Raw genomic sequence first — 287,034 nt, 5'->3', positions numbered from 1 at the left:
CCCTCCTTCTCTCCCTCTCTCGTCCCCCCCTCTCTCTTTCTTCTTCTTCTTCTTCTTCTTCTTCTTCTTCTTCTTCTTCTTCTTCTTCTTCTTCTTCTTCTTCTTCTTCTTCTTCTTCCTCCTCCTCCTCCTCCTCCTCCTCCTCCTCCTCCTCCTCCTCTTCTTCTTCTTCTTCTTTTGGTGTGTGTTTGTGTGTGCTTGGTTTGCGAGACAGGGTTTCTCTGTGAAATAGTCATAGCTGTCCCAGAACTTTCTCTGTTTACCAGGCTGGCCTTGAACTCATAGAAATTCGCCTGCCTCTGCCTCCCGAGTGCTGGGATTAAAAGTATGTTCCACCACTGCCTGTCTCCTTACTTTTCATCTAGAAAATAAATGGGGAAAACACCAAGTCAATGCTGCCTGAAATTCCCCAGGGAAACCCAGAGTTTGAGACCCAGAGCTGAGACCACGCCCTTATCTTCAGTGTCCCCCTCCAGTACCTCCATCCTGATGGGGGCGATCTCAGCCCTTACCAAGCTCTCCTGCATGCATTCTGTCCTTTTGCCCATCCACTGGTTTTAAGACCAGATAGGTAGAGGTGGTGCCCAGACTCCCCTGTCTTTCTATGTGTTTCCTGAGGACCGGCTATCCCCAAAGCCAGCTGCCCTCGGGACTCTGGGCTCCTGTGATGCTACCCTCAGGGCCAGAACCTCCTCTCTAGGGCTCTTCTCACCAACATCAGGAGACAGGAAAAGGGTCCTCTGCTCTTGGACTCCTCCATCTGCTTCTCTCCCCCACTCCCCGCCTGCCTGGCTTCCCTTTCTGGTTTCTATCAGGGACTTACCGCATGTTGATTAGGGGGCTCACCCCATGTTGATTAGCGGGATTTACCCCACATTGATTGGGGGCTCACCCCACGTTGATTAGGGGGCTCACCCTGTGTTGATTAGTGGGACTGACTCCACATTGATTGGGGGGCTCACCCCATGTTGATTAGCAGGACTCAACCCACATTGATTGGGGGCTCACCCCAGATTTATTAGGGGGCTTACTCCACATTGATTGGGGGCTCACCCCACATTGATTAATCACTCTGCCTTCTCCTTTCACTTCCCCAGAGAACCCTCCAGGTTCTCCGAAGTCTTTCAGGTTTTAGAAAACAAAACCAGGGGCCCTATAGGGAAGAAGAGGCCCTGTGGCATTGAGGTACGGGGAGAACTCTGGAGCTGGTTAGAAACCTCAACAACAGGGCTTAGTGACTGGTGGGTGCTGAGGACAGGGAGGAACCGATCCAAGGTAGTCAACCACCAGGGCTGGGATATAAAAACACTGGTCTTCGTGTGGAAACTGATGGAGTACTAGCCCTTGGAGGTCATTGGAAGGGTTGGGCTGGAGAGGCCCAGGGCCCAGGGTAAGGATGACCTGGATATGAGTGGGGAGATGGTGGAGGCTTTGTGGGACTTCTTTTAGAAAGTGTGGGTGGAGGTTCAGGATGCTGGGTAGAGACTGCTTTCCTAAGGGCACTGGGACCAACAGGGATGCGGTGCAGATTCACAGTGCGTGCAGATGGTCAGCCAGCGCAGCGTGCAGAGGGAAGCTACGTGTTAGACCTGGTTGTGACCAGGAGACTGACAACAACAGGGGTCAGTGGGCAGGAGTGGTGGCCAAGGAAGACAGGGTACATGAGAGGACTTAGGTTGTCATGACAGAATTTCCTCACAGTTCTGAAGCAAGCCCAAGGCCAAGATGTGAGCAGGACTGCTTTCTTTGAGTCCTCAACTGGCTAGTAGCCCTCTGCCTTCTCCCTGGGTCCTTCCTAAGTGTCTGTGTCCTAAGTTCTTGTTAAAGGATTCGATTTCAACTCACCCTGGTGACTTTGATTTTCTTTCCTTATCGATTCAAAGACCCTAACCCCAAACAGTTGGCACCCAAGCCTCATGTCTTTAGCTTATACTTTTGGGGACTCAGCAATTTAACTCACAGCAGGGAACAGATATCTGTGTGCGGCCAGGGAGACAAAATTATACACACCCACATAACAAATGAGATAGTGTCCAAAAAAATTGCTAAATTGTACGTAATAGACCAGAAAATACGATTGTATCTATGTTGAGGGTGCTGATAAGAGTAAAAAAATTTCGACTTCAAGCCTAAAATGACTGGCAGGAAATGGCTGGACGACAGGAATGCAAAGCGAAAGAGTGGAGAGAGTTTAGCTGGGGAGACAAGGAGACAAGGAAATGGCGGCCCACGCAGACCTTCAAGGTCACAGGTTCCAAAGTCACACCCAGAGAGAAAATTCTTAAGCAGAGAACCTTCACTGGAATCAAGCTCACACAGGGTCAAAATGAGGAAAAATAGTAAGAGAGGAATGGACCAGGGTCTCCAAAGGGATAGAATTCATAGAGAAGTCTCAGATCAAAACACCCATATATATAACAAATCTTTTTTTGTTGTTGTTGCTTGTTTGTTTTTCAAGATAGGGTTTCTCTGTAGCTTAGGAGCCTGTCCTGAAACTAGCTTTATAGACCAGTTCTGGTCTCGAACTCACAGAGATCCACCTGCCTCTGCCTCCTGAGTGCTGGGATTAAAGGTGTGCGCCACCACCTTCAGCAATAAAATAAATCTTAAAAAATAAAATATGAGCCGGGTGCTGGTGCATGCCTTTACTCCTTAGCACTCTAGAGGTAGAGGCAGACTGCGCGCGCGTGCACACACACACACCCCCCCTTATCACATTCCATCCCTGAGCTGAATTCCAAGCCCTCAGGGTTGTGAGGACCTCCAGCCATTAGGACTCTAAAGGGAATAATAGAACAAGGTTAAGGATAAAGAGAACTCCTGTCAACTCTCTCTTTCTCTCTCTCTCTTCTCTCTCTCTCTCTCTCTCTCTCTCTGTCTCAGAGGTTCTACTTGTTTTCTCATGGTTTCTTCTGGTTGGAAAATGTAGTGATTCGCCTGGAAACAGACAACAGACCAATGAGGACCTGTCAGTAAAATGGGAGAGGCGCCTCTCACTGTCCAAGCTTCCCAGTCTAGATGCTGGCATAGTCTTGCTTTCTGTTATCGTTTTAAGGCAATATATGTACATAGTTTTTTTAAAAAAAAAAAACAGGGCTGAGAGTTATCTCGGTAGTTAAGGACACTCAGTGCCTTTGCAGAAGTTTCCTGTTTGATTCTCAGCACCCACATGGCAGCTTCTATAACTCCAGTCCCAGGAGCTCCGACACCCGTCTCCTGACCTCTCCAAGCACCCCACATGTACGTGGTGTATCTACATACAAGCAGGCACAACACTCAAACGTAGAATACTAAAATAAAAGATTAAAAGAATAAATCATTGGTGTAGCTGATACCAATAATGGTACCAATTATTAATGGTACTAATGATACCAATTACGGTACCAATAATACCGTAAATGAAACGGTGCCATTTCCCACTTCCCCATCTCATGCAACAGAAATCACCCCTTCCTGGGCCTTCAGAGACCTGCGCACCCCTCTCTGAGCCAGCTTTCTGTCTGCCTCAGCTAGGGCTGCTCCGCTGTCCACTGTGCTCAGAGGTAGTTCTTTGGCTTCCTGTGGACTCTGGCAGAAGTTGCCTGGAGATTTGTCCTCTGTTGCTGTGGTGTTCTGGAACATTCTTCTGCTCTTATAGCTCAGTCAGACAGCAGTCCACAATGGCCCAGCTCAAGTTCACCTTGACGATGGATAGGTTCTCTGCTGAAACTCATATAAGATGCCCGGGCCATCCCTTCCAGCCCGGATGCTGGGACAGCTGGGTACTTAGGCCCGATAAGGCTCTGTGTCAGCCACAAAAGGCCACCATAGCTTGACCCAGGGCCTGATGGGTACCGAGAAGCTTTAAGGATGGAAGTCATTTGTTCATTCATCCACTTATTTATATTATGCATATGTATGCATGTATGGATGTATCTGTGTTAGCTGCTCCCTCCTGAGGCCCTGGGACTGAGGGAATGAAACGGACCTATTCTCTCTGAGGCAGGAGCATAGCCAGAAGAGAGTGGAGAAGCAGGCCCAGGCTCCAAGCTGGTTTGAGCTGGGCTTGTGTGAAGGGCTCTTGGAGAATTCCCATCAGCAGTGTTGGGATCCAGACTGATTTATGGAGAGCTCGTTTTGGGACTTGGACTTCAGGGTGCTGTGAGGGATTGCAATTTTCCACTTGTTGATCCTATTTTTGGTTCTCTGGCAGTTTGGGTGAAGCCGGTGGCAGGATACATTTTCTGACTGTAGATCCAGGACAGATGGCAGAAAATTCCCATTCCACTGCCCTATGACCTCAGGAGAAGTTGACGCCCCCACCCCCACAGTAGACTCTGTTCTCAATACTCCCCAGCCAGCCCCTTTCATATCCCTGACTTCCAACGGTAGATGTGCTGGCCAGGGCACTGTCAGCGGCTGCCTTTTTGCGGGGACTACTGCCGCGGTCGTAGCCATGGTGGGTCTGTTTATCAGGAGGGCCACTCAGTGCCTCGTACAAACCCGGTTCTCAGTTCTGAGTCCTCCTGTGTTTAATTTTCCATACAATTTCATATTCTAATACAAAAAGGGGGGAAAAGGCAAGACTGCTTTAACATGATACAAAGGACAACTAGAACAGTTACTTTCTTCAATACTCTGAGACATCAAGCCATTAATTTATGAGAAAAGCATTTTGTTGTTTAGGCAGTGAATCCGTCTTAGATCAAATATCCTGAAGACAGTCATTTTCAAGGTCAAACCTCTTAATTCAAAAGAAGGAGCAGAAGTATGCTTGAATTCTCTGACCTTTGGTCAGGGTGGAGAGGATACACCTTTATGGGCCATCTTAATGTCCAAAACACCAAGTAACCACACCCTAGGTCAGGGTGTGTAACCATAGCAATTGTCAACAACTTTGAGCAAGCTAAAACTCTCTGACCATCAGACAAGGTGGAATTGGCTCACATTTTTGGGCCTCCACAGGGCACTGCAGAGAGGCAGAGCCCATAGGCGATTCTCCATCACTTACACAGGTACATAGGGATGTACATCTCTACATATCTATCTCCATAAGCTAGTCCACGGGACTGACTCTGTCCTTGTGGGACTGGTGGGTGTGACATGTGCAGGCTGCAGGCTGGAGATTCAGAGAGAGGGGGGCCACTGAAGAATTCCTTCACCTCTGGGAGGCCTTGGGTTTTGTTCAAGGCCTTCAGCTGATTGGGTAAGGTCAACCCACAGGATCGGAGGCAATCTCTTTTACATGAAGTCAGTTCATTGCAGATGTCCACCACATCTCCTACAGGTCATCATGACAGCATCTACTTGGATTAGCATTTAAGTTATTTATTTATTTATCGAGACAGGGTTTCTCTGTGGAACAGCTCTAGCTGTGTTGGGACTTGCTTTATAGACCAGGTTGGCTTCAAACTCCCAGAGGTTTGCCTGCCTCTGCCTCCAGGGATTAAAGGTGTGTTCCACCACCACCCAGTTGATATTCTATTCTAGACATTTGTTTGTTTGTTTGTTTTTGCTGTGTAACAGCCCTGGCTGTCCTGGAACTCACTTTGTAGACCAGGCTGACCTCAACCTCACAGAGACCCACCTAGCTCTACCTCCCAAGAGCTGGAATTAAAGGTCTGTGCCACGACTGCCTGGCTAGCATTTGCGTTGTAATAGGATTCTAAAGCCTGACCTTGTAGGTACTTACAACCAAATGTGTCAGTAAACTATATGAAAAGTGACATTCATGGTCCCCCTTTTCTCTTTCTTTTTCTTTCTTTCTTTTTTTCTCTCTCTCTCTCTTTCTTTCTTTCTTTCTTTCTTTCTTTCTTTTCTTGGTTTTTCGAGACAGGGTTTCTCTGTAGCTTTGGAGCCTGTCTTGTAGACCAGGCTGGCCTCGAACTCACAGAGATACGCCTGCCTCTGCCTCTCAAGTGCTGGGATTAAAGGTGTGTGCCACCACCACCCGGCCCCCTTTTCTTTCTTAATTATATTAATGGTTTTCTTTTTATGACATTTATCTATTTATTGTGTGGGGGGAGGGGTCATACAGATCAGAGGGCAGCCTGTGGGAGTCAGTTCTCTCCCACAGATGTGGATCACAGTGATGGGACCTGGCTTGTCAGCTCCCCAGAAAGTGCCTCTACCTGCTGGGCCATCTTGCTAGCCCATGGCAGCATTTCTTTTTCTTTCTTTTTTGTTTAATTTAAAAAATTAAATTTATTCACTTTTTATGTGAGTGTTTTGTTTGTTTGTGTGTGTGTGTGTGCACCACATGCATGCTCGATGCCCAAGGAGGTAAGAATTGGGTGCCGGATCCCCTGGAGCTGGAATTACAGGTGTTTGTGAACCACCATGTGAGTACTGAGAATTGAACTCCGGTCCTCTGCAAGAACACTCACATAAAGTCCTCTGGGCTAGTGAGTCATCTCTTCAGCTGTGCCCCTAGAGAAGAGACTCAAGTTTACAGAGGGAAGGCCCTGCCGGAGGTGCTCTTCTGAGAGTCAACGAGAGGGGTCTCAGAAGAAACGGGATGATCTGCCCACACCTTGATCTTGAACTTACAGCTTTCTGTTTGGTAGTCACTTTATCTGTGCCCCTTTGTTACAGCAGAGACACTTACTGTTTGTTGGGACCCACAGGGTTCAAGCTTTTGTTGTGTGTTCTTTCTCTTACCCCTGTTCAAAATGAAGCTGGGCATGATGGCACTTGCCTGTAATCCTAGCACTTGGGAGTTCAAGACCGGTCTTGGCTCCTTTGCAAGTTCAAGGTCAGCTTGGGTTACGCTGCATGATATTTTTGAGAAGATGAAGTGGAGGAGGCTCAGTCTTCCCACAGACTACTGAACTCTGCCCCGTGCAGTGTGTAGCCTCATCTGTCTTGGTCTGTGTGCTCACAGGAAGTCTCTGCCGCAGGGACAGCCAAAATGAGCCAAAGGGGTAATGAGGTCTGGGGTAAAGATCACTGACAGGGCTTGGTTATTTAACAGTCCCTGCCACTGTTCCCAGGCCTGATAAAGGCAAATCACACTGGCTTGATGCTGGTCACATTGGAGTGGCTAAGACCAGCTTGTCTTTGACTTTGGTAGGAACCTCTCTTTGGGGCAGGCAGCTGATGGGGACAGTCCTCTGGGTGGGTTTCTTTTTCTTTCTTTCTTTTTTTGTTTCTTTCTTTCTTTCCTTCCTTCCTTCCTTCCTTTTTTAGTTTTTCAAGACATAGTTTCTTTGTGCAGCTTTGGAACCTGTCCTGGAACTAGCTCTTGTAGACCAGGCAGGCCTCAAACTCACAAAGATCCGCCTGCCTCTGCCTCCCGAGTGCTGGGATTAAAGGCGTGCACCCCCACTGCCCAGCCTGGGTTGGGTTTCTTATACTACAGGACTGGGAGATGGTTCAACAGGTAAAGCACCTGCCCTGCAAGCATTAATTCAGATTCCCAGCATCCATGTAAAAGTCTCGTGGCCATGTATCTGTAGCAGCTGCAGCCCTAGTGCTGGGAGGATTAGGTAAGCTGTTTCCTGGAGCTTGGTGGCCAGGTAGTCTAGCCAACGGATGAGCACCAGCGTTCAGTCTAGAAAACTTGCTTCAAAAAATAGGTGAAGAGGGCTGGAGAGATGGCTCAGAGGTTAAGAGCATTGGCTGCTCTTCCAGAGGTCCTGGAATTCCCAGCAACCACATGGTGGCTCACTACCATCGACAATGAGATCTGGTGCTGCCTTCTGGCGTGCAACCACACATGGAGGTTGAAAGTTGTATACATAATGGACAAATAATTTTTTTTTAAAGATGGGTGCTGAGCAATGGAAGAAGACACCTGACATGGACCTCCAGGGTCTGCTTGAACATGTATGTGCATGGCCAGTGCACCCCCAAAGACTTTGGCTTCCAACCCAAGGAGAGTGCAAACCCAGAGACTAGGGAGGAAGTCATTTGTTATGTAAATCCAGAAAGCATGGGAGGGGTAGAGGAAGTGGGAAGAAGATGAGGTACAGGCACTGTGCTGTGCAGAATGTGACTCAGAGTTGACCCAGCAAAAGTGAGGAAACTGTGGTTGGTGTGTTATGTATTTTTAAGACCAGTTTTATTGACGTATAATCACACGCTGGCCAGCTCATCTATCTAATGAGTATACAATGAAGAATTTTTGTTGTTGTTGGTTGTTATTATTATTATTATTATTGACAGGGGTTCTTTCTGCTATAGCATGAATTGGTGTACACTATGTATCCCAGACTGATCTTGAACCCATGTTCCTACTATCTCTACCTCTGAAATACTGTAATTATAGGTTCAAATCACCTGTCCCGCCTTTTTCCCTTTGTTGATGGTTTTTCTTGCAGTACTGGAGACTGAAAGCATACGGGGCAAGTTTCCCACACTGTGTTACATCTGCAGTGTTTCCTTTTTCTTTAAAAAAAGATTTACTTATTTTTATGCGTGAGTGTTTCAACTGCATATGTGTATGTGCCTCGTGTGTGTAGTACTTGCAGAGACCAGAAGAGGGCATCAGAGCCTCCCAAAACTGGAGTTAACTATGCTTGTGGGGCACTGTTGTATGGATGCTGAGAATTGAACCCTGGTCCTCTGCGAGAGCAGCAAGTGCTCATAACTGTTAAGTATCTCTCCAGCTCCATTAAGTGGCTTTTAGCTTATTCAAAAATATGTGCAACTGGTTGTTATGACAATACCATTTCATAAAGAGCCTCCATTTTGGTTGGATGATGACAGTTCCCCAAAGCAAAGTAACCTGGTTCCAGAGCTAATCCTAGATCCTTGTTGTCCCTACCCTATCAACCCTCATGTCACCAGTCACCTGACATTCTTTAACCTACCATATACCTATTTCCCAGCTTCCCTAAGCAGCTGACAAACTGTAGTCATAAAGGGATTTTTCAGGGCTGGAGAGATGGCTCAGAGGTTAAGAGCATTGCCTGCTCTTCCAAAGGTCCTGAGTTCAATTCCCAGCAACCACATGGTGGCTCACAACCATCTGTAATAGGGTCTGGTGCCCTCTTCTGGCCTGCAGGCATACACACAGACAGAATATTGTATACATAATAAATAAATTTAAAAAAGGAATTTTTCAGCTACCTTCTTTTTCTCCCCTTTTGCCCTACTCCAGACTGTAACTGGAAGCTGGGAGTGGGCCAGAGGGGTGGAAGTGAGATTGGTTCTCAAGCTAGAGACCCCCATACGCATGAGTCTTTTTCTATTTCTCAAAAAAACCTGTGCTGTCTCTGAGGATGGGGATGTTCAGAGCAAGAGCTTGAAGTCTCTGATCCCCAGGAGAGGCAGGGAAGTGGGTGAGGAACAGGAGGTGGCCCCTTTTGGATGTAAATTTGTCCCCCAGGTGAGAGGTCCTGGCCCATGGCCAGCAGTGGGCTTGCTCAGGATTCACAGACAATGTTCCAGTAGGATCACCAACTTTCCTTCCATCAGCTCGGTACGGTCACCAATATCTTTTCTCCTTTATTGTCCCACAAAATACAGGGGTTTTGTTCTTGTTTTTGTTTTTAACACAGGGTTTCACTTTGCCTAGCCCTGCCTTGCACTCGCTGCAAGCAAGTAACTGGGACTGGCCTTGAACATCTGAACTTCCTGCATCTACCTGTCAAGGGCTGAGGTTGCAGGTGCACACCACCATGCCTGGTCAGAAAGATTTGTGATAAGGACATACCAGAGAAGTGCAGGAGCCAGTTTGAAAGAGTTCCCACTGTGCAAGTCTGGGATGATATACCCGTGAGAAACGTGTGTGTGTGTGTGTGTGTGTATGTGTGTGTGTGTGTGTATGTGTGTGTGTGTGTGTGGTTGTTGTTTCTGCCCAGCAAGGACTCATTGTTCCTGAAATCTTCCCATGCCCCCTTTCCGTGTTTCGTCGATCACAAGAGGCTGTGAAGTTGAGCACAATGGGCTGAGTAGCCGCGGTCACCTATGACTGGATAAAAGATGGACGTCATCTTGACCAAGTGTGCTTGCTAGGCCTGCTTGGTTCTTGGCACATTCTTCTTACAAAAAGAATTGCCAGCTGGACATGGTGGTGCATGCCCTAATCCCAGTACTCAGGAGGCAGAGCAGGTGGATCTCTGTGAGTTCAAGTCCAGCCAAGACTACATAGTGAGCCATTATCTCAAAACAAAACAAAACAACAGAACAACAACAACAACAACAAACTAACAGAAAAAAAAAGAGTAAAAAGAAAAAAAACACATAAAAAACTGACAATAGAACTGTCTTCCTGAGCAGCTTTTGACCTGTTCTTTTCCATGTTCCTTTTCATGACACCGTTATTCCTTGTTTGTTTCTAAAAATTTAAAAAGAAGCAATAATTTAAAAAGTAATTTAATTTAAATAATTTAAGTAATAATTTAAAAAGAAGTAAAAGTTTATTTTTGCTTATAGTTTCTGTCCATGACCACTTGGCCTCTTTGTTGCGGGCCTGAGGGAAACCAGAGCATCATGGGTAAGGATATTTGGGCAGAGTGCTTACCTCAGGGTGGCCAGGAAGCAGAGAGAGAGACCAAGAAAGACACCTGGGACAAGAGAAAATCTCCAAGAACAAGCTTCTAGGGTCCTGCTTCCTCTAGTCTCCACATCTAGATGTTTCCACAACCTTCCAGCAATAACATTATATTTTGTCATGGGACGAAGAGTTACAGCCCGTGCTCCAGCAAGCCAGATTTGGCTACCCATCCTCAATAAGACAGAAAAGACTCACATTAATAATAAAAAGCAGAAAGAGATTCATGCAGAGATTTATTTGACAAAGCCATAATAGGAAGAAGGACAAAGCGGTCCAGTGTTCCCTCTTCCCCAGTCCATGTTCTGGGTCTGAACCTGAAGGAAGGGTTTACATAGCAGGTAAGAGATTTGCATGAATGCACAGCTAAGTAGTCCTGGCCGAGGTGTCATCCCAAGCACACAGTCCCAGTCTCCTGTCTCTGGGTAAAAGTAATGAATTTCCCCTGCATACAAGTTCCTCCTCTGCTTCCCCAGGGGTCCAAGCCTGTTCCCACAAAGGAAAATCCCTGGGGGAACTCGAATTTCTCCTGTATACTGTTTTGATATCAGTGGTTAAAGGGAGGAACACAGGCGTCTTTAGAGCATCTTCATTCCTCCCAGACAAGCTAAGCGGCTAAGGTTGCAAGCTGTGAATATCCAGTGGCTTAGTCCTTGTTTAAATCAGAAATCTCACTCACAGCTAATGATTGGATCTGTCCCTTGGGGCCTTCAGCTTTCAACCACTTCAGGCCCTTAGTGCCCACTTCATACCCAAATCATAACGGTTTTTCTTTCCTTTAAAAAATTTTTTAAAACTTATTTTAGGGGCTGGAGAGATGGCTCAGTGGTTAAGAGCACTGGCTGCTCTCCCAGAGGACCTGGGTTCAATTCCCAGAACCCACATAGCAGCTCACAACTGGGTAACTCCTGTTTCCGGGGATCTGACACCTTCATACCAATGCATATACAATTTTAAAAAGTTCAATAAATAAAAAACCCTTATTTTTAAGTGTGTATGTGTATATGTGTGTCTGTGTGTGTACATACGCACACACAAAGGTGTCTATGGGGGAGAGAAGAGGACAGCGGATCCCCTGAAGCTGTGTTACAGGCCGTATCAAGCTGCCTGAGTACAAATTACATGCTCTTAACCTTGGAGTCATCTTTCCAACCCCAGCGTTTGCCAAGTAAAGAACGAAAAGGCAGGAAGAATCTAAAATGCCGCAGGGAGCAGCAGGGAAAATCCCATACACAACAGCAGAATTAATAGGTGAAAAATACTTTTATTAAAGGTAAAGAAGTGAAGTACTAGTGAATGCACGCACACACACACACACACACACACAGAGAGAGAGAGAGAGAGAGAGAGAGAGAGAGAGAGAGAGAGAGAGAAAGAAAGAGAGAGGAGAGAGAGATCTCACCATCTCTACAGAGCAGGGTAGGAGAAACCGGGTTAAAGTCGGTTCTCTCCTTGAGGGCTGGGGTCTTTAAGGGTCTTGGATGGTCTGGAATACGTCCCCCTCCCTCTAATTTAGGATGGTCAGTTTAGACCAAGAGAGGGAAGCTGATGGGTAAGCAACTTTGGGTGAACAGAGTCAGATCTGGCCTTGAGTTTATCAACCTGCCTACATTGGTTTGCTGTTAGGGGGCTCCAGAATGGCAGGAGGAAATGCCCACCAGGCCTTGGCTCCTTGCTTTTTGGTTTTTGTTTTATTTGAGATAGGGTTTCTCTGTGTAGCACTGGCTGTCCTGGAACTTGCTCTACAGATCAGGCTGGCCTTGAATTTAGAGATTCGCCTGCCTCTGCCTCCTGAGTGTTAGGATTAAAGATGTGTGCCACCACCATCCATTTTGTTTGAAACATCATCTCACAGTATAGACCTGGCTGGCCTGGACCTCACTGTGTAGACTAGGCTGGTCTCATGCTTTTGTTAACCCTCTATCTTTCTGAGGGTACTTTCTGAGATTGTGTGAGTCCCTGAGCTCAGCTGTAAACAATTAGTTACTGTGTGTTAAATGGAATATGCAATCCTCAGACCACGTGACTATACATATTTAGTGATAAGAGAATATTTTCCCTTATAGTCATCAGGTTTCGGGGGGGCAAGTGGTTCAACACAGATGGGTTGTGGGGGAATAAGACGTTTATTAGAAGACTTACTAATACCATGGATGGGCAGACAGAGAGGCAACAGCTGGGGCAGAGGCTCTCAGGCGCACCCCCAGCCAGATAGCATGGTGGGGGTCTCTGAAGAGATTACAGAGCCCACTTGGTAATAGTGGAAATCTGGTCTTATAAGTGGGGAAGTTCACAGCAAGATGCAGCAGGCAGGCTTGCTGGAATTCACAAAGAATGTCTCACTGGGTCCCTGCCAGTATCCATGAGGAGGGCCTAAGCAGAAGCTGGATTCAAGCATCACATTCTTGCAACTGTCAATGTCAGTGGACGTGTGAGGGGACAGTGGGACTGGAACCACCATTTACCAACATCATTGCAATTGTTGGTTCACCAAGATGATAGCATGTCTGGAATGGCAACCTTTGTGAGACGGAGGCAGGAGCGTGATGAGTTAAAGGCCAGCCTGGGCTAATGGTGAGACTCTGTCCCAAACAGAATTGTAAGTGGAACTTGCCGTGTGGTGCTGATACAATGGTGTCTTGCATTCTGAGCCTCCTTCCCCGCAACCATAGCAACCGGGGTAGAACAACACAGGGAAGAGAAGAAGGGAAGAGAGTGGGGGCTGGAGGGTTGACTCCATGGTTGAGAGCAGAGGATTCAGGGTCAGTTCCTAGCGCGATTTCAGGCAACTCATAATTGACTATAATTGACTACAACTCCAGCGCCATCTTCAGGTCTCCTTGGGTATCTGCACACATGTGCATGTGACCTACACACACACACACACACACACACACACACACACACCATTAAAAAGAAATATTTTTCATAGGAAATTTGAAGTGGTAAAAAAAAAATGAGGGCAGGTCAAAGGCTCGCTTCAGATAGGCTCAAATGGAGGAGCTGGAGAGGATCTGTGGTTAGGTGGTTCCTCAGTGTGGCCCTGATGTTGATGGCTGTGTTGGCTCCTTGGAGAAAGTACCCCATTTACAGACAACATAGTACTCAGGTAGCCCAGGCTTTAGGCTGGCTGCTCACCCTCAGACGGTTCAGGACAAAGGCTGTTTGTATTTATACTTGCACAGTGTTTCTGTAATGCGTGTGTCGCTGAAGGGACCATGCATGCCCAGGTGTCTGTGGGGATGAAGTACCTTCCACGCAGCTGAACAAGGATGGCTGTCCCTGCTTCATGAGTGAGAGGAGTGAGGCCACGGGAAGAATCTTGTGGCTCACACGGGCCAATGGGGGCAGGGAGGGGATTCGGAGTGTTTTGGTGCTGGAATGGATTCTGCTCTCTAACCTTTCAGGTCATTCCGTTCGGACTGTGGCTAGAGCAAAGTAGAAATCAGTTCTCAACCTGGGCTAATGCTGCATGCCCCTCGGCCAAATGCCAGCCTTGGAGTGGTCACCAGGGAGCAAGGATGCTAAGCAGAGAGGAGGGGAGCAGTGAGGATAGGAACTGTTGTGGGCCCCTTGCTCCTCACTCTGGGCCTCAGAAGCGCAAGTCATGGTAGGTGTGACCTCAGGGAGGTTGCGGCAAGGTAAGTGATCTGTGTGCCTTAGTTTATCTGGTTTGATCTTGTCTAGTGGTGGGATCCAGAGAGGCCTTGGCCCGAGACAGGCGAGCGGCAGAAAACAGGAAGCAAGCCTGGGGTGGTGATGTCCCCACAGAAACACAGTTCCCTGGCTGGAGAGGTGATGCAGCCGTTAAGAGCCTTTAGTATCCTTCCAGAGGACCTGAGTTCAGTGCCCAGTGCTTGGGGCTGGCAGTTGACAGATGTTTATGGCTCCAACTCCAGGGGCTCCTGAAGGAGAAAATGAAGCAATGAATTGATGCTACAAGAATTTACTAGTAAACTGCTTAGAAAATGTTAAGTTACATGAAAGTAAAATTGAGCTGAAGTAGCATGCCTATGCCCGGCAGGCAGTGTAGACAAGATCAGTATGACTGACAGCCGTTGATCAGGCCACATGCCTCAGGAAGAACATAATTGTGCCAGGCGGGCAGGATGACCCTGGTGACAGCTGCTCGAGAAAAGACCCCCGGTCTGTCTTGGGATGATGATGACAATCTCCCCATTTGGCCAAACAACCAAACTTTGACATTGCTGTCCCTGTAAAACATGTTTTATTGCTTGAAGTGTAAGGGGCCGGTGCAGCTGTGTACCTGGGGGATTTCTGTTCAAGGCTGGTTCCCTTCTGTGCATTACCCAGAACTGGTCATGCGCTATTATTAAAGAAGTTTCCCTTTATTAATCTCTAAGTGCTTGAAGTGAGTTCTTACGGGGAAGGCATATTTTAGACCAATCCAGAACCCTTTCCAGGCCCCAGTGGGCACCAGCACACACTTGGCAGGCACTCACACAGACACAGACACATCACTAAAAATCAACTAAATCTTCAAAACAAACAAAACCTCCCGAGTCTCACCTCAAAGGGAACAAGAGATAGTTTATTCTGGAGCCAAACAAGAGAAGCCGTGGCCCAGAAACACAGATCCAGGCCATCCCAATTTATGTCCCAATGTGGTAACAGTCTCACAAAGTTTTTATAGACTAGAACAAAGAATCATAAGTCAAGATAGCTTCCACAGACAGCACTTGAAACGTCAAGTGGCCAAGTCACAGAAAGGCGGGGGACTCTCGGCTACAAGCCTCTTCGGCTATCTGATGGCGCTCTTGGACTTCTGGCTGGATTCTCTGTACATTCCGAAGGATTCACCTAATGGTCACAAAAACGTTAGGTCACACACAGGGGAAGGCGGTAAGTGGCATAAGTGGCCATTAAGAGGCAGTCGGAGGTAATGAGGCTCCAGCCTTGCCATAGTCCGTCCTCCCAGCTCTCCTGTTCTCTGCCGTGCAGGAGGCTCGGGATAAGGTGGAGTGGTTTTTGGTTGTTGTTGTTTTCCCCCCAGGAACTTCTGTTCCTGTAGTGGAAGCCTGTAATTCTCTCAGGGTTGAGGAGGCCGAGAGGAGAGGGTCTTGAGTTCCAGGCCAGTGAGTGACACATGAGACTGGTCCCAAAACACATACCCACATCTACACGTTACATATATATTACAGAAGAAACAAACAATGACTCTTGACATTCCATGCGTGTGTAACGTGGGAGTTCACATGTCACGGCGCATGTGTGGAGTGTGTTACGATGGTCAGACAAGAGCTGCAGTGGTTGGTCTGGAAGAAAGCTGACACACAAGTCATACCGCCCATCAGAAGTTAGGTTTCTTAGAAACAAAGAACTTCACGGCCATGACTGGGCCTTGAAGAGGGAAGGAGAGCATTAGACAGAAACAGTGCAATATTTGGAGAATCTATCACAGTAGGACTTTAAAAGGGTGGAGAGGTTTTGCTTTAAAGCCTGGAGAGAGAGTTGGGCATGGTGGTGTATGCCTTTAATCCCAGCCCTCGGGAGGCAGGAGGATCTTGATGAGGCCAGCCTAGTTTATATAGTGAGTATATAAACTATATAAACTGAGTTTTATATGGCTGGCTTCCAGGCCAGCTAAGGCTACATAGTGAGACCCTGTCTCAAAAAACAAAACAATTTAAGAAAGCTGGATAGGTACATCATTAATAGTGGCGGTAGTGGGAGAGATGGCGCAGAAGAGAGATGGAGCAGCACTGGCTGCTCTTCCAGAGGACCCAGGTTCAATTCCCAGAACCCATATGACAGTTTGGAAGTGTCTGAAACTCCAGTTCCAGGAGATCTGACGCTCTCTTCTGAATTCCTCAGGCACCACACTCGTGTAGTGTGCAGGTGACATACATGCAGGCAAAACACCGATAAGCATAAAATAGAAATAAACCTTAAAAATGAAACAAAACAAAGCACCAAGTGGGAATAAAGGGCTGGAAAGATAACTCAGTGGGCTAAGGTTATATCCTACAGCACGGAGACCTAGGCTGGAATCCTTAGACCCCACATATATGCCTGGAGAGAGTGAGAGAGAGAGAGAGAGAGAGAGACAGACAGACAGACAGACAGACAGACAGACACAGAGTGTGAATGTGTGTGTGTATGTGTGGGGACACAACACCACAGCTGTCATGAGCAGGGTCATTGGTGGGGGAGGCTGGAGAAGCCTCAGCAAATCCTTCCTGAGGTGGCTCCTGACCAAACCCCTAAACAAAGGAGAGAGCTGATGTTTTACCACCTTTTAGGGGTGGCGGTAAGTTTCACATCCTGTGCTTTATGACACAGCATAGCCTATGTGTCAAAAACACGGAGGATTCCAGGACAGGCCCCAAAGCTACAGAGAAACCCTGTCTCAAAAACCAAACCAAAGCAAAAAACAAACAAACAAACAAACAAACCAAAAAACCATGGAGGAACCAGATACCATAGAATCTGGGGGTGAAGGCACTGCAGTTAAGCCAAGGCACAGGCAGCCTCTTAATTCTCTGCCCCAGAGGGATCTGGAGCATGGGGTTGCGGGGACATGGGGCATGGCCTGAGATTGGTCTGTGTGATCCGGTCTAAGCTCATTCTAACAGAGGTCAGAGAATAAATTTTGAGATTTCTCTTCTTCCGCCTTCCAAGGATCCAGCTCAGGTTGTGAGGTTTCTACCCCAAGCACTTTGACCAAGCAAGCCCTCTCACTGGCCCCTGACATTCTTTTTTTAACTGAAAACGAAAACAAAAACCAAAACAAAACCAAACAAAAGCACATGTGAAAAACCAGCCTGGCCTCCTCACACAGAGAATCCCTGTTTATTTCGCATCATGTCTCCTTGAGAGGAGCAGCAGGTTCCAAAACTTGGCCAGGCCAAGTCGACCCCTTCTCGTTCTTCCCACCCTGCCAGGGGGTCTTAAGTCTAAGAAGGGAAGGAAAGGCATGTGGTCTGTCTACACGCCAGTCCTTGTGGGTCTGCTCTCTCTCACTGCACAGTCTTGCTGGTGAGGACCCTCCTGCTCAGGCAATGGATGATACCTGGAACAGGGTAGAAGGCAGAAGCTGGAGTCCTCCTAGGGTCTTGTGCCCTGCGAGGTGGGGGTGCTTTCTCATTACCAGGCTGGGAGGGAGGAGTGTGGGTCTCACTGAGAATTCTTCTGACCTAGCAAAGGCCTGTTAAAGCAGGCCATGGGTTCCTTTGTTTATGGTGTCTCCAAATAAACACACTTGAGAACTTCCTATGGAGACATTGCTGAGAAAGTCAAAAGCAGCCTTTGGCCTACGTGTGGATGGTCACTGGGCTCCTGTCCTCTGCCTCCGTGTCCTTCATCGTCTCTTTCCCTACCGCTTTTCCCACATCACTCTTCTCTGGGAACGAAGAGGAAAAACCTTTGGGTTCTTTCCTTTCCTTGGAAGAAAAATATTAAAACTCACTTCCTGCCAGGCATGGTGGCACACGCCTTTAATCTCAGCGCTAGGGAGGCAGAGGCAGATCTCTGTGATTTCAAGCCAACCTGGTCTACATAGCAAGTTCCAGGCCAGTCAAGACTACACAGTGAAAGCCTGTCTAAGAAAAACAAAACCAAACCAAAAAAAATTCACCCAAACACTTGCTTTGTGTTCGGGAAATGTACCAAGATTTTGAGATAAACGCTTACATTTTTCTGAAAACCAGTTAGGAAATGACTGGTCTATATTTAGCCACTCCTCCTCACAAACCTAGAACCTGTTGTCACCCAGCTTTTTATACGAGAAAACTGAGTCACAGGAAGTCTAAGTAGCCTGTGAAAAGGAAAGAAGGTAAAACTCACCTCAGGGCCTCTTAGAGCCAAGATCGCAGGATGAAGCCCATTGGAAGCTGCCAAGCTCCAACTCGGGAACTTGAGGACCTGGCTTCGGTTCCCAACATCCCTATGGTGGCTCACACCAGCTCTAACTCCACTTCCAGAGGATCTGACGCCCTCTTCTGGCCTCACATCGCACACAGGGAAAAAAAAGAAAGGTTCCTGAGCGCATCAGCTGTGGTGGGGGACACCTGTAATCCCTGCACTGTGAGGCTAAGGCAGGAGGACCAGACGTTCAAGATCAGCCTGGACCATATAGCAAGTCCCTGGCTTGTGCCCACACAGGAGCTGCCTCTGAGCCAAGCAAAAGAGCACCAGGCTAGCTATGGAGGAAGAGCTAGAAACAGCGCTCAGACAGGGCAGTTCTAGGGGAAGATGGGCAAAAATGTGCACAGAATTCTCCTCTCCTCTTGTGTTCTTTCATCTCATCTCACCTCTCTCTCTCTCTCTCTCTCTCTCTCTCTCTCTCTCTCTCTCTCCTTCTTTCTTCATTCTTTCCATGATGCTACCATAGCTATCCACTCTCTGATGTGGGTGTCTTTGATGACACCTTGAGCCCCCAGGCAGCAAGGACAGCTGTAGCTCTTCATGACTGTTTGGCCCTGGGCTATCTGTCAGGAGGTAGAATCCCGCCAGGAAGGGCAACTGCTTTTCTCCACTCCAGAAGTCCAGCAGCCCCGGCCCCATGTACCATACCTGGCAAGAGTACAGAGGCAGGATGTGATTTTCATCTTGGCATAATATAAAAAGTTAAAAGACACAAGACTTAACAAAAAAAAAAGTTTAAAAAAAGTTAAAGGACCTAAGCCAGACACAGCAAATCCCTGTGGGCAAACAAGATTCTGAGGCCTGGTTGGAGGTTAGTGTAGGGGGCTGGGGTGGGATTTTATCCCAAAGTCTCACCTGGATTGAAACTTTGGGCACTCATGTGTGGGAAGATCCCCAAAGGGTCTTCTAGGATGAACACACCTGAGGTCTGCTGCATGGAAAAACTGGTGGACTCAAGGGTGGCCCACATTGCCCTGGATGAGCAGGGCACCAGGGAAGCCTCATGGGTACCCAGTCAGAGCTCACCCATGCAGCCCCTGGACTACAGAGAGCCTGGTGTTCTCTCCTTGCCCCATTGTGAGGTCCCAAACGTCCTCCCACTTCAAGTGGGGTTGGGCCTAGTGTGCATACTGAGCCCCAAGAGAGGGAAGGGGCTCACTCCCCATCCCTCCAGCTCTAGAGGGGTACAGTTTCTGGTTTTGTAGCTTGTCTGTCTGTCTGTCTGTCTGTCCATCTGTCTATCAATCTGTTTGTTTATTGAGTTTTTCTGAGACAGGTTTCTCTGTGTAGCCCTGGCTGTTCTGGAACTCTGTTTGTAGACCATGCTAGCCTGGAACTCAGAGACTCACCTGCCTCTGCCTCCTGAGTGCTGGGATTAAAGGGGCAGGGTGGGGAGCAGGGAACAGGTACAGCTCAGATTTACGCCTCATGGTCCTCACGTGGCCAGGGCCAAGCAATCCCAGCGCCTCCATCTTCAGGAGAGGCAGAGGTCTCCCTGGAGATCTCAGCCGGCGGTCTCCTCACCTGGAGGTCTCTACCATGTAATCACAGAGTCCTTCATTTTTGGGTTTTCCTTTCTGCCCCCATCTGGGAACTTTGCCCTTCTAGATCCTACTCAGTGCAGCTCCACAAAGCTCTGAAACCCCAATGGCTTCTGGAATCTTCTGGGAATTCTGAGCAATCCACTGTTCCTCAAGCGTTCAACTCTGAAAGTGGTTTTAAAAATACTTAAAGATTTAGGGACCAGAGAGATGGCTCAGCAGTTAACAGCAATGACTGCTCTACCAGAGGACCCGGGTTCAATTCCCAGCACCCACGGCTCACAACTGTCTGTGACTCCAGTTCCAGGGGACCCAACACCCTCGCCCAGACACACATGCGGACAAAACACCAATGCGTATTTTAAAAACTTGAAGATTCACTTATTTTATGTCTGTGAGTGCTTTGCCTTTATGTATGTATGTGTACTATGTGTGTGCCTGGTGCTTGAGGAGGTTAGAAGAGGGCATCTGGTATCCAGATTGTAAGCCCCTGTGTGGGTGCTGGGAACTGAATTCTGGTCCTCTACAGAACCGACAAGGGCTCTTCACCACTGCGTCATTTTCTCTCCAGCTTCCCCTGCAAGGGCTTTAGCCCGTGGTCCTGCTTAGGTCTTACCATGTTCCTGAGAGACGTGCTAGTTTTGCTGTTTTACCACCTAGGAAGTTGGGTCTGGAGTGGGAAGGGATTTAACTGAGGCCACATAGCCAGGGTGGTGTGGGAATGAAGACTCCCTCTGGGTCTCCTTGCAAAGTGTGCGATCAGCATGGAACGGCCCTCCTTTGCCCACCCTCTTTAGGAGGGTAGGTGGGTTTCTATGAGTGCAGCCAGACCTGGGGACTCAGGAACTATGGATATCTATGGACTACAACCCGGAGTTGGCTCAGATTCTCCTGCTCTCTCTCTTGGCCCTAGCCTGGTACAGGCCTAGCTAGGTGGAGCCAGGTGGAGAGGGTGATGAGCAAGGAGCCATGGCTTAGCTGCTGTGCTGTCGCTGCAGCTCCCAGCCCTGCATTTGCTCCGCAACACCAGAGAATCGAGGCTTCTGAGCTGTCCCCATAACCAGACTGCAGAGCAAACTTTCCCTCCTGTTCCGTGCCTCAGTTTCCCCAAACCCACTTCCCTTCTTTTATTCTCGTTAAGCATTAAACAGTCAGGGGCAGGGGCAGGAGTATCAGCTTGCTGGTCAACCTGAGGCTGAGGAGGCGGGCTCCACTTTGGACCTGGACTGAAGAAGGCTGGTCCTGTAGGTCTCAGGAAGGAAGGGAGGGGTATAAGCTAAGCACTGACTTCAGCTCCAGGAGCCCTGCCCATCCTGCTCACGCATCAGGACTTGGCGTGAGTGCTGTCCTCTCCATCGGGGTGGTCTAGCCGGATGCTGACCAACCACCAAGCTCAGGAAATGGATAGACGCAGTCACAAAGTCCAGCGAGGCTGTCTCTGGATAGAGCAGGTAGGAGCAGGCGCCACTGGTTCTGATGAACCCACCTTGCTCCATAGTCTCAAGTTCAAACCCAGACCAGAGCGCTCTGGGCAGAGCACTAACGGGGGCTGCTATCACGGGAACTAATGGCCCTTCTTTTCAGGGCTGCCCTTGAGGCGCGATGGCTGCAGATGTGGGGAAACGACACAGCCAGCAGGAGCAGTCTTGACGGGTATGAGCCATCTGTCCTCTGTAAGGCAGGGACCGGGACATTCCCCATCCTTTCTGGGTTCTGAGCATTTTCAAAAAGGTCCACAGGGGCTTGGTGTGTGTGCCATGTGTATGTTTGTGTTCTAGAGAGGGAGCAGAGGCAGAAGGGCTCCTCACGCCCTGCGAGGTCACGGTGGCCTGCTTCTGAGTGGTGCTGAACCTTGTCAGGCCTCTGTCACTGCAGCAGCCTTTCTCCTGAAGTCCTTTGCCCTGGTTGGTCCATCTGCCGCCGAGTAGAACAGCTCTCAAAATTCTTTCTCCTGGGATTCTGAGGAACAAGGGTACCAGAGTTTCCCACAACCTCTCTATGCCAGGACTGTTTACAAATGGAGTTCTTAAGAAGCCAGGCATTGAGGGGGCGGGGTGAAGGCAGCCTTGACATGAATGAGAAGGTTCTAGGAAGCGGAGGGAGCATTGGAGACAGGAATGCAGACGGTGAGTGAGGAGTCTGACACCAGACTAGAGAGTCTCGTGTGTCCTTTCGGGTGAAGAAGTGGGTCACAGCGAGGCTTAGGAAAAGGACCAGTGTGAGAGATGGTGCACGCTGAAGAGAGGGAGATTTCCTTGGAGGACACCCGTGCCGGACACTGGGACTGGAAGGCCCTAATGAGGCTGTGTGTACTGGGGGAATTGATAGCCTGTGAGTGTAAGAGTGTTACAGGGATGAGAGTCTTAGGACTACTGACATTCAGGGGCTGAAGGGGTATGTATAGCGGTGTGTCTGAAAATGGGGGGGGCAGAAAGAACTGGGGAACACGAAACGAAGAGTTACGTTAAAGTCAGCATAGTGCAGGTTGGTGGGCAGAGCATGGCATACCCAGGTCCCAAGGACTTCCTCTCTCAGGCTAATTTTTCTCATGTAAAATGGGATTGTTGTGAAGGCTACGGGGTGCGGGGGGAAGACACCGGTACAGCTATTTCGGTTTGGATGCAGGTAGGGTCCGCGGTGAATGGTCCGAAGTACTTCTAGCTGCGGGGGTCAGCATTGCCCCCTAGTGGCGATCTTGCAAACAACAGGCAGAGCCACTGGGCTGGCGGGGAGGGCAGCCGCTGTCAAGTCGCACGCAGCTCAGCATCTGTCTGTCTGTTTGTGGGAGCCAGGGCACAGCCAGGACCTCTGGGGCAGAAGGCATGGTAGGTAAGCGGGATGCCGGCCCTGGTCAGGGTGCTGCGGTCCGACAGGCGCGGGTCCCAGGGTGAGATGGGTGGGAACACTGTGGGACACTTCGGGGGTTGAGGGGGAGATCACTCAGCCAACCGGGTTATTTCTGTCATTTTTCTGTTTCTGGTCGTCCCAACGCTGTTGGCTGCCACCGGTGAACCTTTCTCTGGAGCATGAGGCATCTTTTTTTTGTTTGTTTGTTTGTTTTTGTTTTTCGAGACAGGGTTTCTCTGTAGTTTTGGTGCCTGTCCTGGAACTAGCTCTTGTAGACCAGGCTGGCCTCGAACTCACAGAGATCCATCTGCCTTTGCCTCCCGAGTGCTGGGATTAAAGACGTGCCACCACAGCCCTGCGAGGTATCTTTTTTGAACCCAGGTTGTCACCTGCCCATTCCCAGCTTCTCTCTTGGTGAGAGTTCTGAGTAGCTGGAACCCCAGGTGGAGTAGGTGCCAGACTGGGAATGATTCAGATGACAGAAAACAGAACCAATTTGGGACCAAAGTACAGTTTTTAGCCTTTTCACTCCTTCCCTTGATCCCTAAGGTGGCTTTCTCTCCACACCAAGGTCACCACAGCTTTCTGTTTGTCAGCCCTGCCCTTTGTGGATTAAACACCTGGAGCTGGGGAGGCCAGCTCTGCCCCGCAGCTGCTTCAGAGCCCTGGCTCTTCAAGCAATGCTGCAGTTGTGCCCAGTCTTCTGATAGTCCCGTTGTGCGGCTCCCCTGAAGTCCTTCTTGAAGGGAGACACCTGCCAGGCGACGGTGGCACACTTTTAATCCCAGCACTCAGGAGGCAGAGGCAGACGGATCTCTGTGAGTTCAAGGCCAGCCTGGTCTAGAGAGTGAGTTTCAGGACATCCAGGGCTGTTATATGGAGAAGAAAAGGGGGAGGGGATGCCCAAGGGAGATGGTCAAACCTTGGAAGTCTGTCGTTTATTCAAAGGTTTCAGTAGACTGTGATTTTCCAAGTAAAAGGCCAAGCACCATTTAAAAATGATTACAGTTATTTGTGTGTGCACGCACGTGTGTGTGTGCGTGTATGTGTGTGCGTGTGTATGTGCGTGTGTGTATGCATGTGTGTGTGTGTCCTGGCATGTGTGTAAAGGTTAGTTGAAAACTTGCTGGGGTTGTTTTGTTCTTTCTCTCATGTAGTTCCTGGGGATGAAATCACGTCATCAGACTTGGGGGAAAGCTTATTTACCTGTTAAGCCATCTCACTGGCCCCAATTTTATTTATTTATCTTAAAAATATTTATTAATTTATATTTTGCATACATTCGTGTTTTGTCATGAGTGTTGGGTCTCCTGGAACTAGAATTACAGACAGCTGTGAGCTGCCATGTGGGTGCTGGGAATTGAACCAGGGTCCTCTGGAAAAGCAGACAGTGCTCTTAACCACTGAGCCATCTCCTTAGCTCCTTTTATTTTGTTTTTTGAGACAGGGTTTCTCTGTGTAACTCTGGCTGTCCCAAAATTCTCTCTGTAGACCAGGTTGGCCTCGAACTCACAGAAGTCCACCTGCCTCTGCCTCCCAAGTTCTGGGATTAAAGGTGTGCGCCACCACCACTCTGCCTATTTTATTTTATTTTATTTTATTTTATTTTATTTTATTTTGAGACAGGGTTTCTCTGCGTAGCCCTGGCTGTCCTGGAACTCATTTTGTAGATCAGGTTGGCCTCAAACTCACAGAGATCTGCCTGCCTCTGCCTCCTGAGTGCTGGGATGGGCATGAGCCACCACTGCCCGACCTATTTTATCATTTGAAAGGCTCACACTTTTATTACCCCGTGGTTGTAATGCACTCTGCAGTAGGGGCGGTAGGTGTTCTCAGAGGCGCGGGAATAACAGCCTGTCCTCTTCAGTGTGGCATCTCCAGTGTGATGAGTTAGGACGGAGCTAGGACACTTAAATGACTTACAAGCATCTTTTCCCTTTATCCCACAGACTCCTCTCTGCCTAAACTGTTCCATCTCTCCCGGAGAGCTGTCCCCAAATGGTTCAAAGAGCCCTGTGTTCTGCAATGGCAGTGAGGTCCAGGGAAACTTTGACCCCGAGGACTTGAACCTGACGGATGAGGCCCTGAGGCGGAAGTACTTGGGGCCACAGCAGATGGAGCTGTTCGTACCCATCTGTGTCGTGTACCTGCTGATCTTTGTGGTGGGCACCGTGGGCAACGGGCTGACCTGCACTGTCATCCTGCGACACAAGGCCATGGGCACGCCCACCAACTTCTACCTTCTCAGCCTCGCTGTGTCTGACTTGCTGGTGCTCCTGGTGGGCCTGCCCCTGGAGCTTTATGAGATGCAGCACAATTACCCGTTCCAGCTGGGGGCGAGCGGCTGCTACTTCCGAACGCTGCTCTTTGAGACCGTCTGCCTGGCTTCAGTGCTTAACGTCACAGCCCTGAGCGTGGAGCGCTATGTGGCCGTGGTGCACCCGCTCCAAGCTAAGTCTGTGATGACACGGACCCACGTGCGCCGCATGTTGGGGGCCATCTGGATCCTTGCCGTGCTTTTCTCTCTGCCCAACACCAGTCTCCACGGCCTCAAGCAGCTCTTTGTGCCCTGTCGGGGTCTGGTGCCTGACTCAGCTGTGTGTACGTTGGTGCGCCCCCGACTCTTTTACAACTTGGTGATCCAGATCACCACCCTGCTCTTCTTCTGCCTGCCCATGGCCACCATCAGTGTGCTATACCTGCTCATTGGGCTGCAGCTGCGGAGGGAGAGGATGCTGCTTCAAGAGGAGGTCAAGGGCAGGAAAACTGCAGCGGCCCAGAAGACCTGCAACAGACAGCTTCCGCTTCGAGAAAGGGGCCGGAGACAGGTGACCAAGATGCTATGTAAGTGTCATTGTTGAGGAAGGAGTTGAGCCTCCTTGGGTCTGGGGAAGGAGTTGAGCGTTGAGCTTCTGGAGTTTGGAAGCTGGTCTTAGGTCCACTGTGCTTCCCAGATCTCTCTCTCTCTCTCTCTCTCTTTCTTCTTCTTCTTCTTCTTCTTCTTCTTCTTCTTCTTCTTCTTCTTCTTCCTCTTCCTCCTCCTCCTCCTCCTCCTCCTCCTCCTCCTCCTCCTCCTCCTCCTCCTCCTCCTCTTCCTCCTCCTTTTCTGAGACAGGGTTTCTCTGTATAATCCTGGCCATCCTGGAACTTGCTATGTGACCAGGCTGGCCTTGAACTCAGAGATTCACCTGCCTCTGCCTCCCAAGTGCTGGGACTAAAGACCTGCGCCACCATGGCCAGGCTTTCCTGTCCACTTTTCAAGGACGGGAGGATAGTGGGCGGGAGAAGCAAATGCTAAGTGAGACGCAGATCAGGGCAAGCTTCTCTTCTCCGTTCCTGCAGTTGCGCTGGTTGTGGTGTTTGGCATCTGCTGGGCTCCGTTCCATGCGGAGCGCCTCATGTGGAGCTTGGTGCCCGACTGGACCGAGAACTTACTCCTGGCCTTCCAGTTTGTACACATTACATCTGGCGTCTTCTTCTACCTCGGCTCGGCAGCCAACCCAGTGCTCTACAGCCTCATGTCCAGTCGCTTCCGGGAGAACTTCCGGCAAGCCCTGGGCCTGGGAACCCAATGCCATCGCCGCCGTCGCCAACACCGTCGTAGTTCCCATAACCTCAGCAAGTTGACCACAGGTAGCACCTATGACTTCGGTTCCCGGAACAGCAGGGCTGGACCCCTAGTTGAGAACGGGAATCAAGGATTTCACCAAGAGACAGAACTCTCCTGAGTAAAATCCCAAAGGAGGCTCACCTCCTGGGCCAGAGATCTGGGGAGCTACTGGGAAGAGCTTGGGAAGTCGGGTCAGCACCCCAGTGATTTTCACCCTGCCCACATATTTGAGTGTTGAGGGAAACAGCAAGAAGAAGAGGATTGAACCCCGACTGTCAAAGACTCAAATTGAGGGTCTTTTTGACTCAGTTTTTAATGCTTGCTGGTTTCAGAGGATCTGAGTTCAGGTCCCAGCACCCACATGGCAACTCACAATTGCCTGTAACTGCAGTTCTAGGTCATTTGACACTCTCTTCTGGTTTCTGAAGGCACCCACATGTACAGAGGATGCAATCATAAAATACAAAAACAAAACAAAAAAACCTTAAATACCGACATTGAGCCAGGCACATGCTATAACACCCCTCCACACCCCAGACCTCCGGCTAAATTCTCCCCCACAGAACCATCATGGCCCACCGAGGCCTCAGCAATTATCTCCCCGGGGATCCCTCCTTCCTCTCAAGTTCACAGATGCTTCCACAGGGGCCTAGCTGTCATTCTGGTGACTTCTGAACCTCCATAGTTTCTGACCTATCTTTCCCTCCAGCTCTTGGACTACACTTGGGACCATCCTCTCACCATGGCACTGAAATTTGAGCCTTCGAGCTGCCAGGGGGAAGAGGTTCCCAGGGATCCTGGGGACCTGGATCTAAACTCAACACCTTTGTCACCAACTTGTTGCCTCGTGGCATCGGGCGAGTCGTCTCGCCTGTCTAGGCTTTGGTTCCTTGTTGGCACAGCGAAAGGTGTGCCGAGGTGCCAGTGTCACCCTTTGGTGCCAGCTGCGTTTCATCTGTGTGCACGAAGGCTTCACCTGACCTGCATCACTACCAAACCCTGCTTGCCCTCCGACCTTCTCGTGCCCCTGCCCCAAGCTGTCCAGTGTAGTTCCTTCGCTTGTCCTGGAGCGGATAGGGAGGACAGGTGAGCACAGCAGTCCCCTTGCCTGTTGCCTTGCTTGCCTGCAGACAGACTGATCTGGCAGCCCCCGCTAAACAATGTACCAGAGATGCTGTTAGCCGGGAATCTCTGAAGCAAGAAACCTGGGCTAACCAAGGACCAGAAGTGGCCATGCAGAGACAGTGTGTTGCTTAGTCTTTGTCGACTTGACACCAACTAGAGTCACCTGGGGAGAGTGAACCTCAGTGGGGGAGTTACATCCATCGGATTGGCCTGTGGACGTGTCTGTGGGACATTTTCGTGATGATTGGTGTGGCAGGGTCCAGTCCACTGTGGGTGGTACCACTCCTGGCCAAGAGGTCCTACGCCGTCTAAAGAAAGCTGAGGGAAGGAGAGATGGCTCAGAGGTTAAGAGCACTGGCTGTTCTTCTAGAGGTCCTGAGTTCAATTCCCAAAACTGCACAGTGGCTCACACCATCTGTAATGAGATCTGATGTCAACACTGTACACATAAAAAGTAAATAAATAAGTAAATTTTTTTTAAAAAAAAAAAAGCTGAGCAAGCTATGGGGGAACAAGCCAGTCAACCCAATTTTCCCATGGCTTCTGCTCCAGTTCCTGCCTCTTGGTTCCCCGTGATGATGGACAGTAAGCTGAAATAAACCCTTTTCCTCCCCAAGTTGTCTCTGGTCAGTATTTTATTACAGAACAAACTGCAAATGAGGACACGCAGGTCTACTAAAGGGACTGAGGGTCAGGGACAATACTTGAAATTCTATGCCATTCTGAACTTCAGGGACAACCTGGTGCTCAGGAGGGACCCAATGAATGGACGGACCGTGTCCTGCTGCAAGTTGCTGGGTCTTGTCCTGAAAGCCCTGGTGTCCACAGTTGGGGGCTGCACAGGGACCCTGTAGACACCAGTCTATAGTGATGCCCTAGGTTCCAGGCCTGTCCAGTGGAGGAGACGGTAGCAGGTGGCTTCACCAGTCAGTTTCATATCGCCATGACAAATGCCTGCCAGAAACACCTTATAGGCAGGGAGCTGGGCATGGTGACTCATGGCTATAATCTCAGCACCTTGGAAGTGATGACAGGATGGTCATGAGTTTGCAGCTAGTCTGGGCTACACAATGAGATTCCCCACCCAAAGACCAAATAAACAAATAAGATTTCTTTTGGCTCAGGGCTCCAGTCTATCATATCATATCATATCATATTATATTATATTATATTATATTATATTATATTATAATATTAATAATGGCCGGCTCCATTATTTCTACCTACATCGAGAGAGAAGGGTATGGTGAGGTTGAGTTTCTTATCTCAAGGTATCCAGGAAGCAGAAAAAATACATTATTTTTTTTCTCCCAGGGCATAACCTCCAGTGACTTACTTCTTACAATTTAGCCTTACCTCTAGAAGTTTCCATCACCCTCCAGTAATAACATGAAGTTATAATTCCATCAATAGAGCACTTATAACCCAATCATTTCCTCAAAACTCCACTTCCAAACCTAGTTTAGTTACACTGGACATGTGCACTGGGAACCAAGACTTCAACACATGAGCCTGTGGGGGGGGTGTAATATCCACAGCATAACAACTGCAAATATGTTGTTTACACATCCATACAAATAATAAACACTTACTGTAGAAAACGTGGCTGGAGAGATGGTTCAGTGGTTAAGAGCACTGGCTGTTCTTCCAGTGGTCCTGAGTTCAATTCCTAGCAACTCCATGGTGGCTCACAGCCGTCTATAATGAGATCTGGTGCCCTCTTCTGGCCTACCAGCATACATGCAGGCAGAACACTGTATACATAACAAATAAATAAATAAATAATCTTTTTTTAAAAAATAAGAAAATGTGGAAATGTAAATAAGCAAGTGTGGAAGAAAAAAATGGGTTGGGAGGAACTGGACAGATGGGCCAGCCCATAAGGCGTGAGGATCTGATTCAATCTTCAGAACCAATGGGATAATGCCTGGTGTCACAGTGGCCTGTGATACTGAGGATGGCATTTGAGGTTGTCCTCCAGCTTTTACAAACACACATGCACAGGTGCAGAGACTCATATGTGTGCATGCACACACACATGCATGTATACATCCCACATACAGAATACAAGCATATGCATTCACCTGTCTGCACGCACACACGCACACACACACAAGTGCACAGGCATACTTTTTTTTTCCCCCGAGACAGGGTTCCTCTGTGTAGCCTTGACTGTCCTGGAACTAGCTCTTGTAGACCAGGAGACCAGGCTGCCCTCGAACTCTCAGAGATCCGCCTGCCTCTGCCTCCCGACTGCTGGGATTAAAGGCGTGCACCACCACTGCCCATGCATACATTTTTGAAAGCACTTTCTCCAGGGGCTGTAGAGAAGCAGGAATAAGAACTTGCTTAATGAGTACAGAACTTCTGTTTTGCGAGATGAAAAGCTCTGGAGGTCAACTGCACAATTATTATCCCTAATAATACTTACACGAGTTAGCTCTCCTAGATCTGTGACGAAATAGCTGTTAGAAGCAACGTGAGGAAATGGCTTAAGGGGTCTAGTCCATTGGTGGGGATGGCGGTGTTCACGGTGGTAGGAGTGTGCAGCCACGGCTCCCACACCTGGACAGACCAGGAAACAGGAAGGTGGAAATGCTGAGGTTCGGTCAGCTTTCTCCCTTTCCTATTTTTATTCAGTCCAGTACCCCTGCCCATGGGATGGTGCTGCCCACATTCAGAGTGAACCATCTCTCTCCAGTTAAACAGAGATGCCCAGAAGTGTGTCTCCTAGGTGACTCCAAATCCAGTCAAACTGGCAACGCAAATGAAACACCACAACACTGACCCATCCGTTTAAATGGTTAAGATGGTAAACTTACTGGGTGGTGGTGGTGCACACCTTTAATCCCAGCACTCGGGAGGCAGAGGCAGGTGGATCTCTGTGAGTTCGGGGCCAGCCTGGTCTACAAGAGCTAGTTCCAGGACAGGCTCCAAAGCTACAGAGAAACTCTGTCTCGAAAAAAAAAAAATGGTAAACATGTTGTGTATATTTTATCACAATTTTTCCATCACTTTGCTCTATTGTATATAATTTGGCATATTTCCTCCTAAGAGTGTTTTTATCTGGCTGTTCTTGCCTTCTATAAACAAGTCTGTCCTGTTTTTTCCATAGATGATGGATGATCCAAAGTCAAGGGTGCAACTCATTTGACCCAGGGGCTCCGCTGTGGCCGGCCTTGGCCAGACTGAGAAAGCCCCCTGAGTCTCATATAAGCTACAGTGTGGAGAAATTCTCAGGTCCTGGCCCAACAAGGTCCCACTCCCTACTGTCTTCTGTGCTTGGAAGAGCTGACCAAACCCAGCAAAGAAAAGCCACCCTCCCTGCTAAAGCTACCATCGCAAGGATTCCGGCTAACCAGATGGGAGGCACAGGGGCCAGGGATAGACAGTGAAGGTTGGGGTGGAAGTGTGAGGGTTCTCTGAAGGCACTGGGAGAAGTAGGGACGTCAAGGAGACTGCCTCTGGATCGTGGAACTGAGAGAAAAGCTGGCTGTAGGAAGGGAGTTTCCTCAGTGGGTGATCCTGGATGTATGGAGACAGGGTGCCCTCCACCTGAGCACCTAAGCAGACTTACAGAGCGGTGGCAGTAGGCCAGGCCAACGACTGGAGGGACAGGAGAGATTCTGTGAACAAAGGAGCCTGTGAAAAGTGCTATTTAAGCTGGGCGGTGGTGGCGCACGCCTTTAATCCCAGCACTCGGGAGGCAGAGGCAGGCAGATCTCTGTGAGCTCGAGGCCAGCCTGGTCTACAAGAGCTAGTTCCAGGACAGGCTCCAAAGCCACAGAGAAACCCTGTCTCGATAAACCCCTCCCCCAAAAAAAAGAAAGGAGGGAAGGAAGGAAGGCTATTTAGCTATTGAGAGCTGATTGTCGAAGGACCACCTCTCTCACAAGCACTGGGTAGCCTGTGGGTAGATGCTAAAACTGTTGCCAGAGACCAGCTCTGTTCAGTGATAGAAAAGACAGTGTTCATGAAGAGTGGAATCCGTGTGTGTGTGAGTGTGTGTGTGTATGAGTGTGTGTGCGCGCGTGTGTGTGAAGGGTTGTCCCATGCCGAGAAGCACAGGCAGAAGAGGAATAACATACTCCTTGTTGTGAATTTGCCACGTCTTTTGAGGGTGTCCACAGGCTGTCAGTGGCCAGGTTCTGCGCATCCTCAGTGGCCATGAAAAGGAAACAGCAGCTGAGTTCAGTCCTTGAGAAAAATGTCTAGAATGCAGAAGACAGCAGCCATCCCTACCTAGGGCACACATAGGGGATGGTCAGGGGCATCAACCTTGTATTCCTTCTAGAAGGCTCTGCTGCTCCTGTGCCTTGTCAGGGTGGAGCTTTGAGCTCCGTGGATTTAAAAGGCCACTCTTAGGCTAGGATCTGACTCTCTTGAAAGTGTATGGTTTATTTAGTATGCTGTCATCACGCCCCTTTCTCATAGAATTGGGTCCATCTACACACCGCTCCTGCATGACCATAAATGACAACGAGGGCCATGTGGATGACCTCACTGCCTCCAAGTGTTTCTGCTGCTCTAGAGACCTCTCTCCCACTCGACTTTCTGGCCTGTGGCCACCCTGTTAATTGTCTTGTAAGTTAGGTAAGTGTTTAGTGAGGCACCGAATCTAAAATGTAGACAGGGCCGAGGAGGTAGTTAGTAGTACCGTAGTTAAAGTGCTTGCTGTTTGGAGTTCAGATCCACGGAAATCCACGGAAATGCCAGGTGTGTGTGGTGCCCCGGTTGGAATTCTAGTCTCAGAAGGTACAGACAGGGCACCCCAAAGCAAGATGGCTAGCAGCATTATGTCTGAGCTCTGGGTTTGATGGACACCCGTCCTCAGTACAGAAGATAGAAGAGGAACCAATGGAAGACGGAGCCAAGATAACTCCTGATATCAGCCTTGGGCCTCTATATGCACAAATATACACCACATATGTAATTGGATGCATACATACATGTCCATTACACACACTCGAAAAAGGGGCAATCCAGGGTTCCTTGCCTAGGAACAGTTTCCCTCAACCTCCCAACACACACACACACACACACACACACACTCCCCAAGCTGAACTGTGAGACTATATCTTAGGTGTGTTTCTGCTATTAAGGACAACACCTCTTATACCTAAGCCTGGCCTCAAACTCTCCATGAAGCCAAGAATGATGATGAACTCCGGATCTTGTCTCCACCTCTTCAGGACCACCACACCTGGCTGATTCCTGGGATTTTTCACCCACAGTTCTGGGTTGTTGTCAAAACTTATCAAGGATGATGTAATTTTAAAGTACTAGGTAACAGCACTCAGTAGGTCGAGGCAGATGGATCTCTGTAAGTTTGAGGTCAGCCTGGTCTACAGAGTAAGTTCCAGGACAGCCAGAGCTACATAGTGAGACCCTGTCTCGAAAGCAAACAAGCAAAAACAAAAAATCTGTTAAGTCTCAAGCTTATTTTGAGAAAGTTATGATAAGATATTGAAAAACCAACCGGTACAACGTGCAGCAACAGCAGGAAGGTAGCCGGGTCTCAACTGCTACAGCGTTGGACTTCTTCAGCTACAGGTCTGTGGAGAGGGGCGGGACCAGGATTTAGGCTCCTCCCACCTCTCGCAACAGGTAAGACCCTTCCGATTGCCATCTTGGTTCCTCTTTGCCGGAAAATGGCGGTGGTAGCAACTCATGACTTAGAGATCTAGGAACTTGGAGTGGGCCTGGCTCCCGAACCTTCAAAGAATAGTGGCGTTTATGGCCGTTTACTTACCTACGGCTCCATCAGCTTCCAGGTCCCCGAATCTTGTCGGACGTCTTCTCCACCCGGAGCCAAAATCACCTGGACCACCCTGCCGACCTGAGCCACCGGACTCGGGCCAAGGTCCAGCCTCCAGCCCTGCGTGCAGGAGCATCACGTGCAGGCCGGGCATGGAGGCTCGCACCGCCTGCCTCAGCGGTCTGCATGGGCTCTGGTTGGTCCAAGCGAGTGATAGAGGTCTGCCGCTTTTCAGGCCATCTTCCTCCGGGGTCGAATCCTAACGGCACTTGAGTGTGTGTGTGTGTGTGTGTGCACGCGCCGCGCGTGTCGGGGAAGAGGGGTCCCCAGCACCCCACCGATGGCTTTAAGTCACTGGGAACAGGAATGTGCGGACCAGCTTAGGCAGCAAGAGTTATAGGTGGTGGCCTGAGTGGCCAGGGCTCTTTCTGAGTTGGTCTGTGTGTAGTAATGAATGTTGCTCTGGTGTTACCGATGCTGGCGAGCTGAGGTATTTGAGTTGTGGTGTTGTTTTTGTGTTGGCTGGCATAAGGTCTTTATTCCATTTGAATAGTTGGTAGCAATGTTAGGTATTTTGGAACGTTATTTTAAAACACGAGAATTCCTAGATGTTTGCTCATTTTAGGTTAAGGAATTTCCATTTTTAGATTGTTACAAAACCAGAAGGTGCTATACTGAACTACACTGTGCACCAAAAACCGTCATATTTTTATACCAATTTTTAATGTTTTCTGGTGTTAGCAAAGCATTCCATATAAAAATTAAAAGTAGGCTCAGTGTGGTGGTATAACCTTGAAATTCAGAACCTTTTGTTGGGTCTTAGTTTAGTTAATAAAATAATTTTAGGGGCTGGAGAGATGACTCAGCGGTTAAGACTACTCTTCCAGAGGTCCTGAGTTCAACTCCCAGCAACCACAAGGTGGCTCACAACCATCTGTAATGAGATCTGGTGCCCCCTTCTGGCGTGCAGGTACACATGCAGGCAGAATGCTGTATGCATAATAAATAAATGAATAAATAATAATAATTTTAAAACCAAGGACCATTTTATTGGAATTTAAAAGCAAAATAGCAGGGCAGGCAAGAGGTAAATCTTAGCAGCTGCCAGGAAGAGGGAGACGGTAAGAGGAGTGAGTAGTTCCAGGCTGATGAGAGGCCGGCAGGAAAAGGGCTTGCTGCTCCCGGCAGTGGCGGTGCACACCTTTATCCCAGCACTCAGGAGGCAGAGACAGGCTGATCTCTGTGAGTCTACAAGAGCCAGTTCCAGGACAGGCTCCAAAAATACAGAAAAACCCTGTCTCGAAAAACAAAAAAGCAAATAAACAAAAAGCGCTTGCTGCCACAGTCAGGCCCCACAGGGCTCAAAGTGAGAACCAACTCCTGAGTGTTTTCCTCTGATCTCCACGTGTGTGCTGCAGCAATTGCATCCATATATACAAAACACACAGAAATGTGATTTTAAAAAATGTTTATTATTTTTTAGCCAGGTGGTAGTGGCACATGACTTTAATCCCAGCACTCCGGAGGCAGAGGCAGGTGAATCTCTGTGAGTTCAAGGGCAGCCTGGTCTACAAAGCGAGTGCCAGGACAGCCCCAAAAGCTACACAGAGCAACTTTATTTTTTTTTTTTAATTGCGTGTATGTGTGTGGATCCGTATGTGGGTGTCGAGGGTGTCGACGGAAGCCAGAGGCACTGGATCCTTCTGGAGCCGGAGTCGAAGGAAGTTGTGAGCCACCTGAGGTGGTGGTGTGCGCTCTTAACAGCTGAACCAGCTCTCCTACGTCCAGTGGTAATGAAACCAGAGAAAAAGCAGTGCCCTTAGGTCAGAGACCAGGAAATCCAACAGTGCCAGCAAGGGAGGTCAGCAAGCAGATGCACAGAAGGAACTGGAGGGAGGCTTCAAAAGTGAGCAAAGGATTTGGGGATCAAACTCAGGTCACCAGGTTCGGTGGCAAATGCATTTACTCACTGAACCACCTCCCTGGCCCCTTGCTGGTGAGAGTTAGGAAGTTCCTGGAGAACTTTTGGATGTTGTACCTCTGACAAGCATGACATCAGGAGAGGTTTAATTCTTTTAGGTTGAGAAAGTTTTAACGTTTAATGTGGCCAGGCGGTGATGGCACGTACCTTCAATCCCAGCACTCGGGAGGCAGAGGCAGGAGTGGATCTCTGTGAGTTCGAGGCCAACTAATCATAGGGTGAGTTCAAGGACAGCTAGAACTTATAATAAACTTTTTTTGTTTTTTGTTGTTGTTGTTTTGTTTTGTTTGAGACAGGGTTTCTCTGTAGCTTTGGGGCCTGTTCTGGAACTAGCTCTTGTAGACCAGGCTGCTCACAGAAGTCCACCTGCCTCTGCCTCCCGAGTGCTGAGATTAAAGGTGTGCGCCACCACCGCCCAGCCTAATAAATTCAAGCAGTTTAATCCAATACTAGATTCCGAAGTGGGGCTCTATAAAGAGTCTGTCACATCTGTGCATGTGGTCACTGGCCAGGAATTACTGTACTGGAAACCTACCTGAATCCTGTCACCAAGGTAGGAGAGTCAGGAGTTCAAGGTCATTCCTAGCTACATAGCCAATAGCCCTGGCCAGCCCCACACCATAACCTGGACCTCCCTCCCCCTCATCACGTACCACAGAGCTCAGAGATTTGTTCAGGGAGTTAACTAGGCAATATGGCAGCCAACTTGGGGTAGAGTGCTGAACCAGATTGTGAGCCATTGGGAGGAACTGACTTGTTCACGTCTTCTGCGAGGAACCCCATGACTGAGCTAGGGATCAGAGATAAGGCCAAAGACTTGGCCTTTTTGACTGATATCGCAAGCTATTTAAATATGCCGGACAGTTCTTGGCACGTATGTCCATTATAGTTATACAAATGCATGACTCACTTTGCTCGTTCCTGGCAAAACTCTCTTTGTCTTGTCTGTGACAAGGACCCTCTCTGGACCATCTTTCCATGTTGAAATTAGTTTCTGAAAATGACAGTTGTGGCCTGAACTACATTCCCAGAATGAAAGAGCCGACGACTGAATTCCAGGAAAGGGTCTCTGACTCCGGGCTTTATGAAAATGAACTGCTATTGTTCAGCTCATCCTCCTCAGTGGATATGGACCACGGCAGTCAGGGGGGAGCTGCAGCGGCAGCTGTGGGACATCAGTGCAGCGCTGCACAGAGACGAGTGCACCAGCCCCGGAGTCTCTTGGATCTACCGACACTTTGGGAATGGTTACCCCCAATATAAAACCATCTTGCCCATTCTGCCCATGTTTGGAAGCATTCACGTGTGTGAGCGCTCAGACTCTGTCAGTGTTTGAGTTATGTGGGACACTCAAAGAAAGAGTCGCTCCAGGATGAAATTTAGCCTCCAGGCAAGCAGGGAGGTCCAGCCTCAATGAATGAACCTTGAACAGTCATGCAGAAGCACACAGAAGTTGTTTTGGGGGTAAAACAAGTTCCTCATACCAAAGTTGCCAGACCTAATCTGTATGTTTCACGAAGGAGACATATAGCATCGCACCCCTGCGACTTTAGTTTGCAGCGCCCAATAATGCAAGATACCCAGGTGTGCCAGGACCGTCTTTGGCCAAAGTCATGCAAAGGTTGTACAGCTCCTTCAGAAAAACAGCTCTGCGGATGACAGAGAACAGGCACTGTTTTCCTCTGTGCTTTCTTCACCGTCTAAGTACTTCCAGCTACTCATTCTGAGGTTTACCCTAGATACAGTGACTCTAGTAGATTTCCTGCCACATTTCCCCCTTTAGTTTAAGCGATTTTAATTATGTCGAAGATTATGCAGCCACCCAGTGATTATAGCTTTTTCTCTATCTTGCTGTTTTACAGTCTAACGTAGATAAGACAGAAAACATTTTAAAGCCAGTAAAGTTATTACAGAAAAGAACAAGTATCTGTTAATATTTTTGCTGTGAACAAAATGGGTGTAATGTGGCTTAATCCATTCAAACCTTTATAAACAATCTGTCATGGACTGCATTCGGATTAAAGGTTGCTCCTGATTCAGGGATTTGGGGGTAAATACTCTATTGTAGACAAGGCTGCTCGTTTGTTTCCCAGCCACTTAGACACAACTAATCACACAAACTATATTAATTGTAACACTGTTTGATCAACAGCTTATGCATATTTCTAGCTACCTCTTACATCTTAAATTAAACCATTTCTATTAATCTGTGAACCACCACAAGGCTATGGCCTACCGGTAAGGTTCAGGCAGGTGGCTGGAGACTTTCTCCTTCGGCAGCTACATGGCGTCTCCCTGATTCCACCTACTTTCTCTCTGTATCTCTGTTCAGATTTCCCACCTGGCTTTTACTCTACTAAGCCATTGGCCAAAAAAGCTTCTTTAATAACCAATGGTAATAAAATATATTCATAGCATACAGAGGGGAATCCCGCATCATTCTACTGTATGTTACCACAGCCTGACATTACTTGACATATGTAGGCATAAAGAAGGGATGTCAGGTCTCAGATTTCAAATCTGAGAAAAAAATAAATGGGACTGAACAGTTAATTTTGTTTTCAGGTTTTTTTTTTTCAGCATAGATATGAAATAGACTCTGCTGAAAGGTTTTCCATACTGATATTCAGTCTCTCCGCAGGTGCAATAAATCAGATCAGGCTGAATAATTAAGACTAGGTTTAACCTGAGCAAAACAACTCCCGGGTCGTCTGGTGTGTGTGGGGGGGTGGCAAAAAGAAACCATATGTCAGGTCTAGAGACCGAGTCTTAAATACCCTGTTGGCTTGTTCTTGGGCGAGGTTTAGAGAGCTGAGACTGGACTTCCACCCAAACATCTGCCATTAGTCATGTGATTTTTACACCTCACATCACATATATAGTGAGATTTGTCTATGCTTCCAACTGTAATTTCTGGCTCTGAGCTGTTCAGACTTAGAAACCTCTGCCCTAAAGAAAAAAGTCATGTTTTCCTAAAAGGTATCTGAAAAAAATTTGGTTTTGTCTTAGACATCTATGGGTATCATGTATGTCTGTACACTGTGGGCGTGCCTGGCATGCTTGGTATCCTCAAAGGCCTTGGGTCTGGAGTTACCTATGGTTGTGAACTGCCCTCTCAGTGCCGGAACTTGAACCCAGATCCTTGGAAAGAGTAGCTAAACCTTAACTACTGAGCCCTCTCTCCAGCTCCAAAAGGCACTTCTGAGCCTGGACTGTGAACAAAAGAGCCTGGAGGAATTGAATATTTAGTCGTCTAGTAAGGCCTGTCTCTAAGGGTGACGGACCTGTCCCAGCTGAGTGATGAATCCTCTCTGCACAGGGTTGGTTTTGTACAGTTTCACTGCCCTCTGGGCTTCAACTTTGGTAATTCCATTTTGGATTTATGCACTCACGTGTTTTGAAATCTTGCTGGCTTTTAACTGGGTGTGGCTGGCCTACTGACAGGCAGCAGTGGGAGCAGCTTTGGCGTCAGACAGTCCTAGGGATGGCACAACAGGGGTTAGTGTGTGAGAGAGTAGCTGAGTACCCTTCCAGGGAAATGGCCCGTGGCTGCCAGCATGGTCTCAGAGAGCTCTGGAACCCAAAGAGGCTCACCCCTCTTGTGGTGGTTTGAATAAGAATGGCTCCCAAAGGCTCCTAGTTTGAATGCTTAGCCATCAGGGGGTGAAACTGTTTGAAAGGATTAGGAGGTGTGGCCTTGTTGGAGTAGGTGTGTCACTGGGGGTGGACTTTGAGGTTCCAAAAGCACAAGCCAGGTCTGGTAAGTCTCAGCCCCCTGCCTATTATGGATCAGGATGTAGTTCTCAACTGCTTCTTCAGCACCAAACCTGCCATGCCTGCTGCCATTCTTCCCAGCAAGTGATAAAGGATTAAGCCCACAAAACTGTAAGCAAGCATCTTAGTTAGGGTTTCTATTGCTGTAGAGAGATTCCATGACCGCGACAACTCTTATAAAGGAAAGCATTTAACTGGGGCTGGCTTACAGTTCAGAGGTTTGGTCCATATCATCATAGCTGGAAGCATGGCAGCATGCAGGCAGACATGGTGCTGGAGAAGGAGCTGCGAGTCCTGCATCTGGATCTGCAGGCAGCAGAAGGAAGACTTATACACACTGGCCAGACTTGAGCTTCTGAGACCTCAAAACCCATCTCCAGTGACCCACTTCCTCCAACAAGGCCACACCTACTCCAGTATGGAGTATATATTTCCTAATAGGGCCACTTCCTGTGGGTCAAGCATTCAAACACAGGAGTCTGCAATGGGCCATACCTACTCAAAGCACAGCAAGCCTCCAATTAAATGCTTTCTCTTATAAGAGTTGCCAAGGTCATAGTGTCTCTTCACCGCGATAGAACAGTGACTAAGACACCTATAATTCCACCACTCAGGAGGTTGAGGCAGGAGGGTCACTGTAGGTCTTGCAACAGTCTAGGGCTACCGGGTAAGACTGTCTCATACAAAACAATAACAAATATAAAACCACCAAACAAAACTAGCTGGTGGGGCTGGAGAGATGGCTTAGCAGTCAAGATGGCTTGAACACCTGCAGAGGGCTCAAGTTCAGGTCCCTGCACCCTCACTGGGTGGCTCACACCTACCCATAACTTCCAGGGGGTCTGAGGATACCTGTGCACACAGGTGTGTACTCACAGAGACATTCATATAAAAATGAATCTTTAGGTGCTGGAGAGATGGCTCAATGGTTAAGAGCACTGGCTGCTCTTCCAGAGGTCCTGAGTTCAATTTCCAGCAACCACATGGTGGCTCACAGCCGTCTGTAATGAGATCTGGCACCCTCTTCTGGCGTGTGGGCATACACGGAGGCAGAATGTTGTATACATAATAAAATAAATAAATCTTTAAAAGAATAAATCTTTAAAAAAAAACTAGTTTAATTATTAAATACAGACCTGCCGTAAGGTTCAGTACGATGGCAAATGTCCACTCGCCTGTAATCTCAGCAATCAGAATGATGAGGCAGTGAGTACCTGGGCTACATAGTAAGATTCAAAGGAACAAAACAGAACCAATCAGCAGCTTACTGTAGATGCTTCAGAAACTGGAGAAAAAGGAGTCAGGGAGATAGCTCAGCAGCGAAAGGCCCTTGCCGCCTGTCCTTGAGTACAATGATGGCTGAAGTTTGATCTGGAACTCACAAGGTAGAAGGAGAGAACTGACTTGCCTCTCTGCAGCTTTCTCTGCTCTGTGCTTAGGTTAAAGATGGGAGCTTTTTCCTTCTGTATTTGTGTTTAAAAAAAAAAAAGATGGGAGCTTTCAGTCTTCTTCTCCCGGTGCTGGGCCTGCCACTTGCTGCCATGCCTAACCCCCATGGAGTGCGGAGGACTCTCATTCCTGGAACCAAATCGTAATCCCAAAATAAAGCCTCTGTAAATTGCCTTGGCCATGGCAGCAGAGAAATAACTAATGCAGTGACCAAAAGTTGTCATCTGACCTCCACATGAGAGCTATGGAGTCTGCATGAATGTGCACTTTCCTGTTTGAAAACACACAGATACACAGACACTCACAGACAGACAGACAGACACACACACACACACACAGATGATGTCATTAAAATTTTTCTCTAAAAACAGAAAAAAGATATTGGGACGAAACCAATAATCTTTTTCTTAACATTTACTTTTCTGTTTTTTTGTTTGTTTGTTTGTTTTAAGATTTATTTATTTATGCAGTATCCTGCCTGTAGGCCAGAAGAGGGCACCAGATCTCATTATAGGTGATTGTGAGCCACTATGTGGTTGCTGGGAATTCACAGGACCTCTAGGAAGAGCAGTCAGTGCTCTGAAATGCTGAGCCATCTCTCGAGTCCCCTTCTGTTTGTTTTTGAAAGAAGGTCTCTATGTAGTTCTGACTGGCCTATAACTTACTATGTAGATCAGGCTAACCTGGACCTCACAAGCGATCTGCCTGCCTCTGCCTCCTGAGTGCTGGGATTAAAGGCATGTTCTGTACCCTGTTGTTTTATTGAGACAGGTAGGGTCTCTCTTTATTAACACCAGAATCAGAGAGCTTCAGTCTCCCAAATATTGGGATTGGAAGGTGTGTGTGTGTGAGACTTTGTATGCCATTAATTTCCACAGGAATTCTGCAAGGTAGATTCTGTTCTTTGCCTTTTACAGACAAACATAGGCTGAGTTTCAGAGAATTAACAACTTTCCAAGGTCGCTGTACTAGTTCCCGTTCACCTCTCTAGCAGTAGCGGAACCTGGGAGAACGGAGCCAATAAATGAGCTGAACTAAAGTCTCATGTGATAGCCGTCTCTATTCAGACAGTTTACACCCCGAGAGTTAAGAGTCTCCTGGGTAAAGCGTCCATTCACAAGGACAAACAGCGTGTGGTGGGCAAGCCACAGCTGCAAAGGCCTGGGTTTCCATAGCGACACTAGCCAGTCGTAGTGAACAATCTGAAGTAACCGCAGGCCTATCTGCTGTTCCGGAGCACAAGTGCACATCCCAAGAACAATTCCGTGTTCTGAAGAAACGGAGGCCCCAAGACTTTCGTCTTGTTTTCTCACGCGCACGCTGGATTCTTCTCACGTGACTCCATTCTAGGTCTGTGCTCCAACAGCTGCTCCTCTGCTGCTGTGATGGAACCACCATGGCCAAGGCAACTTACGGAAGGCTTTATTCGGGGCTTACAGCTCCAGGTGTAAGAGTCCTCCGTGGTGGGAAGGCAAGGCAGCGAGCGGCAGGCCCGGCACGGGGAGAAGACTGAAAGCTCCCATTTTAACCTAAACACAGAACAGAGAGAGTAAACAAGTCGCCAAGGATTTTTACTTTTTCTCTCTTTAAAGGTTTATTTATTGTCCCAGGACAGCCAGGACTGTTACACAGAGACACCCTGTCCTGAAAACCAAAAAACAAACAAAAACAAAAAAATATTTATTATTATGTATACAGTGCTCTGCCTGCATGTGTGCCTGCACGCCAGAAGAGGGCACCAGATCTCACTAGAAAGGGTTGTGAGCCACCACGTGATTGCTAGGAATTGAACTCAGGACCTCTGGAAGAGCAGCCAGTGCTTTTAACCTTTGAGCCACCTCTCCAGCCCCCAAGACTTTTACTCTTAAAGCCTACCCTGCCTCTGCAAATGTCTTCCAGTAAGATCACACCTCCTCAACCTCCCCAAACTGTCACCATCTAGGGACCAAGTGTTCAAATGCCTGAACCTATGGGGTACGTTTTCCATTCAAACCACCACAATCACATGGCTGGGAAACTGTCTTGTTTGCTTTCTAGTGCTGTGATAAAACACAGCAGTTTTGGGAAGGAAAGGGTCTATCTGGCTTACATGTTACGGTCTGTCATGGAGGGAAGTCAAGGTGTAAAACCAAAGCAGGAACCTGGAGGCAGGAAACTCTCCTCCCCCTCTAACATTTATTTGGGGGTTGGTGAGCACATGCCTGCCGCTTCACACAGAGAGGGTCAGAGACAACTGTGGGAGTTCGTTCTTTCCTGTGTGGAGTCCAAGAATCAGCCTCCGGTTGTCATGCTAGGTGACAAGCACCTTAACACAACGAACCATCTCAGGGACTTCTGCCTTTCTCTGAAAAGTGGAACTAGTCCCCACCCATCCCTCGAAAATGACCACTCCGAGGAAGTACAGGAGAGACCCGTGTGGGCCAGCAGCTCTCAGCTCTTGACCACTTGGCCTCTGACTGTTTTCCACAATAACCACCACTTAGAGTTCAGCCTGCTGCCCACCCACCAAGTCTCATTCGTCTTTCCGTTGGAAAGTTCCACTCCCACCCAGGTCTCAGTCTCCTCCCTGCCAAGTTAGATCTTGTCTTCCCCATGGATGAGGAATTGTCCTTTTTCTTGTGTGGACCGCTCCACCCCATTACGTAGGGTTTTGTCTTTCACTTGTGGGACAGAGCGGCTAGAGACAGTGTGGTCAGGGAGCCCCTGGGAAGATGGAACCTGGGGCACAAAGAAAGGATGACCTCATGTCTCAGTAGTGCCAGTGACAGGAAATCTTGAAAGGGTGAGATCTACGCAGAGAATCATAAACCCAAGACACAGGTCATGTGTTTCGGTACTGACACCTGCTGGTCCTCTGGAGCTATTGCACTGACCGGCAGTAAGGGAATTATGGGTTAAAGGGGAAAGTTGCCAAATGACCCAACGTTTCCTCCTTCCTCCTCTTCCTTTTTTTAACGAAAAATTTGAAAACTTGATGAGACACAGTTAGTAATACAGTCTCAACTGCCCCACAGAGAAGTAAATGTTATAAAGCAAAAGAACATTACAGAGGAGAAACTGAGGCCATAGCCACCGTTAGTGATCTATGTCAGCAATGGGAATATCAAAAGTATAGTCACAAAGATGGAAAAAGGGAACAAAGTAAAGCCACATGACCAGATGTGGTGGTAAACACTTTTAATCCCAGATTTTGAGAGGTCCGAGGTAAGTGGATCTCTGTGAGTTTGAGGCCAGCCTGGTCTACATAGTGAGTTCCAGGCTAGCCAGGGCTACATAGTGAAACCCCGTTCCAAAGAAGTAAAATATGGGACAGGTGAGATGACTTAGTGGGTAAAGGTGCTTGCCACCAAGCCTGGGACCTGAGTTCAAGCTCCAGAACCCCTGTAAAGGTGACTCCACAAAGTTGTCCTCTGACCTCCTCGTTGGTATACAAGAACACGTATGCACACACACATCATGCATGCATATCATGCATATATACACCAATAACAAGTAATTAAAATTATAATTCTGCAGGTGGGGGAATGGCTCGGTCAGTAAAACACTTATCTTATAAGCGTGCTGTACATGCATGGCACTTAACTTATAAACCTGAAGTTATGAACTTATGAACCTGAGTTCAGTCCCCAAAACACACGGGACAACGCTGAGTGTGGTGGGACAGGCTTCTAACCATATAAAGTGGGAAGCCAAGGCAGGAGCCTGGTGCTCACCGGCCTCTCGGCCTAGCTCTGTCGGTGAGCTCAAGGCCAGTGAGAGATGCCGTCTTAAAAGAGATGAGAGGCATTCCTGACGACGGCGTGTTTGGTTATCTGCTGACTCTGAATGCAGTCATGCACCACCACCCCCCACAAGCATACACATGTGCACCCACTCACACACATATACACATATGAGAATATGTTATAGTTAAGTACAGTGTTTTATGGCACCATAATGATTGAAATGCATTAACATATTGATAATGGCTCAGAGACAGCATATCTAAAGGATGTCTGCCTAATTTCTTAATTTTAGACTGTAGAACTATGTAGCTGCAGTTGGCCTGGAACTCCCTAAATAGACCGGACTAACCTTGAACTTACAGTGATCCCCCCTGTCTAAATCTTTAGGTCTAGCCTGGTGCACTGGCACACACTTGTAATTCCAGCTACTCAGGAGGCAAGGGGATTTGAATTCGTGGATAACCTGGGCAGCGCTATTTCAAAACAAGTCAATATATATTTAGTCTCATAGAGAGTGATAAAGTTTTGAAAATACAAATAAGTAATTCCTAAAGCAATATTTAAGTTCCCCCAGAATGCTAATGACAACAGTGATATTTAAACAGTTGGCATTGAGACAACTTCCACTTGTAAAACATTTTTAAAGGGACTGGAGAGTTAGTTCAGCATTTAAGAGCACTGACTGCTCTACCAGGGGACGTAGGTTCAATTCCCAGCACCCACAGGGCGACTCCAGTTCAGGGGACCCAATACCCTCCTCCAGACACATGCAGGCAAAACATCAATGCATATAAAATTAAAAAATATATTTTTTAAAATGTTGATTTATTTAATTTTATGTGTGTGTGTTTAAGTGTATGTGTGTGTATCATACACATGCAAGAGTTTGTGGAGGCCAGAAGGGGCATCAAATTCCCTGTAACTGGAGCTAAGGACAGTTATGAGCTACCATGTGGGTGCTGGAAAGTGAACTCAGGTCTTCTGCAAGAACAAGTGTTCTTAACCACTGAGCAATCTCTTCAGATTCCAGCACATGTAAAATTGTTTTCTTTTCTTTCTTTCTTTTTTCTTTTCTTCCTTTCCTTCCTCTTTTTTTTTTTTTTTTTTTTTTGAGACAGGGTTTCTCGGTATAGTCTTGGCTATCCTGGAACTTACTCTGTAGACCAGGCTGGCCTTGAACTCACAGAGATTCAGCTGCCTCTGCCTCCTGAGTGCTGGGATTAAAGGCCTGTGTCACCACTGCCTGGAAACATGTAAAATTCTTAATAATGGTTTTCATTTGCAAAAAAAAAATCAAAAAATTAAAGAAAAACAAATCTCCATGGGACACAAAAAGCTTATCAGCTAGCTAAGACCACAGCCAGAGATGGACTCATAAGGCTGTGGCAAAGGGCAGTTTCCAAACTCCCCTTTTTTATAGCAAGAAGCAACAAGCATTAGGCAATAACAAAAGAGTTTTTACAGCTTCGAGGTAAAACCCAGATACAAATTGTCCTCTACAATTTCCATTAACAGAGTTTTTCAGTTAAACTAGTGTTTGTATTTAGTCCATTGTTTGTCCCTGGCGCTCCCTGATAGTGTTTATCAAAGCTATGCACTTCCTCTGATACTGCCAGTTTCACATAGCAGGGAAGGGTATAGGAAAATGCACAACCAAAAAGTCAAGCACACCTCATCGTTTAAAAGTTAACTCATGCTGGGTGGTGGTGGTGCACACCTTTAATCCCAGTACTCAGGAGGCAGAGGCAGGTGGATCTCTGTGAGTTCGAGGCCAGCCTGGTCTACAAGAGCTAGTTCAAGATTCCAAAACTACAGAGAAACCCTATCTTGAAAAAACCTAAAAAAGTTAACTCAATTCATGTCCATTGTTGATCACAGGTGGCCGGGTGTTACCTTTGGGCTAACTCTGTTTGCAGAGCTGACCCTCAGTTTGCAGAGGGCACTTCAGTCTTGCAGGCAGAGCTATTTGTTGTAAAACAAAGTAACCCACTGTTAATAGTTAATCCATAGACTGCTGAAAAAGCTGCTGACAGCCTGCTCTCATTCTCCTAGGCTTACAACTTTATATTTTTTTATTTCTACACTCTTACTTATGGAATCTACATTTCTATATTCTTATTCTTGGACTCTTCAAGGGCCCGATGCTGAACGTACAGTGGAGGGAGATGTCTGGTGGGCTGCGCAGAGTCTGGAGCTCAGGAAGAAAGGAGCTACTGTGACACCATCAGATGGAAGGGGAGCCACTGTGAAGGACCTTCAGCTGTCATCAGAGAAACTGTCCCTAGAGGGAAAAGCTGGGATTAGAGTTCAGTGGAAAAAATGCTTGCCTTGAATGCATAAGACCCTAGGTTCAATCCCCAGTATTGCCAAGAGAGAGAAATGAAAAATAACAACGAAAAGGAAATCCAAGCAGAGGGCAACACATGGGGACTATCAGGCAGATGGTTTTACCAAGAGAAAGAATGTTGAAGAAGGAGGCCGGAGAGATGGCTCAGCGACGAAGAGCACTGACTTCCAGAGGGCCAGGGTTCGATTCCTAGCACCCACTTGGCAGCTTTCATCTCTAAGAGTTGCACAATGATGAGGAGAGATTTACAAACTGCCCTTCAGGCCAGCAACAAGGACAGTGGTGGAGTTTGGGGTTATACACGCCTATAATCTCAGCATTCTAGTGGCGGAGGCAGGAGGATCTCAAGTGCAAGGCTACCAAAACATAAATATAAGCTAGCTCCTTGGCAGGATGACAGAAAGGAAGGGGACACTAGCACAGCAGGTGGCTGTGATCGACAGACTGAGACCACCCACAGGAACTGTGTTGTAGAAGACGATTCTGGCTTCTCTGGGACATTGAGGCCATGATGGGAAGCCAATGCTGCCTGGGGCTCTCTGTAAACCAGAAGTGGGAGCATCTCAGGGAAGTCTGCCCTTCCTTGTCAAGTAGAATGAGGTTGGCAATTGACAGGACAGAAGTGAATGGCCCAGAGAAGGGGACGGCTTGGAACAGCCACTGGGTGGGGAATAAAAGAGTCAGAGGCCAGGAAGCCCATCCAGGCCCGTGGCTGGGCTGCTATAGCGCTGCTATCAAGGTAGCTGGTGATCTGCTCTTGGGCTGCCTCAGGGAGACTCGGGGAAGGTGGAGGCTGTGTTGACTCCGTCTCTGGGTCAAACAGCATGAACAGGCTGCTCACACAAAGCAAGCATGGCTTGTTGGGTGTGGTAGCTTAAGCCAGTAGTTCTGGTACTTAGAAGGCTGAGGCAGGAGGATTGCCATGGATTTGAGTTTAACCTGGGCTACCTAATGAGTTCTAGGACAGCCTGGACTACAGTTAGACCTTGCCTAAAAAAAGAGAAACAGAGAGAGAGAGAGAGAGAGAGAGAGAGAGAGAGAGAGAGAGAGAGAGAGAGAAGGGGTGGCCCAAACTAAAAATCTTGAAAACAAAATGTCTTAGTTAGGTTTCTATGACTGTGAATAGACAGCCACCATGCCACCATGACCAGGGAAACTCTTCTTTTTTTTTTTTTTTTTTCTCCCAAGACAGGATTTTTCTGTGTAACCCTGGCTGTCCTGGAATTTACTCTATAGACCAGCCTGGCCTCAGACTCACAGAGATCTGCCTGCCTCTACCTCCCCAGGGCTGGGATTAAGGGTGTGCACCACTGCCACCCTGCTACCACAGCAACTCTTATAAAGGAAAACATTTAGTTAGGGTTGGCTTACAGTTCTGGGGTTTAGTTCATTTTTGTCAAGTCAGGAACATATTGTTGTGCAGGCAGGCATGGTTCTGGAGAAGCTGAGAGTTTACATCTTGATACTAAGGCAGCAGGAAGAGACTATGACACACTGGCCAGGCTTGAGCATCTAAGATCGAATAGCCTAACCCCTAGTGACACACCTACTCCAATAAAGTCATATCCACCCCCAACAAAGCCACTACTATCCAACAAGGTCACTCTCTGTGAGCCTATGGGGGCGATTTTATTCAAACTACCACACAAAACATAAATGTATAGTGATACACACCATAGTCACAGCGTTCATAAGTGAAGGCAGGAGGAGCAAGAGTTTGAGACCAGCATGGTCTCTATATATGAGAGCCTATCTCAAACAAAACTACAAACATAATATTAATAATCTTTGGTTTTTTTTTTCAAGACAAGATTTCTTTGTATAGTCCTGGCTGTCCTGGACTCACTCTGTAGGCCAAACTAGCCTTGACCTCAGAGATTTGCCTACCTCTGCTTCCCAAGTGTTGAGATTAAAGGCATGTGCCAACACCATTGGTAATAATTTTTTAATCAGATGGGTTAAAGTGCCAAGAAAAGCCCGTGTCTTAGAGTTTACTATTGCTGTGAAGGGACACCATGACCACGGCAACTCTTATCAAGAAAACATTTAATTGAGGGTGGCTTGCTTACAGTTTCAGGTGTTTAGTCCATTTATCAACATGTTGGGGAGCATGGCAGCATGCAGGCAGACATGGTACTAGGGGAGCTGAGCATCCTACATCTTGCAGGCCCTGGAATTTGAACTGACTGGGTAGTATCCCAAGTACATGAAACCTCAAAGCCAGCCCCCATCATGACACACTTTTTTCAACAAAGCCACATCTCCTAATAGTGCCACTCCCTATGAGATTATGGGAGCCAATTGCATTCAAAATGCCAGAGCCTGGCAATGGAGCTTATGGTGTAGGCATCTGGCTAAAATTCTGCATGGCATATAAAGGCCTCAGAGAACAAGCAAAGTGGGAACTCAGCTCTGCCCATCTTCACAGCAGGCATCCTGGGCTGTGCTCAGGTTGGTTGTGAACTCACTGTGGCCTTCCTTAGCTAGGTGCTCTCCAGGCTTGGCCGGATGGAAACCTGGCACTCAGAAGACAGGGTAAAGCCCCATCTCCTTAGAGCCATTTAGGCACATTTCCTTTACTATGGCTCTACTTTCAGTGGGAAGAACCTAGGGTGAGAGGGCAGCAGCTGCTTAGTCTTCTCAGTGATCCTGTCACTCATGTAAACAGTTCCCTGTGTGAAACTTGTATGAAATATTTGATACGACTTTCTTATTTGGTTGGAACTAGAGACAATCCATTCCTAGAGGCCTCTATCTGGGATTTGTGGGTTCTTATCCTCAAATCCTCCAGACTTTGTCCAGTGGGCTGCTAGGTCCCTGAGTGGAAACAGTAGACAGTGAGCAGTTCAGAACACTTCAGCAGGGACTGGGCAGAGTTGGGCTAGGTTTATGCAAATTTGGAGGTGCCAGTGGCTAACCATTCAGGGTAGTGCCTTTGGAGCATCTGACCTGGTGCCAGAGACTGATCACACGCCTGAGTTAGTTGTTGTAATTTCAACAACAGCAGGAAGGAGCCACACCTTGCAACAGGGCTCACACAAGTTTATTCGAAGAGGAGAGAGCAGGGGCAGAGAAGAGGACAAAGAAAGGAAGAGAGACTGGTCCCTGGGGATGAGAGTAATGGGAGAGAGAGAAACAGAAAGAGCTGGGGAGGTGAGCAAGGTGCACAGGTGGTTCTTAGTGGCTGCAGCTGAGGACGTATCCTGCCAGGACCCCCAGGGCAGGCCAGTACAGATGCCTGAATAGTAACACTCCTCCCTTTTGTTTATTGTTAGAAAGGGGGAGCAGGTGAGGCAGGGATGAGGATGCCTCATTCTCAAAACTACTTTCTGCTGACCTGGGGGGCGTCGTTCATCTTTAGGGAACATGAGAAAGCTGGGGTGCTGGCCATGTCTGGAGTAGTCGCTGGCTGTTTCGCTTCGCTGTCCAGACTCTGTGGAACCGCCAGGCTCCACTCAGACCTGGCAAAATGTTGTCTGAGGTGTATCCAAGTCGACACCTAGAGCTTAAAGTACCTGATCCTTTCCCATCAGCACAGTGTCACCCAGACACCCTCCCTCTGTCCAATCGACCAGGAAACACAGGCGGTTGATTGCTGAGGGCAGTCGTTGTAGAGTTAGTACCTCTGGGGTGCTGCTGGTTCTCACCACCCAGACATGTTTGGTCGTCTTGCACCTCCAGCTCTATGGCCAACAGCCGGTAGTCCTGCAACAATAGTTGGTTAGGAATGGTCAGTGGGGCTCCAAAACCATCCCAGCGGGAGCGAGGAGGTATAAAGGACCACACAGTTCCCATGAGCAAGGCAGAGAAGACCCAAGGGGCTGCAATTCCTAGTGTCCCAGGAATTCAGAGAGGGTCGATTTTGAGACAGCACAGGTTGCTCAGCGATTCAAACACAGAGCAGGGGCCAAGGGCTCTGAGCCCAAGAGAGACACAGTCACCTGGTGCCAGTACTTCAAGAAAAGCCGGAAGTCGAGGAGAGGACTGTGCTTGAGAAATGAAATCTCACATCCAGGGGAGTGGTCAGAGGTGGGTAGCCGTGTAAGAGACCCAGTTGTCAATACTGAATAGAAGACGAATAGAAGACGAAGCCACCAGTGAACGCAAAAGCAGGTTGTTGCAGGTGGAAGAGAACAGATCTGTTGAGGGTGGAGCAGCTGGGTAGTGATTACATTTTGGTAGACTATCACTAAGCAAGCATGCTGCACGCAACAGAGTTAATGTAAGAGGTCTATTGGGGAAGGGAAAGCAGGAGAGGGAAAGGGTGAAGGGGTGATACCTCTTTCATCATCTATCACGGTTCTGGCAGAATGTTGCAAAAGTCCTGTAAAATATCAGGATATAAAGTGCCGGAAAACGGATTTTGGTAGGCCTATTCCCCATGAGTGAAGCAGAACAAGACCCAATGGCTCTTATCAAGAGAGAAAAAAAAGCCGGGTGGTGGTGACGCACACCTTTAATCCCAGCACTTGGGAGGCAGAGGCAGGCGGGTCTCTGTGAGTTCCAAACCAGCCTGGTCTACAGGAGCTAGTTCCTGGGCAGGCTCCAAAGCTACAGAGAAACCCTGTCTCATAAAACAAACAAAAAAAAAAAAAAAAGAAGAAGAAGAAGAAAAAGAGCTTTTAGTGCTGGAGAGATGGCTCAGTAGTTAAGAGCACTGCCTGCTCTTCCAAAGGTCCTGAGTTCAAGTCCTAGCAACCACATGGTGGCTCACAACCATCTGTAATGAGGTCTGGTGCCCTCTTCTGGCCTGCAGCATACATGCAGACAGAATACTGAGAAATACTGAGAATACTGTATACATAATAAATAAATAAATAAATAAATCTTTGAGAGAGAGAGAGAGAGAGAGGCATAAGCTGCCCAGAGTTGTCACTCAAGGAGCAAGAGGCTGAAGGGCAAAGTCAGAAGGACCCAAGGGACCAGTGAGTCATCATGCAAAGTGCAGGGGGACCTAGGACTCTAAGCCCAAGAGAGCTGTGGTTGCCTGGTACCAGGGCTTAATGAACCAAAAGTCGAGAAATCACCCTCAGAGATGAGTCTTCACTCATGGGAAATAGCCAGAGGTGGGGAAGAGGGAGTGACTCACCAATCATGCCAGTGCTGAATGAAGGGACCCAGCGATCCCAGAGAAGCATGGTTGTCATATGTGGACCCATTCCAGGGTTCCAGCGAGCCTCAAACTGTCTGCTGGCAGGAGGAAGTGTCAGGAGAACCTTTCCCGGTTAGGGAACCAATATTGCAATTTAAAAAAAACAGCAGAAAGGAGTCACATTGGAGGTTTATTGGAAGAGGAGAGGGAAGGGGCAGAAAAGGGGGCAAAGGTCCCTAGGGACAAGAGTAACGGTAAAGAGAAGAGAGAGAGAGAGAGAGAGAGCGCGAGCGCGAGCGAGAGAGCACCAAAGCTTGGGACTGTCCAGGCTCTGCATGTGAGAGCACCTGTCAGAATGTAAAAGGCTGGACCCTTGATCCAACTGCTTTAGTAAGTCCAGATGTGTATCTGTACATGTGTAAGACAAAGTGCATAAAAGATTACTTGCTAGTTTGTTTGATAGATTTTTGTTTGTTTTGTTTTGGCTTTGAGATAGGGTTTCTCTGTTTAACAGTCCGGGCTGTTCAGAAACTCGCTCTGTAGACCAGGTTGGCCTCGTAACTCACAGAGATCTGCCTGTCTCTGCCTCCCAAGTGCTGGGATTCAAGGTGTACGCCACCACCACCTGGTTACCTGGCTTTTTTTGGTTTTTCAAGATAGTGTTTCTCAATAGCTATGGAGCCAGTCCTGGAACTTGCTTTGTAGATCAGGCTGGCCTTGAACTCACAGGGATTCACTTGCCTCTGCCTCCAAGTGCTGGGATTAAAGGTGTGCACCACCATCTGGCTACTTACTAGTTTGAAATAATAGTTAAACACAGCTCTCCCTGCAATGTTTAAGAACAGCAACTGGTTAAGTAAATGACCTTTCTATATAAGGAAGAGCCTGTATTAATATAGCAGCAGATATAAGTGGGATCATGAAATGTAGTTAATAAAAAACAGGAGAATTCAGAACAATGCACATAGTATAACTTCAAGATCTGATACCCTCACACAGACATGCATACAGGCAAAATGCCAATGCACACAAAATAAAAATAAACAAATTATGAGGAAAATAAATAAACTAACTGCGTTCACCTATTCGATCATAGTGTGTCTTGTGGTCCTGGTTACAGATTGGGGAGGAGGGACAGAGCCTTCTTCCAGTTTCTAGGCATTTATGCAGCTTCCTTCTGGTTTCCCTTCCATGATCTTAGACCTGGAAGTTAAAACCCTAGCGCATGTGGATCAGTTTTATCTTACTGTTAGTACTTAGGCATTCCCTTGCAAAGGAATAGTAATTAGTGCCTTCATTTAATAGATGGAGATCATGGAGGTTCAAGGTGATGTATACAGATGGATAAAATTTCATGAACTACAATTATATGGCCAACTCTGATGCTTTCTTGGCAAGCTATTTGTTTTTAGGACAGGGTCTATGCTGCTCTGCCTGTCCTGGAATTCACTATGTAGAGCAGACTGACCTCAAACTCCCAAAGATACTCAATTGCAAGGATTAAAGGCACACATCACTACACTGGACTATCCTATGTAGTTTAAGAGAGCATTCCTCAGCTGGCGGTGGTGACACATACTTTCAATCCCAAAGCCATCCTGGTTTATAGAATGACTTTCAGGACAGGCTCCAAAGCTACACAGAGAAACCCTGTATCGAAAAACCAACCAACCAACCCTCTACCACCACCACCAAACAAAAGAGAGAGAGAGAGAAAAGAGAGAGAGAGAGAGAGAGAGAGAGAGAGAGAGAGAGAGAATCCCTCTTCTTTTCCTGCCTCTCTGCGCCTACTACCTACCCAGATTTCCTTTCCTTTCTTTCTAGGACAGCTTTCTTCCCCAACACACCAGCAGACTGGGCTATCCTTAATTCATACCCATGCTCCACTCACTAATCAGTGAGAAGTGCTGCCCTCTACAGCTTACATGTGGGTATTTATTTACAGGCTACAAGAAATCCATCCATATCTTTGTTTCCTAGCTGCTCTTGCCCAGGAAGTGGTCCTTCACCCAAGGTTTCTTCCTTACTTAAGTCGGCATGGTGGTTCATCTACTGGCAGGAGGATGAGCTCAAGGCCACACTGGGCAGTCAGTTGTAGATCAGGCTAGACTACGGCATAAGCCATTGTCTGAAAGGAACAAACAACAAAAAGACCTTTTCTCACATACACATGCCCCCCCCCCCCCAATTCTCTGGCCAACTATTGGCTCCTTTATTACAGACTCTATATCATTTCCTCCTAGGGCTCATGTATCCTCAAAACACAAACAAACTAACAAAATTGGTGTCTTCTGTAGTACCCCTGCACACCAATGGTGGTACTACCATGTCTGCTATTTAGTCCAAGAAACTGGAAGGATGGGGCAGGGTTGGTTTTTATTTTTATTTTTTTGGTGTAGCCCAGGTTAGCTCTGTACTGGCAATCCTCAAAAAGAACTGGGATTACAGATATATGCCACCATAACTGGTTGTTTTGAATCTTATTTATTCCTGCTTTCAGATAGGGTCTATTTTTGTAGCTCAGCCTGATCTGGAACCCAGTAACTCATGTTATAAATTCAGACCTCAAATTCATGGTAATTCTCCCGCTTCAGCCTTTCAAATGCTGTGGTTACAGGCATCAGCGACTGTACCTAGGTCTTTTGTATTTTATGTGGTATAACTGATTTTTTCAATTAGTATTTGCTGAAATCCAGATGTGGAGAAACACACCCATAAAGCTCAGAAGGCAGAGACAGAAACCCAATTTCCAGGCTAACCTGGGATACCTAACAAGGCCATCTCAAAAAGAAGAATGCTGAGATGTGCTATCAGATGCTGGAACTAAGCGAGACAAGCACAGTAAATAAAAGGCAGGGTCTTTAACGTGGGGAAACTGACCTAGAAATGTCATTATTCTTCTGCCTTTTGGTCTTCAGTCCACTTACCTTGGAATAATAAGACGACTCAGTGGACAAAGTGCTTGCTGCAGAAACTTGAGGGTTCAAGTTCAGATCCCAAACATCCCTGTCAGAAGCATGGGCTGGCACATTCCTGTGATCCTAGAGCCAGGGTGGTTGTGGGTGGAGGGAGCAGACACAGGGGGATCCCTGGCCTCTACTACCCAGCCTGTCTATAAAAGGCGAGATTCAATTACAGAAACCCTGCTCAAAAAAATCAGGTAGAGATGGGCTGGGGAGGTAGCTCAGTCGTTAAGCGCCTGCCTGGCACACACAAAACCAAGATCAGCCGGGTGGTGGTGGCGCACGCCTTTAATTCCAGCACTCGAGAGGCAGAGGCAGACAGATTTCTGTGAGTTCGAGGCCAGCCTGGTCTATAAGAGCTGGTTCCAAGACAGGCTCCAAAGCTACAGGGAAACCCAGTCTCAAACAAACAAACAGACAAACCAGGATCAATCCCCAGAGCCACACAAAACCACCAGAGGCAGCACACACCTGTAATACCAGCACTTAGGAAGGAGGTGCAAGAGGGTCAGAAGTTCAAGGACAGCCTGGGCTACAGGAGACCCTGTCTCAAAAAAGCACAGCCCTAGGCCCCGCCCCCAGTCCTACCTCCTTACTAGGTCTGCAGCTGGACAAATTAACTCTGTCCTCATGTCTGTGAGCAGTGATGTTTTTAGTCAATTTCGGATAAATTTCTGAATTTAAAATTTCCAAAGAGCTGGAATAGAGTCTGGTGCCTGGCAAGCATCACATATGTATTAGGTGTTGTTGACCCAGATTGATTCCGCAGTGACACTGCTCGACATCAAACAACTAACTGTCCCTGCTGCTGTGGCCTCCCCTAAATACTTGTGTTCTTGACATGCAGTGGTGGTGCACACCTTTAATCCCAGCACTCGGGGAGGCAGAGATAGGTGGATTTCTGTGAGTTCAAGGCCAGCCTGGTCTACAGGGTAAGTTCCAGAACAGGCTCCAAATGTACAGAGAAAACCTGTCCTGAGGTTCACCCCTCCCCCAAAAATGTGTTCCTAAGTTCACATTTCCTTCTGTGGTGTTAGGGCCTTGTGTGTGCCTACCACTAAGTTATATCCATAACTACAGTTAGCAAGTAATTTTCCACACTATGATGTACCAGGCAATACTTTAGGCACCAGGAATATAGCAGACAACAGTTGTGTTCTGTATGGGGACAATAATCGGCCAAGAAAAATACCAATAAGTGATAATGCCTGCGTGTAACTTAGTGAGTCTCCTAGTGGCACCTCAGAGGGCTGAGGAAGACAGCATACAGATAGACGGGATCAAAAAAGAGGCACCATGCCAGTGTTGCTGGGATCTTCCTATCATTTCACACTCAGAGCTCATCTGTCTCCTCCCAAGTGGCTTTAGCCTGCTCCGCTTGGAAAGATTCAGGGTCTTGGCTCACACCATTCTTCCCGTCCCTCCACCCAGGAGTCTCTCTTGGCTCCATACTATCTAGCTCAAGATAAAAAGGCTAGTGAAAGAAACCTACCTTGGCCCTGGCACCAGAGTCAAAGAAACACTCTGCCCCTCACAAACTCAGTATGAAAACCAACCAATTCCTGAGCACAAAATCCAGCCAAGCTCAGGGACTGAAATCCGACCAATTTCCACCCTGAAAAAACACCACCCCTAAGAAGCCCGGTACCTGTTCAGCTGAGAGAGCCTTTTCCCACTATAGAAGAGGCAGCCACCCTCCTGGATTCTTCCCACCCATTAAACCTCTTGAACAAGGTTTGGGTGAGACCTTGTTTCATTTAACTGAATCAAAGCAAAACCTTTCCCTGGAGCGGGGCTGTAAGCCTCAACGTGTATGGTGGCTTTGTGGTACTCCTTGGCTCCCAATCTTGTCAGTATCCCTTTTCACCCTTTTCATGCTTAGTAACCTTGTCACCGGTCTTTCTTTAAAGACAAAGCCCATCTCCACCCCATGCCCTGACTATAGAGCACTAGTGTGGAGTTGAGACGGGAAGGCCTTATAAGCGTCCCCTAATAACTATTCCTACTTATCTCCAAAGGCCTGTGTTCAGAAAGAAAGCTTGAGACCCAACCACATTCCGCTTAAATTAAAATCTCCTGAGACGTGGTGGCCATTCATTTAATCCCAGCACACGTGAAGCAGGTCGAGGTTAGCCTGTCTACACAGTGAGCTCCACGACAGCAAGAGCAAACACTGAGAGTCCGCTTCAACACCCCAGACAAAATCTCCACAGGTGATTTTCAACCAAGCTTGTCAGATGATGGAACCCTGACTCTGTAGCAAGTTAGGTTTTAGATGTCCAGAAAACACCCTAGAGTAGAAACACTCCAGTATGCCACGCTTGGAACTAAGGTCCCACACACGGGGCAATCCACTTAAGCACCCCAAGAGAACTAACTCCGTCCTCCCCGCCATCGGGGGAATCCGTGAGTGGTCACAGGCCGGTCACCACACACCAGGAAGTCACCTCTCCGAGCCTGTCCCGATAGGCGGTAAACCTACCGAGCGAGGTTAGACATTAAGTGAGCTGTTTCTGCACTGCACACACGCGCGCACGCACACACACATACACACATTGCCTTTATTAGGAGTTCAGGAGAACGGTGGCCGTAGGCACACCATTATAGTCAAGGGGATGTGCTCGGCTCTACTTGAGGGCAGGCCGAGGGCTGTGAGCTGGCCCAAGTGGGCTCTAGGCCCTGGACTTCCGGCGCTCTCCGGCTCCTTGGCAGGGACGCATGGCGAACCCTTTAGGCCGCAGCGACGTCCACCGTGGGTTGCTGGCTTTCGCAGCACGGGGGAAATCCCCGCGGAACCCCCCCGGCCACGCGAGCCTAGGGATGCATGTAGTGTTCGAGCACATTAGAGCATACCAGCCATGTCGCCACCCCCACATCCCTCACGCAAGCAGCGCCAAACTCGCGCGTCCCACGGCGCAGGCGCGGCGAATGCGGGCCGCTAAACGGACCCGCACGCCAACCAGTCAACGTCCGCCTAGCGCAAAATAAGTCCCGCCCTCAGGGCGCTGACGTCAGGCCCCGCCCGCCAAATCCCCGCCCACCGACGCTGTAGTCCCGCCCCGCTCCGACCTGGTTTAAAGGCTCGCGGTTGGCTCGGGGAACGGACGCGGGCTCTGGTTGGCGGAGGCGGGGTCACGAGGACACCGTCGTCGCCTTTCCAGAGGCGATTACTGGGCAGGCTCAGTCTTTTGCCTCAGACGCTAGCTGTAGCTGGCAGTCAGTCGTACGTTCTCCTGTGTCTTCAGTGCCCGCCGCTGCCGTCGAGTTCGCGTCGGTTCTCCCGGGCTCTTCCGAGCTGCTCACTTCGCCGCACGCTCCGCCGCCGTCATCCGCCACCATGGTGAAGCTCGCAAAGGTGAGAGGCCCTGCGCGCGCGGACACGGGCGGCGAGGCCTGCTGCCTAAGGGGCGCGCGCGCGCCGCGGAGGGGAGGAGGGCCTGCGCGCAATCCCGGGAGCGTTCGAGGGCGCCATGCTGGGGGGAAGTCTCGCGCGACTAGCGGGAGGTCTCGCGGCGTTTGGCCTCTTGACTTGATGGTGAGAAGGGCCGAGGCGGGTTCCGGAAGGTGGCTGTGGGGTGCGCCGGGGGTCGCCGCGTGTGTGTGTCGCGCGCGGGACGGGGGGGGACTGAGATCGGCGGCGCCGAGCGTGGAGAAGGCGCCGGGCCCGCCGGTTGGAGATGGGACCAAACTCGTGCGACCGGCGCTCGCTGGGCCCCGCCTCCTGGCGCACGTGCTCCGGTGCGCGGCCCGCCACGTGGGTTTTGGCGCTCCGCGTGTGTCGCGCGTCTCGGGGTCGGGGTGTTCCGGTACACTGGTAAGGGGATCAGGAGGATTGACCTAGGTAGGGAACCTAGCCATCCCCGATCTGTCCGTGACGGGCCGACCAGCACGTGGTGGACTCCAGACGGAGCGCGTGGCCTGCTTGGTCCCCACACGTGGCCCACCTCCAGCGCGAGAAAGTCGGAAGTAGATCTCTTAAAGAGGTGCTCTTTCTAAAAAGGGACTTGGAAGATAACCCCTGCCCCAGCAAATAATGGAGAGGGCTATCCCTAAGTCGAATTCAGGCGAAGGTGCTAGAACATAAAAGGCAAGGACTAGTAGACCTTTAAAATGCGTTGGTAGTTAATGGTAGAGATTTCAGTTCTCTGAAAAGGAAAGAAATTATAGGTGGTTCTGAGCAAAATATGCCATGAAATTGTCGTGCATTGCCGAAAGGTCTGCTTGTGCACTTTAACAGTGGGCATTAAGAAAGAAGATAATGACAAAGCCCAAAATGGGGCAGAGGCATGATTTTGTGTCCACTTGTGTAGGCCGGCAAAACCCACGGTGAATCCAAGAAAATGGCTCCTCCCCCAAAGGAAGTGGAAGAAGATAGTGAGGATGAAGAAATGTCAGAAGATGAAGAAGATGACAGCAGTGGAGAAGAGGAGGTATACTGCTAATTGAAAAGTCATGTTAAATGCTTAAGATACGATGGACTGTGCTAGCGCCTTAATTCCAGCACACGGGAGGCAGAGGCAGGTGGATAAACTTAAGATGCAGCAATGAAACCGAAGGAACTGAATGTTTATCAGAAATACAGTATTGTAGTATGTAGTGAGTGACAAGTACTTTACTGCCATTGATAATCATTTGAGGGTTTAAATAGACAATATGGGAGGCATGTCCATTTCACTAGTCAGGTTTCATGTGCTGTAATAGATTTCCTAACAGATTTGTAGGGTTATTTTCCCTCCTTATTTGAAAGACAGAATTTATCCAACTTATTTTTCTTCATACTACGATCACATGGCTTCATGCATTTTTGGAAGGACATTATGACACAAAATTCCCATTTTTGTTTTGAATCAGGGTCGCCCCATGACCCTTGCAGTCTCAGATTCTACTGAATAAAGTCGTTAGCCACTGCATGGAGCCTATGACAGAAAATTTATTAAGAAACCCAGGCCTTTCATTTAGATAAGAATAAGGGTCTCCTCGTTCAGGTGGCACCATATTTATTATTCCTATGTGTATGGGTTTATTTTTTCTGTATTTTAAGAAACGAAACTGAACACTTTAGATGTGAGTGTAATCTTTGAATTCTTATCCAAGCAAGATTTATCATTGCCAGTATTCTATCATGAATGATTTAAAGACATGGTAATTTAATTAATCCATCATTCAGGAGGCAGAAGTAGGGATATTCTTGAATTTCAGCTAAATTGGGGCTATATAATCATGCTCAGATTTCTTTAGAAGTATACTAGTAATGAACTGTGGTTTGGGTGGAACTTTGTTTTTTTAAATGAAAGTAAAATATTTCTTTGTAACTCTAGTAGTTAGGCTGAGGTGTAGGGGTGGAATTAAAAGTTAGTCTTGTTTGTGAGGGTTTCTAAAAAACTTGGGTGTTTGTCTGATAAGCATCTGCAGCTATGAGCATAGAAAGCCATGTACCCTGACTCCAGGGTTTAAGATTTATTTTTCTGTTTATTGGTGTGTGTGTAATTGCACTAAGCATGCCTAGTGCCCTCAGCATAGAAGAATGCTCTTGGATTCCTGGAATTGGATTTAGAGCCATCATGTGGATGCTGAGAACTGACCTTGAGTCCCTCTACTAGAGTAACAAGTACTCTTAACTGCTATATCTGTAGTCATTTGATTCCGGGACTTAACACTAATGCCAGTGTCCTTGAACTCATAGTGGCAATATATTAACATTGGATATAGGAAAATGCTCATGATTTGTTTGCATTTAAGGTTGTCATCCCTCAGAAAAAAGGCAAGAAGGCTACAACTCCGGCAAAGAAGGTAGTTGTTTCACAGACAAAAAAGGTTGCAGTTCCCACACCAGCTAAGAAAGCTGCTGTTACCCCAGGTAAAAAGGCAGCAGCCACACCAGCCAAGAAGGCAGTTACACCAGCCAAAGCAGTTGCAACACCTGGCAAGAAGGGAACAACCACACAAGGAAAAGCATTGGTCGCAGCCTCTGGTAAAAAGGGAGCTGTCGCACCAGCCAAGGGTGCTAAGAATGGTAAGAATGCCAAGAAGGAAGAGAGTGATGAAGATGAAGAAGATGATGATGATGAAGACGACAGTGATGAGGATGATGAAGATGATGAGGAAGAGGATGAATTTGAACCACCAATAGTGAAAGGAGTGAAGCCAGCAAAAGTAGCTGCTGCTGCTGCTCCTGCCTCAGAGGATGAAGATGAGGAAGATGATGAGGAGGAAGATGATGATGATGATGATGAAGATGGTAAGTAGATTTCGGGTTGCAGGATACTTAAGACCTAGGAGGTTTTGCTAACAATATAGTGTGTACTTTCACTTTATAGTTAGATTAGAAAGTCACATTTTTTGCTCATAGTTCTCATAACTGTGCATGTTGTCAGGATTTCGTTTCCTTTCTAAGACTCTTTTAAGGTGTGAAGGATTCACGTTACCAAAATTGGCAGCAAATGCCTGTCTTTGCTGAGCCATCTTTCTTTTAGACTCTGAGGAAGAAGCTATGGAGATCACACCTGCTAAAGGAAAGAAAGCTCCTGCAAAAGTTGTTCCTGTGAAAACCAAGGCTGTGGCTGAAGAAGAGGACGATGAGGATGATGAAGATGATGAGGATGATGATGAAGAGGAGGAAGAAGATGAAGAAGAGGAGGATGAAGATGAAGAAGAGGAGGAAGGTAATCAAATTAAGTTCTAAATTGGACTTACCTCATTAATATTTAATGGAAGTGTTTGAGATGTCTGTTTACTCATGATTGACACTAAAAATCTTATCCAGAGCCTGTTAAAGTAGCGCCTGGAAAAAGGAAGAAGGAAATGACCAAGCAGAAAGAAGTCCCCGAAGCCAAGAAACAGAAAGTGGTGGAAGGTAACCTGCAAAATTGGGGAGCGTGAGAGGAGATAAAAGCAGCAATAGCACAAGTGATGAATGACAAAGGGACTTAATACTGAAACCTGGTGTTGAGATTCAATATGCTGATGTGCTCCATAGAAATTTTATGCTGAAGTTTATGTGTAGTGATCTTATAAGTGAACAAAGTTTTTTCTGTGTAGGCTCAGAATCAACAACACCTTATAATCTCTTCATTGGAAACCTTAATCCAAACAAGTCTGTTGCAGAATTAAAAGATGCCATCAGTGAACTTTTTGCTAAAAATGATCTTGCTGTTGTGGATGTCAGAACTGGTACAAATAGGTAAGCTTTTTATTGTATGTGTGGATTACTAGTAGATACTGTTAAACATGAAGATGTATTATTTTAATGAAGATTAGCCATTAAAGAACTAAATCATCAAATCATAGAACCCACAGATTTAAAGTTTCAGTATTTGACTTCTTGTTATGTCAGGTAACAGCAAGTTTAAAAATTGGCATTTTGAACCTTTATGGTCATACTGAATGCTTTTAGAGCAGGTTCCTTTTCCAGCTAGTACTATCAGTTAACAGTGCAGTAAATGAAGACATCTGGGTCTGCTGTCATCTTGGTACATAGACTTGATTCTGTGGGAAATGAAGATGATCTAGATCACTCTCATGCCTGTAATTTTGTCCTTTTCATCTTTAAGGAAATTTGGCTATGTGGACTTTGAGTCTGCTGAAGACCAAGAAAAAGCCTTGGAACTCACTGGTTTAAAAGTGTTTGGCAATGAAATTAAACTAGAAAAACCAAAAGGAAGAGATAGTAAGAAAGGTATGTAAAAGAAAAGGGTCTAGTAGGTAGGCTTTGCCCATTCTCCCTTAAACCCATAAGATTGACAATAGGTGTGAGGTTTTTGGTTCATGGTGAGAAGGCTGACAAGACCAGTTCTTGGGGTGTGTCGCTGTCTTCGACTGCTAAAATTTATGAATTCCAAAGGGTTTTCTGAGTCTTACCTGTGTGGCACTGACAATTCTGAGGCTCACTAGGTAAACAAGGCTGGTATTAATAGTAGTGTGTTACACTCAGCAGGGATTGTCTTAGGAAATTAGAATGAATAACTATTAAGTAAAAGTGCTTACTGTGAAGCTTGATGACCTGATTTTGTTCCTCCCTAGAAGCACAAAGTAGGAGAGAAACACCAGAGTTGTCCTGAACATGTGTGCTTCGTGTTGTGATCTCAGCTTGCATCATGTTTAAACAATAAAAAGAACTATAAGTGACCTATCTCTTAGAATGAATTCATGATACACAAAGGATTTCATACTTTAGAATTAGGATTTTGAAGTGTTTGTTTTCTCTTTAGTTAACAGTTCTAGAAACTGAACTTAGGCCCTCTGCATGCTAGGCAAGCACTCATTAACCCTGTGGTACATAATATATCCTCACTCCCCTTTCAAACATTTGGGAAGGTGGCTAGGAACTCATTTTGTAGTTTATACAGGTCATGAACTTACTGCAGAAAGACACATGTCACTGTTGTAGTCCATATTTGTGATGAGATATCTTGGGGATGGAACCTTAAAATATACATAACCACCAGGAAACTATATACAATGTTTTTAGTGAGCTTGCATTTTGACATACTAATAACAGCTCAGATATTGTTGTCTATTTTGGTTAATGTGATTGCTCAAAAAGTATTTAAATTTGTACTTTCAGGTCTTTCAGTCATGGAATTTGGTTTTTCGTTAGCAATGAGATTAGTAAATGTTCTTAAATTATATCAGAATCCTAAATTTGTGCCTTTGCTTTTTTACTGTATTTGTACATGTTAAATGGGTTGGGTGGGATGTTCCCCCCACCTGCAAGTTTGTATATATGTAGACGACATGTGTGCCTAGTGTATGAGTGTTAAGGATTGAACATGGCTCCTCTTTGTGCAAAGTACTCTTAACCATCTCTCCGACCCTTATTTCTTTATTCTTAGTATAGAACTTTGTCCTTTATAGAAGCTTTTTGTTTTATTCTCTAGTGACTTGTTAAATGATGTACTTGGATTTTTTTTTTAAATTCTAGTTCGAGCTGCAAGAACACTTATAGCAAAAAACCTTTCATTCAACATCACTGAGGATGAATTAAAAGAAGCATTTGAAGATGCTGTGGAGATCAGAATGGTTACCCAGGATGGGAGGTGTAAAGGGTATGTTTGTATCTAAACGATAAACATTTATTCACCAATAGGTGTTTGAGTTGGTAGTTTAATGTCCCTCCCGTTATTATGTATGCAGTGTTCTGCCCAAATGCCAGAAGAGGGCTCCAAATGTCATTACAGGTGGTTGTGAGATACCATATGTTTGCTGAAAGTTGAACTTAGAACCTCTGGAAGAATAGCCAGTGCTCTTAACCACTGAGCCATCTCTCCAGCTCTACATCTGGGCTGCATCCAAAACAGGGCTGCATGCAGTTCATGTTGATCTCAGACTTAATTTGTAGCCAGGTTCTCTAGCCTCCACCACCTAAGGTGCTGAGTTCAGGAGTGTGGCATCAAGACCAGCTGATTGCTTTAGAAGCTATGATCGCTGTTACATGCTGGCCTTACATCCAAATCAGTATCTGTTGCCTCAGGCTCCTGGTACCATCAGACTAACCTTCCATATTTTATGAGAAGAATGTGGTTCTGGACAGTTAAACATAGTATGGTTTTTTGATCTTAGAGCTGTTGGTACTGTTTATCAAAATTGTAGGATTGCTTACATTGAATTTAAGTCTGAAGCTGATGCACAGAAAAACCTTGAAGAGAAGCAGGGGACAGAAATTGATGGGCGGTCTGTGTCACTCTACTACACTGGGGAGAAAGGACAACAAAGGCAAGAAAGAACTGGAAAGAATAGTACTTGGAGTGGTAAGTTCATGGGGATAGAAGTCATTTGTTTTCATACTTCAAGTTCTTTATGATTAGCTAGAATTAATTCATCTTTTGTTCATAATGCTTAGTATTCATGAATGAGCGATATTTTAAATTACAATTTAATTTCAGAGAAGGCAATTACTGCTTTCCTTGTTAGGTGTGTCTTATGATTTAAACCATATTTTACAAATAATACTCTAGGATAGCATCATTTCAGTCATATATAGTTAGACTGAAAATAAAAGGAGCAAGCAAGGAAGGCATAACTGTGTGATGCTCAGTCTTTGGAGTCAAGTGTGGTGATTCTTAGGATTATATGATATAGGGCCTATGGCTGAAGTACCATTGTTTTCATTTAACATTCTTTTGTGGGGTAGTTTGAAACAAGCTTGCTATGTAGCCCGCCGTGGCCTACTTGTCTGAGCGCTTTAATTTATACAGACTTAATTTAACGTGCCTTGTTAATAACGACATCTTTGTACTTGCAGGTGAATCAAAAACTTTGGTTTTAAGTAACCTTTCCTACAGTGCAACAGAAGAAACTCTTCAGGAGGTATTTGAGAAAGCAACTTTTATCAAAGTGCCCCAGAACCAACAAGGCAAATCTAAAGGGTAAAATAATTATTTTTATGTTGCTAGATGTGAGCCAGACATATTCTTTACACAGCTAATAAGGGTAAACCTACAACACTGTCCTGTTAGCTAAAAAACCAAGACCTTTTTACCTACCTATACAGGTGACAGTAAATGTTGATAGTAATAGTATTGGTGCTGGTGCCATGTGTTTGTAAGCTTTTTTCTGAGTATAGACTTTTTCGATTCTCAGGTATGCATTTATAGAATTTGCTTCATTTGAAGATGCTAAAGAAGCTTTAAGCTCCTGTAATAAAATGGAAATCGAGGGCAGAACAATCAGGCTGGAGTTACAAGGACCCAGGGGATCAGCTAATGCAAGAAGTCGTAAGTCCTCTTGGCATGATGTAGCTGGGTTTGGGTGGCAGTTTTTTGAGCTAATGTGGGACTGGTTGCTTTAAGTTGCTGCTTGAGTAAATGACAACTGGATATGATGACTGATTACCTGAGAAATAATTGATGAAATCTCAAGAAAATTCCTCTAGATAGTCAAGTTCTGATCCAGCTGTGTCATGTCAGCTCAAAGCAGCAACTTGTGGATTTGATTGCCCTCTGGATTCTCTTGAGGTTGATCTGTCAAATCCAGTGTAGTCTCTCTACCTTTACTTGGAATTAATTGCTTTTTTCTGATTAAAAACAAGTGTTGTATACATTTTACATACAAAGTCACTGTCATTAACAATGTACTTCAACTGGATGTGGTAGTTTGACTTTAAATCCTAGCAGTCAAGGCAGGATGAATGGATCAGAGTTCTAGACCAGCAAAGACTACATAGTGAAACCCTGTAAAACAAACAAACATCATTTTTCTCTTCCAGAGCCATCCAAAACGCTATTTGTCAAAGGTCTTTCTGAAGATACCACTGAGGAGACCTTAAAAGAATCATTTGAGGGCTCTGTGCGTGCAAGAATCGTCACAGATCGGGAAACAGGTTCCTCTAAAGGGTAGGACATAGCTGCATTTCTTTATTCTTCATGGACAGCTTGGCTCTTCAGTGTCTTCTCATTGAGCTCCTTTCTGTCTACTGGTGGCAGATTATGGATTCGCAAGAGAAGAAGAGAGAATTCACAGAACTAGCTCTTAGCTTCTGTTTTTACAGAGGTATATTTGGCTATTGTGTGAGACATTCTGAGATCTAAATTCAGACCAATCAGAATTTAATCACATTTATGTCTTGACCTCCTGTAAAAGTGCTTTTTGTATAATTACTATGTGTGAATGACTTGGTTCTGGTATGTATGAATGTGCATATTTTAAAATGTCTGGTTTTTATTCTGTTTTAGGTTCGGTTTTGTAGATTTCAACAGTGAGGAAGATGCCAAAGCTGCCAAGGAGGCCATGGAAGATGGAGAAATTGATGGAAACAAAGTTACTTTGGACTGGGCCAAACCTAAGGGTGAGGGTGGCTTTGGTGGCCGAGGAGGAGGCAGAGGAGGTTTTGGAGGCCGAGGTGGTGGCAGAGGAGGAAGAGGCGGATTTGGCGGCAGAGGCCGGGGCGGCTTTGGAGGTAGGTTGGACCTCTGGTTTCTAACTTTGTGTCCTAACCATTCTTGTGGGAAGGTCAATTCCAAGTATTATGCATTCTTCATGATGTTTTGCCTTCCTATAGGTCGAGGAGGCTTCCGAGGTGGTAGAGGAGGAGGAGGAGGGGGAGACTTCAAGCCACAAGGAAAGAAGACGAAGTTTGAATAATTCCTTCCATCCCAGTCTTTCCCAATTCATTTTAAAGAAAGGACTCTGGGGTTTTACACTGCTACCTGTTAAAAATGACAGAGCCTTTTAAGGACATTTCCAGGGGTTTTTTTTCCTACAGTCTTTTTTTTTTCTTTTTTGTGTTGGGGGTTGTAAAAGAATGTTTATCATGGTTTTATTTTTATTTTTTTTTTTTTGCTTCAGTGACTTTAGGACAAATTAAAAGTCCTAAACTCTGGTGCCAGATTTGTACTTCCTAAAGATTCCTCTTGGAATGATACTTAAGAGCTCAGCAAGACCAACTTTGCTATTCAAGATTCCGACTAGTGGGGATTTGAGAACACAACATCTTGAAACATTTGAGATGTTTCAAGAATCCCAGTAGAAGATTGGGAAATCTTCCAATCTTTCCACAAAAAGTGGAAATTAGTTTGAGGGGAGGAGGCACAGCAGTTTCTGAACTGGAAGGTTTGTTGAAGATGCTGCATTTGCACCTCAGATGGTGGGTGTACTGGACAATTGGTTGGTTGAGAGACACATGGATCATTGCTGAAATGGCAGTAAAGTAAAGCCATACAAGACATTGTGTGGTATATAATTTTAATCACAGTTTTTGAGTTCCAGGTTAGGCAGGACTAAAACTCCTGTTCAAAACAAAAAAAGAAAATACCAAGTCTTACAGAACCCTTGGAAAACCACAAGGTTGTAAGTGACAACTGGATAGATCCTGTAGAGAGAACCTGACCGGAAGTTTGTGTAGCTAAAGGGAAGGTCCTCCCTCCAATATATTTAGAAGTACAGTGACCCTTGGCCTGTGTGTTTAAAATGGGATGTACAACTTTTCACAGTGGTAGTGGTCTATCATCCTGCTTTTAATACCCTGCACCCACCATTGGCTTTTAAAAAGATCAGGCAGAGCTACCTGTCTTGAACAAACCCAAAGGCCCTCTGTAGGACCTTTTTCTTATGCCATTGTGTTAAAATCTAGGCGTGGTGGTGGTAGTGGTACACGCCTTTAATTCTACAATGGCATAGGAAAAGGGCTCTCTTAAAGACAGGAACCTGCTCTCGTTTGCAGTCCTAGAGAAACCAAAACCATTGCTCATAAGTGTTGAGCAAGAGATGGAACACTACGGAATACCCACCGTATATGTTTAAATACAGCGCACTATTTAGTTGCTACCAGTGGGAATTTGGTTTTTCAAGAAAGGTTTCTAGCTTTGAAGTGTGTCCTTGAACTCAGATTTGTCTGCCTCTGGCTGGGATTAAGGCTATGTGCCACCAGCAGCTCAACTAGTTTTGTTTCCTCTGGGAGGCAGTAGGAATGTGATAAATCTCCAAGGTTACCATCTTAGTTTTGGGGTTTTTTTTGTTGTTGTTGTTTTGTTTCGTTGGTTTTTTTTTTTTTTTTTTTTGAGACTGGTCTCTGCAGCCCCTACACATTGAGGAGCTCACTAGGCCAGGCTGGGATTAAAAGCATGTGTCACCTTGCCCAACTGTGAGATATTTTCTTGTCAAAAGGATGAGTCAGGTGGTGATGACATGTAACAAATCCCAATACCCCAAAAGTGATAGACAAAGTAACCTGATGCTGTCATTAGCTTTTCCCCCATCTTTTTCTTTGAACATTAATTTTGATCTGTTTTCTAGTTTACTGGTTGAAGTTTTTGAGACAGGGTTTCTTTGTAGCATTGGGAGCCTGTCCTGAACTAGCTCTTGTAGACCCAGACTGGCCTCAAACTGGAGATCCGCTGGACTCTTGGCCTCGCAAGTGCTGGGATTAAAAGTGTGCATCGCCAACACCCAGCTTATTTTCTTTTAATTTTTTTTTTAAAAAAACATGGGTTTTATGCGTATTGGTTTTTTTCCTGTGTGTTTCATTATGTGCATACGATGCCACTGGAGGCCAGAAGAGGGTGGATCCCCCAGTATTGGAGTCATAGATGAGCTATCATATGGGTGCTGGGAGTCAAACTTGAATTCCCTGGAGTATTGTTCTTTTCTAGGTTTTTAATCGTTCCCAGTTCACAAAGCCCCCATATTTGCCATTCAATATTTTCATCTTTTCATGAAAATTTCTGAAACAGCTACAGTGATCAAAATCCTTACTTGTAATATTTTAAATTTATCTTGGTGTTTGGGCTGCATATATGTCTGAGGGAGTCAGATCCATTGAGTTGCAGACAGTTGTGAGCTGCCATGCGGGTGTTGAGAATTGAACCCAGCACTCACATGGCATCGGTCTGGAAGAGTAACTGGTGTTCTTACCATGAGTTGTGACTGAGCACTTATTTCAGACTATGAACCATTGTTTTTTGTATTGTATGACTAAACTATACTCTGATACTATAGAGGCCATCTTGGTTATGCTGGGGCTTAGAATTATAAGTATTTAATACATATCCACAAGGGAAGCCATGGGAAAGCAAACCTAATAGGTTTTCTAGATCTGGTTTTTTTTCCTTCTCCAGGAAAAATAATTTGTTGCTGACAGTTTGAGGAAACACTTTAGACTTGTTGAAATATAGAAACTCCTGCAATTTCCCCATCAAGGTTTATGGATACAGCAGTGAGACTGTCAGATAAGATTGGTAACATCAGTGGTGTCAGAAATCTTGAAGGCAGGAAGCACTTTGTGAAAAGCACAGAAGGACTGGACACGTAGCTATTAATAAGGGCATAGGTGAAATCCTCTGTCAGACAACATTGAGAACTAACTTTTAAGCACAGATGGCACTGCTTTCCAAGGGAAATTTTGTTGGATAAGTTTTTACTGTTTCCCAGACACCCGTGGCTTTTGTAGATTGGGAAGAGGCTGTAAAGGCAGCCTTTCTTCAGAGTGGGAAGTCTGGGCATCAGCAAAAGCAGGGTCGGCTGTCAGTAGAAAAGTACAGCTCAGTTGGTAGAATGCTTTCCTGATGTCCACAAGATAAAGCTGGGTTCCATTGCCAAAACGACAATGAAAGTGTGATGGTATCCATATATGTGTGTGTGTGTATGCACATGCGCCCAGCCCTCAGGTGTGGAGGCAGGAGGATGCAAGCTCCAAGTTAGTGCCTCTCAGTTCGAGGACAGCAAGGGCTACACAGAAACCCTGTCAGGAAAAAAACTAAAATTTTAAAAAGATGGCCAGGTGGTGGTAGTGCATGCCTTTAATCTTAGCCAATCTGGTCTACAAGAGTGAGTTCCAGGACAGGCTCCAGAGCTACAGAAAACCCTGTCTTGAAAAACCAGTAAGTACACACTGGTACAGCAACACTGTACAGCAAACCAAGGGATTCAGAATGCATCTTGTGGGCAAAGGTTGCCTTTTTATTCTGTCCCTGCCTCCGAGGCACTGCAATTACAGGTGTACATCACTATCTGACCTCCCAAGTCTAAGGCTACCATTGAACTCTATCTGCAGGCCTCTAATTTTTTGGACTGAGCTTTTCTTGTATAACACTCCCTTGCAAACTAGGAATGATAATGCAAGCCTATGATCTTAACACTTGGGAGGCTGAGGCAGGCAAGCTTGGGCTACAAACTGAGACCCTTCTTGAAAACAGAATGAGATGGCTCAGTGGAAATGCTTACTGCTCGTGATAAACAATTTGAAGGGAGCCTCTGGTAGAAAAGAACCAACTCCCAAAACTACTCTGACCTCCACTTAAATGCGCTCATCCCACATCACACAAATTGAATTTAAAACACAAATACGCTTGCTTTTATGAATTTATTTTGCTGCTCTGGCCTGGAACTAGACCAGGGTGGCCTTGAACCTGCAACAGATGCTCCTGGGATTTCAGACGTTTTACCATGCCTGGCTCAATAGACGTGTATCTTCAAATGTATTTCTGAGAGTCATGTTTTCAGTCTTGCTGCCTTCATTTTAACAGCCACAAACATTTCTTTCAGCAAAGGAAACACCATGGGTCTTGTGTCCTATTGTGTTTGTGACTGGAAGATAAACTAAATAGGAGGTAATCACAGCTTCCTTCTTCAATAGGGCTACTGTAGTGTGATAGGAAAGCATCTGTGATTTCTTTCAAGGACTGTAAAGGTCTTTTAACATGTTAGTCTACCCAGGCAGCAGTCCGCAACTCTGCTGTTAACCTGACTAAAGGAGATTTAAATGATCATAAAAGCTTACGTCTGTTGATAAAAGGCCCCAAGGAATTTCTGAAGACATTCTGAATAAGAATTCTGGTCAAGTGCTGGGGAGATGGCCTAGTAAAATGCTTTCCATGCATGCAAGACCTGAGTTCAGATCTCCAGCCAGATGTGGTGATGGCCCATGCCTGTAATTTTGGACCTTGATCAGGCTGGTCTTGCTGGCTTGGTGAGCTCCAGGTTCAGCGAGAGACCTTGTGTCAAGAATCAGGTAGAGGGCTGGAGAGAAGGCTGAGTGGTTAAGAACACTGGCTGCTCTTCCAAAGGTCCTGAGTTCAATTCCCAGCAATCACATGGTGGCTCAGGCTAGTGCCCTCTTCTGGCCTGCAGGCATACACACAGAATATTGTATACATAATATTTTTAAAAAAATCAGTGATTGAGGAAGACAATGCAACCTCCATATACACATACACAAGGACACATACAGGCATCACACAAAAATTCTAGCTCTAATACTGGGTTTGGTGTTGCAGGCAGGCCTATTAGCTCAGTTTCTTAGCAGGCTGAGGCAGGAAAATCACAAGTTAAAGGCTTATTGAAACTATAGAGTTGGTTAAAAGCCAGCCTGAGCAACTTCCTGAGACTCTGGCTCAAGAAGTTTTTTTTTTTTTTTTTGAAACAGGGTTTCTCTGTAGCTTTGGAGCCTGTCCTGGAACTAGCTCTTGTAGACCAGGCTGGCCTCGAACTCACAGAGATCCGCCTGCCTCTGCCTCCTGAGTGCTGGGATTAAAGGCGTGCACCACCACCACCTGGCCTCAAGAAAAGTTTTAAAAGGTTTAAGAATATAGCTCAACAGTGAGATCCTGGGGTCATTCCCAATACCAGTGTTAAGAGGGGGTAAGAGGTGGCTCCATGCTATAACAGGGCAAGAGCCAGGATGCAAACCTAGTTTCTGAGCAAGGACACACTATAACAGCAACTGGGAAAATAATTCAAGGTGGACAAGTACCTGAGCAAGCAGTGTCTAATGGCCTGGCCGAAAGGGACAACTTGAAAGAGCACCAAGTGCAGATGTGGCTCAGAAACCAGGGGATAAATGATCTAGGCCAGTTGTTCTCAACCTTCCTAACACTGACCATTTACTATGGTTCTTCATGCTGTGTGACTCCCAACCATAAAATTATTTTCATTGCTATGTCATAACTAATTTTGATAATTTTATTAATTGTAATGTAAATACTTCTGGTGATAAAGGTTTGTCAGTCCATTTGTGACCTACAGTTGAGAACTACTGTTGTAGGTCACATTTCCAGGAATAGCTACAGTTACTAGGGCTGCAAGGCAGGGTCTTGGCTGCCTTTAAAAAAGACCGGTGCTGTGCCTACTTGGAGCATGAGCACTGGTTTCTGCCTGTGCTGTACCAGTGCTCCCTAGACCCCAGTTTTCTGCCTCTTCAGTCACTGGGCTTCTCAGCAGCTGAACTCTCCCTGTCCTCAGGTCTGGGATGGGAATTTTGTCTGTTTCATCCCCAGAGTACCCACTGCTTCCAACTCCCTGGACCTTTCTCTAACAAGGCATTATTCCCTGACTCTACTGAGCTCCTGTCACCCTCAGGCCCCTTCAAGAAACCCTTGGATATCAAGAGGAAGGTGGCATTATGAACAGACAAAACAGGCACAGGACATTTCTGAATCTACAAACGTCTATGCCTGAGTCTGATCCCATGGGTCCTCTGCTGGCTATTTCCAGCATGGAAATTTGCTGTTTGCACTGTGAGGTCACTGCTCTCTATGACCTCACCTCATTATTTAGGTCACACGGGCGGTTCTGTGCATTTCTGAGACAAATAGTGGAATTGCAGTGCATGAGTCTCTGAACTGCCCCTGGCAGCATCCTTCTGCATAGATATTTGTGTTTTTCCAAATATTGTGTATATTTCAAATATACAGTTATTTGAACAGTTAATATGCTGGGCCATCTCCTGTGGCTTGTCACTTTTATTGAGTAATTTTTTTTTCTGGCCAGAGGAGAGTGGCAGTGAGAACAATAACATATTTCTGCACGTGAACGTCAGCTCCTGCAGAATGTCACGCTCCCCATGTAGAATTTGAAGTCCTCAGCCTCCACAGTCACACAAGCCAATAACTTGCAATAAACACAGTATATACAGTCTAAGAGCTGCGAGTATATTCACTGGTAAAGTGCTTGACCAAGGCCCCAGGTCTGATGCCCAGTACCCTACACCACACATGAGATTCAGTGAGACAGAAAGGTCAGGGTCTTACCCTGTTACAGTCTTCAAGGGAAGACATGCCCTCACCACTTTTCTCCAACAAGGCTCCTACTCTCCTTCATTTTTTAAGACAGTTTCTCTGTGTAGACCTAGCTGTCTTGGAACTTGTTCTGTAGACCAGGCTGGCCTTGAAATCGGAGATCCACTTGCCTCTGCCTCCCCAGTGCTGGAATTAAAGGCATGTGCCACCACTGCCCAGCAAAGCTCTTCCTCTTAAGGGTTCCACCATGGCCCCTTGTAACACCAGGTACTGGGGAATCAAGCCTTCAACATGTGAGCCTTTTGGGGGAACATTCTAGATCTAAAGCCCAAGCATAAACTCAGTCCTCATTATCCACAGACTTCATATTTACAAATTTATTTGCTGAAATTTGTGGCTCAAAAATCAGTACTTGAGGAGCTGGAGAGATGATTCAATGGTTAAGAGCATAGGCTGCCCTAGAGGACCCAGGTTCAGTTCCCAGGATTTACATGTTGTCTCACAACTGCCTATTAATTCCAGTTCCAGGAGTTCTGATACCCATTTCTGGCCTCCATGGATACCTCCCCATACATAGTGTATATTCTGATAAGCAGACAAACATGAGGTACATAAATAAAATAAATTTGCCTGACTTGGTGGCACATGCCTTTCATTGCAGAACTTGGGAAGCAGAGGCAGGTAGTTTTTTTTTTTTTAATGAGTTTGAAGGCTACACAATGAACAACAACAAAAGCATTATAGTTAATTATATTGCCCATTCATAGGTAAGCATTACAGCTCGGATGGAAAGGGATCCTGGCAGTCAGGAGCCATGGAATACCTCAAAGTCAAAATAAACATAGCAGCTTACAGCCCTGCTCTAGGGAAGGGTCTCTCCAGGGTTACAATTTTGCTCTAGCAGGGGAGGGTTTCCCCAGTGAAGTTATTACAGTTCTGCCCAGAACCCCAAGCCTGTAACCACCCTGCTCCTCTAGGGGAACGGTTCTTCAGCAAATGTCTAACAGTTCTGCCCAGCTCAGACTCTAGCAAAAAGTTGTTACTTTTCTGCTCCACTCCACTCCACTCCAGCAAATAAAGGTCTTGCCCAAACCTCATTCAAGAGATTGATTGGGAGGGAAGAATCCAGGAGGGTGGCTGCCTCTGCCGTGGTGGGAAAAGGCTCTCCCAGCTGAACAGCTACAGGACTTACACAGGGCTTCTTAGAGGAAGAGTTTTTCCACGGTGAAGATTTTCAGGTGGGAATTGATTGAATTTCAAACTCTGAGCTTGTCTGGATTTCCTGCTCAGGGATTGGTTGTTATTCCTGCTCAGGGATTGGTTGGTTTTTGTACTGAGATGGCCAGGCGCAGAGTGTGTTTCTTTGGCTCTGGTTGGAGGACCAAAGTGTGTGTGTGCGTGTGTGTGTGCGTGCGTGCGTGTGTGTGTGTGTGTGTGTGTGTTTTCAATTAGCCTTTGGCTCTAGTTTCTGGGCCAGGGTGTGTTTCTTTCACTGGCTCTTTTACCCTATACATAGGCACACAGAGTGGCAAAATCTTTGATCCATAGGCAGTGATTTCCTACTGTTTTATTTCCTTTCTCATACTATAAATAATCTCTCTCTCTCTCTCTCTCTCTCTCTCTCTCTCTCTCTCTCTCTCTCTCTCTCTCTCAAGACAGGGTTCCTCTGTGCAACAGCACTGGCTGTCCTTGAGCTAGCTCCGCAGACCAGACTGGTCTTGAACTCACAGAACTCATCTGCTGGGATTAGAGGCTGTACCACCAATACTCAGCAGCCTCATACGCAGTTTCCAAAAACCACTTGTGTTTCTAATGCAAAAAGACTGTGGCATGCCTTTCAGGGGAAATTCAGCATGAACTATGGTGCTGCTGGCCATAAGTTCAATGCTAAGAAACCAATAGTGTACACTAAGTAAGGTATCTTTATTTTTACCCCTCCTGCCCCAGCAAGGTGTCTTTAAACAGAAGCACAGATTAATTGGGTATAATGGTGCACCCCTGTAATCCCATGACTTGAGGGGATAGGCGGAAGCACGGCCTGGGCTACATACTGAGACTCACAGGCCGGTGTGTTACAGAAGCACACTTACACAGCTCAAAGTAACTTACCGATCATCTAGGCATCCCAATCCAGTCAAGTTGACACTCAAAATCAACTATCACACCTGGTTCTCAGTTTAGCTTGGAGACAGGGACTTCGGCGCTACTGGGACTCCACACTTCACCCACACGACCCTGTCAATCTAGGCATTTCAGTAGGAAGAGAGTCAATTCAGGAGATTATAGATTTGCAGAAGAAGTAGAGGGTGTGGGAAAGGAAAAGTCGGGGAGATTCTAGGAGAGAGGGAACAGTGCCGGGGAGAGATTACTGATGATCACGGGCAGTCGAGGTTGTAAAGCAGATGACCACTAGGGGGAGACCTGGAGCTGTAGAGAACCTGCAAAGATCTCAACTGATCGCTGTCCAGACACCAAGAGACAGATGCCGGCAAAGATTTTCTTTGCTCATCCCAGTGTATGGCTGGAAAGTGCTAGTTTCTACTTCCTTATTCTAAATCTGGTAATAGCGTTTCCATTTATGGTCAGAATTCAAACTGGGGTGTACTGGGGAGATTGTTTATTTATTTTCAAAGAGGCAGAGGGGAGCCAGACAGCAGATCATCACAGTGCAGCCTGAATACACTTTGGCAGATGGTTCCTTGGCCCAGGGACTTAGCAGTGTTTTTTTGTTTTGTTTTGTTGGTTTTTTTGTTTTTGTTTTTGTTTTGTTTATTTGTTTTTCTCCATTCAGTGACTCTTAATAGCCCTGGAGATTAAAAGGGGAGCCCACAGAATCTATGAAAACCTGGGAAAGGTTTTTTTGTTTGTTTGTTTGTTTTTTGAGACAGGATTTCTTTGTAGCTTTGGAGCTTGTCCTGGAACTCACTCTGTAGACCAGGCTGGCCTTGAACTCACAGCGATCCACTTGTCTGTCTCTGCCTCCTGAGTGCTGGGATTAAAGGCATGTGCCACCACCACCCAGCTGGGGAAGGTTTTGAGAGTGGAACCCTGCCCTGCCCAAGGGACAAGACAATTCCTGACCACTTGGATGATGGTGTTTACTTCTCAGTTGTCAGGGGCCAGGGGAGCGGAAGAACGAAATAAATGTTGGTCTGGGAAGATGGCTCCCTGGCTCAGTGGGTAAAAGTGCCAGTTGTAAGAGCTTGACAACCCAAAAACAATCCTCAGAATCCATGTGGGAAAAAACCGCTGGATCAGGTGGCACACAACTATGATCCCAGAACCGACTGCGAGATGGGAGGTAGAGATGTGAGAATTGCCTAGACGCTGGGGGACCAATTAGTGTGGAGTACAAAGTGCAGAGGCAGAAACAGCTGAAGAGACTGTGCCTTAAAAACGTGGACGCCCACGCCTTTAATCCCAGCACTCCAGAGAAGGGTGGAGCTCTTTGAATTTGAGGCTGATCTGTTCTAAAGAGTGAATTCCAGGATCCAAAACCAAAACCAAACAAACAAACAAAAAAAGTAGAAGCTGAGAACTGTCACTCAAAATTGTTCTCTGATCTCCACACATGCACTATGGCACACACACACACACACACACACACAACCCAACAACAACAAACCAACCCACTAAATTACTACTACTAGTAGTAGTCATGGTGATGGTGCACACCTTCAATCCCAGCACTCAGGATGCATAGGTAAGTGGATCTCTTTGAATCTGAGTCCAGTCTGGTCTATAGAGCAAGTTCAAAGTCACACAAAGTTACATGGTAAGATCCTGTCTTGGGGGGCTGGAAAGATAGTGCAGAGGTTTAGAGCACTGACTGTTCTTCCAGAGGTCCTGAGTTCAATTCCCAGCAACCACAGGGTGGCTCACAACCATCTGTAATGAAATCTGGTGCTCTCTTCTGGCCTGCAGGCAGAACACTGTATACAAAATAAATAAATAAATCTTAAAAAAAAAAAAAAGATCCTGTCTTGGAAAAAAGAAAGAAAGAAGTGGGGAAGAGAGAGGGGGAGGGAGGGACGGACGGAGGAACAGACGGAGGAACAGAGGGAGGGAGGAAGGAAAGAAGAAGCAGACTGGAGAGATGGCTGCTCTTCCAAAGGACCCAGGTTTAATTCCCAGCACCCACATGGCTCACAACCATCTGCAACTGCAGACCCAGGGGATCTATGCCCTGTCTGGGCTCTGTAGAAGTCAGACAATGACATGGTGCACACTTTTAATCCCAGCACCTGGAAGGCAAAGGTAGGTGGATCTCTGTGGGTTTGAGGCCAGTCAGGGCTACATAATTGATCCCCTGTCTCAGATTTAATTACCTAATTAAGTCTGTTAAGAAAGGAATACTCATCACAGACAGACATTGCCTTACCTAAGGGAACTTACTCTTCTGGGTGACTTGGCTTCAGCAAGCTTTTCTCAGAAATTGGCTGGTCTTTCTCTGGCTATCGAATAACTTTCTTAATTATTTTTGCCTTTCCATCTTTTGTACATCTTTAAACATTTTCAGCCCTTGGGGAATTTTAGCTTTCATCTTTTTCATCGCCAAAGGCCTGGTTTCCTCTGTGCCAAATTGCTCATCTTGGCCAGTGATCAAAGGCTGCAGGAGCATGAAGCCTCTCCCAGCTGAGAGGCCGGGGGGTCTTCAACTTCAGGACCAGAGCCCTAGGAGCCCTCTTTTCCTTGTCCTTGGCCTTCCTCACTCCTGATTGTTCCAGTGTTTGGCTCCCTCCCCAGGTCTCCCTGACTAAATGTCACCTACTTGGTGCAGTGCCCCCAAGCTTCAGCAACCCAAAAGGTTGAGATGTGAGTAAATTTCTGGTTTGGCACCTTGTTTTTTTGTGACTTTCTCCATTGCTTTATGCAGAGAACACACGCACATAAATATTTATGTCCAGGTCCTGTTGTTTTGTGATTCCAGTATTGTTATTATGATTCATTCTTTATCAAAGATGATCTATTATTCTTTAACAAAGTTCACTTTGTTATATATTTGTTTCATTATTTTTCAGATAGCACCTATTCCTAGCACGAACTTGTCTACGAGTCTTTGGTTCTTTCTTTGTGATGGACGATTGTCCTGATGATCCCAGGGCTAATTCCTGAGCTGTTGAGTATCATGAGTCTGACCCTGCCTTGCCTTCCCAGATCATATTAATGTAATTACTGACTTACATTGGTTTATGTTTGCAGTGGATTTTAACCTCACAAAGGCTAGTGTTTCTACCTTTCCTTTTGATGCCAGGAATACCATGACTAAGGCGGCTTATGAAAGGAAGACCTTATTTAGTCCATGTTCTAGAAGGATGAGTCCATCATGCAGGGAAGCAGACAACCAAGCAGTAGACATGGCATCAGGAAAAGGAAGCTGAGAGATCACATCTTCTACTATAAGCCTGAAACAGAGAAAGGCAAGAGATAGGCAGTGAGACACAGAGAGAGACAGAGACACAGAGAGAGACAGAGACACAGAGAGAGACAGAGACACAGAGAGAGACAGAGACACAGAGAGAGACAGAGACACACAGAGAGACAGAGACACAGAGAGAGTCAGAGACACAGAGAGAGTGTGTGCGTGTTAGAGGAGGGGTGGAGGACCGAGGCTCTAAAACCTCAAAGTCTATCCCCAACTGCTTTGGAATCTTTTTGTATGCTGTGAATATGTGCTGCTCTCATTGGTTGATAAATGAAGCGGCTATGGCCTATGGCAAGGCAGGATAGTGGGAAATTCAAGCAGAGATACAGGCGAAGAAAGGCGGAGTGTGGGGGATACCAGCCAGCCACTGAGAAAGCAAGACATGTAAAAAAATAAGGTAACAAGCCACAAACCACATGGCAAAGCATAGATAAGAAATATGGGTTGCCAGAAATATGGCAGTGGTGCTGTATGCCTTTAATTCTAGCACTTGGGAGGTAGAGACAGTCGGATCTCTGTGAGTTTGAGGCCAGTCTGGTCTACAAGAGCTAGTTCCAGGATAGCCAGGGCTGTTACACAGAGAAACCCTGTCTCAAAAAATCAAAAAATAAAAACAACAACAACAAAAAGAAATATGGATTAATTTAAATATAAGAGCTAGCTAGTAATAAGCCTGAGTCACCAGCCAAATATTTATAATTAATATTAAGTCTCTGAGTGATTATTTTAAAAATGACTATGGGACTGGGTGGGACAGAGAAAAGCCTCTGTTTACACCCACTAATGCACTTCCTCCATCAAGGCTATACTTCTTAAGCTTCCTCAAACAGTGCCATCAACTGGGGACCAAGTGTTTAAATGCCTGCACCTGCAAGGGACGTTTTACACTCAATCGCCATAATAAAGCCATTAGCCTTCTCAAATGTTCTTAACTGGATCTGAGTATTTATTCTTTCCTATGGCTTTGTGTATGTGTGTGTGTGCATGCATGCATACATGCATGCATGCAATGTCCATGTTTGAGTATGCAGGATGCTCAGGACAAATGTGTGACACTCAGAGGTAGAAGTCAGGATGTCTTCTTCCATCACCTTACCTTGTATTTTGAGGCAGCGTCTCTCACTAAACTTTACCTTTTTTTTGTCTAGACAAACATAACCTACTTCTTCCCAAAATTATCTCTACTGTTCCTGGGGGAAGAGGACCAAACACCCCTAACAAGGAGTTTGTGGAGATAATATAAAATGTTTGCCCATTGCTAAACCTAAAGCAGCATTAAGTCTCCAATGCTGAGTCTGATTTTTCCTTAAGGAAACCTTTTTGTATGAGGATATGCAAACTGAGACTCTGCTTCTTTTTAATTTGTCCAGTAAACTATCATCCAAACTTAAAGAAACAGCAGAATCAGTTCAAATGTTCAGTGGCTGAGAAACATCTAACAAAAGCTGATTGGTTACAGCAAGTTTAGACTTCTGAGCTGTGGAACCCAGAGTAGGTACAATCTTTTTGTGGAGCATGTAGGATTTGTGTGTAAACATACACGTGAAGCATGTAGGATTTGTGTGTAAACATACATGTGGAGCATGTAGGATTTGTGTGTAAACATGCATGCTCATTGTCTTTTCCAAGACCCGTCTTTAGAAACATTAAAAGCAATCTCTGCAGGGTGTGAAGAGGAAACTTGAGGCAATCAATACCCATGGAGTATTTTGTAAAATCTTAAAAAGAGGATCTTTTTTTATAGAAAACATGTTAACGTGACCTGCCAGTTATTCACAGTGGGGCACACACAATTCACCTGCATTTTATTTCGTAGAAAAATAATTTTTGTAGGCTCCTTATCAGTAAGAGATTATTTTTATGAGTGGCCATGTTATTTAATAAGTTAATAACCTGCTTTGCTTTAGGTGTTGCAATTTTATAGACTTTAACCAGGAGTTTCCAGAAAGCAGTCCGAAGATCAAAGCCAAACCCTCAGTAATGGTAAACAGATAACAGCACGCCAATGATAGAATTCAAAATACTGAATTTTGTTTTTTCAGTTTATTTACTATGAAAGTGGAACATTAATTTAAATATCATTTAGACACTCGAGAGAAGATAGCGTCCTCCATCCAATGAATGACTGATACCTTCTGGAAATATAAATAGCATTGGCTCAGTACTTTATGCCCTGATTGTGATTGCTTTTGTGCTGGAAGTTAGGCTTTGTTTTAATTTTTTCTCCCATGAAGGGGTCATTGGTATTAAGTTATTCCCAATATTAGAGAAAAATATAAAATATTTCCCATAAAGGAACCTTTAATATTAAGTTATTCCCACTCAGGTTAAAAAAAAAAAATCAAGCAAGAAAATTCTAAGTCCTGGGCCAGACACATCAGCCCCTGCTGCAACCTTGCCCGTCATCCCTTGGAATTCAGCGTTGCCGCTCTGCACTGGGGGCCTTAGCTGGAATAGGTGACAGGCAGTTTGCAGCCAGAGAGCTCTGAGTTCCGGTTGACAGTAATTCCTTTTTTTCTATCAGAAAGAGCCTTCCTCCTTCCTTTCTTCTTCCTTTCTCCTGAGAAGAGGCTTTTTCCTCCCTTCATTTCCTGCCTATTGAGTCTTCCTATTTGTAGGCCTTGATTCAACCCTTCCTCTTCTTCCACTGGGAAAATCCTCCTGATTAAACACTTCCCTACCAGGAAGGGCCTTTTCCCTTGATTCATTCTTTGTTTCGGAAATCGTTCTATCTGGAGCTGTAATGTTTGCAACAGCTGCACAATGAATGCTTTTCCTTTTACTAAGAATTTTAGCAACTGTACATTTTGCTGTTTCTGAGATGGGGCATTTAAGCCCCCTATGTCCCTGCCAAATTCTAGAGTTGGCCTACATCTGAGCATATTTTACCTCCAGTCCTGGAATGTGGACCCCTCTGTTCTCTGAGTCCACGACGTTAGACGCCAAATGTCGGGTGTTCTGTATTGCCCGGATGATCAAAGAAAGTCACTCCAAGATGAATTTTAGGTCCTCTAGCAGCAGGGAGGAACAGTTTCTGTGAACGGAACCTCAAACAGACGAGCAAAGGCCTATGTATTGACTGTTACACAAAAGTTGTTTTTTTGGATAAAACAAGTTCCACATACAGAAGGACATCTGTGTGTCCTTCTGAAGAAGAGCATCACACCCCCACCACAGTGCCCAATAATCCAAGATATCCAGGTGTGCCCGGACAGTCTTGGGACCAGACTCGTGCAAAGTCTGTAAAGTTGCTTCAGGATTGACGCTCCGTCAATCACAGGAAACCATCAAAGCTGCCCACGATTGTAACACGAAGGCCGGCTTGTTGGGGTTTCTGTCCCACCCAGTACCCCAACAGCCGGCAAGCAACAAAGAAAATCACGCACAGGACTCCTTAAGGTTATAAACTGATTGGCCCATTAGGTCAGGCTTCTTGTTAACTCTTATAACTTATGTTACCCCATTATCTTTATCTACATTAGCCACATTGGCTCCGTACCTTTCTCAGCTGGGCAAGTTACATGCTGCCTCTTCGGTGGTCTGTGCAGGAGTGCTGAGAGAGAGCTTCTGCTTCCAGAATACTCCCAGTCTCTTTGCTCCACCCCTACTTCCTGTCTGGCTTTCCCGCCTATACTGCCTGCCTGGCCAATCAGCGTTTTATTAAAATATGATTGACAGAATACAGATAATTCTCCCACACCATTTCCCTCTCTTTTTTTTTTTAACAAAGGAAAATACCCATAATCCATTTGTTGGGAACATGGGCGTAGTATTTCAAGCTACTTCCTGCTGGTTGGGGGCGCTGATAGTCTTAAGGAGGCCTAAAGAAAATTTAGAGTTATAATCAAGTCATGACTGGAGTATCCTGTGAGTCTCGATCATCTCAGGCAGCAGTCTTGGATCAGTTCTGGATGTAGACCTCTGTCATCTGGGCCATCTGTTCCTATCGGAGATTTTTCAGGTGGCCTCCCTTGGTCAAAGGTGATTATTCTTAACTCTGAATAAATCCAGAGTCTCTCGTTTTCTGTGGAAACAAAAGCAAAATCTCTTCTCCAAAGTAACATACCTTTTGACTTCAGTTTTGAAGCCAAGGTATTTTCAAAATTCCTATCTTGGGTTAGTTCAGCAGCATTTATAAACAAAAGTCTTTTAGCAGTTGTTGCTCCTTCCTCAGCAATCAAACAATTTAAAGAGAGCATAATAGCATACAGTATGAAGATTCTCTGTGCATTTTCCATCTTTATGTGGCTTTATTTTAACCTCTATTTCTTTTATTTTTACTTTTACTTTTTGAGACAGGATCTTTGTATATCTTTGTCCTGGAATAACACTGTAGACCAGGCTGTCTTTGAACTCACAGAGATCCTCCTGTCTCTGCCTCCCCAGTGCTGGGATTAAAGGTGTGTGCTACCACACCTTGAACTCACAGAGATCTGTCTCTGCCTCCCAGGCATTGGGATTAAAGGCGTGTACTACCACACCTTGAGGTCACAGAGGTCAATCTACCTCTACCCCTTGAAGTCACAGAGGTCAATATGCCTCTGCCTCCCAGGCATTGGGATTAAAGGTGTGTACCACCACACCCAACTACTCTCTTTCTTTCCTTTAACTTTAAGAACTTTAACTTTTAGCCTGCATATACACACTGTAAACCATTTAGAGGTTTTCTTCCTCTTTGAATCTCTCTTTACTGTATATTTTTCTTTTTCTGACCACATGAGCCATTAATTTACTAAGCAATATGGAGAGCCGTGGCTTTGACAGCTAGATCCAGCTCATTCCTTAGCTTTTCAGCCTCAAGGCTGAGGTACCAGCCAGAGCTGTGGTTCACTGCCACAACTCTATGACGTTTCAAGGTCCTTGCTAGCAAGCAAGCAGCATCATCCTGCTCACAGACCACACTCAGTTGGACTGCCTGCCTGAAAGAGTCAGAGTTTGCCCTGGCAGGACAGCCCATAAAGCCGACATTTTAAAACAGCACAGCTTTTTTCCTGCTACAGCTTAAAACCGAAAAGCATGCATTAAGCTTTTCATCAACACCGTTTAAGTGTTTCGTGGCAGGACCTCTTAATGAGCTGCAAGGTTTTGCAGCTGAAGCTGAGTCAGGAAGCCTCTCTTAGATGAGAGCATTTGCTTGCCTTTAGCAAGCAGAGCAGAACCGAGAAATTGCTGCTACCAAGAAACCATGATTTACTCTATTCTTTCCCAAGCTTTCTCAAGCTTTCTGTGGATTCAGTTATCCATGTCTGGGTGCCATATGTAACATGAGGGCCAGCTCGTTGGGGTTTCTGTCCCGCCCAGTACCCCAACAAGCCATCAAGTCCCAAGGAAAATCACACGGAGTCTACATCAGGTTATAAACTGATTGGCTCATTAGGTCAGGCTTCTTGTTAACTCTTATAACTTATGTTACCCCATTATCCTTATCTACATTAGCCACATTGGCTCCGTACCTTTCTCAGCTGGGCAAGTTACATGCTGCCTCTTCGGTGGTCTGTGCAGGAGTGCTGAGAGAGAGCTTCTGCTTCCAGAATACTCCCAGTCTCTTTGCTCCACCCCTACTTCCTGTCTGGCTTTCCCGCCTATACTGCCTGCCTGGCCAATCAGCGTTTTATTAAAATATGGTTGACAGAATACAGATAATTCTCCCACACCACACGATGATGTTTTCAAAGTCAAAGCAGTGACTCCTAGGAAAGGACTCAGCATCCTGACATTTGCCTTGGGTACGATGAAAGACAACTATTCCGTTCTAATGTGCACCCTAGATGCCATAAGTCCACTAGATTCTCAGACCAGGGATATGACTCAGTAGGTAAAGAGCTTGTTACCAAGCCTGGCAACCTGGATTCGGTCCTTGGCACCCACAAGGTAGGGAAAAGCTGACTCATCCTCTGGCCTCCAGTAGTGCACACGAGCATCCTTGAACACACCCCTCAAGACACATGAATAAAGCTAAAAGAAACAAAACAAAACAATTCTGTTACTTAAGCAGCAAGGATAATGGGGTAGTTACTCTGGTCCACTACCCGGGAGCGATCCTTTTTCTTCCCAAGGCAGTTCATGAAAACTAGGACTTCTTTAAATTATATATCTATCTGTCCGACTGCCCACCCGTCCGTCCGTTCATCTGTCTGCCTGCCCATCCATCCATCCAACTATCCATCCACCACCCACCTGTCTGTCTGTCTGTCTGTCTGTCTGTCTATCTATCTATCCATCTATCTACCTATCTATCTATCTATCTTCTATCCCCATCTCCCCCCCCACCACACACAAATACACCAAATACACGCAGGAACCTGTGGAAGTCAAAAGACATTATCAGATCCCCTGCAGATAGTCCCGAGCCACCATATGGATGCTAGGAATCAAACCCAGGTCATCTGCAAGAGCGGTAAACGCTCTTAACCACAGAGGTACTTCTCCAGCTCCACCCTCAATGCTTCCTTCATTATATTAAGCCAGTACTGCTACTTCTAAGTTCACCTGTTGGTGTATCTCTACGCTGTTAGATGTCTCACCTGTGATGCTAACGTCAATCAACCCCCATATCCCTCCTTCCCCATGTCTCCTCATTCCACACACACAGAAAAATAACTCTAGGAGCTTATATTCTATCAGACCCCAGAGAAAACACACCAAACACTCCCACACCCTCTTGTACTGGGTGCCACGTCGTTCTGAAGGAGAAAAGAAGTAAAGCTCTTGATAGCTTGTCAATATTTATTATTTCATTCACAGTGGATTATAATGGAACCCTAATTTGAGTTATCACTAATTTGTCAATGTTGGATTAGTGACCTAAAACAGCCTTAGGTGGGTTGAAAAAGTTCCGACAGGAGTCAGCAGGTCGATAAGAACGTCTGCAGGTGTTTATGAGCAGAGGAGGAAGTCAACACAAGGATGAGAATATCTGCCTCTGCCGTTTACGGTCTTGCACCTGCAGGACACAGAGCTACAGGAGGAACGTTCCTCCTTTTCCTGCCCTGTAAAAGCCTCACAGCCACCGTGTCTGGGTGCAGCGTCTACTTGTCTACTTCCTCGCAGAGAGACTGCCGCTCTTCATTGCTGGTAAAAGACAGACAGCCTGCTTCTCCGCGGTAGTCTCCTCTTTGATTTCCACGTCGTCTTCATCAGTCCTGACCTAACAGTTGGGAGGAGTTAAACTTTCTCCCGAAACTATCCCGTGAACCCTGGGGACACTGGAGTAGTGGCCTCCAGCCCACCGTAGCGTCGCACGGCAGCACAGGGCTGCTTCCCACATTCTGCCAACGATCCTGGGATGGTGCTTTGTAGGACAGATCACTGTGTGTGTGGAAGCGGCACGGTTCTGTGGGGATCTCAGGACTCATGTTGCAGAATTAAGACTGACTGGCTTAGTCTTACTGCTGTTCGTATATATTATAGATGATTCAATCATTTGTTTGAATCAATAAAGAATAGAGATTTTTTTTTTTAGGCCAACATTATGAACAGATTACAGCCCCCTTTCAAGCAAAAGACAACATGACTGCCAAGGTTAGCAAGATGTGGTCACTCTCCTCACCTTGCCTTCTGCTGTGTGGTGAACGGTGTTATTAAAAATGCTGGGCTTAGTGGGTGTGGTGGCGCACACTTCCAATTCCAGCACTCAGAAGGCAGGGGCAGGTGGATCTCTGTGAGTTCACAGGTAGACCTCTGAGTTCAAGGCCGCCTGATCTACATAGTGAGTTCCTGGACAGCCAGGGCTACATAGAGAGACTCAGCCTTTAAAAAGAAAAAGGTTGGCGAGATGGCTCAGAGTAAGAGGTAACAAGCTTGATGACCTGAGTTTGATCCCTGAGACCCACGTGGAGGAAGGAGAGGAGAGACTCCAGCAAGCTGTCCGGCCTGCATGCGCATGCGCGTGCGCACACACACACACACACACACACACACACACACACACACATTAAATAAATAAATAAAAAATCCTGAGCTTAATAAAAATCTTTACAGTACATGTCATCAAAGTGGGCATTTGGCCACTAAGAAATTCCATGTCAAAGAAACTTTAGAGGCTAGATTTGAGTGTGGCAGTGTTTGCACATGTCCTATAGAATTTTTAGTTTATCACACATACACACACACAAAAAAAAAAACCACAACAAACTAATGCCTCTCCAAGTGAGATCCTGGCCTAAAACATTTGCTTTACTTCTATAGGGAGAGGATAGTGTTAAACGTGGAGCTTTCAGTTTTGTGTTCCTGATTGATGACGTTCCCGGGCACCAGCACCCTTTGAAAGGTACAGGAAAGGAGCCACCTGGCTTCTCAGCAACACATTTGCTTGCTGTTCGTGCTTTCTGTCTTGACATTTCTTTACGATGGTGTCTTTACGATTCTTGTGTACCATCTTGTTTTGCAGAGGTGCCTACACAAAACCCATCAACTCTGCTTTTTTCTAGACTCTTCGATTTCAAGGCTTGTGTCAGACAAAGCAGAGCAACAATCTTCGGCATAAAACATTCCCACAAAGCACCTGGAATGATCAGTCGTGATAATACCAACATCTTTTTGTTTTCAAATAATTTATTTACTTTTATTTTTGATTCACTGTTTCGCCTGCATGTTTGTCTGTGTGAGGGTGTCAGAACTGGAGCTACAGACTGATATAAGCTGCCATGTGGGTGCTGGGAATTGAATCCGGGTCCTTTGGGCCTCTGCCAGTGCTCCTAACCATTGAATCATCTCTCCAACCCTAACACCAATGTCTTTAACCAAGATCTCTCTGCCTTCAGCATCTGTGTGCTTTTGCTGGTTTGGAGACAACGACAGCCTTCTTTGTTTCCTCGGTTTCTTCTGGTGTGGAGCATTTCCAGACTTTCAGGCCGCAACAACGTACCACACTTCCTCATCAGTTAGCTCTCCTGAGGCTATGCACACACGGGACGAGAAGGAGGGAGCCTGGCGCCGTTGGGTCTGTAGCGTCCTCACTGCAGCTGGATGGGAGAAGCTGGAATTTCTTTTCATAAGGGTAGATCGTAAAAACTCTAATCATAAACGCAGGGACCTCTCTTATCTGATAACAGATGACAAGGGCCTCACCAAGGAGAGATTCTGTTCTCATCCCCTCTAGGAAGGACACAAAAGAATCTGAACAGACAGGCCTTGCTGGGTTCCTTCAGGTAGCCTGCCTCCATCCCCTGAACACACTTCTGTATTGCACACTTACGGGAACCGTCACAAAAGCCTAAGAACGGATGTGGTGGTGCACAGTTTTAAACCCAGCACTCAGCAGGCAGAGGCAGGCGGGTGGGTCTCTGTGAGTTCTAGGCTAGCCTGGATGCTTGAACTCCTGTCTTTAAAAAAAAAAAATTGAAGATTTAGGTCATTTTATGGAGTTATCAAACAAATGTGTATCGGTGTAAAGATATACAAATATATTACCATGAAATAGAGTCCAGGAATTAGTTTGAAAGTATCTACTGATATTTTTGTTGTTTGTTTAGACATGTTGCTATCTCGCCCTGGCTGGCCTAGTATTTGCTGCTATGTAGCCCATGCTGGCTTTAAACTCATGGTAATCCTCCTGCTTCAGTCTCTGTCATGCTGGGATTATAGGCATATGCCGTCATGCCTGGCTGGTGGACCTTGGGGCCTCATGCATGCTAGGAAGGTTCTACCTACAGATCTGCACTCTCGGTCTCCCAATAGAATTTTGCAATTTCCACTGATTTCTTTATTAATTATTGTGAACACAGCACGGGAGCTTGCATGCTATGGTGTAAATGTGGAGGTTAGAAGGCACCTTTATAGAATTGGCTCTCTCCTATCCTTTTGTGAGTTCTGGGCCTTGTATTTATCTTGTTGGGTCGGACTTGGTGGGAAGTACTTACACCCACTGAGCCGTCTTACTGGCCACTAATTTTTTTTGAGACAGGGTTTCTTGTGTCCCAGGTGACCTTGAACTCCTTAGCTAAGGATGACCTTGATTTTGAGTTTCTGATTCTCCTGCCTCTACCTCCTGAGTGCTGGGCTAACAGGCATATATAACCACACCTGGTCCTCAGCTGGTTCTGTGTTGTTTTTACATTTTATTTATTTACTTGTGTGTGTGTGTGTGTGTGTGTGTGTGTGTGTGTGTGTACATGAACACACATGCCATAGAATATGTGTAGAGAGCAGAGAACAATTTGGGGGTGTCTCTTCTCTCCTACCACACGAACTCAGGTCATGAGACTAGGAGACGATTGATTACCTTTATACTAACGGAGCCCTCTTAACTGCCCAGCAAATGGTTTTTGATAAAGAAATAAAGACACTTCAGAGGAGGCCGCATAGTCGTTCAGCAGGACCAAACAAGGAATATCTCCACAGAACATGGAATTGGAAATGGTATTTATGGATGTTACAAGTGAAGTAACAGTAAGTACTGTTTGGTCAGAAGTGAGACCCCAGCCCCCTGACACCCCTATATCCAAGGACTCTGGGATGTTTGGATAGAAGTGAGATCCCAGCCCCTGGCACCCATCTTTGGAACAGAGCAGGAAGCTCCATTTCAAGCCCTCCTCCCCTGGGAGTTGCCTTGGTCCCGACTCCACCTCCGGGAAAGCCCACCAAGCAGTGACCCCTCCCCAGGGAGGGTCAGGACCACTCCCACAGGCGATTTAGGCTGCTGCCCAGAAAATGACCACGTGTTCTCGGGTTTCGGTGGTCTCCTTTCTTTCCCCCTCGCCATGCTTTCCCAGTGCTACCCGGGAGCACTGCATTAAATGTGGGCGTCTTTTATTCCGTCTAATTTGCTCTTTTTGGAATTATTTGTGTCGGCGGAGAGGCTTGTCTTAAGAAATATTCCTAATATATGGAGTTCCCCACCGAGGGGGTCTATTTTTTCCACAGGCCCAGTGCTGAGGGCTGGAAAATGCCCTTTTCGTGTGCTCTCTGCCAGGCTAAAATTGGCTTCGTCTCAGTGAGTCCCCATTTCTTTGCTTTATGCCGGTAGGACTAGGGGACCCATTTGCGTTTATTATTATTGTCCATTTTCGGGCTTTCCGTTGAAGTCACATCCATGCAGAAAGCCCGGACCAAGGGGCTAAGCTGGGCTTAGCTGAGGTGAAAATTGCGTGGACCAGAGATGTCTACCACTCAATTCTCACAACCCCCATTTTGACTCAAGTTCTGTCTAATAGACGCATTGAGACAGGCTTGAGTTCTGATTGGCATGGGTTCTTCTAAATGGGTTCTTTTTTTTTTTTTTAAAGATTTATTTATTTATTATGTATACAATATTCTGTCTGTGTGTATGTCTGCTGGCCAGAAGAGGGCACCAGACCCCATTACAGATGGTTGTGAGCCACCATGTGGTTGCTGGGAATTGAACTCAGGACCTTTGGAAGAGCAGGCAATGCTCTTAACCTCTGAGCCATCTCTCCAGCCCCGATTTATTTATTTATTATGTATACAACATTCTGCCTCCGTGTATGCCCGCACACCAGAAGAGGGCTCATTACAGATGGTTGTGAGCCACCATGTGGTTGCTGGGATTTGAACTCAGGACCTCTGGAAGAGCAGCCAGTGCTCTTAACCTCTGAGCCATCTCTCCAGCCCCTCTAAATGGGTTCTTACAATTCAAAGTCGATTTCTCAAACGCCCTTGGGCTGCCTTTTACAAAAATCCTTTTAAATTGGGGCTATCTAGCACCTACGTAAAAGCACACAAGGCTCCAAAAGCCCATGGTTTCTGCCACATGCTCCTCCCCCCTCTCTTTCCAACCCCCAGCTTCTCTAAGCTGTTTGCTGTTTGCCTCACTCTGGTGGTCTCTAAAATGCATCCGTTTCCCTATCCTTCCACTCTAAAGCCATACAGTTCCTCCATCCATTTGTTCTTGTCCCCCCTTGCAGCGTCTGCTAATTCGCTGTGCTTCCCTGGCTTCTGCCACCTACCTATGCCAGGATTTTTAAAAACCTTGGTCAGCTGACACAGGTTTCTTTTTTTTTTTTAAATATTTATTTATTTATTATGTATACAATATTCTGTCTGCATGTATGCCTGCAGGCCAGAAGAGGGCACCAGACCTCATTACAGATGGTTGTGAGCCACCATGTGGTTGCTGGGAATTGAACTCAGGACCTTTGGAAGAGCAGGCAATGCTCTTAACCGCTGAGCCATCTCTCCAGCCCCTGACACAGGTTTCTAAAAGTGTTTTTTTTTTTTTGTCTGTCTGTTAGAATAATGTGGCCACAGTATGTCTGTGTGAGTGTGTGGGTGTGTTTTCATAGTATGCTTGATTTATGTTTCTATGTGCATGTGTGCTTGCTTTAAGATAAGTAAAACTTAATAACTCCATATTACAACAGATCTGGAAAAATACAAACACGTGGGTAACCTCCATTTTAACCTCCCTGCCATCTTTGATAAGAGTCCGCACATGTGTTAATATCCTTTGACTTATTAAAATATCCCTTTTAATCTTCTTGCATTTACTAGCATTGGTAAGCTGTAACTAATTGGATAAAATACACATCTAAATTTAGCTTATACGCTCAGTTTAAAATAACAGGTAATGGTACCCAATTCTCAAGTGCCTGTACAGATCTGAGAGTATGGCATTTAACAAATAGCTTCTAACACAGACATGCCAGCTCCTGCAGCACCCTTTAGCTGTTCCAAAAAGATGTAAGGTTACTGAAGACCTTCGGCTTCCAGGCTTGCCTTTGGGTTTGGCAAAGCCACCCACACAGCAAAAAGCAACCTTCCACCCCTTCAGCTTCCCGAATGCCACCTGGGGAATGGATCTTCTCATCCTGCCAAGACAGGTAGATTAAATCTTCCCCCCTCACAGGGAAATCTCTGGGCCCCTTGTACTCAGTAGCTGACAGTAAGCACTGCTTCTAGGCTGGTGTTTTCCAAAGACTGAGGAGAGACTTGGGATTGCCTGTGTAGCTAAAAAAGCTGTCTCATTTTTCCTTATTTATCCCCCTAGATCTGTCTAATGGCCTTTGATGACTTAAGGTACTGGTAGCTCGTTACTTTATTTGTTAAGTTTCCTGCTAAAATACAGACAGGTGTGCCTCTTTAACAGGCTTCATAGTCTAGGACTAACAGGTTTCAGGAGTATCTTCAGAGGTCCAGAGTTCCCAGTTTCCGTTAATAGTTTTCTATAATGTTCATGCCTTTTAACCTAAAGCAATAGCCTGTTGCTATGACACCAGGATGGAAATCTGTTCCAGTTCTCTTACAGATACCTACAGGTTCCTGGGGAACAGGTCTGCTACGTGATCAAGAAGCCAGGCCTGATAAAAACTAACAGTCTCCAGAGTGTACTTTTGACCCCATCCATTTTCAAGCATATTTTACAGGTCACTCCTGCTGTCTGGGCCAAGACCAACTTACAAAGTGCTCTCCAGACAACGCCAACACCTGCATCAGCTCCTGGGACTTCAGCATTGGTACCAACTCTCCTGGATCAAGGACACCTACCAACTAACATCTGCCCACCCAGTCACTTTCTTATACTAGGGATTGATTTGCACTTTCTGGGATTTTATATAAAGGGACTTGGGGCTGGAGAGATGGCTCAGCGGTTAAGAGCATTGCCTGCTCTTCCAAAGGTCCTGAGTTCAATTCCCAGCAATCACATGGTGGCTCACAACCATCTGTAATGAGGCCTGGTGCCCTCTTCAGGCATGCACATAGACAGAATGTTGTATACATAATAAATAAATAAAACAAAAAAAAATAAAGGGACTCATACATTTCTGGGATTTTATATAAAGGGACTCCTTGTGATTTTTGAGAGGGTCTTCATCACATGACCAAATGGCTTATTAATGAACACGAGAATGTCTCTTTATTCCTTGGATTCTCTGCAAAACCAGTCCTTGCTTTAAGCCATCAAGCCATCTCTCAGCCTCTGGGATTTTTTTTTAAAAGTAGGGTCTTTAGCCCAGACTGGTTTAGAACTCTCTATGTAGTCAATGATGGTCTTAAATCTCCTTTATCTACCTGCCAAGGCTCGTACAGTACTGAAAATTGTGACCAGATATTAGCTCACTTATGCAAAAGGTCAATAAATGGCTATTAAGGGAGCTAAAAATGGCACTAAATAATTGCAGTTAGACTCTACACCATCTCCAACCTTTGCACCGTCGTTGACATTCTAATCAATTCATAAAAACTGGGTTTTCTGTTTGCTAGGCAAGCACTCTGCCAACTGAGCGTCAGCTCGGCTCCTGTGGACCATGCCTGTCTGGAACCAAGTTTCCCACAGCTGGAATCAGCTTGTAGAGACTCAAGCCGCTTCAGAGGGGAGACACATAGACAGGAGAAGAAAGCCACACAGACACCTGAATCAGACGTGCTGAAGCCTGAGAGGTTTCGGTGAAACTTCAAAATTCTTAAATGTTAACCAGGCGGTGGTGGCGCACACCTTTGATCCCAGCACTCAGGAGGCAGAGGTAGGTGGATCTCTGAGTTTGAGGCCAGCCTGGTCTACAGAGCAAGTTCCAGGACAACCAGGGATACACAGAGAAACCCTGTTTTGAAAAACAAAACAAAACAATAAACTCTTATATGTTTGACCTAGTTTAGAGCTGGGCTTCTGCAAAGCAGTGACTACAACCTGAGCAGAAGACAGGTGTGTGCAAAAATGGAAAGACTCACATTTCCCACAAGAGCCCGAGCAACTACTATAGAAGCCACTTCCCAGCTAGGAGACAGGAGCCCCTCTCAGGTGCAGATGTGGGGGTGCTGGGGAGAGGCTGGGGAGTAGGGCAGAGGCTCTTGATGTAGACTCAGCCCCAGCAGGGTGCAGCAGCTGTCCCAAGGGGACCTCCTGAGGCCTGGGTTCAAGGACAGTGGCAGAAACAAGAGGACAGTGAGTGAGGTCCAGCCATGGTGGGCGCGGAGCAGAGTTCTCCCAACTGGCTTTTGATTAATTGATTAGAATGTCAACGATGGTGCAGAGGCAGGAGATTGCAGGTGTAGAGTCTAACTGCAATTTATTTAGTGCTATTTTTGGCCCCCTTAATAGCCGTTTATTGACCTCTTGTATCAGTGAGCGAATATCCGGTCATCATTAGGTAAACTTTATGTGCTATATAAGAGTCCCCACTTCTCTGAGACCACCTACCTGCTGTTTCCATCGGTGGATTTGAAAGTGTGTAGGCTTACAGCCTTGTCTATTTCTAGAAAAGCTTCCTGAAATTGCTACCTCAGTGAAACAGAATATAATGAGGCTGTGTTTCTGTCCCAGGTTTACTCACATTTGGCTCCAGAGTTAAACTAGCTCTTACTCACTTCCTTTTGAGGCAAAAACTGGGGGGTTTTGTTTGTTTGGTTTGGCTTGGTTTTTGAGATCGGGTTTCTCTGTGTAGCCCTGGATGTCCTAGAACTCACTCTGCAGACCAGGCTGACCTCAGACTCTGCCTCTGCCTCCCCAGTACTGGGATTAAAGGCATGAGCTGGTTCCACCACTTGGCATGAAAATGTGCTTTATGCAGACATGAGGATTGCATAGGAGATGAGCCCCTAGCTGGGGATGGGCGCCCAGAGGTCATTCTAAAAAGAGAGGGCTGATTTTGCCCTTTCCGGCCTGTGGAGTTGGGGGGATTTTGATTAATAGAATTTGGGGACCAGTGATAAATCAAGTACCCGGGATAAGGAGATGGGGGGTGCTTAGCATTTTACACTTCGTGAGAGTCAAGGGCAGTTAGCTAAAATCTCTTGCCAGGCTTGGGTTATAACAAACTTCAGAACTGAGTTAGAACAAGCCCTGGGTTCTCTCCAGAGAGAGAGAGAGGGAGAGAGAGGATGAACAGGTATCATTCTTTTCCACGGCAGCCATAGACTGGATCAAGTTGTCTCTTGGGGGATCGAAAAGATTTTTAAAGCCCCAAAGCCCTGGAGACTCTCCAAAGCTGTCTCCTTGGTAACGTGATGCCTTGTTCCAATCCATCCTTACTCCAGGGGACACACAGGTTTGTGTTTGGAATTCATCTATAAGTTCTTAAAAGTCTATCCACATCTTCATAGGAGTTCTGATTCAAATAATTTTGCATTTTAATCTGCCTTTATTACATCAACACAGTAGTTTAAAAATATTTCCACTATTATTTATTTGTGTGTACATGTGTTTATGTCTGTATATGAGCGTGTGCCTGAGGTTAGAGGCATCCCCTGGAGCTGGAGTTGTGAGCTGCCTGAGACAGGCGCTGGGAATGGAGCTCAGGTCCTCTGTGAGAACAATCCATATTCTGGACCACTGAGCCATTTCTTCAGCCTCGTGGTAATTATATTTGTTTTTTGTGCTCATTTGCTAAATGGCTGAACATTGCAATGATTTTTTTATTTGTATTTTTTAATGTATGAATGTTCTGCTTGTTTACCTGCATGCCAGAAGAGGGTATCAGGTTCTATTATAGATGGTTGTGAGCCACATGTAGGTACCGGGAATTGAACTCAGGACCTCTAGAAGAGCAGCCAGTGCTCTTAATTGTTGATCCATATCTCCAGGCCCCCATTGCAATAATTTTTATACTATTATTATTATTGTTGTTGTTATTGAGGCAAGGTTTCTCTGTGTAGCCCTGACTGTCCTGGAACTCACTTTGTAGGCCAGGCTGGCCCTGAACTCACATAAATCCACCTGCCTCTGTCTCCTGAGTGCTGGGACTAATGATGTGCGCCAACACTCCCAGCTCAATTATTTTTTTTTAAATATTTATTTATTTATTATGTATACAATATTCTGTATACAATATTCTGTCTGCGTGTATGTCTGCAGGCCAGAAGAGGGCACCAGACCTCATTACAGATGGTTGTGAGCCACCATGTGGTTGCCGGGAATTGAACTCAGGACCTTTGGAAGAGCAGGCAATGCTCTTAATCGCTGAGCCATCTCTCCAGCCCCCAGCTCAATTATTTTTGTATTTTAATTGCATATACGTGTCTCTGAGGCGAGAGATGTCATATCCCCCTGGAGCTGGAGTTACAGGTGGTTGTGAGTTGCGTGATGTGGGTGCTGGGAATGCGAGAAAGGTTCCCTGGAAGAGCAATATGTGCTCTGACCTGCTGAGCGATCCCTCCAGCCGTATCAACTCCAGCCACGACCATCATCATCGTTTTGTGACTTAACTTTTGACAGGACACTCCCCAGCATGTAAAAGCTTGTGCTTTTGATCCCCGCTACTGAAACAAGCAAAACAAGAAAAAAAAAAAATCCTGTCAAGAAGTGCTGTGTCAGAAACAGATACATCTGCATCTTTCCACAATGTCAGCGACATCCAGTAACATGGAATTCACAAGCTGCATTGGTTCTGCAGGCTGCAGTTGCCAAGCAGTCCTGTCTCCTTGGTAGCCGCCCGCTGGCCGACACAGACTCTCCCACTCTCGTCTCAGCCACCACCACTAACCCACATCACACAGCGGGCCACAGCGCATCTTTCTCTATGTGCGTGTTACAGAATGACTACAAAGGGTTAAAACCCACGCGGGGCAGAGGCACCACTCAGTCCTTCCTGAGAGGCAGAAGTGGAGGCTGGTAGACAGGATGTGAACCTCAGTGGGAGTTAGACAAGGAACCAGACTGGAGGACGCTGGACACAGTGGCAGAATCAAACCAAGAGGCCACAGGTTTGAGCCGAGCCTCAGTGTGAAGCTGAGCCACAGAAGTGAGGCGGAAGCTGTAGAATCAGGGTCAGAGAGATGTGTGTGTGTGTGTGTGTGTGTGTGTGTGTGTGTGTGTGTGTGTGTGTGTGTGTGTGAAGTAGATGGACAAACAGCCATGGGAGTAGGCTGAATCACCAGAGGGGACCAAACTGGGACAGCCTGGAAGTTCTCTGTCTTTCCGTCCCTTGATACGGACACCGGATGGTCAGACGGCAGATTTGTGGCGCTGTCTCCACCAGTGAGAGTGCCCTCCTCTTTATGGGGCTCGGGGACAGGCTTGCTTCCTTCTTTCATCTATTGTGTTTGGTAACTTCTCCTGCCTGATTTTTCTGATATGACTTTTTAAAGTATTTATTATTGAATTCTGTGCATGTGAGTGCTTTGCCTGTGTGTATGTGTGTGCATCACGTGCAGGTGTGGTGTCTGCGGCGGTCAGATCTCTGGAACTGGCGTTATGGAAGGTTGTGGGTGCTGGGCTGAAGTGTCTTTCCAGTTCTTCCTGGTGTGATTTTACTGTGCCCTTGATGATCCCAATTTACTTTGATCAATTTATAGAGTGGCAACTTTTTGACTTCAGAATAAGTTATTTATGGATCTGTGTTTCACGGATGGTGACAAAGATGTGACCTTGCTCACGGGTCCTCCCGAGTCATCCTGAAGCAGCCTGTAAAATGGAGGCTCTCAGGGCCTTGCTCAGCACTGGTCTATCTGGTAGGCATGCTGGGATTACGGACCCGCTGTTGTGTCCAGCTTTCTGTGGCTTCAGGATCCGAACTCAGACCCTCACATTGGCACAGCAAGTGCTTCCCCCATTGTGGCATCGCCCCACCCTCGATGTAGATTTTACTGTTTTACACCATAATTTAGGGCAGGCCACAGCCTGAACTCAATAGACATTGAATTCTTTCCTTAGCCTTTACATTGTCATTTCCTGACATGTTGGGACGATTAATTTACTTATTTGGATTGTCTTAGCTTACAAAACTAAATGTATTTAAAGCTGTGAAATTTCACAACTTTTGTAGCCAAAGACTCAGGACCAAGGGCCTAAAGTATAGCATGGTGCAAACTGGCATTATCACCTTACATATAATCATGTGCTATTCCTGATTTCAAAACAATTGGCCTTTATAATTTTTTATTTCCTTTTGGACTCAATGGTTATTTAAGAAGGAGACTAGGGTGGCTGTTATTGCTGTTGCTATTTGATTTACTTCTGTGGGTCATTTCTGGCTTATTGTATTATGATGTGGAGTTGGGCCTATCCACATCCTGGCTTGGGTACACTTGGTGATTTCTTTCTTTCAAATGTGCACGTATGCTAAGATTTTATGTGTAAAAGAGAAATGATCACCTTTATGTGGCATACAGACACAGTTTTATTGCTCTGTGTGTGTGTGTGTGTGTAAACATGGGCATGTATGTGCCATAGGGTGTGTATATATACACATGGGCATGTATGTGCCATGGGGTGTGTACACATGGGCATGCATGAGACATGGGGTATGTGTGTATATATATGGACATATATGTGCCATGGTGTGTGTGCGTACACATGGGCATGTGTGTGCCATGGTGTATGTACGTGTACACATGGGCATGTATGTGCCATGGGGTGTGTGTGGAGAGCAGAGGACAACCTTGATTGTTAATCTTCACCTTCCCTTGGTTTGAGGAAGGTCTTTGCTTCTCTGCCCTGAACGCCAGGCTAGCTGTCCCTTGTTTCCATCACCCCTGGCTCCTTTCTGGTTGGAGAGCTAGGATTACAGACCCATTGCATGTCAGCTTGATGTGGGTCTGAAGGCTCCAAACTCAAGGGATCTGACTATACAGGCCTGGCCTGGAACTCTCTCTGTAGACCAGGCTGGCCTCCAACTCATAGAGATCTGCCTGCCTCTGCCTCCCAAGTGCTGGGATTAAAGGCCTGTGTCACCACATCCAGTGAGAGGTGTGTCTGTGTATGCAAGTGTTTGCAGAGGCCATAGGTGGGCATTGGATCTCCTGGGACTGGAGTTACAGGTGGTTATAAGCCACTATATGGATGCTGGGTATTGAACCCAGGGTCTTGGAAGGGCACCCAGTACTTTTAACCACTGAGCTATCTCTCTAGTATCCCCAGAGTGATCTTGAAATTACTATGTATCTGAGGCTGGCCTTGAACTCCTGATGCTTCTATTTTTACCCTCTAAATGCTGGAATTACAGGTATCTACCACCATGTTCAACAACTTTTAAAAACTTTCTTTAGGGGCTAGAGAGAGCTCAGGGCTTAAGAACACTTGTTGCTTTTATAGAGGACCTAGCCACAATTTCAGTTCCAGGGGATGTCCTCTTCTGCCCTCTGAGGGCACGAAGTATGCAAGTGATGGACATACATACAGCAGACAAACATTCACGCATAAAATAAGATGCATACATTTGATAATTTTAAAAAAGATTTAATTTATTGTATACTTATGGGCATGCACATGTCAGTGTGCACAGTGCCCACAGAAACCAGGAGAGGGCGCTATATACCCTGGTACTGGAATTTCAAGTGCGTGCTGGGAATTGAACTCAGGTCCTCTGCAAGAACAGTGTGCAGGGTGGCAGTGGTGCACGCCTTTAATCCCAGCACTCAGGAGGCAGAGGCAGGTGGATCTCTGTGTGTTCGAGGCCAACCTGGTCTACAGAGTGATTTCCAGGACAGTCTCCAAAACTATACAGAGAAATCCTGTCTTGAATGACCCCCCTCAGAAAAGGAGCAGCCAGTGTGCTGAGCCATCTCTCTAGTACCTTATAAAAAAATGTTTTTTTTTTTTTAAAAGAATCTATTTCTTAACATGAGACATAAGAAGCCAGGAATGATGCTATACACTTTTAATCCATAGGATATATAGATCTCATTTCTTTTCTTTTTTCTTTTTTCTTCGTGATAGGATTTCTCTGTGTAGCCCTGACTGTCCTGGAACTGGCTCTATAGACCAGGTTGGCCTTGAACTCAGGTATCCCCCTGCCTCTGCCTTCTGAATGCAGGGACTAGAGCTTTGCACCACCACTACCTGGCATATTTCGTTTTCTTAATTGCATATTTTGGTCTTTGATGTATATTTACATCTGTGAATAAAGATAATCTAATCCAATTAAGCAATTTTTGCCTTCTGTCTGCAACCCTATACAACTGCAACAGCATACAATTCTCTAACATCCAAGGCCTCCGTTCTGACCTCACAGAACCTGGGAGCCTGAGTGAGTACAGCGAACTCTGTTAACCCACAACTCAGCTCCCTGGGCCCTAAAAACCCTGTATGTCTCCTCCCCTGGGTGAGGCCTTCTGATTTGGTCCCACAAGGTAACTAAAGCAGGAGGGGACCTGGCATCTCTGCCTTCCTTTTGTGTGTGTTTCCTTTGGCTGAAGCACAAAGATAATTACCCTAAACTCTCCCGGAAGAACAAAACTTGTAAAAATAAACCATCCCTGAGACAAGGCTGATTAGCTGGGAGGGGAGACTGCAGCCTGGGGCAGAAGTCTAGGACCCAGACTGAACCCCTCAAGCCATGACAGAGTCTAGGACCACCTTTTACAACCAGAACTGAGACAGCAATCCGCCAGGTCACAGGTTGACCAGGTCTGCTTAACTGGAATGCCTTCTGCCATCTCTCTCCCATCTCTTTTTCTCTTTAAACCTAAATCTCATGTCAATACTCGCTGGACCTTTTTGTTTATTCTTCCCAATGAGGCCACATTAAATAAATCTGTTCTTCTGTAGCTCAGACTGGCCTCTAACTTGTGTGGGATCCTCCTTCCTTAATCTTCCAAGTGCTAGGATTCCAGGCTTGAGCCGCCACCCCCACCTTCACCATAACTCTTAACTGGCATACTGGGGCAGGTGGCAGAGCCTTGCTGGAACTACTGGATGGAGCCGGAGCTTTTGCCTCACAAATTGGGTACAAGGGAGACCTTATTTTATTATACAGTCCCGTTACGCAAAGAGTAAGAACCCTCCGTTTTCATTGTCAGCGGTAAATTCCCGCTACCCACTGGTGTGAAGCCAATACTGAAGCACACAATGACTTAGACACTAATAATTTAGGGGTTCAAATGATGCTAAATTCCAGATTGCACTTACTAATGAATGGCTCAAAGTGTCCTCAGCTTTCTAGCGCCAGTTGTCCCGGAGGTCAGCAGGGGGCGCTCCCTGCCTTTTCTCGATTTACTGTGGTCAGGGAAGCCTGCCACCCCTTGCTCCTTGGTACTCGTGGGGAACTCCGCCCCCAGCTTGCCCGGGGGTACGCGGACCATCGCAAGTCCTCGCCACCCACACCACTGGTGCCCAGCACAATCAATCACTCGGAACGCGCTCACACACGGCTCCTCTCCGGGATCCTAGCCAGCAGACGCTCAGGGCCTTCCATCTGTCCCCTGCGGGGTCTCAGATCCTGACGACCTGGGGCTCCCTTTTGCCGCGGGTGACTTAGGCGCCAGGCCTGCAGAGCTCAGGACCAGGAAGGAATTCCGGGCATTCCAGTAGGTTGGGCCGTGCGGGGGAAATCCAGATGATTCAAGATAGTCACCTTCTGTTCTGCAGGGTCAGCAAATCTCTGCCCCTCGGTGCTGCCAGGATGCTGCGGGCACTAGACTCCTGGTAGCCTTGAGGCCTTTAGTTACCGTCGGGCCCACTCCTAACCCTCGAGTTCCTTTTTAATCTTCTGGGTTTATGGCCTGGTCCAGTATTTTCTCCAAGCTCCTAGGGGGACTCGGGCCACATCTAAGAGACTATAGTGAATGTAAAATTTACTTCCAAGTTTATGTTGCTCTCTAGCTCTCCTGTCTCGACGACATTGCTCTGTCAGGTAAAGAATTATAGGACGAGAAAGTTGCGGTTCACCCCACAATGTTTGTGGCAGAGGCCGAACCCCGGTGCCTAACAAGGGGAGTGAGGGTGGGTGTCAGAGAAGCACAATTTGCTCCCAGGTAGTCAAGTTTCTTTATCTCTCTGTGTATTGCTTTTTTGAGGCAGGGTCTATGTAGCCTTGGCTGGTCTGGAGTTCACTATGTAGACCAGTTTGGTTTTTTGGTTTTTTCGAGACAGGATTTCTCTGTAGCTTTGGTGCCTGTCCTGGAACTAGCTCTTGTGTACCAAGCTGGCCTCGAACTCACAGAGATCCACGTGCCTCTGCCTCCCCAGTGTTGGGATTAAAGGTGTGTGCCACCACCACCAGGCTCCAGATTGGTTTTTTGAAACCACAGAGCTAAACCTGCCTCTGCCTCCCAAATAGTGGGACTACAAGGGTGCCCCACCATATCCAGCTCTGGGTTTATATATTTTCTAATAGGGTGTGGAGCAGGGGTGGGTTCCTTTCAAATTGGACCAGGCACAGATAAACTTAGTCCGTTGGGTCGTTTCAAAGGCCTGCAGGGACCTGACTGAGTACGACAAGGGTGGGGACCGTTAAAAACCGGCCAAGCCCACCTGCAGGTTATCTACAGCCAGCCCAGCGGTTGGGAGGGAGATGGAGTTAGCTTAGGCATGCCCACCCTTGGGTTTATCTGTGGTTGGCTGGGGAACGGGGCAGGGAGTTATCCCGCTGGCTGGGAGTTAGCTCAGAGGCCTTCGGGAGTGGAAAAAAGCTTCAGCTACGGGGTTTCTTTTGTGCAAGGGCCCATCTCCCTCTAAAGCGGAAGTGCTCAGGTCAGCGCGGCCGCATCTCGGACCTCTCTCTAACCAGCTACCTACTTAAGAATGAACTGACGCCTGTCTTCCCACAATTCCAGTTTTGTATCAGAAATAGATACAAAAGTTGCAGTGTCTTGTTTAAATAAGAAAACAGTGGTTTAGTCACTGCGGGAAGGTAGTGTCTTCCATGTAGACACAGAAATGAGTGTGTGTGTTAGCGAGAGGGGGACAAGGCAGACGCAGTGACCAGCTAAAGGAGGCATTCAACAGCACACATTTTCAGAGCTAAAGAATTGAATTGCAGACGGAGGAAAACTGGTTTTTCCACAGGAGGGAGAAATCAACCTAAGTGCTCCCCACACTGGGCAGTCTGCACAGTCATCAGCTTAGAAAATGGGGCCAGCCAGATGACAGAGCACGGGAAGGTGCTTGCCACCAAGCCTGACACGGGAGTCCTGTCCCCAGATCCCACCCACTGGAAGGCGAGAACATGCTGCCGCAAGCTGTCCTCCGATCTCCGCACCCACACGCGGCACACGCACGCCCCGTCCCATAAATAAACAAACGTAACAGCAATTCTTCTCTTTTTTTAATCGTGGAAAGAGGCTCCGGACAGTAAATGTGGCTTGGTGCAGACATTTCAGGCTGGGCCAGGGCTTCACGGGAACAGAAAAGCATCAGGATATTTAAGTAGTTATCTGATTCCCCTCCCCCATCAGAGTCTGTGCTTCTGAGATTCCCCAGAGTCATCACTCATTGGACATAACAGGGTTTGGTAATCTGTAGGCTTGCACACAGAAGCAAGCACATTTACCACTGAGAATCTGTGAGGAAAATGGCGGGGACGAATGTTGGGGGGGATGATTTGGAGCGGGGGTTGGGAGCATAGGGTTCCAGGCAATCCCTGTCACACAATAGCTGTGGGATTCTTCTGAAACCTCCATTTCTTCCTTTCAACATAGTGTTGAACGGAATTCCAGAAGCTTCTCCCTACTCCCCGGTACTACACCTAGGAACAGGTTTCCTTTGTAAAGGGTAGGATTCCTTAAGTGGTCTCCTTTAGTTATGCAAATATGCCCCGAGGAGGCAGCCCGGCTCTGGGCTACCGTGGGGCGGCCTTTTGCCCCCTTTCAAGTTCCCTTTGAATACAGAGCTGTTAGCTGAGGACAGGAACTTTTTGCTGTTGAGGCCTTCTGTCCTTGGTAAGGAAACCCTTCCCCTCAACACACCACCTATTGCTGTCCCAAATCAGTCTGGGGACTGGCTAAAATCTACTGCCATCAAAAGCCTGAAGGTTGCTATGAAGGAGTCCAGAAACTCCTTGACCAGGTTCTCAACATCCAACTGCTCTTTGACGGAGGATGATTGCGATAAGTGTGAAAGAGATGGATACTTTAATGCCTGAAGCGTAGGCTTCGCTGTAGCCCGTGTGGCCTGAGAAGCTCCCGTACCGCGCAGGTCCCGCTCAGCAGCGCCCCTGTGTGGAGCGATGGCGAACAGCTGGAATCGACTTTGCCAAGGAAAATTGGGAGGGCACTTGGATGCCCGACAAGGGTATATAAAAGAATTTATATAGAAATGTAAACCTATTTACTAAAGTCAAAGGCATATAACTTATACATGCCAAATATTCCCAGCAACAGGCATATTGACGGGGGCTCCATAACTGTTATTACTAACGTCCACCCAGAAAAAGATCGTAAACACTGGTCCTTTGTCACGCTGAACTAAAGGACATGGAAGGTAGAGCCCTCTTCCCCTGAAGTAAACCATAAAAGTTAGAAATGTCACTCTGTTCCCTTCTGTTTCGGGGGGGGGAGCTCACCACAGAAGGTCCTAACCTGTGCCTGGGACTAGCAGTGCTAACCACATAGGTTAGGAGGAGTCTGAGCTGGACCTTGCTTGGCCTCCCCGCAGCTCAGTCGGTAGAGGGCTTGCAGGAAGTCCTGGGTTCAGTCCTCAGCACCGGACAAACTTGGCATGGTAATCATGGGCCTGTTAAAGGGATAATTATCTAAAAGCCTCAGGGGGGCTGAGAAACTTGGACAGGAGAGTTGATTAACACCCGTGGAAGCTTCTGGTAAGGAAAGCCACAGGCCAACAGGCTGGTACCCACCACTTGTGGGGGGTGGGGGGTGGGGGGTGGGGATGGGGAGAAACTGCCCTCCTCCATCCCAATTCTCACCTTTTCACATCCCATAAAACCTCAAGACCCCCAGGCCACCCACATCCAGTCTCCCTCCGGAAGAGACTGTAGCCCTCCAGCTGCTCTGATTAAAGACAATTCTGCTTCAGGAGGTGCCTGATTCCCTTGATTGCCACATCGCCTCCATCAGTCCCTACTTTACACCCGCGACCCCAGCCATTGGGAAGTGGCTAATCCTGGGGAGTTCAAATCCAGCCTGAGGTACTTGAGGCTTTCTGGGGAAGGAACCTTTAATTAAACCTGTAAGACTTTTCTTGTCTTTTGTTACGCAACTTTGGTGATGGGTCATGCCTCTCGGCTAGGAAAACAAGAGTTTAGTGAAAAGGCCCGAGTCTTCCAGAATAACCTTTATCTTTATGCCTGTTTCCCAAGTGGCCAGCAATAAAGGTGTCTTTAGAGGCAACCTGGATGGAGACTTACTAGGCAAACTGAAAAAAAAAGTCAAGGGCAACTGAGCAGAATGGCTGAAGGGGCTGCAGGAGGCTGGGCATTCTGAACGTCTATATTTCTATCCGGTTTGGTGTAGCGGGATTTGGACCTTCATCCATTTGATGTGTTTTATAGTTCAGAGCCTGTGGAGAACACGCTAACGAGACAGAGACAGATGGGGCCCTGAGAGAGACACCCAGATGCGGCTGCCGGGAGTATCCTGTTTGGTTGGTCCTCTCCGCAGATTCAAACAGCGACCCAGGGGCTACACATAGCTAAGAAACACAGCCATTCATTCTCTCAGATGTAGGGTAAAGGCAGTCTCCAGAGAATACCCTGTCTCTGAGAGGCAGAGCTAATCAGTGAACTGCAGGAGCCTCTGCTCGGCCCCTGACCAGTTGGGACCGGATTCTTTCTAAAATCTCTTACTCTTGCCTGGAGGACTGGACACTGACCAGTCAAGACTGGACAATCCCTGTTCTGGTTCTGAATCCCTCCTTCTATAAGATAAACAGGATGGGAACTGATGGAGGGGTTTTCTCATAAAAGTTGCTCCATTCTGTCCCGCCCCACTGGCCTAACCTGCTCTTGGTTGGAGCTGTGGTGGATGTCTAAGCAGTCTTGCCTGTGTAGCCCTGGGTCTGCTCTATCACTTTTGGACCCTAGAATGGGGATTGGCTAACAAACTCAGCAGGGCACTTCTTCCTTATCTACCAGCAGAGCCTCCTCCAAATTCCAGTCGACCACAGATACAAGGCTCAGTGAGAGTGTTAGTGCTGGAGGTTGGGGAACGTGAGCATCCCTCCCCACCCCCCTTATGGGTTCCTAGGCCTTCCTTCTGGCTCTGCAAATGCTCCCCCCTCCACCTGCCTGCCCAGCCCTGGGCCCAAGTGAGGGAGCCTAGCCGGAAGCAAAGCCTCATTCTCTGTCTGAGGTTGAGCAAGGCTCAGAAACACTCAAGATCCACGGTGGGGGAGGGGGGCTACTTGCACTTAAGTGTTCCCAGTTCACAGGACCCGGGACAAAGTAAGCCAATGTGCAGGGGCCTCAGAACTACTGTTCTCCTTTGCCCCATTCTCAGAGTCAACTCCAGACATTTTCCTAAAACCCTCAAGGCTGGAGATTCAGGCCTGCTTGGCACCTAGCTGAATAAACAACCATCCACCTCCCTCCCTTGCCCTTTGATTGAACCATGCCTCTGCCTGGTCCTTAGAGGTGGCTACATACATAACCCCTAGGCCTCCACCTGGCACTTCTGTCTCCCATTGTCTCTCGGCTGCTGTTCTGGGGGCAGTGTGTGTCTGTGACCTTTGAAAGAGGTGGGCCTCCTGCAGGCCCTGGTTCCACAAAAGGGTCCTGTAGTGTTTGCAATCTCAAAGTTCTTAACTTCTGGGAACCAGGGTATGCACTTTGCAATGAGCTCTGCACATCTGTTTTTTGTTTTGTTTTTTTTTTTTTTTTCAGTTGACAAAGGGAGGCGTGGGAAGACCTTTGCTAGGGGGGAATGGTAGCAGCCCTGTCCTCGTTGTCCCTAAGACTTGGATCTGGGTAGCTGGGCCTATGGTGGCTCTCCCTGAGCTGGACACAGTTGGCTTGCTCACTACTATCCTGTCCTGGAAGTAGCTGCCCTTCCTCCTCTGGAAGCAGCAGCTTGGGCAAAGGTCCTGCAAGCGGCAGTCTCAATGCCTCCAGGCTGACTGCACAGGACATCAGGAAGCCTACTAAACGCTGCTTACCCTGCCTAAGGTCACTAGAACACTAGCCGAGGGCCTGGGCTCTTGCCTTGACCTTGGCAAATCTAAACCTAGACCAAGGCCTCAGCCATCCATGTGGTCACCTGAAGAGCGCAGGCTTCCCTCATTAGCACACCCCCTCCCTTAAACACCTACTAGCCAAGACCAAGGAACCAACTAGCTCAGACACCTTCAGCAACCAGTCCAGTTTTATTGAGAAACTAACGATGCCTCCATCTTTTCCAGGTAACCTCAGTCCGCGGTGGGAGGTGGCAATCTTTCACAGGGAAAGTAATCTGTGTAGGCCCCAGACAAGTAGGGGCGTCAGTGGGGGGAGCTCAGAGTGGGACAGAAAGACAAGGGGTAAATGGTAAAGGTGTAGGTGGTGAAGGAGGCTGCTGAAGGGGAGTGTAGAGAGAGAGATGGGGGGGGGGGGGTCTACCACCTCCCAAGCCCTGGAGTGATATCCTTCCAATTCCCCATAAATACAACTTCACAGTAATAGAAGAATGTCAACGTCTAGGGCCAAACAGGCCAGTTTCTGGCCAGGAAGTCAGTATCGGTGAGGTGCAAGGGTGAGACCTGGCTTGGGCTCTGGTCAGGTATCACTGTGCCTTGGGGGGTCAGGAGCACTGCTCTTTTGCCCCGTGTCAGGGTGGAGGGTGGGGCTGGAGCCCACACTGAGGTTTAGAGGCGTGCTGAGGTAGTCAGAGTGGCCAGTCAGGCAGGCTTCCGGACAGGAGAAGACAGAGCCAGGAGTCATGGCTCTGGAGCAGATTCCAGGCAAGCCTGGGGCTGTGCTGAAAGCCTATGGGGACACCCAGGGGTGTGGGCCAGGGGACACCTGTGGACCAGCACAGGGTCACGCTCCCACAGATGAGGCCCGGCCCTCAGGGAGCCGAGGCACTTCACAGGATGAGACTTCCCTGTGACGACAAGAGGCAGCCACAGACCCATGGGGGCCAGGCCTAAGGCAGGTACCTGAGCAAATGTTCCTGCAGAGGCCACCAGGGTCTCCTACCAGGATAGAGGGGCCAGGCTATAGGCCTAGGCTAGGAGAGATCCAGGTCCTCAGATGACCTTTGGTCAAGGAAGTTCCAGCTGTTCCTGGTCCTCACTTTTCTGGGAATTTCTGGAAGTTCCTCTCTGGCTCTCTGTACCACACCACACCCAGGGGCACAGAAGGCCCAGACCCTTCACCTCTCCCACACGGGGACTATGCCATGGACTGTAGCTCCAGCCCCAGGACCCCCCCCCCAAGGACTTGAGGGCAAATGTGCTGGCGGCCCAGCCGGATCAGAGCACCTGGAACTTGAGGGAACAGGTGAGATTACTGTGCACCAGGTCCCACATGGCCAGCAGCTCGGGAGGCAGCAGCTTGTGCACCACAATCATGGCGCGGTAGAAGCAGGGCTCCCTGTTCATCCGGCTGCTTCGGACCCGAGAGATGCCAAAGGTCTTGAAGCCCTCGTGGCCGGTCGGCTGCACCCCCAGCACCTCCAGGCACATGCCCAGGAAGACGTCATCAATCGGGAAGAGCTCCACCGCGTCACAGGCCTGGTGGAGATGCCGAGCCAGAACGCCGGACATGAGGAAACCCCCTCCGCCGGCATAGGGTGGGTACGTGGCCTTGCTGTACATGATGGTGGGGATGAAATATTTGTTTTCTTTTCTGCGGATGGGCCGTGCATGCTTCAGGACGTCCCCTACAAACAGGTTTTCCCGGGGCTGGCGGTCAGATAGAAACTCGAGCAGGTTGGTGGGGTTGACGAAGACGTCGTCGTCCCCTTTGAAGACGAAGGGGACATGGGGACAGTAAATGTCAAGCCACTTAAGGAAGTGGATCTCCTTGAGGGTCAGGTTGAAGAAGCTGTCAAGGAAGTCCCACTGTAAAATGTCGCCATAGAGACGGTCCTCATAGGCCAGCAGCTGCTGATAGTGGGTCCGCTCCTCTTGCTTGGAGGCTGTGCCCAGCAGGAAGAGGGTACGCACGGCACCCCTGCCCGGACCTGCTGACTCTGACTCCTGGCCCCAGGTCCGGCGGATGACCTCCCGGCGGTCGTGCTGCGTGATGACAGACTTGATGACCACCAACAGGTAGACATCGCCTCTGCACTTCTCCGGGTGGTTCAGCAACATGGGGAAAAAGCGGCAGTGGCGATAGGCTAGAAACTGCCGGAAATGTGGCTCGAGACTCTGGAACCAGGGCTGATGGGTCAGGTTGTCATTGGCAGAACAGTTAGTGCTAATCACATCCCAGGTTTGGGGTCCCCGGGGGGCTATGGGGGAGGGAGCTGCTATATCCTTTGAGCTCTTCCAGAAGCTGTTGGAATTGACCCCATTTCCAGTTTTGGGTGGCTCCAGTGTGGGTGGTAGAGGATCCTCAAGAAATTGGCCAGGGGTCACACTGCGCTGGAATACAGTGATTGCCACAAGGAGGGCCAGAGCCAGGCACACACTCCTGTAGAGGGTTTTCTTCCTAGGGGGAGCAGTAGAGAAGAGGGTGAGCTGGCACTCCAGAGGATTAGGTGGCCACAGATGGGCCCGCGGACTCCACTTCGTGGAAGGTCAGAGGATTCTGATTCCTTCCTCATGATAACTTCCCAACTCAAGAAGCACTGAGAAACAACTACCGGGGTTCCAAAGTCAAGGACTTTGGGAAGGGGTTTATTTAACTCCTCTAAGATACTTGTTTCGCACTCAAAATGGGACAGGACACAAGATAAAGTACCAGGCTTGCACTAAGGGAAATGCTATCACTTTACCAGGAAGAGAAACCTCTGCCTATGCCCCGGTTTTCACTTCTAGTTCAGACCTAGGTGTGTGGACAGCAGATCACTTTGAACCAGACAACATAAATGGGAAAAGTCAGTGCAAGCGCCTTCATTGCAGCTTTTGGGGAGTTCCCTTGTGGAGCGCAGCTGAGTGTGGGTTCTGGCTTAGTATCCCCCAACACAGCCGATTCAACAGAAATGAGCCACTCCTATGGCCATTATTACCCCCATCTAAATATCCCACAAGGAGCAATGAAGTGCCCAGCCCTTCATCCCTGGGAAGGAAACCCATTCCCCAGGGACCCTCCCTGCCCAGGTAACCCCACCACATCTTTTTCAGAGGCCTGGCTCTGTTCTCCTAGAACTTCCCTCCTTAGCTCACACTGGAGGAAAGAACATTCCAGGGCTGGAGCAGCAGGAAGATGGTTCTCACCTCCATGGCAGGAGGTACAAAAGCCAGGGAGTCAAGAAGCAGGTAGAGATACCCCCTCCCCCCGGGTTTTACTCCCGCGGGGGCGCAGGGTGAGTGAAGATTAAGCCCCCCACCTCCATACTGCGAGATTTTTTCTAAAGGATCCAAGACTTCCTGGCCACCAGGTTGGATGGAGAAAGAATTCAATTGAGATACTCTGCTGGGTGGTGAGACCCAAGGTTGAACCCTTCTGGGAACCAGAGCAGAGGATCCCGGACCCAGTACTCCAGCCCTCGGGGTTCTAAAGAATTACCAACTCCGGAGTCCGAGTAAGGACCAGTCCCGGACGGCGGTAGCGAGGCCCCTTGCTTGCAGGCACGCACCAGCCCCCTACGTAAGAGCAAAGCCGGGTAGGGAGAGGGCTTAAGACGTCCGGAGGAGAGGCCGCAGGAGGGAAGAACGACTGGAGGAGTCTCCGGGGCAACTCTTGATGGGATCCCGGGGCCTCGAGACCTTGCATACCGGCTGCACTAGCCGTGGCCGGGGAGCCGAGCGTGCGCCCCGCATCTCCCACATCCCACCTGCCGCTCCGGCGCCGCGTCCCGCTCCGCATCTCCCGCCACCCGCGCTGCCCCGGGCAACTGAGGTCTGCCCCACGACTTCCAGCGTGCATCCCTTGCGGTCTGCGGTCCTGGGAGAAGGAGAACCCCGGAGGTGCCCTGCGCCCCACATGGACCCCGACTCACCACATAGACATGGCGGCCCGGTCCAGGGTGGCTGAGCGGAGCGCACGGATCACAGCTCTGAGCGCCGCGGCTGGAGACGGCTGGACCGGGCCGGGCCGCGCCCCCGTTGAGACTTTCTTTTCCCGGCTGGAGGCGGGGCCGCAGGGTGGGGGGCGGCCCAGGTACGTTAACCCTTCGCGCCCCGGCTCACCGTGGGGACAGGGACTACGCTCAGCCCAGGTCACTTCAGAGGCACGCCCCGCAGGATCGCGAAGGGAAGAGACGGAATCTCAGAAACCTTGAGGATCGCCGACATCCTGAGGCGGTGACTTCCCCGCGGGCCCTTCACGAGTCTCCGGCCTCTCCTCTCCAGGACACGTGGGGACGCTGGACGCCGCCCACCTTCACGCCCACCGGGCGCCTAGCGGCCTTGCGGCTTCCTTCTGGAGTAGTTCTGGGTGTGTAGAGTCGAGGGAGGCAGATAAGGGCTGTTTTCCCTCCTGCTTCCTTCTCTCTGCCCTGTCGACTTTCTTCTTCCCAGGCTCGCTTAGGCCTGTCGGCCATCTCAAGAGGAGATGATGTTAGGAGGAAGCTGGGTTTCCCGTCTCAGACCCTAGCCTGCCTAGATCACCTAGGAAGGCGCTGGGTCCCCCACTCTTTCTCCATTACCCGCGGCCCCCCAACCCCCCCTATAGAAAGCCCATTTGCTTCTGCAAAAACTCCAATCTTTTACTAGAGTGTTCGCACATGCTTTTAATCCCAGCAGGTGGATCTCTGTGAGTTTGAGGCCGCTCTGGTCTACATGGTGAATTCCAGGCAGCCAGGGCTCCCCAGTCAGACTGTCTCAAAACAAACAAAAACCTCCTTTATTGTATTGCCAACAAATCTTTCACTTAATGTCCCCCCTCACATACTTTTTTTTCTTCTTTTTTTTGTTTCCAGGCCTTTATTAATCTGCTGTGTGCTCACCATTTTCTCTTGGGAGTGGGTGACACCCAGTCACAGTAGCGGAGGGAGGGGGCGTCTTGGCCCAGGCTCTGGGGTGATGATGTAATCGGCTCTGCAGGCTGGAGAGAACTAACTCTATGGATAAATATGCAAACCCAGGAGGTCTGCCTGGCTCAGGAGGTGGTCCTTGAGTACTACCTCCGGCCTTCTTTCACACTGCAGGAATGGGGAACCACTTTTCTGAGCGTCCCCCTTCCCCAGGGAATACAAGAGAGACTAGAGAGCTCCAGTGAGTCCCAAGGGTGAAGATTCTTTTTGACCTTCCCTTAGTAATCCTTGGCTAGGAGATGTGCTTAAACATACGGTGGAATTTTCTGGAATGTTGTAAGCTCTAGTCAGAAAGGATGAAGGGCCTTCTGGCCAGAATTTCTGTGCAGAATTCTGGGACAGTGCCCTCTTGAAGTTCCCAAGAAGCCCTGGTCTGAAGCCTAAGTCTCACTGGCCTGTCTGCCTGCCCCTAGGAGTCACTGCAGTCTTCTGGTCCCAGGTCGCCGGTTCTCATCATCCTGGCTTGGCACTGGCTACCTATCCCCGTGTTATCCCACCACCCAGGGTGTTGTGTTTTGTTAGTTTTGAGTCAGGGTCTTGGCACCCAGTCCAGGCTGGCCTTGAACTGCAGGTCATTTTTGCTCAGCCTCGCGAACGATGGGGTTACAGATATGTGCCAACACACCTGGCACTGCCCAGGCTTTGGGGTTCTCTCTCCTCACCCTTGCTATATGCGTGGCTTTGAGGAAGAGCCTGTGCTCTCTGTCTTGGCTCTTCACAAGGGGCCCTGCTGAAGAACAGCCTAGCCCATTTGACCTCTCGCTGACCTCCCTCCCCAGTGTGGAGTTTTCTCCAGGTGCTAGGTGAAGGTGGACACAGGTGTTTCTGGTAAGGGCTTGTGAATTCAGATCTGAGTGCCAGAGGGTTGGGTGTTGGGTCAGTCTCTGCACTTCCTGGCCGCTACTAGGGGGGCGGGTGGCTTATCCTTTTGAGACCTCAATTTCCTGCCAGTGCAGAGTTATGCGAGATGACGCAGGGGAAACAGACGCATCAGTGTCCCCGACACGTAGAAGCTTAGGACAGGTGGACTGCTTTTGATATCATAATCACACTAGTTTGACCTACCCCAGGGGTTCCTGAGACCACAGGGGAACGTGGAAGCGGTAACCAGGGGGGGGGGGCGTGCAAGGCCAACCTGGTGTTTTCCAGTTATATCTGGTCAATTGAGACAGCTCGTCAGAGAAGCCTGGGATGAATTCAGAATGGGGAAATGAATGACAGTTAAGTACCCAAGCCCGTGGGTGTGGGTGTGTGTACGTGTGCATGTGCATGTGTGTGTGCCTGGCCAGGCCCGGTCACGTTCCCCTGTCACCTCATTCTGCTCTCTGTGAACCCCATGGGTCCATCTCTACTCAGAAGCACAGTGACTCCCCTGTTGGGCTCACTTCGTCTGGCCCCCTCCACCTGTCCAGTCATGACGGCATAGCAGCCGGCTACAGATTGTCTCCGAACAGCTGGAGTGGCTGGGCAGAGCCAGACTGCAGGTGGACTCTGCCGCTGCATAATGGGGGGGAGCCGGCAGTCACAGGAGGTGTTGATGTGGGTGGAAGAAGGGATTGAATGGAGTCCTTACATCCCTAAACTCGATATACCTTTCTCTTGCTGCCCCAGAAGGGGGGGCTCAGTGAGCCAGGACATAGAAGGACACTAAGAAACATCCCTTTCGCCTTCCCTATTTATTCTTTTGATAACTCGCTTCTCCCCCAGCTCCCTTTTCCCCTCTTCCTGTCAGGCTCCTCCTTCCCTGTTGGGTCTGCAGACTTCAGATGCTGCGGGGAGACACTGACCCACCAGAGGGCATACTGGGAAGGTATTGTTGCGGGGTGATGTGGGGGCTGCCCTGAGTTAGAAAGAACTGGGGAGTTAGAAAGAGCAAAAAGCAAGGAGCCCTGGGCACCCTGGGGAGAAGCCACCAAGGGCAGAGACTTGGAGCTGGTGGTGGCTGTGGCCAAAGGGTTCATAAGCCAAGCCAGCTGCCGTAATTTTAGCTCAGTCAAAAGCCAGTGAAGGGCGTTGTGAGTTAGTTTCAGTTAGTGTTATACTCTGGGAGTAGCCCCGGCTGGCATTTCAGAGTCAACTGTCTACCCTCACAGCTGGGGGCCAAAGGGTCAGGGCTGGAGGGTCAGAGGTCATTTGTTGGTAGAAAGCGGGTTGCTGAAGGTCAAGAAGTGCGGTACAGCTCCTCTATGCCAGACCAGCTCCGTGGAGCACCAGCCTGGCTGCGTCTTTCTGGAATGAGTCCTCTGTGACTTTAGGGCTAGCTGTTGGTCAGGGTGACCTTGAGAATTGCCACGACTGTTTTCCTGACCTTGACAGGAGTTTCTCCATGCTCAGAGCCATGGTAGGATGCCTGCTTTGTGTTTTGTTCTAGAAGTTTGCCGTGGATAAATCTGGGGTTGAGACTTGATTTCTGATGAGAATGAAACTTCTGGTCCTCATAGGCCTGAGAACCGAACACGGTACAGGGTAGTGCTGAAGGGGCCAGAGAGACCCCAGAGATGCCCATCAAGTCAGCAGTGGAAGAGTACCCCAACTGGGGTCCCCCAGAGACTAGCTGCCCTGAGAAGGTGAGGTATGGTCTGGAGCTGAGGAAATACTTAGGAACACGTCTTCTTGAAGGATGGTTCCCCTTTGATTCCTGATTTTAAACATACATATATATGTATAGTGTGTGCATGTGCATGTATACATATGCGTTTATGTGTATATGTATATGTGTGTTATGTGTGTGATTACATGTGTGTGTACATGTATGTATGTGTGTGATTGTGTGTTTGTAGTCAGAGCACAACCTTCAGAGTTAGTTCTCTCCTTCTTTCATGAGGTTGCCAGGCTTGGTACAGTGTGGAGCCATCTTGCCACCTAGGTCTTTTCTGTAAGTCAGGGGCCCCAGCAGGAGTGAGGAGTAAGATGGGAGGAGAAGGAAAGCCGGAGAGAGCAGGGAGAGTCTTCGGAGCATGGCGTGGCTTCCATCTAAGAGTCTAGTTGAACTCTTGGGAGTTCCTTCAGTCAGGATGTCGACAGCAGGCTGTGCCCCGCCCCATGGCTCCATAGTGTTTTATAGCAGCATTTTTTAGGCTGTGCCTTGTCCTGATTTTTGACATCATTTTACAAGCAGGTTTTGATTCCATGTTGAGTTCCAATGCTTCTGTCCATGAGATACAGACTGATAAATCACGTCTTCCTAAAAGTGGAAAGGATGTTGTCATGAGCACTCATCAAAGTGAATTGGGACCATGCGAGGACATGGACATATTCATAGCAGGAAAACGAAGCCCAAGAACGTAAGGAACACACCATCCTCTAGTCCCCATAAAGAGGTGGGCCCCTAACACTGCCATGCTATTCCCACTGACCTGTCACCTGACCCCTAATGTGTCATTTTGGGGGCTTCAGCTCGGCTGGCTCCCCGCTATTGACACAGCCTACCCGAACTGCTGTCTGTCTGTCTGTCCATCTGGATCTGCTGTCCATCTGTCCATCCTTCTGGACTGGTCCTGACCCTCACTCCTGAGGCCCAGCTCCACTCTGACTGGCAGCCTGGCTCTGGGGTGGTAGCATTCAGTAGTATTCTCTCCCCCCCCCCCCCCCCCCCCCCCCCCCCCCCGCCCCAGGGTTATCTCTCCAGCCTGGTGCTTCATCTCACCCCTCCACCCCCACCCCAGGTCCCTTTGTGTCCTTATCAGCTTCTGGCTCAGGCCACTTGGAAACTCCTTCAGAGCTCTGACTTTCAAGAGTTCCAACTAGATTTAAATGGCTGACACCCTCTGCTCCGAAGCCCCACTCCGTGCCTCCTCCCCTCCTCCCCCTTCAGTCTTTGCTCTTTCTTGACCTCTGACTTAAAGGAGGGGGTGGAGGTGAGTTGGAGGGATGCAGGCTTGCTGGGCTCTCCTTAGCCTTAGTGGCTGTTCTCTAACTTACAACCACACCCATACACACACACACACACACACACACACACACACACACACACACACACACAGTGTCAATGCTGGTAATTAAGATTGGAACAAGAGGATTTGTGCTTTCCTCAGCCACGGCGATGGAGGAAAGTGGGGCTGGCTGATCTGGCGATGGAGGAAAGTGGGGCTGGCTGATCCGGCGATGGAGGAAAGTGGGGCTGGCTGATGAATGCCGGCAGTGGTACTTCTGCCCGTCGTGAGGTTGTTATTCAGTAACTTCTGACATTCGTAGAAAGGGTCAGTCATGGTCCTCTATGTTTCTGACAGAGCACGCTCAGGACACCGGAGAAGACTGGACTCCAACGAAATGCAGATCACGAGGGAATGAACCAGAAATGGAGGAAGTCAGGCAACCTGTCCCCATTCCAGAAAACCCAAATGACCTTTGATTGCCCCATACTCGTGGAGCTAAGTCTCAACAATCGAGGAGGTGGTGGTGCTGAGTCACAGATAGGGCTTCACAGCGCTGATCCCAAGGCCAGAGTGAGCAGAGCTGTCTGGGAAGCCGTGGAGAAAGCACCTCTTGAGTTTCCCAGGCAGCTCTGATGTGGGGCAGCCTGGAGCGCTCGGGAGCCCTGTTGGTCAGCTGTGAGAAGGGCCTGAAGAGGGACACATCTTCATGAGGTCCTGGGGAGGAGACAGAACAGGGAAGTAGCTGTGGAGGAAATTGGGGCCAGATAGCCGAGGAAGCTCCAGTTTCTCATGAGCAGATGATGGTACAGAAAGCAGAGGCAGGTTTAGAAGCTTGAGAAGAACAGACACTGGGAGTAAGACATCTGGGTGGAAACCGAGGAAGCCGAGGGACTACGAGGGATGTTAGGGGTCAGGTGAGGTATCTGTGGCATCCCAGCATGTGGCTCAGGCAAGACATAGTCCAGGACTTCCGACTTTCAGTGATAGTAACCTGACTCCAAGTCGCTTAAGCAAAAGGGACTTGTTAGCCCATATCATAGAAATACCACCAACACTGTATAGCCGCCCTGTCCTTTCACAAGATGGATGGAGGCAGGCTTCAGAATGTCCTTGGGCATTTATCACCTCACCTCAACTCCCATCTACCCTAGATCCACATACAAAATCTCAGGGAGGGACTTTCACTGGTCTCTCTGTGTCATCTGCCCCACCCTAGACCAATGACCAGATTCCAGGGTTATTATGACCTGGGTCATAATTCTCCTTCTATGGATAGCAGCCCCCAGGAACAGCTGGGAAGGATACATCCTTCGAAGGAGTCTACCATCCTTCCCACCCCCAGACAAGGTTTCTCTATGTAGCTCTGGCATCCTGGAACTCCCTCTGTAGACCAGGCTGGCCTGAAATGCAGAGATCTGCCTGCCACTGGCTCCTGAGTACTGGGATTAAAGGTGTGAGCCACCTCTGCTGTGAGTCTACCATTCTTAACAACTCTGCTCGGGAGGTTCACTCGACACCTCGGAGGTTTGCCACTTATGCCAAGGCTCTAGCTCGGATATAAGACCAGCTGCTCTGATGCAGAGCCCAGGAGGAAGGAGGAAGGGGCGGTGCTGTGTGGGCAACTCCTTCAAGTTATCTAGACACCTCTTTCTGGGGTGGGGAGGAGCCCTGGGCTAGCCAGTGGAGGGTGGACACAACACCTCTGGGGCTGGCCAGCTTTCCGATTCCTTTTTGTGCTCAAGCACAAATAAGCTAGTCTGGGGGCAGCCGAGGTTACCCATGGCTTTGAAAGTATGGGGTGGCTGTCACTCAGAGGATACAACTCAGGATCCAGAGCAGCAAGGCAGAATAAAACCTGAGGAAGAGCTGTTTCCTGGTTGGTTCCTGGTATTGCCAGTGTCCTGAGGCTGTACCCCAGCTCCTTTCGGTAGGAGGAAACATTCTCTCTCACACAGGCAGATACACAAATGTACACACAAACATTCTCACACAGGCAGATACACAAATGCACGCTCCCACAGTGATGTGGATAAAACCACACAGATGGACAAATGACCCAGACGGTGAGCACGTATATCCAGGCATTTATATGTACGAAATATGAATATAGTAACATTCATAGACACACAGAACACTCGTGGACACGCATACTCTAAGTTCTGAGATACTTAACACATCCAGTAACTTACACATGAGTATACACCTGCCCATGGCTGGCTGCTTTTTTTACCAGTGAAACCCTGCCTGGCAGGCCCTTGGGAATAGGCTCAGGACCCAGCAGGCCCCTTCTGTATCCCAGTGCAGTCTGTTTTATCACCTCCAGTCCTCAAGTCTGTGCCCATTCCAGGACCCCTGGCACTACTCACAAACCTTTAATAGCTTCCGTTACCCAGTTATCACTCCAGCAAACCTGTCTTCCTCTGGTTCTCCAAGACCCTGACTTCCTTCTTCTCAAATCTCAAATGTATTGCATCCTTCTACATTGTGTGAACTCCTGATTGCCTTTAAAAAACCCACTTCAAGCCAAGCAGTGGTGGCCAACACTCTGAAGGCAGAGGCAGGCGGATCTTTGTGAGTTCGAGGCCAGCCAGGGCTACATAGCCAGTTACAGGACAGCCAGGACTACACAGAGAAGCTTTGTCTCAAAAAACAAAAACAAACACAAACAAACAAACAAACAAACAAATCCACTTCAAATGTCCTCTCGAGGGGTTCTCATCACCTTAACAAGCTGTCTGTCACTCCTGCCGTCTGTTTTATCATAGTGGGAACAGCTAAGACTAGGGATAGCCCTTCCTGGTGTATAGAACCCAGGAAGCTAAACATGGGATGGGGGCAGGGGATGAACGCCAGCACGGGCCACTGCCAGGGATGAGGGACAGTCTTGCCATAGCTATAGTCTGAAGGGGATAGGACGTGGATACTGCAAGGAGTCCTAAGAGCCCTGGCACCATCATACCCATCCCAACTTATACTGGCATGAATTCACACTGGGTGGGCAGTGGGCCCCCTATCCAGGACAGCTGAACCCAGACTGCACTCTCCCCTGGCCACTAATGAGTCACATCCCTGCCTGCCAGGCAGTTAGCATGGGACACACAGCAGCCTTTCAGCCCCTAGGCCTCAAACACTAGCTCAGTCTTCCTTCTGAGACACCTCCCCCTCCCAGTCAGCCTGCTACCCTCCCAGGCTGACAGCTCAGCTCCACACTGAGGCCACATGGGTCTCCTTCCCTCCAGAGCACAGGGCTCCCTGTCTCTCATCAGCCGGCGCCTGGCCAAGCCAACCTTGAATGGCTGCCTTTTCAGACTAGAGCTTGGCCAGGTGCATTCTGGACAGGCCTGCTCCCATGCTAGTCTGCCAGATATCTGTGCCCATGGCCCTGCTAGCCAGAGAGATGAGGGGTTGGAGAGCTGAGGTACCAGAGATGCATGCCTTTCAGGTACACACACACACACACACACACACACACACAGAATCCTCTCCATACATTTCCTCCTGTCTGCTCTAACTAGGCAGGCCAGGCACAATTTTTTTATTATTATTATTATTATTTTCATTTTATTGAGGGATGCAGTGAGGCTTAGGTAAAGGGCAATAGTACAGCTGCACCCTGGGACAATAATCTGGAATGATCTCATCTGAAAGAATTAAGCGAAGTGAAAGAGAACCCTCTCATCGATCTGGAGAAGAGGTGGCACCTTATGATGAAGACCCCAAACCTTGGTTACGGGTTTTGGACCTAACAGAGCTGACTCCTTGGCTTCCGGGTCTGGCCAGAGCTGGGTCTTGTCCAACATTTCTACCTTTCCTGCCCAGAATATGCATGCTCAGAATTTTGGACCCAGCCAGGGTCTTGGATGTTCAAAGTAGACTGGTCTCAGATAAATGCAACTCGTATTTTTTTTTAATATTTATTTGTGTGTATATACATACTACGGAATGCCTATGGAGGTCATAGGTCAACCAGAAGGAATTCATTCTCTCCTTTCACCTTGTGGGTTCTGGGATTGAACTCAGGCTGTCTTGGCAGCGAGTACCTTTACCCACTGAGTATGTAACTGAATATCCTGGAAAAAGGTGTCTTATCTTCCTGGCTGTTGGCTGCAGGGGACAGAATGAGACAACACAGAAACAAGTTGAGGAAGAAGGGTGAGAACCGGGCCAGAGGCCCTGTGGTGACAAGCAAAGGCCCTTAGCTTCAAGAAGTTCACCTTGTCCCTAGAATTTGTGACTACATTAGGTCACTGGCAAAAGGGCTTTATTAAGTTCACGAACCTTGGGGTTAGAGAGATGGCTCAGCAGTTAAGAGCACTGAATACTCTTGAAGAGGACCTGGGTTTGGCTCCCAGCAATCATAGTGGACCCCAATAGTCTGGAATTCCAGTTCCAAGGATCGACACTCTCTTCTGGCACCTATGGGCACCAGACATGCTAGCAAGCACATGCACAAATTTTTTAAAAATAAAAAGATCATGGGCCAGCTGGGTGGTGGTGGTGCACACACTCAGGGAGGCAGAGGCAGGCGGATCTCTGTGAGTTCGAGGCCAGCCCGGTCTGTGTTCCAGGTCAGCCAGAGATATACACAGAGAAACCCTGTCTTGAAAAACAAAACGAAAGATCTTGGCCCTTGAATTGGGAGATACCCTGGTAATCTAGGTACATGAGCCCTGAGACACAACTGTCTCAAGAATAGAAAGACAGCCAGAGAGACCAGAGTGGGTAAGGGCCCCAGTTCCTCTCTTGCCTGAACATAGTACAGACCCAAGAGACCAGAGTGACCATGAGGAGCCAAGGGTGACTTCTGATGACACCTACAATGGCCCAGGAATCCCCATCCAACAGCCTCAAGGAACCAGAGCCTGCTCTCACTCTGAAAAGCCTGGAACAGGGTCTTTCCCAGACCAGAAAGAGCACAGATAGTCAACGCTTTGATTTCAACCACATAAAATCCAGAGCAGATAGTCTGTTGAGCGGTTAAGATTACAACCAGGGTTGGGTGCTGTCTCAAAAGGAAGAAAGGTGTCCAAAGACTTGTTCTGCTTTAAGTCGCCTCTTGTGATCAACATAGCTTAAAGAAGTTGACATTGCCCCGGGGATGGAGCGTCCCTCTCTCCTGGTTTGGTCTCAGGAGCCAGGAACTGGTCATCTGTGATTTGAGCAACCGCCACTCAAGATTTAAGAATGATGGTGTTACTGTGACCCGTCTCCTCCCTTGTTTCAAACAGCTTGTCCTGGCAGACCGGGTGGGGACAGCAAAAATCTCTTCAGGACCTTTGAGTCTTCAAAGGTATGAGTAATCTTTGCCAGGCAGTCCATATCTACACCTTCCTTGCCAGTATGAACCCTCTTTCCTCCCCACCAAACCTGAGGTCACCAGGAGGGAGGTATTAAAAATGTCTGTGAATATTCTGTGGTGGCTTGGTTAAGACACAAGGAACCGCGTGTAAGGGGAAGACAGACATCAGAACACAAAAGACTACGGTTCACTATGTGCAGAATCCTAGACCTTTGCAAGGCCACAGGAGAAGCCAGGAAGACCCCAGGAGAGGATGTGAGCTAAGGCTCACAGAAGAGAGCCAAAGTCAACTTGCAAACAGCTAGGATGGAAAGGGGTGGAGGGGGGATGGGAGGGTGAGAGCTATAGTAGCACATGCCTGGGATCCCAGTATTTAGAAAGCGGAGGCAAGAGGATTTGGAGCTCAAGGAAGTGAGTTTGAAGCCAACCTGTTCTACGTGTGACCTTATTTTTGAAAGGGAAATTGAGGGTGGGGACTGGAAAGACAGTTCAGCTGCTGAGAGTACATTTTGTTACACCAGAGGATCAGAATTTGGTTCCCAGTACCCATGTCAGGAAGCTCACAACCACTTGTAATTCCAGCTCCAGGGGACCTGACACCCTTTTCTGGCCACCAAAGGCACCTGTATTAATATGCACGTTCTTACACATATACTTATAGTTAAAAATTAAATAAATCTGAAGAAGGAAAATTGGAGGGGAGAGGTAGGGGAAGAAATAAAGGAGGGGGAAAGAGATAGGGAGAGGGGGTGACTTTTCACTAGGTGGCAGGAGATCAGAACTTTAGGACCCCTCAAGTCTCCCTTGGAGATTCCCACCCTCTCTACCAGGGCTCCCTCTGGAATCTGCAGCCTGCCCCTGACCTACTTGTGCGATCCTAAGGCCCAACTAGTTTTCTTCTCTTCCTTAGGGTCTCTTAAGATGCAACGTGGGGCTGGGGTTGTGACCCAGATGGTAGAGTGCTTGCATGGTGCTTGAAGGCCTGGGTTCAAATGGGAAAAAAGAAAGCATTGCTTGTACACTTTCTCCAGAATCCCAGTAACCCCTGTTTTCCCGTGTCTTGTGTCCCTTTCCCTGCTCCCTTCTTTCCTCCCTCCATTGCTTTACCACTGATTGAGCAAGGAGGGTAAGCAGGCTTGGGGCCAGGCATGGGAGGAAAATGAATATTTCTTAGATACAGAACCAAAATGAACTGCTTTCCATCTAGATCAAGAAGTTCTGCTCCAAAATATGTCTGAGGAAGAAATGAGGAGATCAGTGCAGTCTGGGAGGAGACACTTCTAAAGCCTAATTCTGTCCTGGTGGGATGGCCACACCTCTAACTGAGGCACTCAGGAGGCAGAGGCAGAGGCAGAGGCAGGCAGAGCTCTAAGAGTCTCAGGCCAGCCTGGTCTGTACATTGAGTTCCAGGGCTTGAGAGAGAGATGGAGGGCGGGGAAAACAAAGCATGATTCTGACAAAGTGTCATGATCCAGAATAAACAACTCGATGGTTCAAAAGTGAAGAACACTTGCTCTTCTTTCAGAGGATCGGAGTTCAGATCCCAGCACCCATGTCAAGTGAATCATAACTGCCTGTATTTTCAGTTCTGGGGATCCAGTGTTCCATTCTACCCTTCTTGGGCACCCATATACACCTGGCATACAGACACACACACAAATATGAATAAATAAAATAAATCTTAAAAAAAAAGAATGAAAAACTCTAATGTGTGATCCTAATTTTAAAAAACATTAAAATAATAGTAAAATAAAACCTATTGGCAAAAAAAGGAGTGAAAAATGGGTAAAATACTTGAATGGCTGGAGATGTGAATCAGTTGGTAGAATACCTGCCTATTGTGCATGAAGCCCCGTGGTCCATACTCAGATCCATATAAAACCCACAGCGGTGCCAGCATGCCTGTGAACCCAGTACTTGGGAGGTAGAGGGAGTAGAATCAGAAGTTCAAGGTGAGGCCAACCTTGATTTACAGTCAGTGCTGGGTACTGTCTCAAAAGAGGAAAAAAAAAAGTTTAAACTCCTTCAAAGGAACAGAGCAGGTAACCACAGCTAACAACAGCCACTCAGTGTCAGTAGTCACCTGGAATATGGGGATTAAAGCACACCTGAGAGGTGTCTGAGGCAGTTGGAACCCTCACACACCCCTGGGGGGAAATGCCAATCAGCACTAATTTAAAAAACTTGCCTGGTGGGCACCTGTGCCAAGGTGTGTGCGTCAAGGCTGGAGGACAGTTTTACAGCTTCTCCTTCCGCTAAGTGGCTCCTAGGGACTGAACCTTTCCCTGTCCAGCCATCTTACTCGCCCAAGGCGCTGCGTCTCCTTTTGTAGGCTTGACTGGTGTGGAGTTTGCTAGGTAGCTCACACTGGCCTTGAACTTACAATCAGACCTCTTGCCTCAGCCTCCTGGATACTGAGTTTATAGGTGCGTGCCTCCATGCCTAGCTTAATTTATTTTTGAGTCAGAATCTTGCTATTGGAGTCTGGGCTGGCCTTAGATTCCCTATGTTGCCCAGGCTAGTCTCAAACTCTCAGTTCTCTTCAGGGATTACAGTTGTTAGGCACCAGGACTGACAGGTTTTGCTTTTTGTTTTTTTGTTTGTAGCGGCCAGTGGTAGTCAGGGATATTTTAGTCAACCAAGGAGCTGATGGTTCTGGGGTTGTTTCCGGCTTAGCAATATATCACTGTTCTAGTTTGTGTAAGGATATTTCTTGATGCTCAGACCATGATAAAATTGCCCAGTGATGTTTTTCTCAGATTGTATCCTTGTCCTCGAGTGATACACGACTCTACTCCAATTGTGATATACCTGTGCAGTGTAAGCTACATGATAAGGAATAGATTATTGATACATGATATACCAAGGATCTCAAAATAACTCTCATGATAGAAGAATAAGAAGGAGAAGAAGAAGAAAAGAAGCAGATGGAGCGCTGGGCAGTGGTGGCAAATGCCTTTAATGCCGTACTTGAGAGACAAAGGCAGGATCTCCAGGTTCGAGGCCAGCCTGGTCTACAGAGGGAGTCCAGAACAGCCAGGGCTACACAGCGAGACTCAGCCTCGGAAACAACAACAGAAAGCGAGACAAAAGAGCACAGGCTCTATGATTATCTTGTATGTACAAAACTCTAGAAAATGCAAGCAAATCCATAGTGAGTGACAAAGATGGATTACTCCACACAGGGGTGAAGCAGGAAAAAGAGGGTAGGAGAGAGCTTGAAGAAACCGCAGGAGTGATGCTGGTCCCCTGCGGTGTCGTAGTGTGTACTCTAACACAAGAGTTAACTGTTCTCCACGTTGGTAAAACTTTTGAAAAGAACCTGTGGGGGAGGAAGGGTGGCGAGAGGATGGTTGATGGGTGCGGGTGGATTGGTAAGAAGACTGCAGCACAGCGAGGTGGCTAGAGTTGACGATGATTCACTGGGTGTTTCAGTGGAGCGAGTGGGTAGGATGTTTTAACATTTCCAACAGAAAGGAATAATAAATGTCTGGAGTGCAGTATATGTCTCTTTTCTCTTTTGAGACAGGGTTTCTCTGTGTAACAGCCCTGGCTGTGCTGGAACTCGCTCTGTAGACCAGGCTGGCCTCGAACTCACAGAGATCTGCCTGCCTCTGCCTCCTGAGTGCTGGGATTAAAGGTTAGTGCCACCACAGCCACCCAGCCAGTATGAGTTTCTTACGCTGATCTGATCAGTAGTCATTGTTTACATGCACTGAAATGCCGCACTGTACCCCACACATATGCACCATTACTATTTACCAGTTACAGTGTACTAATATGGCCTGTCCAGGTGGCTGAGTAGATGAGGAGCTTGTCACCAAGCAGATCCACATGGTAGAAGAATTGAGTCAGCTCCTACTGGTGGTCTTCTCTCAGACCTCCACACATGTCACGCTCATAGTTACACATATACATGCATGCAAAAAATATAATTTAAAGTGTATATATACAGCTGGGCGGTGGTGGCACATGCCTTTAATTCCAGCACTAGGGATGCAGAGGCAGGCAGATCGCTGTGAGTTCAAGGCCAGCCTGGTCTACCAGAACTAGCTCCAGGACAGGCTCAAAAACTACAGAGAAACCCTGTCTTGAAAAATCAAAAAAAAAAAAAAAACAAAAAAGAAAAAACAAAGTATATATACAAATGGTTGGGTGTGGTGGTGCACACATTTAATTCTAGCCCAGCACTCAGGAGTAGAAGCAGGTGGATCTCAACAGATTTGAGGCCATCATAGTCTACATGGCAAAGTTCCAGGCCAGCCAGGAATAATTGTGTGTGTGTGTGTGTGTGTGTGTGTGTAGTAGAATATATATTAGAATTTCTCTACACACACACACACACACACACACACACACACACACACACACATATTTTGAAAGAAAGTGAAGAGAACAAGAAGATTATGACATAGGTGCTAGGGGAGGAAGTTTGAGGTTTCCAGAAAAGGCAGAATAGAGGCAGTGATGGCCCCCTCCATAACTGATTCCAGAAAGCGGTGTGCTTGGGAAGAGAGCCCGAGTGAAGGCCAGAAGCCCTGGGACCGGAGCTGTGGTCGGGTTATAGGCCTCCTGGGGCCTCTGTAGAAAAGCACAGTCTAGAGTGCCTGCTCATGCATGAAGGTCTGGGTTTGGTACCCAGCACGGGGTGAAGGATGCTCACATCCAGCCACTGGGCCCTGCTCAGAGGATTTAGGTGTATGTTCAACTTTGTCATTGTTATTGAGACAGGGTCTCCTGTAGCTCAGGCTTGCTCGCACTCCCTACATAGCTGAGGATGGTTTTGAACTACTGATCTTACTGCCTCCACCTGCCGAGTCCTGAGATTACAGGTATGTACCACTACAGGCTCTTGTTCAGCTCCGGCAACGCCTCTCCCCATGTAGGGGACACCCCAGGGTCTCTGTGTCCTTGACGACTTGACTGACAAGGACCCTACTTGGTGTCTGTCTGTGACAGGGGCACTAGTTGAGTTGGGTCAGCTGGATGCAGGGAGGTGTGGGGAAGGTTCCTGAAGAGACAGAGGCTGGAAGGAAGTGGGTGGCAGAAGTGGGTAGGAACAGGCAGAGATCAGACATGAGGTATAGGCTGTGGAGTGAGGCTGAGATGGACCAAGAGAAAGCCAACCCCTCATAAATCAGGGCCTCACCCTCCCCAGGGTACTATAGTGTCTTAACTTAGCTCCTTCAGCCTCAGGGAGCCTCCAAGACCACACTCTGAGCCCTGTGCTCTGCCTCCACGTACGAACAATATGGCTTTCCTCCTTCCCAGGAGCTGAGTCTGGGCAACAATCTGGCTTTGCTGCCCACTATAGCTTTGGAACCCAATCCTGGCATGAAGAAGGCACTCAGAAACCGGGACTTTGCACAGAAAATTATTAACACAGACATAGTATGAACACACTTGAGGGTGCCTTGTCTTGGCCCTTCTAGGAGGCCAGTTAGCATCCTTCCCAGCCTGCCTCAGTTGCAGTGAAACACTCTTCCCATTCGGTCCCAAGTGACTCATCCCATCTTTCTGAGAGGTGAGAAACGGGAGGTGGTGAAAGCCAGGACACAGGTGGTAAGAGGTAAGCAGCGGAGACCAAGGCCAGTCCACCACTCTGCCACTGACTGGATACATGGGAAGAGACACTATGGACATGAGTTCAAAGCCTGCATGGACTAATAGAACTGGCTTTAAAACGAACAAAAATGCCACCACCACCAATTCAGCAGGAGCCCAGGACATCACTGGAAGGTCTCATTCATCAGGAGAGCTTGAACATCAGGTGAATCTTGGTCTGGCTGTCACTTACACTGGGGCTTCCTGATCGATTGCCCTGGGGCCTTAGACTTGAAAGAGACTTGGAAGCCATTCAAGTAGAGCGAGAGGTCTGAGGCCCCAGTGCTAAGCTCTGCCGCTCCCTTCTACCAAGTGGACCCTAACCCCAGGCCTGCCTCACTGAGCAAGCTTCCAGCAGAACAGAGAACTGAGAAGACCCAAAGACCCTGGCTATGAAGGTTGAAGCCTTACAGGATGGGTGGCCAAGTCTTCAGGGGTGCCTAAGCCCCCCTTGTCCTCATCTTCTTCGTCTAGAGACAGGGTCCTTCTACATCAGACTTACTCTGTAGACCAGGCTGGCCTCGAACCCACAGAAATCCACCTGCCCCTGCCTCCCAAATGCTGGCATTAAAGGCATGTGTCACCATGTCTGGCTAAACCCTTCTGAATAGCCGCTCCTCTCCCCACCCAGTTCCCGCGCCTAGTCAGAAGGGAGACGCCAAGAGCCCGTTCCTTCTTCCACTGAAGATCATCCCCTCCTTGGACTCTGTGTGTTTTGTCTTCAAGTCACCTCAGCCCAACCTGACCAGCACCCAGAATCACAGTGTTGCCCGCTCCTGGAACTTTGGGGGCTTAAAGCTTCAGACCCTGATAGCACCTGGTCCTGCTTCTGAGAATTCACCAGGCCAGACACCTTGGGACAAGGAAGGGGTAGAGGCTGGGCTGGCCCTCCTCCTCCTCCGCTTAGTCCTCCATACTGGGTGCAGTCCCTGGACCACCTCTCCCTCAGCATCACTGCAGCGCTGGGGATAACAGAAGTCCAGGGACAGGGGAGGTACGGCTGCAGGGAGGGTGGCCGCCACTGGGGCGAACCCCAGATTGTTGTAGAGTCGGGGTGTGGACCTAAGATCTGTTTGGGTTAGTTTTTAAAGACTTATTTTTATTTTATATATGTGTATATTTTTATTTCGTGTATCTGAATGTACATGCGGAAGAGGCTGTTGGAGTTCTGGATGGCTGTGAACTGCCATGTGCGTGCTGGGACCCAGTCCCAGGTAGGGGCAACAAGGGCTTTAACTGCTGAGTCATCTCTCCCGCCCCTAGGATCTGTTCTCAACATAGAGGTGTGGTGGCTACTCACTGTGAATGTGGAAGAACCAACTAGAAGGAAAGAAACTCCTGTGACAACAGGGCCTTCTGGGGACAAGCCTCGTGAGTGGTGGAGTCTAGGCTTCTGGATCACAGCCCCCACCATGGTGTCTCCATTGTCTAAAAGTCATGGCTGGTGCTACACATGGCTTAGGATATGAATATTCTCAATACAAACTTGGAAACTTACTGAAGACATTACGAGGGTTGGTGAGACAGCTTAGGAAATGACTGATGGTCTGAGGTTGGTGCCGGAACCCACTGGGGGAGAGAGATAACCAACTCCCGAAAGTCGTCCTCCTATATATGTGCAACATGGGCACATACATACACATGAATAAGCACGACAAGAAAAGAGTATACTAAAAAATTAGGAGTCTTGTGATTTTGTTTTTGTTAACTGTGTTGTTCTTGGGAATAAACTGTGTAGATGACAGCGTGGCCCGTGAGGTCCAAAGGTTGATCATCCTTGCTGCAAAACTCGAGGTTCGGTGTTGATCTGTCCTCAAGGGGTACTGAAGTGACTTGCTTTATGTCTGGTCCCTGTAAATCAAACAGGGTGAGGATGGAGCAGCAGGGCCTTGCGACAAGATACCTCAGATATACATAAGCCCCTCAGAGGCTTTTCTGCCAGCCTGTCCCCGTCCCAAGCCACTGATCATGGAGTCGCCTTCCATTCCTGCATTGCTTGTTTGCTTCAGGCAAACCACCAGGTAGGAGAAAGGGGACGGTGCGGCTCACCCTGGGCAGACCGAGTTTCTGGCAAGTTCTGGTCAATAGCACCTGTGAGCCTTGGACTTCCTAGTCAAGTTTGTTTGGTTGTTTGTGTCTCCTGATGACTTTAAAATAAATGCCCAGCAGGAAGGTAGGTGGTTCCTTCATGAGTTCAAGGCCAGCCTGGGTTAATAGGGAGACCTTGCTTTAAAACAAACAAAAACACCACAAACTCAGCAGGAGCCCGGGGCATCATGGGAAGGTCTCATCCACAAGAGAGCATGGATGTCAGGTGAACCTTGGCCTGGCCCTGCTATGGTTGGATTCCCAAACCACTGGCCATATTGTCACTGTTCTTGTCTTGTTATAGTTTTGACGGTCACAGGGCAGGAGGTACCCTTTCTATTTCTTTAAGTCAAAGTGAATGGGGGACCTGCATTCATGAGAATGAAGGATAAGTGGACTGGAACTTCATGAGAGAAGTATTTGTGACAGAAAAAAAAAATCAGACAGGATTTTTCTAGGACCCACGCCACTGGCCTTGCAGCCATAGTTCAACAAGTCTGTAAGATTATGTGATTTAAGGTGGGTTTGTGAAGATGATGGGGAACGCATGATGGCTGGGGACACTTGAGTGGCAACCTGTGTCTCAGTGACACAGCTTTAGTGACACACCTTTTGGTTATTGACAAGCAACACTGAGTTTGAAATCATTAGAAAAAAAAAAAAGGGCAAGGATTTCCTGATTCAGAAGCAGAACAGGGTCAGGTCAGGGTGTCACTGCAAACGATGGTAACCAGAAACTTTCTAAATAGTGGTGATTTTTCCCTCTTCCTGTGACTCCCTTCAGTGCTGCAAATGTGGCACCTGCAGCTGTCATTTGCAGCCTTCCCACGGAGGGTGAGAGCGGGGCAGGCAAGGTGGCTCAGTGGGTAAGGCAGCTGCTGCCATGCCTGATGACCTGAAGTCGGTCCCCAGGACCCACACGGTGGAAGGAGAGGACCAGTTCTTGAAAACTTCCACATGTATGTTGCAGCTCACACATGCGCGCATCAGTGGAGAGAGCAGCTTCCCCTCCAGCCCCTGTCAACTCTCTAGGCTGTGACTGATGTGATTTGTCACCTCTCGTCCTGTAGCGGAGCCATGGAGGAGAACCATCCTCATTTGCGCTACATGGTAGAGAGGGCAGTGGGAAGAGGCAAGCCCTGGTATCACCATGACCACCAGGACACCCTGATTTCGGACCGCTCTTGAATCCTGGGATCTCAGATTGTTGTCAGACAACCTCCATGCCCAGTTCTATAGAACACCATGACGCCTCGTATCCCATTGTCCCCCCACCAGTGTCTCCGTATCGACCGTTTGCAGCCTCTGCAAGTACCACATGGTCACATCATGTTGGGAACTCCCCTCCCCCGGCGGTCCATCTGTGCCTGACTTAGGAGTGGAGATGGCCCCTCCCTCCGTTCTTCTCTGGACTCTAGCCACTGGAACAACAAACATAGCCTCAGCACTGGCCACTGTGGCTGTGGAGGAACTTGACCGTGCCCTGCTGTTGAGATCAGGCTGTGCTGTCCTCCAACTTACTCCATATTGATTTAACAGAGGATTTTTTCCGGCTGTGAAAAACCTTGTGCAAGCAGCTCTAACTCTGCTTTGGGGGATAAGAAAAAGAGCAGCTGCTGGTGGGCCCAGGAGCTGTCAGGTCCCTCCATCCTTCAGCAGAGACCGCTATGTGGCTTCTCCCTGTAAGTTTAGGAGGAAAGATTGAAACTCCACATAGAAGTCAAGGAAACTAGACCTAAAAACTTGATAGACATACCAGCTAGAGGAAAATGGTGCAGCTCCTCTGCCTGGCCCTCACCATGTAACAGACACCCGACAGTGGGGTGCCATGGCCTACAGTAACCTACCATCTGATACCTGGCAAGTGTGTCAGGGGTCAAGGGCTCTCTCACTTGGCTGGGTTCCCTAAGTGTTTCGGCTTAACTGCCTGCATATCTACTTGCTTGCCCACTGGACCTGGATGTGTCCCATTCCTGCTCCAGACCAGGTCTGCCCTTCTTACCTCACAGTTGAACTCTGCACCTTTGCCCTCACACCTGACTCCCCCAGCAGCTCCCTTCCTGGCACTGGTTTGGTTTATTATCTTACCGTACAGGCTTGCACACAGCTACAACCTTTGTAACTTGGATTTATTCCATACCCTATCTATCTATCTATCTATCTATCTATCTATCTATCTATCTATCTATGTATCATCTATCTATCTATCTATCTATCTATCTATCTATCTATCTATCATCTATCTATCTATCAATCATCTATCTGTCTGTCTATCTATCTATCTATCTATCTATCTATCTATCTATCTATCTATCTATCTATCTATCTATCTAAATATATTGACTGCATGCTGTGTGATGTGTGAAATGAAGAGTTAATGTCAATAATTAAGAGTGAAATAAAGAAGCCGGGCGGTGGTGGCGCTCGCCTTTAATCCCAGCACTTGGGAGTCAGAGGCAGGCAGATCTCAGTGAGTTAGAGGCTGGCCTGGTCTACAGAGCGAGTTCCAGGAGTTCTATGTGTAGCTCCAAAGCTACATAGAGAAACCTTGTCTTGGAAAAAAGAAAAAAAAGAATGAGAGAAGCTGTTCTGGTGTCCCCAGACAGAGGCGGCGAGAATGAAGGCCAAGGGAAGTGGGGCAGGTGGCTGGGGTGGGAGAGAGAGCGGAGAGAAAGTGTCAGCTGGCTGGAACCCACAGCAGGGGGTGGTAAACCTCTTCTTTCTGCTTGGAGCTAAGACACTTTATCCTGGTCCCATATGCTCCCATATTTGAATGTTTAGTCACCAGGGAGAATCACTATTTGAAAGAATTAGAAGGATTAGGAGATGTGCCCTTGTTGGAGTAGGTGGAACCTTGTTGTAGGAAATGTGTCATCAGGATGGTCTTTGAAATTTTGAAAGCCCGATCTCTCTCTCTCTCTCTCTCTCTGTCTCTTCTCTCTCTCTCCCTCTCTCCATCCACCTATCTGGATGGATCATGATATAGTTCTACTGCTCCCAGCACTATGTCTGCCATGGCTGCTGCCATGGCTGCTGCCTGCCATGATGACAATGGACTAAATCTCTGAATTGTAAGCCAGCCCCAATTAAACGCTTTCCTTTGTAAGAGTTGCTGTGATCGTGTCTCTTCACAGCGATGGAACAGGGACTAAGATGCTTCCCTTCCACCAGTACGCCTGGGTCCCCACCCTTCACTTCCAGATCTCTAAGTCACTGGGACCTTTCTCCTGCATCCTCTGAAGGAATTCCTGTTGCCAGACTTCAGGCTAGTTGGGAACCTGCTAGTCTAGGGATAACCACTACTTGTCTCTTTTTCAGTCAGCGCCCCTCTCCCTAAGGCAAAAATCATAACAAAAGCTCCAAGGATCCAACTGTGTATCTGCATATCTTGGTGAACTCTCTCCTTTCCTGAGCAGTGTTGGCTCGTGGATGAAACCTGACACATAGGACTTCAGAAGTGTGAGCGCGGGCAGTGTGTCATCAGGAAGGTGTTGCAGGAACATCCAAGTTAGCCTGAGTAAGCTCTCATCTGAAGATGATCTTTAACTTTTGATCCTCCTGCTTCTGCCTTAAGTGCTGGAATTACAGGCATGTGCTATCGTGCCTGGTTTTTATAGTGCTAAAGATCAACCCCAGGGCTTCTGGTAACCACTCTACCTACTGAGCTACATCTTTAGCCCAGTTCCTTAGTATTTTTGTTAATGTTTTCAATGTGTATGGATGCTTTGTCTGCAAGTACGTATGTGTGTCATGTGTATGCCCAGTGCCCACAGAGGTCAGACGAAAGGGTCAGATCCCCTGGAACTGGAGTTATGGGTGGTTATGAGACACTATATGGCTGCTGGTAATGGAGACCAGGTCCTCTGCAAAAACAGCCTGTGCTCTTACCTGCTGAGCCAACTCTCCAGCCCTTCCTTAGTTTGTGGCAGAATGCATGGAATTGTAATATGCTTTAAGTCCTGGTAGAAAGCCGTGTTAAAGCCAGCTCACAGAACTGGTAATTTAGCGAGAAGTCCTTGCAAAGTGACTTCAGCAAAGGGTTGCCTCCTGCTCAGGTCCTGGTGGGTCTGTGCTCCCCGGTACCCTCAAGGTTCTGGATCTACAGTGTTTACAGCAGACCCTCTTCCCCCCTGCCCCAGGACATCTGAGTTCAAAACTCTCAACCTCCAGCTCTGGCTGGAGTACCAGTGCTCGGCTCTGGTACTGATGACTTCTGGCCAACTCTCTAAGGAAAGCGCCCTCAGAGGCAACGGTCCCTGTCTCCTCTCCAGCTCTCTGTGCCCCCTTCCCTATCTCCCTGGAAACTCTCTTAAAAAAAGATTATTATTTTCATGTGTGATATGTGTATGCGTGTGTGTCTGTGTGTGTGTACGAACATGAGTATGGGTGCCAGAAGAGGATTTCAGACTCCTTCGAGGTGGAGTTACAGGCTGTTGTGAGAATCAAACTTAGGTCCTCTGGAAATGGCAAGTGTCCGCCTCTTCTTTTTCACACTCTGGTTCTCTTTGCTTCTTTCTCTACTCGCCAGATCCCATGCTCTCCCAGGCCTCCACTGACACCTCAGGGAGAGGACTTGGTAGGAATTGTTTGGCCCAGTTTTTTTTTCAAATCTGCCCACCGTTTCCCCTGCAGTGGGGCTCTGGCAGGGACCACAGCCATTTACAAAGGCCGGGAATACTTCCTAGATGGTAGGCAGCAACTTGAGGGAGTGGGCTACTCTTTCCAGGTCCCCATACAGTAGCCCCAGAAGACAAGTTGTTCAACCGAATGAAATCAGGGAGGCAATGCCACAGTGTGTGTGGCACCCCCGACAGGTTCAGTTGTGTCAAATGGGGTAGATATGTGGCACTTTCTATGTGGCAGCTGTACCGCCCTCTGTCCAGTCGGCAGCCTGTATCACATCATCTGCGTCTTCTCATACTGATCCAGGCTTTGGGTATGGGACCAGCTTTGGTCCAAGGGAGAAAAGCACTCATGAAACCTGCAGAGACTTGATGAGTGCTTGGGTTTGATCTCGCATGGCGTGGAAACCCCCGAGGTTACCATGAGCAAGCTCAGCCGCCTTGCTGGAAGATGAAGCCTCACTGGAGGAGAACTGAAGGCCCAGTCAACTAATCGCTAGACAAGGAGGAGGTCCCTATTTGTAGGTGCACAATTCAGCATTCCAGCTAAGTTCTGAAGACTATCCAAGCCCAGTTGTTGATCTGTGTACTTGTGGAGCTAAGAAATGGTTGTTTGGGAAATGGTTTGTTACATGCAAAGGCTAAGTGTAACACTCAACACCATTCACCATGAAGAGCATCAAATGAGATTAAAATGGTCATGCAGATAAGTGCAGTCACCCAAGCCATAGGGCTCACTGTCAGGCACGCTGGCCCTAGAGAATCCCCCAGATCCTGAGCCAGGATTAAGGGAAGTGAGACATTCATGCTCACTCAAGATTTGAGGAGGAACCTAAAAACTCACAGATCAAGACAAATAATACTTTACTGCAGTATTTAAAATGTCAAATAAGGAAACTTGCCCATGTGCTATCTGCTTGATTTATAAATAAAGTTTTATTGTAACAAGGACCAGGATTAGGGCTAGGCAAGTAGGTACTGTCGCACAAGTACAGTGTCAGACTGGCTTTTATTTATTCATTAGAAGTTTGAGCTGGGCCCAGACTTTTAAAACGTGGTGACATTTTTAATCCCAGTACCTGGGAGGAAGGGGCAGGTGGATCTCCAAGTTTGAGACCAGCCCAGTCTAAATAGTGAGTTCCAGGGCTGGAGAGATGGCTCAGTGGTTAAGAGCACTGACTGCTCTTCCAGAGGTCCTGAGTTCAATTCCCAGCAACCACATGGTGGCTCGCAGTCATCTACAATGAGACCTGGTGTCCCCTTCTGGCATGCGGGTGCACATGGAAGGAATGCTATACACATAATAAATAAATTTAAAAAAAATAGTGAGTTTCAGGAGGCCAGTGCTACACAGAGAAACCTTGTCTTAAAAATCAAACAAACAAACGGGGGCGGGGGGAGAGACAGAGACAGAGAGAGAGAGAGAGAGACAGAGACAGAGACAGAGAGAGAGAGAGAGAGAATTGCTTAGAAGAAACTCTCATGGGGCAACAGAGCTGGACTCAGCTTCCAAGACAGAGGCTCCTACAACCCAGCTGAGGGTTCCATTCTTTCAGAAATGCTCCAATGGCTTCTTTAGTCCTTTTCGCTGGCATTTTTTAGGGGCTGTGTTACTAAATCTCCACTTTCTTTTGGAAACGGTCTTACTAGGTCTGGCTGGCCTGGAGTTTGCAAGGCAGACCAAGCTGACCTTGAACTCACAGAGATTCATCTGCCTCTGCCTCCAACACTCTGCCTCCAAGAGCAGGGATTGAAGGCATGTGCCACCACTTCTGGCTTAGACCTTTAGACTACGTTTTAGAATGTTTTGCCTGGGCTGGAAAGATGACTCAGCTGATGAAAGCCCTTGCTTTACAAGTTTGATGACCCCAGTTCCATCCCCAGAATTCATGTAAAGGGGGAAGGAGAAGTGTGCGCCATGGCGACTGGAAAATCTGCACTCACTCACAGACAACATGTTTGTAATAATAAATACAATGAAATTAAAATACTTTATTTGATTACCCTGATACCTAAACCACATAAAGACATTACTAAGAAAGAGAATTATAGACCGATCTCACTCATGAACATTGATGCAAAAATATTAAATAAAATACTGGCAAATCAAATCCAAGAACACATCAGAACCATCATCTATGATGACCAAGTCAGCTTCATCCCAGAGATGCGGGGATGGGTCAACATATAAAAATCTGTCAATGTAATCCACCATATAAACAAACTGAAAAATAAAAACCACATGATCATCTCAGTAGATGCTGAAAAAGCTTTCAACAAAACACAACATCCTTCATGATAAAGGTCTTGAGAGAGCAGGGATACAAGGAACATACCTAAACATAACAAAGGTAACATACAACAAACCACCAGTCAACATCAAACTAAATGGAGAGAAACTCGCAGCAATCCCACTGAAATAAGGAACAAGACAAGGTTGTCCATTCTCTCCATATCTATTCAATATAGTTCTTGAGGTTCTAGCTAGAGCAATAAGACACCAAAAGGAAATCAAGGGATACAAATTGGAAAAGAAGAAGCCAAATTCTCATTATTTGCTGATGATAAGATAGTTTACATAAGTGACCCCAAAAATTGTACCAAGGAACTTCTACAACATTACTTTGAGTAATGTAGCAGGATACAAGATTAACTAAAAAAAAAATCAGTAGCCCTCCTGCACACAGATAATAAATGGGCTGAGAAAGAAATCAGAGAAGCAACACCCTTCACAATAGCCACAAATAGTATAAAATATATGGTAACTCTAAACAAACAAGTGAAAGACTTGTATGACAAGAACTTTAAATCTTTGAAGAAAGAAACTGAAGAAGATACCAGAAAATGGAAAGATCTTCCATGCTCTTGGGTAGGTAGAATTAACATAGTAAAAATGGCAACCTTACCAAAAGCAATCTACAAATTCAATGCAATGACCATCAAAACCCCAGGAAAATTCTTCACAGACCTTGAAAGAATGGTATTCAACTTCATATGGAAAAGCAAATAACCCAGGATAGCCAAAACAATCCTGTACAAAAAAAGAACTTCTGGAGGCATCACTATCCCTGACTTCAAACTCTACTACAGAGCTACAGTACCGAAGACATCCTGGTATTGCCATAAAAAGACAGGAGGACCAATGGAACCGAATCGAAGACCTGGATGTTAATCCACACACTTATAAACACCTGATTTTTGACAAAGAAGCAAAAAATATCAAATGAAAAAAAAGCATATTTAACAAATGGTGCTGGCATAACTGGATATCAACATATAGAAGAATGAAAATAGACTCATATCTATCACCATGCATAAAATTCAAGTCCACATGACTCAACATAAAGCCAGCCACACTGAACCTCATAGAAGAGAAAATGGAAAGTACACTTGAATGCATTTGAACAGGAGAACACTTCCTAAATATAACCCCAGCAGCATAAACACTGAGAGAAACAATTAACAAATGGGACCTCCTGAAACTGAAAAGCTTCTGTAAAGCAAAGGACACGATCCAGAAGACAAAACGACAGCCTACAGAATGGGAAAAGATCTTTACCAATCCTACATCAGACAGAGGTCTGATCTCCAAAATATACAAAGAACTCAAGAAATTGGTCATCAAAAGAACAAATAATCCAATAAAAAAATGGAGTACAGACCTAAAAGAGAACTCTCAACAGAGGAATCTAAAATGGCTGAAAGACACTTAAGAAAATGTTCAACATCCTTAGTCATCAGAGAAATGCAAATCAGAACAATTCTGAGATTCCATCTTATACCTGTAAGAATGGCCAAGATCAAAAACACTGATTACAACTTATGCTGGAGAGGATATGGGGTAAAGGGTACATTCCTGCATTGCTGGTGGGAATGCAAGCTGGTACAGCCCCTTTGGATATCAGTGTGGCAATTTCTCAGAAAATTAGGAAACAACCTTCCTCAAGACCCAGTAATACCACTTTTGGGTGTATACCCAAAGGATGCTCAATCATGCCACAGGGACATGTGCTCAGCTATGTTCATAGCAGCACTGTTTGTCATAGCCAGAACCTGGAAACAACCTAAATGCCCCTCGACTAAAGAATGGATAAGGAAAATGTGGTACAGTTACACAATGGAGTACTACACAGCAGAAAAAACTAACAACATCCTGAAATCTGCAGGCAAAAGAATCGAGCTAGAAAACATCATTTTGAGTGAGGTAACCCAGACCCAGAAAGACAATTCTCATATGTACTCACTCATAAGTGGTTTTTACCCATAAAGCAAAGAAAACCAGCCCACAAATCACAATCCCAGAGAACCCAGACAACAATGAGGAACCTAAAAGAGACATACATAGATCTAATCTACATGGGAAGTAGAAAAAGATAAGATCTCCTGAGTATATTGGGAGCTTGGGGACCTTGGGAGAGGGTTGAAGGGGAGGGGAGAGGCAGGGGGAGGAGCAGAAAAAAATGTAGAGCTCAATAAAAAATCAATAAAAAAGAAAAATGATAAATTAAAAAAATATTTTATTTGAGCTGGATGGTAGTGGTGCACACCTTTGATCCCAGCACTTGGGCGACAGAGGCAGGAGTATCTTTGTGAGTTCAAAGTCAGCCTGGTCTACAGAGCGAGTTCCAGGACAGCCAAGGCTACACAGAGAAGCCCTGTCTCGAAAAGCAAGCAAATAAAGCAATTTTTTATTTGCTTTTCCTCCTTGTAGACAGGGTTTATACCTAATCTCAGCAGAGCAAGCAGACTCTTGTATTACTTGATTATCTATGAAAAAGTTGTTCGAAAGATCTCGTTTGTTTTCAATTATGTGTATGAATGTGTGTCTGTGGAGGGGCATGGGCACATGAGTGCTGGCCCTGAGGTCCTCTACAAGGGCCGTGTGCACTCTTACCCACTGAGCCATCTAGCTAGCCCCAAGTTATCGATACTTTTGGAAAGTATGAGGTGGGTGGATCTTGGGTTTGAAGACAACCGTACTAAAGCAAGTTTCAGGCCAGCCGGGGTTACACAGGGAAAACCTATCAAAAATCAGGTCTGTTTCTAGTTTCAGCTTTGGAATGTACAAGTGTGTACTGGAAGTGGCCCTTGTAGGGGTACTAAGGGGCCTGGGTATTGCTTACTTTCCCTAAGTATAACACACACCTTGCTTGGTGATCTCAGCATGCTGAGCCCTTGCAGGGTCCCCTTGTCCCTCTAAATGACCACCTCTTCTCCCCAGAGGACCTGACGAGGAGCAGCCTGAGGGAGAGGCTGTTGTTTTCCTCATTCCAGGGGCCTGAAAAGACGACTCTCCCCGGCCCCGGTGTCCGCTGCTCCCACACCAGGCAGGGCAAGGCTGCGCCAGGCACTGGCACCTGTGGAATCTTGGGAGCACAGGCTGGTGGGGTGGAGCCCTTTCTCTATGACGCTCCTTTGCAGTTCGTGCCCAGGTTTCATCACAGAGTGACTTCGCTCCAGAGCCCTTTCCACCGCCACACTCCTGTGTACACATCAGGCACCCTCACTTTGCACATCCACAGGCAGAGTGAGGAGGTCCATGACTGCTTCAGGTCTTAAGAGCAGAGGGAGGCACATATTTCTGCAGGGTTGGAGAGAGATGTGACTGCCAGACTAGGGTAGGGAGGGAGACAGGTCAAGCCGGCCACCTTTTTAAGCTCTTTATGATTGTGTGAAGAAGAGCTGGAGAGATGGCTCCGTCGTTAAGAACATGTATTGCTCTTGAGGAAGAGTCTAGACTGGTGTCTAGATTGGTGTCTCTACCAAGAACTCCCAAGGTCACCCTGGATGCCAGTTAGCTCACATCACCTCAGGTTAACCTGCTCCCATCTCTTTAAGGGCTGTCCCTCTGACTGCTGTCTTGAGGAGTCAGGGGCCATTGGGAGTGCATGGGCGATTGCATGTGTGTCACCCAGATACCGATTGATTTGTAAGACAGGGTTTTGCTTTGTAGATTTGGCTGGCCTGGAGCTTACTCTGTAGACCAGGCTGGCCTTTAACAGAGACACACCTGCCTTTGCCTCCTGAGTGCTGTGACCTAAGGCACGTGCCACCACACCTGGCTGTCGCCACCGATTAATTTTATTCAGCTTTATAACTTGGTTAACATTCAGGACGGCAGCTCTGAGGTGGTTTTCTTTCCTTTGTCCTAGGACTTGGGCCTGATAATACTTTGGTAGGGAGTGGGTGGTTGGACCGACCATTATGTTGGCAGTCTCATATTTACTGTCTTCTTAAGGGGAGGGGAGGGAGATGGGTCAATCTGGTCACCTTTTTTAAGGCCTTTAAATCTATATAAAGAGGAACTAGAGAGATGGTTCAGTGGTTAGAGCATTTGCCGCTCTTGCAGAGGACCTGGGCTCTGTTCCCAGCACCTGGATGGAGGCTCACAACTGCCTGTAACTCTAGCATGAGGGCTTCTGAGACCTTAATCAGGCCTCCATGAGCACCAGGCACACACCTGTGCACATACAGAGATGCAGGCCAAGATACATACAATAAAATAAATAAATTTAAAAACAACAGCAGAAACCCCAACAACTGTCTGAGGAAGGCCGAGTCTACCCTGTACACCAGATCACGCCAGATTCTTCTTTGGAAAACCAGGTTACACGTAACCCAGGCTGGCCTCGAACTCACGATGTAGCTCAGGATGATCTTGAACGTCTCTTCCCCAAGTCTCCCGCTCCTGAGAAGCGAATGACAGGTGTGAGCACATCTGGTTTCTGTGATACTGAAGATGGAACTGAGAGCTGTATGCATGCTAGGCAAGCACTCAACCCCATGAGCTACATCCCTGGACCCATGGCATATTCTTCTTTTTAAATTTTTCTTCTTTAGAACTTTGTATGTGAGCAGTGTATCCACATCTTCCTCTGTCCCCTTCATCCCTCACCTGCAACATTTTATCTTTCATCTGAGTTTAGAGCAGTGGTTCTCAACTTTCTTAATATTGTACCTTTCAACACAGTTCCTTAGAGTGTGATGACCCTCAACCATAATATTATTTTCATTGCTACTTCATAACTGAATTTTGCTACTTTTATGAATCATAATGTAAGTATCTGATAAGCAGGATATTTGATATTTGATCCCTGTTAAAGGTCATTCACCCCCCCCCCGCCCCCGCAGAGTCACGACCCACAGGTTGAGAACCTCTGGTTTAGAGGCAGCACATCCCCTGGCTAAGACTAAGGTCTTGAGAATGAGGGTCCCCTGTCGTCCTTAGTGGTTTGTGGTTGGTTCATGTGTCACCTTTCACAGTCACCCTGGCCAGGCATCTGGGAAAGATTCCTCTGGCCTAACTTTCTCCATGTGGATGACATGACGTGTCTCGATGGTATGGCTTCATGTCTTGCATAGACTCTATGAAGGCCAGGGAAGTTGAATCTGGAATTTGCTATTCTCTGGGGCCACAAAGTATCTTGAGGTCAAAAGCTACGCCTTTTTCTCCTCCGGGTGCAAAGGATGACCAGGGAGCTTCCTCTCACCAGGAGAGCAGTCCAGGCCTCTCCAACCATCTTCCCACGGCTCGGTTTGAGGAGATGATGCCTGGATAGTGGAGCATTGACAGCCTTGCTCCTGGGCAGCCTGTCCGGCTGGCATTCCCGGGCCTCTGCTACCCAGGATCTCAGAGACAAGCATCTCTTCACATCCATCACCTGCAGCTGCTGGCTGGTGGAGAACCGGAAGCCGATGGGTCCTCAGACACGTGATGGTGACAGCTTGGGAAAGAAGCCATCTTCACTTCCTGTCTGACTGGCTGCCTGGAGGAGGGAAGCCAGAGCTGGACGCTAGTGCCAAGTGGTCCCCGCACAGAACCCCTCTATCCCGTACAATCCCTTCTTTCAATCTGCCCTTGTGCAAACAGAATAATGAAAACTGTCCCTTCCAGGTCCTGGCTCCGTGGCCTGCCCCAGTCTTTCCTCACAGGGAGCTGTGCTTGGTCAGTTTGCTCAGCGTCCGTCCTGGCAACAGCTCACTGTTTTCTGAGTCCACAGGACACATGGGCTCTACCACGCAGGGCTCTGCACACCAGGACACATGGGCTCTACCACGCAGGGCTCTGCACACCAGGACACATGGGCTCTACCACGCAGGGGCTCTGCACACCAGGACACATGGGCTCTACCATGCAGGGCTCTGCACACCAGGACACATGGGCTCTACCACGCAGGGGCTCTGCACACCAGGACACATGGGCTCTACCACGCAGGGCTCTGCACACCAGGACACATGGGCTCTACCACGCAGGGCTCTGCACACCAGGACACATGGGCTCTACCACGCAGGGCTCTGCACACCAGGACACATGGGCTCTACCACGCAAGGGCTCTGCACACCAGGCTTGGGCTATGTGATGTTGCTGGATGTGGGGTACAGCCGGCTTTCAGCTACAGGTGTTAGGATTGTGAGCACCGTCAACTAAGTCTCCCCAAGCCTGTGCAGCCTGGAAACAGGGCAGGGTCAGAGTGGCCTGCCTACTTCTCTCCTGGCCAGGCTTTCCCATGGTCCCTTGGCACTGCCCCGGGGCCTGAAAGGAAGTAGCCTGCCCTGAACCTCTGCTTCATCGTTTCCTGAGGCAATAGGGAGAGCCCATAATGGCTTAGCAATGGTTCATTACCTGGTTAGAACGCCCGGGTGTGACTAGGGAGGGGCAGTGACTTTTTGCTGCTTGACATCTTTGTTCCATACTTTTGATCTTCTTGTTAGTAACACTCATTTGGGGTGGAGATCAGTCAGCTGGCTGAGGCCGAAAGAGGGTGAGGAAGATGGAGAGGCTGGGTTTGAGTGGAACCTCCCACCAGCAGGTAGATCTGAGTTCTAGACCAACCTTATGCTGTTGAGACAGGCCAGGTTGGCCTTTCCCCAGATGTGGGAATATTCTTTCTAAGGGACATGACCTTCAAGGTGTCACTCAGCCAGCTTGTATACTAGCTACCTAGCTAAGAGCAATGAATAAACAAGAAGGCTAATAAAGGATAGGTCCCTGGGGCAAGAGAAGCCACTGGAAAAGGCCCTGGTTCTGTAGAGAAGGGAAACTGCCTTTCCCATTTGCCCGGGCACAAATAGTTCATGCGCCCAAATCCAGGAGCACGAGGCCCTTCCTCTGAGCCTCCCACCAAGGTGCTGGCTGACTTACTATGCAGGTCCCTCGTGGAGGATGCTGTGGAAGCTGGGCGGCTGGCCTGGTGGGGGCCACTTGAGGAGAACTGGGGGGCCAGAGACAATGCTTTCACCTTGAGAGTGTTCAGCTCCATGGCCTCTGGAGTGCTGGGTACCCAGGGTTTGCAGGTGAAGGCTGAAGTAAATTCCCTAGGAGGAAAAACAAAAACAAAACAAAACCAAAAACGTACAGTCTAGAGTCACAAACTACTAAACAAAAATTGTAGGAGTTGTAAGAGTAGGAATTGTAAGAGGAGGGAGCCACTAACTCTGTGAGCCCTGACAATGTGGCAGCCATACTACAGGGAGGAGGGAAATGATAAGGAAGAAGTAACGGCTAAGGGGTTAACAGGGTGGGGAAGGGGAACAGGACCTGGGAGAGTACTGACATTAATTAATTTATTTGGTTTTTAGATAGTGTCTTACTATATAGCCCTGGCTACCCTGGAACTTGCTATGTAGACCAGGATGACCTAGAACTCAAGATACTCCTAGCTCTGCCCCCGCCAGTGCTGGATTAAAGGTGTGCACTACTATGTCCTGTCAAAAATTTTTTATTTATTATTTATTTTGGGAGAGGGAACACAGGACACGTGAGGAGGTCAGAGGACAGCCTGCAGGAGTTGGTCCTTCCCTTCTATCATCTGGGGACGAAACGCAGCTCATCAGGTCTGGTGGCAAGGGCCTTCATCCATTAGTCATTTCTCCAGCCCACTGGCAGTGACAGCTTAGATCACGGTGTCAGGGAGGTGTCGGCAGCCGAGCCGTGGCCCCCAAAGAGTTTCAGATCACATGCTTCTGAACCCAGGAGTACATTGCTGTAGGCGTGTTATCGGAGCCGTTCCTGTTAGGCTCTGGGCTCTGGCAGCCCTAACGAGCTGGGCTTGGTCAGCTGCCTTCGGTGGGGCTAGTAAAGATATGCACAACGGCAAAAACAAAGAAAGGAGATTGATTCAACGTGGCTGCAGTAGGAAGGGAAACAAATAAGCAGGCCCAGTGGGCACTCCAAGCCCTGAACCTATCTATGGGGTTCTGATTCAGCTTCAAACAGAGGGCAAGAGGTTACAAGCAGCCCTGGTCAAGAAGTGGTCCTGTCCATCACTCACTCATTGTTGTCGGCTCCAGTCTCTCCTGCAAGGTGGTCTGACTGTAAGGTCTCTCTTCCTGCGAGAAATACTAATTCCTTGGGGATCATTGTCTCAATAGTCTAGAGGGATAAGTGTCTCCTAAAATATCTTTTAAAATGGGGCTGGAGAGATCGGTGTGTGCGTGTGTGCGCACGCGCGCGCGCACACACACACACACACACACACACACACATACTTTAAAAAAGTTAAGTAGGTAAATGTGGAAAAAATAAAGGTCACCACAAAGCCTTATTTATTAAAATACAAATTAAATACCACTACATTCCCCCTTTTTGTCTAAAATATAAAAGGAAAGACTCTAACTAACGTAAGAAAAACTGTACACAATAAGAACAAAGACTATATACAATATACACAGGCAATAAGTCCATCAACAGTGTCTATTCCATTTGCATTTGATACATTCAGAGAAAATACCCCATATCTGTCTTATCTTGTGAGTCCAAAGTCTTATACTTAATTTACTTTCCATCATAACTTTCTTTCTGAGTCTGGTAAACTATAACTATAACTATCTAATCTTCAACTTCCTCAGAGACCTGAGAAGGAAATAATATTAACTGAGTAAGCAGGAAGCGCAACCAAGCGACTTCCAAAAAATGTGAAAAATGACAGAAGCATCAGGGGCTGACACCGTGAGCATGGATGACTATCTTAATAATTTTGTTTTTTTTAAGATTTATTCATTATGTATACAGTGTTCTGCCTGCATATACGCCTGCACAACAGAAGAGGACACTAGACCTCATTACGACCCTCCATGTGGCTGCTGGGAATTGAACTCAGGATCTTTGGAAGAACAGCCAGTGCTCTTAACCACTGATCCATCTCTCCAGCCTGACTTTGTTTATTCTAAAGGGTTTGGAATGCATGCCAGGGTCACCTGGCAGGCAAGAGTGGTTGTGACAAATGACTGTAGTCAGCCAGTTGGATCCGAAACCTTGAGGCTGGAGCTAAGGAGGAGAGGCAGCCCCCAGAAACAGGTGAGCGTGAGGAGCTGCTTCTCCAGGGCGAAGCAGCACACACAGTTGGCATGCTTTGAAGGGTATGATGTCAGACTTCCGGTCAGGATGGGAAAACTGCTGCGGTCGGGGTGTCCGACTTCTCACTATCTGCTTCTGCAGCACAAGGACATTCATTTCAGGGCGGGGTGGCCAGAGAAAGCCTTGCTGATATGGTGATGCTGAACCCACAAACAAATCCCACAACACAGGTGTTCCGCCTTAGCAGACGTCGACTGAGGGTCTAAAGTTCAGGAGCCTTCCTGAGGTCATCCACCTCGTAGGCAGGCAGTGACACAGAAGCTGAGAACGGTCGCTCTCCAGCTGTCTTCCGCCAATCCCCCACAGCTTAGTGTTGTTGGACCAGAGCTTTGGGGTCCGGGTTCCACAGCCTCCCAGGAACAAGCTGGTGCTGGGCTGAACGCTCCCTGCCCATCCTGTCTTGCAGTCACAAGTGGTAACATGCTGAACTCTGTTTTCTCACATTGAGAGCTGGGCTCTTGCCACTTACAGAAACGTCCGTTTTCCTGTGTCTGAGGTGATGAAGCGCCATGGCCAGCACTCAGTGTTGCCACCATCAAATGAACTCGCTCCACAGTTCACGCGCGGCACATAAGCCACTGGTCTTATGTGCTGGCACTGGTCTTGTGTGCCGGCACATAAGCGGCTGGTCTTCCCTTCCCTAAGGGAGTGAGTGCCTTAGAGAGTGAGGTCCCCATGGTTTGTGTATCCTCATGGGTTTGAGCTGGCTGGTGGGGGATCCTGAGCTAGTATAGAGGCGGCAACAGGCTGTGGGGTCCCCCCACCCCCACCCCTGCATGCCTCCTACAGAGGTGAAGGATTGTACTCTCTGTTGAGATGTGAAATCCAGAACCATAGAAAGCATGAGACATTCTCCCTAGAGAGGCCGAGGGTCAGCTCTGCCCTCTCTAGCTGGTGGCTGTACATGAACAAATTCTCTGACACGCTGGAAGCCCCAGCTTCTCCATCTGTAAAACGCTTAAACATGGGGGCTGGAGAGATGGCTCAGCAGTTAAGAGCGCCTCTTGCAGAGGACCCGAGTTCAGTTTTCAGCACCCACTGCAGCTCCAGGGGATCTGACACCTCTAGCTTTCTTGGGCATCTAAACTCCCATATACACACCTATATACAGTTGCACACATATACGTACAATTAAAAATAATAAATATAGCCATGTGTTTAGTCTCAGCACTCAGGAGGCAGAGGCAAGGAGATCTTTGTGAATTCCAGGTCAGCCTTGGTTGTGAGCCACCATGTGGTTGCTGGGAATTGAACTCAGGACCTTTGGAAGAGCAGCCAGTGCTCTTAACCTCTGAGCCATCTCTCCAGTCCCCTGAGACCCTGTCTTTGATTAAAAAAAAAAAGTGGTTTCTAGGAGGTTGTGGTACATGTCTTTAATCCCAGAACTCTGGAGGCAGAGGCAGGTGGATCTCTGAGACCTCTGAGATCTCTGAGTTCGAGGCCTGGTCTACAGAGTTCCAGGACAGCCAGAGCTACACAGAGAAACCCAGTCTTGAAAACTCAAAACGACTACAACACTGAAGCAGGCTGCAGCTACAGCTTTATTTGGTAGAGTGCCTGCCTAGCGTGCACAGAGGCCGGAGTTCCTCACATAAACTGGCCATGTGGACACACTAGGAATCTCAGCATTCCTGAAGGGAGGCAGGAGGGTCAGAAGCTTATCATCCTCAACTGCTTACAGCATATTAGAGGGCAGTCTGGGCATCACGAGACACTGTGCCTAGATAGGCATGCATAGAAGTAGGTAGGTAGGCGGGCAAGTGGGTAGGCAGATAGACAAGACCCTGTCTCCAGATATATGGGTAGGCAGACAGCTATACAGGTAAATATAAACTTAAAAAAATTAAGGTCACAGTTTCCTCCTAAGAACCCCCCAAACTGTATGTTTATACATACATTTTTTTTCTTTCTTTCCCTCCCTCCCTCCTTCCCTCCCTCCCTCCCTCCCTCCCTCCCTCCCTCCCTCCCTCCCTCCCTCCCTCCCTCCCTCCCTCCCTCCCTCCCTTCTTTCTTTCTTTCTTTCTTTCTTTCTTTCTTTCTTTCTGTCCCTGAGACAGGGTTGCTCTGTACAGCTTTGGCAATCCTGGAACTCACTTTGTAGACCAGGCTGGCCTTGATCTCAGACATCCACTGCCTCTGCCTCCCAAGCACTGGGATTAAATGGTATGTACCACCATTGCCCAGCAATGCTTAATTTTTAACTGTGGTAAAATGCACATGCATTTTCAGTGCCAACCATCAGAAGGTGTCGTTTTGCCTCATCTAGGGAAGGAACGACACTGAAGCAAGTGAAAACCACCTACTGGAGCCACAGAGATGCCTGTGGCAGAGGTGGGGCTAGTGCTGAGCTCCAGGGCCTGTCTCCAACCAATCCAGACACAGAGAAGCTGGTCGGCCAGTCTGGGAGCCAGCCCTCAATGGCTGCTGAGGCTGGCCAGGACTGGCACTGTGAGGCCATGCAGAGGATCAGCAGAAGATGGGGGGGGGCGGCGCGGACCCAGGCAGCGGGCACGGAGAGCTGTGCTCTCTAGTCCACCATGACAGGACGCCAGCCTGTACCGAAGCCCAGAGAAGAAGGCTGTTTTCCTGTGTCAAATGGGCTTTAGGTTAAGATTTGGATTTCGCCAGTGAACTGTGAGTCAGTTAGATCACCTCAAGGAATCAGGCTGGAACTCCTGTGCTCGGACTTAGCTAACTAAGCCTGAATTAAAAAAAGGATGACCTTCCCCCAGCAGGAAGTAATTCTGCTAGCTGGAGTCCTTTGGACTTGAACTGCTGGCCTTCCCTGAATCTCCTGCATGCAGTCCCTACCCCAGTCTGAACTCACTAACCCTCCATAATCACAGGATTCAACTCGGAAGGCAGAGGCAGGCAGATCTCTGTGAGTTCGAGATCAGCCTGATCTACAAATTGAGTTCCAGGACATCCAGAGCTGTTAGACACAGAGATGCACTGCCTTGGAAAAACAAACTCTCTCTCTCAGACACACATACCGTTGCTATCTTTTGGAAGAAACCTGACTCCCACTCTAAGAGTCACAGGGTGCTCTCTCTGCTTAGCAGAACATATCCCTTGCTGGGTCAGGAAGAGAGAAGCCTCAGGCAGGAGCTCTCTCTGGCTGACTCTTCCTACTAGTGATGGGGACTGTTGTCCTTCCCAGAACACCAGGGTGCCAGCCCTTGGCTTAGCAGGACCCATACCCAACAAAGCACTCCAAAGCTTGGTTGCTGCTGCAGGAGGAGGGTGTGCTGGCAGGGAGTGGTCACTGACTTCTGCAGGGGTGATGGAGAGGGCACTGCCAAAGGCAGAGCAGCCTCTGGGTTCCATCCCCCATGACAGGGAGCTAGCTGCCCAGAGCCAGAGCTGGAACCAGGAAATGACCCTGGATGGATAGAGGACAGCAGAGGGAACGGGAAAAGGAAGTCCAGGAGGGCACTCTGCCATGAGTTCCAGAAAGTCATTTGCTGCAGGAACACACGGGCAGTTTGACGCATGTGTTCATTGGGAGGTGCCCCAATATAGGCAAGGATTTATTAGGGTGCCACTTTATGTCAGTTCATCAGTGGGGATATTGTGTTGGCCGGAAAGAGCAATATAAGAGGCCAGGGAGATTGCCTCTGCACTTGTGTTTTGAGTGCTGCTGAGTCACCCCGGCAGCTGAGCACCCCGGCAGATGATGGCACGTCCTTTCCTTATGCAGGAAGCCACACAGGAGGTGGTCAGGTGTTGCTCTGTGCTCTGTGCTCTGTGGGTTTGGAACCCACTCTTGGTTGCTGCCACAGACACCTTGTCCTGGGAATAACGAGACCTAGACGAGGGTGAAGACAGGGTGCGGACCAGGAGAGGGGAAAATGTACCAGGTGAAGGCGGATAGGTCTAACATCCACCAAGGGTTCACACCTGTGCACACAAACACTCGGCTCTCCTGTCTGGCTATCCATGGCCTCTGATTCGAAAGAGTCATTTTTATCAGGATGTACAAAAATACTGTATCTTGAGCTGCCACATATCTGGTGGGGACACGTGAGGGAGAAAAAAGGAACACACATAAACTCTTTTCTCATATTTAAAAAGCAAAGTGGCGGGAGGGAGTGAATCTCTTTTATCTGAAATGCTTGGGGCTAGAAGTATTTTGGATTTAATTTTGAAACATTTTGGAACATATAGCTGCAATGAAATGTTTTGGGGACAGGATCCAAGTCTTTGGGGGCTGGCAGGGTTTCTCTATGTAGGCCAGGCTAACCTTGAACTCACAGATCCACCTGCCTCTGTTTCCCGAGTACAGGGATCAAAGGTGTGCGTTACCATACCTGGCCATGTAGGACCCAAGTCTCTCTCTTTTATGTCTATATGTGAGGGCCTGCGTGTATGTATGCACATGCACCACGTGCGTGCCTGGCCTGGTCATATAAGGCTTTCAGGTTCCACTGAAACTAGGGTTGCAGACTGTAGTGAGCTGCATGGGGTGGGTGCTGGAAAAAACGCCAGGTCCTCTGCTGGTAAAGTGCAAAGTTCCCAGAAAGAAGCCACACCTTTTACGGCACTTTCTACGGAGCTCATTAATTGCCTCGAGTGTCAGTGACTTTGGAGGTACTGGGGTATTAAAGGCAGGTCTAATACAGTTTCTCTTGGGTTATCTTCAGCCCTCGAAATAGCCATTCCTTGCCTGACTCCACATCTGACCTAACATCCTAGACAAATGGATGAAACTTTTGGGAACGCATAGTCAAAACTCTAGTTCCCACCCAGCAAAAGTCTGGGGAGTCACCAAACAGGATCTGAAGTCTATAGCGAGGTTACCTCCTGCATTGGAACCACCTCCTGTATGTTTACGACTTTCTTTGTTCTGTGACTATAAAAACACCATCAGACTGTCCACACTGGGACACTGAATTTAGGGTGATCTAAATCTGAGTTTCTGGCTCCATAATAAATTCTTATTCCCTCTGAGGTGAGCACTGTGTTTTACTGTCATAAACAACAAGTCCCCCGTCCCAGTACCACATCGTATTGCAGAAATTCATTTATGCTGCTGAGCATGGTGGCGCACACCTTTAATCCCAACACTAAGAGGCAGAGACAGGTGGTTCTCTACGGGTTCAAGGTCAGCCTGGTCTTCACACTGAGTTTTAGGTTAGCCAAGGCCACTCAGGTAGGCCCTGTCTCAAAGAACAACAAGAAATCATTTATGTTTCACATGTGCATTATATGAATATGCACAATATAACTTGAACATAATTTTACAGCTTTTAGAGACAGGCTCTCTTGCCAGGCTTAGTGACACATGCCTATAATTCCAGCACTCAGGATGCTAGGTTGGGAGGGTTGCAACAATCTTGAAGCCGGCCTGGGATATACAGTGAGACTCGGTCTCAAAACCAAGAAACAGACAACCACCACCACCAACAAAATCAAAAAATAAGCCCTGAGTATAGCTATGCAGTTCAAGCTAGCCTGTAACCTTTTTTGTTTTTTGGTGTGTGCATGCACACGGTGTATGTGTGCAAGTTTACGGATGCATGCAGGCACATGACTGCTTGGAGGCCAGAGGGTGAGAGCAGGTCTCTGTTCTATCCCTTCCACTTTATCCCCTGAATACAGGTCTCTCACTGAACCCGGAGCTCACAGGTGGGTTTTTTTTTTTTTTTTTTTTTTTTTTTTTTTTTTTTTTTTTTTTTTTTGCTACACTGGCTGGTTAGCAAGCCCCAGCAGTCCTGTCTTCTTCTCCCCGCCTCCCCAGCACCAGGGTATCAGTACACACAGTCACGCCTGCCTTGTGCGTGGGTGCTGGGGACCCAAACTCAGATCCCTATGGTTGTGTATGTTCTCTTTCTCCAGTCCCATCTGTGGCATTCTTGGTCTTCCTGTCTCTGCCTCCTATGTGCTCGGGTTACGTACTGTGATGTGACACACTGCTTCAACAGCATTTGAAACTCTTCTTAAAATAAGCCAGGTTGGGCTGGAGAGACGGCACCGGCTGCTCTTCCAGAGATCTTGAATTCATTTGCCAGCAACTGCAGGGTGGCTTACAAACCATCTGTAATGAGATCTGAAGCCCTCTTCTGGCCTGCAGCTATATGCATATGCAGAGCGCACACACATAAAATATAAATAAATAAAATAAAAAATAAGCCAGGTGTGGTTGGCAGCACACATTTCTAATCCCAGCATTTGGAAAGCTGAAGCATCAATACTGTCAACATCAAAGTCAGTGAGAACTTCAGAGTGGGCTGGAGGGACAGCTCATCAGGTAAAGTACCTGTCATGCAAGTGCGACTAGAGTTGGAATCCCTAGACAAATTTATAAAACCATAAATGCCACTGGGTAGTCACGGTGAACCACCTGTGATCCCTGTACACAGGAGACAGATGGAAATCAGCCGACTAGACTACCTGAATCAGTGAGCGCTGGATTCTACGAGACCCTGGAAACCAATCAAGGAAGCCAGCCGATGTCAGCTTCATGTCCGCAGAGGCAAATGCACAAATAAGAACCCGCATACACACTCGAGTGTGCCCCTGCCCCACCCCTCACTGCCCAACAACGAACAAGTTCTATTTACTATCAAGTCAGGGTTCAAAGGTTTCAGATTTGGGAGCATTTTGGACTTCAGTCTTTCAGATTGGGGGTGGGGGTTAGAATCTATTTATTAAATAATCATTTCCTGTCTACATAAGAAAGGTCCTGGGTCTGGGATTAGACATGTGCGCTCCATCTGTGAGATGCTCCCCTTTCACTCAGCCATGGGTGCTTTCTGGGTCTCACAGGGCCGCCTACAGACCGTGTGCCAGCACTGTGCCAACCTGTGGTGGCAGCCCTGAAGATGGTGGAAAGGCAGCTGCATTCAAGGTGATTTCCTTCCTGGGTGTTGACGCCTGAAAACCAGCCAGTGTTTAATGCAAGGAACGAGCAAGTGCCCTGTGTAGCTGGGACTGAGTGATAACTGGGGCAATGCCTCCACCAAAATGTATTCTCCTTGCTTACTCTGTCTTTTCAAACATGATATTTATTAGTTTTGTGTGCATGTGCATGGGTGAGAACGTACTGTGGCCCATGTGTGGGGGTCAATGATACTGTATGGGTGTCAGTTCACTCCTGCCATGTGGATTTTGGGGATCAAACTCAGATTGTTAGGCTTGGTAGCAGGGGCTTATATTCACAGATCCAACCTGCTGGCTCTGTTTTATTTTGTGAAGCTTGGAACAGGATCTTGCTATGTAGCCCAGGCTGGCCTTGAACTCACAGTCTGGTGCAACAATAGCTTTTTTTTTTTTTAATTTTTTTTTGGAGGGGGGCGGTGGTGACACACATCTTTAATTCCATAATTATTTTCCATAATTCCATAATTCCAATAAATGTATTTTAGAAGCCTGGTCATCCAGTGAGCTACCTGATGAGATGGACAGCTCCTCCTATATTGAACAGACATGGCAGAGGAATCACCCACTCTGGAGTGTGGCAGTTTATCGAGATAGAAGAGGACACCAGGGATCAGAGTGGAGACACCACTGTCCCCTGCCCCTGCCAGCCCTCACCCTATCTTATCCAGGCTTCCCTCTGCGTCACCACCACTTCAAAACCTAGTCCTGATTTTATCAGAGTTTGTTTTTTTTTTTTTTAACAAAAATAAAAAGAAAATAATAAAATAAAAGTCTGGTCATCAGTGTTTCCCAGTAACTTGATGCTGAGGATTTGAAGGAGCTGGCAGGAAGGGCTGGTAAGATAGCTCAGCAGGTAAATCAGATGCTTGCTGCTCAAGCTTGGGGACCTGAGTTCAAACCCCGGAAAGAACACAGTGGTTGTCCTCTGATACGCACATACCATGGCCCACCTTCCAGCTGCACTTATACAAACTGATTATGGATTTTTAAGAAAGGAAAGGAAAAGCTTTTACACGGGAGAGAAAGGGGGAATAGTGAGGCTGGAACTTTATTTTTGGTTCCCCAAAAGCAATGTTATAAAGCAAGGCAGGGTGCTGCAAAGTCCTGGAAAGGAGCCTGCGTGGCAACTGTGTCCAAAAACCCCAGGAGCTGGGCCAACGGGGCAGTGCTATCATTCCGTGTGTCCAGGGCTGTGGCTGCCCAGACACCCCACTCTTCCGGGATGAGGCACCGTCCCTACCCCAGAGGCAAACATTCCCCGCCAAGGCTGTGCAGATAGCCTGGCCTTTTCTCTGTCTTTAATGTCCATCTAACGTGCTTTCTGACAGCCAGGAATGGGGACACGGCGGCAGCCACCCATGTGTGCCGTGTCTAAGGATGGTGAGAATCACATGGCCATGGGACAGTGCCGTTGGCGCCTTGAGTGTGCGAGAGGGCTGTGGCTGCCTGGAGCCTGTGGTCAGGGGTGTGACCTGTCTTTGTGGTCAGGTAGGAGGGAAGGGTGCCTGGCTGAGATCCACAAAGAGACTGAGCTGAGGTCAGCCCTGCAAACAAGAGGTTGGGAGCCGGCAAACAGTATTCCCTGCATGGTCAGTGTGGGGGGTGGGGGGTGGGGCAGCGTGTCCACTTCCCACTTTCCACCCTATTCTTCCTCATGTGGAACCCCTACACTTCAAAAGAGCTCAATTCTGTGACTGACCCCAAGATGAAGGCACCTAAGAGTTCAGCTCCGAGGGGCATTGGAGGACCAGCTGGGTGTAGTGGGGAGGTTCCCAGGAGAGCTTTGTGGTGGTGCCCCGCCACTGTGAGAATGGCTATTTTTAGGGAAAGGGCTGTCTTGAGTGGTGAGCTTCGGAAATGAGCTCAGCATTTACAGGAAGAAAGAGGCCCCAGCACAGGAAGGGCAGACTTGGCAGAGCTGAAGAGAGGAGAGGGCCCCTGTGGTGAGGCAGCAAGCAGGCAAAGTGAGGAGGCTGTGGCTGACTTTGATCCTTACCCTCACTATAGGAATCCCAGAGCCAAGGAGCCCGAGCTCTCCTCCAAGAAGTGGGAGAAGGGCCATGGCAGACTGGCTAGTGAGGGAGAGCTACACACACTACAGGGAAGGGGCTTCTGTTGACTCTAGATACCACTGAGGTGTGTGTGTGTGTGTGTGTGTGTGTGTGTGTGTGTGTAGGGGTTCCTGCAGGTACTACTGGGGGTGTGCTCACTGAAGATGTGGATGGCAGCACCTCCCAGTCTTTTAGGAAGGTTGGTCACGGAAGGCTCTCGTAAGAGGCTACTGCCTCATTCCTCTGATGCAGAGTCCAAGAGCGCATGCCCCTTCAGCACCTTCGAGTTTCATTTCAGTGCTAGAGACTGGATTCTCCCTCTTGAGGTTGCGCTGCCTGCAGGGCAGGTGTGACCAGAGGGTTGGAGGGCCCAGAGAGGACAAGGGAGGCCCCTCCCTGAGGTTTCTGCAAGTCTGAAAGGGCTGCTGAGACCCTCAGACAGGTGCTTTTAGACTATGAAAGACAGCGATCCACTGAGGACCTGTCTGTGCTCATCTTGGGTAGAGAAAGGGAAAAACGTCTGTCTTGTTCCAGGGACCGGTTTCTGTCTGTGGAAGCTGACCCCTGTCCGAGCACTTACTGTCACTCTCGATCTGTCTCCCTCCATGCCCAACCTTCTGTAAAAGCAAAGAGCCTGCTGCCGTGCATCACTCCTCTTAAGCACTCCCAGCAGGTTTCCTTCCCTTCCTTTCTTCATTCCCCCCCTCCATCTTTCCCTCTCTCTCTCTCTCTCTCCCTCCCTCCTCTTCTCTCCCCTCCCCTCCCCTCCCCTCCCCTTTTTTTGTGATAAAGTCTTCCCATGCAGCCCAGGCTGGCTTCAAACTCCTGATTGCCCTGCTTTAGCTTCTGATCATGGGTGCTAGGATCATGGATGTCCACTATTAGGCTTGGCTTCTTGGCAATTCTTCAAACTATGCACTTAGAGGCTGGTGGATCTGAGTTTGAGTGGGTCTGAGTGATACCTAGGCCAGCCAAGGCTACACAGTGAAGCCCTGTCTCAAAAGCAAACCAAGGGGCTGGAGAGATGGCTCAGCAGCTAAGAGCATTGGCTGCTCTTCCAGAGGTCCTGGGTTCATTCCCAGCACCCACATGGTGGCTCAGAATCACCTGTTGTGGGACCTGATGCCCCTTCTGTCATGCAGGTAAACATGCAGAACACTCAAATATAAAATATAACTAAATTTTAAAAAATCCAAAACCAACAGAGTAAACATACAACCGTCTGTTGACAACAAAGGCTCTCAGGCAGCATGTCCCCACTGTCCCTCAGCTCGGACACACTCATGGGCCACAGGTACTCCCATCATGTTTCAGGGCCCAGAGAAGTCTCTTTCACTTTTCTTGGGATATAGGAGTCCTCTAAAACACCGTGTATCAGCCAAGCAGAGGCGGCACACACTTCTAATCCCAGCAGTTGGGAGGCAGAAGCAGGAGGATCTCTTGGGTTCGAGGCCAGCCTGGTTGAGTAGCAGGATAGCCCAGGCTACATAGGGAAACCCTGCCTCAAAAAAAGATTCTGTCTATTAGCCTGTGGGGCTGATTCTAGGCACCTGATGTCTAAGTGGGGGTACCAGGACTCACAACATCCAACAGCCTACCTGGTGGTATGTCCACTGCTTGGGTCCTGGATCACGTCCTTTGGCCAACTCGGGGCTGCTGTGGGAATCAACCGAGGTTCTTCTTGATGTCCAGCTAGTAACCAATCTTTTGGCGTGGGATCCATAACTGCTGGGGAGAAGACAGGAACTCAGTACACACCTGCCCTGGAGCCCTCTAGAAGACAGAGTCCAGTACACACCTGCCCTGGAGCCCCCTAGGAGAAGACAGAGCCCAGTGCACACTTGCCCTGGAACCCCCTAGGAGAAGACAGGGCCCAGTACACACCTGCCCTGGAACCCTCTAGGAGAGGAAAGGATCCAGTACACACCTGCCCTGGAGCCCCCTGGGAGAGGACAGGGCCCAATACACACCTGCCCTGGAGCCCCCTAGAATGTTCTTTCCTGGGCTGGGCTATACAACCATAGAAGACTCACCCCCAAGCCTACACGTGCTGGCTCCCAGGCCCTGATCTTCACAGACCTGTGCTTATTAGCCCTGTAGTTTGGGATCTTGTGGGCAAGGGGCACAGTATGAGAGATGCTGCCCCTTCCTGTGCAGTCCCCAGTCTTCTCTCTGCCTCTGGGGAAGCCAGTCAATCAATAGTCATGGGACTCTGTCCCTGGGTCTGTGCACATCTCCACACAAAGCTGGGAGGCACAGTTTTTGTTTTGTTTTTTGAGACAGGGTTTTCTCTGTGTAACAACCCTAGCTGTCCTGGAAGTAGATCTTGTAGACCAGGCTGCCTCGAACTCACAGAGATCCGCCTGCCTCTGCTTCCCGAGTACTGGGATCAAAGGCTTGCGCCATCACTGCCCAGTGGCATGTTTGTCTATTCCAAACAAACATAACTAGGTCTCCTGTCCTTGGAATTGCTAAGTCTGGCAGCTTTGTATTTAAGATAGAAATAGAGCTGGCACTCAGTTGTCTGAGGAGACACCACGAGTGTGGACCCTCGGCGTGCTCACAGGAGGGTAAGCAAGTGGTCACTGGCACGGTCAGGCTGCCAGGACCCCTGGACATTATGCTGAGCTTCTGTGGGGGCCTGGAGACAGGCCCATGTTGTCTCCGTTCCAGTCCTATGCCCATCTTCTGCCCAGTCACTGGTAGGGTGGTACTATGACAGGGTCTGGGCTCTTGCTGCTCCCTTGACCCAAACTTCTTTCTCGTCTCCACCTCTGTCCACACCCGAGGTGTGACTATTCAATCTTTCCTTTCCTCTCTCTCTCTCCTTTTGAGACAGGGTTTCTCTGTGTAACAGCCCTAGCTATAGATCTTGTAGACCAGGCTGGCCTCGAACTCACAGGTCCACCTGTCTTTGCCTCCTAGTGCTGGATTAAAGGTGTGCGCCACCACGACTTAGTCAGTCTTTTTCATTTTCTCTTCTTAGTTCTACACTAAGTATAAAGGAACCTGTCCTGCATTTCCTTTCAAATCGAGACCAAGAAGTTTTTATTGACCCAAACAAGAAATTCATTTCCGATATGGAACCTAAAGAGTAGTTTTGTTGCCAGTCTATCCGGGCCTAGAATTTTCGGCTTCTGACTCCCTTCTCTGAGGGGCCAGGGTAGGGCTTGTCTGCAGTCTCTGAGGGGCCAGTGTGCTAGAACTAGGACCAGGGGACAAAGGCACAGCCTATTGCATATGATCTGAGTGGACGCTCGCCCAGGCACTGGCTCTACACGGGAAAACCTCCACTCACAGCTTTCCAAGGTTACCACCAGGGCAGGAAAGACCTCTAGGTCCTGGACTTCCTGAGGTCATGGTCCGGGGCCAGCACAATGACAGCAGGAGAGAGGAACAATGGTGAGCTCCCTGGAGCCGCTGCCGAGACTTTTGTTCCATCCTTCCTGTGATGGTTAATCTTTGTTGTTCGTCATTTATTCTTTCATGGGTGCATGTGTGCGCCTGAGTGTATGCGTGTGTACCATGTGAACGCAGGAGCCTTCAGAAGCCAGAAAGAGGCATCCAGCCCCCTGGAACTGGAGTTTACAGGGGGTTGTGAGCCATCATGTGGATGCTGGGAATCCAAGCCATCTAAGCCCGTCCAGTTTTGTTTTTGTTTTTTTGAGACCGGTTCTCCCAGGCCTGAAACTCACTATGTAGACCAGGCTAACCTTGACCTGCCTGTCTAGGGCTGATATTAAAGATATGTATCACCACACTAAGCTGATGGTTAGTTTCTTTCTTTTTTCTTTTTCTTTTTTAGTTTCATAAGATTTGTTTATTCTTACTTTATGTGTATGAATGTTTGCCTACATTTATGCAAGTTTACCACATGTGCACCTGGCCCCCAAGGCCAGAAGAAGGTGTTGGATCCCTTAGAACTGGAGCTACAGACAACTGTGAGCCAAACCTAGGTCCTCTGCAAGAGAAGCAAGTGCTCTTAACCACTGAGTGATCTTTCCAGCCCCTCTTCTTATATTTTAGTTGCCAAAAGCCTTTTATTGAATGGATAGTTATAGAGGTTATAAAATTTAAAATGCTTTTCCCACTTTTGACAACTGACGCCTCTCAGAATATAGTTCTATTGACACATAGCTTTGTGTTTTCGTAATCCCATAAAGCCATGATGCCTGATATTTCGGTTCACATTCAAGGGCCTGCTCACAAGTGGAAGGTCCCATGTGAAGTCACCCATGGATAACTGCATGTCTGCTCATGAAGTTCTCAGGCTCAACTCCCACAGGCTGCAAAGTAGAGTGTATGGGCTTGTGATTCAACCTATTCCTGTCTCAGTGCACAAAGTGGATGCTGTTACCTGGACTTAAAATGAAGGTTCTGCCTTGCTGAGCGGGTTTCCTTGGAAATCAAAATGTGGGCCAGCTACTGCCCGCCACAGGCTCTGACGGCTTCCCAAAAAAAGCATGTTGGACTTTATGTGGGGGCTCTGTCCTGAGGAGGAAATTTCTTCACCTCTTTTCATTCAACACAGAGACAAAGTTTCACTGTGTAGCCCTGGCTGTCCTGGAACTGGCTCCACAGACCAGGCAGGCCTCGAACTCAAGAGATGTGCCTGCCTCTGCCTCCCGAGTGCTGGCTCACCACTGCCTAGCTCTGATGGTGAGTTTTATTACCAACTTGGCAGAGTCTAGAATCCCGTGGGAAACGAGTCCCAATGCCGGCGTGTCTAGATCAGGTTGGCGTGTGGGTGGAACCATTCCCTGGACAGGCTATCCTGGTTGGTATAAGGATGCAGAAAAGAGGTGAACACTGGCATGCATGCATACTGACGGCCCTCTGCTCTTGCACGTGGGTGTGATGTGACTGGTTGCTTCCAGTTCCTGCTGCCTTGATTTCCCCACAACGATGGTTTGTAATCAGAAACTGTGAGCCAAATAGGCCCTTTTCCCCTTCAGTTGCTTTTGCCCAGGTATTTTATCGTGGCAGCCAAGGCTGCCCACTTCTCTTGTCCTTCTCCCAGCACAGGCCACACTGTAGATTCTGGGGCCCCACCTAAGAAAAATGGGCCCATGGACAGAGCCACCAGCACACACAAGCAGCTACCGGGACAGACACACTGGACAGGGGTGCCTCGTCCGTAGTGAGTCTATTTCAGACAGTGCTGGGCACCTGAACTCTGCATCTGCTCATTCTGTGTGATTTTTTTTTTTTTAAAAAGGTGAGCTCTCAGGACGCAGCCACAACTGGACCTGAAACCCACTTGCTATGTAGGTCAGTCTAGCCTTGAACTTGCTGCAACCCTCTTCCTCTGCTTCTGAGTACTGGGAATACAGGACCTAACTGGTGTGCGGTCGAAACTCATGTTATGTGTTGGTGACTGGGGAAGAACTTTCCTCAGGCCGACTAGTATCCAGTGGGAAGAAATAAAACAGTAGACAAGATGGGGGCAGGGAGAGCTCAAACTATCATTCCCTCAGGCCAGCGCTGATGAGTGCTAGATTCTCCTTAGACCCCCATAAGAAGGGGCAGCAGTCAGTGGATTAATTGACGTTAGTGTACTCAGGGGCTGGGTGGCTGTGGATGGGCCAGGATTAAAGAATGGTAGAGGAGAGGTGAGGTCTACACCAGGCATAGAACAAATGCAAACCAAATGCCTCAGCATCGGAGGCCTGGCTAGCAGATGGTGATGGAGACGGACACGGAAGTGGGAGGCAGCGGAGAGAGCCTGGGACCCAGACTGGCCAAGTAATCAGGTGGGTTAAGGAGCTGACACTTGGAAGACCATCCCAGCACTTGGAGCAGGCTAGCAGGGTGTGCTCATCCGGGAGAAATGGCTGCCCCAGGGTCTGGTGTGCAGCTGCTGCTATACTAGGCGGAGGCCCTGGGAACTTCTAACTACCAAAGCAGAGTGCCCCATGGAATTCATGGAAGAAACTGGAATCTGTTAGGGCTGAAACGAATTCACATTCGCTCGCTTTCTTTCTCCATCTGTCTCTCTCCTGCTGCCTCACCTTCCTGGACAGGATCTGTGTAGACCAGGTTGTCTTGGAACTTACTGTCCTCCTGCCTTCGCCTGTGGAGTGTCCTGGGATGACACACGAGCACCACTACACCCTTAGTCAATATCAATATTGATTGTGGCAGCTGCCACCGGTGCCACCTCGCCATTTCTACGCACAAGCTCAAGCACCCTGAACCCTAACAGCACAATGACTCTATCTGAAAGACAGGAAGGGGTGCTGGGGATGTGGCTCAGTGGTAAGGTACTTTCCTGGCATGTATGAGGATCTCAGAACAAAGTACATCCCAAGAGACCTCATCCTCCGCATCAGCAGGACCAGTAGACGCCCTGGATGGCCCAGCCCATCCCTCACAGTGACATCATACTTAGTGAGACTTACAACGAAGTTCAAATGCAAGCCAAATAAACCAAATAACCACTGGCCAGTGACTTGGCAAAAACCTCTGAAGCTGCCCATAACCATCACCGCAAGCCATAGGGACCTCCCTTGGGCTCAGTCACTAGCTGGTTCCTCAGTGTCTGGGCACAGGAACCTTTGACAGATCAGGTCCTCCTGAGATCTCATTTGCTATTCTGTGGCTTTTCCTACTGGAATGGAGGTTAGAGTCTCATCTGGCAATCACAATCCTTGCAATTTCCTTCTGAAAATTAAAAAAAGAAATACTCTGTATACTTCTGATCCAAATGCTCTTTTCTCCCCTCTGGCATCTAAAGTATACTTTCAAGCCTCACCAGTTTCTGTTTAACTCCACTGACTGGGTCCTTTAAACTACATCCTGGCCCCAGGGCTGTTTGTGTGTCTAGCTGCACATTCTGATGCCATGGAGCCTGCAGACACATGACTGTACCCTCAGCATGAGCCTCGGGAGTGCTGGAACCTGGTCATACTGTATTGGGATGGTTTAGATAAGGTTTGGGAATGTCCCCTGAGGTTCATTTGGCAGTGCAGAGGTGGTGACACCTGTAGATGTCAGGTCTAGGGCATGGGGATTAGGTCATGAAGGTCTCGCCTCCTAGGGGAGGGTGCTGATGCAATTATGCTGGGAATCTCATTGGTTCCCTCAAAAATGAATTGCCATGAAAACAAAAGAGTCAGCCTGGCGCCTCTTGGATGCTGGCTTGTTTTCTGGAAGACCCATACGCTCTGGGTCTTTTGTATGCACGCCCATCATAGTGCCATTGACCATGCTGTGACAACCAAGGAGGCCCTCGTGAGAGGCTGAAACAATGGGGACACTGGGTCTTAAATCTCCAGTTTCCTAAACTGTGAACTAAGTTAACTTAGCTTAAAGTACCCAGCCCCAGGGGCTGCAGAAAGAGTTCAGTTGGTAAAGTATTTGTTCTGAAAACATGAAGACTGAGTTCGGTGCCCAGCACCCACAGACACACCAGGGCATGGTAGTGTGCACGTGATCCCAGTACCCGGGAGGTAGAAACAACGACCTTTGGGGCTGGAATCAGTGGGCTCCAGAATCAGGGAGAGACCTTGCCTCAAAAAAACAAGGTGGGGAGAGACAGAGAAAGACACCCAATGTTAACCCCTGGCACACACAAAATGAAACACCCAGTCATAGGCATTTTGTTATAGCCATGGAAAGTGGACTAAGACAGAGAGCAAACTGAGCTGGCTACACCGAAGTCTCCTATTAAACCAATTTCCAGGAGCTGCTAGATCTGAGCAGTAGACACACTGCTTCAGCGGGATCTGGGAGACAAGCCCGGCACCCCTCTGTCAGTGTGGACTTCCGTGATCCAGAATGCGGCTGAGGCCAGGCGGCTTCCTAGGAGCGGACATGCACCAGCTGTTACTTCACTTGGATTCTTGAACCTGGGAGCTCAGGCATGGTTCTGCAGCCACAGTGTTCTTACATGAAGAGGATGTGCCACGCCCAGCAGCACCAGGTTTGCCCTTTTTGTGGCTGTCTGACTGAGTAGCTGGTAGGGCCTGCAGGCAGCTATGTCTGGCTTGTTGGGCATTCTGGGGAGAAACGAGATGGTCGCCCAGCCTGCAGAAAAACATGAAACAAAACAAAACACTAAGTACAGATAGCAGGGAGGCAGCTGAGGCGGAGTCTCTCGCTGATCCTAGAGCCCACTGATCCAGCGAGACCGGCTGGCTTGGTGGCATCACAGAGAGATGCCGGAGGTGGCTGTGCCTGGGATTCTTTTGGGAAACGGAAATTTTAAAACATTTTGTTAGTTTTGCCTTCTGAAGTTAAACAGTGTTACACTTATTTAGCGTGTGCCTGTCCTGTGTGCCCACCCCAAGGCACATGCACGGAGGTCAGAAGGTTGCTTGGAGCAGTTGATTCTCATGGCTTCATCTGAGAAGCTCCTGACCGAACTCAGATCATCAGGCTTGGTGGTGGGCAAGCACCTTTACTCGCCACCGGACCAGCTTACCTGCCAGCTTTGTCTTTTAAAGATAGGCTCTCAAGTAGCCTAGGCTGGCCTTGAACTCATCACGTAGCTGAGAACTGCCTTGAACTTCTGACCTTCCTACCTCCCTCCCCTAAGTGCTGGGGTGAGAAGCAGAGCCACCACCTGGATAAACCACCTTGTTTGTGTGTTTTATTTTGTTTTTGAAACAAGGCTTCTCTGTGTAGCTCTGGCTGTTCTGAAATGCACTCTGTAGACCAGGCTGGCCTCAAACTCACTGAGATCCTCCTGCCTCTGCCTTCTGAGTGCTGGGATTAAGATCTGTGCCACCACTGCCTGGCTCTGCAGTACCTTTTTAAAGTGTAGTGACAGAGGCCAGCAGGACCTGTGAGGTGGCAGCTGTACTTCATGCCGGCTAATCCTCTTGTGACTTCACGGCACTCCAAGGGTAGCACGCGTGGAACACACCAGTCCGTCTCAAGAGCTGTGGGTTGCTCAAGGCCCCTTGCATTTCCACCAAACAAGGCACAGAGCACTTCTCCAAGGATAAGGTTAACTGTGACATCCTGTCACGTCAGCCCTGAACAGAGGCAGGCAAGCTCACAGCTGAGACAAGCAATGCCTGTTGCTGTACTGGCCCCATGTTAAAGAGATGGATGGCAATTTCTGGTCTAGCCTTGACATGCCATACTCAGGTGTGACAAGAGAAAGATCGGGGAGAGCCGGCCCTGAGAGACAGGCAAGCACTCTGGGGGCTCTGTGCGTCATCCTGGACAGACAGGTCTCTAGCTGTGTGTGTGACAGAGCACTCACTGCAGCAAGCAGACACTGGTCATGGACTCAGCAGGGCCTTAGTGAGTCACAGATCGATGACAACTACGCCTGCCTAGGGTCACATACGGGGAAAATGACTGTCAATCAGTATCAGCTCCTACGGTTCAACAGAGACCAGGAGACAGAGAGCCGTGCTGGAGAGACTTCTCAACATGGTGCTGAACCTGCAGTGAGTTGGAGGTGGGCCATTCAGCATCTAGTTCTGAGCTGGAGTTTTCTTGGGGGCCAGGGAGGGAAGAAAGGGGGCAAGTTAAAGAGGACCAAGAAAGATGTTTAGATTTGAATCCTGAGAGAGACGAGGAGCCAAATAAAGCACAATCCTTCTGTGTTAGGAGGATTCCTCTATAGTGAACTTTTACTTATGTTTTAATAAATAAAGCTTGCCTGAAGATCAGAGGGTAAAACTAAGCCTCTTAGAGGCCAGGCAGTGGAGTCACACACCTTCAATCCCAGGATCTGGGGGACAGAGGCAGATGGGTCTCTGTGGGTTCAAGGTCACCCTGGGCTACACAAGATCAGTGTAGAAAAAGATCCTGGTGGTGGTGGCTCACACCAGCACTAAAGGGAATATAAGGCAGGAGGAGACAGGGACTCAGGGCTCAGTCTGCAGCCGCCCAGCCTTGGTAAAGGTAAGACTTCTCTAGTGGCTTGGCTGTTTTGCTTTTCTGATCTTCAGCCTGAACCCCAATATCTGTCTCTGGGTTTTTATTCTTTGTGTTACATCCCTCTGTGGTCCTGGTGGGTATGGGATAGCGGGAGAGAAGGGTGGAAGGTCAGGAGGGAAAGGTGGCTCTGGTGAAGGCCCAGAGGCCAGAGCGCAGAGGCAAGAGTGAAGGGTGGGTTCTGGCTGGGCTGTTGCAAAGGTCCATGTCAGTCCCTGAGGTACCGGCTGAGGCTGCCATGCTGACCCTGCAGACATTGGCTGGGGTGCTCTGAGACACATCTATCTGTAAGTCCAAGTTGGGTTGGGGTGCTATCAGTGAGTAGGATGGGGTGAAGACCCCAGCCTGGGGCTCTAGACCCTGTCCAGAACCCAGCACACAGGAGGAAGTTGGGTTATGGCAGAAGGCCAGCCCACTGTGTCAGGGACAAGGGTGGAACAGTCACTGGGAGGGAGCTGGGTTAGAAACTGTGAGAGTGCAGAGGGCCCTGAGGGTGCTAAGAGCTGGGAACTGTAAAGTCACTTGTGATCTTTGATATCACTGAGCATCCAGGAGGAAGTTCAGACTGGTGCAAGAAGTCAGAGAGCACCTAAGTGTACAGGAGGTTAAAGGAAGGAGATGCTGGGGAGGGATAGAAAGGGGCATTAAGTGTCGAGATGGAGCAGAGGGCCTCCAGAATCCAGAAAGGTTAGTTAGGCCGAAGTGGAGAGGAGCCATCTCTGCGAGGCACAGCCAAGACAAGGCTGAGAGAGGGTGGAGTCGTGTGCCTATGTTTACCTCAGCCTTTCCGTTCTTGATAAAACTCGATAGTGCTTATCAAGAAAAAAATTAGGTAATACAAAGGATGTGTAGAACAGCCCCAATCACAATATCCGCAGTGACCACTTCACAGTTAAATCGGTGTTTTAAAAACTGGCTGCGAATGCCGCTCAGTTGGTACGCAGCCTGCCTGGCAGACAGGAGGCCCTGGGATCAATCTCCAGCATTGCCTTAACCAGGCATGCTGGCACAGGCCTCTGACCTGGCACTTGGGAGGGGGAGGCAAGAGAACAGACCCATGAAGGACATCCTCACATAAATACAAGTTCCAGGCCAGTCTGGGCTACCTGAGACCTTGTCTCATTGTGGTGTATGTCTTTAAGACCAGTCCTAGCGAGGCAGAGACAGGTGGATCTCTGCGAATTCAAGGCCAGCATAGTCTACACAGTAAGTTCCAAGCCAGCCAGGGCCGTATAGTGAGAACCTGAATAAAAAACAGGGCAGGCACCACCACACTTGTTTTGTTTTGCTTTCTATTTCTTAAGGAGAGAAAAAACAAAAGGCAAATATATACTTCAAAGAACCTGGACCAACGGGCCAGTTTGGCTCTTTACAGCTGGCCCGTCACCCCACTCTACAGTTTGCTTTTGCATTTGACACCATTATCATCACACTGTGAGGATCTCCCGTGTCATCAACTATTCTTAATGCTCCTACGTATTACCAATACTGTTCATGACCATAGCCTGGTAGCCAGCCTTCTCTACTGGGCATGGCGATAGTTCATCATAATCAATACGGTAACAAGTACCCAGTGCGGGTCTGGAAATTACAGGGTAGAGCCAGTGACCCAGAGAGCACCAGCCTCTTGAATCTGTGAAACACACATTAACTAAGTGTCTCCAGGAGGGCTAAGATTCTGGATTTATCTGGACGCAATGCAGGGTTACCAAGGGGCTGGTGGTTGTGAGCAGAGTCAGATTCCTTGAGTGTGAATCCAAGAAGCAGAGGTAGGAATTCTAACGATCGCACCATCCCTCAGGGCCCTCAGGGGCTGCAGGTTTTCTGAACATTGTCACAGCTTAGGTCACACTGAGCAGATCTTTCCATGTCTTTTCTTGTTACAGGATTTGTTCTGAGTGCTTCTGAGGGTAGGCGTCACAGCTCACTTATTTTTGGGTCCCCAGGACTGGACTTTGGGTCCATCAGTCATAGAAATGAAAACAACGTTGAACTTGGAGGTGGTGGGGTGGTACATACCTGTATTCCTAGCACTCAAGGGGTTGAGGCAGAAGGACAGTGAGTTTGAGGCCAGCCTGATTCACTACCCTTTTGGCAGAGGGACTTGGGGGTAGCCACTGCTTCCTGGAGGGAGGGATGGCAGATCCAGGGGTGCTGGAAAAGCACGCCCAAGGACAGGTCACTGAATGGACAGTGCCCCTTGGTCAGTGTTAAATTTGTTAGATCCATGGTCACCTCTGACTGAAATGTCCTTACAGCATGGCTGCCTTGCTGTGAAGCCAGGGCTTTAATTATTTTCTAAAAATTGAAGATTGTTTTCTTTCCCATGCCCAACAGACATTTCATCAGTCCCTCTTGCTGTTCTGTCCCAAGGGACCATTTGAAACTGGGCTGACCAGTACTCATCTCTCGCTATATTCCAGACCAAAGCACAAACCCCTCAACTGTAAGTGAGGCACTGGAGGGCAAGGAAGGCATGCTGACACAGTTCCCACCACGGTATGCTTGGGGGTGTGGTCAAGTGGTTTCCTACCTAGTCATCACAGCGTGTGCACATACTTATGGGGACAGTGTGACATTTCAATACACAGACGATACACCATCACACCAGGGCAACCGGCACAACTAAGAGGGTGTTCTTATTCTTAGGAGGTTTATGCTGAGGGTCTGGAACCTTCTTTTAAACAGTTCAGTAAGAAAAAAAAAAACCAAAAATGAAGAAACAAAGAGCTGCATAAGCCAGGTATGGCAGTATAGGACTGTGAGGCTGTCCCTCGGCCACACAGCAAGTTCAAGGCCAGCGTGGACCATGTGATACAAAAGGAAGACCAGGCTTGGTGGTGCACACCTTCGATCCCAGCCCTAGAGAGGCAGAAGCAGATGAATCTCTGGCTAGCCTGCTTTACGTAGTAAGTTCTAGGTCAGTCAGTGATTCATAGTGAGACCTTGTCTCAACAAACAAAATATAAAACAAGCGTCTGGAAGGCCGAGTGTAGTAGCACAAGCCTTTAATCCCAGCACCCTGTGAGTTTGAGGCCAACCTGGGCTACATAGTGAGTTCCAGGGTACCTGGAGCTACGTAGTGAGACCCTATCTTGAAAAAACCAAACAAACAAGGGTCGGGCGAGTTAGTGCTCACCGCTCTATCAGAGGATCAGGATTAGCGCCCATGTCGGGTGGTCGCAATCCCTCGAAAACCCCAAAAACCAGAGGATCAGCTGCTTTTTTCTAGTCTCCGCGAGCACCCCCACCTACACATAAGACGTGAATCTCTTAAAACAGGACAAGCATGCTTGTAAAGGCTGTGTTATACACATAGAGAGCTAGAGAGTGAGAGAAAAGGCGACGTGAACGCTCGAATCCCTTCAGTGGGGTGTTCTCTCAGCTCTATGCAGGCTGTGTGCGAGAGAGAAAAGGACACAATCTGTGTATCAAAAATTAAAAATAAAAACCGAGAAACAGAAGCACAAGGGAGCTAACCAAGCAGACCTCAGAGCACTAACCTATGGTGTGGGCTGGGAAATGTCACCTGGCAAATTCCAGGTGTGTAATAAAGCTTGGCAAGAGCAGGCGTGGACACTGGCGTCCCGGTAGCTGTGGCACGGAGCTCACACGGACAGGTATTTCCACCCTTTTGGCTGCTAAGTGCCTTCTGGTTTATCATAAGGTTACCGCACAGAACAACTGGAAATAATCAAACTGTCCAGCGATAGGGGCTAAGGAAAACATGGTGTGGCTATTAGGATAAGGCCACTGACGGCCGAGTGGGGAACTGGAGGCTCCCAGCCAGCGCTCTGGTGCCGTTCCTGCACACCTGGAGGAATGTTTTCCCGGTTTAGGAAAAGTCAGGGCAGACAAATCCCAGAAGGGACTGGCAGCTCAGCCCCAAGCCTTTTAGGAGGCCCGGAGGCCCAGGTGACCTGACTGAAGTTTTATTTTTCTGTCAAGAGGTAGAAACCAGGCTGCAGAGAATGCACAGTGCCTGGCAGCTAGAAAACGCACATGGCGGCTTTCCCTATCTGTTTTCCCTGTGCTGGGGATAGAACCCAGGGTTCATGGATGCCCCCCTCCCCCGCCACACAGCTGCTCTCCACTAAAACAGCTGTGAAACTCCAATCCCAGCACTGGGCCTGGTGCTGAATGAACACCAGAGGAACAAACGCCAGGGCAGGAGTTCAAACTGATTGAACCCGCCATGGCTCAGTAGCTTTCTTCTGAAATGACCCTGGCCAGCAGTGGTCTTTGGAGGTGGCCCTAGGGTTTTATCAAGTCACACACTTCTGGAAGAAACCTAAGTGTGTATGGGGATATAGGACCTCACTTGATTTTCCTCCAAAACTCCTCAAGAGATAAACAAGGAGAAATGCTTTCCAGTAAGAACACTTTATTGTGCACTTTAGTATATATTACACAGCAGTTAACCAAAGCAGAGCTTAAGAAAATAGACTCCCATTTCCTGTATCCCAAACTTACACTGGGCACCCTGTCCTGTGGCCGCCAGGAGTGACAGGCCGCCTCAGGGGCTCATCCCCACTCCACTGCACGCTGGTCAGGCCTTTCCGTCGCGCCTTCCCAGTGTTGGTCATGATCTGGTGGAAGTAAGAAACAGGTTTGAAACAGTGTGTCCCAGCTACCCAGAAGCTGAGTGGACGAAAGGGGAGAGGTTTCCAGGGACCTGAACTTATGTGAGCCAGGCCGAAGGACACCTGTATTCCTACCACTTAGGAGGCAGGAAGATCAGAATTCAGTTATATAGCAAGTTTGAGGCTAGCCTGGGCTACATGAAATTCTGTGTTAAAAATAAGTGGGAGTGGGGTGAGGGGGATGGTGTGAGATCAGAGCTCAGATCCCAGCACCTACATAAAAGCAGACATAGTGTCTAGCTTGAAATCCTAGCTGAGAAATACAGACCAGGACACCTGGGTACACAGGCTAGGGAGAGTAGCCAGATCCCAGAGCTCTGGGTTTGGTGAGAGAGACTGCCTCAGTTTCCTCTCTCCATAGGTGGGGCAGGAAAGGAAGACATGTGACATGTAGTGTCGACTTGTGACCTCCACATGCACACATACTATATGAACACACATATGTGCACACACACTATATGAACACACATATGTGCACACACACCACATGCCAAAAAAAGAAAAAGGAAAACCTAGAAACAATAATGAAAACCAAATAAGAGCCAGGCGGTGGTGGCGCACGCCTTTAATCCCAGCACTCGGGAGGCAGAGGCAGGTGGATCTCTGTTAGTTCGAGGCCAGCCTGGTCTACAAGAGCTAGTTCCAGGACAGGCTCCAAAGCCACAGAGAAACCCTGTCTCAAAAACCAAAAAAAAAAAAAAAAAAAAAAGAAAAGAAAACCAAATAAACAAAAGGGGCTACAGTGAGAGGGTCTGCGCTCCAGCTCTGCGGGAGCACACACGTTATGAGAGGAGAGAAGCCTTTCCAGCTCTGCATACAATCACATGTAGCAGCATAAAACTTAAAAAGACACAGGGAAAAAAAACAGGCAAGAACAGTAGTTACTGTAGGCTTTGAAGAGAACTGAATTTTTAAAGGTGAGAAGGGGAGGAAAATCAGGCAGGTTCAATTTAAAAAAAAATATCAACATTTTAACCAGGTGTAGGGGTATAAACCTGTATAAAGCCAGCACCCGGGAGGGAGGCAGAGACAGTGTATCTCTGAAGGCTAAGGGATGGCCTGATCTACACCCTCTCTGCTATGCTAGCCACAATTTGGGCTATCCCAAGGAGCTGAGAAACATATCCAGTTTAAGGCTAGCCTGGGCTACTTAGTGAGACTGAAACAAAACCAGGAGTTAAACTACTAGATAAGGGGCCAGTGCCACAAAGACTTCTTCACGCCGAGTCTGAGGCTCCTGCTGGCTCGCTGTTTCGTGGGAGCCCACCCTTCCCAGGGCCTCCCATGGGGTCAGATAATAAATCACATATTTGTGTTTCAGATGCTTGAAAACAGGACCCAGCAATGCACCTGCCACACAGTGCAGGGACCATTCACTAGCCCGTCCTATAGGTCAGAGCTGCCCTCCTGTCTGCTGGGCCTGCACAAGGACACCCAGGGACTTCTCAGTGGCCCTGTCTGAGCTGCACCTGTTGATTAGGATGTGCTTTTCAAGCTGGATTCCAAGGAAATGCCTGGGGAGCTTCGGAGATTGGCAAAGGGTGTGGCTGTACCTCTAGACCAAAAACAGCTCCCATTTGGATTACAGATGGAGGCTCTGCCTAAAGGAAGGTTCTCCCAGGGCAAAATGTGTTTTTAACCATGATAAAAGCAATGTAGCATATGACTTACACAGTCTACCCAGGTGGTAAAGGTTGGCCAGCCCAAGCGTATGGGGGCACGCCTAGAATCCCAGCACTAGGGAGGCCAAGGCTGGGGCATCTCAAGTGCCAGGCCAGACTGGGCTGTATGGTAAGAGCCTGCCTCAAAAAATTAACAACAAAACAAAACAAAAAACTAAACAAACTGGGCAGTGGTGGTACACATCTTTAACTCTAGCACTTGGGAGGCAGAGACAGGTGGATCTTTGTGAGTTCAAGGCCAGCCTGGTCTACAAAGTGAGTTATAGGATGGCCAGAGCTGTTACACAGAGAAACCCTAACTCAAACACACACACACACACACACACACACACACACACACACACACACACACCCCAAATAAAAAAAAAAGAGAAATTACAGAATCTGTCTGTCTGTGGTGGTTTGAAAAAAATGCCCCCATAGGCTCATAGGAGAGGCACTATTAGGAGGTGTGGCCTTGATGGAGGAAGTGTGTCACAGGGGTGGGCTTTGGGGTCTCAGATGCTCAAGCCTGGCCAATGTGTGTCAGTCTCTTTCTGCTGCCTGTGGGTCAAGACATTGAACTCTCAGCTCCCCCCCAGCACCATGTCTGATTGTATGCCGCCATACTTTCTGCCATGCTGATAATGGGCTAAACCTCTGAAAAGCAAGTCAACTCTAACAAAGTGTTTTCCTTTATAAGAGTTGCCATGATCATGGTGTTTCTTCACAGCACTAGAAACCCTAAGACTGATTATCTATCTCTATCAATCCATCTATCATCTCTCAATCTCTCTATCTCTCTATCAATCATGTATGTATGCATGTATGTATGCATGTATGTATTATGTGTTTGTCTGTCTGTCTGTCTGTCTCAGCACATATAAAAACAACCTGGAACAGCAGACTCTGTTAGCTGATTACTATTACTATTACCACTCCCTCACATATTACTGTTGACACAGTACTATGTTTAGTTAAAAAGAAATCATCTTCTCAGACTCTCTTGCAGCTCAGGGTCCCCTTCTTGACTTTACAGTTTATGACAGTAGCTGTCAGCCAGCTCATGAACAAGAGACACCCAACATGTAATTGACAACACTGAGACAGAGGCACAGAGCCAATGAGACCCAGCCTTCAAGACTCTCGGAGGGGTCCTAGTGATGTGTGCATATGGTCTTTTTTTTAGATCTGCAAAAGCAGAAACATTTGACAACAATCAGTTACTGCTGCTCCCTGTCTACTTGTCTATTTTGTCTCCTCCCCTTATGTCACTTGATGCTGGAATGACCAAGTAATTTTTCAGTTTGCCAAAGACACACTGGGCTGAACAGAGGTTGCATTTAATTAATTTGAGCTTAGTAGGAAAATTTTATGATTCACGGTCACACAAGGCCAAACACTTAGCTCTTCTAGGGTAGGGATTTACTATGTCGCCGGAGTATTCTCAAGCTTCAGTGTGCAAAGAAACATGGAATGTCTGTCTCAAGGGTGAAGGGTGGCAGAATATCATTCCAGAATAGGCCACTTTGGCAGACAGGTTATTACAAGCTAAAGACACTTGAAACAGAGCAGATACAAGAATGGTCTCTGACTTCCCTGCTATTCTCCATAGAAATAAGAGATAAAAACTTCATGTGAGAGCTGACTTTCCTGTATCAGGAGAAGACACATTCCTGGTTGGGATGTCAAGGGCTAAGAGAATTCTGTCTAAACACACCTTATAAAAATATTTCTTGTCAGCTTTTATCTCTCAGTAGAAAACATTACAAACACACCCTAATGCATATTTTAAAAATTACATTTTGTGAATATAAAATAACAACTCTGCTGTAAAGGGAATAATTTATTCTGTGCCAAATATTAATTACCATGGCTCAGGAGCACAAATCCAAGCCATCCTGAAGGGGGGATGTGAGCTTTCACACCAACAGAGAATAAAGCCATGATTCAAGGGAGAGAGAGGAAGGGAAGGAGGGAAAGGGAGGGAGGGAGAGGGAAAGAGAGAGAGAGAGAGAGAGACAGAGACAGAGAGAGACAGAGACAGAGACAGAGAGACTACCAAAAGGTAGGGAAGGCTAACAAGGCGTGGTAGGAAGGACTTCTCTATTGGCTTCAGACACTGTCTTTATCATGGGTGAGGTCTTTCCTATGGGAATCAGATACCATCTCTACGCATTCTTGGCTTTAGAGTTCCTTCCTGGAGACTAGAGATCTGTCTAAGCCACACACTCCAAGTTTCACTGCATAGTCAAGAGGATGTTAGCTGAGATACAGAGGTTGGTGGTAAATGGCTGTTAAGAGGAACTAAAGGTCACTAGAGGGGGACTTTGAGGTTTCAAAAGCCCACCCTAGGCCTGCTCCCCTCCTCCCTCTGTCTCCTGGTATTCAGGTCAGGATGTAAGCTCTCAGCTACTGCCCCAGCACCATGCCTGCCTGCTTGCTGCTCCCTGATCATGGACTAACCTTCTGATACCATAAGCATGCTTTCTTTTGTAAGTATCTTTGGCCAGCGTGTCTCTTTATAGCAGCAGAACTAAGACACAAAGTATGTTTGTACAGAATTCTTTTGTTTAACCAGAATATGGGCAAACACCATACTTGATGTGACCATTGCCATTCTCTTGTAAGCTTGGAAGACTAAGTCATTCTACTATTCAGCATTTGGCTTGGACTGGCTCTTTGGTGTAGAGGTGCTGTGAGCTCTGATACACAGCTCTCTGGAGCGAGGGGCAGCATCACGACTCAGCAGAGCAGGTACCTGGAGACAACTCCCTTCCAGGTCTGGGCATCTTGGCAAGATGTCCCAGTTGTACCTTGTCTTTGCCCTGCCCTAAATACCTGTGCTGGTTTTAAAAATCAGTAGTAGTTCCGGACATGCTGGAGACTCCAGGCAGGTCTCAGGGAATTCTGTGCTCTGCAGCTTTTGTATGGATCTCGATCAGGAGTTCTAGCTGCTCGGTGTCTTCTTTTGTAAATTTCATGAAGGCAACTGCGGCATCTTGACCTTCATCGCCATTCTGCTAGGTTGGGGAAGTGGTCTTCAAGACTAAGGCTATGAATCTAGTTTTCTTAGGAAGTGTTCAAAACCAAACATCTTCAGACTCAGCCTGAGACCTCTGCTGGATCCTGCCAAAGGCCAAGACTTCCAGACACAAACCCTCCAGAGAAATGCCCGTGACCTTGGTCAGTGAGATGTCCCCACAGCCTCATGGCCCCCAGCTGGCTGACGCAGGCTAGCCAGGGCAGGCCTTAAACCTGGGTTCTGCTTCTAGTCCAGCCCTCTGCTTCCTGACATGCCACAAGTTCCTGCTGCCATGGACCAAGCTGCGGCAGCTACCAGACGTTCTCCTCATGCCAAGATGGACCGTATCCCTGAACTGTGAGCCAAAAACAAACCTTCGCTCCCTTTAGCTGCTTGGTCACAGTAAAAGGCACTAGTACATGTGGCACCTGCAGTCATGAGATGTGACATCCTTTTATGCACCACGAATGCAAAGGGCAAGACAAGGGCTCGCTTCTAAGACTCCTGGCCCAGAATGCACAGGCTGCAGGCTGGCAGCTTCAGGTCATGGGTCTGGGTGAAGAAGAGCAGCTTAGGGCGATTTTATGAATGATGGAAGCACGAAGATTGTGCACGCGCCCTTGGCGACTGTGGCTCTGCCCCAAACTGAGTTGTGTGTACATTTAAATAAAGATGTCTCCGTGATGAGCTCCTGAGCTGGCCTGGGGTTAGGGGCTCAAAAGGCCTCCAAAAAAATACATGCCTGCTCTGACCCTGGTACCTGTGAACATGACTTTATTTGCAAAAAGAATCTTTGCAGATACAATTAAGGATCTCTGAAATCAAGAAGGCCATTGAAGATGAAGGCAGAGACCAGAGTGAAGTGGTCACAAGCCGAGGATCACCTGGGGCCACCATGTGCTGGAAGAATCAAGGAAGATTTCTCCTTCAGAGCTTCGGGGGTAGGCCAGCCCTGCCAATACCTGGAGTTTGGTCGACTGCCCTCCAAAACCATGACAGAAAACATTTCTGCTTTAAGTCAGTCAGTGTATGGTCCTTTGTTCCCACAGCCATGGGAAAAGGATGCCCTTGGTCTTCACCTCTATATAAGCAGTTCTTTCTGTCCTCATTCTGACTGCTCACTGCTCCACACAGTGGTAATGGACACCAATGAGATAAGCAAGAGTGTTTAGAACTTTTCTGTGGGATCCAAAACCATTCCCTCTATAGTTAAAGGGATAGGCATGTATTGAGGAGGCTGAGCGTGGACTATGGCGAAACAATACCATTTCCAAGTGCCCATCATCTGTGGTTGCTAATTGAAAGCTGCCTTTTACACTCCACCAGTATGTTCAACCAAACTGGTAGTCCAAACAAAAACTGCCTCAGGTTTTGTTTACAACTGTCATTATATCTACATAAGATCTCATTTACAGCAGTATACTAGTAGAGGGGCCAAAAAAAAATAACTGAGGTTGTGTTTTGGCTTATGTCTGACAAAAATCACAATTAATCCCTTTGCTGGCATTTGGGTACTGTGGAGTTGGAGGTGCAGACATAGGTGTTAAGCCCTGTCCTGCAGAGGAGCCACACACACTGGCGTCTTCTGGTTACCGGCTTCTGAAGTAAGGGTCCTGCAGAGACTCTGAAGAATCATGTCTTCTCTCAGAGAAGCCAGCATGCTCCCCAAGGGAAACAAAAGTCTAGTGATAGTCAGGACTACTGCCAGCAACTTGGAGCCCCTGGCTGGTCCCCTCCTGATCTCAGCGAGCACCACTGTATTGATCAGGCAGGAACTGAGCGAGTCTCCACAGCCAACGGGGCTCCTCTGGTCCATGATACATTCTGAGGACAACTGAGGGTACTGTCCAGCAGACCTTTTCCTAACTGGGGGGCAGTAGCTCGCCTTCCTCCAGTTTTCTTCAACCACTTCTTTCTCTTCTTTCATTCTTGCCCCCCGGTTCATTTTTCACAAAGTAGTGAGAGTGTGAGTCTAAGTTGATATGTTTTATTTACTTACTTATATTTCAGTAAAATATTTTTGAGACAGCGTCTCACGTATCCTAAGCAGGCCTCAAACTCACATGCAATTGAGGATGACTTTGAACTTCTTGCCTCCACCTCCCTTGTGCTGGGATTACAAGTATTTGGTGTTTAGAATGGAACCCAAGGCTTCATGCATGCTAGGGAGGCACTCTACCAAATGAGAACACCCCTAGACTCTGTTGAAATATAAATCAACCAAGTCCTTCCTCTACTCTCACTCCTGTCTGAATGGTGTGGAAAGTCCTTCTGTCTGTGTGTTGCTTTATTGGTTAATGAATAAAGCTGTTCTGGTCAGTGGCTTAGCAGAATAGAGCTAGATGGAAAAACTAAACTGAATGCTGGGAGAAAGAAGGCTGAGTCAAAGAGAAGCAATGTAGCCACAGCTGGAGACAGATGCCTCCAGCCCATTGGACCTTGCCGGTAGATCACAACCCTCATGGTAAAATATAAAATAATAGAAATTTAAGGATATAAGAGCTAGCCAAGAAGAAGCTAGAGCTAATAGGCCAAGCAGTGATTTAATTAATACAGTTTCTGTGTGGTTATTTTGAGTCTGGGTGGCTGTGAATGAATGAGTGGCCTTTGACTACTTCTTAGTTAGGGTTTCTATCGCTATGAAGAGATACCATAACCACGGCAACTCTTATAAAGGAAAACATTTAACTGTGGTGGCTCGCTTACAGTTTTAATTCAGTCCACTATCAACATGGTGGGAAGCATGGCAGTATGCAGGTAGACATAGTGCTAGAGAAGAAGCTGAGAGTCCTATATCTTGCAGGCAACAGGAAGTTGACTGAGACACTGGGTGGTATCATGAGCATAGGAAACATTCCTCCAATATGTCAATACCCCCCTCCAACAAAGCCACACCTCCTAATAGTGCCACTCCCTATGGGCGCATGGGGACCATGGAAACGAAAAGACTCAGCTGGGATGACCATCACTGTGGGTGACACTGCAGACATGGTGAAGACTCCTAGCAGGTCCTTTCATTCCTACTTCTCCCCATCGCCATACACCAGCAGGTCTATCTCTGACAGATCTCCAGGACACTTCAGGCCCACTGAGAGCAACTGGTTAACATGGACCTTTTCATAACCCAGGCCCCACTGAACCCTGTGTTACTGAAGGCCTTAAATTATGCCTGTCCTTCTGCCCCTCCTGTTCCAGGACACCTCTGGCATGTGCACTTACGCCCAGGTACTCTGTGGTTAGAAGCTTCTCGCCTGAGAGTTCTCCAAGCTGGGGCTGGATTAGTTCATCTTTGTCTAAGTCAGCTTCCATGATGTCATGATCCTCCTGTTTCAAAGGAGACAGTGGTGAGAGTTCTGGACAGTCACCCAGCCACAGCACCCCCAGAGTGTGCAGACAGCTGCTGGGAAATGGGGATGTAGAAGCTATGTGTCCCTTGCTCACCATCCCTCCATAAAGATGAGTGGCAGAGCTGACAACCCCTGAGGAAGCTGGGCTCCCAGGAAGTACTTCCATGGCTGTGGACATGAAGAGGTCTAAAGGGCCCCTTGGCAGGCCTCACAGCAGGGATAGGTCTGTCTCTGAGAGGTCAATGGATCAAATGAAAGGCCAAACATAGAGCAGATCACAGACAACTGGGAAACATTCCCACACACATGCCTTACAGGTGGTACATAACAAGCTTGTTCTCTAGTGTCCACAGGTCATATGAAGACTCTGCACTTTGGTCTCAATCTCTAAAATACGACAGTGGGCCTGGAGAGATTGCCCAATGGTCAAGTGCTTGCTGTGTAAGGAGGAGCTGTGTTCAAACCTCAGCACCTACATACCAAGTTTGGTATAGTTCTGCATATGCTATAACCCAGTGCTGTAGGAAGGAAGAGGACAGAGACAGAGAATCGCTAGGGCTTGCTGGCTACTTAGTGCCTAGACAAAGTAAGGAGAACTCCAGGCTTAGGGAGAGACTCTGCCTCAAAAGAATGAAGATAGAGTGAAAAAGGACATCCACTGCCTTCCTTTGGCCTCTGTACATGCACATGGGCATACGTGCTCACACATGTGTGCTCCAACAGACACACATGCACACACATGCACACACACAGAGCGAGATAACAAAACACACATTACTGTTTGGAAAATGTTGCAGTAAAATGCATACACACCATTGTGGCTCTGAAGTCTACCACCTACATGAGTCAGCCAGTGGCAAAGGAGATTTCCCTGCCAAATACAAGAGAAGCTGTCACTGGAGTGTGGGAAGATGAGACGTCAATAGGACTGGCCAAAAAATGCATGGCTGATTCAGGCTTGGATTTGGTGAAGGAACTCCTAACTTCAGGGAGTAGTCAATGCAGCATCCAGTTGACAATGAAAATTTCAATGATTAGACACTCAGCAGACAGACAACAACTCAGCAAACAGAGAAGGCGGCTTTGCTTCTGGGAAAAGGTGGTGGACATACCTCCCCTTGTCCTGTTATCAAACCCTAAAACCCTGGATGCTACATGTACACTAAACACACAAGACCCTGGGAGGTGGCGAGATAGCAGACTAGCTAGGAGTGACAGGAGAGCCCCACATCTGTCAGACTTGGTGCCTAAGAAGCCAGCAACCAGAATGCCAATGGGGAAGACAAGTTCCTCTGAAGCTGCTCCCTCTAGCCAGGGGACAGTAAAGGGGAACACTAAGAGTTTAGACATGCTTTAGAAAATAACTACCTTAATAAAACATTGTGACCAATGTCTAACCTTGCCAGCAAAGGCCTCTGATTCCTGGGCTTATGCTCTCCAAGACTGATGAAGCATCTACATCTCCAGGTGGTGAACCATAGAAAGCCAAGCAGAGAGGCATTTCATCTGTGTTGGGCAGTGCAGAGTCCCCCACTGCCCAGTAAGTAGATACCAGATGGAACAAAGGCTGCCACTCCCATGTGATAGCAAATTGGTGTCTCCCTGCTGGCATAGTATTGAGGCCAATGGCAAATAATAGTGAGGCAATCCTATCCTTTCTTGTCAAGGGTATTAGTGGAAGCCTAGGAGAGAATCTGGACCATCTACCTATGGCTGCAGAAATAATGGGGGCCATCCATCTGGAACTCAGTGAAGCAAAAAGATTGGACACCTTTGCTGCAAGGCTCAAGGTTCGGTGTTGATCTGTCCTCAAGTGGTACTGAAGTGACTTGCTTTACGTCTGGTCCCTGTAAATCAAACAGGGTGAGGATGGAGCAGCAGGGCCTTGCGACAAGATACCTCAGAGATACATAAGCCCCACAGAGGCGTTTCTGCCAGCCTGTCCCCGTCCCGGGCCACTGATCACGGAGTCATCTTCCATTCCGGCAGTGCTTGTTTACTTCAGCCAAACCATCAGGAAGGAGAAAGGGGACAGTGCGGCTCACCCTGGGCAGACCGAGTTTCTGGCAAGTTTTGATCAATAGCACCTGTGAGCCTTGGACTTCCTAGTCAAGTTTGCTTGGGTGTTTGTGTTTCGTGATGACTTTAAAATAAATGCCCAGCAGGAAGACAGGTGGTTCCTTCATGAGTTCAAGGCCATTCTGGGCTAAAAGTGAGACCCCTTCACACAACAACAACAACAACACAGACAAAAAAAATTCAGTCACGATTTAACTCTTCGTCAGATGCGGGGCACATATCTTACGTGCCAGCAAATGAGAGGGCTGAGGAAGCACAACAGGCTAAGACAGTCTAAAAGGAGGCTAGCAGAGGGGGAGGACCCCAATTGTCAGAGTTACTATGGAGCCAGAGTAGTCCAGATTGTGTGTTTCTGGCAGAGCAATAGGCAGATTTAACAAAAACTGAAGAGGACTCAGAAACAGACCTATACATATGTTCCGAACTGGCCTCTGCCTCTCTCTCTCTCTCTCTCTCTCTCTCTCTCTCTCTCTCTCTCTCTCTCTCTCGTCTGGAATCTGCCCATGTTGCCCAGCAGTCTTGAATTCTTGGGTTCAAATGATCCTACTAAGATCTACGAGTCTACCTACGTTATTGAACCTGGCTAGCGTCCAACCAATTCTGACAAAAGAACACTATAAGACTTGGTAAATAGCAACCACTCTGCCTGGGGACAAGGAAAGAAAATGTCCTTATGTATTCAGTACAAACGCAAATTTCCCCATGAGTACCTTTGACCTCTGATTGGCTGGATCTTTGGGTACAGAATCTGTGGACACCAAGGGCTGACTGACAACATCACTAGGCTGTGTATGAACAGGGGAGGTGGCACAGCCATATCTGATGAGAATGACAAAGTAAGGCCAGCACAGCTGCCTGACACAGATCCAGCAAACTGAGCCACACAATGGCCACCAAGACACCCATGGTTTTCATCCCCACTTCTGACATACTTGGGGGACTTTTAATATTTGTACAATTTGGGAATATTGGATTGATGGAAAATTTCTCATCAATTATTTATGCCTTTCCCCAGGAATGCTGCTTCCCCAGGAAAGTCCTGAGCATACCATCCCTCCTGATTTTAGGGAGACATCCTTATCTACCTTAAGGTCTTTCTTATGCCTTGGAGGTTGTGACACACATAAAGAAGACAGAGGTCTCTTTATGAGGCTATGAAATAGTCTTGAAACATCTGTCCCTGTACTTTCTCAGGAACAAGATAATCAAAACAAAGCAAACTTAAAAAGGTCAACAAGATTCAGTGGGCTGGAAGAGTTGGCCATAGGCCAGATTTCAAGCCTCTTCCCAATATACACTTAGACAATTAATTACGTGGCATATACAGCAACAAAGTTAGATTAGCTGAAGTTACCTCTGCCCTATGCAGAGACTTTAATTGTTGGGTAAGGAATGATATAGAGAGATGATAAATAAATGAGATGTCAGGAACTTAGTTTCTTAGAAAAGTTAGGACAGACAGAGCCACCATGGTGTTCTATGACAAAGGAACAACAGAATGCCAGAATTAGACATAAACCAATTTTATAAAGATGAAATGTAAACATTATGCCAGAATTTGAATAATAATTAACTGCTTGAGGATTTGTCTTGGGCACTCTGACCACGAAGAGCTAACTACACTGCTGGGGACACGGCCATCTGCCCAGGCTGGCTTGGAGACTTGGTTTGGGTCCTAGTGTCCTTGTAGTCACAAGAGTTGCCAGCCTAAGAACAGGCTGTCATATGCCTCTAGATTAATAAAAACTAGGTTATGGGATTAATGAATAAAAATGCTAACTATTTACGAATGATGTTAAGATTTGGGGGAAATGATAACTCTGTTCTGTCACAGTTTATTAATGATGACTAAAAGATGAGCAGGAGGAAGTGAAACACTGTCCAAAGCCAAAAATGCTATGATCTATGTTTTAGAGCAACATGGAATCTATCCCTGCTTACTAAATTCTGTATAAATAAAGAAGCACTCTGGCTGCCAGTCAGTCAGGCTGCAAGGTTCTCCCGAGCATCATGCCTGGCTCACTCCATTCCTCGCCGACTCCTTACATCCCTTCTGGACCTGTCAATCTAGGGCTGGCTCCTGGCAGGGAAGTATGTGAACATCAAGGGCTGACTGAAGGTATCACTAGGCTGTGCAGGGAAAGTGTGTGGTACCCTTTTCTAATTCCCGCCAGAGTACCTTCCATGTCAGATTGTCCTCTGTAGGTTAAGTCATAAAGAGCAGTATGAAGTGGCCTGGACTTGCAGTAACTGGGGCATCAGCTGCAGATGGAGGGAGCTGGTTGGTGCTGAGAATGAGCAAGGCATGGTGGTGACCAAGTGTGGCACAGTCTTCGAGGGGAGTCCCAAGCTACCTCAAAACAAGGTCTCCAAGTTAGCCCGGGCAGATTGCCACATCCCGAGCAGTGTACAGTTAACTCCTAATGGTCAGAGTGCCCAAGAAATAGCCTCAGGCTACCTGGCACCTGCATCCCTGGTGACAATGCTCCCTAAGATAGGCCATCCGACCTGCCACCGACCTGCCACTGATTCCTTGGACACCCAACAGCATAATGGCTGGATTTAGTTCCCTTCAGCTTCCCAACAAGAAGAGGAAGCACTGCTCTGAAAATGTAGGCACCCTGTGCTTCTTTGAAGTCATTTGTTGGTTGTTCATGGTGTTATGGTTTAAATACGAAATGTCTCCCATAGGCTCATGCATTGGGGGCTCGAACCTTATACTGAAGATGCTATGTGGAGAGGTTCTGGGAACTTTAGAAAGTGGGGTCTAGTTGGAAGGAGGAGGTCACTGGAATGTGCTCTGGGGGTGATGCCATGCTCTGGCCCCTTCCTTGCTGTTTTCTGAAGCCATGAGGAAAGCAGCTGTTGCCACACACTCCCATTTTGATAATACTCTGCGCACCTTAGCCCAGAGCAATGAAAACTCTGAAAACATGAGCCAAAGCAAACCCCCACCTTCTTTCAAATGGTCTCCCTCTGTGACTGACAAACTGGTCTTTGTGGATCAGATTACAGGAAAAAAATCAGCTCCTAAAGCAGCTAAGGGTCATATGTGGGCCTAGGGCTGGGCTGGAGCCCGAGGACCCCGCAGTGAGGCCACCTGACCTGAACTGTCTGCCTGGCATTGCTAGAGATGTCAGCCAGGGATGAGCTAACTGAAGAGCAGGGGATTTTGCTTTCCCAGGCAGTCTCTAACGGCAGGTCAGAGGCACCGCAGAGGTGGGTGGACACAATCCCCCATCAGCTTCCATCTGAACGTACTGAGTGGATGCTCACTTATTCGAGACCTGTTGAGGAGGTCACCTTAGGTGTCCTTAGCACTTTATTCCTTTCCTCTCATGCGACTCAGTGGGGAGTCCTCTGATCTACCCATCTAATTAGGAAACTCAGTCCTAGAGGGCAAGGAGCACAGAGTGACAGTCTAGCGTGGAGTGTGGTCTTCAGCTTGGGCAGGTCCTTTCTGTCTAGGTTTTCTAACTCAGTCCACAGTGCTCTGTGGGGAAAGCCTGTTTCTGAGGATGCACAGTGGGAACTGCCCAGGTCCCTTTAAGCACCAGGGTCCCTGGTGTCTGGCTGTGACTGCTCCACAGGGCACAGCGAGGAAAGGGAAGGAGGGCCCAGGCTATACTCTGGACTCCACAGGTTCATTCTTCTCTTTTTCTTGCTTTTGTCTAACAATAGGTTGAGGATCCATTTGTCTAGCCCAGAAAGCGGGCTCTTGTCACTGCTGTGAGCTTTGTCCAGGCCCAGTCTGTACAGTGAGGGCAGCTACATGCACCAGAGGAGCCGTCATCCTGAAATTTCCCTCGGAGTTCCCCAAAGGTAATGCTATCTACAAACCCTGAGTCTGGGGTCACCTCTGGGAGGGGGGAAATTTATGGTGCTTGGCTCGGAGTTGAGTTTACAAAAATAGCAACACCTTAGGGATCAAATAGCACGTGTATATTATGTGATTATTTCAGGAGAGTGACTGCTCCTTGGGAACCAAGACAGCGGGCTCTGTGGTCTGCTGAGTGGCAGGCATGCGGGCCAGGTAGGATTTCACCTCCTCTCCAGGGAGCATGCCGTGGAGGCCTCAGCTGGAAGTGGGCATGTGAATCACGGTTTCATGAGGTATTGGTGACACACTACTTCCCTGCCAAGAGGGAAAATGAAACACTCAGGAACAACAAAAGTCCACATTCCATGTCAAAGACAAAGAAACCCAATGGCTGACCTCAGCCAATACCTGCAGAAGTATTGCTTTACCCGAGACAAGAAGAACATATGTAAGACCCATTCACTTGCAAATCGACCTATATGTACCCAAACTTGCCAACGGCACCCCTTAACTGCGATGACTGCAAAGTGAGCTAGTAAGAGAGTCACTTAAATATTCAGCCAATTTTGGTTTTTAAAATTAACAAGTTAAAAGCTTTTTTAAAAATTGGAAGTTTTTAAAAACTTTATGTGTGTGCATGCATTCATGCATATGCATGTGCATCTGAGGTGCCTGTGCAGCCTCCTTGAGCTGGAATTTCATGTGGGTATGAATCACCCTGCCTAATGTGAGAGCTGGGCACTCAGTTGGGGTCCTCTGTTAAGAGTGATACGTATTCTTACTGAGCCATCTCTCCAGTTTCCCCTTCCCCTTTAAAGGCAGAGTTCAACTAGCGTAGTTGATCCTTCTGCTTCCATATCCCAGGTGCTGCGGTTTGAACTCACGGCTTTGTGTTCACTACACAAACATTCTACTAACTGAAACACTTCCTCAACCATGTTCACTGCTGCTCTATTCATAATAGCCAGAGATGGGAAACAATCTAGATGCCTGGCAATAGATGGATAAATAAAGAAAATGTAGTACAGTTATACAATGGAACATGACTCAGCCAAAGAAAAATGAAATTTGAAGGTAAACGGATGGAACTAGAAAAAAAAAATCATCCTGAGTGAAGTAACTCACACCCAGAAGGACAAATTATGATCCATGCCTTGCTCAGCCATCATCAGAGAAGTTTCCTCATGTAGCAGCTGTGAACAAACACACAGACCTACAGCCAGAAAACATACAGCAAAAGACCTTGAACACTGAACACAAAAAGGGATGTATGTCTCCACCAAAAGTTCTCGCTTTGGACTCAGGGAGCCCTGTCAGAAGAGGAAGTGGAAGGAGTGTAAGAGCCAGCGGGGATGGAGGACCCCAAAGAAACAAGGCCTTGTAGACACGCAGGGCAGGTGCATACACGAACTGACAGAGACTGAGGCAGGGCACGGGGTCTGCCCAGGTCTGCACCAGATGTAGTCCCAGAACTGAATGAGAAGTGGACAGATGCCCCAATCCCTAACCCAGAAGCTATTTCTAATGGAGAGTAACTTGCAAATGAAAATTTAGTATTCTCCAAGGGAGTCTCACTGGAGAAACTCTTAAGGCCCCATGTCCAGGGGTGGTCAACACAGACCGAAATCAGTGGCTTCTTTTTCCTTTACTGTTATGTCAGGGCCTTTTTTTTTTTTTTTTTTGAAAGCCTTACAAACCCTTTGCACGTACAGCATGGCCTCTGGTTCATGTTGTTATGGCTTCCCTGTGTGTGTGAACATGTGTGTCTGTGTCTATGTGCATTTCTTATTATGGTATCCCTGTGTGTGTGAACATGCGTGTCTGTGTCTATGTGCATTTCTTGTTATGGTATCCATGTGTGTGTGAACATGCGTGTCTGTGTCTATGTGCATTTCTTGTTATGGTATCCCTGTGTGTGTGAACATGCGTGTCTGTGTCTATGTGCATTTCTTGCTATGGTATCCCTGTGTGTGTGAACATGCGTGTCTGTGTCTATGTGCATTTCTTGTGCTCTTTCTTTGGCTTTTTCTTGTTTAATTGTTTTGTCCTATTTTGTTTTTTGTTTTGTTTTATTTTATTATTATTCCTTAGATGTCTATTTGTTTTCCAAGGAAAGGAAGAAAGTCTGTGGATCTGGATGGGGAAGAGGTGGGGAGAGTAGAGGGAGGGGAAGCCATAATCAGATATATTGTATGAAAAAAAAACTATTTTCCATTAACAAACAAACAAAACCCAAAGCTGACTGCGGTTCCAGCCACGCTCTGAAGTTAGTGCTGGTGGAGAAGTCAGAGGCTGCGGGCTGCAGAGGAACCCATCACATGCTGGTAAACACAGGAGAGACAGAGGGAAGCCTCTACAAGACACAGTGCCTGCTGACAGCAAGCGACACGGGCTCCATTCTTTGAGTGTCAAACGGTCTGAAACTAGCTGGAGCGGGCAGTATGGTGGTGAGAGCTGGGCATTCAGCGAGGGCGTCGGCTCAGGTGTGTGAGCACAGGCAGGGCACTACCTCTCACAGGTGCAGTTCAAAAGGGAAGAGCAGTGGCCCCACGTGAGTGTTGGCCACACTTTAGTGTCCCGTGGACACAAAGCATAACCCTCCCTCACCTCTCAGGGCTAGGTTTACTCTTGAGATAAGTAAGAGTGAAGGGCTCAGGAAACTATGCACCCTAATCCCATGCTACAACATGGGTATGAAGTTTTTACAGTTGGAGAACAAAGCAAAGCCGTAATCAAGGCGCTTTCCAAGCACACTGGTGGGAATATTAGTAGGTGGGTTACAGCAACTCAGGGACGCCCCTGCCATGAGTCTCGGGTGCTATCTGCTGACATTCTTAGCTTGGGGGTCGGTGGGAGTTGTGGGAGCTGTAGCGCCAGCAGGATTCACCTGTTAGTCATGGCGTTCCGTCAGACACAAAGTCAGGCAACGAAGGAGGCTGAAGACAGCAGCAGATCATTTTGTTTTGGATCTGCAACATTCCAACCCCTCACAACCACGAAGTTCCAGTCAGTTAATCAGCCTTGTGAAACCTTTAACACAGCTGCGGCTGCGTTCTGGAACTTGTGTTCACAGCCTCATGCACCGCTGAGCTGGTTGCCTGGTGGGCTTCTGAGTGACTCATGAATGCCCACAGAAGAGAGTTTAAAAAATCCACGCTGGGAAGGAAGGGACCAGTGAACAAGGAAATGCTTGGAGAATAAATGCCTCTTTAGGGTGGGTCTTAAATACCATTGTTGGAGGAATTTTACTAAAATTACTGCCTTTATGTTCTGAGGCAGAATGTACCAGGTTACTGGAGTGCAGTGATAACAATTACTCCAAGAATTAAGAATGCCTTAGGAAAAAAAAAAGGCCCCTGAGCTGAGATGAATTGATGCTCTGAAACGAGGCTTCCCCACAGAGTCCGTGATCTTATGACACGACAAGATTCTTAACTGAGGCTTTAGATACATAATACTCCAGACAAACCAGATTCTAAGCAGCTGGCCTGAAAACAGAACTAGGGTTGACCACTAAATGCATTTGAAAACTCAGATTCCTCCAGATAGAGTGCAGGCAGGAGAATGGACTCGAGTGGTTTCCCTAAGACAAGTGAGAGTCTCCAGCATGAATTGAAAGAATTACAGACTTTGACGAGCGTCTGAACTTGAGACAGCTTCTCAGGAGGCTGAGCTATAAGCCTTGCTCTTTGTAAACACACAGGAAAGCCCTCCACATGGGACAGCCTGTGAGGGTGGACCAAGGTGACCAGGCTCAGTGTTGTGTGCAGAGGGCCCTGTCTTCATCTGTAGGAGCTTTCCTCCTGAGCCTGTGCCAAGGCCTGGGCTGTGAGCAGGCTCTGAATCTTAAAGGTCTCTCACTGTGGTGCCCAGCTGCTGTAACATCAACTTCTTCATCTACGAAATGCTTCCGGCTTCGTGACAACCGGACCTGCTCAATAAGTAGATATGGTTTCTACAATGACAAGGAGAAACCAGGAGACTAACATCCCCTTTCTGACATCAAGTCTACTGCTTCAGCTGCTCCATTTGCTCAACCATCTCCTGAATTCTAACCAAAAAGAGGCAAGAAACAGGAGGTGGTGTTAATAAAGCGATGGGAGAACAATATATTTAATATAGAGAGTCAGAGGTGACTTGGAGGCTTGACAGGACCGGAAGTGACTACAGCATAAGCTTCCATGAGGTCAGAGGGTAAGGAACTTGCCTTGGAGCAACTCTGCAGAAGCACCCATGGTATAGACGAGAGGCAAGGGGCAGCGTAGCTCTTGCTCCTCACACAGGGAGACAATGCCCGGGTCACTGGGCAGGTGTGCACTGTGGAAATCCCATGTGCACCAGAGAGTCCTGACAGTCTTATTGAAGTACCCATGACCCATGCTTTCCTGTGAGGAAGCAAGGACTTTGGGGAACGGCAGCATTGACTCCTGGTTGACTATTAAATCCTCCCTTGGTGTCGGATCAGAGTCGGTGAGACGGTACTTCGCCAGCACCTGCTGTCTGGGACACTCCTCAGACATCCTGAGAAACTACAGGATGACTGCAGTGAACTTCCCAGCTCCTGAAAGCAGAGCACAGCCAGGGCTGTTCCAGACAGCTTGTGTTAGACCAGGGATTCTCAACCTGCTTAGCGCCGTGACCTTTAATATAGTTCCTCATGCTGTGGTGACCTCAACCATAAAATTATTTCCATTGCTACTTAACAACTGTAATTTTGTGACTGTTATGAATCACGATGCAACTAGCTGATATGTGGCCCCTGTGAAAGGGCTGTTAGATCCCTAAGGGGTCGCAACCCACATGCTGAGAACCATGGCATGAGTCTTTCTGCTATCACAAACTTCAGGGGCTTCCAGACCATACTTCTGAAGGCAATGTCTAGTTCCTAGTCTCTTCACAGCTCTCTGCTTCCTGTCTGCCATGAGGAGACAAGCTCACGTTCCCATCATGCTAACCATGAGCAAAAATGAATCCTCTAAGCTCTGGCAAGAGGCGTTTTGTGACAGTGACACACTAGCCAGGCACTGTTTCACGGTGCTTCACAGACGCTGGAAGAAAAGGGACGTCACAGACAAGAACACTGAGCCGAGTGAGGTGAGCCCACTTGTTCAAGGCTCTCACAGGGACAAATGGTGGCAGCAGTCAGGCTTGAGATGAGATGTCTTTCTTTGTACTTAGATTTGCTACTCACTGCCTTGACTTTCAGCACATTAACTATGTACCTGTCCGTTCCGAGGGTCTCAGGGGTTACACAGGGCTCTCATGCTCGGCCCACATATTCCCTGCTGCCCTGGGCTTGAGAAGAGGACAAAGGCAGAAAGTTGATCAAATGACACAAGACAAGAATTTGACCCAAGACCCCAGTAACCTGAAGCCATAAGCTGACCTGCTCGTAACATGTCCATCAGAGATCCAAACAGTAGCTGTAGCTTCGACCCACCCCAGGGTGTTCAGCCTTCTGGACCAGAGTTCTGCGCAGCACCAGAAGGAGGAGTGAACACCATAACGTATAGGAAAGATGGGAGGGAGCAAGCCCTTGTGCACACCATAGGCTACAGCCTGACGCGCTGTCTACAGATCACTCGTGACTTTCCATCCCATCTTACAGTGGGAAAGCAAGCCTAATAATGCGTGTGGGTGTGTCCTGACTGCCATGGTGAGCAGCTGGACATCTTACTTGGTGAGTTACAGCATGTTTACAGAGGGATTCTATCAAAGGGTCCGGCCTCTTCAGGCAATCTGGCAGGAACCAGTGAGGTTGAAACCATCATAGCACTTGAGTCAGTGACCTGAGGTCTGGAAAGTCCCCCCCATTCATGCATACATGCGCAAAGGAAGCTTTTGGCTATACTGAGCAAAACTCAGGAATGGAAAGGGAATCTGAGGGCCTGCTGCAGTCTTTGGAGCATGTGTGTGAGTCTGCATGGGTTCAGGTGTGCTGGTGTGCAGATATGCATGGAAGCTACAGGTAAACTTCAGGTGTCCTTCCTCAGGCACTGTCTGTCTTGGGTTTGGAGATGGGGCCACCCTCTCCTTGGCCTGCAGCTGGCCACATAGTCTAGACCGGTTGGGCAGTGAGTCCAGAGTCTTCCTGTTGTCATCCCAACCCTCAGGGCAGGATTTCAAGGATGATTCCGTGCCCAGCTTTCTTGCCTGGGCTCTTGTGATGGCCCTCAGGCCCTGATGCTTGTGCAGCAAGCACTTTTCTGTTTGCATGACCCCCCCAGACCCCGGTGGTCTTTTCTCCTGCATAAAACCACAGTTGAGGGACATGGATGGGCTACCGCAGCAAGTCACAGCATATGAATAAAGGCTGACTACAAATGCTCAGAGAACACAACACATTGCCGAATAACTTAGCCCTGTCAAGTCATGTGTAGAGTTGAATGAGGATGGAGCTAGCTCCACAGCAGAACACTTGCCCAAGCAAGGACAAGGCTTTGGGTTCCATCTCCAAGAGCAGAAAACAGCAAACTATAAAACAACAGTGCACACAGGAATATAAAGATACCATGAGGTGGGCTGGAGAAATGACTCAGTGTTTATAAGCACCTATTGATCTTGCCGAAGACCCAGTCTTAGCTTCTAGTACCCAGACGGTGACTCATAACAATCCACAACTCCAGTCTCCAGGGATTGGATGCCCTCTTTTGACCTCTAAAGTCACCAGTCACAGTTACATGTGATTCACAGACATACACACAGGCACACACACATACCCATAATGAATGAATGAATGATTAAATATCATTAAGGACTGGCAAGATGGCTCAGTGGGTAAGGGTGCTTTCTGCCAAGTCTAAAGTCCTGAGTTCAATCCCTGAGACCCCACATGATAGACCAAGAGAAGTGATTCCTGCAGGTTGTCCCGACTTCCACATGTGTGCTGTGGCATGTGTACAACCCCCTCACCACAATAAACACATAAATTTAGTACAGAACCATCTAGAGTTTACACCTTAGCTTTAAGGGGGCTAATTCTGAGACGAGAGGGGCAAGCAGGGAAGAGGAAAGGACAGAACATAGTTATCTATTGAATGGCCTTCTGCACTTTCTGGAAAGTTTAGAATATTATTTAGGGGCTGGAGCGATGGCTCAGCATTTAAAAGCATGTCCTGCTCTTCCAGAGGGCCTGGGTTTGATCCCCAGCACCCACAACAGGCAGCTCACAATGCTGGATCTCCACTTCTCTACAGGTACCTGCACTAATGTGCTTATGCCTATACATACACATAAGTAAGAATAATAAAAATAACTTTTTTTTTAAAGGTAGAGCGGCTGGAGAGATGGTTCTGTGGTTAAGACCACTGGCTACTCTTTCAGAGGACCTGGATCCAATCATTAGCACCAACATGGTGGGTCATAACCATCTGAAACTCTAGTTCCAGGGGATATGATGCCCTCTTCTGACCTCCATGTGCATTGTACACACACGATACATAGACATACAGGGTAAGTCCTTCTGTATATGTGTTGCTTTTACTGGCTAATGAATAAAGAAACTGCTTTGGGCCTATAGCAGGACAAAATAGAGCTAGGTAGGGGAAACTATACTGAATGCTGGGAGAGTCGTGGAGATGCCATGGAGCTATCAGAAGGAAAAGATGCGAGTCACCAGCTAAAACCTTGCTGGTAGACCACACACATCGTGGTAAAATATAAAATAATAATAATGGGTTAACCAAAGACATAAGAGCTAACTAGCAATATGCTTAAGTGATTGGTCAAGCAGTGATTTCAATAATATAATTTCTGAGTGGTTATTTGGAGTCTGGGCAGCCGGGAACGAACAAGTGGCCTCCTTCTAAATACACGAAGGCAAAATAGCTATAAACATAAAAATTATTTAAAATTTAAAAAACAGAATGTTCTGCAGTTAATAGGCCCTGCATGGCCCATTACCTGCTCTCAGAAGATGGTCTGTGGTCCACATGCATAGCAGACTAGGAAGGCAGGTGGACAGGAATCAAGAGAGTGAAGACAGGCTTAGGTCAGGATGTGGACAGAAGAGGAAATGAAAGGGAAGCTACAAGTGCTTTCAGACGGATGAATCACAGCTCTTGTCTTGTCTGGAGGACGGTGACAATAAGGAGAGAAAAGATACGGGTTCTTCGGCAGTCAGAGGAGCATGGGCACAAGGTCAGGGACTCACCGAGCCCACAGTTCCACATGTGACACAGGTCACTCGGCAGATGCTGCATGCCAAGGTTAGACACTGGGATGAGCAAGGTCCTAGTTTGTAGCAGTCAGTAGTTGGTTCACTGAGAGAAACTGACCCATGCAAGGTGGCCAGCATGCAGGCGAGACTGTAACAGAGGATGCCTGTCTTTACCCAAAGGCTTCCTCAATCTAGAAGTGAAGGAAGGCCACAAAGTTTCCTGGTCTCACTGCTCTGAGGCTCAGCCCAACCCCATGGACAGGAAAGTCCAGTAAATGAGTTTCTAAAACACCAGGAAGTTTTAAGTTTCTTTGTAAATCAGAGAAGTTACTTCTCAGCTTCCTTCCTCTTTCAGAACAAATGCTGACTGCTGAGGCTTGAGAGATGATGGCTCACCAGTTAAGAATATTTGTTGTAGCCAGGCAGTGGTGGCTCACATCTTTAATCCCAGCACTCGGGAAGCAGAGGCAGGCGGATCTCTGTGAGTTCGAGGCCAGCCTGGTCTATAAGAGCTAGTTCCAGGACAGGCTTCAAAGCTACAGAGAAATCCTGTCTCAAAGAAAAAAAAAAAAAAAAAAAAAAGAACATTTGTTGTTCTTGAAAAGGAACCTGGTTTGGTTTCCAGCACCCCCACAACAGCTCACAGCTGTCTGTAGCTCTTGTGCCACTACATAGCAACCTCTTCTAGTCCTCCGGGGCAGCAGGCATGCATGCGGTGCACATATATGCAGACAGACAAGATACCCATCCACACAAAATAAAAATAAATCTTAAAAAAAAAGAAAGAAAACAAGCCCAGCTAGGACAGGCAGCGGCACGAGCCTGTGGTCCAGCGCTCAGTGTGAGCTGAGCTGTGACAGCCAGGGCCACACAGAGAAACCCTGTCTCAGAACAAACAGACAACAAGAAAAGTCCAAACATGATGTTCTTCCCAAGTCTCTAGGTGACCTGGTTCCATGTCTCACTCTTCCCCGCTTCTCACTGTTCTAAACACACCCGTATCTCACCGCTTCAGTGGTCGACCAGTCCGTGCTTTGCCGTCCAGTCCTCCCTCTGCCTACCTCTATGTCCTTCCTGCTCCGTGACTCCTCACCACCCTGCTCCTCCTGACTCTACATCACACACAACGTGTGTGTCTGCCTGAGGTCTGCCTTCCCACTGTCTGCTTTCGTCGTTAGTTCTCACTAGGGCTTGGCAGCTTCTAATAAAACATTGTGGATACTCAACTCCCCTCTACAGAAACTGGGGACAAAAATGTGACAAGACACTGGAAAATGAGGCTGGAGGGATGGGTCAGCGGTTAAGAGCACTGGCTGCCTTTCCAGGGACCCAGGTTTTGGTTCCCAGCACTGACATGGAGGTTCACAACCATGTGTAATTATGGTCCCAGGGGATAGGACATCCTCTTCTGGTCTCCACATTCACTGCATGAATGTGGTACACATAAGTCGGTGCAGGTAAAACCTCACATAAACAAAATATATAAACAAATAAATAAGAAGTTCGAAAATAGGTACCCTGCATGGGTGAACAATGTTTCCCCTTCAAAGATATGGTTTATTAAACGAAAATCTCAGGGTCAACAGGATACCTTCTTATGAGTTCTTGGTCAAAGAGGCCCTAGGCTCCCTCAAACAACACACGATATTGCTATTGCTCTTGGCTGCTTACCAGTATTAGATGGTATGACCATATGGCTGAAATCACAACATCCTTTGGCTACAAGACATAGAGAAATCAAGCTAGAACTGACCGGAAAACTTCCTCCTGCTTGTTTGCTTCCATAGTGCCAGAAGGGGCTACGCAAGCTGCTGGGGGAGAGCCATCGATAGTATTGTCCAGTGGAGAACCTGGATGCTGCAGGACCCTGGCAAGACGTGCTCACTGACGCCATAGTGGGATGACAGCGACGAGGGCAACCAAGTCAGTACTTTTGTTCTGAGGCCTGCTCTACAGGGGGAAGTCAAGCCTGGTACTGTAAACCTGGTCAAAATCCCACGGCTCAGGAAGTCACAGGCCCTAGGGCAGCAGTGGGGAGTGAGGAAGGGATAGGGACCTATTATTGTTGTCTTGTTAAATTGACATGCTGTCAAACTGTCTTCTAAGTATTTCTGTTCATACACATAGGTAAGTCCTGTCCCTGTCCTCAATCAGAGACGCTTCCCTGTGCCCTAGTCAGCAGCTGATGCAGACTCAACAAGTCAAAGTAATAGCAGTAAGTGACCACTGAACCCAAATGGGATGTCTGAGCATCCTCCACCCCAATCAGGAACATCCTGGAAGAGGGGCAGGAAAGACTGCACGAGGCAGGGATGGGAAGGAAATGTCTTCTGACATGACATGGCCGTGGCACTCACATCACCACAGCCATGGGGATCTGCATACGGTCATGAGGTCGGGCCAACACGGACAGTCAACAGTCCAGCAGGCATCTCTAATTGAACACACACACACACACACACACACACACACACAGAGAGAGAGAGAGAGAGAGAGAGAGAGACAGAGACAGAGAGACAGAGACAGAGACAGAGAGAAAGAGGAAGTGGAAAAGTAAGGAGGCACGTTAGGTGCCTGGGGGAAACTGGAGTTAGGTAGATAATGATGTTGTTTACATGTATAGAATTGTCAAAGAATAAATAAACGTCATTTTACTTTAAAATGATAATGTAATTCACACATGGACTATACTGTTATCCCAAAATACCTGTGCCAATAGGAAAATCCATATACTACTTTAAAAAATTATATTAGGAGAGAAAAAAACATTTACTGTAAAGCATTGACTGACCTTTCTTGGTTTCCATGGGAATGACATCGGGCAAATATGGTTTCTATATGCCTAGGAACCGTGAGGTGTCTTTGAGCCCTCACCTTGTTTTGAGCCAGCTGCTGTCTATTTCCATAGAAACCAGAGTGGAAACGAGGGCAGCAGCCATGAGTCAGCGTGTTGGGTGGTTCATCCCAGCCACGGTCTGGGAGCCCAGGGGCTGTGCTGCAGAAATACATGAACTCAGAAATGGAAAGGCTACCAGAATAATGTAAAAGTCTTAATTGGGAAATTCTGGCTTCTTTATTGACTTGTCTGAATAATGGAAAAGGCTTGCAAGGAAAACAGACATAGGCGTTTCTTTGCTAATTGAGTACTGGGGAGCAGGAAGCATGGGCTACCCCGTGCCAAGCAAGTTGGCCAAAACAGGTGACCATCAGCAGAGGTGATTCATGGAGAAAGTCTACTGTTGGCTCTTTGGACACATGTCCTGAAGAAACTTCAGGTGAGAAAACAATCTTGCAGGTTGGGGGTTGAAAGTGTTGGAGCGGAACTGGAACTCTGAGTTCTAATGCAGGACCCTGAGAGCGAACTGGTCCTTAATTTCCTATTCTAGCCAGACTGGACAGTGTGCTTCCCGTTTAAAATCATTACTTCCACATACATACAAGCAAAACACCCAAAGTTTACCAGGCTGGGGTTCTTAATGACAACTCTCTTAGTTCCCAGTTCCTCCTAGTCTCACTTCCAGGTGCACTTCCTCCCTTGGCCAGGCTCTGAACTACCTCTTACTCAAGGATGCAGCAGAACGTAAGACTGGGTACACATATCTGCAAGATTCAGTTTAATTTCATCACTACTAATTACTACCCTGGGCCCCTGAGTAAGTTTCTGTGCCTCTCAAAGCTCTGTTTTTTGTTTTTTGTTTTTTTTTTTGGTTTTTTTTTTTCCATCTAGAAAATGGGGCTAAAATTAGCCCTGCTTAGAACCAGGTGATGATGTAAGCCTATAATACCAGCATCGGGGAGACTGAGGCAGAAGAGTTTGAGGCCAGCATGGACTGACTATATATTAGGTCTCATAAAACCCAAATCCAAACCAACAACAGGAAGTAAGAGTGAAGCTTCAGGGCCAGGCAGTTGTGGGGCACGCCTGTAATCCCAACACTTGGGAGGCAGGCAGATCTCCGTGAGTTCGAGGCCAGCCTTGTCTACACAGTAAATTCCAGGACAGACAGGGCTGATACAAAGAAAAACCCTGTCTCAAAAAGCCACAGAGCCAAGCTCCACTCGGCAGAGAGGCATGAGGAAGAAGAGGGGAAAGAAGCTGGTGAAGCTCCCGAGCCCTGGCCTGCACACAATCAGCACACGGCCAACACTGGCTGTTTGCACACAGTGAGCTTGCTGGATCTCCAGTGAGCTTGACCTCCGATGCCACCTTAGTCTTTTCAAAAGGCATAGCTCCTCTCTGCTCCCTCCCTCCCCTTCTGACATAACAGATCCTAATGGATCCTAATGGGTCTCCACTTTCTGTATGCTTGCTGTGATTGGCCCTTCCAGTGGGATCTCAACTGCCATCCTCCTATCCCCCGTCTGGGTACCTGTGTTCCCTGCCATTTAAATCAGGACAGATGCTTCAGTCCTGTCTCAGAAAATGCTAAATTCTTCCTTTAGCTTTAGATTGAAGTTCTTTTTGAAGGATATAGGTGGTTGGGTATGGTGGCACAGGCCTTTAATACTGGCACTCAGGAGGCAGAGGCAGGCGGATCTCTGAGTTTGAGGCCAGCCTGGTCTACAGAGTGAGTTCCAGAATAGTCAGGGAAAAAAAGAGAAAAAGAAAGATGCGGGTGTATGTAAGGGAGTTGAATTTGAGCTGTGACCAGATGCCACGGTGACAACTGTCCCAGCTCTGGTGGCAGTGGTGGATGAAGCGGGAGAAGCAGGGTGGGATCTGGGAGACGGGCAGGAAGGTGAGGATGGAGTGCTCAGTGGAGCAGGCTGTGAGTCAGAGAGAAACCATGCCTGTATTGTCTCATCTAAAAGTTTTCATGTCTGGGACATTGCAAGCCTTGCCCTCCCTGCTAGCCAGTGCGTAAACCAGCTGGAATTAGACAACACAGAGCGCGCCTCAGTTCTTTTCTTTATTCCTGGCTACATCACCTACTGTGGTGTGCTATGGGTTTTTGACACAAATCTAGATGTATTAAGAAAACACCTTGCCAGGTGATGGTGGTGCACATCTTTAATTCCAGCACAGAGGCAGATGGATCTACAGAGGCCAGTCTGGGCTACAAAGTGAGTTCCAGGACAACCAGGACTATTACACAGAGAAACCCTGCCTTGAAAAAACAAAAGAAAAAGAAAGGAAGGAAGAAAGGAAAATAAAAGAGAGAGAGAAAATACCTCCATAGGTTGGCTTGTAGGCAAATCTTCAGAGCATTTTGTTGATTAATGATTGGTGTGGGAGTGCTCTGTTTTTACTGTGGGTGGGGCCACTCCCAGGCAGGTGGTCCTGAAGAAAGCAGGCAGAGCAAGCCCTGGGGGAACAAGCCAGTCAGCAGTGTTCCCCCATGGCCCCTGCATCAGCTCCTGCCTCGAGTTCCTGTCCTGACTTTCCTGATGATGAACTACATACAAGCCGTAAGCAAAATAAACCCTTTCCTCTTTAAGCTGCTTCTGGTTGTAATGTTTTATCACAGCAACCGAAACCTTAACTAAGACTTGAAGGAAGAGGAGTCAGGCAGGTTCACCCTAGCACTCCCTAGACTGAGCCAAAGTTGGTGATCCTGTTTCCCCTACTTTGCTCATGAAACCACAATTAGGGCTCATTCCCATGTTCCCCTATATTCGTCCTTTGCCTCTAGCCCCCTTCTGCATGGTTCCCTGTGTCATGGCATGCTCCTACTTTTCTTTCTCCTTTCTCTTTTTCTTTTGGAGATGCAGTTCCGTGTGGCTGAGGCTGACACTGAACTCGCTATGTGGCTGGGATTATAGGTGTAGGCTCCAGTACTGATTTATGCGGTGCATACTTGAAAGCACTCAACCAACCGTGCTGCATCCTCAATCTACAGAACCGCCGTCCAGTAGTGTGTCTCCAGACTGGTAGCCTTACAGAACCTCACTGCTTTCTATTAATATGTGGAGTGTTAAATCCTTGGAGGCCACATCCTTACCAAGGCTTTTCTGTAGTTTCCTCCAGAGCCAGGAGAGGACAGGCGGCAGGAACACCAGACCACATGTGGCTGCTGCACAGCCCAGCATGGTGGTTAGAAACAAGAATGGTGGTAACAGGGATAATGACTAACAAATACCAAGAGCTTAAGACACCCAGGTGTAAATGGATTTTTCTTTGGGCTGCTAGCTCACAAAAAAATGATATGGGGACTGGAGAGATGGCTCAGAGGTTAAGAGCACTGACTGCTCTTCCAGAGGTCCTGAGTTCAATTCCCAGCAACCACATGGTGGCTCACAACCATCTATAATGAGATCTGATGTTCTCTTCTGGTGTGCAGGCAGACCCACTGTATATATAATAAATAAATAAATAAATCTTTAAAAATATATGGAGACTTATTATTAACTATAAAAGCTCTGTCTATAGGTTAGGTTTGTCCCACTAGCTCTTATAACTTAAATTGACCTATTTCTTTTACTCTGTATTCTTTTATGTGGCTCAGTTATCTTTACTCTGTACTGCCCATCCTGCTTCCTCTCCATCTGGCTGGTGACTCTGCCTTTCTTCTTCCCAGAGCTCTCTCTGTCCAGAAGTACCTGCTATACCTCCTGCCTAGCTATTGGCCGTTTAGCTTTCTATTAAACCAATCACAATGACACATCTTCACATAGTGTAAAGGAATATTACATAACACCCAGGCACCATTCTACATGCTTGCCCCACCCCCTGTAATCTATTACTGAAGCCTACGCATATAGGAAGATTATAAAAACTACCCCACTCTGGCCTTGCTTTGGATGCTACCTATGGGCTGGTGTGTTCATGAAATATAGCTAAAGAGGATAATGTAAGTGTTTTCTGTGACTAATGATTTCAGGAGGGTCAGCCTTCCTCCTTGGTCCACCCTTCCTCCCTGCCTCAGTACAGCCCCCTTTCTTCAGGAGTATGTGCTCACCATGGACCAGCATAGGAAGCGACATCCCAGGGAAGACATATCCCAGATCTAATATTGCTAAGTTCAAATTCCCAAGTCCTTTAGGAGTAAGTGTGGGTGTGGGCCAGGGGTGCTGACTTATGGGAGGTGGGATTTATCTAAAAAGCTGAAGCTGCAAAACAAAATTGGAAAATCTGGAGCTGGAGAGACAGTTTAGCAGTTAAGAGCACTTGTTGCTCTCACGGAGGACAGGGGTTCGGTTCCCAGTATTCCATCAACAGGATGGCTAATAACCATCCAGAACTCGAGTTCCAGGGGATCTGACACCCTTTTCTGAACTCCCTGAGCATCAGGTATGCATGTGGGACACACACACATGGGCAGGCAAAACATTCATGCACATAAAATAGATAAAAATCTAAAAATAATTTTTAATGGAAATTATAGCCAGGAGAGACAGCCTACTGCACACGTGTGAGGACCCAAGATCGAGCCCTAGAACACACATGAGAACAGTCAGGTGTGGTAGAACATGCTTGTAATCCTTCACTGGGGTCATGGAGACGGGGATCACATCAGTCTAGCCTAATCAGGTGAGCCCCAGCTTTCAATAAGAGGCCTACATGTTCGAGTGCGCGCGCACACACACACACACACCATAAACAATAACACAAAACAAACGAAATTGAAAAAAATCACTAAAAATATGATGAAAGCCACCTTTCCCTGGTTTTATTTTATTTATTATTTGTTTATTTATTTATTTTGAAACAAGATTTCACTATATATCTCTGGCTGGTTGGAACTCACTGTGGAGGCCAGGCTGATCTCAAATTCACAGAGATCTGCTTGCCTCTGCCTTCTAGGTGCTGGAATTTAAGGTGTGCACCACCATGAGCCTGGTTTCTTTCCCAGATTTATATGAATGTCAATAACTTACCTTATTGTAACTTTAGGCAACAGAAGATATTTGAACAGTATTATAGTATCAGTTAAATTTGTGTATAATTTGAAAAAATTATTCAGAATTTAACAACTAAAGGATTGAAACATCTAAACAAAATGTTCTGAACTCTTTAAAAGTAAAAAATTTCAGCCTGGCGGTGGTGGCACACACTTTTAATCTCAGTACTCAGGAGGCAGAGGCAGGAAGCAGTACTCTCTGAGTTCGAGGCCAGTCTGGTCTACAGAACTAGTTCCATGACAGCCAGGGCTGTTATACAGAGAAACCCTGTCTCAAAAAAAACAAACAAAAAACTCAAAACAAAAACAAAAATTCAAAATGTATTTTTATAACTTTTTAAACTAAACTAGAAATGTATAAGTCCCTGAGCTGTCTGATGGACATAAGGATCTCTGTACTATTTTTCCTGTGAATCTAAAATTCTTGAAGCTAGCAAAATCTTTAAAAACTCAGACACTGAAGAATAAACACAAGGGAGAGATACCCAGAGGACCCTGGCAACAGAAACACAAGCATGTTTGCATGACAACAGCCTGCGAAGGTGCAAACACCAGCGGAGTCTGAACTGGTTATTCTAAAGAGTATTCAGGACCAACAGTCTATAGAACGGTGTCTGAACTGGTTATTCTGAAGAGTATTCAAGATCAACAGTGACCGATTATCAGTGATCTTTAAACACTTGGCAACCACATTCAGGTGAAGTATTTAAAGTCCGCACTTGTTGACGCTCACACGGCGGATCCTGGAACAACCGGACTTCTGACATTTGCACAGAGGGGCAACCGCAGCCCTGGGCGACACCACCGACAGTACAAAGGGAAGCAGAAGACACACAGGCGTGTCAGGACACTCTGTCACTGGGACAAACACCCGAGGGAGACTAAAGGAGGCAAGCTTTATTCTGGCTCTGAGGTTCCAGTCCCTGCTAGAGTGGTTCCTTTCTTTGGACCAGAGGGGAGGCAAACATCACAGCAGGGGGTGCACGTGACACAGGAGGCTCAGGGCACAGAGAGAAGGAAGAGGGCACCACACCCCTAAACAGCAGGTCCCCAGGAATGAGCACCCTGCATTGGGGTCACTTCTTAGGAGGGACTTTATAAAAAACATTCTTAAATAATCAATGGGCCAAAAAGGAATCACGAAGAAAACTAGAAAACGCTCAGAGACAAATACACCAAACTCATGCAGAAGCAGGGCTGGAGGGGAACACAGTTATAACTAGCCAGCTAAACGACCTCAGGCCAATAGCTTCACTTCATACAGTAGGGCCATAAAAAAGTATGAGCAAAGTAATGCTGACAGAGGAAGGAAATAACAAAGATCAGAAAGAGATGGAGAAAATGGAAAAACAGAGAAAACCAACGAAACAAAACAAAACAGAAAACCTGGCTGTGAGAACAGATGAACAAAACTGACAAAGCCTTTAGCTAGACACATCCAGAATAGAGAAGCTTCATTCTTCTCTATTAGTAAATGGACATCACTATTGAACCTACAGAAACAAAAGGGTCATAAGGCAATGACAGGAGCAAAAGCACCTCAACCAATTAGATCACTTAAGAAATAAAAAATATTTTAAAACCCACAAATTACTGAGCTGTCTTATGAAGAAACATAAAAGTCCAAATAAATTCTTTTTTAAAAAAAGGAAAAAAATTTGCACAAAATCAAAACATAAAGGGGCTCAATGGCACACACCAGCAAAATCTATACCTAGGAGGCAGAAGCAAAAGAATGAAAATTCAAGGTCATCCTCAGGTAAATACAAAGTTCAAGGCCATTCTGGGCTACAGAAAATCCTGTCTATAAGTAAAAACAAACAAACAGGTGGATCTCTGTGAGTTCAAGGCCAGCCTGGTCTACAGAACTAGTTCCAGGACAGCTAGGGCTGTTACACAGAGAAACTCTATCTAGAAAACAAAACAAACAAAACCAACAACAGCAGCAAAGCGCGCGCGCGCGCGCGCGCGCGCGCACACACACACACACACACACACACACACACACACACACACACAATCAATCTGGTGAAATCTATTGTCATTAAAAAAACATATACCTGACCTAGCAAGCAGGAGCCCACATAAATGAACGTTCCAGCTTATGACATATTTATGTTTTCTCTAGTACTGCTTAGAGTAGCAAGATGTGGACAACTAAACACCCATCACACTGAGAAACATCAGTTTGCTGCACTGCCAGCTCAGAAAGATTTCCAAGGAACATTAACAAAAGGAAAAGGCCACATTGTGCATATGTACATGTCTACATATTTATATTAGATCTCTATCTGCAAAACAAACGATTACCAGAATGTACAGATAGGAGCATATGCATGCATATGTCTATGTGCATCTCTCAAAATGCCCACATACACTTGGGTGATGAGCATGCTTTCCTGGGTCAGGGCTGAGGCACAGAATCAGACACATGCTTGCGTGGACCCCTGTCCCCGCTGTGTGCCTTCCTGAATTCAGCCCACTGCACTTCCTCTCTACCCTAGGCTGTCTTGACCCAGCTTCTGCCTTCCAGTATTTTAGGACGCACCCCACCACACACACAACTGTAGCACTTCCCATTTCCTTCCCTTTTATGGATCTGTAACTGCTTGTTTGTCTTCTATCTGCTATCCTCCTGGTGTCTCCCAGTGTCTGACTAGAGGCCCCCAGGGTTGGAGCGCAGGGCTTGCTTTGCTGCCTCGCATCACATGGGTGTGAGTCCCAGCTCCACTGCTCACTGACTAGCCTCACTCATGGGGTGAGTGACCTTTCTCCTGTGTGTCTGCTCGTCGGCGAGGATGGAACAGTAGCACCCACAGGGCAAAATGCAGGCGGGAACACAGGTGACTGCTAGAGCAGAAGCTGCCATGTGGTGAGCCGACAGGACCGTCCCCAGCTCCTCTATGGAGGCATTGTAAACTACAGAGAGTCTCATGGAATCTTTTTTTTTTTTTAAATTTCCTTCTGTATTTCCTAGAACACGGTTACTTCAAGGTCCTTAAATATTTGTTCACTACATAATGAAGGACAGATAGGACGGAAGGAAACATGGGTCTTACATGAATCCTACAAGTAAATGTTTATGGCTGACTGCTCCCGGTACTAAACCTATTTTGCTAAAAGGGAAAGAATATTTGTCTTAAAACCAATCTTCTCAAATAGTATAGGAAGGTCTTTTTTTCTCCACTTGAAGCCATGTGTAAGCTGACACACAAGCCTCATCTGAGCAGGTACTGAGGAAACCTCCTTGGGGGTGAGGACACGAGAACCATGCTGCTGGCCTTAGGATTTGGTGCCAGCCCGTGAGTAACACCATGCTTATGTTGATCATAAAATGAAGCCCAGGAGATAACACGGCTCTTCAAAGCACTAGACGGGAGCATCTGAACCCTTGCCGGCCACTGTGGATTGGCACTGCGGATCCTCTTGAATGCGTTTCCAGCTTATCTAATGCTGCTTTTATTTCCCTGGAGATTTAAATGGGCCTGGAGTCTTCTGGACCAAAAGGATCTAAGAAGCAAGTTATTTATTACTCCCCCATCTTTCTCTCTTATTTGAGACAGTCTCGTGTACCCTAGTGATGTGGGATGCCCCTTCTGTTAGCTGTGAATATGTCCAGCCTGGTCTGGGTAATAGACAAACCCCGTCTCAAAGACAGTGAGAACACTGTCCTTTGAGGTCCCCCTCTCCCTACATTGACTGTCCAGTATTGTGTCTGTCAACAGGCATGGGTGGATATGCTTCGTTTTTTTCCCAGTCTTAAACCACACCAAAAGGGCCCTTCATCCCTCCCCTTTTCCTGTATGTGTCCACACTGTGTGAAGAGTGGAAAATACTGAGCGCTACATTTTCTTGTGCTCTGCTTGCTCTCTAGTTGACTATAGTGTGACCTTGTCCCAGTAATCCCATACCCCAAACCGTGCAAATGACTTCACCCTACCACATCCACTGTCCTGTTTCAACTTCTCCCCTTGCTGGACAGTCTGCACTCTGAAGCCCTGCTGATCACGGCTTCTCAGCCTTCCACCCACACTTCCCCATTCCTCTTCCCCCTAATGTCAATAAAAAGGGTGTAGCTTTGCACACCTTTCTGCTGCATGGGCACATAAGTGTATCTATAACTCACAGGCGGGTACATTTATATGTTTGCTTTGTTTTAAGCACTGTTCACATTAACTTTATGATTCTTTTTTGAGACAAGGTATTGCTACGTAGTACATGTTGGCTTTGAACTCCACATCCTCCTGCCTCAGCTTCCTTCCTGAGGACTAGTACCACCACACCCTGCTATGTTTGCCCTCATCACAATGTTCCCTAGATAGTCTGTAAGTCAGAGGACATATTGCTAGCTATGTAACTTTTCATTTTTAGTTATAAATGGGCAGATAGTCAACATAATTGAGTTCTCTACACATTAGGCAAACAGTTGCATTCTTATACATTAGGAAGAAAAACTAGATTTTGCATCTGAGTCCCCTTAAAAGCTTGCAGTGAGGCAGAATGCTGCAAATGGAGTCTTGCCACGGACCGGCTCAGGTGAGCCACTCAGACCGTGGGGGAACAGGACGAAGGCTCACCTGAGCCAGTCCGTAGCAGAGTCTCAGCATAATTCCTATGGTGCCCAGGTCACTCTGCAGAGCCACATCACTGTGTAGCTGCCTAAAAGCGTTCAAGGGACTTCAGCCTTTGTACTGGGTCCAAATATCAAATTTAAAAAGTCTCTTGCACAGATGAAAGAGACTCGACTCTCGTGCACTGACAATAATTCTGTCTTTTTCAGGTTGTCACTGTGAAAAGGACAACAGCATGGCCTCTCAAGTAGTTCTTGGCATCTTTCTCTAATTTAAGCATCTGCCACTCTTTTTTGTTCTCTGTCAATTTTAATTAATAGTTATGAAAGTAATGCCTGGCCTTGGTGAAAGCAGACGCAGCAGACTGTCTGCAGGTGGCCCCTGCTAACACGCAGCAGTTCACTGCAAGGGTCACTGAGGAGGGAAGCCCAGAACCTGCTGGCTCTAGTCATCAGCGTCACTTTGGATCAACCCTGTCCTTTCATTGTTCTTACAAAACCTCTTTTAGGAAACTTCTCAGAAGCCTGGCTACTGTGACAAATGTTTTCAAATGCCAACCTCAACCCTGGTTGGTTTCTGTCAACTTGGCACAAACTAGAGTTATCGTAAAAGAGGAACCTCAGCTGACATCAACTGACAAGATGTGTTCATCAGATTGGCCTGTGGCAAGTCTGTAGCACATTTTTCTGATAGATGAATGATGCGGAAGGGTCCAGTCCACTGTGGGTGGTGCTATCTCTGGGCAGGTGGTCCCAGAGTGCATAAAATCAAACTGAGCAAGCTAGTAGCAGACCTCCTCCACAGCTTCTGCCTCAGCTCCTGCCTCCAGGATCCTGCTTAAGAGTTCCTACCCTGACATCCTTCATCACGCACTGTGATGTGGAAGCTAAACTAGATGCGCCCTCTCCTCTACAGGCTGTGTTTGACTGTGGTTTGTAAAGGCAGCAGAAGGCCTAAGACACCGCTGAAAATAAAACCCTGTGGAAAAGCAGTAAATCCAGAGACCTTGGTCCATGTGTGCTCTGTAGCTGACTGCCACACTACCAAAGGGAAGTGTGCAGAAGCTCAATCCCCATGATTAACCAGCACACTTTTGGGCCAAATGAATTCCTATTATAATATAAAACTAAAGGCTTAGTGGCAAAACAATTGAACAAGCCAGGCATGATGACCATCCTAGCACTTGGGAAGCCAAGGCAAGAGGAGACACCACCATGCCAGCCTTAGCTACAGCACAAGACCCTGGCCTCCAAACAATATAAAACAAGTCAACGAGAAAACAGAGGAACCCCAAAGTTCCCAAAGACGACACCGGAAGGGAAAGGACAGAACTTGAGAGGAACCCTTTGGGATATGGTGACAAAAAGTCCATGGAATGAAATGATTAACTCAGAACTATTAAAGTGTCAAGCACAAAGGGAACGTCTTGCTTCAGAGACGCACAATGGCTGTGCCAGTAGCTGGGCTCTACCCTAGGGGTGGCAACAACAGCCTTGAACGCAGGTGCCTGTGTTTGTTTAGTGCTGAGAGAACAAATTTTACGCTTTTAAATACTTGGAAAAAATTAAATGACATTAAAATTATATAGTCTTCTAACTTTTAGTGCCCACAAATAGTTTTCGGGGAATACAGACAGGTTTCCCAACAGCCACTGTGTTAAAGGGCAGAACTGAGTGGCTCAAACTGAGACTATGTGGCCCTCCCAGACTGACACACTGGCAACCTTCCCCTTACAGAGTCTGCTGACTTGGCTGAGCCAAGTCTTACCAGGCAGCTTTTCTTGTGGCACAGGGTTGGTCTCCATTCCCTGTGGAGAGGCCAGTGGCTGTATCTGGGGTTCCATTGCCCCATCAGGCAGTAAGAGACGTGAGAGTGCCCCTGGTGCCACCTGCAGCCCAGAAAAGGAACGGCAGGCAAGGGACTGGGCTGTAGGGGAAGATCTGAAATAATTATGGCCTCACTGATGCCTCTATGGAACACAGACTTGGCTTTCACCACTCTTTAAACTGACAGAGCAGAACATTCACGTATGGGGCGGATGCTCCCCAAAGAGAAGGTGCTCCCAGTATTCCCATCTGCACTAACTACTCCCCACGCACAGAATGAAGGAACACATGTTGTCACAACGAGAATGATAACATGTCTGCCTTTTCTAGGTTCAAAGGGAAGCCACACAGAAGCTTATCATCTCAGCTGCCGCCTGCAGCCTGCAGGTTACTGGCCTTGCTACCACCTCGCCAAGACACCACAGGACTTCTGAGGACCAGGGGGCAGATTTGTCAGTCAGCAAACCTACACCAAAAGAATAAACACAGGAAGTAGAGTGGTTGGTTCTGCCAGCTCCAAACCAAATCAGGACCCCTTGTCTAGAGCATCTCATCATGAGCCTATGCACACTCATTCCTTTCACCAAGGAGACAGACAAGAGCTCACAGCCTTTCGGAGCAAAGAACCCACAGAGAAGAACTCTTCTTTTTGACCATTCCCCTAGAAGCAAGCAGAAGTGTGAGGCTGCACCTGTGAAGTGTGCCAGCATCATGGGGTCTGTGTCCATGCTCCAGTCTGGACTGGACTTATGTGTGTGGAGTTGAATGCTGCAGGAGGACTGCCCTGAGACTTTGGAGCCCAGAGAGGATGGGAAACTGTTAGTCCTGCACTTTGGGAGCCCAGCTTTTGACCCATAAGAAGTCCACGCTGGAGCACTGGAAGGCAGCAGCCACCTGGAGAGGCTGTGGAGGATGAGGGTGGCACATGAGACCCCAGTGAGGGTCACAGAACCACCACACACCGAGTTTCCATTAACCCCACAACTGCAAGGAAGACACCACGGCTGCCTAAGTGTTTGGGACATAAAAGGGACATAGAGGAACATGACAGAGCTTTCTGTGTTGTCTCAAGAGCCTTCAACTTACTTCATCATCTTCATCTTCATCATCATCGGATTCAAGAACACCATCCAGTAAATCTTCTATAAAGAAAAAATTCATCAGAAAAACCACAAGGCTTGGCCTTCAGTCCCTGAATGTCAGCCAGTGCGCTCATGTGAGCATCATAGAGTCATGCTCCTGACCACAAGCCCTGACAGCTTCAGAGCAGGACACTTCTGCAGCCCTGAGAGCTCCTGGCCACCACCCTCCACTCTCCTGATCCCTCATTATTACTCCCATTTACTCCCCTGGCCATCCCCTGATTATAACTGTTTCAGCCACACTTTGGTATCATTCTCAAGCACACTCTGCTTTTAGCAGAATATATTTATTCTTATTCTTTGAACACAGAACTGGAGAGAACTGCAGGGCAGAAAAATGAACTAGTGTTTACTCCAGGGAGCCTGCGAGTTCTGCAAGAGGTGCGACTTCATTTGATCTTCATGAGAGCTTTGTTGACCATCAGTCCTCAAGCACAGGCAACAGTGGAGGCACAGAGAGACCACTTCCTAAGCCCCTTTGCCCTAACCTGAAGATGAAGGTTTGCAAAGGAGCTGACAAGAGGCTACCCTTCAGATGGGCATTATGGGGGCTGGGAGGTGGGAGAGAGAGACAGAGAGACAGACACACAGAGAGACAGACTGACCACAAGGCCATGATCAGGCCTTGGAGAAGATTAGGAGAGTGAGCACTTATACTAGAGACGCCATGATGGGGTCTTGAAGGGAGAAGAGAGCCATCCTTTCAGACTTGGGAGGAACTGCATTAGGAGAGACTGCTATCATTCACAGCAGAACTGGGCCTAAAGGGAAGAACTTCTAAAACCTCCTGAACAAAGAGAGTTTCTGATTCAGACCTTCTTGGGTAGGGTGGGGTGATTGAGGGGGTGGTAGGAAGTTCCACACCATGTGACTTATGGCCTAGCCTACAAGTGAAGGGGAACAGAGCAGGCAGTGGCACCAGGCAAAAGTACGAATTTATCATGCAGCTACAAGGGAGTAGGACTGGGCTTGCCTTCCCCTCAAGGCTGTGTGCTTAAATAGTCAGAACAAGGGCCTGGCAGTTCTTTGTTGGGGTGGGAGGACAAAACCTGACGTCTTCCAAGTTGCCTCATCTGGTCTCTTAGAGTAGACAAGCCTAAAGTGGCAAGTCTATGCTATAACATCATGACTTTCCAGAGAGTAGGGCCGGGGGTGTTGGTGGCACCGAGGTTCTCGAAGGCCGAGGCTCATCATTAGATTGTTAGTTTACACTGATGCACAAGTCCACAATACTTGCTACCAGAGAATGAGCCATTTCCTCACCTGGAAAATGGTGCAAATACTGCTTACTCTCTCGGATTCTGGGAAAAGAGGGGAGGGAATAACCAGGAGGATTTTCTAGCACACTGGAGCTAAGGGACCTGGTCCAGGTACATAGCAGACAACACCCAATATGTTACTTTCTACTCCAAGTGGCCTTCAACAGGTCATCCTCTCTCCCTCAGCATGGCATCTAGACTCCCAACAGCACTCTCCCTAGTGGATGGATGGCTACTGACTTGCCAGGAAGCCCATGAGAATTAATTGTCAACCCGACTGAAGTAAGAGATGCTTATGATATTTGTAAAGTTCACTTCTGATGCGGCTTTGAAGGCTGATGGTTAATCTTGACTGTCATCTTGATGACACTGTGGAAACACTGTGGAAACAAACCTCTGGGCAGGTCTGGGAGGAATTCCTAGACTGGGATAACTGGGTACGAAGACGTACTTTAAATGTGGACTGAATTTCTGAATGAAAAGAGAAAGTGAGCCAGATGTGTGGTGCACACTTTTAATCCCAGCACTTGGGAAGCAGAGATCTCTCTGTTAGATCTCTGTACATTCAAGGCCAGCCTGGCCTACAAGGTGGACAGCTAGGGCTCCTACACAGAGAAACCCTGTCTCGAAAGACAAACAAAGAAAGGAAGGAAGGAAGGAAGGAAGGAAGGAAGAAAAAGAGATAGTGGGCCGAGCACCTGCATTCCTCTCTCTAGTCTCTCTAATCTCAGCATTCCTGACTACAGATGCAATGGGGCGAGCTCCCTCAGCTCATGGTGCCGTGATGAACTGTTCCTTCAAACTGTGAGCTAAAAGAGACCCTCCCTCCTTAGGTGTTTTCCTCAACTATCTCATCACAGCAACAAAGAACAGAGAACACTGAGATGGTTGGCTGGTGAGTGGGAGGGCCTTCCAGGAACATGGTGGCCCCATACAGTAGGCCGGGGACCCAGGCAGGGTAAGAAGGGGTCAAAGTGCAAGTTCCACTCTCTCAGAGCAAAGGTATCTATTGCTGCTCTAGCTTCTTCAGCCTTTCCATGTGAGCTCAGCAGTGATTCCAGGAAGTTTCCAGACCTTTAGCCTTGGATTAGGGTTTCTCTTGTTCTGAGGAGTCTAGATTCTTGGACTGAGCAACTTCCAGGTTCTTGGTCTCTGTAGCAGGGAAACAATCACAGCAGGATGACCTAGCCTCCAATTGTGCAAGCCGAGCTAACAAATCTTTTGTAACACACACACGCGCGCACACACACACACACACACACACACACACACACACACACACATTTTCTATTGGTTCTGGTCCTCGAGAGAACCTTAAGAGATCTTTTCCCACGCACTGGTCTGGGTCATAAGTCCCTGAAGGCAGAAGATCTAACTAACTTCTCCCTGCTGCATCTTCCTCATTAGATTTTATCCCCTGAAAGCAAGACACGAAGGTCAAGAAAACCTGAGAGAAGAAGGAAATAGGAGAAAGAGGGAACTAAAGACCATACTTGAAGAGACTTCCTAGTTCACCGAGAAAGGGGTCAGGCAAGTAGGAACTATGAGAGGCAAGCATTCGTGCTGACACAGCCTCAGAAGGGAGGGTCCATACTGACTTTCCTGGGCCCAAGCCAGCAGGACACAGAAGCCTGTCCCTTCACTGGTGCTTGCACACCCTCCTGACCTGCACCATGGTCTCAGAAGGCTGGCTGTCCAGACGGTGCTGTGCACTCTGCATTCACCTGCATATAAATCATCTAATTCCTCTCTCTGCCCACGGGCAGTCCTCCAGTACACCATGAGGAAATGCCTTCTAAAATGCAGAACAGCACTATCACTATGCCACCACTTACACACTCCCTATGGTCATATGTGTTAAGGCCCCTCCATAAGGCTTGTTTTACTTTGACCCCCCCCAGCCCAGTTCCCAATCCCCAATCCTAGAGTCCCTTAACTTATTGGCTCAGACATCCTTACTACCCAGAACCCTCCAGGCCTATGAACTGGAGTCCCTTACAGGCCACAGTTCCTCCTCCTGGGACAACCATCTCTTCACTCTTCCTGAGTTGGTGCATGCCTTACAAGGGCGCTCCCTTGGTAACTAGCACAGCCTGAAGTTGGGGTCCTGCTTGGCCTTGCTTCTGCTGGGTACACTGGCTGGCATCTCTAACCTTTCTTTGTGGTGAGCTAGCTAGATCTGCTGGCTACCCTCATGGACAACTTGAGTCATGGCCTGGGCCCGAGTCAGGGGACAAACCTCCCACAGTTTTTGGCTACGTATTCTGCATGTTTCTGCACCAGGCTGAAATCTTCCTTTAGACTTCACCAGTGTTCCACCTTGCTGGAACATCCTGACAATTTCAAAGCTCCCCTGCTCCCAGGACTGATTTCATTAGTATGACATGGCCCAGACTGGGAACCATGAGTGGAAGATGGCTACCAGTGGGCACTTCCTTGGTGTGCTGGGCTCTTCGGAGAGATGGGGACGTTCTTTTTTCTTGTGTACTGAATGGAACTGTGTACTTGTATTGCTGGTGCCAGGGAAAGCATGGGGAGAGATGGGTGATAAACTTGGTCCCCAGATGCTGGCAGCATCAGGGCCCCCTGTGTCAAGAGTCCACAGAAAGTGCAAGGGGCTTCCCTATCCCTCACACAAAGCTTCACTGTTCTCTTGTCAGATGTGTATCATGGCAATGAAGGGGCTGGAAAGAGGACCATGCTGCCTCCCCCCTGCTGCCAGGTGGCACCTGCATGTTTTTCTGGAATGGTGACATGGTGACATTTTCTACATGGTTCTAGAAAGACTGGTATCTGTTCCATTAACTGGCCACAGGACCTGGGAAAATTGCCCTTATCAGTGGGACAAGATTTAAGAGGGGACAGGAGGGGCTCGTAAAGAGGTCTTACAAGGGAAGAGAAGGCCTCAGGAATTGCTCTGACCTCCTTTTTGTTGACCACAAAAAGTGTGATAGTGTGATAAGAGATCTCTACTGTGATAAGAGATGTTAATATGGACAATGTGGCCTTGACTACCTTGCTAAACACGTGAGGGGAAGGCGTGCGCACACATGTATGTACATGTACACGTGTGAATGTGGAGACCAGGAGTCAACCTGCACACCATTCCAGAGGAGCTGCCCATCGTGTCTGTTGGGACAGTGTCTCTCTGGGATCTAGGCTAGGCTGACTGGCCTGTGAGCCTCAGGGATCTGCCTATTTCCAACTCTCCAGTTCTGGGATTACAAGTGCATGTCACCATACCTGGCTTTTCTTACATGGATGCCGCTGTTCAAAGTCAGGTCCTTATACTTGCACGGCAAGCACTTCAGGGATAGAGCCAACTCCCTGGCTCTCATATCCCCATTGTGGGGTGTGTGAGTATGTGTGTGTGTGTCAGAGAGAGAGAGAAACACTAGATATGGAACCCAGGACCTTATGTAGGTCAAGTAGACGCTGTCCTACTGAGTTACACTCTAGCCTTTGGCTGAACTTTCACGTGTTGAACTCGCCCCCTCTACTTTCTTTAAACACTTCTTTTTTTGCTTGTTTTTATTTTTTGAGGTGGAGTCTTGCTACGTAGTCTAGGATAGCCTTAAACTCTTAATGTAGCCCAGGCTGACCTTGAACTCATTATGATCCTCCTGCCTCAGCTTCTCTAGTACTGGGATCACAGGAATGCACCACCATATCTGACACAAAAGCCTCCTGAATGACATCAGGCACCACAACCCTCCACGAGGAAGCCTGTGCATCTTTCTGACACACGTCTCCCGTGACACTGACCGGCATTCAGCTGCTTGATGATGAACTCCATCTGGCGGGTCATCTCGGCGTTGCCCTCTGTGATGAAGCATCGCAGGATGTCCTCCATTCCCTAGGAGCAGAGCAGAGACAGCAAACATTTCAGGGTTGCAATGGGAAAGACCACTTTTCAAGTGGGGTAGTTTCATCTAATCCAAAAGGTATTCTTTTCTTCTTTTGGGGAAAGGCTATTTAAAATAAAAATCACTGCTTGGTATTAAACATTTCTTTTAAAATTCACAGTGAAATTGTTTTCTTCTTGGTTGATGATCTCAATTTAATTATGACATTATAATACACTTAGAAAAAGCTGAAAAGGTCATGAGCTTGCACTGTGTGCGTCTATTCCAGCGCCTGTGGTACATGTACACCACTGCCTTTAGTTTGGGAAACGTGGTTTGGGGAGGTGACCCCTTCCCATGTTCTCCCTAAGTTTATACACATTCTTTTCTGAATTTTAGGATCATTTGATCTTTGAAAAGCTGAACCACATGTTTTAAACAAATAGAGGCTTTTTCAAACAACTGTAATTCCTATTCTATCAAAAGAATGATAGAGAGGCCAGGGAGATGGCCTGGCAGGTAGAAACACTGGCTGCACAAGTCTGGTGACCTGAGTATGACCCCTGGAACCCGTGTGAAGAGCCAGATGTGGCAGTGCACAGCTGCGATCCCAGCACTTCGACGAGAGAGCACAGGTAGAGCAGGCGGGAACTCCGACGAGAGAGCACAGGTAGAGCAGGCGGGAAGACAGGCTACAGCACACAGGGCAGAGGCAGAGACGAGACAGACAAGCAGAAAGGACCAACGCATGAAAATCGTCCACGGACATTTCCATGTGCTCAGGCCACCCCACCTTTCAAATAAATAAATTAATGAGATGTTTTGGTTTTTAGAGACAGAGCCCTGGTTAGCCTGAAACTCACTATGCAGACCAGGTTAGCCTTAAACTTAAAAGAGATATGCCTGCCTGTTTCCCAAGTGCCAGAATTAAAGGCACGAACCACCATGTCTGGCCTTATTAAAATTTTCAAGAAAGAATAACAGGGATGGACAGATGGCTAGACAGTTAGGAGCACTTACTGATCCCACAGAGGACCCAGATTTGACTGCCAGCACCCACATGGCAGCTCACAACTGTCTATAACTCTAGTTCTAGAGGATCTGACACTTTCTTCTGATTTCCTTGGGCACCAGGCATGCAAGTACATACACATACATGCAGGTAAAAACATTCACATACAAAAAACTAAAACAAAAGTCATACAAAATTATAGAGTTATTATACTGTGCCACTATAACACAATGACACTAGAATTTCCCACTCTAGCTAAGAGAACTTAAGCAAATTTGGAGATAAGACACTAACTTAGGCAAAGTACTATTCCTCTCCTTCCTCCTCCCCCGAAGCACTGGGATGTGTGCATGTGCTGTGCTGGACCAAAAAGATGTCTTCTAGGCACCAAGAAGGGAAGTATAGCTAAGAATGAACCCAAGACAGAGTGACTGGCGTCCAAAGAGGCTGGCTCACTGGCAGGCAAACACTTGTCAAACTGCCTAACACTTGCCCTTGAATTTGTGGTGACATGAGTCAATATGGTACGTATTTTATTGTTTTCAGTTTAACTAGTTGATTAATCTACCTATCATCTCTCTATCTCTCTATCTATCTTGAAGATAAGGTCTCACTATGTTGTCCTGGCTGTCCTGAACTCACTATATAGATAGACCAGACTAGTCTCAATCTCACAAGGGTCCTCCTGGACTAGTGCTTCTAGACTATCCTATTTAAAAGGAGAACATAGCAAGTATGATGGCTCGCCCTAACAGAATCAAAGATATTCCATACAGCTTTGATCACATGGGATTTGGAATCAGCTCCGAGTCAGGTCCCATTGCTACCTTATTTGAATCACTCAACTTCACCCAGAGACAAGATATATCATTGGTACTACTTCTGTAGATGTCTGTGTCTCTCAAATGGTAAGGCCTATATGTAACTGTACATTAGACCTGAGCGATTCACTTTTGCAAATTATACCCAACAAATGCAATCTAGTCTAGTGGATGGCACAAAGGGGGTGCTTAGTGTGTGGTGAAACAGCACCTGCTGGGTCTCAGAGGGACCTGTGGCTCAGGTGAGAGAGTGCAGCTGAAGCCCTGGCGTAATGAGGTGTCCCAGAGGGCACAGTGAGAAGATCCGAGGGCTGGGCGAGAACCTTAGAGGACAATGGCACTGCACGAGAGGCAGGGACAGGACGCCTAGAGACAGTAGACCATGAAGGAACAGTCTGCAAGAGAGGACCAACTGATGGGTGCCCACGCAGTAAGGGCAGTGTTTCAGAGGACTGAGAGGCTGTGCCAACTCTTGTGGGTCAGTTCGCTATCTGAGCTTGTCTTATAGCCACCTACCACAGTCTGCCTTAGTTCTTAGCTGTCAGAAACAGAGGACTCTTCCCCACTTCCATCCCCACAAGGGTGAGTTAGGGGGCTATTAATAGGAGACAGTCATGTATGTGTTCAACCTCAACATGCCAATAACCACAATGGTTTCTGAGCAGTTTAGGAATAGCCAGAGACAAAGAATTCACTCAGACTATTCTCCCAGAGGCAACTTCTGTGAGTATTATCTGTCCATACCTTTATAGATCATTTTAGTCTAATTGGCTCTCATTCTTACATCTCCAGCTTAGTTAGCACGTGGAAAACAAACAGGTCACCCATCTGTAGTTAGGAGGATTGTTTAAACACTTTCTTCATAGCAAACAATCCACTGAAAAGTTTCACATATTTTTTTAAAACCACATATAGTAGGTAATGTTTAATCTAAATTATAGAAATGAGTAGGCATAAAAAGTAACAGTATTCTGCTGGGCGTGGTGGCACACGCCTGTAATCTAGTGTTGGCAGGCAAAGGCAGAAGGGCCAAAGGGCTCCAGTCCTCTCTGGGCTAGAGTAAGACCCTGCCTGTAAAAATAACAGCAAAGCCTGGTATTTCATCCTAAAAGCAATAGCCTGGCACTTCAGATAAACCTGCATAAACGAGGTAGAAAGGATAGCAGGGACTTTGTCACTAGCCACTTGGATGTCTTAGAACACACAGTGTGCCAAGCAGAAAGAACAAAGGAACTCGGCTCTCACTAAAGAAAACAGTGGGAGCAAAAGCTGAGTTCTACCTTGGTGGAAATGCCTGGATCAGAAAGGTTTGGGACATTTGCATATACATAATAAGATAGATATCCTAAGGATGGAGACCTGGTATAATGAGAATTTATTTATGTTTCACAGTTTCACTTACCTTCTATATGTAGGCTCAGGATAATGTTGCATAGTACACCTATATTACATAGTATATAATCACACACACCCACACACACACACACACACACACACGCGCGCGCGCGCGCGCGCGCGCATGCACACACACAACCTGTTGTTATTTTTGAGACCGTCTCACTGTATAGCCCACACTGGCCACAAGCTCATGACCCTCCTGCTTCTGTCTGCTGAATGCTAGTGCTGTGTACTAGCCAACCCGGCTCTACAACATTTTAACAGTTTTGTGAATGAAACAGCTTCATGGCGAAAATTTTCCATCTTTGGTTTCATGTCTTGCTCAAAGTTTCTAATTTTTGAGCATTTTAGATGTTTTTTTTAATTAGTTGGACTTTGTTATTGAATATGCTCATTACTGATTCTCGCATGTATGTATACAATTAAGATAACACATATGTTTAAAGATTTTTTATGTGTGTGTGCACATGTGAATGTGAGCATGTGTTCATGCCAGCCACATGTGTGCAGGTGCTCTCAGAGGCCAGGAGAGGACACTGGAGTTACAGGTGGGTATGAGCTGCCCAGTGTGTGTGATGAGAACTGAATCTGGAGCCTCAAGAAGAGCGCCAGCTGTTCCTAACGGCTGAGTCATTTCTCTGGCCTCTGCAGTCTGGATTTTTGCATGAGGACTGCTCAGCTTGTCTGAGCAGAGGTGACAGTACAGGAGAGAAAACAACCTAATATGGTCAGATTGGACTAAAGACTGCATTAGTGCTGGGATAGGATTTAGTGGCCGAGTGCTTTCTTAGCCACTAAAAGCCACATTAGTTTGACCCTTGTTACTTACTTTGGGGAAAGGGAGCAGGGTGGGGGGAGAGGAAAAGATGGGAAGAGGGAGAGAGGTTTTAATTTCTGGTGCGATACTGCAGCACAGGTGTGGAAAGCTCTGGAAGGAAACACAGGTGCCCTTGGCTGTGTGGCTCTAGGCAGGAAGGAAACGGACACAGCACAGTCAGTGGTTCAGGGACTACTGAGAGGGTTAAGGAGGAGAAGGCACCTGTCTGTGTGTGTGCACGCGCACATGCCACGGTGTGCATGTGGAAGTCAGAGGATAACTCCCAGGAATTAGTTCTTTCCTGCCATTTGAGTTCTGAGTAGAACTCAGGTTGTCAGTTCCATTGTGAGGTGTATCCACATGACAGTTCTTAAATGAATCATGTCTTGTTTAACTGTGACATGATTTTCAATAACCAACTAGAAGATTTAGTAATTCTCTTCAAAACAAAACCAGTGGCTGGAATGTTCTTGTGGTCTCCTGTGTTCTGAGTATGAAAACACATCTAATCCCTTCACCACAGAATTTTCTATGTACACAGTTACTCAGGTTTTACACAGCATCAGGAAAAAGGCCAGAGCTTTAGTGGCTTTGCTGGCTAGCTTTAAAAACAACCGTCCTCTCAAATAAGACACTAATCACCCAGCCGTTGTTGTTATACTTCAAATATGAGCACAAATGCAAACAAAGTAAGTAAAACTCTATTTACCGACAACTGAGATGCAAAGCAGCTTATATGCGGCCAAGAAACACCTCCAACACTGCAAACAGAAGCTTGCCAGAATTTTCCCAACACTGTAGCTCTTTAACATTTACAATGCAGGGATCCCTGTGAGATTCTGATAAAACAGATTCTCCCTTGAGAAAACCACAAATCTATCTTTCACATACAGTTTTAGGGAGTCTGTAAGCTATGTAAGCTGGCCCTGAAGGAAGTAGTGGGAGCCTCTTCCCCACAGCTCTGACTTAAGGTGCTGAGAGGAGTGCTGACAAAGTGCTCAGGGCTTTGTGTGTGTGTGTGTGTGTGTGTGTGTGTGTGTGTGTGTGTGTGTGTGTATGTGGGGGGGGGCAGGGGCGGTCTCACAAGAAAGTCTCATGTGAGACAGACCGGCCTCGAACTCACTATGTAGCTCAGGCTGGTCTCCAACTTGCAGCGATCTTTCTGCCCTGCCTCCCAGGTACTGAGGTTACAGGTGAACTGCTATGCCCAGCTCAGCACATCCTCTTACCATGGCTCTGGCCTCCTCACGAATGGATGGGATGGAAAGGATGCTGTACAGGGCTCCATTCACATATGGCTGTATCTTTAAGAGAGAAGAAAAAAGACCAGTCATCTATTTGCAAGTTCTCAAATACCAACAACTCAATTGCCAGATGCCAGACACAGGACCGACTAGTCAGGCTTAGGGGAGAGCTGGTGCCCCTGTCTCCAGAACCCTGAATGAACATTTCACATGAGACACCCCATGTGTTTGTGAGAGCTGCAACTGAGTTCAAATTCAAATCCACCACTCCCTCTCCACCTTCTTCCTGCTTAACTAATGTCATTTCTAGCATTCTGGTCACCCAGATTAGAAACCTGGGAGTCATCATGGATTCTACTATTTATTCCCAATATCTCCGCGCTGAGCCATTGTTGCTAAGAGCCCTTGCTTCCCCACATCTGCTGCTATGGTCCATGCTCAGATGTCCTGTCACAGCTGGGGATACCCTGTCTCTAACTAAACCCCACTTCTGAAGCTTTCCCTGTGAGTCAGTTACCATGCAGCTGAGCCTTCCTGCCTTTTCAATGTGGTAAGAGCCTCTTTCTCCACACCCCCAAAATACTAATGTGCAGACAGATATGAGCATCGTTCTCTCGACGACTCTGGGTCTCATCAAGCCCAGAGCTATGTAACACAGGACACACAGGGCTCCCTCTATCGGTTGCAGCCCCCACTCTTCCAGCTTCTAAAATATACATATGTATTTGTGTACCTTTTCTTTTTTGAGACAGACTTGCTTTGACTTGTTACAGAGCTGATGATGACCCTGAATGTTTGACTCTCCTGCCTCTACCTCCAAAGTCCTAGGGTTAGGAGCATGAGACACCATGTCTGGTTTATGTGCACTGGGGAGTAAAGACAGGACTTTCGTATGCTAGACAAGGATTCTGTTGTTCTTAAGCAAATGCACTGGCAATAGCCGATGACAAGAACTAATCCTCTGGTCTAATCCATTTGTATTCCAGTAAGTCACAGGAAGAATGCGATTCCTGCAGCACTCAGTCGCCTGAGTTAAACACAATGAAGAAGAGTCTCGGGTAGCAATTAGGACAGGACAGAAGTAGTGAAAAATCTCCCTGACTTTGAAATATAAAAGGCCCGGCATGAACTAGAACAGTCACCTAATATCTACCCACTGAAGACGCCTGTGTCCGTGAGGTAATGCAGCTGTGGAGAATGAGATGAACTAGACCAGAGCTGCCTGCTTGGAATGGAAACAGATGCGTGGCAACCTAGTGTTCCTCCTAACCCAAGGGTCCTGATGAAAGATGCCCTCTGTCAAAATATGTCTAGTTTTGGATGAGCTTCAGCTGTAGCTGAAAAGTTTTGTCATCATCCCAGTATTCTGGAGGCTGTGACAAGAGAATCACCAGTCTGAGGCTGGCAGGGGCTACATAGAGTCATAGAATTATGACCAGGCTGGGCTACTTTGAGATGCCATTATTTCTGGAAAAACATTTGTAAAAACCAAGTGAGAGATGAATCATCCGGAATTTTTTGTTTGTTTGTTTTTTGAGACAGGGTTTTTCTATAGCTTTGGAACCTGTCCTGGAACTCACTCACTAGTTACTGTAGACCAGGCTGGCCTCGAACTCCCAGAGATTTGCCTGCCTTTGTCTCCTGAGTGTTGTGATTAAAGGCGTGTGCCACCACCATCCGGCTTTGTTATCATATTTAAAAATGGCTAGAAAACTTAGAAAATAACACCAGCTGTGTGGTAATGGGGTCATTCTGGAGGGCAATCTGAGCCCGGCATATGCTGTGAACTGGCAGCCATGAAGGCCACATACCCCATGGAAGCTCAGTGTGGGGTCCCTTGGGACAGGAGTGGAGCTGTCACAGAGGACAACAGTAGCAGCAGGGCTGGAAGCCATCACAGGCCTGCCCATGAGGAATACGATATGCACCAGGACATGGTGAAAGCCAAGGGGGACTGCAGTAGTGAGGCTTAGAACAGGAGACCCAGGAAGCACACAGAAAGTGCCCCAGGGAACAGCCATCACCTGATGAGCTCTAGGCTGAAATATTTCTATGTAAATTAAGTTCACACAAACATAGCACCAGAGGTACTTTAAGGCACAAGTGTCCACAGACAACAGTAGAGGGGATATGGGGGGGGGGGTTAATGTCAGGGGAAGAAACCAGAAAGTGAGGTGGGACAAGGACCTGGCTACATCAGTGAAATATTTCAAATTATACAAGATGTAAAGTTGTTTACAAAAATGGCCAGAGGATGGGTTGGAGAGTCTTATCAGTGCATAAGACGCTTGCTATACAGGTAGAATGACGTGAGTTCAGATCCCTAGTACCCATGTAAAAGCTGGGCAGGTATGGTGGTACCAATAATCCCAGCACTTGGGAGGCAGAGACTGGGGATCTACAGGGCAAGCTGGGTAGCCAGACTAGCAGAATGAGAGATCTCAGGGTTCCATGCTCTCATGAATCTTGCTTTAGTAAATAAAGTGGAGGGCAATCAAGCAAGATACTCAACATCAAATTCAGGCCTTCATGGACACCCACACACACCTGCAATGTCACATACTTAAACACACACACATACGTAAACATACACACTCATGTATGTGCACACATACACACGCACACACAGAGGACCCTCAAATACAGGAAGGAATATACATTAAATACAGCACCTGCCCAAAGCCAGTCCCTTGCCTGAAAGGTCACAAGCACCCAGGTCACCATTACAGTCCCCCAATCCACCCCAAGGCAAGCAGCACTGCCTGAGTACCTCATGGTTTTCATGGCCAAGGAGATCCGAAAGGACTTTCAGCACGAGCCCTGCCACTTTAGCACACATGCTCTTTCCTGTGGGGAGCAGGGCAGAGGAAAACACATGTCAGACAGGAGAGAGCTGTGTGACAAGCTAGTTACTCAGTCACTCTGAGCCTCAGTTTTCTCCCTTAAAAGCAGATTATGATGCTGGTGGGTTTGGTGACACATGCTTCTAATCCAGGGAGGCAGAGGGAGGAGGGTCTCTGTGAGCTCAAGGCCAGTCTGAGTTCCAGGACAGCCAGGACTACATAGAGAAACCCGATCTCAAACAAACAAACAAACAAACAAATAAAAATAGATTATTAGCACCTGCTCCAAAGGGAGGTACAGAATTAAGTAAGCCCACAAAAACCCTGAGAACTTGGAAGCTGCTGGTGGCCATGACAACAGTTCAAGGAGAATGTGCTATGTGGGCATACAGTATCACCAAACACATCGCCAAACTGTAAGCAAGCTGATTCCAGGAAAAGGTGGCTGGGATCTGAGAAGCGTGTGTGAACTGGGGCCTCCACACAGGCTATGCCCAGAGCAGAAGTCTGCACAGTCACTTAATCCGTCAACAGCACACGAGTGTCTTGGGCAGAGTAGGCAAGCTGCTGAGTCAGCAGACTTCTCACCTACCTTCTCGCAGAGCCTGGAGGATGGAGGCAGCCCAGCGAGTGAGAGTCTGAAATGGCTGATGTGTGTACAGAAACTAAAACTCCCATCTCCGTTGACGGAGGTAAACATTTTTTTGGTTTGTTTTGGGGGTTCTGCTTTTGCTTTTGAGACAGGGTCAGCCTAAGCCAGCCTCCAATTTGCAGTATAACCAAGGATGACCTTGAAATTCGATCCTCCTGTCTCCACCTTCTGAGTGCTGGAATTACAGGCATGCACCCCCATGCCTATTTTATGTGGTACTGGGAATTGACCTAAGGCTTAGAGCATGCCAGTCAACTGAGCTCCAGTCCCATAGGTGAGAAGCAGCTTTTGGTGCCCTTATGAACCTCCAGCTCCAGGAGATGGAAAATACTGAGCAGGCAGCATGATTTAATGTCACCACGCCTGCCACTAACTTAATCCCAGAGGATGCTGGGAGCACACCTCTCTGTCTTCAGTAGCAGGGATCATAACTCTTAACATCCTACCTTTGAAAAGTTCAACAAAAAAAAAGGTGGTGGCGCACACCTTTAATCCCAGTACTCGGGAGGCAGAGGCAGGCGAATCTCTGGGAGTTCAAGGTCAGCCTGGTCTACAGAGCAAGTTCCAGGACAGGCTGCAAAGCTACAGAAAAAGCCTATTGAAAGAGAAAGAAAGAAAGGAAGGAAGGAAGGAAGGAAGGAAGGAAGGAAGGAAGGAAGGAAGGAAGGGGAAAGAGAGAGAAAGAAGGAAAGTGCAACAAAGATGAAAGAAATGTCACTGGATTTACTCTCTTCTTCAGAAGGGCACTTCACAAACACAAAACTGCTGTAGATTCTTTCCAAGGGTAACATGGTACTTTGGCTTGAAGCGCTTGCTAGCTTCATACCTAGCTAGAAATGCTTTACTGTCCTAAGTTTTCCATAGAGAAACAAAAAGCAAGCCCTGCTGAGCTCCCTGGGAACTCAGATTTGTAGGCAGGTCTCTGCCTAGCCATCCTCCATACCAGGACATGAGTATCTGGGTGTGTGCATGTGGGGAGGACTGGGGGGGGGGTGGTGACACCTGCACTGCGGAGGCAGAGGTTCATGAGCAAAGCCACAGAGTATTCCAGTGTGTAGTCAGACAGGCAGTCGGGGTCCTTCAGAAGGTCGATCAGCCAGAAGATGAGGCCGTCTCTGATCATTGCCGTCTGCAGCGGGCGCCTAAGAGGAAACAACCTTCCTTATTAGATGAATTAACTGGTAAGGGACTTTCCATGGAAGAACGTTCCATGGTGCAGATAGGGATGAAAGGGAGTTATGAAAAACAGACTCTGGGGAGCACCCTTAAGCCCATTCAACTGGGACAATAAAAATGCTTGACCTTTTAAGGACACGATATTTTAAAGAATGATTGAGCAGTAAGAAGCACCTCCCACTTTGAAAGTCTCCTTTGCAATATCTAAAGCTAGCAACGTCTACTTCAAATGCATGTATGTCATTAATAGCTTTGGCTTTCTTGACCCAGACAATCGGCCACAGAAATACTACTTTGAAAAAAAAAAAACCAACTTGGAGGGGCTCATCTTACATGATTCCATGTGTTAGACATGCATAAGGCAGAGCTGCAGGAGGGATAAGGAAGGCTGGCTAGGGCTGCGGATGGAACAGAGATAACAATAATTCATGAGACACTTTTTCTGGAGAGACAGAAATGCTCTAAATTAGGACAGGTAAAATGGCTTCGTGGGTGAGTTTGATCCCTGGACCCACATGGTGGAAGGAGAGAACTGATCCCTACAAATCATCCTTTGACCTCCACAGTACACACATATAAATAAATAAATGGGAAATAGGTTCTACAATCAGGTTGTGATGGGTGCAGGACTCTGCAAATCCGTGAAAACCAGACTTGTTCATTTATGATGGTGACTTTGGGGGCTAGAAAGATGGCTCAGCAGTTAAAAGCATTGCTGCTTTTTGCAGAGGATCTAAGTTCATTTCTAAGCACCCATTGCTCATAACTGTATGTGTAACCCCTGTTCCAGGGGATCAGAACTCTCTTCTGACTGCTAAAACATGTGTTTCACCAGGCACACACGTGTTGCACATACATACACACAGGCAAAACGCTCATATGTATAAAATAAAACAATTTTTTTTAAAATGAAAACAAGGTTCCACTATGTAGCCTTGGCTGGCTGGGACTCACTATGTAGACCAGGCGGGGCTCGAACTCATTAGAGCTCTGCCTGCCTCTGCCTCCCAATTGCTGAGATTAAAGACATGCACTATCATGCCCAGCTAAGTTGTTGTTTGTAAAAAGGTTCTAAGAAGACACTAGATCTGGTTGAAAAAGAGCACAAAGGGCTGGGCAGACGGCTCAGTGGTTAAGTTCTCTGCTGCTGTTTCAGAGAACTCTGGTTCTTTTACAGTCATCTGTAACTGCAGTTCCAGGGATACAATACCCTCTCTGCCCTCTGGGGGCGCCAGACATGCACACGGTGCACATACATACAGGCAAAATACTCACATACATAACATAAATTTAAAAAGAAATACTTAAAAAACAGAACAGAACATGACTTTAAAGTTATAATGTAGCACTTCCAGGACACGCTAAGTCCAGGCCCAGACTCAGGGTGGGCTTCTGGGATGTGCCAGGGAGTGAGGCTCCCAGAGGACTAATGGGAAACAACCTGACTGTGTGTGTTTACCCTCACACCAAACACCAGGCTGGCACTAATGACCTGACACTAGCTAGGGGAAGGTAACTGTGTACTCACTGTAATGTCTTTGTCTAGCTCCAGCAGGCCTTAGATTAGAGGGGTTTCTAGCTCTATCATGGAAAGTCATTTAACCTTTCTTACATGTTAACAGAAAGATAACATTTGCATTCTAGGACGTCATGAGAATTAAGTAAAAAGTAAGTGGTGCATCAGACAGAGGTCTGATCTCCAAAATATACAAAGAACTCAAGACATTGGACACCAAAAGATCACAGAATCCAATAAAAAAAAAAATGGAGTACAGACCTAAACAGAGAACTCTCAACAGAGGAATCTAAAATGGTTGAAAGACACTTAAGGAAACGCCCAACATCCTTAGTCATCAGAGAAATGCAAATCAAAACAACTCTGAGATTCCATCTTACACCTGTAAGAATGGCCAAGGTCAAAAACACTGATGACAACTTATGTTGGAGAGGTTGTAGGGAAAAGAGAACACTCCTGCATTGCTGGTGGGAATGCAAGCTGGTACAACCCCTTTGAATGTCAGTGTGGTGATTTCTCAGAAAATTAGGAAACAACCTTCCTCAAGACCCAGTAATACCACTTTGGGGTATATACCGAAAAGATGCTCAATCGTGCCACAGGGACATGTGCTCAACTATGTTCACAGCAGCTTTGTTTATCATAGCCAGTACCTGAAAACAACCTAAATGTCCCTCGATCAAAGAATGGATAAGGAAGATGTGGTACATTTACATAATGGAGTACTACACAGCAGAAAAAAATGACAGCTTGAATTCTGCAGGAAAATTGATGGAGCTAGAAAACATTCTTTTGAGTGAGGTAACCCAGACACAGAAAGACAATTATCACATGTACTCACTCATAGGTGGTTTTTAAACATAAAGCAAAGAAAGCCAGCCTACAACCCACAATCCCAGAGAACTTAGACAACAATGCGGACACTAAGAGAGACTTACATAGATCTAATCTACATGGGAAGGAGAAAGTAGAAAAAGACAAGCTCTCCTGAGTAAATTGGGAGCATGGGGAGCTTGGGGGAGGACTGAAGAGGGGAGGGAGAGGCAGGGATGGGAGCAGAGAAAAATGTAGAGCTCAATAAATATCAATAAAAAAATTTTAAAAAAGAAAAGAAAAAAAGAAGTAAGTGGTGGTTCAAACACACACACACACACACACACACACACACACACACACACGGTGCATGCCACTCCGAGCTCATGGGCAGAGACTGATAAATGGCATGGTCCTCACCTGAGGCTGAACTTCTGCAAGGCCCCAAGAACATTCTCACGAGTGATGATGTCCTTGTCTTCTTCCTTTAGCCTTCCCTCCAGCATGCGCAGCACTTTTGTGTTCTGGGCTAGGTAGAGTCGACCTAAAGATTAAAGATGGGCCAGAGATGAAAATGGGGAAGACATAAAGAATTAATCTGGTGTGCACCAAGGCCACTTTCTGGGGAAGATTTGCACAGGATACACTAGAAAGTTCTAGAAGAAATTATTCAAGTGTGTCTTTTTCTGAGCCAGGTGTGGTGGTACAAGCCTATAATCTCAGTACTAGGGGAGCCACAGCAGGAGGACTGCAAGTTTGTGGCCATCTAGTACCTGCATAGGGGGATCCTGTCTCAGAATAGAAGCTTACTCAAGCAATGATCTAAGCAACAGAAAGCCTTTCTTCCTGGAAGCTAACATCAGCCACCATCACCGTCTGTGACATCCTGAACCTGAGGGACCTACAGGGAAAAAGAGGAATGAAGCTATACTGTGCGTCCTCTGACCTTCACAAGAACTGCTTCCATCACACTCTCTTGTTCCCTCTGGACACCCTCAGGGCCGGATGGAGGTGGGGCCCTGTCTAGGACACCACTGATCTTTCATGGACTTCTGCATTGACAGATCCCAGGACTGTCAGATGAAGAGTTCTCAGGCTTACACTGGCTTACACTAAGTGTTTGCCAAACAAATGGGATAATGAGTTAAATAAACATGCTGAATATCATGTATTCATAGCCTGAAAACTTTATTTATTCACATTAAAAAACACCTCAAATGAGGCTGGGTGTATAGCATACAATTCCAGCATTTGGGAGGCAGAGGCTGGTGGATTACTATGAGGTCAAGGTCAGCCTGGTCTACAAAGAGAGACGCAGTTTCAACAATAATTAAAAAACAACAAAAAATTTCAAACAAATAAGAATGTGAGGCAATTATCCTGGGTGTGTACAGTGTGTGTGAAATGCACATCTGTGAATGTGGGAATGTGGGTGCCAGGCACACACATGTAGGTCACAGACATTTTCAGAAGTCAGTTCTTTCCTTCCACTTTAGTCTGAAGCAGGGTCTCTCTTGCCATTCCACCACTATGCTGTGTTCTCCAGGCTGGCTGTCCCACAAACAATTCTGTCTCCACCTCCCATCTCACCCTAGGAATGCTGGGATTCACATCTGACCTGCTAGTGGGTTCTGGAGATCAAACTCAGGTCATCAGGCTTACATAAAAGCTTTTATTAGCTGAGCTGGTTCGCCTGCCCAGACAATGGCCCTGTGTAAAACTGACTTTTAATTCAGCTACAGCATCTTAATACTTCTGAAATTTTTAAATCCTTTAGAGACTGTAAGAAACAGTGTAGTGCTTGCTAGAATATGCTTTACTTGTTTCACCAAACTTATTATGGCAAGTAGGAATTATAGAAAATTACCTACTATGCAGTTGAAAACAATTTAACTAAGAGTTATAAAAAAAATCTTAGGTATTGTAAAATGAACTCCAAAGGCATGAAAACTTGCTCTGACAGAAACTTAGGCAATTATCTTAAGAACTAATTTCCCAAGAGACGTTAGAAGAACAGAAATAAAATGAGGAGACCTGGGCTACTTTAAGCAACACTGGGAAACACTAATTTCACAGCCATGCCACGTGGCTTTGCCAGGGATGTTCTGCTCGGAGGGAAAATGTCACCTCACCTTCGGCCAGGGAGGCCAGGGCGTTGATGAGCCTGGCCATGTACTGCCGCACAGCTTCGCTCTTGGAGTGCAGCAGCTGCAGCACGTTCCTCTGCAGGGACAACACAGAGAGCCAGCAGTGAGGGGAGGCAGAGAAGGGGCCATGGTCCCCAGGCCTGCCTGACTAGAGGGAAATAGGCTACCGCCACACATTTCCCCTGCAACTCCTGATTTCCAAACGGTACTTGATGAGACTTGGCAAAATGAAGTTGCCTAAATTTCTAAGTTTAATGAAGTATGCCAAGGACCTAGAACAACAGGGCACATGTAGTCGCTACTGCTGCTAGCTTTCCAGATGAGAGACAAACCCATCTAATTCAGCCCCTCCAAACATGGCAGGACTACAGCAAATGGCTTTAAAAAAAAAAAAAGACACAAATTCTGAACAAATAACTAAATACCATGAGAAATGTTGTTCTAGAACAATGATGCAGACCCTGAGGTTATTCACAAGACAGTACTAGGCAAGGGCAAATCCCGAGTTCCTCCACTCCAAAAGGCTGAAGAGCTAGGGACAAAGCTTGAGACAATACAAACAAACAGAAGACAGAAATAGTGGCTAGATTGTACTATGCTGGTCCTGTGATCTTCCAGCACAGCAACAGGTAGGAAGTGTTATCATGGGAGGCTAACACAGTGTCTCAGCATTGGGGCACACCAGATTCACATGTGCAGGGAGTTACCAAAATGCAGACAGGAAGCCATCATGATGGTGTATGCTTGTCACCCAGTACTTGGGAAACAGAGGCAGGACAATCTCCAATTTGAGGTCAGTCCAGACTATAGCAAGAAATTCTCAAAAACCAGTGGCTATCGGGCTGAAGATGACAGCTCAGCAGTTAAGAGTACTTGCTGCTCCTGCAGAGGACCTGGGTTGGGTTCCTAGCACCCACATGCCAGCTATCAACCATGAACAGATTCAGTTCCAGGGGACCTGATGCCCTCTTCTGACCTCCTCAGACCCTGCATACACATGGTGTACATACAGGCAGACAAATATTCACACACACACACACACAAATAAAAACAAAAAGATCTTAAAACAAACAAACAAAAACAGTGGTTGGAATGTAACTTAGTGGTAGAGCACTCATAACACTTCAGAAAGGAGAGGGAGGGAAGGAGGCTGGAGAACATCAATTCAGGAAAGAAGAACAAGGAGGCATCAGAAGAAGTTGGGAAAGCAAGACTCCTGTACGGTAGCTCTGTACTCGATGTAGAAGGTTCCGAGTGGACTACACCTAGGGAAAGGGCCATCTGCCATCTCAGAGATGTCAACTGTCCTTGTATCATCTTTATTTAGGCAAATTTTCAATGTAGGATACACAGAGAACTTACAGGTCACCAGGGAACAGCCTGAAGAGTGTTCACAAGCGAACGTGTGTTAACAGGTAACCAAGTCCAGAAGCCACATTCCACAGTTCAGGAACCCTTCAGGACACCCTTCCAAACAATTCTCTCCTGGCTTCTAATATACATTATCGCTTGCTTTTTGCTTTTGTGTGTGTGCACCTGTGTGCAAGAGCATGCACGTGGAGCCCAGAGGTGTCTTCTTCAGCCGCTCTCCAGCTTAGTTTTTGAGACAGGGTCTCTCACAGAGCCTGAAACTCTCTGATTTGGCTAGACTGCTGGCCAACAACCCCCTGGGATCCTGTTTCTGCATCCCCAGCAAGACTGCCTACCCGCCTTTTCTTAACATGGGTGCTGGGAATCCATGCTCGCACTTCACCAAATGAGCCATCTCCCAGCCCCAAAACTGCCTGTTTTTAAGAAAAACTGTGACTGGTAAAAGTAAAATATTTATTATAGAAAACACTGATGCCTGGTTTAAGATCTTAGTCCGAATCTCAGCTTCATCAAATCTGCAATCAGGTGAAGACAGTCTCAATGAGGGGCTGCCTAGATCAGGATGGCCTGTGAGGGATTATCTTAACTGATAGGAAAAGCCCCATTTTAACTGCGGCAGGCCCAGTGCCTGACCAGGAGATCCCGAGCTGTGTGAGAGTGGATAAGCCAAGCTGACCACAAGCACTTACGCGTCCATCTCTCTGCTTGACTGTGGATGTGACTACCTGGGTCGCGGCCCTGCTGTCTAGATTTGCTAGCAAAGATGGACTTAAGAGTGAAAATAAACTCTTTCTCCCCCAAGCTGCTTTTGCCACAGTATTCATCTCAGTAACAGAAATTAAACTAGACTTGGACATTATACTCAGTCCTGAGCCTCGACTTTCTGACTTGTAGAAGAGATATAACCCAGCGTCTCAAAGTGTAAGAACCAACCAAGATCTCTTAAGGAAAAGTTCATAACAGAATGCTCTGTGCATAGAAGCTGCTCCTGGATGTAAGATTTCTTCCTTTCTTCCCCTGGTGGGAGTTACACTGGCTTCTCTGGAGTTAAACTACTTTTAATGTTTAGCTTTAAAGTAGCTAGACAGTCTGGGCTCCACTACTTATTTCCTGTGTGCAGCAGGTTTAATTTTACAGGGGATTACAGCTAAGAGATTGTGTGAATCGCAGAAGAAACTCTGAACTTTAGACTTTTAAATAAGTTTGAAAAGTATCATAGACTGGGGACTTTTGAAGTTGGATTGAATTCATTTTTGCATTATATGGCTACAAGCCTTTGGGGCCAGGGAGTGGAATGTGGTGGTTTGAAAGAAAATGGTCCCCAAATGGAGTGGTACAATTATGAGGTGTGGCCTTGCTGGAGTGGGTGTGGCCTTGTTGGAGGAAGTGTGCCACTGTGGGAGAAGGCTTTGAGGTCTCTTTTGCTCAAGCAATGCTCAGTGTGGTACTCAGTTCACTTCCTGTTGCCTGTGGATCAAGACGCAGAACCCTCAGCTCCTTCTCCAGCACCGTGTCTGTCTACATGTTTCCATGCCCCACCATGATGATAATGGACTAAACCTCTGAAACTGTAAGTCATCCCCATTTAATGTTTTCCTTTGTAAGAGTTGTTGTGGTCATGGTGTCTCTTCACAGCACTAGAAACTCTAACACAGGACATTATAACTTTTAAAAGTTGGGATGTCATTTTTAAAATTTGACTCTTTCTCTCTTTTCTTTCCTTCTTCTCTTATCTTTTAGACAAGGTCTATGTAGCTCTAGCTATCCTGGACTCACCATGTGGACTTTTCCCTCCTTCGCTCTGAGGTTGGTTTTGTGGTTATTTCTTTATAAACGAAAGGGGTTGCAACCTAGAAGTTCCCAAAATGCTGGAAGTTTCTATTTCTTATGTTTTTGGTTGTGAGCCTGGCCTTTAACAGCTGGACCATCTCTCTGGCCTAAGTTTCTATTTCTTAATCTGGGTAATGGAAAAACGACTTTAAATTTTTCAAATATTTTCGATATTAACTTCTGTGAATGGTAAGTGGAACTATGGATTTAGGAAGACAATAGTCCTTGAATTAAGAAAGTAGGCTCTTGAGATGCACACATAATGCTGAAGAGCTAGAACTGTCAGAAGTTCCTTCAGGTTGACAATGCTATGTTACACACTGAACTCTGAGAAGCACTAAGGGAGAAATAGCTAGCCAACCAATTCAGTTTCCCTCCCAAACAGCCCAATCCATTTTGAAGTCATGGTGACCCAGCATCTGCATTAACAAGGAGTCTTCTGACCCTGCAAGTTGTCTTTAGAGAACTTTAAGTCATTCCTTCTTAGAAACAAAACGGGTGGGGATGAGCTCTGCTGGTAGAGAGCTGTATAGTATGCATGAAGCCCTCAGTTTGATCCCCAGCACCATGGAAACCAACCATGGGCACAAGTCTATAATCTCCAGGGTCCAGGAGATTGTAGAGGCAGGAAGTTCAGACGTTCAAGGTCAGCTTCAGCCCACACAGAAAATTTGAAGCCAGCCTGAACTATGTAAGATCCTAATACAAAGGGTTGGAGAAATGGCTTAGCAGTTAAGAGCAATGACTGGCTGCTCTTCCAGAGCATAGGATACAATTCTTAGCACCCATTGGGGGTTCACAACTGTGATTCCAGTTCTAGGAGATCTGACACTGCCTTCTGGCCTCCACAGGCTGTGCATACATGTGGTGTATATACATACATGCAGGTGCAAAATACCCATACACATAAGATTTTTTTAAAAGAATCTTAAAAATAAAAGACCCTAACAGAAACAACAACAACACCTAAACAAAACAAACAACAAAACAAGTAACTACAGTCTTCAATGGCTGCAGAGATTGTAGCACTTAGACAAAAAAACACTAATGCAACACATTGACTTTGAACTCTGAAAATGGAGCACAATTCACGTGGGAGAACGGAAGGGGTGAGGGAAGACGAACAGAAGAGAGCCGCAGAGCCCATCACGACACCTGGCTTGTTTGGGAATCTCCAGAACTGAAGAGGAGGTCAAGAGGTGAACATAGACCTCAAGCAACTGATAAGCTCATACTCAAAGGTCAGCACACTGACAATAAAGAGAAACCAAAGCCCCAAGTCTGCTAAGTGCTTCCCTACTGCAGAAGGCCCTGGCCCCCTCTTACCGACCTGGTTGTGGCTGTGACAATCCAAGAGGTCATTGCTGATATAGGCTTGCAGGACCGTCTCCCTCTGCTCTCCAGGATGGGACGTGGTCAAGCGCTGCAAAGAAAAACCAAATAACAAACTCCTACAGAAGCAAGAGCTAGCCCCTGAAAGGTGAGCAGATGGTCAACCAGCAGGGAGGAAGGAGAGTGTATAGAGGGGGGAGCGGTGGTCTAGCTCACAAGATGGGGCCCAGGCTACCTGTAGAAGGCTCTCAATGACCCTATCCTATAGGGCCTGATGAGCAATGGTTGGGAGAAAGCAGATGGGAGAAAGGTTGGCGAGCTGGTTGGAATTTGGGGAGCCAATAAATCTGTTATGCTGCCATATGCATTTGTGTGATATCCACAGGGGAAGGTGTGTGTGATATGCAGATGCACAAGGCAGTGTATAGTTAGGACGGGAGAAAGCTGCATCCCTGACAAATGGGCAAATGTGCTTGCTTTTCCAGGAAAAGCTTAAACAAACACCCTGAGGCTCAGAATTTGCCATCTGAGGACAAGCATGGTGTGCTTGGAATACCCTAGTTTGCAGCACAAAGGCCAGAGCCAACAGACACAACACACAGGAGGAAGGAGAGGTCTTCAGGGGGAGGAAGATGTTGCTGGCTGATCTGATCACCACTGAAGAGGGGACTGCTAAAGGATTGTGCCAAGAATGTCACATGAGGGAATTCCTGTGGAGCCAAGAGGCTGGATGGGGCCCTGGAGAAGAAAACAGGCAAAGCCACTAACACCTACATGCCTTCCTGATTATCTGGTTAAGATGCCTGCTTTCTCCCAGCAAGAGGCCCAGGGAGTGGGCCCATTGAGCCAGTGCTGAGTGGCAAACTCAGGCAACTGGGTGAGTGTGGTAACACAAACAGACACAAGTAAACCAGGGTTGGGGCAGCTCTTGATGATCACTCAGGCTGCCCACCCACCCTGGTCAGAAAGCCCCTACAAACAGAACAGGTACCGGGAGTTCTCCCCTTGGGCCCCAAGAATTCCTCATAGTTCCCAATCAGGCAGAGTCCAGGAAGCACCACCAGATGCTAAGTACCAGTGAGGACTGTTTCCACTCAAAGGTAGGGAAGCTGCTCAAAGAATTCTGGTACCAGTGGATCCTGAAATATGGGGGCCCACAAAGAAGCTTGACACTACGTTATCGTGAGTTAGAATACTCTGTTTGGTGAAAGGCTTTGATCAGTAATTCTCAAAGCTCTGGGCACCCCCCAAACTCTCGGAATTGGAGGGGACATGACTATTTTCACACTGACTACACTAAGATGCATTCTGCCATGCTTCTGACCACTTTCTCAGACTGTGTAGGTGTGACACTCGGAAGCCTAACATAAAAGCAGGGTCTGAGAACCCAGGGCTCCTCCTTGGGGGGCACACAATGAAGAGATGAACAACGCCACTCTGCACACATTTGGTTTGTTGTTTGAAAACCAGTTATTGCTATTTATGTTAATGTGTCATTTATTTATTTTACAGGGAATGATAAATTCTTAATTTTTCTGTTCTCATTTTCTAATAGTACAAATACTGTAAAGAGAAAATCCACATAAACAAAACTTTTTGGGGGCCTCAATAATTTCTGAGGGTGTAGGGGGAGTCTGCAACACTTGAAAACCAACCACTGGCTTCAACTGAGGAATGGGAATTCAGATGAGGCCTGTGTCTGTCCTGAGGTCTACCCAGTGTGGCTAGCCCACCAGTCTGTACCCAGCGGTCTCTGGAGTTGTGACTGGGCTCGAACAAACATGAAGGCTCCAAGCTGACTGTAGCACCTGACCAGGTTAGGGACTGAACAGCAGGGGCAGCCACAGTCCACACGCAGGCAATGGTAGCTGACACCAGTATAGAGTGCGTTAGAAAAAGGCCAGGGCTACTCAGGAGCTGTGGGTGGAGGTGGAGCCTCACTATACAGCCCTGGGCTGGGCTGGATCCTGGTGTGTAGACCAGGCTGGCCCTGAACTTACAGAACTGTACCTACCTCTGCCTTCTGCCAGCTGGGAATAAAGACATGGGCTCCCACACCTAGCTAGAGCAGCTTTTAACCCTAGGTCTTGGTGGCAGGCAGCAGGAAGGGATCTTTAACAGAGGGGTTATGAGATATCGGCCAAGTTACCAGGTAGCCAGGCAAGAAAAGCAGTGTGGAGTTTTCTCTGTTGTTTGTTTCTAACTTCAAGGGGACAGTACCTACCCAGCGCAGAGCCTGCAACAAGAAGGCTTTCAAGCGGTCACTGCCCCAAATCAAATCCTTCTTCAGTTTCTCATAATCCAGGGAGGGCAGTAATGGGACATCCTTCAACTTCCTACTCAGCATCGCAAGTTCAAAGAGAAGAAAAAGGGCAAAGGGACATGTCATTCCATCTCCCGAACATCAGATATTGATGTAGACTCAAGGAACCATCAGTGGCTCAAATGTCACCACAACTGTGGGCTCCCAAAATAGACAGAGCCTTCTTCCACTGGGAGCCTAGTGTCCAGGCCTCCACCCAGCTCAGCCAGCTCAGCCCTGCATGATGGATTTTATGTAGTCTAAATTTATTTCTTCTTAGATTTCAATGGCATGCAAATTTTCTATAATAAGACAAAATGCATACTAAGTTTTGTTTGTGTTTTAGTGTTCAAACAGGGTCTCACTGTGTGGCCCAGGCTGACCTCCCACCTCAGCCTCCCAAGTACAGTGATTACAGGCTGTGTCACTCAAGTCCAACTCCCCACACCCATGCTGACCTTCTGACTTTGCTAACTGCACAGGGCTTGTGTAAAATGTTAACACTGGGAAGTCTTAAGGGCACTAGCTACTCTTGCAGAGGACCCAGGTTCTATTCTCAGTACCAACAAGGCAGCTCACAACCATCTATAACTCCAATTTCTTCTGGCCTCTGAAAGCACTGTGTGCATGTGGTATACATATAGGTAAGCTGGAACACACACACACACACACACACACACACAAATGAACACATTTTCAAAAGAGAATTTTTAAAAAGAATTTTTGTAATGTCTATTTACATCTCAAAGTTTCTATAACAAACTGGGCACAGTGGCTAATACTTATAATTTCAGAACTTAGAAGTTGAGGCAGGAGGACAGAATTCATTTCTAGAGAATATCAGAGGAATAAGTCAACAGGTTTTTTTGCTATTTCATGCTACTTTATAAGAATCAATATTAAAAGATAAATCTAGTTTAGCATTATTTATAATCATTGGTATTTCCTTCCATATCCACATGTAGTTGAATGTTTAGTTAAATTATCTCAAATTCCAGCTTCACATATAGATAGGAATACGGTGCTGGAGAGATGGCTCTTTGGTTAAGAGCACTGGCTGATCTTCCAGAAGACCTGTATTTGGTTCCCAGCATCCACATGGTGGTCACAGCCATGTGTAACTCCAGTTCCAGGGTATCCAATGCCATCTTCGGGCCTCAGCAGGAACCAGGCAGGCAGGTGATGTACAAACATACACACAGGCAAAGCACCCATACACATAAAACAAAAGTAAGTCAAATTTTAGAACACAATTAATAAAGACTTCTAAGCATGATTACTTACTCAGGAACCAAGGAGGCTCGTAACATGGTTGAGGCCTGCAGGGAGGACAGAAGCAAACAGATCATGTTAAATACCGATGGCAGTGCATTAACTCTAGCCTCGTTTAACAGCACAGAAGCAGCTATTTGCAAAGTGTCTGCTGCAGCAGTGTCCTCCAAGGCCAGCCTGGTCTACAGAGGGAGTTCCAGCACAGCCAAGGCTATACTGAGAAACTCTGCCTTGGGGGAAAAAAAGAAAAAGAAAAAATTTACAGGAGCAGGGGCTGGAGTGATGGCTTAGTGGGTAAGAACACTGTCTGCTCTTCCAGAGGATTCAGTCGGCCATGGTCCCATCTAGCCTCCTGAGTGCTGGGATTAAGGGCGTGCGCCACCATTGGCCAGCCTATACTCAAATTCCTTAACATCTAGAGCTTCTTTTATACTTGGTTTGTGCTGTCATACACATACCTCATGTTGCATTTCTTTATCCTTCTATTTTCCTCATACTTAATCTGGCAATGCCCATAGTATACATCATCATGTTTTCTTCACTATGGGCATTGTCAATAAAGGAGGTGGTGAACTGGCCTGCAGACGGGATGAAGGGGCGAGGTAAAAGGGAATTATAAATTTTTCCTTTCTTTCTTTATGTGTATCGATGTTTTAGCTGCAGGTATTTGCACTCAGGAGGCAGAGGCAGGTACATCTCTGTGAGTTCAAGGCCAGCATGGTCTACAAAGTGAGTTCCAGGACAGGCTCCAAAGATACACAAAGAAACCTTGTCTTGAAAAAAACAAAGCAAAACAAACAAAAAAAACAAAAGAAAAAGAAATTTGAATATAGGCTGAACTGGTGCTGAGGGTTCTTGTTGATTCTATTTGTTTGTGGGTTATATTTCTTTTCTTTTTTCTTATTTTTTTAATGGTGTTTCGCCTGTATGTATGTGTAATTTGCATGTATGTATGTTGTTTTGCCTATGTGTGTGAGGGTGTTGGGTCCTGGAGTTACAGTTTTAAGCTGCCATCTAGGTGCTGGGAATTGAACCCGGATATTCTAGAAGAATAATCTACTCTCTTAACCAATGAGCATCTCTCCAGCCTCCTAGTGTTTATTTCTTAAACCTCTCTGTTAGATGTGGGTATTTTTATTTATTGGTGAGACAGTGTTTGGAACTGGCTTCAAAGGACTTGGAGAGAAGAGAATAGGCATAGCCAAATGGCAGAGTACCTAGTACCCTCCCTCTGCAAAGAAAAAGAGAGAGAAAAGGAGGGCGGATGAAACAGACCTGAGAAAAACTAAGCCAAGGAAAGAAAAGCAACTCAAGGTATGGGAACTTCAAAGAAGCTCTACTTCTTTCCGTCCTAAAGGTTTTGAGACAGGACCTCATGTAGCCCAGGCTGTCTTGCAAAGTCACTAGTTAACTGAGAATGACCTTGAACTTCCGGTCCTCCTGAATGCTGTGACTGCAGGTTTGAGCCACTACTCCTGGTTTGTGTGGTACTGAGGATTAAACCCAAGGCTTCACTCACATGAGGCATTCTACTGGCTGAGCCATATCCCAGCCCCAAAGTGTTGGCTATCACACGCAAACACCAAGAGGCTTTCTGAACTTCGGCTGAGCAACCCTGAGCAGGCAGTGGATTTCTAAGGTATCCGCTGCAGGCTCTCAAGCCAGTTAAGAACACAGCTATTGCTATCTGCATTTCTGTCACTGCTCCATGGCTGTAGGCACTGCAGTGTGTGCAGAACATGCAAAGCCCAACAGCTGGCAGGTGACAGCCCCAGCAGGGGAAAATCCCTCACAGTCAGAACTAATCCCTCTACTGAGGCAAGTGGATTTTTTGTTTGTTTGTTTTTATTTTTTATTTTTATTTTTTTGAGGCAGGATTCTCTATAGCCCTGGCTGTCCCATAACTTACTATGTAGATCAGGCTGGCCTTGAACGCTCAGAGATCCACCTTCCACTACCTCCCAAGTGCTGGGACTAAAGATGTACACCGCTACTGCCTGACCCAACAGCGAATTCTGAATGCTGAAGGAACAAACCCAGAAAGGATACCCTTGTTATGGAGGCCTGAGTTGGTCCTAGAGGGTGCTATTTGACTGCCAGGACAGCTGCAGGGTGAGGCACAGACGGCAGATAGTGTTCCCAGCCTTCCTGAACAGTTAGCGGTGGAGTCCACCTGAGGAAGCACTGAAGGAAGGCTGGGAAGCTTCTTCAGGACACAGACAGAGGACACAGCAGATGAACCAAGGTGTTAACTACTGAGTCCAGTCAGCGAAAGCTCCTGAGATTCTTAGCTGTGGAGACAAAGGTGAACACTTCACCTCTCCCCAGGCCCTGGAAGCCCAGGAGCCCCGCCTTCCCAGCAGGGGTGGCCTGAGGACCTGTGTACAGGAGGTGAGGACCAGCTGCAGGTCTGGGACAGCTGCAGGGAACCACCTGAGGACCTGCAGGGTCAGGCTGTGAAGGTTATGTGACATCAAGGAAAGTACTCCTAGGGGCAGTTCAGGAGGGAGAGAGGCCTTCGGCCAAGGTTTGTACAACAGTGAGCCAGGAATCTCACTAGGCAGCATGCTTCCTAAATCAAAGTTAGTGTGTTCTGGGCCAGGTTTAGTCTGCAAACACAGTTTTGAAAAATGTGAGCACAAGAAAGGCTGGAAGGGCCAGGCGGTGGTGGCGCATGCCTGGAATCCCTGCACTCAGAAAGCAGAGGTGGATGAATTTCTGTGAGTTTGAGGCCAGCTTGGTCTACAGAGTGAGTTTCAGGACAGCCAGAACTATGTAGGAAAACCTTGTCTCCAAAACAAAACAAAACAAAACAAAGTAAAGCAAAACAAAAGCTAGAAGGAAGAAGTGCTTGGCCTATCTAGGAGCAGAAAAGGGGTGGCAGGTGACACCCTCAGCACCATGTGGCTAGCCAGGTACACTCCTGCCATGCTATGCTAATGTGTACATGAACAAGGACTGTGGACACTCCTGAGGAAACTCCAGAGAGGCTCAAACCACAGTGGGACACACAAGGCCTCAGCCTGCAACTGGGGGATCGTCCCTGAGGGACTGTGTAGCCAGAAGAGGTGTGTACAGAAAGAGAGCCACTTTCCCCTGGAGTAAAGGGTCACCTAGCAAAGGGGTGACGTGATTGCTGCCACTAAGATACCCGACTCCTTCCTGGGGTACAAAATATAAACAAACAGATGCATCCAGAGAGCTGAGTGACCAGCAAGATACACAGAAAGTCCTAGCTCAAAGCAGGCGCCACACTGAGCAACTAACAGCAGAAATGAGCCTCTGCCAGATTCCGATGACCAGTGCACATGGGTGAAGTGGCAGATCAATCCCTGGGTGACCTCCAGGTGCTTCATAAAGTGTCATTCTCCACAACAGGAAACAGGGCAGCGTGGATGGTGGGCACATGAAATGTTTGTGGAAAGAGGCTGGAAGACAATGTCTGGAGCTAGGGAAAGGTCAGAGCTATTGGTCAGTAATGGTTCTACCAGCTGATTAAAGTAGAAAGGTATGAACTGTCATAGATTGGGGGGGCACGGGACACACATCTGTGTGTGAGGTAACAGCAAGGGGACAGGATCTCAGCAGGTGACTGTCTCACCACACTGAGCCTGAAGTAGAGCCATGTGGCCACCTGCATGTATCCTTTGAAGACCTAGGGAAGTCACCAGGAGGTGAAGAGGGTATAGATGCTGAGCTTCAGCCAGAGCAAGGACTACACAACAGGAAGAAGAGCCATGTGTGGCCCCAGACCCTCGACGGCCACACTGGCCACCCCTATAGCACTTTACCGAAACCAAGGACAGCACAGATGTGGGTCCCCCCCACGGTTCCCAATTCCTAGGTCTCTTGTAGACTTACTGCTATCATGGAGGTATTTTAACTCATTTCCAATACACCCTTACCTGGAGATTTGGGAAAGGGAGGACTAGTTCCCAGTTGCAGTATTTGTCCAAATAAGGATTCATTTCAATGAAAATATACGATGAACCCACAGCCCTGGAGGCCACTACTAGGCCTTGGGGCTTACCTAGGGGGATATGGCTTGTATTTCAACTGGATAGTTGGCCTGGGCTCTTTCTCAGAGTCACTCGCCCTCTTAGCTACTCCCCTCAAGGCAGACCCTTGGCACAAGGTGGGAAGGCCTGTCCTTCACCTGTTCTTGAGGACTTCTATGCTCCTGTGTATCTGGAGAAGAAAAGGGAAGGGGGCCACACACTTTTATAGCCACAGAAGCAGCACACAGATGTAGCTGCAGCTCCAAGACAGCTACTGTCCTCCATTAAAACCGTACAAAGTGCCAGGTTTGGTGACACACGTGTATAATCCCGGCACTCAGGAGGCAGAGGCAGGCAGATCTCTGTGAGTTAAAGGCCACCCTGGTCTACAAGTGAATTCCAGAACAGCGGCAGGACTACACAGAGAAACTGGGTCTTGAAAAACCAACCAACCAACCAACCAACTGAACAACAACCCCTCTACAAGGTAAGGGCACTAAAAAGCACACTAACAAGGACAGAGAATGCTCTAAAAAATGTAGTTAGGTAGCCTGGCAGAGGTGGTCTTTAATCCCAGCACTTGGGAGGCAGTGGCAGGCAAATCTCTGTGAGTTAGAGGTCAGCCTGGTCTACAGAGCAAGTTCCAGGACAACCAAGATTACAAAGAGAAACCTTATCTTGAAAACACACACACACACACACACACACACACACACACACACACACACACACACACAGTTAGGCCGGACAAGGTAGTGCTCGCATGGAACGCCAGCACTGGAAAGAGCTGAAACAGGACTGAGTTTCAGGTGAGCCTGGGACCTGTCTCAAAACAATAAAACACAAGCACAAAAGTCCTACTGAGTTAGAGGCTGAGGTGCAGAAGAGCATGTGCATCCATTCTGTAAAGGTCTGGAGGATGTGTATTTAATACATGCTGTGAGGCAGCAGGTAAGCTATGGGAGACAGCTGAGATGAAGGGGAAGGTCTGTGGCTGCCATATTTATTCTTAAATTGCTGTTTTCAAGTCAAATGTTCAAATAGCCCTAGCCCGAGTGGTTGAGCTGACTCTTCGGCAGGTCACAGAGGGATGAGCTAGCACCACTCTCCCTCTGACTGCATGTGACTCATGTGACCTAAGCACTAGGCATGCATTCCGTCACAGGGGACACAGAGATACTCAGAGTTTAGGAGCATTTGCCGCTCTGGTGGAGGATCTGAGTTCAGTTCCCAGCACTGATGTCGGGCAGCTTATAACCTCCTGGAATTCCAGTTCTAGGGGATCCAATGCCCTTCTTCTGGGTACCGCCACATTGACACACACATAATTATTAATACAGTAATACAATCATTTTTTAAAACAACGAGGATACAGTCTAGAAAATGCAGTTCCAAGGTTTTGTCACTAAACAGCAATTGTAGGCTGGGCATGGTGGCGCACACCTGTATTCTCAGCAGCAGGAGGCCCACACAGGGAGACAGTTTATAGTGTCATGTGATCACCAGAGTGCTCAGGGCTGCTGCTGGTTGGTGTGAAAATGTCACTGTAGCATGGATGTCCTTTCAGAATCCTAGAAAGCCGTCTCATCTCCTGTGCCCAGGGGAGAACTCGGACTTCTTTTACTAGGTGGCTGAGAACATAACGTGATTTCTATCTACCCCAGTTCTGGCCCTCGTAAGGCAAAGATGAGGAAAACTCGGGTTAGGTCAGCCTCACAGGGACAAAGTGACATGCAGGATTCAGTGCTACAGGACATCTAGGAGACTCCTCTACCTTAGAAGAGCAGACTCTCAGCAGGGCCAATCCTTCTGGGAGCAACTAGATCTGTCAGCCAGCTCGGACAGGCAGCTTTGGACCCAGTGGTCTGGAAACGAGGAGACAAGGCACAAGAGTCCCCCTCCTCTCCTGGAGTGTGTGAGGCCTTCTGCCAGAGTTGTCCTTCTTTTTTCTGGGTAGAGGGAATGACTGACTAGGTTTGTGGGACAGGGCACTCCTGACTCACCCTTCCAGCCATTCCTGCTGACTGCAGAGTCTGCTAGAGGAACTAAGGCCAGTTCTTGCTGTCTATGCTGCCCCCGTGTGGCGGCTCTGTGGTAAGGCCAGCTCCTGCTCATCTACGCTGCCCCCGTGTGGTTTCTCTGTGGTGAGGGAAGTAGTCCAGGTTTGGTGGGCTATTCAGACTGATACAATTCCTGAACTCAGAGTAGGGACCCTATCTCTCCAAAAATGAAGCCCACGCTCTCCAACAGGAGCTTTGTCAGTGTTGATGGTGATCTTTACAAACCCTCTGATTAGTTCTCCTGTCCTAGTTTGTGGTTCAGAAGAGGATATGAAGAAGTCCAGACTGTAACCAGTGCAGTGAATTTTGCAGCCACTAGCAGGTTTTAGGTGACTGGCCAATTGCCTGACTTGAAGCCCTTTATCCTGTAGGCCTCCCAGGAGGGTGTATTCTTTTTTTTTTTTTTTAAGATTTATTTATTGTGTATACAACATTCCTTCCATGTATGCTTGCATGCCAGAAGAGGGCGCCAGATCTTATTATAGATGGCTGTGAGCCACCATGTGGTTGCTGGGAATTGAACTCAGGACCTCTGGAAGAGCAGACAGTGCTCTTAACCTCTGAGCCATCTCTCCAGCCCCAGGAGGGTGTATTCTTAAAACCTGGATGGCCAATACTTATTTTGTATCTTTAAAACAGCGAGTCCTAACTGGACGGTGGTGGTGCATGCCTTTAATCCCAGCACTTGGGAGGCAGAGGCAAGCAGATCTCTGTGAGTTTGAGGCCAGTCTGGTCTATAAGAGCTAGTTCCAGGACAGGCTCCAAAACTACAGAGAAACCCTGTCTCAAAAAACAAAGCAACCAACCAAACAAAAAAACAGTGAGTCCTAAGATTTCTACATACTAAATCTCCATGGTCACATCTTAAGGGACAGACTGCACAGTCCAGACTCTGTCTGTCCCTGTGTAAGGACATGGCCAGCAGCTGTGGGGACAGCTCCTTGGTACTTGAGTAAACATATCAGCATAACTGATCTGCAAATTGGATCACATCCCTCCTATAGGGAACATATTGCAACAGGCACTGCTCAACCATCCTTCACCTTGGCTTAGCTTACTCTTTGTTTCCTTTCATCCATAATCTATTTCTAATCTATATTTTTTCACATTTATCTTTCTTTCAATAAGCCACTTTAAATCCACTTGAGAGTGAGGGAAGGTGTAATTTTGTTTTTAATAGTAAAGACAACTTCTGTTTATGAAGATTCTTCTTTTTTTAAAGATTTATTTGTCTACTGTCTATTGTGTAGTGTTCTGCCTGCATGTAACCCTAGAGGTCAGAAGAGGGCGCCAGATCTCACTACAGATAGTTGTGAGCCACCATGTGGGTGCTGGGAACTGACTCAGAACCTCTGGAAGAAGTCAGTGCTCTTAACTGCTGAGCCATCTCTCAAGCCCTGTTTATGGAGATTCTAATGTGAGTATGTAAATCCTATTTAAAGTTGAGCTGGCCTATAGGGTACTGCGGATCATCAGGGCCTCTGTCCAGACCTGGACTCGCCCACTCAGCCTCTGACCAGGCAGCAGACAGGCCTGAGATCTAGGATGAAGGTGGCTCCTGAACTTTGAAGATGTCCTTGGGGACACTGGTGACATCCAGGGTTAGGAGGCCCTGACTCGACACTGTGCACTTCCAGGTGTGTTGTCCTAGAAGAACGTTCCATTCCCCACCCCATCCAACCCCCACAACACTCAGCATGGGATGTAAGACCTGAGCCCAAATCGCAAAGCAATACCGAAACACAAGGAGGGTAGTCTGCTTTGCTTTCTTTGCAGGGGAGTGGTGGGGGGTTTGAAACAGTTTCCCTGGGTAGCCCTGGTTGTCCTGAAACTCACTTTGTAGACTAGGCTGGCCTTGAACTCACAAGAGATCTGCCTATTTCTGTCTCCTGCATGCTGGGATTAAAGGCTTGCACCACCATGCCCAGCCAAGCTGTAGTCTGGGGACTAGAGTTTCCTCACATGTCAACACAATGAAAGTCAAAGAGAAGAGCAGGAAAATGATCCAGATCGAAGGAGCTACACAGTCCAGATGACTCCCACAACACAGACCCCAGCCTACTGAGTGGGTGGCCATGAAGGGCAGTACTGGCTCCACAGAGGAATGGAAATGGAAAGATTAGATAAAATGACTATAGGTAGACAGAGAAGACAGACAGACAGACAGACAGACAGACAGATGTTAAATTTACTGGAGTTGATAATTATGTGGTCGGGTAAGAGAACAGCAATTCTCATGTTTACCTCTGTTTGGTTTGGTTTCTGAGACAGTCTCCTACAGCCCACGAGTCTCACCCTCCCTGTGTAATCCAAGCTGATCTCAAATTTGCTAGAATTCTTCCTGCATCAGCCTCTTTAGTCCTGGGATCACAAAGAGACCAACACAGTCAAGTCTGAAAGACACACACTGAGGAGTAGAGATGGCCCAGCAGGTGAGCACTTGCTGCTTTTCCAGGACTCAAGTTTCAGCGCTGAAAAGCTATGGGCATCCAAGGCCTCTGGTCTGTATGCATTCACATGCACAGAGCTCATGGAGACATGCTGCACATAATTAAAAGTCGTCAAAACAAATCTCTAAAAGAAAATGAGAAGTAGTCAGGTGTGGTATTCCATGCCTGTAATCCCAGCTCTTGGGAGTTAGAGACAGGAGGAGCAGAATTTAAGGATCAGCAAGTTCACTGCCAGCCTGGTCTACATGAGATCTTGTCTCAACAAAACAAGGCAAAGCAAAGATAAATATATACCCACCTGAAAAATATGTACAAATGTTTTCTAAAACCTATCGTGTTTGTGTATGTTCATGTGTGTGTGTGTGGAGACACATAGCAGAGGGTAGAAACACACATACTGAAACTCACAGACACACACACAAAAGGAGCAAATAAACGCTGGTCAAGGAAGACTCCAGCGTCCCTTGCTATTTTTATGACTTCCCTGCAAGCCCGTAACTATTCTGGATAAAAAGTTAAAAAGAAAAACCACCTTGTCTTAAGCCATTCAATCTTTCACCTTCAGTTCTTTTACATGTACGTGCACATGTACATGTGAAGGACAGAACAGGCTTGGTTGTAATCATTGGACACTATCGACTGCCCTGAAGCTGACCAGGTAGGACCTGCCTACCTCTCTGCCTTCCCAGCAATAGGAAGTCAGCGGTGTCCCAGCTTCAGGGATTAGATTCAGGTCCTCACACTTGCACGCCAAGCACTTTACTGACTGAGACATCATCCCAGCCCTAAGAGTTCTTTCAAAAGATAAAGCAGGGTTTCTATTTGTTCCTCCCGACTGCCCTGGCAGATCAAAACAGCATCTTTCCTTGCTCACCCCAACAGCTGACCCTCAGCTGCACCCTCCTCAAAAACAGCTTTGCTTTCCTTCTGGGAATTTCCAGACTGCCAAAGACAAATGCATCCGAGTTTCCTGGATGTCACTTTCTCACAGTTTCACTCTCTTTAGTGAGGTCACTTTAAGTCTGGGGGGACCAATCCAGGACACCCTTTCTCTCATGGTGCCTCACCGTCCCAGGCCTTGTGAAGTCCACGCTGTGTGCCAGGCTTTGCCGCATCTGGTTACTGAAGAGGCGGACACAGACGCTCTGCAGGTACTCGGGGGTGATCTGCAAGGACAAGGTCAACAGGTGAAAGGAATACAGCTTGCCCTCGAGACCTCCAAGGCCCGCTACCTCAGCACTTCCTATAGGTGAGCTGATGAAAGAGCCACGCTAGAAGAGCATCTTACGCTTTATCCTCTGTCCTAGTTTCTGCTGCTGTGACAAAATTACCATACTCTGGTGTGTGAATGTAACTGGCCTCCATAATCTCATAGGGAGTGGCACTATTAGGAGGTGTGGCTTTGTTGGAGTGGGTATGGCCTTGTTGGAGGAAGAACATCACTGTTGGGGAGGGCTCTGAGGTTTCCTACACTCAGGATACCGCCCAATACCTCAGTTGACTTCCTATTTCCTGCAAGATGTAGGACTCAGCTACTCCTCCAGCACCACACTGGCCTGCTCCATGCTCCCCACTATGATGATAATGGACTGAACCTCTGAAACTGTGAGCCACCCCAATTAAATGTTTTCTTTATAATAGTTGCCATGATCATGGTGTCTCTTCACAGTAATAAAACCTTAACTAAGACACAAAAAGTAACATAGGGAAAAATGGGTTTACTTTAAAACTAATCTAGGGTATAGCCTGTCACTGTGGAGAAGTTGGTAATAGAAACTTGAAGCATCCAGTCACATCCAGTCAAGGGCAGAGAGAATGCATGATGCATGCTTTCTATTTAACTTGATTTCTCCATTCTTACACGGTTCAGAATCCAGGTCTAGGAAATGGTGCTGTCCACAGTGGGCTGGGTCTTCCCAATCAATTAACTTAAATCAAGACACTCCTCCACAGACACGTCTTTAGGCCAGCCTGATCCAGACAATCCCTCACTGAGATCTCTTCCCAGGTGGATGTAGATTGTATCAGGTGGATAATTAAAAGTAACCACCATAACCCCAGAGCTCTGGAGAGGAATTAACACACTGACCCAATATATAAAAGTAACTGACTACAGAGGTAGAAGAGATGGCTCAGCAGTTAAGAGCTCTGGCTGCTCTTCCACAGGACCAGGGTTCAATTCCCAGCACCTACATGGTGGTTCACAACTGTCTGTAATCCAGTTCCAGGGGATCTAACACCCTCACAAAAACATGCAGGCAAAATACCAATGCACATACAATTAAAATAATTTTTACAAAGTACTGGGAGCTGCTGGTGGTGCACACCTTTAATCCCAGCACTCAGGAGACAGAAGCAGGTGGATCTTTGTGAGTTCAAGGCCAGTCTGGTCTACAGAGCAAGTTCCAGGACAGCTAGAGCTGTTACACAGAGAAACCTTGTGTCAGAAAGAAAGAAAAAGGTAACTGAATACAGGTATAATCACAGTTGCCCTACTTTGAAGGGTACCATTCCACACAGTGCATTTCAACTTCATGGAAAATAAATGGTTTTTCAGCTGATCCTGTAAATTCAAGGCACAAAGTAAGTGGCCGGCCATATGCAGTGGCAAGAATGGCACTTTCAAATCTGAAGACCTGGGGTCCAGTTTTTGATTGTGGACAAATGAGCAGCTGCATTCCTGAGCCATCGGTGAGATAAAAGATGCCTACCTGATTGATTCTAGTGAGGAACGATGAGGCCAGATATGTCTGGTATTAAGGAAGCGCCAGCTAAGTAGATAACGGCCATTATTAATAAGCTGTCAAGTGCATGACAACACGACGCTGACTTCCTGCCAGAATGGCTCAGGGTGGCTCTGCTGGAATTACAGTGTGCACAACCACACCCAACCATAAAGTTTAACCATGGGTGGTGTTTACCGAAGTGTGTAGAGAAACACGTTCTGATAGAACCCTGGAGCACAGCAACAAGGTCTCAATATTCATCACTGGAGAGCTGCCTAATGGGTCGTCCTTAAGAAGGAATCTGCATAAGCACTTGCAGAATGGGGTAGGAGGGACTCACTGATTCCACTGTTTTACTAATGTGCTAAAGAAAAGATGGAGGGCAAAGACCATCAACACACTGTGATAAATGGGAAATAAGTAGCAAGTTTTAGAGGGGTGATGGGTCATAAGACCGCAACTAAATCTAAGAACACTGGGTACATGTGTCTGCACTTGCAAGCCTGTATGTATGCACACAAATGTACTGAAATCACATGCAAGAACATGTTAATGTCAAAATGGGGTGAAAGCATGGTGGGGTCCTCTGCATTGTTTAAATTTTTTGTCATAAGCACATCTTTCTAGATGAGCCATGGGGCTGCAGAGATGGCTCGATGGTCAAGAGCACTTGATGCTCTCTCCCAGAAGATCTGAGTTCAGTACCCAGCATCCACATTAGTGAACTCACATGTACTTATAATTCCAACTCCACAGGATCTGATGCCCCTCTTCTTGCCATCTTGGGCACCAGGTATACACATGGTGAATAAACACACATACGGGCAAAACACCTACACACATACGATCTAGATGAAAATAAAAAAGAATGAATCCTTTATGTTTTGCCCCCCCCCTTTTTTTAAAGATTTCTGTATTTTTATGTGTTTTGCCTACATGTAAGGGCACTGCATACGTGCCTGGTTCCCCAAGGAGACCAAAAGAGGGCGCCAGACCACTTCCAGAAGCTATGTCAGTTCAGGGAGAACTGAGCCCTGTCCAATGCAAGAGCAAGTGTTTTTCCTCAGAGTTTTTCTGTGCAACCCTGGCTATTCTGGAACTCACTCTGTAGACCAGGCTAGCCTTACAGACCAGATAATGGTAACACACACCTCTAATCTTAGTAGCCATAAAGACACACACCTTTAATCCCAGTAGCCACAATGACACCCATCTTTAATCTCAGTAGCCACACTAGCTGCCATAGAAACAGGGCGGTGCATGGCTTTAATGACGGTGGTGCACACCTTTACCCAGTCCTAGAGAGGAATATAAGGCGGGGGGAAGACAGCTTTTATAGGCGCATTCTCATTCTGAGATTCTGGGAGGAAACATCGCCATTTCAGACTGAGGTCAAGGTAAGAGCCAGCGGTTGACTGTTTTGCTCTTTGGAGCTTCAGGTTGAACCCCAATTTCTGACTCTCAGATTTTATTAACCGTGCTTCACCTCAGCATCTCTGCCTTGACATCTGCAAGTCTCAGCTGGGGAAGTCAGTAGCAGGAGCTCAGAGCTCATCTTTGATCTTCAAGCCACACCAAGAATCACATCCTCCTGGCTGCTAGAGACACACCCAGAAGGGGGCACTTATTTTATAATAGGAGAGAAGACAAAAGGGAGGTGTGTGCTTTTCTTTGCAGACTTTCTGTGTGATATGAGTTTCTACAAGCCTATTCAAGGCTGAACAGTTTCTCTCCTCTAAAAATCATGTTAGAGTCAAACTTGGGTCCTTACCCCTATACCTTATTCTTTACACTAGCCATTTATCACAAGTTATCTGATAACAACAACAACAACAAAATTATGTGTTAACAGAGCTGGGGAGCAGTTCCCTGCCAGGGACAGTAAAGCAATGGCTCTTCCTGTGCTGACTCAGTACCCAGACACTTCGCTCAACTCTGTGCATCTCTTTGGGTTTGTTTTGTTTTGTTTTGTTTCCTTTCTCTCTCTCTCTCTCTCTCTCTCTCTCTCTCTCTCTCTCTCTCTCTCTCCTTCTCTCCCCCTCTCTCTCTTTAAAGACAGGGTCTTATTATGTAAGGCCTGGCTAAACTGGAACCTGCTATGTAGATCAGGCTGGTCTCGAACTCACAGAGATCTGTCTTCCGCTGCCTCCCAAGTGCTATGATTCAAGTGTATGCTGCTACAATGGGCCCATAAATAACATTTTGTTTTGTTGTTGTTGTTGTTTTGAATTTTGTTTTTCGAGCCAGGGTTCTCTTTGTAACAACCTTAGCTGTCCTTGAACTCGCTCTATAGACCAGGCTGGCCTCGAACTCACAAAGATCTGCCTGCCTCTGCCTCCTGAGTGCTGGGATTAAAGGTGTATGTCACTCACTATCACCTGGCCATAAATAACATTTTAAAAGTTAAAAAAAAAAAAGAGTAAAGCAGAAACTGACATCAATGAAGTAGGTAAAATACTGCAAGTGTTGGCATGGCTGCTGTACATTGGCCTTTTGAAATACAGGGCAGGCTCCATCAGTGAGGGCTAGGAGTCCCACAGCAATGCAGTCCAGGTTCCATGCACTTTCTCTGAAATACACAAAGGGGACGTTCCTTACCATCTTGCCACTGACCGTGGCCTCTAGAGAATCCACCAGCTCGGCTGTGACTCCAATGAGGTTGTGGTAGTCGGCCTGGATCTTATTGTACCGCTTGAGGTAGGTCATGGCCCGTCGCTCGGCCTCCACCAGCTGCTGATGGAGCTGCTGCAGCATTTCTAGGAAGACAGCCGACGTTGAAGGCAAACACAAGGACAGCAGAGGCAGCAAACCCAGAATCAAGTAGCCATGCTCTTCTCTGAGGCTGCCAAGCCTTCTGCCTCAATCCTTCATAGCACTGCATAAGAGGTGACAATAATGAAAAAGAAATCCAGCAGCAAATGCTGGTGAGGACGTGGAAGGATGCTTGCTCACTGATGGTGGGACAATGAGCGCAAGCAGCAATTATGGAAAGCACAATAGAGGTTCCCTACAAAGGTCATAGGGCCAAGCTACACCACTCCTGGGCATGCACCCCAAGGACTCTTTGTCCCACCACAAGAATAGCTGTATAACCACTCTACTGCTACTGCATTCACAATAACAAAGCCACGGAACGAGCCTAGATGCCCAGTGGTACATAGGTAGCTAATAAAATGGGAGCCCGCACACAATGGCAGTAGTGTAACTGTGGGCAGAAGGTGCACTTACAGGAGCAGCAGGGCAAGTGCCAACAATGCGATCGTGTTTAAGGATATCAACTGGGGCTGGGTATGGTAGTGCCACACACCTTTAATCCTAGCGTGGGGAGGAAGAGACAGGTAAATCTGAGTTTGAGGCCAGCCTGGTCCATAGAGTGAGTTCCAGGACAGTCAGGGATACACAGAAAACCCCTGTCTTGCAAGGCAAAACCAACCAAATAAATAAACAAACAAAAAAACAAGCCAAGGGCTGGCCCTGACTCTTCTGACAAGAGCAGCTGAGAATTCCCTGGCACGCCCATGTAGTGGGCAGAGAAACCTCAGGTGCTGCAGTGCTCCTAGGCTGTGTGCCAGCTATGTAGTAGCCTGGTAGTGCCTGCCACGCATTCAAGGTTGGCCCTGTGAAGACACCTCTATACTCCTGCTCCTCCATGGAGAAGACCTGCCCACTCTGAGCCTTGAGTGAGGAATACAGCAGGCAGAACCAGTCACACATCTGGAACCACTGGGCTTGGGATCTGCGAGAGAAACTGGCACTAAGATTCAGGGCTGCTGACTACACTACACCTGGTGTTGTGTGTGTGTGGGAGTGCATAGATGGGGCTCGAGGAATCCTCAATGCTATCAGCAGAGTTGGAGTTTACCACGTTTAATGGGTGAGCCAGGTAGGGCCTTCATGCAAAAACAATCACAGACAAAAAGACCCATGTTGTATACTTCCAGAAGGAAAAGAGAATTCTATTGGGACCGGAGAAAAGGCCATCTTCCTTACATTAAGTCTGAGAGCCAGCCTGAAATGTGGCTTACTTGGCAGAGACTTCATGGCCACAAGGCACTCAGGCTACGACATGGGCACTGGCTGCTATTCTTAACCAAATCTTCAGTGAGAATCAAGAGCAAAACACCTAGCCAGGAAAGGAGCAATGACATATGGCCAAGATTTATCTTAGTTGGTAAAGAAACTAGCTCTAATAAAGAGAAGCTTAAACTCAGGTATAAGTGAATCAAGGCCTTTCTACTGAGACAACAGGAAATGGGCCTAGAGGACAATGCAGACACCTGCAAGGCCACCACAGACTCAGAAATGCAAAAACATAAATTGGTTTCAAGGACTTTCCAGAAAGAGCAACGGGAGCCCAGACTGTGCTACTTTCAAGACTCCGCAAAAACCAAAACCAAACCTACGGATGCTCTATTCGCTCAAGACGGCCTTGGGATTTCTGAGGTCAGTCAGCAAGGCATTCAGATGACTGAAACTCAACTTCTAATAGGTCAGGGATGTTTTATACTGACAACAGAATCCAGGGTCACTCACAGGAAGCCCATGAGGCTAAGCAGGGTGTTCGGGTTGAGTCCCTGCAAGTAACTCCCAGTGAGGTAATACATTATAAGGCCCCAGCAGTGACACGAAGCCACAAGAGAAGGGGCCAGCAATGTACAATGCCCACTTAGGAAAGTTGCAGGCAGGATGCATAGCCAGCTTGAGAGTGGCCATGTGGGCTGCCACCAGAATAAGCAACAGACGGAGGCAAGGTAGGGAGCCCTTAGTTCATATCCCACCATACTGCCCCAAGTGCTGAACTTATGTGTGGTAGGGTTTCACGTTTGCCCTGCTGGCCTTGGAATTTTTTGTTCTGTTTTGGGTTTTAAAGACAGGGTTTCTCTGTGTAGCTTTGGAGCCTGTCCTGGAATTTGCTCTGTAGACTGGGCTGGCCTTTAACTCAGAGATCCACCTGCCTCTGCCTCCTGAGTGGTGGGATTAAAGGTGTGCACTACTACTGCCTGGCCTGGGCTTGGCTCTTGCTTCAGGTGCTTCACTACATTTTATTTTCCCATTCCTTCCTTTTGGATTAGGAACCTGTATCCTGCCCACATTCTGATTTTTTCGTGTGTCTTTTTCAGAGTGCAGAGATGGGTTTGTCTTGCATCTTAGATTAATCTCTAGTATGGGGCTTCTGAGTAATGCTAGAACAAGCAAGTTTTGGGGGCTCTCAGAATGGAACGAATATGCTTTCACTGTGAGATGGTCATTAGCTTCTGGGGCCAGTGGTACAATCCAACAGTTAGAGTGAGTGTCTCCCATATATTCATGTGTTAGTGGCTTAATCCCCAGGGAGTTGCTACTAGGAGGGCACCAAAACATCAGGAAGGACCCAGACCGTCTTCTCTTTGCTTCCTGGTTCAGGATGTAAGTAGCACGCTCTACCACATCACTTACTATTTATTAACATCAGGTGCCCTCACCAGAGACCCAAGCAACCAGCTGCCTCATGTAGAGCTGCAGCCCGGAACTGAGAACTGAATCAGCACCTTTGCTTTTTAAGTTAACTGCCTCCATTGTTTATTTCATTGTGATGATGGGAAGATGGCTAACACAGGAGGAAACCAAGACAGAACATTCAGAACCTTCTTGTCTCATGCTACCAGACTCTCCGTATGTGTCACAGCTAAATGATCACTCATTTGCCAACTCCCTGGTAAACTGAATTTAAAAATTTACTAATACTTCCTTTCTTAAAAAGAAAATGCTGGTGTGGGAGATTTTTAGGGTTTAGAGGTTGGGGCTGGCTGCTCATCCAGACGACCCAGGTCTGACTCACAACTGCCTGTAACCCCAATTCCAGAGGATCTGACACCTGAAGGAAACCGGCACCTGTGCGGTTCATAGACTTACATGGACACAAAATACCTATACATATAAAATAAAAATAATATTTTTAAAAAAATTTAATTCTCTTAAGTAAAGCACAGAAAAAAAAAGCAGGAAGTTCTCAAACCTTCTGACACCGCTCTCCTTGGAAAAGAGCAACACTGCTGTTTCATGGCCCAAATTTTCATATAGGAAAACTCCCTCTGCTGGGAGCTGAGGACCCTGCCTTCCTAAATACCTGTGTGTGAAGCTCATCACAAACACTTCCCAACAACTGAAGGCATTTCAAAACAGAGTATCTAAGACAAGACCACGGCAGTGCATTGCAACTAAAGCCACCGCAGCATATTAACTAGTTTTTCTCACCTTACTCAAAGATGAAATGCTCCAGTAAGAACTATTGTCCATGGAAAAAATACCATCTTATGTAAACACTCACGACTGAAACTACTTTGATGTTTAAAAAGATGGAAATGCTGTCTAAAATTGGAACTGCATCTGACAAACTAGAGGTAAGAGCTGAGCTGTTAAAATACTTTCTCTGCCCCAAGCTGGCTGTGTGCTTCCTGCCAGCCTGGGACTTGGCTGTTTCCCTTTTCTCCATTTCTTATCTAATACGCTGGACATGGTGGCCCACCAGCCATCCTTAAAGAGTGGGCCTCCAGGAACTGAACAGAGCAGGATCACAAGGCACTCTGTAAATATTTAGACTTTGAAAGCCCTCATTTGCCAAGTCCACAAATTCTCTCCGTCTCTGTTTCTTCTCACAGCTTAGAAGTTGAGCTGGCAAAGCTGTTCTCATGAAAGCTGTAATCAAGATGATTTACCTTTGCTATTCTGTCCATTCTCCTTCTGGGACGAGAAAGCGGCTCAGGAAAACAGCCCTGGGGCATCTGGTGTTGTGAGGCTGGCGGAGAAAGGGCCAGAGGCTGACGGGAGAGACTGACCCAGCAGAGACCAGAGCTCCAGAGGTTGCTGAAAACAACCAGAGAGCAGTTTCTCACGCTGCTTAGTCATTGCCACCCCTTCACGCTGCCACAGCGATCTCCACGAGAACCACACGCTGCAGTATCTCCACAGCCTCCACACTGGACTGCTTGCCCCTAACAGAGGTCTCTGCACTGCTGGCAAAGCCTTTCTAGTATGCTCCTCTGAACCCGTAACACTAAAACTGTCACTGCAGCTCTAAAGCTTCATCCCGAGGGCACACACTAGGGGAGGACAGTGGCTAAGGCTGCACCGGGAGCTGGGCTGCCAAGCTCCCACGTCTGTACAATGAGCAGAGTCACGCCTTTCATTTCTCCTACGGATGGATTTCTTCCTTCTCTGCTAACAGTTCCGTGCACGCATGCTGTGCGGGCCTATTCAGTGTGCATTTCAGTGACTTTCCACACAGTGAGAGCTGCACATCCAGCACTGCAGTCACCTCTGTTCTTCTTTTCTTCCAGGGTAAGGGATCAAACCCAGGCCTGTGTATAAGATACATTTGGATAGATGCTTGTCCAACAAGAAAAGACTCATGTTCTTGAAGACTAACAACCACTGGGGAATAAGTCAGTCTCTAATGGGAGGGGTGACAGAACATTCTGTTATTCTTGGAACAGGCTCCATTTATAGCTGTGACACTGTCCCTCTGTACTCTCAAAAATGTCCCCAGTACATTGGATTAAGATAATGGTTGTACAACTATGTCCAGTTGCTAAAAATCAATGACTTTGACACTTATGATGGGTAAACTTTATAGAATATACAGCTATGCAACATGGTTGTTTAGAAAGAAGTCTTGATTTGAGTGGCAAATCCAAACGCCACAACCTCGAGGCCTCCCAAATGACTCAAGGGCCTTTGCAAAGGAACACTTTTTTGAATATAGAGTTTTTTCTTTTTTTTCCTCCCGAGACAGTTTCTTGGCTGATGATACCAATATAAGACCAGAGGGCTGGAAATATGGCTCAATGGTTACACTTGTTTCTTTCCCAGAGAGCCTGAGCTCAGTTCCCAGCACCCATGTCATGGGACACACCCTCCTGAAACTCCAGCTCCTGGGTATCTGATGCTTTCTTTTGACCTCTGTAGATACCTGTACTAACACACACACACTAAAATAAATATATCTTTCAAAAAAAAATTAGACCATTGCCAAGTCTCAGAAACCCATGAAAGTGAGCCCTTTCCAGTTCATGGCAAAGCCCCCCACAGATGCTTATTTCACCTCATAAACAAATGCAGCAGATCCTCGACAGTTTGCTGGTCTAAGATACCCAAAGCCAGTGTTGTTGCTATAACCCAGGGGTCCCCACTCGCTTCAAAAGGATACACAGATGGTTAAAAGTCTTGGCGTGTTACTGGCTTTAAAAACTAAAGCTAAAAACTTTTCCAGCTTCAGCTTCAATTCTGGGGTCCAAGAATCCTGAAGAAACAAACAAAACATCAGCTCACTAAATAGCCACGGTACCAACAAAGCTGTGGATATGGGGTTAAATAGTCCTGTGAGTTACAGAAACCAAATGTGAAGCTGCCTGCTAGGGTTGGGAGAGCACGGAAAACAGGTTTCCTAATGTGTGACTGATTCATTCATAAATAATTCAAGGATCCACAGCAGGGACAAATAACTTGCACATGACTGGAAAATTTTATGTGATTTAAATAAGCAAGATAGGTAACCTTATTAGGCTGAAAACCAAACATAATTCAGCACAGTCTAGGCATGCAAGCCATGGTAAAAAAAGGGAGTCACTTCTAGACCTCGTCTACACAATATGAAAGAAGTGGTACCCGCCACACTACCTCATGTCATGGCGAGCACTGTAATATAATTTTAGTTCAATCTGCCCTTGAAAATAAGTTACTGCCAGTTGTAGTGGTGCACACTTTTAATCCCAGCACTCAGAAGGCAGAGGCAGGTGTATCTCTGTGAGTTTGAGGCCAGCCTGGTCTAAGGCCAGGGCTCCAGAAAGAGAAATCCTGTCTCAAATCTCTGTGAATTCAAGGTGTGGTGGCTCACACCTTTAATCCCAGCACTTGTGAGGCAGAGGTAGGCTGATCTCTGTGAGTTCAAGGATAGCCTGGTCTACAGAGGGAGTTCGAGGACAGCCAGAGATACACAGAGAACCTGTCTCAAAAAGTCAAAAATAAAAGAAATATAGGTTAAAATAAAGCCACATAAAGATGGAAAACACACAGAGAATCTTGATACTGTATGTTATTATGCTCTCTTTGAATTGTTCGAATGCTGAGGAAGGAGCAACAGCTACTAAAAGATATTTGTTTATAAATGCTGCTGAATTAATCTGAGATAGGTATTTTGAAAATACCTTACTTCAAAATTGAAGTCAAAAGATATGTTACTTTGGAGAAGAGATTTTGCTTTTGTTTCCACAGAAAATGAGAGGCTATGGATTTATTCTGAGTTAAGAAAAATCAGGTTTGATCAAGGAAGATCACCTGAGAAATCTCCGGTAGCAACAGGTGGTCCAGATGTCTAAGTTCTACATCCAGAACAGATTCAAGATGTTGCCTGAGATGATCAAGCCTCACAGGATACTCCAGTCAGGACTTGATCATAATTCTAAATTTTCTTTAGGTCCCCATAAGATTATCAGTGCCCCCAACCAGCAGGAAGTAGCCTGGAAAACTATACCCACATTCTCCAAAGATGGACTATGGATATTTTCCTTTGTTTAGAATGTTGGTTACAAGTTGTTATGGCTAATGGTCAGGAGAAAAGCTAAACAAAGGATATTAGATTCAGAGTTATTGTTACAAAAAAAAAAAAGAGGGGGAAGTGGTGTGGGACAATTGTCTGTATTCTGTCAAATATATTTTAAAGAAATGCTGATTGGCCAGTAGCCAGGCAGGAAGTATATGTGGGCCAATGAGAACAGGAGAATTCTGGGAAGAGGAAAGCTTATTCTGCAGTCCTGACCTGACCACAGAAGCAAGATGTGATTGCCTCGCTGAATAAGGTACCAAGTCACATGGCTAGCATAGACAAGAATAATGAGTTAATATAAGTTATAAGAGTCAATAAGACTTGAACTTCCCACAGGGCAGGAAACCCTGACTGCTCTTAGGACTGGAGAGGAAGGAGGGGAGGAAGTTGGGGGGGAGGAGGAGAGGGAGTGGGGGAAATGGGAGGGTATGGGGAGGAGGGGAGGAAGTAGAAATTTTTATAAACAAATAAATAAATTAATAAAAAAATAATAAAAAAAAGAAATCCAATTGATTGGAACCAATTAATTTGTTTAATTTTTTAAGGAAAAAGAAGAGTTTTGCTTTAACAAATAAGTATCCCTGAATGTAGCTTCTTTGGGGAGATTTGAATTTTAGCAATTCAAAAATTAGATTTCTTTTTGTGAAAATTATAATGAATAATAAAAATTCCATAAGATAAAAAAAAGAGTCAATAAGAAGCCTGAGCTAATGGACCAATCAGTGATACGGGAGAATTGTCTGTATTCTGTCAATCATTTTAATAAAACGCTGATTGGCCAGGCAGGCAGTATAGGCGGGAAAGCCAGACAGGAAGTAGGGGTGGAGCAAAGAGACTGGGAGTATTCTGGAAGCAGAGCTCCCCCAGCACTCCCGCTCAGACCACTGAAGAGGCAGCATGTAACTTGCCCAGCTGAGAAAGGTATGGAGCCATTATGGCTAACATAGATGAGAATGGGTTAATATAAGTTATAAGAGTTAACAAGAAGCCTGACCTAATGGGCCAATCAGTTTATAACCTTATGGAGTCCTGTGTGTGATTTTTCCTTGAGAGTTGCCGGTTGTGGAGTACCGGGCGGGACAGAAACCCCAACAAGCCAGCCGTCATGCTACATATGGCGCCCAACGTGGGGCTCGAACCCACGACCCTGAGATTAAGAGTCTCATGCTCTACCGACTGAGCTAGCCGGGCAGGAGCCGTGTGGGACGAAAAGCAGGCCTGCCCTGCAGCTCCTCGCTACAAATCAGTTTATAATAAAAAAAAATTCCACATAAAAGCAGCTGTTCCACTCACATCATACCCACTCCCTTCGCAGATCTCCTCACATCTTCTTCTCTCCAGGCCAGGACCCTTCCTTCAGCACCCTTCCCACATTCTCGTCATCAACCAATCTACTCCTTATGCCATCTGATGTTTAAACACAATACTGACAGATAAGAAATAATTCCCTTGTTTTCAAAATGTTTAAAATTCTCTGATGCAAGATTTAAAAACTGTAATGTATGGCTATTATGGGTTGTACAGTTCACCAAAAGTCATATTGAAATCCTTGTCCCTGGTACCTTGGGATATGAAGCTGTTGGGGATGGGGCCATAGCAAACATCAGATGTATGCATACGGAATAGTGTGGACCCTTAATTCAGTGCCACTAAGTCTGAACAAAAAGGGAGCTCACACACAGAGGGAAGATGTCCAGAGGGTGTATACACAAGCCAAGAACCATCGGGTCCATCACAAGCTGGAGGAAAAAGGAAGGCTGCTCCTTTCTAGAGCTTAGAGCATGAGTACAGCAGCCCAGATGTGGTCTCAGGCATCTGGAGACCTTGTTGGTGGTCCAGCTTTGCTCTAGGAAAGCAACAGTGCTTCACCTTAGGGCTCTGTCCAATCCATCATCTGAGGAGTCTCAGAAAAAGGGAGATGAAGTGTCCAATGTAATTCAAGACATTTTATTTGAGTTATTGTTTATATGTAATACATGCTAGTGTGGGTACATACATGCTACAGTGTATGAATGGAGTTCAGAGGACAACTTATTTTGTTTAAGACAGGGTTTCTCTGTATAACAGTTCTAGTTGTCCTGGAATTCACTTTGTAGTCCAGGCTGGCCTCGAACTCATAGAGTGCTGCCTGCCTCTTCCTCCCGAGTGACGGAATTAAACACATGCACCACCACTGCCCAGCCAGAGGACAACTTTTCGGGGTCAGTTCTCTCCTTCCACCTTGTTAAGGCATAATCTCTCTTTTTTTTGAAGCTCTGTGTATTCCAGGCTGGCTGACATGAGAGCTTCTGAGCAATTCTCCTGCCTCCACTCTTTCCTCACTATAGGAATACTGAGATCAGGTTTTATTTTGTGGGTCCCAGGGATCAAAACCAAGTTGTCACATTGTGCAACAAGTACTTTTACCTGCAGAGACATCTCACAAGCCCAGTAAAAACATTAAATTTTTAAATTAGATTTATCCATTTTATTTTATATATGAAGATTTTTGCCTGCATGGATGTATTGCACCATGTGCTTGCCTTGTGCTTGTAGAGATCAGAAGAGGGTATCGCATACCCTGGAACCCATCATGAGGGTTCTGGGAATCAAACCCAAGAGTCCTCTGCAAAACCAATAAAATGATCTTAACTACTGAGCCATTTCTCCAATTCCCAAATCAATTAAAAAAAAACAATCAAAACAGGGGCTGAGAATGTGGTTGGGGAAAGAGTACTTGTCTAGCATACTAAATATTAGCATGGTAAAACACTAAATTTGATTCTTAATACTACCTAAACTGAGCATGGTAGTACATACCTAGAATCCCAGCACTGAGAAGTTAGAGGCAGGAAGATCAGAAGTTCAAGGTCATCTCAGTTATTGCTGAGTTCATGGCCAGTCTGGGCTATGCAAGACCTTATCTCAAAAAACCAAAAACAAGTATTTAACCGCCCCAGACACACACAGTCAAGTTGTTCTGGTTTTGATTACTATTTTACATAACCAATAAACAGGACTTTTCCACTCAATTACTTCTCTGACAATGATTTTGCAACCAACATAGATAGACTAGAATACAAACTCCCTATGCATGAATCCTTTATTTTTTTCCTTGACTGTTCTTATTTCTATTGTTTTTAGCTTTGAAAAGGACACTTTCTGAGTCTGATGAGCACTCAATCCCACACTTTGAAAGAGAAGTGTGAAAGGCAGGAAGAACTGGGCCAGCTCAGATGAAGTCTGGGAAAGGTCACTTGTCTTGGTTCTGTTTCTTCCTGGGCAGATCACAGTGCACTCATGGTTGCTGAGCTGTATTCCAGAACCGAATGCTCTGATCCTTCAGAATCTTCGGTGGAACCCTAATACACAGCAGGACTACTAAGGATGTGGGGGCTGGGTGGGCCCAGGGCTCACCTCCATGGTCCCCCCAACACCAGCCTCCTGCTCTCTCTCTCCCTTGCAGAGCCTGCAGACTTCGATTCTTCACAGGCCCTCAGTGACTGAACCTAGGGTGCTCTACAGGCTCAGCAAGGGCTCCACCCTGAGTTATGACCCCAGCTTCTTTTACTCTTGATTTTGAGAAAATAGGATCTCATTAAATTGCCCAGCCGGCCTTAAACTTCCTGCCTCAGTCTCCCTACTAGCTGGGATTACAGGTCTGTACCACCAGGCTTGACCCTTCCTTTATATCACTTCTAACTAGCTTAAGTCAGTCCCTGGCACAAGCAAGCACTTGCTCAGGAATTCTCCCTAAAGAATCAGAGGCATCCTAAGTGTTCCCACAGAGGGTGTTCACTGACAGTGCAGTTCTGAGCACTGCAAAGAAACTGACCAGCTGGGCTGGTGAAGCACACTCTAAATTTTTTATTATTTATTTATGTGAAGGTATGTGTGGCTGTGTGTACCCAAGGAGGTAAGTGATGTGTTAACTCCCTGAAGGCAGAGTTCCAGGCAGGTGTGAGCTCTCTGATATGGGTGCTGGGTCTCAAACTCAGGTCCTCTGCTCTTATCCGCTCTTATCCACTGAGCCATTTCTCCAGCCCATGATGTATACTTTTACCTCAGCACTAGCAAGACAGAGCTCTCTGTGAGGTCAAGACCAGTCTATTCTACACAATGAGTTTCAAGAAACCAGGACAACATGACACCGTGAGAGTCTGTCTCAAAAAAAAAAAAAAAAAAAAAAAAAAAAAAAAAAAAAAAGGAGCTGGACATGGTGGCAGACACCTTTAATCCCAGGACTCAGGCAGAGACTGGTAGATCTCTGAGTTTGAGGCCAGCCTGGTCTACAAGTTCCAGGGCAATCAGGGCTACTTAGAGAGACCCTGTCCTGTCTCAAAAACAAAACAAAACAAAAAAAAAAAACACCGAACAAAACACAAAGAAATTTTTTTTTGACACTGCAACACATACAAAACGAAAAAAAAAAAATAAAAATAACTTAAAAAAAAAAAACCTTGATAAAATGAGGTCCATAAAAAGCCTGAGTGACAGGAAAGGAACTGCAGAGTCCCCAGTGAAGTGAAAGTAAGAACCCTAAGAGCATAAACTTGCGACCCAGAGGCTCCACCGCTACGGCTCTCCACTCAGAGGCCCCACCGCTACGGCTCTCCACTCAGAGGCTAAGGGAAGGAACTACAGCTGTGCTAAGGGTAACACAGACGAAGGGCAGAAAACCTCACTCCAGGCCAAAATGGTAAATTTTACCCCATATGTTCTTTATCATAATTTTTAAAATGGGAAAAAAAAGACAAGGAGATAATGAGAAGAATCAGGGAAACAATAAAGAGAATGGAAGAGAGGTAATATATGAAGAAATATAAGCTGTGATTTTTTTCAGAACTCTTTCAACATATAAGGCAGCAAATCAAGGAGGCTCAATAAATGAAATGAGAAATTTGACACAGGAAGCACTAAAGTAAAATTATACAAACTCAAATCCAGAGAGAAAAGATAGGCCACTCTCACAGAGACAGGCTACTCCAAGGCAGCAGCAGGGGCGAAAGGAGAGAAGCAGTTTAGCTAGGTTTAAATAAAAGTGGATCATCTCTTCAAGACCTATAAAGTATAAACAGCATGACCAAAAGGCTAACACATTTTTTAAACGTTGATTTAAGTTAATAAGCTGTAGTACTGATGACAACAAAATATCCTATTTTATGGCAAAAGGAAAGTCTATTAAAACAAACTACCTGAACACTGTTTTAAAATACAATGTGAGTGGTTGCCTGGCAGAGAGGTAGGGTAGAAGCATCTGCAAAGGCGGTTCTTAGGAGTGACTGTGCAAAATTCTGTACCTCGATGGTGGTGGCAGTAGTTACACTAGGAACATGTTAAAATCCACAGAACCGTAGCTGTCCAAAATCAATTCTACTATATGATGTATGAAAAACTGATCTGATGTGTGTGCATGGGTGTATGTGTGGATAAAACCTGTTTGTTTGCTTTGTTAACTGTAAAGGGCATCATATGATGAGTCTTCTCTGGTGTCTGACGTGGCTACTGAAGACTATGTCAGCATGTGGTTCCACTCGTGCAGATTACACATCCTTAGTACCTTCTAGACTACAACCCAATTCCCTTCTACATGTCACTACTGATATCTAACTTGGGTGCTTTTAGGCCTTTTTATGTCCCTTCAGATTTACATATATGTGCAAGAACATACAACCACAGCTAACAAAGGATAGTTAAAAGTAAGTCAAACAGTACCCAACTATTTAATAGAATAATTATTTAAATAAGACCTACAATAAAATAATAATTATGAGGATAAAACTTAGGTCTTTTAAAGCATTGCTCAGAAACCACCATTCAACAGTGTGGTCCAGGTTCTGACAAGTTCCACAGGCAGCTGCTTACCTGGAAGAGTTCTTTAAATGAAGGGTGGACCATAGGATTAGGCACAAAAGGGAGGGCATAGAATGGAAGAAACTCCGTGGTCTGGCTCAAGGCGGCCCCTTTGGTTTCCAGGTAGGTTTTGAAATAAGAAATCCTCTCATCTAGCTCCTGCTTGTCCTAGAAGAAGAAGGACAGGTGTTCAGGGTCTTTGGCTCAGTACTCAATCCTTCTGTCCACTCTGTGAGGCCCCCTAGGTTCCAGCCATGCCACTAGCACTTTCCTGTCTGGCCTGACAAGGCACACTGCTACAGCATCTGACATCACTTTAGACAGGAATGCCAAAAGACCTATGTTCACATGTTCACATGTTCTTTTACATCACTAGCACCATCTTCTCACGTAGTCAGAACTAATCTCACCATGTCTATCATAATCTACTTGACTAATTCTCCCATTGTGAGATGTGGCCACCATTGCTTCCACTTTCCAGACATAGAAACATTTGTATGCATTCTCATGTTGCCCTCAGAGAGGTTTCTAAAGGGGAATGACACATCTTTATAGTTTCCTGAAACAGAAGGGCTCTCCTTCCCTTCAAGAAGCTAAGGATTGACCATGCCCACATCACTATTCCATGCACAACCCAACTCCAGGGACCCCTCCATCCCTGCTCCACACACAACCCAACTCCAGGGACCCCTCCATCACTGCTCCACACACAACCCAACTCCAGGGACCCTTCCATCACTGCTCCACACACGACCCAACTCAAGGACTCACTCCTCTCTGGCTTCAGTGTGGACACTGAAGCTTTAGAACTAGTACTTTTCTCCTCTACCACACAGACCCCACCTTCATCTTCCTGTGAATAAAGCTCACTCAACCTAGGCCATGAGGCCCTTTTCTGAGCACTGGACTTAGAAAATAGATAACACTGACTTCCATATTACATCAAAACAGAAAAATTTATAGACAGAAATAAGGCAGACTAAAACAGAACAAAACAAAACAATAGCAAGCATCAAAGACCCCACAAGGGTCATACTTAAAGGAACTACTTCATGGTAGTGTGGAGCCACTCCCTCACCACTGGGCCCTCCACTGGTGTCCCTGACATTCCAATGAGTTCCCACAGGAACTCAGGTCAGTGTTACTGTGAGTGATCAAATGTCAGCTCTGTGCTCTTTGCTGCTTCAATTATAACTGAAAGTTCATCTACCACAGGGGCTTGACAGGCCAGCCCTCTGCCTCCCTTTCCACATCTCCAGCCCATCTAGAAAAGGCAACAGAAGCTAAATTCAAGCTACCCATGCCACCTCCAATACTACTTCTCCATTACTTGCATTTAAATGTATGATCTATGCCTTTTCTTAGATACACCAAGTTACTAAATAAAGCAAACTTGTTTTGATGAGTCTCTTGAGAACCTGAGGTGTTTAGGAAAAAAATTTAACTGACCACAGAAGTTACCAAATTTGCACATAAATTAAAAAATAAACTTCTAAGAATGAAGCCAAAGATTGTTTATCAGGACATAAGATGCAACATGATAAAATGGTTACAAAACTGAATCAACGCTTCCTTGAAATCCATGGCAGCCTGTTAGCTAACTCAGACTGAAACCCCAAATCAGCCTACCGGCCTGCCTCCACAATACTTCAGAGGATAGATGGCGAAATGGATGTGAAGGTAGAACTCCAGCTTCTGGGCCAGAGAGTCAGTATCTCTGATGGAGCTGGGAACATGTCCCTCCCACAAATCGAAGAATAACTTCTGGTCTCCATTGTCAAATGCTGCCACCAGATCGTTCTGCGGAAAAGACAAAACAAGAGTCCTAGATGATGCTCATTCTTCCAACACCCCAAACTCTCACCACCTACCTACTACTAGATACCTCCTTTGGCTGCAGCCTCTGGGACCACTCTAAGCTTTTCAGCCATTGCAATACCCAGGGGAACTCTATGAAATACTAAAGCCTTGAAAACAGTTCTGAGGCTGGAGGATTCACGGGCATGAGTGCACTGAATCCCTGGGAGGACTACAGAAACTCCAAGAGGGAGAACAACAGTTCTCAGAATGCTGTCTTACCCTGAGCTGCTACCACCCATTCTAATCAACCCACATTTTTTTTTTTTGTTCGTCTGTTTGCTTTTTGAGACAGGGTTTCTCTGTGTAGTCCTGGCTGTCCTGGAACTCACTCTGTAGACCAGGCTGGTCTCAAACGCAGAAATCCACCTGCCTCTGCCTCCAGAGTGCTGGGATTAAAGGTATGTGCCACCAAAGACCAGCTGAAACCCAGAACTTTTTAAAGCAAGTCCAATAAAGCATTTCTATGTCCTTCAAACAGGCAGCCTGTTAGCCACTGTGAATGCAGGCTGCCAGAACAAAGCACAGGTGGCCATGCACAGCCCCCAGTAGAGTAGAGGACGTGGGCAGAGGCTCCTCGCTCTCTTGAGAATGAAGACTATAATGGTGCAGTTACTCGGCCCATGGACGTGCTGTGCTGCTGGGCTAGGCGCACCCCCACGATCCCCTCTTCTGAGTCCCCTGCATCCCTGTCAGCCACTCTGGAGGCTGAGAGCTCTCTGACTGTGGAAGAGGTATGCAGACTTCCCTGGTATTTTAAGGCTTAGAGTCATGAAGTTTCTTACAATATGTCTTGGCAGACTCTACATATCAAATGGTCTGTCTACAATTATTCTAGATCTGCATTTGCAAACCTAAAATTACAAACCTTTGCTATGTCATAACCATCACATCTGTACCTGGAAACGGTCCTTGCTTTAAGATAACCTTTACACACAAAAAACCCACTGTGACTATGGTCACAAACGACCTTCTGTTAGCCAGGGTCACCAAGATGGGAATGCATGCATACCATCAATCACATTGCTGCTGGAACTAGGCCTAAGAACATCAGCTTAAGGCCACCAACCATCAGAAGATTTTGCTTAACCACTATTCCAGACAGTTTTATTGTTTGAGTTTCTAAAAAAATATTTTAATTACACCAATTTAGAGAGAGTGTGTGCATGTATGTGTATGTGTGTAATGTATGGGTACACATGCCATAGTGTGTATATGAAGGTCAAAAGACACTGCTGGGAGCTGGCTCTCCTACCACATAGTCCTAGCAATAAAACTCGGGTCTTCAGGGTTGGGAAGTGTGTTTAACCACTAAGTCATCTTTCTAGCCCAATTTTTGGGTAGATTCCCTCATCCTAACTTCCTGCCTCAGCCTCTCAAGTGCTGGGAATGGGGCATGCGCAACCATACTCCTCTTTTGCTCCAAGAATTTTTGTTTGGGAAATCAATCAGTGAGCACTATGATAGAGGGGCATATGTTGTAGCATAATAATATACAGTATTATCTACTAGTTACTGATTGGATAATCAAAAAATAAAGATAAATAAACATCAAACACACACTAGAAAAGAACAAGTATTAGCAAAGATAGATGAAACGGGGATCTTCTACGTTGTTGTAGGGATGTAGATTTATTTTATGTGTATGGGTGTTTTGCCAACATGTATGTCTGTGCATCACATGCATGCCTGATACCTGCAGAAGCCAAAACAGGGTGTCAGATCTACTGAACCTGAAGTTACAGATGGTTATGAGCCACCATGTGGGTGCTGGGAATTAAACCTGGGTCCTCTGGAAGAGCAGCCAGTGCTCTTAACTGCTGAGCCATCACTACAGCCCCTGCTGTTTATTTGTGTTTGTTTGTTTGTTTTTGATAGCAACCATCCTAATGTGTTTAATGTATGACGGCTTCAGGTTCTTGGTGCATTCCTCTGATAGCTTTAGCCTACTTTTACCTAGCTTTGAAGAACTTGCAATTTTCAGACTGTCACAAGCCTCTTCCCAGAGCTGAAGACAGGGCATGGTCTCACCTGGATTACCAGTGACTTGGAGTCCTTCTTTAGTGATCCACCTACAGTTTTAGATAATGGCTTTCCTTTTACTTTGCATTCTTTCGAAAATGTCTTCAAGGTATCCTCAAATTCAGCAAAATCTAAATACTGGGACAGAGAACATAATTCAGGAACAACAAACAAAAACCCCAACAAATTCCAAATAATCCAATTAAACAGTCAAATGCCCTGAACATATATCACTCTAATGCAGACATATAAAAAGTCAACAGAAATATGCTCAAAACCACACCCACAAGAATGTCTACTATTGAAAAGACAAGACCTGGGAATGGCACAGCATGTGATGCTCTTGCAGAGAACCCAACCACCCACATCAGGAGGTTCACAACTTCCTGTGTAACTCCAGCTCCAGAGGATCCAATGCCCTCTTCTGGCTCTATGAGCACCTGCACTCAAATGTACATACATGGACACAAACATAAAATATACATAAATCATAAAATAAGTCTTCAAAAAGATAAGAGCTAGCAGGAAATAGAGGGAGAGACCCTTCTATACTCTTATATACTATTAGTGGCAATGGAGACCAACACAGCTATAATGGAAAATAAATGGAGGTTCCTTGAAAGAATAAAACTAGGAAGGAAAGTAATTACAACATATTATGTACGCGTATGTATACAATTGTTAAATAACAAATCACTCAACAAAAAGTCAGAACTACCCTATGATCCAGCAATCCCATTTTTGGGTACAGGTAGGAAAAAAATAAAATCCGTTTTTTTTTTCTTTTGCAAGATAGGGTTTCTTTGTAGCTTTGGAACCTGTCCTGGAACTCACTCTGTAGACCAGGCTGGCCTTGAACTCACAGAGATCCGCCTGCCTCTGCCTCCCGAGTGCTGGGATTTAACGCATGCGCCACCACCAACCACCTAAAATCCATTTTTAAGAGTGCTATCTGCACACGTGTATTTCTGCAACATTATTCAAGACTTCCAAGACACGGGATGAACGGAAATGTCCATCAACATGGTAAGAAAATGTGGTGATACTAAAATAAAATATTACAGTCTAGGAAATCCTGTCACTAGTAACATGAATGGCACTGGGGTAGGGGGAGATATACATTACATGGAATAGGCCAGGCACAAAAGATAAATATTGAAATTATGTGCATGATCTAAACAGCCATGCTTACAGAAGCAGACAGCACAATGGCAGTTGCCAGGCACTGAGAAAATAGTTTGGTGAAGAGATAAATTTCAGTTATGCAAAATGAGTAAAGCCTGTGAGCTAATATTCAACAAGGTGACTGTGAAGTACTTGCTCTGTAGACCAAGTTGGCCTTGAATTTACAAAGATCTGCAGCCTCTGCCTCCTGAGTGCTGGGATTAAAGGCATGCACCACCACTACCTGGCTGATTTTTGTGTTAAGTGCTCTTATCACAATCATAAAAAGGAAAGAAGAAAGGAAGAATGTAAGGAGAAACACAAGACAGGTATACTTTATTAGTTTAATCAGGTGATCACCTCAGTACATCAATCCACACATATGTTGAAATATAAGGTCATAAACATACATATTTTTGTCAATTACTCTTTACAGAAAACAGGTGCCCACAGATTCCAGATAAAAGTATCAGATTTCCTGGGGCTGGAATTACAGGTGGTTATGAGCCACCCTAGATGGGTTTTAGGAACCGAATCTGGGTCCTCTGCATGAGCAATATGTGCTCCTAATCACTAAGCCATCTCTCTAGCCCCATCACTTTTATTATGAATAGAAATGAAAGTGACAGCCTGAAAAATGCAAAATGACTGGATGGTTTTTGGTTTGCTAGGATCCATTTGGAATAGTATTAGAAATAATGCTAACAGGAGAATAAAGCATTAGAAATGGGCAATGTTAGCACTGAGCCTCTTGTGGAGTGAAAACACTGCTCCACTACAGTTCTTCACACGTCCTTTCGGTCATACCAAACTGTGGTTGGGTCCCCGGTCCTGCCCACAGTCCTGGCAGTGCCAGCTACAGCAGTTATGCACCATCACCACAATGAACCAAGCTGCCTATCCAAAGTGGACACCCCTCTTCCTCAACTGTCCCGAGGCACAGTTCACAGTCCACTCACAATGAACAGCATCCACCTCAGAAGTCTGCCTGAACCGTACTCTACTCAAGCTTTCAGTGTAGCAAATCTACACGGCCCTAAGTCAAAGAAGGGAAACCCAGGTCCGTGGCACATGCCTGTGATCCCTGCACTGGGGAGGCAGAGGCAGGAGGATAAGGATTTCAAGGCCATCCTAGGCTACAGGAGACCCAATCAAACACAACACACACTCAAGAATGAGTGAATAAAGTGGAAAATCATGTAATGAGTAAAAGATAAAAGATTACGAAGTAGAAAGAATTTGCTGTAGCTTACTATTTATTTGTATATTCATTTACTCATTTGTTTTGATAACAGGGTCTCTGTATAAAGTCCAGACTGACCTGCTGAAGCCCCCCAAGCACCTGGATTACATATGTAAATCTGCTATAATTTAAGGATTTATTTTTATAACATGTGCACAGGTAGCTTGTCTGCAAGTATATCTGAGCATCACATGCATGCAGCATCCACAAAGCCAGAAGACAGTAAAGTCTTTGAAACTGCAATTATAGAAGGCTGTTAGCCATATGTGGGGGGCAGGAACCAAACCTGGGTCTTCTGGAAGAGCAGTCAATACTTTCAACCACCAAGTCATTCTTGCTACATTTTCGTTTTGTTTTTCAAGCTTTATTCATTTTTAATTTTATGTGTATGAGTATTTTAGTCTATAGTCTATCTGTGAATCATATCCATGTCTGCTATTCACAGAAGCCAGAAGAGGGTGGTTGTTAAGTCATCATACCGGTGCTGAGAATCACCCTATGTCTTCTGGAAAAGCAACCAGTGATCATAACCTTTGAGCCATCTCTCTGGTCCTACTGCATTCTAAAATACATGTTTTGGGGACTTGAGTTCCAACCCCAGTACCTACAAAGGGTAGCTCACAAATGCCTGCAACTCCAGCTCCAAGGGATCCAATGCCCCACCATGGCCTCCATCAGCAGTCACACACACAATGCAAACATTCATACAGACATAAACACACAAATAATCGGTTTTTTTTTTCAAGAAAAAAGCTTTTTTGTGACTTGTGTTTCATATAACTACCTCTTTGACCAGTCCAAGTAATTCAGATTCATGGGCCAGGATATCCCCCATAGTGAATTGTTACTAGCAATTCTCACGGCAGAAATCTCTACAAGACAAAAACATAAGACAAAGGTTAATTTCAACCACCTGAGAAATCACAAATGGGCGGCTGTGGTGGGCAGAATACAGGGCCCCAAAGACAGGCACATAGTAATCCCCAGAACCTGTAACTACAGGACAACTGGAGGCCACATGACTAGGGAGATTTAAGGATGCAGGTGGCATTAAGATAATCAGCTGTCCTTCAATCAGAGATAAGCCTGGATTATGAGAGCACCCAAGAGATTCACAGAGGCAAGGGGGGGGGCAGGAAGGCCAGTGTCAGAGGGACAAGATGCAGAAAGATGGGCCTATCACTGCAGGCTTTGTAGACAGAGAAATGACCATGTCAAGGAGGGAAGGCAGGAACTGGGAAGCAAAGCATGCAGTCCTCTACATTGTCCTGAAAGAAATAAGTCAAGTCCCCTTAGTAGAGGTCCAATCAAGTGCTTTGCGTGGCTATGCAAAGGAAATGTTCATTACAGGCTTCTAATCTCATAACTCTGGGACACTAAGCCTGCACTATTTCAGGTCATCACGTTCATGGGGATTCCTCAGAGCAATGGTAGAAATCCTGAGAGCTGAGTTGTGGTTCTATTGGTAGAGTGCTTAACATAGAGCCCTGTTGCACCTCATAAATTGGGGTGGTAGCACATGTCTGTAATCCTAGCACTTGGGAAGGGAAGCATATGGCACACACTCCTGTCATTCCAGCACGTGGCAAGTGTGTCTGGGGTCCTCCAGATGAAGGCAGACTCCTTAGGCCCATCTCTCTAAGCATTTTGTGGCTTTTCACTGATCTGCTGACTTGAAGCACACGGGCTGTCAGTTTCCGCATATATGGAAACTCAATGATGCCCACAGTATGTCTGCCATCAAGGACCTGCACGGACACAATTCCATCTGTTCTGAGGCTCTTCCTGAAAACATCTACATCTTGCTTGGTCTTCACTTAAAGGTGCCCACCCAGAGAGACCTGCCAAACCACCCATCTACGTAGCCCAGCACTCCCAAGCACTGCAGCTTCCCAGAGCAATTCCCACTGGCTGACTTCAAAGTCCTGTCCTTGATGCAGCTGCATCAGAATCCCCTTCAATAACTCAAGGCAAGCATCATGTGTGGCCCTACATCTTTGATGCCTGTTAGACAACCAGGTCCTGGCAGGTCTGGAGCTGAATGGAAAGAGACTCAGGGAAGAAAACAAAAACAAGAGCTGAGGTCACTGTCTCATGAGAAACAGGGCAATAGTTTGATGATTAGGGAAGGTAGGAACCACACTGACTAAGGCAACATGGCAGGGTATCCAGAATTTTGAGATCACTGAAGTTATATGGACTACTGAACCTAAGAGAGCACCAGTCTGCGGTACCATTGCTTTCTCCAGGCACCTGTAACTGTCTGTGCTCAGTTACCAGGTGAGGCCTTCCTAAAAGAAAGAAGTGAAACAATGATGGAACATAGAAGTTAAGCGAGGTTAGGGTCAGGGGACGCATGGGCAGTAAGGGTGCTGCACAGTGAGGTAGCATTGTCAATGTGCTGCAAAAGTAGGCACATTCCTGGTGTAGGAGGGCCTTCTGTCTTTGTGTCACTTTCATTGGTTAGTAAAGAAACTGCTTTGGGCCTGTTGATAGGACAGAACTTAGGTAGGTAGGGAAGACAGAACTGAATGCTGGGAGAGATGCCATGGATCCACCAGAAACAGACGCTGGGAATTTTACCCAGTAAGCCACTGCCACCTGGTGATACACAGATTAATAGAAATGGGTTAAACTAAAATATAAGAATTAGCCAATAAGAAACTAGAGCTAATGGGCCAAGCAGTGATTTAATTAATATAGTTTCTGTGTGATTATTTTGGTTCTGGGTGGCCAGGACAAAGAAGTGGTTTCCATGCAACAACACATTCCAGCCAAGTGGTGGTGGTACATATCTTTAATACCAGCACTTGGGAGGCAGGGGCAGGAGGATCTCTGTGAGTTCAAGGCCAGCCTGGTCTGCAAAGAGAGTTTAGGACAGCAAGAGCTACACAGAGAAACCGTGTCTTTAAAAAGCCAAAAATGGTGTGTGTGTGTGTGTGTGTGTGTGTGTGTGTGTGTGTGTGTGTATCACATTCTAGTAATTTGGAAGGCAGGCTTCTGAGTGGGAGAGGAGGCATTACTGCACTTTTAGGCATGACACGGTAACAAGATGCTTACTAGCTTACTACCACTGAGTGCATGGGTGCGGGGGATGGAGGAAAACATGCTGAAATTAGGAATAAGGAAATGGGCAGGTCAAGATGTTGAAATTTCTGAAACAAGCACAGAGATAAGGAGGGAAACTCCTATAAGAAAACAGACTGTCAGGGGTTGGAGTACTGGCCGCTCCTCTGGAGGACCTGGGTTTAATGCCCAGCACCCTGTCTATAACTCCAGTTTCAAGGAAATCCATGGCAACAGGCATGCACGTGGTGCACATATATATATGCATACAGGCAAAAATACTCATACACATAAAATAAATAAACCTTTTTTTAAAAAAGAAAGCAGACAGACTAAACACTGTGTGTGGTGACAGAGACTCACCTTTAATCTCAGTGCTAGGGAGGCACTAGCTAGGGAGGTGAATCTCTGAATTTGAGGCCAGCCTGATCTACAGAGTGAGTTCCAGGACAGCCAGAGCTATACAGAAAAAAACCTTGTCTTGAAAAACCAAATAAATAAAATTAGTTAAGTTAAAAAGCAGACTGAGCAAGTCATAGGGAGCAAGACAACAAGCAGCACCCCTCCACGGCCTCAACATTGGCTCCTGCCTCCAGGTTCATGCCTTGCTTGAGTTCCTACCCTGACTTCCGCTGATGAACAGTGATGAGGAACTGTAAGCAAAACAAACTCTTTCCTCCCCGTGTTGCTTTTGGTCATGCTGTTTCATCACAGCAATAGAAATTCTGGCTAGTACAGTGCCCCACGAGCAAATTCACATTCACCTCTGAAAGGCTGCAAAGCTAGAATTAAATCTAGGCTGATATTGCAGGAGAATATGCAGAAGTTGGTTCGCTCCTTCCAACATGTGGGTCCTAGGGTTCCAACCCTGGTCATCAGGCTTGGTCAGCAAGGGCATACCTCTTGTGAGTTCAGGGTCACCCGTTTGAGAATCCTCTTTGTTGGATGGATGTCCTGTCTCCTTAGCTCAGTTAGTTTAGTCCAGACTACTTCTGGGCGAAGGATCTACTTTGTGGAGGAAGAAGGGACCTGTCCATCGTGTTTTGGTATGCGGTGACGACTTTTGCATTTCCATCTGTGAGAGATTTAGGCCTACATCTGGCTGAATACGAAGATGAATTTGTATTGCAAGTACCATGCTTCCACTTAGATTCAGTAAAGTCAGAGAATGAACTGGGAGGGAAATCTACTAATGAAAACCATGGGGGAGAGAGAGAACTAAACGCCCCCAAGTCATGGGATCGCACTGCCAATGCTCAGCTAGACGACCTGGACCTGGGGCCACTCCAAGTTCACACCACCGCAGCAGAGCGAGGGGTTCCTGGGGAAAGCAATGAACGCTTGGGATGCGCAGGCGGCTGCCTCAGGCCCCGGCCATGTAGGAGCCAGGACGGACATGGCTAGCCACCCACGCGGGGTTCCCAGGCCTGTGCCACGGGGCCCAGTCGCTTCGAGGGCCGCACTTACCAGTTACAGTGTTGCGCTCTCTCTCCTCCGGATTGCCAGCTCTCCCGCCGTCACCCCGGCAACGGCCACCGCGGGGTCACGTGAGGGGAAGCGGCCAATCACGCAGGGCGTAGCCGGCGCGGGGCATCCTGGGAGTGCGGGCGGCAGCGTAAACCGTATGCAGCGGAAGTGAGAGAGCTTTAAGTCGCGTGGCGTGCGGGGTTCTCTAGCTGAGTCTGGATTTTTAATTAAGATCGGAGCACCACACTTCCACCTACGACAGAATCTCCCAAAGACTATTAGTATCGCTTTTATCTTTTTGTTTGAATTTAGGTTTGTAAACAAACAAGCAAAAGACGGAAACTGGCGAGATGGTTTAGAGTCTACAGACGCTTTCCTCCAAGCCGGACAACAGAAGTTCGACCCCCAGGAACTCTCTGGGAAGCACGCCCGTGCATTAAACAGTACTCAAGGTTCTGCTCAGTCCACCCTCATTAGTGTATTCAGATCTACTCTTCTTACTGTGGTCCAAACTTAGTGCTGTAGGCAAGTAAAAAAAAAAAAAATCCCCTTCTCTAGGAGTGCCCAGTCTCTGTATGTATTTCCACTTCCCAGACCCTCAAAAAAGTGGGAGACTCCCAAAGGTTGGAGAAAGGAGGTGACCTCCCCTTTAAAGAAGCCCTAGGGTGGTCTGAGGGCCCCATCTCCTGATCTCTCTGCCCTGTCGATGCTTTTATAAGTTAGAATGACTTTCAAGCAAGGCTACATTTATCAGGAAAAGAGTACTATGTCCTGTCTAGGTAACAGGACTTGAAAATAACTTTCCCTTGATGTATTCTCAGTTAACATTTATCTCAGTGTATCTATGTACTAGGGGATACCAAGTAAAATATAGGATAGCCAATTATCTCTAAATTTCAGATAACTTTAGCAGGAATGTATCTGCAATACTGCCATATTATATTGTACATATATGGTGCTATATTTTGTATTTTTATTTGTTAAATATGTAACCGTATTTGTTCCCAGCATCATATAAGCAAGTCATATAGGTTCTTTGATTGACTCTGGTGTCTATGGGATGGATAATGGGCCCAGCGTGTTATAGGCACACAGTGTTGTGCTTTATTAAATTCGTTGCATCTGCAAAACAGCCACAGTTAACACATTCTCTACCTTCTTCTTTTCCAAAATTCCCCTTCTTGTGTTCGGGGAAGACTCAGATAAAACTGTCCCCTCTTCCTCATGAATCCCATACAACTCAAATCCAAACAACTTGCAGTTGGCTGATCCCATCCACCCATGACACGGCCCTCCCTGACCTTTCAGCTTCCCTTTGTCTCCTAGCTGATTATCTGAAGGTAGAAACTACTCACTCCCTGAAGCCAGTCAGAAATAAACATCTCTGGGTCTTCTGCTGAGGTCTAACGGTAAATCTAACTATGAATCATCCATAAATCTAACCATAAAACACCCTAACCATAAAACACCCTAACTATAAACCATCTCATCTCCCCAAGCAAGAGTTAGGTGGAGCCCCTGCTCTCCCTACTGCAATTACCTGAATAAAATCCATCTTCTTAACTGTCCAGTTTTGTCTTTGATAAAATGAGTTACATGAGGTAAAGCCCTCGGGGACTTGACAGTTAAGGGCACTGGCTGCTCCTGTTTAGAGGATCAGTTTGATTCCCATCACCTACATGGCAGTTTACAACCATCACTCCAGTTCCAGGGTCTCTAATGCCCTCTTCTGGCTTCCAAGGACAGTGCATGTACATGGTACATCAACATACATGTAAGCCAAATAAATGTATATGTAAAAAATAAAATTTCGGGCTAGAGAGATGGCTCAGCCATTAAAAGCTTCTGGAGAACCCAAGTTCCATCCTCATAGCCTCTTGGAGGCTCTCAATGATCTGCAATTCCAGTTACTGGATGCTTTTTTTCTGCACTCCCCAGGCACTGCACATAGGGGGCGCACAAACAAGAAGACATAAATAAAAACGAATAAAAATATAAACGAATACATTTTAAATTAAAAAGATAGTATGTTTAAAAAGGTATGTGGGAGGGGATGCCTCAAAGTTCACAGAACTGGAAAGAACAAACCTGACACAGGTGTTTATGCCTCTAAGCTCTGACCAACAATAAAAACACCTCCAGGGAGTAGAAAGATGGCTCAGTCGGAAAACTACGTGCTGTAGAAGTGTGAAGATTTGAGTTCAGCTCCCCAGTGCCCACAGAAGAGCTAAGTCTGCTGGTGTGCTCTGTAACCCCAGTCATTGGGGAGCAGAGACAAGGGGATCCCTGGAGTTCATTGGCCAGCCAACCTCCCCAAACTGATGAGTGCCAGGTTCAGTGAGAGATCCTGCCTCAATAATAATAATAATAATAATATGAAGAAGGATCAAAGAAGGTACTTTTTAAGATTCTATTTAATCTATATATATAATATTGTGCCTGCATGTATGCATGCACATCTGAAGAGGGCACCAGATCTTGGTTGTGAGCCACCATGTGATTGCTGGGAATTGAACTCAGGACCTCTGGAAGGGCAGCCAGGATTCTTAACCGCTGAGCCATCTGTTTAGCTTGCCCAAAGAAGGTCTTTTTATGTTCACCTTTGGCCTCCACAGTCACTTGAAAGCACATGCACAGACCTGCACACACATGTACATAGACCACACACATACACAAGCAGAAACACACACATGGAACACGGAAATAGTTTTTTCACTTCTAAATGCATTTGTCTGACTCCTGGGATTATACTTATTGTATCGAGCATGCCTCTCCTGCTTGGTAACTATGGATTCAGTGTAATCTGACAACAATCATGTTGAGTTATAGCTGTCATGGTCACCCTTGAGTAATCCTGGTTGGTTTCCCACAAATAGTTTCTCAGCATACCATAAATAGCCAAATCCATGAGAGTGGTACATAGGCCTGGAGGACTGGAACCTGGTGCCAGGAATATGCCTGACTCTTTGATATTAGCCTGAGATAAACCAGGTACATTCCAACTTGAATGAAGTCACTTTTGTCCTGACTGCTGTAGAAAGCCCCAAGTTGTAAAGGTCGTTTGACCCAAATTGTAGAAATCTACCTGCAAGTCATGCTTCTGTCGGTAAATCTCCAGTAAGTTGAACTCTGTGCAACCTTGGCTCGGTCTCTGTGTACGCCCATCACAGGGCACCTTACGCCAGCTCTGAAACTCTGGGGCTGAGCTGTTTGAGAACAATAACACACACAACTCATCCTCTCCCTGACCACAGAGATAATCAGATGGTCCAGACGACTAAATTTACTCCATCCCTCTGGCCACAGATTGGTTCAGAGTATCATGTGACCTGTCTGAGCAAGTCTGAACAGAGCCAGGAACCATCCTTTCCTGGGATTTTTCTCGGGAGTGTGGTCACACCACTGTAAAATGGCACCCAGGGAAGCCTACAGTCATGTTCTTCACTGTGTGGAAAAACCTGAGAAAATTAAACTATCACCCAGAACATTGCATAGAAAGTGCTGGGGCCTGAAGAATCAGCCTGCCTCCATCTTAGACTTAAAAGACATAGTATAGTAAAGTATATACTATTATATGTATAAAAGTAGTATAGTAAAGCCATACTAGGTTCATTCCTGCTTATGATTAAATCTCTGTTTCTCAAGGATTGGGCTATGCCCTACCTATAACCTTAACTACAAATGGTTCCATACTGCCTGTTCCAGGAATGACAATCATGACTTTGTCTCAAAAAGTTGTTTATGGGGCTGGAGAGATGGCTCAGTGGTTAAGAGCACTGGATGCTCTTCCAGAGGTCCTGAGTTCAGTTCCCAGCAACCACATGGTGGCTCACAAACATCTGTAATGAGATCTGGCACCCTCCTCTGGCATGCGGGCATACACGGAGGCAGAATGTTGCATACATAATAAATAAATAAATAAATAAAACAAAAAAAGTTTTTTTTAAAAAAAATATTTATTTATTTATTATGTATACAATATTCTGTCTGTGTGTGTGCCTGCAGGCCAGAAGGAAGAGGGCACCAGGGGTAAGGGATTTCCAAGTGGGGGATTTGTCAGGCAAAATCAGTGGGGTTACATGAGCAGAACATAAGCCCAGCAAGTTAGTCTCTTCTGAAACAAAGACATGGTTGCAAGGTGGGCGTAATAAGGTGGTCATAACAAGGTAAGTCAAAAGTGGTCATTTAACCTTTTAAAATAAAGGTTTTTTATTTGGCTGAGCAGCTCTTCCAGCCAATCTGTGAGTCACACTCGTTCTCCAGCATCCTCTGATCCACTGTTGTTTTCTCCTTAAACAGGTTCAAGTTGGGTTTCTATTGCAAACAGAGAGGCCTAACTAGTACAAGTATAATTTCTGCATACGTCTTTCAAATGGGAAAAGAGACTAGCTTTGCTCTGTGTACATGAAACCCATGCCTTCACTTCTGACACTAGATCTGTGGAGGCTTTCCACTCTACATTGAGTAATCTCCCGCAGACACTAACTTGGGTGTGTACTAATTCAGGTCCAATAGTAACAACCTGCCGCTGCAGTCAGATCCCATAGGGTAAGGGCTCACAGTCTAAAGAGTGCCTCCATAGTTCAGACGCCAATCACATGGCTATCCTATTCTAACCCAATGCACTCTAACTATATGACTCTAAATCAAGGTTCTCTGAACAACCCTCTCCCCTTGGTCCTATGCATCTGCCTGGTGGCGTATTAAATTCAAGGAAACATGTCTGCTGGTTCATTAGAAAGAATTCTGTGAAGGATATAGATGAACAGGTAGATTATGAAGTGGAACACAGGTAAGATTATGAAAGATGAGGGCTCCTTGAGAGCCCACTAAGGCCCTGCATGGTTTGGCAGGCAGAAGTTGGCATTCAGGGATTTTTATAGTGGCTGCCTTCCAACTGACAGAGGAAATCTCCAGTCTCTAACCGTGGCTTTCTCTTTCTGGTGACCTGTCTCTAGTCAGGAGCCAGGGTTACTTTGCTGGAACATAGACATTCCTATCACCCAGAAAAGTCCAAGGGATTAGATCTGTGTCAGGAAGGAGGGGAGAGTGTAAATCCAAGACCAAATCTACTTTATTAGTTACAATGTCACATAAGCTCAAAGGTACTTCTGCAACGGAGGGTTCATTTTTTATTTATTTTTAGAGTATTATTTTTTATTTATATAAATATTTATATATAGTGTTCTGTCTGCATGTATGCCTGCACGCCAGAAAAGGGCACCAGATCTCATCATAGATGGTTGTGAGCCACCATATAGTTGCTGGGAATTGAGTTAAGGACCTCTGAAAGAGCAGCCAGTTCTCTTAACCTCTGTGCCATCTCTCCAGCCCCTCATTTTTTATTTTTAAGATTTATTTTGATTCCTATTTATTTGTATGTGTATGTGAATATATGTCACCTGTGTTTAGGAGCCCATGGGTGCCAAAAGAGGGTGGTTGATTCCCTAGATCTGTAATTACAGGTGGTAGAGAGGAGACACCTGGCCAGGATGCTGGGAACAGCATCTGGAACAGCATCAAAGCCGGGGGTCGTGTATCCAGTCCCTATTTCTTTATAGGCTGTCTGGAGGTGGTTTCTTGGCAGCAGCTTCCTTCTCAGGGATCTGGGTCGGCTTGCAATCCAAACAATCTTTGTATTGTTTGTTTGTTTTTCGAGACAGGGTTTCTCTGTAGCTTTGAAGCCTGTCCTGGAAGTAGCTCTTGCAGACCAGGTTGGCCTCGAACTCACAGAGATCCGCCTGCCTCTGCCTCCCGAGTGCTGGAATTAAAGGCGTGCGCCACTACCGCCCCCTACCCCCAATACAATCTTTGTGAATGGAGATGATGGTTTGAAATAGAGACACACTCCCGCAATAGACTCCTCTTTGAATGCGCATTCCCTCGCTGGTGGCACAATTTTGGAGGAGCTTTAAAAGTGTTAGGAGGTGTGGCTTGCCTGGTGGGGGTAGGTCATTGGTGCTGGGCATCAGAAGGTCTCACCATCCCCAGTTTCCGGTCTGGCGCTTCCGTTTCTGTTACCATGGATTCCTCCACAGTTTCCCTGCCATACTGGACTGAAGCCCTCTGAAACTATAAGACAAAACAGAGTTCTGCTTCCTAAAGTGGTTTGGTCACAGTGACCCGAAAGTGATCAGTCCTGGAACAAGTCCTACCACCTGGTACAATTAACAGACTTTTAAACTGCCCTACTCTCTCAGTTACGTATCTTCAAACTTTTTTTTTGAATTTTAGGACAACAAAGTGATGCTTAATACAAGACTTAAAGTATTATTTATTTACCAATTATTTTTTGAAATTTATTACACACACACACACACACACAGAGAGAGAGAGAGAGAGAGAGAGAGAGAGAGAGAGAGAGAGAGAGGGCAGCTTGCAGGAGTTGGTGATTTCCTTCCATGTGTGAACTCCAGGGAGCAAACTCAGGTTGTCAGGCTAAGAAGACTTGGTAGCAAGCATCTTCATCTGCAGAGTCATCTTGCGGCTCCTGTTTATGACTTCATATGTATGTATGTGGACCTGTGCAAGTTTATGCACACCCTGTATATACAGGAGGCCAGAAGGGGTCAGAAGAGGGTGTTGGGTCCCCAGAATGGGAGATAAGCCAGTGATTATGAGTCTCCAGATGTGGGTATTTGGAACTGAACCTAGGTCCTCTGTAAGAGCAGTAAGTGCTCGTAACCTTTGAGCCATATTTCTAGCCCCCTTCCCACTTAGATTTGCAGCTTATTCTGCTCAGTACCAAAGTGCCTCTGTCCTCACTGCCCCATGGGTTCAAAGCAATCTACTGAGCCGAATGGTTCAACTTCCAGGCTCTTAGAACTTGCCAAGGCTCTCATTTACTTCACAGGTTTTTGTCTGACCTCTCTAGCTTTCTCAAAGCAAGACAAAATCCCATAGTGGGTCCAAGAAAAAAAATCAAAATATTAATTATGAAAACTTCAAATAAATGGAAAAGTAATGACTACTTTAATGAATCCCCATAAACCCATCACTCAGATTCACGGATTATCAAGACATTGCTGCTGGGAAAAACTCGACCTCAAAGTAAACCCTTGGATTTACAGAGCACGTCAGCCAACATCTTCAGCTGCATGCTGGACATCAAAGACATTGGCCAAGCCCTACATTCAAGGGTGGGAAAACATCAGTCTTCAGCCCTCTGTGGCCCCAACCCTGAGTACTCTAGAGGGGTGCATGGTGGTAGGAGTGGGGGGATGGGTCCCTGTGGTGTGCCACAGAATTCAAGAATAGCTACATCTCCTTTTAAACAGATTTATTTATTTATGTGTTTGTGTGAGTGTATGCCATGTATGTGTGGGTGTCTGTGGAGGCCAGTAAAAGGGCACCAGGTCCCGTGCAGCCGGAGAGATGAGCAGCTGTGACCCACCAATGTGGATGTTGAGGACTGAACTCTGAGCTTTGGGAAGACCACGGAGCTCTCTTGAGCTCTTTCTCTCTCTCTTTTAAAAATTATATTTTCTCTGTTTTTTGTTACTTTTGAAGATTCATGTATTTATTATTTTATGTGTATGAGTGTTGCTTGTATGTTTGTTCATGTACTATATGCATGCCTGGTGCCCTTGGAGGTCAGAAGAGTGCCACTAAGATCTCCTGGGACTGGTTATATGGACTGCTATAAACTATCATGTGGGTGCTGGAATCAACCCAGGTCTTTGGAACAGCAGATAGTAATCTTACCCTCTGAACCATCTCTCCAGCCCCAGAGCTCAACTGTTTCAAAAACACCTTGCTGGAAAGCGGTGGCTCATGCCTTTAATCCCAGTACTCGGGAGGCAGAGGCAAGTGGATCTCTGGAAGAACTGGGATCTTGCCAGCTTCCAAGGCAGAAGTTCTTAACCTATGGGTTGTGACCCCTTTGGGGTAGAGTGACCCTTTCACAAGGGGTCACCTAAGACCATCAGACAGCACAGGTGTTTACATTACAGCTCATAACAATAGCAAAATTGCAGTTACAAAGTAGCAACAGAAATAATTTTATGGTCGGGGCCACCACAACGTGAGGAACTGGATTAAAGGGTCTACCGCACTGGAAAGGCTGAGAACCACTGCTCTCCTTCAGGGTTTCCCAGAACTGCTTGGATTACAGAGATGAAGATGACGGGAAGCTCCAGCTACCCTAGGAGAGTTGTCTTGGAAGCGCCTGGGGACAGCGTGTCTGAACACGCGGATGGTGGGGGAGCCAGCTGGGCTGTGGAGTAGTGTCTTTGCTGTGTCTCTGGGGTTAAATCATTACAACACTAATACTATAGTGACTTGGATGAGGTCAACACAAAGACTCAGGCTGTGAGAGAGATTGTGGACAGGCAAGCATGGCTTCCAGGATGTCTTCAAAGTAATCGTACTCCACTCTTCGGTGGTGGTTTTAGTCATAGACACAATGGCGACTAAGCAAGTTTTAAACTTTTTTTTTTTTTTTTTGGTTTTTCAAGACAGGGTTTCTCTGTGTGACAGTCCTAGATGACCTGGAACTCACTCTGTAGACCAGGCTGACCCCAAAGTCACAGAGATCCACCTGTCTTTGCTTCCCAAGTGCTGGAATTAAAGGTGTGCACCACTACCACCCGGCTTTAAACTATTTTTTAAAGAATAAGAGAAAAAAGATAAAGAGAGAAGAAAGGAAGAGAATGGAAGAAAGTGAAGGGGGTGGGGGGAGTGAGCATCGCAAGGTGTGTGTTTTGAACCCAGAAGGATTCACACTGGGTGGACGAGAGGATGCTATGCTAGAGGGTCCACTTTAGGGTGATTTCCTGCATTCAGCACACCTTGAAACCTAGCAAGTGTTGAGTCACAGTGGCTCATGCCTTTAAATCCCAGTATTCAGCAGGCAGAGGCAGGCAGATCTCTGAGTCTGAGGCCAGCAGGTCTACAGAGCGAGTCTAGGACAGCCAAGGCTATGCAGAGAAACCAACAGAAGGAACAAAAACAAACAACAAAACTCCCGGCAAGTTGTGTTTCATGGGAACCTGGAAACCATATTAAGTTCCTCTGCTCTTCTCTCTCTTGAAAGGGATGCTCCAGAGGAGTTCCTGAAAGCCAGGAGAATGTTCTTTTTTTTAAAATTGATTTTTATTGAACTCTACACTTTTCTCTGCTCCTCCCCTGCCTCTCCCCTCCCCTTCAACCCTCCCCCAAGGTTCCCATGCTCCCAATTTACTCAGGAGATCTTTTTTTTTTTCTACTTCCCATGTAGATTAAATTCATGTATGTCTCACTTAGAGTCCTCATTGTTGTCTAGGGTCTCTGGTATTGTAATTTGTAGGCTGGTTTTCTTTGCTTTATGCTTAAAAACCATTTATGAGTGAGTACATGTAATAATTGTCTTTCTGGGTCTGGGTTACTTCACTCAATATGATGTTTTCTAGCTCCATCCATTTGCCTGCAAATTTCAAGATGTCGTTATTTTTTTCTGCTGTGTAGTACTCCATTGTGTAAATGTACCACATTTCATGAGCGTGCTCTTGTAGTCTTAACTCAAACACCAGTCTTCCTTGCCCTATACCTACTTACATTATGATGGTTGCTTCTAGAATGAGACTCACGGGTGAGCTGAAGTGTGAGATCTGACAACTGACCTAATGAGGACATGGGTCATTAGTCTAACAATAAACAGGATAATAGAGGTACGTTAAGTTTCACTCTCTCTAATTATAATGACTGTCTCAGGAAGCACCCTGAATCTGTGGTCACAGGTAAAACATAAACCTCTTCTGGACCCCAGGACCATTCATTTGATGCATACCGGCCCCTGAATCCAGATGACAAACTATGGGCCTGGTGAGGAAAAAATTCAAAAGAACTGACCCTGGATTGGCACTCCACGCACAGTAAACCCTGGAGAGAACTTAGAACTTGCTGTCTGGCCCTGCAAACCCTCTGTCGCTGGACCCTAGGCTGGGACCACGGTCTTGGTGACGCGGAGATGCCTGGCAGGGTTGCAGACCGGCCGGCAGGTGGTGCTGTTGAGCGTACGTTGCTCGCCTGGTTAAGACTCTCCCAGCGGGGCGCCGCCGCTCCCCACCCACAGCGCACCCAGCTAGAGAAGAGAGATTTGCCCCGTGGCCTGACATTTGGGGTGTTGCTGCCGTGACCTCGAGCCTAGGAAGGACGGAGTCAGCTGGAGGTCTTGGCAGAGTCTTGGGAAGCAGTCATTCCACCCCACCTTCCTCCTGTGCCCGCTTCCAGGAACCCGGGCTCGGGCTCGCTAGCCTGGCGGTCTGGAGGCACAGGCGTTCCCAGAAAACCACGCTGGCCGCCCAGGCTGTGTTTTCCTCCTGTTCCTACCTCCTCCAGCTCCGACGACCTCGGGCGCCTCCACCCTGCAGCCAAGCCCATCCTCCAACCCTTTGACACCCCCTCTTCCCAGCCTCAGCTCAGAGAAGGATTGGTTGTGAGATCCAGGTGTCTTCGGGTAGGCACAGGACATTTCAGACAAACTTAAGCTGCAAGGGGCAGAATCCACTCAGGCAGAGCGAGATCCGGCCTTTTGTACTCTCGGCTGTTTTTCTCCATGGATTGAGACTGAGGAACAGTCCTCTTTGTGTAACCCAAGAGTACAGGACAACCCCCAGGACCTCCCAGGACCTCCATAGTGACTGGGGATCCTGAGGATAACTGCACCTGCCCTTGACTTCCTAAACTCCCCACGCTCTGGGTGATTTAGAACCCAGTTTCTATTGAGGTGCCCTCACTCGTTGTTTTACTTCAATGCAGAACCGGCCCTGGAAAGCCTTCTCAGACCCTAGATCAAGGCAAATGGTCCTGAGGCAGTCCAGTAGAGAACTCCAGATCCTGTTTTTCTGGTAGCCACAGGGCAGCATTCTCCTGGTGTGGTGGAGGTGGCACTAGGGAACAAAGAAAATAGCTCTGCTGATTGCTGGGACCCTCTTCTGTTTTGACACAGTCTGGATCCAGGTTTCCACACAGGGCAGTGTGTGTGACACAGGATGACCCGACTGAGTCACTGCCCTGTCCCGTGCCTTCATTTCCCTTCTGACTGGTCACGATGGTCTCTTCCTGAATGAAGGTTAGGAAATAAACATTTCGAGCTCCAAGAACAACCATGCAAGGGGAGAGAGGCCAGTGTCTTCCCAGCCTTCTCTCCAGAGAACCTGGAAGACTAAAGCTTAGTTAGGGTAAGGAAGCGGCACGAGCCTTCTGGGAAGACCAGGGCACTGACAACCCCATGCATCCAAGGTCCCTGACAAGGGTGGTACACGATGGCAGCCTAGTGAGAACAGGGCAGCCTCTGCAGCATCACAGTCTTGGTTTGGGTCATAAAGATTATTTAAGCTATCTAGACCTTTGAATGGTCGTGTCTCTGGTCCAGGCCTTTCACCACTGACAGGGTCCTTGCCAAACCCAGAACCCAGATCTGAGGAAAAAGTTGAGAAAAAGGACCCTCCCTCTCTAAGCCTCATTCTGGTCCAGAGGGCCCCCAGTGCTCTAATATCTTGACACATTTTACTAGAACTATCTATCTGGAGGCAAGTAATAGAATCATTGTGGACAATTTTCTTTATTTATTTTGAAAGGCTGCCTTGTCCAGCATCAAACAGAGAGTCTGCCTCCAGCTGGTAGTTTCTCAAAATGGGGTGCAGAGGAGGTTAATCTTTGGAAGGGGGGGGTCTCTCAGTCCCAGCTCTCCACCCACCGTCTCTGCTTCAGGAAGCTCTGAGCCCTGCCAGCTAGGGGAACCCATTCATTTTCTCTGCCTGCTCAGTTCTTACATGACCTTATAGGGTAGAGGCTGAGAACTTTGCAGAGAGGCCAGGCCTTCCAAAAGAACATGCTAGAGAGATAGGTACCTGGGCACCCCACTGAGTATGCAGACATGGGCCATGAGTCTCCACCTTTTCAGTGTCCAGGTTTAATAACATGCTTTGTAACCAGGTGGTAGTGGTGGCACATGCTTTAATCCCACTATTTATTTAGGAGGCTAAGGAGGGTGGGTCTCTGAGTTTGAGGCCAGCCTGTTCTACAGAGTGAGTTTCAGGATAGCCAGGACTACACAGAAAAACCCTGTCTTGAAAAACAAACAAAACCCAACATGATTTGTGCTATTCTTTCTTTTCTTAAAATAACGTTCTTAGACAATATACTCTGTTTGCTCACCCTTTATTTTTGTTTTTATTTTATGTGTGGGTGTTTTTGCCTACATATTTTTCTGTGCACCACTTGTGTGCCTGGTGCCTACAGAGGCCAGAAGAGGCTGTGAGATCCCCTACAACTAGAGTTACAGACGGTTGTGAGCTGCCATGGGAGTGCTGCCATGGGAGTGCTTGGAATTGAACTCAGGTCCTCTGGAAAAGCAGTCAGTGCTCTTAACTGTTGAGCTATCTCTCTAGCTCTCATCCTCCACTTAAGAATGGGCCATCTATTGGGCTGGTAAGAACATAAACGTTCACTTAGAGAGAGCTGGTGGGATGGCTCAGCTTGTAAAGGTACTGGATGCCAAGCCTGAAGACCTGAGTTTAATCCTCATGACTCATGGAGTGAAGGAAGGAATCAAAACTAACTCATGAAAGTCTTCCATAGACACCGTGGGATGCACGCATGCACGCACACACGCACGCATACACACATGCACACACACTGGAGAATGAGTAAACAGGATTCTTGGATCTTCTCTCATATGGTACAGCAACATGAGCTAAGCTCCGTCATGTGTGGACTGACTGCCCCAGTTTCTTCTGGTCAGTTGTTTGGCTGGTTTTGTTTTCTGAGTAGCTACTCCTTCTGTACCACAGCCCTGTGGTCTTAGTTTCAGGTTCAGTGATAAAGCATGGCTTTGCTCTGAGCCCGAGGCATGAGAATATTGTATAGCAGGCCCCCAGATCTTAGCGCAACTGATGCCATGTTAGAGACACCAGGACACCATTTTGACCTAACAGTAGATATAGCCTAGCAATAGATTCCAACACCTGCCAAAACAAGAACAAAAACCTAATCTATCATAGTTCATAGTTCTGGGAAAGTCCCTACATGTACTAACCTTTAATGGCTATTCTTGAATGTCAACTTGACTACATCTGAATTAATCAGAACCTGAGTGGCTGGATAAGAAAATTTTTCTTCCTTCCTTTGTTTCTTTTCTTTTCTTTCTTTCTTTTTTTTTTCAGACAAGGTTTCTCTTTAGATCTGGCTGTCCTGGAACTTGCTCTTTAGACTTAACTGGCCTCGAACTCAGGTCTGCCTCTGCCTCCTAAGTGCTGGGAATAAAGACATGTTCCGTCACTGCCCAGCTGGGATTTTTTTCTTAATTAAATCATTTGAAGTGGGAAGACCCATTTTTGATCCACATCTTTTGAGGTGGGAAGATTTACCTTTAGTCTGGACTACACCTTCTGCAGGAGGTCTATCTATATGAAGGACACGGAAGAAGAAATCTTTTGCTCTTTATCTGCTTGCTCTTGCTCTTCCTTCACTGGCATTAGAGCAGTGGTTCTCAACCTTCTTAATGCTGCGACCCTTTAATGCGGTTCCTCACGTTGTGGTGACCCCCAACTGTAAAATTATTTCGTTGCTGCTTCATAGCCATAACTTTGTTATTGTTATGAATTGTTATGTAAATATCTGATATGCGACCCCTGTGGAGGCTGAGGTCCACAGACTGAAAACCACATTTTCAGGATTCAGGTGTGTACTGGAGTCCAGCTGAGACATCCAGCCTCTTGGACTGAACAATTACTGGATTCTTGGATCTTCCATTGGTATACAGCCATTGTTGGACTACCTGCATCAAGCCAGTAAGCTAGTCTATTAAGTCCCTTTTAATATATATTCATTCTGTCAGCTTGGGTCCTCTGGAGAACTGTGACTAGTACCCCTTGCTCTTTGGCTTCTGTAGTTCTGCTTATTGCTTACTATTCTGAAGTGAGTCAACCAGGATATAGTTCGTGTGTATAAAAAGCTAAGATCAGGCTCGTGGCTACACTATTTGGCAAGCTCCCTGGTTTCTATGTTCTCTGGGATAGTTGCCTCCCAACAGTTGATCTAGAGGATTGCATATGACTCTGTGAATCTTGGAAACAAAATATCTTGAGTTTCTCGGGGTTTGGCGGGGTACACTTGCAATCCCAGATACTTAGGAAGCTGTGGTAAGAGGACTGAAAATTCAGGTTCAGCTGGGCAGAAGTGGCGCATGCCTTTAATCCCAGCATGCTGGAGGCAGAGAGGTAGGCCAATCTCTGTGAGTCTGAGGCCAGCCTGGTCTACAAAGCAAGTTCCAGGACAGCCAGGGCCACACAGAGAAACCTTGTCTCAGAAAACAAAACAAGCAAACAAACAAACAAGAAAAGAAAACAAACATAAGACTGTTAGGGAGAAGACAGACGATCTTGTGCTTAATGAGACTTTGACTCTAATTCTAGTCCTAAAGTCTCACTTTCTTTTAAAGATTTACTTTTATTTAGTGTGTGTGTGTGTGTGTGTGTGTGTGTGTGTGTGTGTGTGTGTGTGTGATTTATGCTGTATGTGTACAGATGCCCTGAGAGGCCAGAAGGGGGTCCTAGATCCCCTGGGAGCTGAGTTACAGGTGGCGGTCAGCTGCCTCACATAGGTGTTGAGTACTGAGCTCAGGTCCTCTGGAAGAGCAGTAAGTGCTGCTAACACTGAGTCATCTCTCCACCCTTCCAACTCCCCATGTCTCATTTTAAGATGGGATGATAATATTCATCTCACAGTGGGACGGTAAGGATTCAGAGAGACCATGTGAAGGGTGCTGAAGTAAGGCCTGGTACCTGGGAACTAAAACCCACTTTGCTATCTGCCCATCCAGCAAATATTTACTGTGTGCCTACAGAAAGTCAGAAACTGCTCTGGACTTTAGGAGTGGGGCTGAGACCTGGTAGGCAGATAGGAAGTCACTAAGGAAAATATCTCAGTAACTAGGTAATGATGCCACAATGCCACTGCAATTAAATTAGTTAGGTTCAGCAGGTGGTGGTGGGGCACTCCTTTAATTCCAGCACTCTGGAGACAGAGACAGGTGGATCCCTGAGTTTGAGGCCAGTCTGGTCTACAGAGCAAGTTCCAGGACAGCCAGGGCCACACAGAGAACCCTGTCTCAAAAAACCAAATAATAACAAAACAACTCAGTTAGGCTCTTCCTGCTGTATGAGAAATAAAGGTTTCCAATTGTTACACAGCACTAAGGATGTGCAAGCCCCAAAGGCTTCATGAAAATCTCACTCACACTATGGATCTTAAGAACATGAGAAAAAATATCCTAAAGGGAGATATGCCACCATGATTGGGAAAAGGAAGGGGAAAAGGGACACTTCACCCTACAGAAAATGCCACCTACCTTATTAGTGTTCACGAAAGCTTGTGCCGTTCCTCTCCTTTGAATCTGCCCACTAGTCTCTCCAGAGGGTATACTTCATATTTTGTTTGGTGAAAACTTCTGCTGAAACCATCTATGGCTAAATTCCTTCCTTTGGGAAAACAAGAACTATCTGGTAACAGAGCAATCCTCATTAAGCTCATATACCCACCAGGGGGAAGAGAAGTAAACAATAACCAAGGTGGCTGGGTGTACCGTGAAGAAAAGGTAGCCAGGGTCACAAGGCATTCTTAAAAACATAGTTAGTGCTGGGATACTTGAATATGATAGCATATGCTTGAAATTCTAGTATAACACTTGGGAAGCTGAGGCAGGTGGATTGTGAGTTCATAGTGAGACGATATAAATGAACAGTAGTACCAAGACAACTATGGACAGACAACAGAAGACAAAAATGGGAGAAGTGAGGCCAGAAATGAGGCAACAAATGATGATACATTGTGAAGATAAGAGGCCTTACATGGTACTACCTAGGTGGCAGAAATCAGGGATGGCTTCCTTGAAGTTCCAGAAACAAGGCACCTAATACACTGAAGATAGTCCTTGGCTTCCAATTTGGTCCATCACACCTCAGTTTTATGACGTGAAAGTGATATATAGCCAATGAAACTGTACTTTAAATTTTGACTGTGGGTCTTTTCCTGAGCTAGTGATGTGAAGTCCAGCCCTCTGGGAATTCTGGGTAGTAGCAGTGAGCCACAGTTGCCAGTCAGCCATGCAGTCACAAAGGGAGACAACTGGTACTCCTTGGTGGCATTGTGTTGCTAAGCTACAATTACTGTAGATGTATAAAACATATTTTCAATTTACATTGATCAGATGTGAGTCAAGGATCATCTGCATATATACCAGATCTAGAGGTAAAATGGTGTAGAGCTGGGTTGGAGGGATGGTTCAGCAGTTCTTACAGAGGACACAAGTTCATTTCCCAGCACCGCTGAGGCAGCTCACAAGTGCCTGCAACTCTAGCTCCTGGGAGGATTGGATGCCTCTAGCCTAGCAACACACACACACCACACAAACATACACCTTTCAAAATTGCAGTGCCCAAAGAGTTGTGCACTTAAGGTAGAAGCGATGGTAAATGCAAAGGGCAGGTTATAGAGAAATGGGAGACAGTGAGACTGCAGAGAGGAGCAGCAGGTAGGGTCTTACATAGATGCACATGTACTAGGGGATTTGAAGCTTATTCAGCAAGTTTTTAAGCAGGAGACCAACATGATTTACAATGATGGCTTTGGGGAAAGGATGAGAGTGGGCTGAGTCTGGAGGTAAACTCTCCCGGGGCAGTGAGCACTGGAGAAAGAAAGTGGAATTGTAGTCACTGCAGAGGCCCAGAGCTGAACCAGGCAGAAAGCTGAGCCCTGGTTGTGGGCAGCGAGGTGGAGGCATGAACCCAAAGCAGTAGAGAAAGCTGAGTACTAACTGTGCTTGGATATGCTGTGCTCATTCAGGCAGCCCAGATGAGGATGCCCCAGCAGCTGGAGGTGCATGCCAGGAGCATGAACGGGGTAGGATACCCATCATGGGCACAACGATGGTATGGGATAGAAGTGTTGCTTAGACAAAGCAGATTAAGAAGAGGACCAAAGAATAACTTTGAGGGCTAGCTAGGAGTTAAAGCTGTCAGACCTAGCAAGTGCCAACAGATCCCTGCACAAGTTGTCCAAATTAAGACCAACACTTGTCCGAC

At 47.1% G+C, this 287,034-nt stretch overlaps 4 protein-coding genes, 2 long non-coding RNA genes and 4 other non-coding genes across 19 annotated transcripts; 6 read left to right on the top strand and 4 right to left on the bottom strand.

The window, feature by feature from the left end:
* Window positions 1-21,216: 21,216 nt before the first annotated feature.
* On the top strand, window positions 21,217-28,103 carry Nmur1 (neuromedin U receptor 1). Of its 2 annotated transcripts, XM_087905087.1 has the most exons (4): window positions 21,217-21,356; window positions 21,490-21,558; window positions 24,702-25,596; window positions 26,095-28,103. In XM_087905087.1, the coding sequence occupies exons 3-4, from the start codon at window positions 24,867-24,869 to the stop codon at window positions 26,478-26,480; spliced, it is 1,116 nt and encodes a 371-aa protein (XP_087761213.1). In that variant the 5' UTR covers window positions 21,217-21,356; window positions 21,490-21,558; window positions 24,702-24,866; the 3' UTR covers window positions 26,481-28,103. The 2 variants fall into 2 exon arrangements, with proteins under 2 accessions (XP_087761213.1, XP_087761207.1); XM_087905081.1 differs by lacking the exon at window positions 21,490-21,558 and having other exon boundaries at window positions 21,232-21,356.
* A 12,742-nt stretch (window positions 28,104-40,845) lies between these two features.
* LOC125396844 (uncharacterized) lies at window positions 40,846-57,638 on the bottom strand. Of its 2 annotated transcripts, XR_015004311.2 has the most exons (4): window positions 50,801-57,638; window positions 50,145-50,226; window positions 46,329-46,455; window positions 40,846-41,978 (listed from the first exon to the last, which is right to left on the bottom strand). It is a non-coding gene; the product is annotated as an uncharacterized LOC125396844 (long non-coding RNA). The 2 variants fall into 2 exon arrangements; XR_007230908.3 differs by having other exon boundaries at window positions 50,145-57,638.
* A 117-nt stretch (window positions 57,639-57,755) lies between these two features.
* On the top strand, window positions 57,756-67,235 carry Nucleolin (nucleolin multifunctional protein). Its single transcript, XM_048428881.3, has 14 exons — window positions 57,756-57,931; window positions 58,887-59,006; window positions 60,316-60,814; window positions 61,050-61,238; window positions 61,340-61,429; window positions 61,615-61,756; window positions 62,127-62,251; window positions 63,497-63,620; window positions 64,165-64,322; window positions 64,817-64,940; window positions 65,155-65,288; window positions 65,780-65,906; window positions 66,246-66,469; window positions 66,572-67,235. Exons 1-14 carry the CDS (start codon window positions 57,914-57,916, stop codon window positions 66,652-66,654), a joined length of 2,157 nt encoding a protein of 718 aa, XP_048284838.3. The 5' UTR covers window positions 57,756-57,913; the 3' UTR covers window positions 66,655-67,235.
* Window positions 61,476-61,545, top strand: LOC125396907 (small nucleolar RNA SNORD82). The gene has a single exon (XR_007230935.1). It is a non-coding gene; the product is annotated as a small nucleolar RNA SNORD82 (small nucleolar RNA).
* LOC125396909 (small nucleolar RNA SNORD20) lies at window positions 65,387-65,466 on the top strand. The gene has a single exon (XR_007230936.1). It is a non-coding gene; the product is annotated as a small nucleolar RNA SNORD20 (small nucleolar RNA).
* On the top strand, window positions 65,959-66,091 carry LOC125396915 (small nucleolar RNA SNORA75). Its single transcript, XR_007230942.1, has one exon. It is a non-coding gene; the product is annotated as a small nucleolar RNA SNORA75 (small nucleolar RNA).
* Window positions 67,236-106,293: 39,058 nt separating the features above from the next.
* On the bottom strand, window positions 106,294-110,148 carry B3gnt7 (UDP-GlcNAc:betaGal beta-1,3-N-acetylglucosaminyltransferase 7). Its single transcript, XM_048428911.3, has 2 exons — window positions 110,035-110,148; window positions 106,294-108,581 (listed from the first exon to the last, which is right to left on the bottom strand). Exons 1-2 carry the CDS (start codon window positions 110,043-110,045, stop codon window positions 107,399-107,401), a joined length of 1,194 nt encoding a protein of 397 aa, XP_048284868.3. The 5' UTR covers window positions 110,046-110,148; the 3' UTR covers window positions 106,294-107,398.
* Window positions 110,149-110,372: 224 nt separating this feature from the next.
* On the top strand, window positions 110,373-116,409 carry LOC148123273 (uncharacterized). 3 transcript variants are annotated; one of them, XR_015737626.1, is made up of 4 exons: window positions 110,373-110,471; window positions 113,511-113,636; window positions 114,188-114,353; window positions 115,299-116,409. It is a non-coding gene; the product is annotated as an uncharacterized LOC148123273 (long non-coding RNA). The 3 variants fall into 3 exon arrangements; XR_015737625.1 differs by having other exon boundaries at window positions 110,373-112,879; XR_015737624.1 differs by having other exon boundaries at window positions 110,373-113,636.
* Window positions 116,410-137,058: 20,649 nt separating this feature from the next.
* On the bottom strand, window positions 137,059-270,054 carry Armc9 (armadillo repeat containing 9). Of its 6 annotated transcripts, none has more exons than XM_048428890.3 (25): window positions 269,972-270,054; window positions 266,223-266,310; window positions 263,041-263,169; window positions 260,782-260,952; window positions 259,165-259,320; window positions 251,926-252,018; window positions 250,436-250,466; window positions 246,339-246,496; window positions 242,082-242,180; window positions 232,519-232,553; window positions 231,157-231,268; window positions 228,931-229,023; window positions 224,385-224,475; window positions 222,673-222,796; window positions 219,750-219,889; window positions 218,023-218,099; window positions 215,238-215,312; window positions 209,881-209,971; window positions 204,801-204,856; window positions 175,292-175,396; window positions 167,217-167,332; window positions 160,738-160,874; window positions 154,445-154,571; window positions 141,700-141,872; window positions 137,059-140,323 (listed from the first exon to the last, which is right to left on the bottom strand). In XM_048428890.3, exons 2-25 carry the CDS (start codon window positions 266,271-266,273, stop codon window positions 140,301-140,303), a joined length of 2,463 nt encoding a protein of 820 aa, XP_048284847.3. In that variant the 5' UTR covers window positions 266,274-266,310; window positions 269,972-270,054; the 3' UTR covers window positions 137,059-140,300. The 6 variants fall into 6 exon arrangements, with proteins under 6 accessions (XP_048284847.3, XP_048284850.3, XP_087761193.1 ...); XM_048428893.3 differs by having other exon boundaries at window positions 250,436-250,460; XM_087905067.1 differs by lacking the exons at window positions 137,059-140,323; window positions 141,700-141,872 and adding an exon at window positions 142,377-142,629.
* On the bottom strand, window positions 254,439-254,511 carry Trnak-cuu (transfer RNA lysine (anticodon CUU)). Its single transcript has one exon. It is a non-coding gene; the product is annotated as a tRNA-Lys (tRNA).
* Window positions 270,055-287,034: the final 16,980 nt, after the last annotated feature.

This window comes from Myodes glareolus, chromosome 1, assembly GCF_982192425.1.
Source record: "Myodes glareolus chromosome 1, mMyoGla1.1, whole genome shotgun sequence".
Taxonomy (NCBI): domain Eukaryota; kingdom Metazoa; phylum Chordata; class Mammalia; order Rodentia; family Cricetidae; genus Myodes; species Myodes glareolus.
The sequence above is the reverse complement of the archived record's forward strand: the minus strand, read 5'-3'. Positions and strand labels throughout refer to the sequence as shown.

Excerpts from the sequence above, each read along its gene's own strand:
- Nucleolin (XM_048428881.3), top strand. Across the intron at positions 63,621-64,164 it reads CAGGATGGGAGGTGTAAAGG|GATTGCTTACATTGAATTTA; the intron begins GTATGTTTGTAT and ends TCAAAATTGTAG. Across the intron at positions 64,323-64,816 it reads AAAGAATAGTACTTGGAGTG|GTGAATCAAAAACTTTGGTT; the intron begins GTAAGTTCATGG and ends TTGTACTTGCAG.
- Armc9 (XM_048428890.3), bottom strand. The coding sequence starts at position 266,273 with ATGGGGGATATCCTGGCCCATGAATCTGAATTACTTGGACTGGTCAAA. Across the intron at positions 263,170-266,222 it reads TACTTGGACTGGTCAAAGAG|TATTTAGATTTTGCTGAATT; the intron begins GTAGTTATATGA and ends TCTCTGTCCCAG. Across the intron at positions 231,269-232,518 it reads CGAGCCTCCTTGGTTCCTGA|GAAGTTGAAGGATGTCCCAT; the intron begins GTAAGTAATCAT and ends GATGCTGAGTAG.
- Nmur1 (XM_087905081.1), top strand. The coding sequence starts at position 21,279 with ATGCTGACCAACCACCAAGCTCAGGAAATGGATAGACGCAGTCACAAA. Across the intron at positions 21,357-24,701 it reads GCTGTCTCTGGATAGAGCAG|ACTCCTCTCTGCCTAAACTG; the intron begins GTAGGAGCAGGC and ends TTTATCCCACAG. Across the intron at positions 25,597-26,094 it reads ACAGGTGACCAAGATGCTAT|TTGCGCTGGTTGTGGTGTTT; the intron begins GTAAGTGTCATT and ends CCGTTCCTGCAG.